At 38.6% G+C, this 288,358-nt stretch overlaps 10 protein-coding genes, 1 long non-coding RNA gene and 1 other non-coding gene across 16 annotated transcripts in view; 5 read left to right on the top strand and 7 right to left on the bottom strand.

The window, feature by feature from the left end:
• LOC139939466 (uncharacterized) overlaps positions 1–14,865 on the top strand; it is a 31,030-nt gene extending 16,165 nt beyond the window's left edge. Inside the window, exons 6-10 of one of the 2 annotated variants that reach the window (XM_071935410.1) lie at positions 28–231; positions 4,459–4,662; positions 8,989–11,013; positions 11,798–11,926; positions 12,315–14,865. In XM_071935410.1, the coding sequence (XP_071791511.1) occupies positions 28–231; positions 4,459–4,662; positions 8,989–11,013; positions 11,798–11,912 (2,548 nt within the window). In that variant the 3' untranslated portion in view covers positions 11,913–11,926; positions 12,315–14,865. Of the gene's footprint in view, positions 1–27; positions 232–4,458; positions 4,663–8,988; positions 11,014–11,797; positions 11,927–12,210 lie in introns of both variants that reach the window. The other variant, XM_071935409.1, reaches the window with a different exon arrangement.
• Positions 14,866–14,998: 133 nt separating this feature from the next.
• LOC139939468 (glutamate receptor ionotropic, NMDA 1-like) lies at positions 14,999–40,161 on the bottom strand. Its single transcript, XM_071935411.1, has 18 exons — positions 39,893–40,161; positions 39,125–39,516; positions 37,448–37,576; positions 32,685–32,864; positions 29,886–29,986; positions 29,109–29,408; positions 28,426–28,657; positions 27,716–27,821; positions 26,726–26,844; positions 25,473–25,634; positions 21,818–22,040; positions 21,190–21,338; positions 20,688–20,845; positions 19,443–19,584; positions 19,042–19,171; positions 17,664–17,809; positions 16,901–17,003; positions 14,999–16,462 (listed from the first exon to the last, which is right to left on the bottom strand). The coding sequence occupies exons 2-18, from the start codon at positions 39,431–39,433 to the stop codon at positions 16,323–16,325; spliced, it is 2,829 nt and encodes a 942-aa protein (XP_071791512.1). The 5' UTR covers positions 39,434–39,516; positions 39,893–40,161; the 3' UTR covers positions 14,999–16,322.
• Positions 40,162–43,112: 2,951 nt separating this feature from the next.
• Positions 43,113–82,121, top strand: LOC139939428 (protein inscuteable homolog). Of its 3 annotated transcripts, none has more exons than XM_071935331.1 (14): positions 43,113–43,340; positions 63,736–63,798; positions 64,292–64,437; positions 68,315–68,378; positions 70,134–70,257; positions 71,921–71,973; positions 72,497–72,611; positions 72,958–73,071; positions 74,662–74,787; positions 76,062–76,233; positions 76,726–76,901; positions 77,200–77,464; positions 78,816–78,892; positions 79,613–82,121. In XM_071935331.1, the coding sequence occupies exons 2-14, from the start codon at positions 63,740–63,742 to the stop codon at positions 79,742–79,744; spliced, it is 1,623 nt and encodes a 540-aa protein (XP_071791432.1). In that variant the 5' UTR covers positions 43,113–43,340; positions 63,736–63,739; the 3' UTR covers positions 79,745–82,121. The 3 variants fall into 3 exon arrangements, with proteins under 3 accessions (XP_071791432.1, XP_071791430.1, XP_071791433.1); XM_071935329.1 differs by lacking the exon at positions 43,113–43,340 and adding an exon at positions 46,528–46,829; XM_071935332.1 differs by lacking the exon at positions 43,113–43,340 and adding an exon at positions 61,915–62,107.
• Trnas-aga (transfer RNA serine (anticodon AGA)) lies at positions 74,127–74,200 on the top strand. Its single transcript has one exon. It is a non-coding gene; the product is annotated as a tRNA-Ser (tRNA).
• Positions 81,582–101,895, bottom strand: LOC139939429 (catalase-like). Its single transcript, XM_071935333.1, has 12 exons — positions 101,680–101,895; positions 91,842–92,016; positions 91,277–91,387; positions 90,991–91,172; positions 89,293–89,472; positions 87,755–87,865; positions 87,163–87,243; positions 86,388–86,540; positions 85,752–85,890; positions 84,876–85,114; positions 83,802–83,879; positions 81,582–83,012 (listed from the first exon to the last, which is right to left on the bottom strand). Exons 1-12 carry the CDS (start codon positions 101,731–101,733, stop codon positions 82,986–82,988), a joined length of 1,530 nt encoding a protein of 509 aa, XP_071791434.1. The 5' UTR covers positions 101,734–101,895; the 3' UTR covers positions 81,582–82,985.
• Positions 101,896–108,663: 6,768 nt separating this feature from the next.
• LOC139939606 (muscarinic acetylcholine receptor M2-like) lies at positions 108,664–110,019 on the bottom strand. The gene has a single exon (XM_071935626.1). It carries the CDS (start codon positions 110,017–110,019, stop codon positions 108,664–108,666), a length of 1,356 nt encoding a protein of 451 aa, XP_071791727.1.
• An 11,896-nt stretch (positions 110,020–121,915) lies between these two features.
• On the top strand, positions 121,916–148,365 carry LOC139939545 (toll-interacting protein-like). Its single transcript, XM_071935546.1, has 6 exons — positions 121,916–121,999; positions 128,839–129,030; positions 136,552–136,734; positions 137,983–138,135; positions 140,329–140,440; positions 142,584–148,365. The coding sequence occupies exons 1-6, from the start codon at positions 121,961–121,963 to the stop codon at positions 142,790–142,792; spliced, it is 888 nt and encodes a 295-aa protein (XP_071791647.1). The 5' UTR covers positions 121,916–121,960; the 3' UTR covers positions 142,793–148,365.
• Positions 129,948–132,936, bottom strand: LOC139939546 (uncharacterized). Its single transcript, XR_011786325.1, has 3 exons — positions 132,449–132,936; positions 131,641–131,769; positions 129,948–131,105 (listed from the first exon to the last, which is right to left on the bottom strand). It is a non-coding gene; the product is annotated as an uncharacterized lncRNA (long non-coding RNA).
• Positions 148,366–150,169: 1,804 nt separating the features above from the next.
• On the top strand, positions 150,170–283,888 carry LOC139939689 (insulin-like peptide 7). Of its 2 annotated transcripts, XM_071935760.1 has the most exons (5): positions 150,170–150,424; positions 200,195–200,269; positions 249,406–249,495; positions 280,964–281,094; positions 283,035–283,888. In XM_071935760.1, the coding sequence occupies exons 2-5, from the start codon at positions 200,256–200,258 to the stop codon at positions 283,220–283,222; spliced, it is 423 nt and encodes a 140-aa protein (XP_071791861.1). In that variant the 5' UTR covers positions 150,170–150,424; positions 200,195–200,255; the 3' UTR covers positions 283,223–283,888. The 2 variants fall into 2 exon arrangements, with proteins under 2 accessions (XP_071791861.1, XP_071791860.1); XM_071935759.1 differs by lacking the exons at positions 150,170–150,424; positions 200,195–200,269; positions 249,406–249,495 and adding an exon at positions 253,359–253,628.
• On the bottom strand, positions 151,811–166,110 carry LOC139940029 (uncharacterized). The gene is made up of 3 exons (XM_071936226.1): positions 165,919–166,110; positions 156,665–156,786; positions 151,811–156,379 (listed from the first exon to the last, which is right to left on the bottom strand). The coding sequence occupies exons 1-3, from the start codon at positions 165,949–165,951 to the stop codon at positions 153,640–153,642; spliced, it is 2,895 nt and encodes a 964-aa protein (XP_071792327.1). The 5' UTR covers positions 165,952–166,110; the 3' UTR covers positions 151,811–153,639.
• On the bottom strand, positions 183,009–205,837 carry LOC139939688 (uncharacterized). The gene is made up of 3 exons (XM_071935757.1): positions 205,497–205,837; positions 186,779–186,989; positions 183,009–184,156 (listed from the first exon to the last, which is right to left on the bottom strand). The coding sequence occupies exons 1-3, from the start codon at positions 205,560–205,562 to the stop codon at positions 183,969–183,971; spliced, it is 465 nt and encodes a 154-aa protein (XP_071791858.1). The 5' UTR covers positions 205,563–205,837; the 3' UTR covers positions 183,009–183,968.
• On the bottom strand, positions 221,149–237,811 carry LOC139940042 (uncharacterized). The gene is made up of 10 exons (XM_071936240.1): positions 237,615–237,811; positions 232,216–232,353; positions 229,956–230,178; positions 229,599–229,693; positions 228,759–228,821; positions 227,834–228,004; positions 223,770–227,216; positions 223,251–223,422; positions 222,405–222,501; positions 221,149–221,701 (listed from the first exon to the last, which is right to left on the bottom strand). The coding sequence occupies exons 1-10, from the start codon at positions 237,679–237,681 to the stop codon at positions 221,594–221,596; spliced, it is 4,581 nt and encodes a 1,526-aa protein (XP_071792341.1). The 5' UTR covers positions 237,682–237,811; the 3' UTR covers positions 221,149–221,593.
• Positions 283,889–288,358: the final 4,470 nt, after the last annotated feature.

Here is a 288,358-nt window from a genome sequence, read left to right as displayed (position 1 = left end):
TGAGTTTATGTCTAAATTTGACTGCAGAGCATCGCCAGTGAGTTCAAAGTCTTTCTCAAGTATGACGACTCAAACTTATCCACAGGATTTCTTGGCTGTTGGGGGTCATGCTGAGGAAAGACTGGTCAAGGCAAGGACCAACCTGTTGTGGCAGACTACACAGGGAGTAATGGAGCAATCAGAGAGAAATAGACGGGCCTCTGGACAAATACAACAAAGAGTTGTTACAAGGTGCTCCTCAGATTTCCGTTACATTATTTTCTGAAGAACGCAAAAAAGTAACGTGCTGTTGGAAAAGCACCTATAATTTTAAAATTGTTACTCGTATTCTAAAAATGAAAATACCAGAAGTCGGAAATTTTCGTACGGTGATTTTGACACCCTGTTTGTTACAATAGGTCAAGTATTGTTGTCGCGGTATGTGCTTACAGGTGAAAAGTGCCCATTTCCAATGTTGCAGTAACTCCTATTGACATGATTGATCTCTCCTCTGATTCAGCGTGAGGCTAACAGCAGGAATTTTTAAAAGCTGTTCTTGTCAATAGGAGTTACTGCAACAATGGAAATGGGCACTTTTCACCTGTAAGCACTTACCCCGACAACAATACTCAACCGATTGTAAAAAACGAGGTGTCAAAATCACCTTAACTAAATTTTCCGTCTCCTGGTATTTTCTTTTTTAGAATACAGGTAACAATTTTAAAATTATAGGTGCTTTTCTAACAGCTGCGTTACTTTTTTGCTGTCTTTATATTCAAGCCTCTTTCTGTTAGATTTTAACATCTGTCTGAAGTGATATTTTGTTAAAAAACTTTGGAACAATGTTGAAAAACAGTTCTGCTCACAAGCAGTAGCTTTGCCACTTCCCTGTAAATTCTCTTCAGAATACAGCTTTATTCACAACAAGTGGTGAGAGTTCATGTTGAACAACAAAGATAGTAGGGTGTTTGCCCCCAGGCTATCCTATTATGCAAAAAAACTAATTAAGTTCTTTAAAAAAAGGCGCACAGCGTGAAATTAAAAAATGTCCACGCATTGTTTTGTTTACTTATTACGGAATCATAATCTACAGCAATAACCCTGTTAAAAAGAGTGGAGTTCTCTGTAGACTCAGGGGGGTCGGAAGGACACTAAGGCGCCTTGTCAAAACCTCCCGAGCGTTCCTCCGCCAACAAGCCGCGGACTTGACAGCAAATACCGCCGTTGCTAAGGACCTCGGACAGTTCGCGGAAGAACGGTCATGTGTGTTGAAGCGCGGCGAAGTTAATGAGCTATCCATGCTGGGCGCTATTGTTGGTATAACAATAAGTCTCATGAATAAACAAGTGGTATTTTCAGGTCATGAATATCAGCGACTTGGACGTGGACCGGCCGTGCTCTCCCAGAATAATACTTTTTCAACTCGTGAATACCACCGTCCTGGAGGCGGACAGGCCGCACCGACAAAACAATTTATGCCATGCATGTTGGGTGTGCCAGCCGACCCTCTAGCGCATGTGATAATCGTGCACTTCATAAATCGGGGAACAATTTCGTTTGTATCGCTTGTGTTGCAATTTGGATGATTTGCTATGCAATTCTAAAAAGTGCATCGCGATTTTGCGATCCAATTTGCGATGCATATTTTGCAACATTTATGCTTGATACAAAAATATTGTTTTTTTATTTGAAACCATTCACATTCAAAATAATTTTCCCGCAAAAAAAACGATGCTAAATTGATAAGAAATCACCGCCGACGACTAACGTTTTCTTCCGTGATGTTGATAACTTTTACACACCGCTCTGGCAGTAGGGCAAAATCGACCAATTAAAACATTTGTTACGCGCTATATGGAAATTCAACAGCCAATAGAAACACGTGTCTCTGAGACTGTGGCTTTCTCCCCTCGGGCATTGGACAAACCAGACTACATGGTTGTTTTGACATGGACACAGTCACACACGTGTGTGGATTTGTTTATTGGCGACGGTGACTTGGGATTTTATAAATAAGAAACTGATGTTTTCTACTTGGAAAGTAAGAACAAACAGTTGTTTATTTGTGTTAAGAACATCTACAAGGTATATATTAAACTCCAATCGTCGACAGGCCACATATTTGCTAAAATTATGATTGGTATAATTAAAGGCGATTTTCAGCTATGCTACTAACTGCATCACACATCCCGTCTTCCCCTATGACAAATATATCCTTGCCATTTATGTTCCCAGATATTCCCGATAATAATGACTACCCGTTCCCATCTTCCCTTTAAAAAAAAAACAAATTCCCAAATTGATCGCATCCCAGCCCCGTATGTGTTTGTATATATATTGTTTCTTGTAAATAAACCAATTCCTGTCTTGTCCTGTCCCGTAACCCTGTCCTGTAAATAAACACATTTCTGTTCCATTTTCCCGTATGATAACTATACATGTCCAATATGTAGGTAGTTTATGCTTATCATTGTCGCTGCAAAAGATAACTGTTTTAGAATTGTCCCCTGTCACTGCTATACTCTGATGCCCACTTGAACGGAGCTTGCACGTATAGCCTGAAAATTTTGTCAGTCGAAGCCGGGAATAAAGAAAAACCATTTATAGAATTCACATGTTTTGGTCAAGTAGGCTGAACAAAGTCTTAAAAATCACACATTGGAGGAAATGGCTTTTACATCCAACCTTACCTTGCTTTTTTACCTGCAAAGGTAAAACCATTGTGAACCACTGGTTCCACCGGTCAGCTAATAAGCTGGACCTCACAATGGCCGACCGGTCGCTCCGCGGAGTTGCCGAAATATTCATGTTTATTGACATGAAAATGAGCCGTCGTGGCCGTGGACCTGCCCGGTTGCTATGGGTTCTTTTGTTACAAAAATCCGCGGACTCCCGCAGAATGCACGCGGAATGGAACGGCTTGGAGGTTTTGACAAGGTGCCTTAATGACACTTATTTTCCAGGCGTCTTTCCATTTTTACCTTTTGGCATACACAGAACTTGCTTATAATAAACCATGTGTACGTGTTTTCAGCCCTTGTTCTCAACAAAATATTCCTTTTTTTTTTACAAGAACCAAATATCATGCCTGACATAAAAATATGCTTCTGCCTACATATACTGAGTCAATGCAAAGAAGACAAAAAAAAGGTTTTTTTTAAATGTCGTATGTTGCATAAAGCTTTCCCATGATGCTCACCTCGTTTATGCAATTAAATTGGGTCCTGGTTATAATTTTAATTATAATTCATAAATACCTTTTATCCATTCTCATTGGTCGAGAGGGCATCACGAGGGATTGTTTGAACGGATAATATAACACCAGTAAAAAGTGTAATAACATGGGCGTGACACGCGAGCTTGCACCATCACACACAGCACTTATATGACAGTTTCTTCATTCCTATTGGTTGGGAGCAACAGTTGAAACAGTTGTGCCACATCACGCGATGTGCCACATCATGCGATACGCGCGACGTGCGACTGGGGCAGCATGAGCACTACAAACCCCAGCCTTGCTACCATGGGCAGCATGAGCACTATAAACCCCAGCCTTGCTACCATGGGCAGCATGAGCGCTATAAACCCCAGCCTTGCTACCATGGGCAGCATGAGCGCTATAAACCCCAGCCTCGCTACCATGGGCAGTGTTAGCTCTATAAACCCCAGCCTTGCTACCATGGGCAGCATGAGCGCTATAAACCCCAGCCTTGCTACCATGGGCAGCATGAGCACTATAAACTCCAGCCTCGCAACCATGGGCAGCATGAGCGCTATAAACCCCAGCCTAGCTACCATGGGCAGCATGAGCACTATAAACCCCAGCCTCGCTACAATGGGCAGTGTTAGGACTATAAACCCAAGCCTTGCTACTATGGGTAGCGTGCTGTATCCAAAGATCTCGGCACTATTGCCTGGTAGGGATGTTCTAACACACAAAGCTTATTGGCTCCCAGAAATGACTGCTTTGAGCACACACTTCAATTTCGATCACTTGTACAAGATTTGTAGGACATGTACATGTATGTGTTGTATGAACCCTTATTTAGTCTGCTTTTGTTATTTTTGAATGGCATTGAGAAAATATTAGGGTTGGCACCAGTATGCCCTTTGCAATCAAACATTTAAAGCATGTGCACAACATTGGTAATTATCAAAGACCAGAATCTGCACTTTATTTGACCCAATATATACACATGAAATAACAAACCTGTGAAAGAATAGGGTCGATTGGTCATCAGAGGAGAGAGAGAGAGAGAGAGAGAGATGTGAAAAATCCCATGCTATGTTTCGCTGATTTCAAGATTGTGTATTCCAAAGATTTGGGTGTGGTAAAAAAAAAACAAGACCACCTTTTGAATTGATTTTTTCACAGGTTAGCTTTCAGTGTTTTATATGTCTACATCAAAGTAGAATTAAAACATTCAAACAAAATGTTGCTCATAAGTAATATGAGTTTATGTCTAAATTTGACTGCAGAGCATCGCCAGTGAGTTCAAAGTCTTTCTCAAGTATGACGACTCAAACTTATCCACAGGATTTCTTGGCTGTTGGGGGTCATGCTGAGGAAAGACTGGTCAAGGCAAGGACCAACCTGTTGTGGCAGACTACACAGGGAGTAATGGAGCAATCAGAGAGAAATAGACGGGCCTCTGGACAAATACAACAAAGAGTTGTTACAAGGTGCTCCTCAGATTTCCGTTACATTATTTTCTGAAGAACGCAAAAAAGTAACGTGCTGTTGGAAAAGCACCTATAATTTTAAAATTGTTACTCGTATTCTAAAAATGAAAATACCAGAAGTCGGAAATTTTCGTACGGTGATTTTGACACCCTGTTTGTTACAATAGGTCAAGTATTGTTGTCGCGGTATGTGCTTACAGGTGAAAAGTGCCCATTTCCAATGTTGCAGTAACTCCTATTGACATGATTGATCTCTCCTCTGATTCAGCGTGAGGCTAACAGCAGGAATTTTTAAAAGCTGTTCTTGTCAATAGGAGTTACTGCAACAATGGAAATGGGCACTTTTCACCTGTAAGCACTTACCCCGACAACAATACTCAACCGATTGTAAAAAACGAGGTGTCAAAATCACCTTAACTAAATTTTCCGTCTCCTGGTATTTTCTTTTTTAGAATACAGGTAACAATTTTAAAATTATAGGTGCTTTTCTAACAGCTGCGTTACTTTTTTGCTGTCTTTATATTCAAGCCTCTTTCTGTTAGATTTTAACATCTGTCTGAAGTGATATTTTGTTAAAAAACTTTGGAACAATGTTGAAAAACAGTTCTGCTCACAAGCAGTAGCTTTGCCACTTCCCTGTAAATTCTCTTCAGAATACAGCTTTATTCACAACAAGTGGTGAGAGTTCATGTTGAACAACAAAGATAGTAGGGTGTTTGCCCCCAGGCTATCCTATTATGCAAAAAAACTAATTAAGTTCTTTAAAAAAAGGCGCACAGCGTGAAATTAAAAAATGTCCACGCATTGTTTTGTTTACTTATTACGGAATCATAATCTACAGCAATAACCCTGTTAAAAAGAGTGGAGTTCTCTGTAGACTCAGGGGGGTCGGAAGGACACTAAGGCGCCTTGTCAAAACCTCCCGAGCGTTCCTCCGCCAACAAGCCGCGGACTTGACAGCAAATACCGCCGTTGCTAAGGACCTCGGACAGTTCGCGGAAGAACGGTCATGTGTGTTGAAGCGCGGCGAAGTTAATGAGCTATCCATGCTGGGCGCTATTGTTGGTATAACAATAAGTCTCATGAATAAACAAGTGGTATTTTCAGGTCATGAATATCAGCGACTTGGACGTGGACCGGCCGTGCTCTCCCAGAATAATACTTTTTCAACTCGTGAATACCACCGTCCTGGAGGCGGACAGGCCGCACCGACAAAACAATTTATGCCATGCATGTTGGGTGTGCCAGCCGACCCTCTAGCGCATGTGATAATCGTGCACTTCATAAATCGGGGAACAATTTCGTTTGTATCGCTTGTGTTGCAATTTGGATGATTTGCTATGCAATTCTAAAAAGTGCATCGCGATTTTGCGATCCAATTTGCGATGCATATTTTGCAACATTTATGCTTGATACAAAAATATTGTTTTTTTATTTGAAACCATTCACATTCAAAATAATTTTCCCGCAAAAAAAACGATGCTAAATTGATAAGAAATCACCGCCGACGACTAACGTTTTCTTCCGTGATGTTGATAACTTTTACACACCGCTCTGGCAGTAGGGCAAAATCGACCAATTAAAACATTTGTTACGCGCTATATGGAAATTCAACAGCCAATAGAAACACGTGTCTCTGAGACTGTGGCTTTCTCCCCTCGGGCATTGGACAAACCAGACTACATGGTTGTTTTGACATGGACACAGTCACACACGTGTGTGGATTTGTTTATTGGCGACGGTGACTTGGGATTTTATAAATAAGAAACTGATGTTTTCTACTTGGAAAGTAAGAACAAACAGTTGTTTATTTGTGTTAAGAACATCTACAAGGTATATATTAAACTCCAATCGTCGACAGGCCACATATTTGCTAAAATTATGATTGGTATAATTAAAGGCGATTTTCAGCTATGCTACTAACTGCATCACACATCCCGTCTTCCCCTATGACAAATATATCCTTGCCATTTATGTTCCCAGATATTCCCGATAATAATGACTACCCGTTCCCATCTTCCCTTTAAAAAAAAAACAAATTCCCAAATTGATCGCATCCCAGCCCCGTATGTGTTTGTATATATATTGTTTCTTGTAAATAAACCAATTCCTGTCTTGTCCTGTCCCGTAACCCTGTCCTGTAAATAAACACATTTCTGTTCCATTTTCCCGTATGATAACTATACATGTCCAATATGTAGGTAGTTTATGCTTATCATTGTCGCTGCAAAAGATAACTGTTTTAGAATTGTCCCCTGTCACTGCTATACTCTGATGCCCACTTGAACGGAGCTTGCACGTATAGCCTGAAAATTTTGTCAGTCGAAGCCGGGAATAAAGAAAAACCATTTATAGAATTCACATGTTTTGGTCAAGTAGGCTGAACAAAGTCTTAAAAATCACACATTGGAGGAAATGGCTTTTACATCCAACCTTACCTTGCTTTTTTACCTGCAAAGGTAAAACCATTGTGAACCACTGGTTCCACCGGTCAGCTAATAAGCTGGACCTCACAATGGCCGACCGGTCGCTCCGCGGAGTTGCCGAAATATTCATGTTTATTGACATGAAAATGAGCCGTCGTGGCCGTGGACCTGCCCGGTTGCTATGGGTTCTTTTGTTACAAAAATCCGCGGACTCCCGCAGAATGCACGCGGAATGGAACGGCTTGGAGGTTTTGACAAGGTGCCTTAATGACACTTATTTTCCAGGCGTCTTTCCATTTTTACCTTTTGGCATACACAGAACTTGCTTATAATAAACCATGTGTACGTGTTTTCAGCCCTTGTTCTCAACAAAATATTCCTTTTTTTTTTACAAGAACCAAATATCATGCCTGACATAAAAATATGCTTCTGCCTACATATACTGAGTCAATGCAAAGAAGACAAAAAAAAGGTTTTTTTTAAATGTCGTATGTTGCATAAAGCTTTCCCATGATGCTCACCTCGTTTATGCAATTAAATTGGGTCCTGGTTATAATTTTAATTATAATTCATAAATACCTTTTATCCATTCTCATTGGTCGAGAGGGCATCACGAGGGATTGTTTGAACGGATAATATAACACCAGTAAAAAGTGTAATAACATGGGCGTGACACGCGAGCTTGCACCATCACACACAGCACTTATATGACAGTTTCTTCATTCCTATTGGTTGGGAGCAACAGTTGAAACAGTTGTGCCACATCACGCGATGTGCCACATCATGCGATACGCGCGACGTGCACAGCGTTCCCTTATAAGGAGTTGAAAGAAATCAGTTGAAAGAAAGAGTTTGTGTTGAAAGAAATCATTGAAGAATTATAATTTTTGCATTTATTTTGAAGAATTATAATTTTTGCATTTATTTTACCTTTTGACCAAGAAGTGTTGATGTTTTTTCACCAAAAGCTATTTATGAATGGGAATCAAAGTGTGTTGAATCGGTTTTCAACTAGTGGTTTAAACCTGCCGAGGCCTGGTTCTTGATATTTTACCCTGACTTCGTCTTGGTAAAATTATCAAGTCCTGGCCTCGGCGCGGGTTTGAACCACTATTTGAAAACCTCTTCACCACATATTGATTCCCTTATTATTTATTTAGCCAACGTTAAAGAGTTAAATTCCCCAAAGCATCGGAAATAGTTGTGCACCTGAAGCTCTCTAGATTTTACAATTACAAAATTACATTTAAAAACACTAATGAAGAAGATAAAAGTATATTCATAAATACCGCAGACAGTTTCGCTATTCCTATTGGTGGAGAGCGCATCACGTGGGGGTGTTTAAACCTTTGATAATGACCGGTGTTTATAACCGGTTGTGAACAGGACAGTTTCTTCATTCCTATTGGTCGAGAGCAGCGGCTGGAACAGTTGTTTGTAACTACATCACGCAATATGCGCGATGCGCACAGTATTCTCCTTATAAGGAGTTGTTTACCCGAGGGCCTTGCCATTTCATAGCTGGAGGAAAGAAATCATTGAACAATTATAATTTTTGCATTTATTTTACTTTTTGACCAAAAAGTGTTGATGCTTTTTGACCGAAAAGGTGTTTATGAATGGGAATCAAAGTGTGTTGAATTGGTTTTCAACCCGCCGAGGCCTGGTGGGTGATAATTTACCCTGACTTCGTCTTGGTAAAATTATCTAGAACCCGGCCTCGTTGGGTTTAAACCACTAGTTGAAAACCTCTTCACCACACATTGATTCTATACATTTTTGACATCTATTTTTAGACTTTGGTTATAATGGCCGTTCAATGGTCATTTTTACATGATGTAGAAAACTAAAAGTTTGTCAAGTTTTATCCATTTTGTCAATGTTTCCTTTCTAAATACAGTTCAGGAGATCCTCTTGATACATTACTAGCTCTAGACGTAAAGAAAAGTGAGATCCATAAGATGGATTCTTTAACTCCCCTTCACCGGAGTGAAATGCTGCAACAACCTTCCTCTGATATCGAAGGTAGAACCGATCCTAACCAAGAGTGTCAAATCGTAAACAGACCTGGCAACTATTGGCTTCACTCAATCAAGAGGAAACAAATTGCTTGTAGGAAGGCTTCACCGTCTGCCAAGCGTAGAGAAGGGACTGGAGGTGCTGGATCCAATTCCACAAATCAAGAAGACTTGAGGGAACTCAGCATGATTAACGAAGATCCACTCTCTTTCGTGCCCAAAAAGAAGAAAGCAAAGAAGTACGTTTATCAAATTCCCCCTGAGAATTCTGGCTTCGTTCAGGCAGGTGAAATATCTGAAACTGCTGTTGATTGGCAAGAGCCCTTGGATTGTAGAATGGACAACCAAAATTCCCCTTTACAAGTTGTGAGTGATGCTACCAGCGGAATGAATGCAGAGCAGCATCATGGTAAGGTGGTACAAGTAGAGATGTCATCAGTTCTTCCTTGGGAGTTGGAGGGTCTGACAAAAATTGAGAGGAACAGGATCAGAGCTCGGGAGGGAATGAGGAGGCACAGGGAAAAGTTGAAGATGGCAAAGCTTTCTAACCAAGGTTGGCGATGCCATGAAATGCCAGGGATTTTGCCTGTTGTGGAGAAGACACTCATACCTCCAGGTTCTAAGACCGTGGTCCATAGAGGCTATTTGTCTGCCAGAGAAAAAAAAGGGGGTAAGAGGCTGAAATCAGATTCACTGAAAGGTTCCAGAGGTAATTCTACCCACAGTAAAGATTACATGATTGCGACTGATGTTAGCACCTCCATAAGAATGTCAGACCTGCCAGTATTGTCAGGGGAGGATCTGAATAAGAAAACATTCCAGGTATTTACACCAGTTGCAGCTGAGACCGAGTCAAACATAACATCATTGCATAAAGGTTTGTTTAAGACAGAGCTCCCTGAAGTACATGTCAAGGGTCTTGGCAAAGAAGCTTTCCGTGTATTTTCGCCGGTGGCAGCTGATGCTACTGCTGTCCAAACTGTTAATCCAGGAACACATGTCTCGCCAAATAGGAGGGACAGGAGGAGAAAAGGCTGGTTAAAATCGGAACAAAGATTTGAGAAGAATGCCACCTTGCTTGAGATGCCAACAAACTCACCAACTCATTCATTGCCAGCATCAGACCAAATTGATTTTACACAGGAACCTTACAGAAGCATGAGCTTGCGTGAACGGAATCGAGTCAGGGCCAGAGAAGGAATGAGAAGATATCGGGAACGACTAAAAATGGCTCGACAACCATCTCATCCAGCACATCACAGGGTGGCACACATGTTGCCACGTTCAGGTAGAGGTACATTCAAACGTGGTTCTCACAAAAAGGAGTTAGACAAGGGGACTGTTTCAGTTGAGGAACCAAGTGGGGTACCTAGGGAGGTTCCCACAAAGAATCCCAACTCAATGGTGTCGTACTCTGAGATGGTAGAGTATCGAAAGACTGAAATCATGAAGAGACGACGCTCTATCCAGTTGCTTAAAACAAACACAGTGAGAAACAAGGCAAGGTTCAGTCAAAGATACATCAAGGAAGGGACTCCACAAGGAGAATCAAGGTCTCAGGGGGTTTTCATCAAAAGGGAGACAGTATCAGAAGAAGAATCAGAGGAGCACATGAATGATCCTAAATTAAGTCATGTGAATTTGTTTCCGATTGTGCGACAGCGGGAACAGGGGAGTACAAGTAATGAAAAAGCAGACCAAGAGAAATCCGTGTGCGAGGAGACTCAAGACAATCAAAGCTTGGCAACAGCGTCGTCCATAAGTATTGCTGATGAGGTTGTGGGCAATGCAGAGAAGGAGAGATTGGCCTACATCGAGAGGATGAAAAAACATCTTGAAGCGATCCGGAGAAGGAGGCGTATAGATGAGAAAATAGCATGTGGTATGGACAGGCACGCTGCAATCAGGTACGTACCATGTATGTGTGTGTGCAAAATAAGAAGTCCACTCTATCTTGGAACAGTTGATGCATCCTTGATTGTCGACCTATCTGTGAAACAATTAACTCTTTCACCCCCAGTGTTAACTTCTCTATAGTTGACTGTATTATACTAAGCTTGATCCCCAATGGCAACTTTAGTCAACCAAGATATGCTCAAGCTTGGGCATAAAGGCTACTTGTTTAAAAGCTGTAGTTTTGTCAAAGTTTATCCTCCTTTACCAAATTTTTACAAATATTAGAAAGAGAAAGATCAGATATGTTCTAATGATGGTAAAATAAAACAAGGTATTGACCCCTTGCATGCACATCACATGAGGCAACTGCCACGCTCACCATGTTGGTGGGCAAAGGTTTACGTGTAATTGCTGCGCCGCCTAAAATGTGCACTTCACTGAATTACGTATGGTGACAGTGAGATTATTCTGATGATGACGTCAGGTGAATTGGGTCAATAGTATTTTATTAACCCATCAAATTAAATCATAAACATGTAGTGTGGTACACAGTGTTGTTTAACTATTTGCTTTCCACAATGTATGTATTTTATTGTTGAGTCAAAATGAAATAAATGTTTTCTGTCTGTGACGAGGAGATTTCGTTACCATACAAACAAAAATAAAAAAGGGGAATTCGAAAGATCCGAAGTGCCATACAGCATTACAGCCATGTTTACAGAACATGACAAGGAAGACTTGCCCATTTTACCTTCCACTAACTGTTTTTCCACATTTTCTTGCTCTCACAAAAAGTTCCTCAAAATGTGCTGCTAAGAAAGTTATCATTGCCAAGCTAGAGTCAGAGGAGGATATCGCTACTAATGATGAGGAGACACTGTGTACCAGGCCCCAGGCACCAAACCTATGAACCAACCACTATAGGTATGTGTTAAGGAATTGTGTTACTGTCACTTGTTGTGTTTTATTGGGTGTAGTCAAAAGAAGGAAATGTAACTTCCCATGGTAGGAGTACAATCGAGTGAGGTTTGTAGTGACATCGTGTATAAAATACTCTCTTTATGAGTTGTGGTGGTTCTGAGAACAACCAGTGGTTTCAACTTAGCTTTTCGATCAGATGCTCTGATTGTCTTTAGAGGATTCTTATCTGTTGAAAAATTAGTGGATCACAAAACTGATTCTTTAATATCAATTTATATTTATAACAGATCCCTGTTCACTGATGCAACCATATCAAGCGCTCAATAAAGCCACCACTGTGAACCTGAAGCTCACCTCCTGACAGATGTTTTCTTATTGTTTTACTTTATAGAGGGTCAACGATGCACCTACTTAGTTTGTTAGGAGCAAGAAGAGACAGGCCTACAGACAAGGAACAGTGAGTTTTACAACACTGTCTTGACTTGGGTTTTATTATTGTATTTAGGCATCACACATGAGCACTAGCAGATTCCACTCAATTAGGTAGGGATTGGAATCACACACAAGCTCCAGCCTGAGGTGGGATTCAAACCAGGGTCCACAGTGATTAGTTTAGCCATGTAGCGCATATAATTGTCGCACAGGCTGTATACTCCCCAGGGAGCTGAGATGGTTTAAGGAATGATTTAAGGCCCAGTGAACAGGGGTAATAATGTCGAAAGCGCTTTGAGACACCCCGTGAAAAAGCGCTATATAAAAACCGTGTATTATTATTATTATTATTATTAGAGGTGAAAGGCTGATAAAGAATCCACTGACCCAATCTGATCCCTCACTTTTATAAAAGTTCAACCAAATGCAATGGTTTTTCAGTTAATATAGTATACTGGGAGACTTTGGAACTCTTGGTCACAGGAATCTTACCGGGTTACGAAATTCTGCACATGCACATAATTCTGAGATAGTGTTCCCCAAAGACACCTATAACATGATTGATAAGGATGTCGTAAAAATGTTAATCGTAATTATTGTAGGTTTGAAGGAGAGTAGTTTTGATATTTTGCAGCAGGTGGCTTTTGCACAAACTCATCTTATCATATAACATAACGATGCGCTCATCTTTTATTTTTTTATTTTTTATATTTAAAATGATATTTTGAAGCCCTTAATTTGTTCTTCAAACAAATTTATAGCTAAGTATTTTGCAACGGGAATATATAGCAAAATTGATCAGAATCATGAAAACCAAAATTTTGCCTTAAATTATTTGCAATAAATAATCAATAGCTTTGCGTCTCTTTAAAGACCCAAAATGTATGTAGTGTGAGCTAGTACCCAAAGATGACACTTTACCAGAAGCATAACTATATAGTCACCATTTATGTATCACCATATTTAATCTGTAAAAGGGAGATGGGATGCTGATATTAATCATCAAACATTTAATTGGTGTTTAACAGGAACGTTCTTTGGTTGGAAATCTCATGCAGAAGGTTTTATTTTCACAACTTTTAGGAAAGAAGATTAGTTTGCCACAATTTTGAGATATGAGTTTAATCACGGGTAGAGTATGCCTCGCTTTGTGTATCATTAGTTACAACTACGATACAATTTTGTTGGTAAGTTATAGTTGAGTATCTTTGAAGTAAACGTATAACATCGCTAATTTATTGCTAAAACTTTTGTAAAATTTTGTGGGTTTTTTTTTATACAAAAAATGTTTTAAACAGTATTCATAATGGTCGTCATAATAACGCATAGTTTAATGTGTTGTCAACCATCTGGGCCAAATTTCATAGAGCTTCACAACAACTAGCTAAGCAAAACAAAGTTATACTTCCCAGAAGAAGATTACCAGCTGAATACTATGTCACATGTATCATTTGTGACTGGTTTCCTGCCAGTATCTGCTAAGCAACTCTATAGATTGGGCCCTGGTTTCAGTATACTCATTCACGTAATCTTTGGATGATTTGTTTACCCTTGTGCCAATTGCACAGCAATTTCAGAAATTTCAGTATCATTTTGGAGATTTTCCATAAAAACAATTCTTAAGTACATGTACATGTATCTTGCTCTGCTTACTGTAAGCACAGCGCTTATGAAAGCAGAGAATTCCGCACTCAAGTCAAGCACAGGTTATGGCAGCAGTTTTTTTTTCCTCTGTTAAGGTGTTCCTTTGGGTTCTACTTAAATATTTCAAGTGGCACCAAGACTATGACCAAGGGCTTATTGGCAATTGCCTTTGTTGCCTTCGTGAAGTATCAGGCCTGCACATTTCCTTGTAAAAATACAAACAGAAAATAAGGGCCCAATTTCATGGAGTTACTCGATTGGGTAAAATAGTTCAATGATTTAAATTTCTATGCAAAATCAACGTTGGACCAGCCACCAGCTTATAGCATAAACCATGTACCACACTTACCCTGCTTTGGATTACACATATGTGTGCTTAGCACGTTTTTTGAGCAGCTCTGCAAAATTTACAAATGGAAGTTCTGGACATAAAAAAGTCGAACAGTGTTTTAATATAATTTATACTGTATTCTGTCATATTTTTATAATTCTTAAATACACATACCCTGTAACTCATACCCTGTTAAGCTTCACTTTGGTAGTCTTGACCAATACCTTGCAGTATTGCAGTCTGGCTTATAGGTTTCGTCTGCCGGTTCGAGGACGGGCTCAAACGCTCCACCTAAAGGTTTGAAGTCTTGACTCAAATCGCACATTTTCAAAATGTATGTGAGGAATAGTGGTTCGGGGGGGGGGGGGCATAAAGTGACTACAAAGTCAAGACGTATACATTATTGTTTGTGCTATTTTTAGTTTTCTTAATACATGTAATTTTTGTCGTTGGCCAAAAATGACAAAGTCCAAGTTATACATGTAGTGACATACTTTTGCAAAGAAAATAAAAACTATGCTATTGGAATTTCAAAGTACCGTTGTCATATTTTCGTTTTATAGCCGCCAAATCAACTGCCGAAAACCTTTCAGCAAAAGCTACGGCCGAAACGTAGCAACAAATGTAATAAAAAGGTATACATGTAAATGTACATGTATACAGTTACAAGAACAGTTTTATCACCGTAACAACCAAAATATTTAATAAATTCAATCACATGTATCTGCAATCAAAAGTGGGTTTATTTTTACAGCAGAATGATTTTCAGCATGAAGCAAGATATTTAAGAAAATTTATACATTTTATTTGAGTCCCCTGAAATTGCAAAAACTGATATCTAAAGCGCTCGACTCACAACACACCGAAAACTATAAATGTACAGAGAAAAATTTGTTTCTCAAAATTGAACGAAAACATCACCAAGTAAGGCTGTCTCGGATTCTGATGTGAAGCTATAACTAAAGCCCAACGGTCGATTTCACAAAGAGTTAGGACTCGTCTTATCTCGAGTTGGGGAGTTTATCGTCCTAACTTATGAACCGTTTGTTATAAAATGCATATGGTTAGAAAGAAGATTTGTAAGTAGAATACAAATCCACAATGATCCACACACATTTGCCTCGAAATTGGGTGGTTTTCTTTTTACTTTGCGAACTAACACTGTCGGCCATTTATGGGACTAGAAAATTTGACTCCCATAATTGGCCGACTGTGTTTGTCGGCAAGTTAAAAGGAAAACCACGCAATTCAAGTGATACTTGTGTGGGTCATTATATTCTGCTTATAAAATATCTTTGTAATCATATGCATTTAATAACAAACGGTTACAAACGCTATTCAAAGACAAACTCGAGCGATCCACGGCGCCGTATAAAGTTCTGCATGCTACAGTTCAGGGTTTGGGACTCGTCCTAAGTCCTAAAGATTAGTCCTATAAGTTAGGAATAGTTTTGTGAAATCGACGGCTGGTTATTTAACTTGCTAAACTCGGTTTACAGAACTAACTACTAGAGAGGTTTGGTATCTTAAAGGTGGTAACTTTTTGGTTTTGTCATCGTCGGATTTGTAAGCAAAGGATACAATAATTTCTAAGAAGGATATAATAATTATCAGACGAAGTCATTTAATGGCAGGATGCTTATTACTGCCATTAGCCTACCAACAAGTGCGATTTCAAAAAGAAATGACCCCTTTTTCTGGGTCAAATGATTAGCATACCATTAAATTCACTTTATACAGCAATCACTGCCCGGTGATAAAAACAAAATATGGGATCCGCCTGGTATACAGAACTATATTTAAATTACAAGGAAACTATACGCATTGTAAGAAGAACCTATAAATAATAGTAAACTTGCGGGTACAACCATGTGTTTGTACTCATAACTTCTTATTTCTCCACATACAAAGCTTCAAACAATACTTATACGCATTGTATACACAAACAAAGTCAGCTGTAAAATGACAACCTATAAAAGTTTGAAGCCTTTTTTAGTTGGATTGAAGACTGTTGGTTGGTGATGATCTGTATGGTTCAGCACTTGGGGGCCAGTGGTAAGAGTTAGGTTGTAACATTGGTACATGTCGGCTCCTTCTATGGATAACGGCAAGTGGGATTGCACCGTCCATCTCTGTAATGCACGGATGAAACATTTTCATATTCGTTAAACTTCTGCCAGATAAACAAAAAATGTGTTTTTCTCTAAATCAAATAAGTCATGCGCTTTGATCTACTTCTTTAGCACTGATGATACTATATGTTTTCCCAAAAGCTCTTTGGAATATATAATTCTAGGAATTATCAAAAAGTGCAAATGCCATCATTTTGATGAGTTAGGACTTTTTCGTCAGCAGTGGCTCAACCCTGGTAATGAAACAACGAATGATAGAGAAAACCTGAGGAGTCCTGTCGTAGGTCGTTGTATATTCATTGGGAGACGAGGGTTCCAATGAGAACCAAATAATATCCCATTTGGGATCAATATAGCGTGACACAGGAACATCAACATTGGTAAAGAGGATATAAATAAGAATGTTACAATATACTGATCTTTATAATTACTGTGTACCTTTTTCCAGTGAAGAAGGTCCCTGGATTCCGTTGCTTTTGATGACTGGTTCTGGCGTTGGGGCTGGAACCATATATCGTGCACTGTTCCTTTTGCGTCGCCTCTGTATAAAGACAAAGCTTGGATTGGTTAGATTACTGTGTGACGCATGGACACCAGTTTAAACTTTTAAAGATTGTATAAACGTTTACGTTTGGTACTTACGGAGGCATTGCAGGACCAACGGGACTGGGTTTCTTAAGGCAAGGAAACTATTTAAATGCCGTATGCATGGACACCTTACATAATTCAGTGTGTTTTTATACCATATAATTAGCTTTGTTTTTCTGTTATTCTTTTCTGGTAATTCTGAGCTGCAGTGAACCATTTGATTAGCCCATCAGCGTTCTTCTTTTAAGATCCTTCAGTCTGATTCAAATTTCATTCTGTTCATTGATCATGTCAATGTCTGTTGGGCTATTGTTCACATTTGCTCCTGATATAAAAAAATAATATATAAAAACAAGGAAAACGTCATCGCTTGGCTTTCGCAAAGCGACATCCAAACGGAGGGAACACATAGAGATGGTTTGGGCTAACGCACCTTTCACAATGTAACAATGGAGTCCCTTATTTATTTATTTTTTCAACAATCAAGTATATGTTTTTTGAAAAGAGAGTAGTAGAACAACAATTATAGCATGATCACACAACCCGGATTTGCAAATTGCTCTTGTTCATTGAGTCAAATGAAACGAGAACTGCCTAGGATACAAGCACTAACCCTTACTGTCCCTCTCCAGTTTGACACGGCGACCCTGGCAAGCTCACTCTGTCTTTCTTTGGCTTGCTGATGACGCTTGCAGAAAATTTCTAGGCGATTGATAACAAAACCAACCAGGAACCCACCGGCAACAAGAAGGAAGACCCCTGCACAACAAAACACACATTTCACCAGTAAATATCCCACAAAATTCACGTGGTGTGGTTAAAACTACGACTCCCGAGGTGATCCCCGGAGCGTTCTAGTTTCCTGAGGCGCAGCCGATGGAAAATGGAACGGTCCGGGTTAGCACGAGTTAAAGCAGTCAATATTTGTTTATAACGCCCCAACAGACTAATTATCATCCTCGTACACGTAACGTTGGTACACGTAACGTTCGTACGCGCGTTTCAGATACACAGATGCACAACTGATTGGGTTCGAGGTGGGTAAAAAGACGTCTGGGTACTGCACGCCGTTTGATAGTCGTCGGACAATCACACGGCAAACGATGCACTATCACACGGCAAACGACGCACTATCACACGGCCGCCGTCTATTAAAACTAAGACATATCATGTGACGCGCTCTAAACCAATGAAAAGGCAGAATATTTGTTAAAGGGGTGATATAATGTTAATGTATGCAGGGTATAAAGAATATTCATGGACATGTAATTTGTGTTTTACCCTTAGCCTACATGAAGTGTAGGCATATTCTCAGTATTTTGGATATAATTTACTTATAAAATAATAATGTAATGTTACACGATCTCCTGGCATAACCTCAGAATACGTTTAGACTCGTTGGAGGTACGTCACTCATGGATTAAGGGAAACGAGGATGAATGGAAGCGGGACGATCATTGGAGGTACGTCAGTCATGGATTAGACATCAGCCGACGTACATCAACGTATAACAACCTACGAGTAACTTCCCTCTAACGTATGTCAACGTACGCCAGCGTACCATGAACTTACGGGCAACGTTCCAGAACGCACACGTTCAGTACGCCGATAAATTGTCAACATGCTCAATATTTTTCTCGGGTTCGACGTGTTCCAAATTTTAAAAGAGTATCACAGCGTGCTTTTTACGGAAATATCATCAACCTACCCTAACTTATGTCAGCGTACACCAACGTATTTCCTATACGTTAGCATAGTTATACGTTCAGGCGATACACGATGTTGTTACATATGCCCTTAAGGGACAGATAGCTGAGAGTTGAGTTGGTAGAGCGCCGCCATGTTAATCCAGCGGTCACAGGTTGATCGTCCCCCTCCCATTCATCCTCGTTTCCCTTATGGTTAATTATTTTTTACATGACATTTTTAAAGACGCTTCATAAATAGATTTCAGTTCTGTACTTCCTATCGTTCGCTGGATGTAAACCTACCTCCCATACTAGAAAGCCCAAGTGTTGTTGGCTGAATGGATTTCACCCCGCATTGCTGGGAGGTGATCCATGTATTTTCCAGCCCACCGATTTTCCCTTTTTCGTGAAACTCCAAGATGCGCAAAGATACCTGAAATGAACAAGATAATTGTTTAGACGCAATTTGTTTTTATTTTAGCCCCCTCAAACATTAACAACACAACAACAACAACAATAATAACAACAACAACAACAACACCAACAACAACAACAACAACAACAATAACAACAACAACAGCAGCAGCAGCAGCAGCAACAACAACAACAACAACAACAGCATCACAGCAACAACAGCAACAACATCAACAGAAGAAAACCCAAAACCAATGTAAAAGGTCAGGAAACCGACCGTTGCAGCTCACTTTTTGAGTCCACATGCTGTTCTTGGAGAGTCCAATACCAAATCCTGATCTACCGAATAGTTCACCAACAGTAATAAGCCCACAATCCTGAGAAACTTGGAAATCAAGCATTGCTGAATCCCAAATGAACGCATCTAAGACACTAAAAGATAAGAACAAGAGAATAGTTTTTTTAGACTTGATGCATTTATTAATTACGTTTCAAAATTTGTTGAAATTATTAGTGGTTTAAGCTTTAGTGGATAGTATTTTGGCTCTAAAGGGACATCACACATCCATTGACTTTGCAGATATAAATTGGCAAAAAGTATACTTGCGACAACACATTATGTGCAAATATATTTGCGACATCGTTAATATTTGAAGTATATTTGCGAAAACATTTGCGACATCATAGTCGCAGCAAATATTTGCAAGACATATTGTGATAATCTTTTCGACATGGCAAATATATGCTAATATATTTGCAATGTGTGCAAAGAATTAGGATTCATCGTAAGTTGAGTTGTCAATAGTTACTGCCCTAGTGGTTTGTATTGTGACAATTACACTTTACTTTTCAATTAAAGGAACACGTTGCCTTGGATCGGACGAGTTGGTCTTTGAAAAGCGTTTGTAACTGTTTTTTATAAAATGCATATCGGTAGAAAGATGTTGTAAAAGTAGAATACAATGATCCACACAAACATGCCACAAACATTGCACGGTTGTCCTTTTACCTCGTTATGGGAGTCAAATTTTTGGCTCACATAAATGGCCGACCGTGTTAGTTCGCGCAGTAAAAGGAAAACCACGCAATTTTGAGGCAAACTTGTGTGGATAATTGTATTCTACTTTTAAAACATCTTTCCAACCGTATGCATTTTATAAAAAACGGTTACAAACGCTCAGTTATAGACCAACTCGTCCGATCCAAGGCAACGTGTTCCTTTAAGTTTAATACACAGCCGGCCAAGGGCCACGATAGTATTATGTTGAAATCAAATGTCTTGCGAAGTTGGCGTACACGCCATTGCAGCAAGTTAAAAATTATTGTGCTGTGCAACACAGCTCACATACAAAACTCTGTGCATTCTGTCCTTTTCAGATATATATTCGCCAAGATGTAATATTGCATGCCGGGATAGTGTCAAAACCATACGGATCTGTCCTACAGGGGCAGGACAACATATTCTAAACAGTTATCCATACGGATTGATAGTAAAGGTGCAGCCAATAAGATATTTATCCGAAACTATTGCTTACCCACTCTTGAGATCACGAATAGCGTCATCAGCATCGTCGTAATTATACTTTAACATGAATCGATACATGGTGGACAGCTCAACTTGCCGACGAAAGTACATCTCCACTGAGCTTTTACTTACCGTTGCATACTTAAAAGAATCCGATGGATTTCGAATCTATAATGTGAAAAGAACGCCTTCATTTCACTTCATTTCTTATTTCGCAAGGTTAGAAAAAGCAGATAGAAAACGGATATTCGAAGTACAACTACGGTAAAACAATGTCTACACGGGACTACATGCAACAATTGAAACATCTGGAAACATATGTCCAGCTGGTCATTAACGTAAAACAATTTGCATACGGCCAACGAAACGCATTTTAATTTCACTTCGTGCACATCTTGTGTAACAAACTGATTGACTAAATACCTGGATTGCAATCATTCAATCTAAAGTACCACCAAGGTCGGGAGAAAAAAATATATATAAATGACAGGACATTTTGAATAGTTGTTAACCTTTGCATCATTGATACCAGTTATGCGAGCCTCTGGTCGGTCTAAGACCAAATATGCAGCGAGGTTGGCCGTATATGACGCGACCATGATCATGGCAAACCCCGCCCAGACCACACCCAGAACTCGAGCACCGAAACTCCGTGGTGTTCCTAAAGTGAAATGAAAAGGTAAATGCATTTCAAAGCCTACTATGTATAATACAGCTGAAGAGTGTGCCCGGAGGAAGGGCGTCAGGCTCTTTACAAAAAGTAATTTTGCTGACAAAAGGTTGAAGGCAATAAAATACAGCATCACTGGGCCATTTCGACTTTCCGCTTTCCAATTCTCATGCAGATTTTACCTTATTTAGTGAATTTATGTTGCATTGATCTGTCTGACTTTATTGTTCACTTTTCGAGTCTCATTTTGTTAACTCTCTTTTTCCTTTGTTAACGGTCTCGATATTTAACTTTACGTCAACTCGATTTCGCTTTGTCCACTCGTTAGTTCAATAAACTCGTTATACCATTTTCATTGTCAACTCGTCGTTCAGTAATAGTCAACTCGAGCCAAGAGCACGAAACGCGACAATAGGAACCAAGTAACATTGTCTGAGAAGACACAATGACGCTTGGCTACAGTAACTTACTTTCTCCAACTCCACTGTTGAGCACCACTGACCATGAGAACCATACTGCCTGAGAGAGATTCAATGCCGTCTGCTCCTCATCATTCCGGCGATGGGAGAACGGACTGAACCTATCGAGTAGATAGATTACTACCGGTATGACATGGATGCAGATGCCGATAAGAATCCAGAGGGAGATCTCAAATGGACGCATGAACGACAGAAGGTTGGTGTTCATTTCCATCTGGAAGAAGAATGACGTTTTTGTTTAAAGATATGCAATCACCAAGGTGGTAGCATCTCGATTTTGTATGCTAAAAATGAGTAGGGAATGAACTGAACTGAATTGAATTGAACTGAATGGTTTATTTCGTCAAGTATATAAAAATACATGAAATTTACAATCCTATTGTACAGCAACATATAAAATATTAAAATGTAAAATTGCACAAGAATTACCACAATACGACATAAAACAATAACCTTAATATAAGTAAAAACCATTAAAGTTTATATAAACAAACAAACAAACAAACAAACAAACAGTCAAACGCTAAAGCATGATTGGGTAGTGGACCCCCTCCCCAAATTAAAAGAGGCCAAATTGCACAGGAGATGCCAGAAAATCAAATAAAACAATAATAAACAATAAGGCAGTACAAAGGGCTGGATGCATTGTAGTTATCTAATAAAATTACAGTTAAAATCATGGATAGCAATAGGTAAAAATTAGTTCTTGAACCTGTTAGTCTTAAGGCTTAGTTGACGGATCCTACCAGATTTGTTGTGAACAATCAGTGGGTAAAGGGATGCGTGTTGTCAGACAAAATACAGTGGAACTTACTCATAAGTCTATTCTTAACTAATTCCTGAAGACCGTCATTATCTGAACCAATAATCCTACTGGCTTGTTTGGTAATGCGAACTAGTTTTTGCCTAGTAAAAACTGAAAGTGAATTAAACCAAGTGATTGCACAAAAAGTCAACAAGGATAAAATAGTACTCTGATAAAATAGATTAAGAATCCGGGTGTTAACATTAAAATACTTCAGCTTCCTGACAAAGTACAACCGTTGATTAGCCTTCTTATAGATTTTCGTGGTGTTAGAGTTCCAGTTCAGCTGATCATCAATTACAGTTCCCAGAGACTTGTATTCCTTTACCACTTCAACAGACATGTCATTAATTTTAACAAGTTGTACAGGTTGAATGTTTTTTTAAAAGTTAAAAACCATTGACCTTTTGTGGTCGCTGCAGTAAAAAATCATTAATCCAGAGGGAAAGGTGTGGGTTAACTTTCAAATGCTGTAATTTATACAAAAGAGACTGTGGCCTTATTGTGTTAAAGGCAGAGGAAAAGTCAATAAATAATGTTCGTACATAGCTTTTACAATTGTCAATGTGCCCGTAAATGTTATGCAATAATGTCATAGTTGCATCATCCACACCACGATGCGCACGATAGGCAAACTGAAAAGGATCCGCTGCATTTCTTGTTTCGTTGAGCAGAATACCTTTGATGACCCGTTCAAAGCATCTCCACACAATAGGTGTGAGGGCAACCGGTCTATAGTAATTGAGAACAGCTGGCTTCGTTATCTTGGGAATTGGAATGACTGTTGAGGATTTCCATAGACTAGGGATTGTATAAGTGTCTAAGACCATTGGAATAATCGTTGAAAGACTCCTGCAAGCTCTTTGAGACACGCTTTTAAAATCTTACCGCGGATCCCATCTGGTCCTGCAGATTTGTTCGTCCTAATCGACTTGAAGGACTTTTCAACTTGACCGTTAGTAAGGACGATTCGCTCGGATGCATTTCCCTGTGAGCCCAGCTCCATGCACAGCTTGGTGTGGTTTTCATCTCCATTTGTATTGTTATTGCGATCAAACCGGCCATAAAATTGGTTGAGGTCGTTAACAAATAAATTCAGATCACCTTGTGGTATCTCCGATTTATTGCGGACGCCAAATCCTGTGATGACTTTCAATCCCTCCCAAGCACTCTTGTGGTCGCCTTTTCCGAATTTATGTTCGATTTTCCGGGCATAATTTTTCTTGCATTGTTTGACGAGATGGTTGATTTCTTTTTGTAGTTTGCGTTTGTCTTGAAGATTGTTATTTATGTGCGCCATATGTTTCCTGTTGATGAGTTCTTTTATGTCTTTTGTCATCCATGGTTTGTTGTTTGGAAAAGTCTTGATAACTTTTTCTGGTACAATACAGTCCTCACAAAACTTGATGTACTCGGTGATTACATCAGTAGATTCTTCAATTGAGTTGGAAGAAAACAAAACATCCCAGTCTGTGCAATCAAAACAGCTGCGTAGAGTTTCTGTGTTGTCTTGATTAAAGCTCCTGATCGTTTTTATAGCAGGTTTGTTTTGCTTCAGTTTTTGTTTATATTTTGGGAGAAGATATATCATGTCGTGATCCGACTTTCCGAGCGGTACTCTACTGTATGGTTTATAAGCATCGGGTATGTTCCCATAACATTTGTCCAGGGTACGATGTCCCCTAGTAGGAATATTGACATACTGGTGGCAGTGAGGCATCACATGCTTTAAATCACATTCGTTAAAGTCACCCATAACGAGTTTGACAGCATCTGGGGATTTCTTTTCCAGTTCTTGAACATGTTGAGCAAGGATAGAAGATGCAGTAGCACTGTCTGCTTTTGGCTGTATGTATACAACGGTGACAAATATCTGGGGAAACTCTCTCGGAAGGTAGAATGGTCTTAGTCCCACAGTAATATACTCAACATCGGGTAAACAATGGCTTTGTTTGACACAAATGTTGTTGCACCATCTTTGATTAATGTAAATACACACACCTCCGCCCGATAACTTTCCGGATTCAGGGGACCTATCCATACGTTTACAGATGAAGCCATCAATATTTGTATCAATGTTACTGTCTTTAAACCATGTTTCGCTGAAACACATCATGCTGCAATCTCTGTATTCATTTAGATATTTAGTGTTTGCAGATAGTTCATCAAGTTTGTTGCAAAGGGATCGTGCATTACCTGTAATGATTGATGGCAGTGCTGGGTTGAATCTTCGACGCCGAAGACGGGTTCGGATTCCACCTTTCCTACCCCGTTTGCGTTTTCGTAAGTCCTCGGGAATGTCTTTGCTGGGCAAGACAATGCCTGCCGAAGATCCGCGAAGATTTAACAGCTCGTTGCGTCCGTACACAATGCGTTCATGTAATGGCCACCCACATGCAATGTTTCCGTCGGATAGTGTAGCACAAATGTGTCCAATACTGCTCATCAGAGATATCAAAACGACGAAAAACCACACCATCACACATCTTGGTGCCATAATGTAGACTAGTAAGACAAATTAAGACGATAAACTAGGACGGTACGATACAGTAAAAAAATGACGAATTTCACAACATTGAAAGAGAGCTGTACAAAAAGGTGGTTGCCGCGGTGCAGCGCCCTCTAAGGTACATTGATTTGATTTTCAGTTTATTTTAATTGATAGCAATTGGGCTACATACGTGGAACTAAATGTAGAGAGATACTTCATTCATTCACATTATTTACAAACGGGTTCCGCCGAATAGAGTGGGGACAAGTTCAAAAGAACTCTTTCGCCACCCACCCCCTCATTTCACAATAGACATGATATTTAGATTAAGGAAAACAACCAACACTAACCTTTTTGACGAGTATTGTCAAGCCCTGATACTTGTACGGTTTGGAGAAGTCAACAAAACGTGCTCGCTCGTTAGTGATGGTCAGAGGGGCCATTATCATGTCTGCTTTACCGTCAAGTATTTCGCCGATCATTCCATTCCATCGCTTCTCTGTGCCGTTGATCTTGGGAAATGAAACAAACACTATGGTAAAAAAAATCGTCTTTGTTAAACTCAATTTAGTTGTTTTAACGTTCTCCTCGGTATGTACAAATCATGAAACAGAACCCCTTCTGCAGGACAGCATACAAAGCCATAACCCAGGAAGTCATTAAGACGTGTACAGCATTTGTAAAGGCGCACAAATTCTGCTTAAAAAAACATTCAAAGGTGCCGGCAAGATGAAAAAGAGGGAATTATCATGTGGAAGGAAAAGAAAGTGTGAACAGGTACCTGCAGGTGTGTCTTCAGTTGCTGCTGAATAATGAGATGTTCCCCGAGATTTTCAGGAAGTAAATTCAAGAGCATGGGGTGCTGTGCTTGAAAAAGACCCCGTTGCCAACATCATAGCTCAATAGCATTACACGTTACCAAACACTGGCATTACACGTTGCCAACTTACACGTTGCCAACACTATATATAGCTCAATAGCATTTACACGTTGCCAACACATTAGCTCAAAAGCATTACGTTGCCAACCCCATAGCTCAATAGCATTACACGTTGCCAACACCGTAGCTCAAAAGCATTACACGTTGCCAACACTGGCATTACACGTTGCCAACTTACACGTTGCCAACACCGTAGCTTAAAAGCATTACCCATTGCCAACCCCATAGCTCAATAGCATTACGTTGCCAACACCATAGCTCACTAGCATTACACGTTGCCAACACCGTAGCTCAAAAGCATTACACGTTGCCAACCCTGGCATTACACGTTGCCAACTTACACGTTGCCAACACCATAGCTCAATAGCATTACACGTTGCCAACACATTAGCTCAAAAGCATTACACGTTGCCAAACACTATGGTGCAACAGCATAACACGTTGCCAACTTATACGTTGCCATCACCGGAGTGACAACATAGCTCAAAATAATTACACTATGCTAACAGCATTTACACGCGTTGCCAGCACCATAGCTCAAAATCATTCGTTGCCAACACCATAGGTGGATAGCATTACACGTTGCACACACCATAGCGCAAAAAAACACGTTTACAAAGGTGTATACGATGTAAAAGCCACAAACGACAACCAATACCTTACCTTTTCGTAATTTCCAAACTGGTTGTCATAGACGCTATGTAGGTCAAAGGTGAAGTTTAACTCTTTGGAGAGTGAGTTTAAGAGATCAATGCAGAATCCTGAGCAGCACTGCCAGAGACCTAGATGTGGATTTTTTTTAAATAACACTCAAAACATAACTAATTTAGTTGAAATTCATATTTCCGGACCATGCTATCAAACGGGTTTATTACAAGGGGTGGATCACGATAATGAGTTTGACGGGGGCGTGCCGTGGAGGGGCGGGGCGTTGCCTCGCGCCCCTACTGCTATAACGGGAAAAGTAGGCCTAAGATAAGTCTATAAATTAAAAATACAAGAAATGTTTCAGAGCTGTTCTCCTTTTGTTGCCCGACTAAAATAAATTCTCGCATCATTGAAAGCACGTGGCTCGGACCGGGGCTCGGTCATGCTGTATGGGGTCCTTTATGAAACAGGGTTTGGCTCTCCGGCTTGGAATCCGTCAGAAGCCCCCCCCCCCCCCCCCCGCCAAAAAAAATACACGCTTTCAAGGAGACCGTCAAGCCACCTAAATCGCATCGCTTATGAGGAATTCGCACTTCAATGGATCTATCAGACAAATCTTAAATAATCCTTATTCTTTTGATCCGAATTTCAATGTTACGATATGCGGGAACTAAGGTGGGGGTTTCAGAGAACACCCAGTGTCTTTAGATATAGTCATTAGGTTTACGGTAACATTACCGCAAACCTTTCCATTACCCAGTGTCTTCACGAGACTAAATTCTTAACCAAAGAAAACAAACAAAGTATTTGAATTCGACACAGAGGGAGCGCGACCGTTGGGCATTTAGATGTGTGTTTGTAAAGTATTTATGCCGTGTTCGAATTAGAGTCTAGGGCTATGGCTACAACTGTTGCTCAGGACGTCATGAATTTCAACACATAAAGACCCAATAATCCAACCGTAGTCATGAGTGCAGTCGCCTTATTGGACGCAGTCTGACTTACTTCCGTTTGCTGCTAAGCATGGAACTGAATCATTCCCGACGCATTTTTTGGTAACTGGATCACTGTCATTTATGTAGACAAACGGAGGGTTTCTTAGCGTTACCACCTAAGAGAAAGAAAACAAACCAGAACAAGACAAATACAAATCGTGCGGTGACATATCAATACGAGCAGCAATATAGAGTGATGTGTTGACGTTGACCGGCTGGCACCTTTAAAGAGGTCAACCATTAATGAACGTGCGATGAACAGGATTAACCAATGAACAAACCCATAATCACCGAAAATCCAAAGCAGTTATACCCATGTATATAAATGCCTAGAGACTAGCAGTAATAATCCGTAATTGACACGGACAATCTGAGTTCGATTATTTTTTAATCACTTTCTCTAAAACCAGATACTTATACCTTATCAACAGTTGGTGTGCATGTTTGTAAACAAGTAAGGTTTTTATTGTAATTTGCTTTTCGAAGTAATTACCAAATTAATGTATCATTCCATACCACTGCGTTACAATAGTTTAGGAGAAATCACGAGATAGTTATGTTGTTATTATGACCAATTCATTACCGAAAACAACACCAGTCGTATGAATTGATTAATAGTTCCCTCCTCATTTATTGTTCGATAGATACCTTTGTAAATTCTAGTTCCAATAAGCATCTCATTATAAACTATAGGCCCCAAGCCATCAGTCACATACTTACCCTTAGATGAGTGGGGAGTTCGTAGCCTTCTGGTCGGTCCCGTATCCCGCCGGGCCACACCGGTGTGTTCTGGTTGGTAGCAAGCCCAGTCGCTGACAACCACTCTCCAATAGAAACTTCTTCACTGCCCTGAATGTTGATGATGTCGTAGTTGGCAGACTTACGGTCGCCATTTGCGTCAAAGTCGATCATGCCCGTTTCTCCTTGTAAAATGATTGCATCTACGAGGTTTCTAAAACAAGATGTTGTAGATACAGATTTGTAAAATACTTCATTATAATAACCACTGTAACTTCGGTAAATTGTTTGGGGTAGAATGTTGTCCCATAGCGCTTATCTGAATGGTCATGTCAATGATGGTTTTTCGCATTAAGAAGACAGACCAGTGGAAGAATGTAATCCAACATTAGAAGCACTGGAAGAACCAAGTCAAACACAGAGTAAGCCCGTATAAAGTAATTTTATTAAACTGTTTTAGCAATTTGGGTGTTTTTTACTGTTTATATGTTTTTTAATTATTCGGGGTTGAACAGAGACAAACTTTTCTTGTTGAAACATAGGGAACGAGTTACATACAAATGTCAGCTCCTTAAAGAACAATGGGAAATGAACACGAATAGTCTTAATTTTTATTTTTTCAAGCCTCGTTTTCTCGAAGTAAACTGAATAAAATTGCTCCGTACTTGTAATAAAGCGAACCGCTAGGCCATAAACTTTCCCCGGGTTGTCTGCAATCGGATGGTGGTGGTTGAGTCCCTTTATTCTGGACGAAGCTGTGGATCCCCTTGGCCACCACCCTTACGGAGTCCTTGATGTGGGCTTTGGTGTCTCCACCGTGTTTGAGACGCATGCCAATCACACCCTCTGGGGCTGAAACCAATGCATCTCCAGTAACTCCCTGCTCAGTAACGAGCCAGGCATAACCACTCTGTGTCATGTTAAGACGTTGTGCGTCTTGATAGACAGTACATGCGTCTTTTTCACTGTAAAGTTAAAACATTGGTGATGTAAAAGAGCTTTAAGAGAAGATGAAAATGAACCCAATGTAATGTTTCAATTATAGAACAGATTAGACTATAGCTGCGTGGTAGCTTTTCTTAAACCTGAGGCCTACAATTCTGTTGAATAAGGTGCACGCTGGTCTAGCTAACGTTTGATCGCTAGCTAGACCAGCATGCACCTCATTCAACGCCCAATGCGCGAATACCAATGTTTGCATAATAAAAGGTCTATGGAGATTGGGGTTCAGTCTTTACACATTGGTCAAATTCAATAATCTTGCATGCAGATTTTGATTTAAATTGGTTTGGAATTGGTTCAGTTTTTTAATGCATTCTCTCGATATCAGCAATATTGTTTAGGGAAATAGTTTAAACTGAAGTCAGGAATTCGGATGACAAAAATACATTATATTTAACAGCAGAAAACATTTGCCTAAATATGCGATAATCCTATCCTACCTCGCGTAGAGAAGTATAACTCTAGCTTGGCATTTCTTGACTTCAATAAGTACATCTGTCATGTTGTTATTTCCAGGTTTATACGTAATAGATCTCTCCATCTAGAACAAAACATAAATTATTCATCATCATCATGGACTCGTACTCATGATCGACACCCCTAGACACCGAAGCCAACATCTTCCAAATTCTGATAATCGGTTGGTCGAGACCAAAAGCAACGAAACAACAATAATCCCAACGGACTGCAACAACATGATTGGGAAAGGGAGACGAAATAAAACCTTTAAAATTAAAAGAAAGCACCATTTGAGAACTAAACATTTTTGAGGGGTTCATTTTGGTTACCATCGCAGATCTACGTATCAATGGAGAGCAATGGTTCACAAAAGCCTACATTTTTATTTTAACGTGTGAGTCAAGGTTGTCTGCTTGTGTCTTGTAATGTTTCCTTTTTAATGTAAAACTATGGTGGCCCCGAAGGGACATCGCATAACCCAAACGTGTGCGCACACGTATGCAATGCCGTGAAACAAATCGCGAATATATGCGCACACGTATACAATATCGTGAAACAGTTCGCGAATATGTGCGCACACGTATGCAATGTCGTGAAACAATTCGCGAATATGTGCGCACACGTATGCAATGTCGTGAAACAAATCGCGAATATGTGCGCACACGTATGCAATCTCGTGAACCAAATCGTGAATATGTGCGCACACGTATGCAATTTCGTGAACCAAATCGTGAATATGTGCGCACACGAGTGCGATTTGTTTTGCAATGTCGTGAATTTTATTGCATACCATGTTGCATACCATTAGGATGATGTCATAGTTGTGGATAATTTGTTACCGATCTAGGGAGTACTGTGGCGCTACAGCAGGCTCCCTCTGTAAAGCATGTGTATACCCAGGAACTTGGCACCAGGCCAAGGACGACCACACGCCTCGCTTGCCTCACAACAAAGACTACTGCTGCAATGACTACCGCTTATCTCACTGTTGGAAAGAAACCCCCCAGATCATTAGACATTTTATTCAAAGGTATGCAACATGGTATGCAATAAAATTCACGACATCGCAAATAATATTCGCAGACGTGTGCGCACATATTCGCGAACTGTTTCACGACATTGCATACGTGTGCGCACATATTCGCGAATTGTTTCACGACATTGCATACGTGTGCGCACATATTCGCGAATTGTTTCACGACATTGCATTCGTGTGCGCACATATTTGCGAATTGTTTCACGACATTGCATACGTATGCGCACACGTTTGCGATATGCGATGTCCCTTCAGGGCCACCATACGATTAGGTTTAATATGGTGGCCCTGAAGGGACATCGCATATCGCAAATGTGTGCGCACACGTATGCAATGTCGTGAAACAATTCGCGAATATGTGCGCACACGTATGCAATGTCGTGAAACAATTCGTGAATATGTGCGCACACGTCTGCGAATATTATTTGCGATGTCGTGAATTTTATTGCATACCATGTTGCATACCTTTGAATAAAATGTCTAATGATCTGGGGGGTTTCTTTCCAACAGTGAGATAAGCGGTAGTCATTGCAGCAGTAGTCTTTGTTGTGAGGCAAGCGAGGCGTGTGGTCGTCCTTGGCCTGGTGCCAAGTTCCTGGGTATACACATGCTTTACAGAGGGAGCCTGCTGTAGCGCCACAGTACTCCCTAGATCGGTAATAAATTATCCACAACTATGACATCATCCTTATGGTATGCAACATGGTATGCAATAAAATTTACGACATTGCAAAACAAATCGCACTCGTGTGCGCACATATTCACGATTTGGTTCACGAAATTGCATACGTGTGCGCACATATTCACGATTTGGTTCACGAGATTGCATACGTGTACGCACATATTCGCGATTTGTTTCACGACATTGCATACGTGTGCGCACATATTCGCGAATTGTTTCACGACATTGCATACGTGTGCGCACATATTCGCGAATTGTTTCACGATATTGTATACGTGTGCGCATATATTCGCGATTTGTTTCACGACATTGCATACGTGTGCGCACATATTCGCGAATTGTTTCACGACATTGCATACGTGTGCGCACATATTCGCGAATTGTTTCACGATATTGTATACGTGTGCGCATATATTCGCGATTTGTTTCACGACGTTGCATACGTGTGCGCACACGTTTGCGTTATGCGATGTCCCTTCGGGGCCACCATATAATCGCGCCATTTTTGTATACAGACACGCACGGCTAAAGGGTTGCTCAACTGAACATCTTACGTCACACTTCGAGATCCTGCCACATTTGCTGTATGACCTCGTCACATTGGGTGCATTCGTTTAGCTTCCCTGGGTCTCCCCCGCGGTGCTCACTCGGGTGAGCCACTGACAAGAGCTAAACGAACGACCACTCACCGCTCTCGTAGTGACGTCGTTTACCTGGGGCCAGCCCCCAAGTGACCAACTCCACAAGCAGTGCACTGGGGGCTGACCTGGGTGAGCCCCCGGAATGACGTCAAAAGCTATTCAAACGCACCGGGGCAGACCGGGGATGACCCAGGGAAGCTAAACGAACGCACCCAAACATACGAAGATGCATAAAGACGATCGAAGTGCAAGCTGGCCATCATCTTTCACCTCGGACCAATCATAACACAAGGAAAGCTTACGTCACAGCACGTTTATCCAATGAAAGCATTGTGCCTGTAAGACCGGTGACTGTATTTTATCCGCAAGGACCAGTCTACGCGATTCCCTGCTCAGCGTAATGTCCAATTACGAATCTTACCTTGAATCTGTGGTAATCCACCATGCGTTTCCTGAACGTGCTGAGAATTGAACGGCCATCTTGGTCACTGCTAGTTATAATAACCACACTGCTCCATTCAAAATGCTCCACAATATCTGCCCATACAATGGCCTGATGGGAGTAGGCTGGTACCGTACGGAGATACGATTTGTGGATGTGCTGTTTACCAATGGAGGGAGGAAACATAGTTGAAATGGGTGGGTATATAAGTGACGATATTGAAACTAGGTATTATGCAGTATAGATCACAACGAGGACAACGAAGAATGTTTGAGTCACGACAAGAAGTGTTTAAACAATCTTAGGTGCATTTGCTTATTTAAGATGCACACGCACTAGCAGAGAATCCTTGGTAAAAGGAAACGGCTGCAGATTTGATTCAGGAAGGTATACAAAATAAAGTCATGTCAACAATAAGAACAGACGTATTGATCAACACCTATATGAATATAAAGCGCATTACAATAAATAAAACATTTTTAAAGTCATGTAAACAATAAGAACAGACATATTGATCAACACCTATATGAATATAAAGCGCATTACAATATATAAAACATTTTTAAAGAAAAATAAATACCAAAAACAGATAAAAAAGGAACTAAATGAGTAAAGTAAACAAATTGTTTTTTAAATTTGGTTTAAATACAAAAGTTAAGATGATTGTCCAATACAAAGATGGGGATTATTCCATAGTTTTGGAGCGGCGTACACAAATGCCCGATCACCCAGGGTAGCCTTTAAATTTCTTGATGGGTATGAACAAATAATTAGCATAAAGCTTGTGCGCACTAAAACTTATTTTGTTTGCAAAATGGGTTAAAATTTCGCCTTTTGTCTTAGGGCTAATGGTGACGTAACGCATGCGTGTGTGCGTCTGCCTAGTGCATGCACAACTGTATGGCGTTTGTGACAGGTGAATGTAATCAGCACGTTTCATGATCAAGGCTGACTGAAAAGATATGGAGGTCGTTCAAACAAGTAAAGTCAGAAGGATTGTGAGAGATAAGATGCATAGGATTGGAGGAATCGAACAATGAAAAAAGGTTCATGAAATTGCCACGACGAAAAAAGTAACTGTATTTGACAGATTGATTTAAAACGCTTTATATCTGATGATGAATCTTAGCAGTTTTTCTGTAGAAATAAAAAATACCTTATCAAGAAATAAAACCGTTAGAGATCATACAAAACGTTCGAAGTGTAAGTCTTGTGTTGACTTTAAAGGAACACGTTGCCTTGGATCGGACGAGTTGGTCTATAAAAAGCGTCTGTAACCGTTTTTTATAAAATGCATATGGTTGGAAAGATGTTTTAAAAGTAGAATACAATGATCCACACAAGTTTGCCTCGAAATTACGTGGTTTTCCTTTTACTTTGCGAACTAACACGGTCGGCCATTTATGGGAGTCAACATAATTGGCCGACCGTGTTAGTCGACGAGGTAAAAGGAAAACCGTGCAATTTCGAGGCATGTTTGTGTGGATCATTGTATTCTACTTTTACAACATCTTTCTACCCACATGCATTTATAACAAACGGTTACAAACGCTTTTTTATACCAACTCGACCGATCCAAGGCAACGTTTTCTTTAATATTTAACTAAAACTTCAACGTCCGCATCATGAGCAAAACCATAATAACACTATTCGTTTGACAAACTGGGTATCTGTGAATGGACATCGTGAGAGAGCCTGATTTCCAGAGCGGTTATGTCCACGCAGGAAGAATATTTATTTATTTTATTTTATTCTAATTCTTCGGACAAAACAATAAAACAAGCACAGGCCGTCCAGGGAAGGTAAAAGTAAAAAGGAAAAAGAAAAAAAAATGTCATCAAAAAAAGATGTGCCCTCCCATGCCTAGCTCATAAAAAGTTCACATTTTATATATACTATACACTAAACACTCTAAAATATTCCATGATTGGAAGACAATCTGAGAAACAAATCTGACAGAAACGCTCCTCAGATTCAAATTTCGGGGGATGAATTCTGATATCTTTTTCCATAACCACAATATTCGAAGTGAAATTATTTTTAAAATGCTTCATACTATAAATAAACGGCTTATTTATTTATTCATTTATTGCCATAAATTTTAAGAGAGATTGCCGAACTAAGGCATGAGGTCTGCATTCGTTATGATAATAATTAACGCTGTGTTATGCTGAAATCGGGGTCTGAAAATTACATATCGTTCAAACGCAATTTATAGACAAACCACCAATTATCCGCGGGTATGTCGCCACGTTTTAATACGTTCAGAATTGTGTAGACGAATTCATGAGTATTAACAGTATAATAGTGTGTTCCTCAATACACAAATATCTTGCGTGAAGATGGCTTTAGTGGGATGTTCTGTACAACTGCGCTCGTCTATACCGAGTTGATTTCCAGGAATGGGAATTAAGGCAATTCAAGTAACTAAACATAATATACATAATGATCATTTGAAATAGGCCTATTCATACACACATCATTATTATTGCCAAATGAGTTCTTGTTGCGTAACACAGATTAAAATAATTTCGGTTGAAACAAAACGTTACCTGCCGCATGGAACAAAACTGTATACTTTATTTAGCATTCAAGAAACGGTTATAATATAGCATTCGTGATGCTTGTAATACAAATACCTTGGTTCCAGACGGGATGTAACAAAATTGAAGAACCTCAAAATTAAGTTCACCAATCCACTAACAACATCCTACTTTTACTACTTTAATAACGATTACAAATAATTACACCTTATTCGTTTCTCCTTGGTCTTATTCTAGTTGTTGTGTAATACTCTGCTTCTTAATTCATTTTCAATTAAGACACATCCTGCTTTGTCTGTGTGCATCTATGATCATAAGTGACCGGTACAGACCGTGATTATCGTTGCCCCAAGCGAGAGGAAGATGATGCTCCTTCTATACAGAAGCCTATACTGTGAAGCAAGAGATGCAGATGGACAAATAGAGGACAATATATGCCCCGATGGCTCCGGCGAGAAACAGCGGGAATACGAAATGAGGAGACTGTAAGATCGTGCAATAGAATGCCTACTTCCTCATCAGTATGAAGCTAAGGATGAACATAGAGATAAGGACAAGCAGGTCGGGGAACGTAATGGTTGTCCGTCGTATTAAACAGTCTCAGCAAATATTGTGAAGGGTATCAATGACATGTATGCCTACAGTAAGGCGCCGTTTTAAATTTATATATTTTGGAGGGAGGATGTCATGTCGATGCAATTCATTATTTGAAATAGTTGTCTAATTTGTTTTTTCTTTTCGAGTACCACCATTAATAACTATAAGCGATACGTTGTCAATTCATTCATAATACCAAACACTGAGTATAAGTGCTTAACGATTTAAAGCCATCGGACACTTTCGGTACAGAAAAAAAATTAAAAGTTCACAGATTTACAAATAACTTACAGGGTTTACAAAAGGTAATGGTGACAGACTTCTCTTGAAATATTATTCCATGAAATGCTTATACTTTTTGAGAAAACATAAAAACAGTATCAATTCTCGATATCGATAATTACGGATTTATTTTAAACACATGTCATGACGCGGTGAAACGTGCGGAAACAAGGGTGAGTTTTCCCTTTATTTTCTCCCGACTCCGATGAACGATTGAACCTAAATTTTCACAGGTTTGTTATTTTATATAGAAGTTGTGATACACAAAGTGTGAGCCTTGGACATCACTGTTTACCGAAAGTGTCCAATGGCTTTAAAGCAAATAATGCGAAATCTTGACTGGATAATCACATTATATAATTTATAAAGGTCATGTTGCTATTGTTGGACATCAAATGGATGAATCCACACTTCAGCTTGTTGTACACGACATATACTATCACGTTAACAAGATCCATTCCTCAATGTGTTTATCCCTCCCCAGTGTTCGGCCAAGAGAACTCGAGGGGAGAGCAAGGGGGAAGACTGTCTTCTCAAACAAGGGCAAAGCAGTGGGAGAATTGGGAACAGCTACAGGACATTTTTTAACGTCGTTTTTTCATGGTTTTTTAGGTCTGAATCTTTGTTAAAAGTCACAAGAATCATTGGATATTAATTAATAATTAGGCCCTAGTATACCATTCACTCGACTAAGATTTGGTTTGCATAAATTAATGCGAATAGCCAAGTCACTTCTTGTAAAATCGGTCTCGTATGAAAAGGTCTGTTGATAAAGTTCGAACACCAAGCTTTAGCAATAAAGTTAAATTTATATCGGCATTTAATTTCAAAGATGGCCAGCCTTTGAATTCAATGTGATGTCTCAAGTTACCAATATTTTGTATAAATCACACAGTTAATAAATAATTAAAATATAAAGAAAAACTAAATCAAGAAACAACACCGTGACATACAACCAAAACTCAAAATAATCAAATTAACGATCGATCAAACATCACAATGACATGAACGTAAGAATCGTCGGATATCTTTTCCGACGACTTCATGATCATAGGCAAAGTATACCTTTGGTTTTCGGAACCGCTCGACTGTAGCTTAACCCTAATATGAAATTAATGTACATCATGTTATATTAATGTCATTTCATTCGGTAGCGTTTTTGAGATTTTGCCGGAAATTAATTGAACAAAAAGACGGGAAATTGTACGATTTCACGAGGCACTAAAATTCGTCTTGACTTTAGAATGGGATGTTTGTATTGTGACTCAGAGTGCTGCACGAGTTGCTGCAAAACAAAAGGAATTTTTAATAAGGACTTACCTTATCCGAGAAGATGCACTCCCTAGCTGATATTCCAATCACGGGGATACCATAGAATCCACAGGTATAAGAAACAGATACTGATGACATGTACAACTCAGGAGAGTAACCCGAGATGACAGCGTATACCTGAATAATTATATTGGCCAACAAAAAGACAAACATTCATTAAAACCGTGACATTGTGACAAGAGGACAGCGTATAACCTGAATATATTGACCCCAACAGAAAGACATTCATTAAAACTATATGACATTGTGACAAGAGGACAGCGTCTATCTGAATATATTGACCCCAAAAGAAAGAAATTCATTAAAACCATGACATGGTGACAAAAGGACAGCGTATTCCCAAATATTGACCCAAATAAAGAAAGACATTCATTAAAACCATAATGACATTGTGACATGAGGACAGCGTCTATCTGAATATATTGACCCACAAAAGAAAGACATTCATTAAAACAATGACATGGTGACAAGAGGACATCGTACCCAAATATTGACCCAAATAAAGAAAGATCTTCATTAAAACCATGACATTGTGACAAGAGGACAGCGTATACCTGAATATAATGACCCCAAAAGAAAGACATTCATTAAAACAATGACATGGTGACAAGAGGACATCGTACCCAAATATTGACCCAAATAAAGAAAGATCTTCATTAAAACCATTACATTGTGACAAGAGGACATCGAACACCTGAATATTATTATTGACCCCAAAAGAAATACATCATTAAAACCATGACATGGTGAAAAGAGGACAGCGTATACGTAAATATATAGACCCAAACAAGAAAGACATCCATGACATACGGGACCGGCCTAATATCATGGAACGATCTGCTTTTGCCCATACCGTGTTTGTGTATTAGGGGCACCGTAAGTGCAGAATCGCTGAACGTGAATATTAATTAGTTCTTAGGGAAATCGAGTCATGGGCAGTCATAAGCAGAACCACCTGAACTCTTTTTTAGAGATTATCACTACATACACGGTGTACTTTAAGCATGGTCCAAAAACTCCATCTGCAATGTAAAATGTCATAATTTATAGGTGATGTCACACTAGAAGGTGAAAAATCCTTCTTTTGTAAATTGGAAAGCAAAAGCGCGTTGGTCAATATAGGCGGTTGGATTTTAAGTCGGTGTTTTTACCCATTTCATTTGAACTGACAATAAGTAAGATAATGATAAAAAATGTGAATCTGTGTTTGAGCATCGTTTCTCTGGTCCGGATTCCGGATCGTACTCATTGTTATTGAATGCAGCTATAGGTACATGAGACCCAGATCTTTGTGAGCCTGGCCATGAATCATCCAAAAAATATAGTTTTTGCAGATTGGGGTTAATGCGGAAAACGGATCTGGTCGAAATGTTGGCTGTGGTCAGGGTACAGCCTTTCAGATTGGGTTAATCCGGAAGACGGATCTGGCCAAAATGAAGACTGTCGTCCGGGTACAGCCGCAGATTGGGGTTAATCCGGAAAACGGATCTGGTCGAAATGAAGGCTGTGGTCCGGGTAAAGAATTGTGTGATTTATAAGGGTTCCTGACTGGCCGAAATGAAGGCTGTCGTCCGGACCACAGATTGGGGTTAATCCGGAAAACGGATCTGGTCGAAATGGAGGCTGTGGTCCGGGTACAGTCACTGTGTATTAAGGGTTACTTACCTCATTCGGAATAATCTTTTCACACACTCTGATTGCTGACTGGATGGGATTGTTGGTCATAATAATGGAGGTAACATTGAGCCTGTAGTTTCCCGGTAGGATCCGGCTGTTCTCATTCACCTCCCGGACCGCTACCTGTAAGGTCTCCATGTCTTCTACTGTGTTCATCATAGCACCGATGTGGATCTCACAGATATCTGTCCCCGTGGTGGCGGGAAGGACACGGGCGACGTGGAAGAGGAACGAGAAGGCCAAGGAGATGACAAAGTAGCGATGTCCAAGTACGATACGATGGCTGTGTGGCATCATTTTCTTAATCTGTTTGATTTGTTTTGCCGATTTTACTGTATCTAACTTGTTCTGCTTTTCCCGCTTGGTTCAACTGTACGATCCTGCACATAAATAACAAGCGATAGCTCATTGATGCAAACTCAGCATGGAAGAATAGAGTTCCACAACTCACGGGAGCTATAACCCCATGTTCGGAGAAGCATTTCAATTCATTAACAAACATGATAATTTGATATCACAAACTACATTTTTTTTTTTTTTTTTTTTTTTTTACTAAGCGCAATAATGCGTTACAATATTCGAATAAATTTAACATGGAAAGCTTGAAGAATTTATTGAAAGGAATTCAAACCATGACAACGATGAGTTGAAATTTGTAGTGAGAGTGGATGACAGTGTAAATAATGGACATGGTTAAACATGGCGTTCCACGCGTCATCCATGAAACATTATAGAGAAAAATCACAATTTTCTTACCTGAACACAATGCCAGTCGTCTTCAATCAATTCTGATCATCCCGTGAAGGTGCTCATCGAAACAGACCGCCCGTAAAAGAGCCTACAGTGGCCCGACCATTAGCTATGCCCACGGTATGAAAAGACACGGCCGTTCTTATTGACGAGCTGTCCGCTTGCCGGAGACAAGCCGTAACTGCTCCCTTGCACTCTTGGCATTTGACATGCGTAATACAATCGATGCAGATTTCATCAGCGGCGCATAGTAGGAGGTTATCAACAACCTTGTAGTGCGAGATGTAGGTGATCACATGCTGCTGTAAAGGGTGGTGGTTTGGAAACAGTCAAGCACATAATGTTTATTTGATTTCCGGCTAGGGGTAGGGTCTATGCTCGAAACGAGGTTAATTTGATGTTCTTTGCTCGAATCGTACAGCACGTAATGATGCTTAATACTTAACATTATGCCGTTGGATTAACATCTCATGATAATAATGAGCATTGCAATGACTGTCAATTTGAGTCAAGGGACTCAGTAGGCCATACGCTATTGCAGACTGTCGTCGCTATTTAAGGTGGTTGTTGTCCTGTTGACCCAGATATCTAGTAAGTGATCGTGATCGTGGATGTTTGTTAAAGCATGGAGGTAGAAATGGTTAAAGCAATCGCACAACATCGGTAAACACGCATTGTCCAAAGGCCCACACTTCGTGTATCACAACTTATACATATAACAAATCTGTGAAACTTTAGGCTCAATCAGTCAGGAGTCGGGAGAAAATAACGGGAAAACCCAGCATTGATTCCGCACGTTTCGCCGTGCCATGACATGAGTTTAAAATAAATTTGTTATTCTCGATATCAAGAATATAGTAATAACATTTTGATAATGTGTTGGTCTAATTGTAGAAAGATCTCCAGGCAACCCCTGCGTGTATTGCGTGCAACTTGACTCACTGCACACAAAGTATCTCAATACATGTTAAAATGAAAATTAACTCCGTACAAGATTTGAAATGTATTATCTGTGGAATTGCAACAGAAACATAATGGTTTGACTGTATTTTAAGCAGTCCTCAATGCGTGCTCGTCCTTCTGCTTTTTGGGATTTTTAAACTGTTCTGAGATTTTTTGTTAAAATGATCTTTGTGATTTTTGTGTTTGTCTTGGCCCTGATTTCAATCTTCATCGTTTTGGGGGCATGTGGAAACATACGCCTTAAGGTGTCTTAACTTGTTACTTGTATAATCTCATGATGGGTATCCCACTGTCGTATATCGTATACAAAAGTATTATGTTTGTACCAGAATAAATATTGTTATAACTACTATTGACATTATAAATTCGCCTTTCCTTGCTTGCCGTTGCTTGCGTCTGGTCCTCTTTCTGACATCCAGTAATAGGCCCTATATATGTGTGGTCATTAATGCCGAAGGCCCATCGCACTATTATAAATTGCTTTGTTCAATTGACCATTGTAATTATGATTATTATTCAACTGTGAATGAGTCCCGTGCAACATTAAACCTCCGTGATTCATTTTCTGTTTCATAGTGTTATCAAGGTTATCACTATGCAATTACAATTGTACTGTGTATGGACAATACAGTTTTATTATAATGTAATGTATTGTCTGTGCAGCACATGTGGTAAAAATAATTTCCTGACCTATTATTTTGTTATTGTACCGGCCAAAGGATTAGTTGCAACAATATTGAGTTGCATGCAGATAAAAGTTGAATCTGTCCGTATTCTTATTTTAGTGAGGAATTCCTTCGAAGGCGATTGCCAAACCTCCTCCACCAAATTCAAAACCTTATGTGTGACGAATAGGCCTACCCTACCTTAAAGGAACACGTTGCCTTGGATCGGTCGAGTTGGTCTTTGAAAAGCGTTTGAAACCGTTTTTTATAAAATGCACATGGTTAGAAAGATGTTGTAAAAGTAGAATATATTGATCTACACAAATATGCCTCGAAATTGCGTGGTTTTCTTTTTACCTCGTCAACTAACGCGGTCGACCATTTATAGGAGTCAAAATTTTGACTCCCATAAATGGCCGACCGTGATAGTTCGCGACGTAAAAGGAAAACCATGCAATTTTGAGTGATACTTGTGTGGATCATTATATTCTACTTTTAAAACATCTTTCTCACCATATGCATTTTATAACAAACGGTTTCAAACGCTTTTAATAGACCAACTCGTCCGATCCAAGGCAACGTGTTCCTTTAAACATCTGACGTCATACTTCGAGGCTCGGAGCTCTGCTGTTGGATGAGCCTACGTCAATTCCCGTCCATACTTTACCTAAATGCTTTCACATGGAGAATCGAGTCAAATTAAACCACAGCACACTGCATGTTCTGTATTTTGATTGGTCCGAGGTTATGTTTTTCAGCTGCACCCGCATCCTCTGACCAATCGAGCCGAAAATAATTATGTAAAGCCTACGTCACTGCACAAAATTAATCAATTATTATCAAATGAAAACACACGGACTCATTTATAATGTTTTAGGACACTCAGGTCATCATGACAACAGTCACCAGAAATTGCACTGGCTGCCTATCATAAACAGGTTGACTTCAAATTTTGTATAATGTCTTCAAATCCCTTGCTCACCATACGTTATAATGTGACATCCTCACTTAACTTGATAAGCATATTGCCGAAGTTTGTAAGAATGTATTTTATTATCTGTTCAATATCCGTCATATCCGTACATACTTAAAAACTGATCGTGACTGTACAGAAAAAAATTATCCATGCTTTAGTAACAAGCAGGTTAAATTATTGTAACAGCTTATATTGGGGTTTGCCTGACACACAGATTAACAAACTGCAAAGGGTTCAGAATGCTTGTGCTGGACTGATATATTATGTAATTCCTCTAGATACTCTCGATGTATGGTAGTCCATTGTTAAATGAATTACACTGGTTACCGGTTCGACAAAGAATAGCATTTAAAGTTCTTTTATTGACTTATAAAGTCATTCATGGTTTAGCACCAACATACATTCAAGAACTCATAACCATGAAACCCTCTCTCAGTCTCAATCAACCTACCGTCTCAGGAGTTCTCAAGATCCCACATTGTTATGTGCACAGTATAAACAAAGTTTGCCCTGAATCTATTCATAGGCCTACACTTTTGAAAAACAATAATTATTTAATTTTCTCATCTTGAACTCAAGAGGGCGCTAACCTCCTCTGCGAGCTGCGAGTGGCAGACTTCCAATGCATGCTCTGTCCGCCGTCTCTGTGTGTGTGATCATGGAGAGGTAGGTGTGATGTAGTTTATAATGCAAAGCATGCTGCGTGCAGGACCGGTGGCTGGCTGGAGTATCATACACGTTCTGACAGCTGGAATCATTGCACAGTCTGTTTGCCCTCTGTTTCTTGGTTTCTTGAAGGAGTAATTGAAGATATTGCTAGCTGAACAGTTGATGCATGCTGATGCTGCTGGTAAGTATACTAACAGTAACACTACAGGCATTGATAATGAGTGAAATTAACATGACGATGTTGTGGTCAAACAAGTTTCCAAAATCTCCAACAAGTCCAAGTTTAGTTTAAAGTTTAGGCTAGGTGGGATCATAGACTCATACTCATGACTCCAACACTACATAAATCAGAATAGAAAGGCTTGTCTTTGATTGCCGAATCATAGACTCAGAGACTGAGTTTTGTGTATGAGCTGTATTAGTCATATTAGTTCACTCAGTTACCAGGGAGCTAGCATCCTGCATACAGTTGGTTGAGCTCCTCGTCCAACCCGCAACTGGCAGCTAGAGCTCCAGACCAATGCACTGACTCTCACTGACGTCCTTTCCAGGGCATGCTGTAGTAAGTATAGTCTAATTTATTCCTCCATGGTATAGTTGTGGTTCTTGTTCTGGTGAATTACTGCACATTTCGGATGTACGTGCAGGTGACTGAGCAGCAATGATTAATATGAAGTGGGCCCCATGTTCCTTGCTCTATGCCCTTATTTGATGTTACTCAGTATCCATAGCTTGAAGTTTACTTAATTATTAAAAATACTAATTTGTAATCATGCTCCATACCTGAATAACTCCATGACTTATTTTGCCAAATTGTTGATACCCGGCCAGGACCATGTGTGATGTGTGTGTTGGTTCCCTGCTGTGTCACAAGGGTTTTCCTCCCTTGGCCCTTGGGAAAACTCCAACACTTTTTGATCCGTCTCTCTGTGGTTGTGCCCAGTGGTCATAATGAGTTGATGTGGCTGCCAAAGGCACCCTTGCACGATTGCCTGCTTCTTCTCAAACATGTGTGTTTACGCTAGGCAGAAATGATTTTGTGAGCAATATTTTGAAAAGAAGTTTGATGCCCTGCCCCCCCCCCCCCCCCCCTTGAAAAAAAGACAAGAATTTTGTGCAGGTCTCGGGGGCTAGTTGTACCTGTGCATGCAAACCTTTACAAATTCCTTATTTCAAGTTGTTGATCACTTACTACCCTGGGCTCGATTATACAAAGCATCTTATTCTTAAAACAGAGTGATTGGTATTATTGACACCAGACTTTGCTTAAAAATAGATCGACACATTTAGATAATTCATTTTGTAGCTCTTTTTATGTAGTTTTAGTTAAAGTTGCTTGTTAAAGTTAATTTCCATTCTGAAGTCTGACGGTCTTGATTGGTTTTATTGCATTTTGTGGACTTAGTGGACATGAGGGTTGAGTAGGTCTGGGCCAATTTTTTGAATATCTGGTTAATGGCGAATAGGTTTTCCTATCCGTAACCGCGAATGCCTTTTTTTCTTAACCGGATATCTGCATAGGGCGCGAATACCTATTTACAAACCGGATAATTCTGTAATTACAACCGAGTAACCGGATATTCTTTAATATCCGAATATCCGCGGACGTCGGGCGACAACTGATATGAATGTTTTCTCTTAATCCTTATGAAACTTCTATTAAGACAGCATAAAACAGCATATTAAGTATTTAACTTTGCTCACCTCCGTGAAGAGTTAAAACAATGACATTTCTGACGTAATTTGTTCAAAAAGCAAATCGCCATCTTTAAATTAGATCCGGTCATTTTTATGAATGAACCGAGTGACACTGTCTAAAACTAATATCAATCCGTCCATATGATCTCATTCACAAACAAACAGCGCCCTCTAGCGGCAAAAAAAAATTTTTTTTATTATTGTTATTATTATTTTTTTTAATAGCGCCCTCTAGCGGCGAAAAAACTATTTGAATATCCGGTTAATTTCGGATAGTTGGCCAGCGGTATCCGAATAACAAAATTTCACTATTCGCCCAGCACTAGGGTTGAGGGATGCAAAGTTTTTTGTCAGGGATGGAAAAATGCCAAAATGAAACACATTCTGAAATTGTACTCAGTAGGCCAAAATATACTTAAAGTTAATAATACATGATAATGAATAATGGCCAACCACAGATGTAGTCAAGACAATGACAATTTACACCGAAGTTGAGTAAATAATGACAAACAGGACAACATCTAGGCATAGGGTGAAGCAAGGCTTTTGTTCCCGCACCTACGGACAGACAAAAAACGAACAAACAAACAAACACACCAACAAACTATCACAACACTGACTTACATAAAAAACATGTACATGTATGTGTGTAAAGACAAAACATCCGAAAAATATATCATAACTTTTCATTATTAACTAAGAATTAAGGACTGCTTTTAATTTTTTTGCAAATTCTGACAAAGTTAGTGCAGATTTAAGTGAATCACTGAGACTATTCCAATATGTAGTACCACGTTGGACAAGATTAATTCTAAATAAAGATGTTCTGTTGAAATGGGCATAAAGATTTTTCTTACGAGTACTTCGAGTATCATACGAATGAATATTTGAAGTTAAGGTAAAGAAAGAGTTAAAACAAGAGGGTAATTCATTATGGTTGTATTTATACATAAACTTACCTTAGTTAAGGCGATAAAGATCATTTAATTTTAGAAGTTTAAATTGTTCAAAAAGTGGAGCTGAATGATCACGATAACCAGCATTAGAAATGATTCGAACAGCCCGCTTTTGTAAAGTAAATAGTTTCTTACACTGAGTTGAAGAACACCCCCAAATGAGAATGCAATAGTTTAAATACGGCAGAACAAAAGAATTATAGATGGTCAATAAGATATTACTAGGTAGGAAAAACTTTAAACGATTCATTATGTTTAGATATTTTAATTGATACATCTTTGATATGATTTTTCAGAGTTAAATGTTCATCAATATACCTAAAATGGTAGGCCCCTATCATAGTAAGTCATAAATAAATCATCAGCACTACAGAAAAAACAAACTTGTTATCTCTTATCTGCACAGTTTCCTGGATCTTGCCTCATTTGTCATCTTCTCTATTTATGTCTATTGTGTACATGATACATATTATGTGTCATAATATTGCATGTGATGAACACCCCTCCATGTGTAATGATTCACTCTCATTAGCATATAACCAACACACTCTGTTGATGCTCACCAGTTGGGCTATCCCACTGCTCCCCAGGTGTGTATGGTATTGACAAAGAGACTCAAGACATCAAAGGACCTGTTACCCCATTAGGACCAACAAAAGCTGAATGGGACTTACCACTTTGTGTCACCCTCTGGGTAGACCAGGGTGGCTATTGGGTTTGGTAATCTCTTCTAACAACTCCTCACTTTGTCATCTATAGGGCCGACAGGTTGGAACGTTATAAAAGAAAAGTTGTTACTGTTACCGCTGAACTTTCACCACTCTCTCTCTCTCTCCCTCACAATGAACGTAGGCATTCTGGTCTCGTCCCTGGGTTTGCAGTTAGCTTGCTCTATGTAGTTTGTTTTCTGTTGAGGCAGTTGTTAGCGGAGGTTTATGGCTGTTGGATTAATTTAAAAACTCTTCCTGGAGCAGATGAACAGTTGTTGGAAATATGAGTCGTGTTGGAATCATTAGGTATGTTCAAAGAATCACTTATTATGTATTTAATGTAACTATTATATGTACAAGGCCTATACCCTTGACAATCCGTTTTTACAATGGCTCTTAAGTCTGCTGAGTTGTATGCGTTGTCGGTTTTAAGGACCTCTCTTGTGTACATTTTACCTTGTATATAAATATTGCTGTGCATAATTTTTAATCCATGCAAGATACATATTTTTATACCTGATATTCTTAATTAATATTTTTATCTGTCTGTTTATTGTTATACAACTGTTAATGTTTTTGTCTGTACTGTTTGAATCATGGCCAGTTTTAATTTCCCCAGTGTGGGATAATAAAGTTCTTATATCATCTTATCTTTTCTTAATACTTCAAGGTACTTGAAATGTAGATCCAGGTTGTTATTGAGATTGGATACTTTTTGCTGCAAATGTTTTTTATCAACATTTTTATTTATCCAAAGTTTTGTCTGACTTGTATAAACTATAATACATGTTTAAAAGACAAAGTGGATTAAAACATCGGGAAACATGCAGAAGGATTTAAGTACACCAATAAAGCTACCAGTGCAGAGCATTTTTATTGGTTGAGGTGCTTTATTTTATCTTTATTTTGTTTCGAGGCCAAAAAAGCAGTAACTTGTGACTAAGTAAGTCATTGTACCAGGTTTTATTCAAATGTAACTCGCAAATTGATTTTTGTTCAAGTACCCCCAGAAGGTTTCCACTTGAACCTAAATGATTTTTAATAAATTTGACCCCGTTTCAAAATTATGTTTGTTTTAGGGTAATGGACAAGTAATGTAAGCCTAATGTGACATCACAGAATAAATTTATAGTTCAACTAATGAGAAGCATGTAGACTGCTTCGCAGCTTTTAGTACCAATTAAAAATCTTTCAGCATTTTTTATTTGTTTGCTTTTTGAAACGCTGTTTAATGATCGAAACCATACAGTGTAGGCCTACATAAAGATTGCTTCGCCATCTAATCTATTCGACAACTTTCTATATTGACTCAAGTTTTATGTTTTTGTTTTTGCCATGATGGTAACTGGTGTATTGTGAACCTAACATGACATAGGGAGCGTACCACTTTACACACCAGCTTATTACCAATTAAACTACTTTTTTTTCAAGACTTTTCAATTTGATAAAATCCCTCCCCCCTGGAGTTTCCTTCATCACACTTTATACAAAAAAAAATGATATTACAAGGCTTTTTCAGCATCAGTCAAGTTTATGAACTGAATGAAAGAAAGCTTTTCTTCTGCTGTTTTGTTGTACTCGTGGTACGTTGCACCTTAACAACTCACAGAATGCCACAAGCTTGTTTGCTTTGCTTGGGGTGGCGTAATGCTTCAAATTAAACCAATGAACCGTTGGATTATTGGTACACAATAAACTGTAAACTTGATAAATTCCTAAGTTCTTGTTGAGCGTGTCCTGCATAGACTGATGATTTTATTGATCAGGTTTTTATTGCTGCTGATGAGAAAGTTGTTGGATTATCAAGGGTCTAGCCGTGTTGAAAATTACCTTTAACCTGTCGATATAAGATCATTATTAAATAAAATCTAGCATTATAGTAAAAAAAAAACATAAGATCTAGTCAGCATTTGCATCAGGGATAACAAATATGTTTACCCATACACTGATGTGTGTAAGCACTGTATACTCAGTACTTTCTTCAGTTCTGTGAAAAAATTTCCTTTAAGTACTCAGATGGAATTCAAAGCAATGATCTATTATCAGGCAGGTCTTATAGATGAGTGTGTTTCTTGAGACAGCCACTCCATACCTAATTATGCCACAGTTAGTGACTTTTTGAGGCAGCTGTAAGACCCAAAGTGATCAATTGTAATGAGATGGGGTTCTACTGAGATGAAGTTCTAAACCGTAGTCAATTTCTACAGTGGCAATCTGTGGCACTAATAATCACACATGCTCCAACGCTTACAAAAACCAAAACAACTACAGAAAAGAATGACATTTATGGCCATTATGTGCCAAGCATAATTTGTTATATTTAGAGGCATGTTGGGGGTATGCACAGGTACAAGGAGAGTTGAGAGATTACAAAATACAAATTTGAAGCTTCCAAGAATACAAATCAGGATCAACCTGTGGTTTGTTTTCTTTTTTGCTTTCCACGGGCAAGTTAAGAATAACAAATAATGTACTTACACCGTCTTTTCTGGAAAAGACAGCACTTCTGCAAGAAAACATTTCAAAGACTTTTGTTTTCAGAAACAATGTATTTTATTTGGGTGCTTTTTGCTCAGAAATTAATGTTATTTTCTTGATGATAGCAAACACTTTACCTCATTTTCCATAGTAATACAAATTTTTGTTTATGGCTTTAAACCATCATGTCTGATACTGCATGGAGGCACAGATGCAATTACCTCCATTTGCCCCTGGGCATTGCTTTGGAGCCCCTTGAAATGCTCCACTAGATATTTGCTATTTATTCATAAAGATTCCTTTACCAAGGAGAAAACGCCTTGGTGCCCTTGCCTATTCAGAAACGAGTCATATGGGGCCTGAACCATGCAGCTACAGGTCTTAAGCTCCACACTTTAACACTTGTGTACAAGAGTTATAGAAAGGTTGTGCCAATTCATTTTCTTCCGTTTAAAGGGAATCCATCTAAATGTGAACCTCTTTTTGTTCAGTTGAGACATTCCTGCCTAAAATCTGGCTAATGGATATTTTGTGATCATTTCACAGAAAGAGAACATGCTGTGTTTGTCACAAGCTGCCGATCCTTTCAACATATTTTTGTTGAGAGTAAATTGTTTAGGATGTGTTGTTATGTACAAGAAACCATACATCAGTTCCTTTAGATCTTAACCCCATTCAGAAGATGTCTCAACAATTTTTTAAGGAGGACATTCACATCTCAGACATTTTTGTCCAGCTGAGCGTCCTCCAGTCAGTTAGAGGGCAGTGCAGTTTGTCAAGTTGGCATTGTCACATTTGTCTTGAACTTCTTAAAGCTAAAAAAAGAGGGAGAGGCTACATCCATAACATAAATATAAAAAAAAGTATAAATAAAACGTGATTACTCTAGGCCTGGGAAACCACAGATGTTGATCAATTTTAGAAACAGCAGCAACTTGGTTTTAATTGACAGATAACAAACAAAAGACCTCATTTAACAAAACAAAAAAACAAAACAAGTTAAGTTAATTACTGTGAAGATTATTGACAGGTTGAATTCAATTACATTAGTTCAAATAGGATTTTTATAGAAAGATTTTAGATGTGTGGTGAAGACTGCCTAAAGATTTGTGTGATTTTCTAAATATGAGTAGGTTCAGAACCAACAGTTTATACTGAAAGCTACGCTCAAATTGGCTGAACATTCCTAAAGAGTAGTAGACTTGTACATTTAGCTCAGCATTAATTTTCACTGCACCGGAATTCTTTTACAAGACCCAAATCAATATGACAAGAGATTGTAGAAGAGATTAATTGTCTTGATTTGAAAAAAAGTATAAGAACGAAAACACAGAGAATTGTGATTCCACGTGTATTATTGATAGGCTTTGACAGGTAGGCCTACTTACTTCAAAACCGAACATAATTAGACTCAAAGGCAATATTTGATCATCACCTTTGTGTTTTTTAAAGTTGTCACACAAATTAAAGTTATCACCCCATTGTGAAACATAAATATATAAGACCATCATACTTTACTAAAATACTGGCCCAAAACTAAAATCATTGGCTTCGGCCTATGGTCCATTTAAATCTTGAGCCATGCCAACATTATCCCAGTAAACCTACTCAGCTCCTACATAATCCCTACACCTTGTCAAGCTTCAAATCTTACTTGTAAACTGTACTGTGAAACGACTGCATTGGTCATAAATAGTTACTGTTACTACCAACAGCTTGAACTGAAGCAAAGCTGCTGATCCCTGCAGGGAGTACACAGCAGTCACCCTATGAGATCATATCACAGTCTGACTTCCTGGAATCAATGCTTTAACACTTCTTGCAAAGCTCCATATTGTCCCCAAAAAACTCCCATTGGTTTCTTGAATTGTAGCAAATCCAAAGAGTCAACAGAACAGAAGCTGGTGGTATGTGTGTAATCAGTATGCCAAATATTTGTTCCAGATAGCTGTTTGACTGCTGTCAAAGTCTGAAGCTGTTAATTCAAAATTGGGTTATTTGTTGACTGAGGCATATCACATCAGGCTGGAATTACACACAGGCCATATGTATAATGCCCTCTGTTGGCCCTAATCTTGGCCATGGTGACCCTTTAAAGAAATCCCATCTTTCACATTTTGTTCAATGTACATGATGGAAGTTAATGTAAATGGAAATGGCCTTGCATCTTCAAAGATGGCTATTTGCAGTTAAAATTTGTTTGAAAAGTCTGAATGTTTCTATTAACTTCTTGCATGTTTACAAACACCACCTTGTCTTAAATCACTGTACAACACTGTATACCACTGCCACACAGGGACATTGACTCTCAAAATGGCCAAGATGATGTATCTTGATGACATCGGGGGAATTAAAATAATGTGAGCTCTAAATGATGAGACTTTGCTGGATGGTTTGTGAAACTACATTAAAAATGGTGTAGAACACCTGTGATTTCATTCCTGATTTTCACCCAAAGGAGAAATAGGTCTCAGTGTTTGATGATAACCTCATCTTAACCTCTCCAACGACTTTATGAACAAGACAATGAAGGCTTCTGTCTCCTTTCCTAGGTGTACTTCACTTACAATACAGGAGAATATAAAACACATGACAATCTAAAACTGAGCTTGACAGGGTTCGCTTTGTAAACAAGTTCGCATTGTTTGTTGTGAGTTTAGCAAGAAACACAGTTTGTGTTTTAAAAACATTTTACTTTTGATTAACCCTACCTACCCTTTAAACAATCCTTTTAAACACTGAACAATTATGGCCTCTGTCCACTTTGCAACTGACGTTTCACTTTCAAGATAATGTGTAACAACAAACTAAATCTGAACTCCACTAAGTCAGGACTAGCTTTGTGTAAAAGCTGGTAAGTGCCTAGAGACCTTGGGCTTTAATTTTGTTTTAAAGTAGCCCTATGGGCTTTTAGCAGTAAACTATGCATTTTACTTGTCCCCAGAAAGTTTTAAGCATCATAAATGTATCTTTCTGATATTGCGATCACAACCATTAAGTTTAATTGAAGTTAAATTCACACAATGAAAAAAAACAATGTATTTTTTAATGTATTATTAACATTTGCAAAGGCAAATTATGAGCACTTGAAACAAGTAGTTTGCACAGTTTTAAGTTAAACACCACTTCTCAACTTCTTGCCCCCATTAGGATCGATAAAGCTTGTTTTCTTTCACATGGAAACTTACACCCCAGATATGCAATTATTTGTTTATGAATTGTTTTGAGGGAGAATTTTGAACCCTGCGCAATGTGTCTTGAAGGATAACAGTGCTCTTGACTCAATGAAGCAGATGTTGACTCAATGTAGTGTGTGTATTTTCTGCCTGCATCTTAACTTAACCCCAGCATCCTTCTTGTGTTGTCTTCCCTGGGGCTGTTTAATCTCACTCAATAATAATCCCAGACCCTTAACTGATCCTCCAATCAATACTACACCTTGCCTTACCCCCATTGATTAAAATGGTCAAATGGTTGGATTAGACTTGCACCAGTCTTTCAATGAGAAATTCAACCATCGTTTTTATTTCACTTTTCCTTTGTTTTTAGAAAGAGTGCAGTAGCTGCATTACTCTTTATATGAGGAGGGAAGAATGTTGACCATACATAGGTTAATTTAAATCTGAGTTCAATGTTTGTGTCCCTTAAATCAGGTTTTTTTTTAAGAAGCATTGAGTTGTACATTATTTAAAAAATAGTGATGATTGACTTTTGATGAGAGATTTGTCACAAGTCTAATTTGTGATCTTGATGAGCCATTGACCTGTGTGAAAGTTGAGATAACCTGAAAAACAAGGTGGCTATCAGGCGGCAGTAATATTTTCATTGCAGAATAGTTGAGCACCCAAAGTTCAACCTTTGGATAATTCCCAAACATCGTACTCAGTGTGATCATGTGTAGAGGATGGTCCAGGTAGTTATCAAGAACAACCACCCATGGAATTTTTAAAACCACGATTCTTTTTAGTACAAAATGTATCTCCAATTCATCTGTGGGTATTTATGTGCTGACATGAAGGCCTGATGTTCGCGAAAGGGCAAGGGCAGTAATGTTTCATTCCTCATTGGTAAAGAAGGGCACCAAGATGAGGAAATTGTTAATTTATTTCGGAGCATTTCAATGGGGCACCAAGGCAATGACTTAGGTAGTAATTACGTACCTCAAGTGGAGACTAGATAATACAAATACTGTGTAATTTAGTATGTTTTGAGTAAAGCCAAGTTCGTGCACTAAGCAGTACGCACTGTTTTTCAAAATTTGCTTTTGTTTCAGTGTTAAAAAAACCATAAATGTCAAGAAAATACGTTTGTAAATGCTTAAAATAATTTTGGTCTCATGAGACCCAAATTATTTTCATGACATTGTTTTACTCATTTCTCAAAAACTACAGCACCTCAGCACCAGGCGTAATATTTTCAGGAAAGCTTTTTACTATCATTATGTTCAAACTGTGTAAGTTTAGTGTAAATCTGTGGACATTGTGTTTTTTGTCCTACAAAAAGTACATACACCCTTTAAAGGTACAGCCCAGACACTTCAAGTTGCAGAGATATGTGTGAACAATCTCATTTAAAAACTAAATTTAAAATAATATTTAGAGATGAAACGAAGTTTCTGGCATTACTGCGTTTATTATTGGTTCCAGAAATATCACAGTCACTGACAAGCCAAGTTTTAGTCAAGGGTCTTAAAAGTAAGGTGTAAGTAAGGTAATCACTCTTAAAAATAATGGCGAATTTTGTTTTACTTAGTAAGAAAGTACATCAGCTTTATTAAGCATTCAGTAAATCATTTCAATATCAGTATTTATCCCCAAAAGTTTGAATCTGCTGAGAAACCTTACTGGCTGTATCAACTCTCGGATTGCGTTTTCAAACTAAGAATTATTTTTTCTGTTTGGACATAACCATAGCCAATGTCTGAAATAATTTACACAGGTTAGTTTTATTGTATACTTTTTTTGTTTATAGGATTTAATAGTATTGTATTGTCTGTATCCAGGGCCGCCAGGGAGAACAGTTCATTGACAACTGATGGGGCTAGCCTGGTGGTTAAGTAAAACAAAATAATAAATGTAATGCCTTTCTCTTTAAAATTAGGCTGCCATGCTTTCTGAGACAGATGAGAAATGCATAGCAGATGTAGAGTGCAAGTTCAATCCATTATGTGTTGGTTACCAGTGTGGCATGTTTGTACCCACTGTGTTTATAATGTAAGCTCTGTTGAAGTCAGGCAGAACTAATAGAGTGCCTTTTCATGTTGTGGACGTGTTGGTATTGTGATTTCCTGGACGTTGTTAGCAGGGTTGATGACATGGGTTTATAATTTCACCTAAACAGAGGCTGCTATTGTGAACCAGTCTAAAAGGATCACACATGAGCAAGATGATGTGACTGCGAAGTGAACAATGACAAGATACACACAAGTCACAAGTTAAAAACTTTCTGGATTTGACATGCTGGCACTCCACAAACTAAGATCAGTAACCCTAATGTAAGCAGTCTCCTTACTCCCTAGTAGCAAGCTGTTCTTTGTTCATACCAAAATCTTTTTAAAAATTACCTTTTAATCCTATTTTGTGATTTGAAACGTTTAAATACAATGTTTATAGGCCTTTATTGAAATGACACAATACAGGGTTTTAAATTACTCTATTAAACTGGGAACAACTTGTGACAATAAGTGCACTTCACTGTTGATATTGCATTAGATGTTTGAGATTGGCGTCTATTTTGTTAACAGACTGACCCAATATTTACCTTATCTCAACAACTACCGCTTCCTATCAACAAAATCATTTATAACAACTTGTCACAAAAGAAAATTATGCCAGCGCTGTGCCTTTTTCCAGCAGACCAGATTTAGTGCATTGACATTGAGGAGAATTGGAGAAGTAGGACGTAAGCTTGAAGTGCGGTGTGCGATTTGATGAATCCTAATGCATGACTGATGTTCACTACCCGTGGTTCAGGCAGGGTGTAACCTGGCTGCAGTGAACAGACACACAACAAAAGCTGACACGTTATCAGACTTTTAGGGGATAATCTTTAGAGATTGATCTGTATCTGTTAATCAATAGGTCATTAAAACCTAAACTGTCATTGTTTGGGGGTGGGGATTATAGATGCTACTGTATCTAGTCACCCACTGTGAGTTTCAGGCAGCATGTGGCCTGGCCTGGGTTGGTGGTGGCCAGTCAGCGTACATAATTTAGACTCTTGCTAGTCATTTATGGTTTATTTATTGGGGAAAACCTTTGTACCTTGACAATGTTGTTGTCTGTTTTACAAATGTTGCACATTCACATTAGATTCTCCGGCCATAAGGGGTGAATCAATAGTGTGAAGGTTTTAAATGCAGTGTAAAACACTTTCTTTGCTCATGTATTCTTGGAAGTTGATGGTTTATCATGCAAACCATTCTAGTTTGCATAGAAATATGCAACAAAATTATTCTGGCCAAATGTCAGTTGATTTGTCAACATTATTGTAGTGAAGTCATCACAAAATAATAGAGCAGTGGTTTGATCCATCTTGCAATATTGCAAGCTACAGAACCCCCCCCCCCCCACTTCCCCCAAACGACTGACTGCTAATTTGGACCCATTTTCAAAGAGCTGCTAAATCAGAAAATAGTGGCAAAACTATGGCCCTGATAGTTTGCATGCCCCCTCCTCCCCCCCCCCCCCAACAAATGAGTAGTCCAATCATACATTATTTGCAGGAACTCTTCGGCCGATCAGTTGTGATCGCCTTAGTATTTCAGGTTTCTCAGATCAACTGTGCCATTTTTATTGCTGTGCCTGGCACTTTTTGTTCTTTTAAAAAATTGACATTGCATGCCTTTTTTTGAAGCATTTTTGTGATAATAAGATTGATTTGGGTCTGTTTGTGATTTAACCTCCCTGGTGACCTTTCACCTCCCTGGTGACCTTTCACCATGGAATGGGACTATGCTATGACCGGTTGACCTAGCTTTCATTGTCAGTAGTTGCTGATAGATCCTTTCAGTAGATAGGTAATTTGGGCTCTGGAGATGTGCAACTTGATATTGCATTCTGAATGCACTGTACTTGGTCTGGTTTCAAGTGCAGCAGTAGCAATTATTGGAAATACAAATTGATTAGTCTCAGTCTAAAAGGTCACAGGTTAAAAGTTCTTCAGTGAAATAATCTTCAGTGAAATAGTCTAACTGAAATACTATCATTTGATAGCCCCCAAATCCAGTGCTGCTTGTTGCTCAGTTCAATTGTGACATTTGAAAAAGTCTCTATGGACTTTGTATGAACTGGCAGTGACACGAACCACGCTAGGAATCTCATCTTTGAGAGTGCAAGACAACATTTATTTTTCAAACAGCACTTCCACTGGAAAACTCTTTAATTCTCTGGGAGGCTAAGGCCAGGGGCAATAGAGGCTGTGTAATTCTAGACCTGACATACAATCTTTCTTTGATTTTTTAAACTAAAATTACATGAAATTTTCACAAGTTTGTTGTTTTATGGTATGTGAAAACTACCTAAAATGTGAATTAAGTTACTCATGAAAGAATAATATGTGAGTCTTATACATGAGCGGCACATGGACATAGGGGTCAATACTCTAATAACAACAAAAATAGTTTGGGTGACTAAGCTGTGGAGCTGAACTGATGCGGCTTAAACATGTTCAAATTGCAGGTATAGAAAGGCATTTTTGGTAATCAGCCACATTAACCTAAAATGACCCCGAAGCACAGCCAAGGAGCAAAAGTGTTTCATTTTTCCAAACGGACAAGAACCAGCAGAAAAGCAGTCCAGAGTAAAAGATTTGTGGTATAGAAGAAAAGTAATGCACAACTCCATTCATATAATAATGGCATTATTGGAATTGAACCCGGGCCACAGTGGTAAGAGACAAGTGCTTTTAATAAAAGCTAGTCACATGCTACCATTCTCCCTTTCCCTGCATTTTCTTATGTCATTTTTACTGGTATGCGCCCTCGAACAGGCTGGTCATGGAGAGAGCGCATTATAAAATCAATAGATTAATATTATTATTATTGCGGGTGTGAACAGTTGTCATTTATTTCAACTTTGTCAGAATGGTCATTGATGTGCCATGTTTGAAATGGACACCAAGATTAATGATTGCACAAGTAATGTGTTTGCATACACCATCTCTGTTCGAGCATACTCCCCACTCCCCCCTCCCCCCCCCCCCCCCTCCATCCAAATCGTATCCTCGTTTGCTGTATTGGTACTCATCCATGGAACTAGACAAACACTTCAGCTCAGTCAAAAGCTAGCTAAAAGCTGTTTTGCAGCTTCGCAAACTCTTCAAAACCTTCCCATGTGATAATAGGGCATCTAACAAAGCACCCTGAAGCTATCAATGTCTTGACTGAACCAAAAAACAAACCAACAAGGCATATGTACACGCTAACCCATTAAGTTTCAACAACTGTTTGCACAATATGTGGTCATACCAGAAACTTATATTGTGCATACAGTGAGGCAGTGTAATTGATACAGGTGTTTGCTTACAAGTAGATCTGTAATCAGGTTTTTGGTCTGGAAGGAAATGAGAAACTCTTACAGGGGGAAAGAATATAATACCTTGTCAACATTGTAATTGTATGCGAGGGGATCTACTGCAAAGTTGATTGCATCTAGATGTGGTTCTGAATGGCCTTTCAGCAAAGGCCCTTAGTCTTAATATCAAAATAGTTTTCCTCTTTTGTCCAGATCTCTCTACTTATATTAGACTTAGAGTAACAGCAGCAGTAAACGAGACATTCGCATGAAAATTGTTATTACTCAAAATAAACATTATCATAAAACCTGTCTTGATGACGAGTAATGGGGAGAGGTTGATAGTATAAAACATTGTGAGAAACAGCTCCCTCTGAAGTGACGTAGTTTTCGAGAAAGAAGTAATTTTCCACGAAGTTGTTTTTGAGACCTCAGATTTAGAATTTGAGGTCTCGAAATCAAGCATCTGAAAGCACACAACTTCGTGTGACAATGGTGCAACAAGGGTGTTTTTTTCTTTCATTAATATCTCGCAACTTCGACGACGGAGTGAGCTCATTTTCACAGGTATGTTATTTATGCATGTTGAGATACACCAACTGTCAAGACTAGTCTTTGACAATTACCAATAGTGTCCAGTGTCTTTAAGACAAACATTCAACGATTTGCGTCCTCAATTGTCTATAACTTTTATTAAAATGAGGATTCCCTGCTTTGAAGGAGAGTTGAGAGTGTACAATCATCAACTGCTCTCCTTAACAGTTGTCCACTGGCCACATGTCAGTAAAAACACATGAGGACCAGTCAAAATTCACTCCAAGTGACTTTCTGACTTGCTAAGCGTTGAAAAGCTTCCCTTGCATTTGAGATACTAGTAAACCAGCTGATGGACTAGTGTAGTGAAATGACAAGAAGTCATTGGCCAGAAGGTAAGACAAACCATGTACACGTGTATGTAAAGAGTATTTGTTTTTGTAAAGAGTGTGAAGTCTTATCTGCCATTGCTCTTTTCAGGACTGTTAAGTTCGGCAGTAGTTGTTCTTGTTGTGAACCCCCCCCCCCTTCAGATTATTTCAAATAAGCTTTCAGAATAATTTTGAAACAGCTTCGACCCCCCTCCCCCCCCCACCCCCCTTAAAAATAGGGGACATTCAGACCCTACCTCAAACTAAAGACAAACTTCATTTGTACGACATTTTGGCATGGAATTTCCTTACAATAAAAACCCTCTCAAATCTATTAGAATCTTGAAAATTCCTGATACACCTTTGTGAAAAAACAATAGTATACACCAAGACCTATGAACCCAAAACTCGGATCTGATACAGTAGGATGCCCAGCCCATGCCAGTGGCACAGTCTGATACAGTAGGATGCCCAGCCCATGCCAGTGGCACAGTCAGGTACAGTAGGATGCCCAGCCCATGCCAGTGGCACAGTCAGGTACAGTAGGATGCCCAGCCCATGCCAGTGGCACAGTCTGATACAGTAGGATGCCCAGCCCATGCCAGTGGCACAGTCAGGTACAGTAGGATGCCCAGCCCATGCCAGTGGCACAGTCAGGTACAGTAGGATGCCCAGCCCATGCCAGTGGCACAGTCAGGTACAGTAGGATGCCCAGCCCATGCCAGTGGCACAGTCAGGTACAGTAGGATGCCCAGCCCATGTCAGTGGCACAGTCAGGTACAGTAGGATGCCCAGCCCATGCCAGTGGCACAGTCAGGTACAGTAGGATGCCCAGCCCATGCCAGTGGCACAGTCAGGTACAGTAGGATGCCCAGCCCATGCCAGTGGCACAGTCAGGATGGTTCAGGCGAAACCACAGGACAACAATTGGCAGTTATGGTTGGGTTGAAACAGTTGAAACAGTATAAAAGTGTTTAAATTCCCTTTAAATATTTGTTTTGGCTTCAACAAAAAAGAGATGGGATTTGAAACTTTACATGGTTGGTGATCTCTTTTGAGTAGTGTTGGTACTGAAAAGAACTGGTCAGTGGTTCTATATCATCAATGCACCTGTATCATCAATGTCTTCAATTTAGAGAAGGGAGGGGTTTTATTTAGTGTACTTGCTAATTGATTGGCAAATAGGCAAAGACACCTGTACTCAAAGACTTAAACAAGCGTAGCTAACAATGTTGAAGGGCCTTGCTTGGAAGCTAATAAGCTTATAAGCTAACAAGATAATGGGCCATGTCATCACTCACAGCGGTTTTGATTGGAGGGATTGGATGCTAACAACTGCTCCATGGTATGAGCATTTCTTATAACTATCTTTTTACTATTAGACTATTTTAGAGAAAATGAAAGACAATTTAAAGGTGAATGTGTTGAAAAATTGTCTTGACGTAGCCTTTACACATGTCCAACTGTGTATTACTGAATACTGATTGCCTGGATCTCATCTCACTAGTCCATTAACCCTCTCATACCAATGCTATTTTTGCTGTTATTGAAGTACGTTCGTATGTATTAATAATTTGATGTTTTAAAGTCTATAGAGAAATTGTTCGGTGCCGAAGAGGAAAATACATGCTTGCCCTTTGGGTTAAGTTTCCTTTGGGAACATGGAGAAGAAGTTTGGTTGAGGATCATAAGCTGCACGACCATTTTTGCTGGTTTGTTTTATACATACTTTTATACAGTTCTGGATAAAAGAAAGCACTTTGGTCTGAAAATAAAACACTTGAAACTTCATCCTAAGAATAAAGCTTTGTAAGTGAATCTATTCTCGCTGTTTCCGAGTCCCTAGCAACCTTTCCTTATGATTATTTTCAGCATACAAGGGGGCCATCGACTGAAAGTGCAGTGGAAACAAAATTAAATGAAGTGCTCCCTTTGGTTTGGAGAACAACCAAAACCACAATTCTGATGAATTTAATTGAGCGACTAGCGTATCTCCTTTTGGCTGGCTGGGGAAATCTAAAACCAGAACACACACACGAACCTCTCTGGTTTATTAAAAGTGCTCTTGACTATATCTGAAAAGAACATTCCCCCTAAGAGAGCTGCTACAGTCGCTTTGCTTGACCCCGAATGAAAAAAGTAGAAATTAAGTAAACGTGGTTGATGACATAATCGTGCGTTAAAATCCCTAAACAGGGGAAGTTGGAGATCGCTTTTGCTGAATTGAATATGAATTGTTGGATGATAATGAAAGACGATGAAGTGTTTTATTATTTATTTATTTATCTTTCTCTGAGTTCAGATTGTCTTAAATTTGTTACTCAAAATGACAAACTTAAAACTTTCAATTCTTTAAAATGTATGAATACACCTTGGGTTCTAGGGTTGTCTGAATTGATTTTCCATAATACTAACCAGCTTTAGGTTACAGAACTACAGTCATGCTCCCTTTAATTACATCCCTCATCCTAAACACACTTGAGGAAACTGTTCTTTTTCACATGCTCGACCATCTCTTTGGAATGCTCCAAGGCTAGTAGACACTCTCTCAAGCTTCAAAAATAACTTTAAATCTCACTTGTTCAGTCTTGGCTTTAAGTAACATCTTTTTTGATTTGCCAAGAGTGTCTTTTTGACAGATATGGTGCACTATAAAGTTCATCAGTTTGTTGGAAAGTCACAAACTATTACGCCCTACTGACCAGGTTTTAATGATTTTTGTTTGGGTGGGGAGGAGGGGTAGGGGGTTTGAAGTAATGCCCCAAAGAACAGGCCCAAGTGACATGAAGGCTTGGCATTTTTTAAATTTTTTATTACAACAACAACAAATGGATTTTTATTAGCACATTTTCAAGGGCACCAAGGCAATGACTAGGGGCATGTAGGTAATTGCCTCTGTTGCCTTCATGGAGTATCATCATATGTAATGCATCATCCTTTTGTCCACACTTTACTGAAACGTGACCATCTAACCAGTAAAAAACACAGTTTTGTATCATAATAACCTATGCTACATATGTGTAGCATGTGTGCTAATATGCTAATAAGTGAACCATAAACTAATAAAACACAACTTTTGGATCTTAATAAACTACATTCTGATTCACGCTTTTATAAGGGACAATGGCAGTAGCACTCTAAGTACAGCTCCAATAATTCAAGATGAGTGCTCAAAAAACATAAAGAGGTCACCGGTTCCTAACTAGTACACTAAGTGTGCCTTCTTTAGAAAACAAAATGCCCTATTTTAAATAAAAGATGTCATTGGGGGTACTATTAGCTACTAAGCTAGATGAATTCTGCCAATCATCATCTCCGAATGCTGTTAATTGTTGGGACGCTGCCTGAGTTTGTCTGGACTTTGGATGGACTGATACAATACAACATTAAAGAGCCGCCCGGCTAGAAAGAGCGTCATTCCCGTCAATTATTTTGTATTTAATCATCTTCCCTCATTCATACATCGCTGCTACTACAGAGTGGAGAAGTTAAGCCCAAAGGTTTGATGTACCTGCAGTTGTTTGTTATTCTAGGCAGCGTACTTTGCAGAGGTTGCATAGCAACATAGTTAAATTTTGATCGGATTATATAGTGGATAAGAAGTGCTTTATATAGTGGATAAGAAGTGCTTTTATCTAGCGACTGTTGGAAGCATTGTTCAAGTGAAAAGAGAAAAAGGAAAGCAATCGTGAGTAATGAAGCCTGAGGATTGTGGAGATATTACATAGGTGGACCTTTATTTAGAGTCCACTGATTAAATTATTTGTATTGTGTGCTGTTTTTCTAGTTGTAAAAAGGATTTTACATGTGTACGTATTCAAATTGCTTGACATTAAACTCTATCTTTATATTGACGCTGTAAATATTTTTTTGAATTGCTCATCTTGTAATTTTGTGTGAAATGTCTATTGGACTCGCATGTATCAATACAATAACAAAACATTTACTTTTCAGTCTTATAAGCTCTAACCTTTTGAACAATTAATTTCAAGTATTATTTAAAGAATCTCACAATATATAGGTAGGGGAACTTTGAGAGAAGACAATAGGGCGGAGCGGTTTATCTGGTCTGTGAATCTTTGGCTTACCAAAGAATCTCGGGCACTTCGAGGCCGAAGGCCTGAGATGTCTGTACAATGGAGTGGGTATGGCAGTGCTACGGTTTTAGGGAGAGGAGCTTGGCAGCAAGCTTCCTTTCAACTGATGGGATCGGGTTCTTCTTTAGGCGGGCATAGGTATCTGTGTCAAGGATACTTTGAACCTTTTGATCATATTCAGTGCGGTCCATTACAACAGTGGCATTACCCTTGTCAGCCTTCAGGATGTGTATTGAGGGATCCCGGCGTAGGTCATTTATAGCCTGGAATTCTCGTTTCGATAGATTGGATTTAGGAGGTTTAGAATGTTTCAACACCTCACGAATCTGAATACGGATATCGTCTGCCTTTTGTTTCTCCAGCTTTAGGATAGAGGGTTCAATGGCTTGGATAAACTCCTCAACTAGTATCTTGTTCGCGGTAGTGGCAAAATTCATACCCAAGGATAAGACATTCGTTTCAGTTTCAGATAGCTGGCGTTGACCGAGGTTTACAATTGATTTATGTTTAACTCCCTGATTGTTTGTCCTGTTACTTGTGCAACCCTTGCTATTAGGGTTCGTTCGTACCTTGTTGGCTTTTGATTGGAGGCGCTGGAATTTACGAATAAGGTTCTTCTGGGTTGAGACATTCATGTACGATATAGATTTTTCCGTGAGGGCGGAAATTTTTATCATAATCAATGGTTTGCATAGTCGAACAGAGACTAGCTTTGCATTCTGATATGTGTTGATCTGTCTGGGCTAGACAACATCGGATTGAGGCGATTTGGTTTCGGAGTAAAGCTTTGTTGGCTGTACGAATGATTCAAGCAGATTGTTCAGTTCGGATGGGGTCTCTAAGGCAGAGACTTCTGGCTGGGGACTACATTTGCATCTCTACATTTGCATCTGACGATGACTAGAGCAAGCTAGTCGAAACGTTGAGACCAATTCAGAACTGACAGGGGCAGTACAGTTAATTATGATCCTATAAGCTAAAGTAGTAGTCCAGTCTAATTTCTATACCCGAGTAATAGTTAAAAAGCAGGACAGTTCTTTTCAGAACTGAGAAGTCTCCCGAACCTCCGATTATCTACTCCGCGGCAGTAGAATAAAGCAAGACAGTTCCCTAAGAACAACTCTACCTGGCAAGTAGATACACTCATGGTGTTACCGCAAACCAAATATACAATCTCACAATAATCACTGGTTCATATTTTTATTTATTTTTTTTGCAGGGGAATGAATGGTTTCAGTGAAACGAGTGCGCTGAGAATTTGGCTGTCTGATGATGTTATTGAGTAAGTGTCTTAACCCTATAGAACACTCAACCTTTGTGTTTACTGGCAGGCAAGACACAGGCATGATACCCAATTTCTACTTTAGTCAGTCTGTCTCTTTATATCTTTGCCAATCGAAAAATTTGACAAATTGTTAGTAACAAGGCCTGACAAGTTCTTTAGAGCCTACACCATTGTGTAGGTAACCCTTGTACTTGATCAAGGATTATTGGGGACCAAATATCATGCATAAAGACACTTTACACACGGTGAATTTAACATTTGGTGTCATACTTTATTCATATTAAAATTTAATAACTATCAGTCAGTGCAATTGCCATTTCATATGCTCATTCATAAAAACCATGGCTCAATTTGCAATATTATGTCTTTGATAAATTCTTCTATCAATAAACATTTGGGTGTCTTCTTCAGTTTTAGCTCTTAATATTAATGCTTCATGTTATAACCTCCCCCCCCCCTCCTCTTCCGTTAATCCCTTCTCAATCTTAAGGATGCATCTGACAGAGGCTGACTCTGTGGAACGATGGTTGCAGGATTTGAGAATGATGACAGATTGTGAATGTATGTGCATACTGCAGGGCAAACCTATCAGGACATCGGCCCATAACATTGCCAAAGTCACATCCAGTGCAAGAGGTTTGTCAAACTCTAATAACTAATACTGGGTTCTTATGTAGCACTTTATTACACCCTTTGGTGTGTAGTAAACTGCTCATTAATTGTTTTTTCTTATATGTTTTGAGTAATGAGACCCGTTTGAGAACCAAGACCTTAAGTTAAGAGCAATTGACCCATCAACCACGCAACAATATTTATTTGCTCTTATAAACATAGTTTCCCAAGTTAGAATTCTCAAATATTCGGTACTGAAGTATGATGGTTCTTTTTGAAAACCTGCAATTTGTATAATTAAAGCACCATGTTGCAATGTGTCAGTGTTTTTTCCTGTGGAGCTTTATACTTCTTTTTGCATTTATTCAATAGCTTTTTGCAACAAAGACCTTTCATATTATTGGTGTCTTGATATTCTTATTGTTATTCTTTATTTGGCCATTACACAATTACAAACAGACAGTATGTAAAGTGAATATACAAATAGAAAAGTAAATCAAAAAGCAACCTGAACGGTAAGAGCACAAGAAATTTACACAACAAAAAAACCCTAATGTGATGGCCAGGATCAACAAAAGTGTAACTAAACATTGTAGCGTGAAGCCTTTGGATCCAGTCACATGGCCAGGATCAACAAAAGTGTAACTAAACATTGTAGCTTGAAGCCTTTGGATCCAGTCACATAGGGAGGCAAAAACAATTCATACATGTATGATACTCTCTATGGAAAACTAAATGGAAATTTAATTTATAATCTGTATAAAGAAAGCACAACATTAAAAAATAAAATATGGAAGGTCAGCAAAGGTGGAATACAACATGGGCTATTCAGTAACTTAAAAAGGCTTCATAATATTCAGTCACTTTTAAGATTGAGAGCACTTTGCGAAAATTGACCAACCGTCTTTCAAATACCTTCCATTAGATTGTTTTTTTGACACAGAACACTAGTTTGAATTTAGCCAAGGTGGGTCAAGGTAAGACGGGACTGGTAGCCTATTCAGTAGCCTAACTCAAAAGGCTTAATTAAGTTCTTTGTACAAACTGGAAATGTCTTTTGGTAGTTGCCTTCCAAAGTATTGGTCTGAATTGAGCCATGTTGGGTCAAGGGAGGTCAGTAAGGGCAAATGAGACTATTACAGTAACTTTCTGGCTGAACAATATTTAATCGATTTGAAACATCGCTAGATAAACGCCCATAAAGCGTTCCACGTGATTTGTCCTTTTTTGTTCAGATCAGACCTGCTGTGGGAGTAGCTCATTTGTATCGAGTGTAATTAGTTGATACAGAAGGGTTTTCAGAGATTTGGCAGTCTTACACACCCTGGTTAGAATAGTGCGATTGTTAAGGACATGGTTCAGTGCTGATGGTTTTTTACTTAACAAAAGCGTGAACGAGTATTTAGACTGTATCAATTTATATCTACCAAATAAAATTTTTTTATGGCTTTATTTATCACTGATATGGCTGAAATGTGTATACAATGTTACTCAGCAACTCTTTCAGTTGGTTGTACAAAGACTGTATTTTTAAAAGTGTCTCTAATGCACCAAGCACCTATCTCTAGCATAAACAACAAAGTCCTATTTTGTTCTTGGGGAAAAATGTTGGCAGGGTAGAAGGTTACAGTAGTTTTTTGTAATTCATGTACCTGTTTTATAATGTAAAATTTTAAGCAAACCATACTAGCATTTAAAGGCAAAAAAACAAACAAACAAACACACAGGCGAACAACCAATGACCAAATCCACCTGTGTTCGAACCATATCACAGATGAAAATCCACAGATCTATGAACATCTGTTCATATAACCAAAAAAAATGCAAGTCAACTGAATACTGGATTAGCACTGACAAATATCTGAATCAACTTTTTGTTAAGAAGACAATGAAGAAGTTTCAGTTTTAGATGTGGGAGGAAAATCCCTTTAGGGAAAACCCAAGCAGTCGGGTAGGGACTGAAAACCCCAATCATGCAATGCAAGGCACCGGTCCAGGAATTGAAGCAGGGGTCGATTTCACAAAGAGTTAGGACTACTAGGACTAGTCCTAGGAGATATACAAATTGCATGGATAGTCCTAAGTTAAGACGAGTAACTGGTCCTAACTCGAGATAAGACTAGTCCTAACTCTTTGTTAAATCCACCCCATGGTCCACAGAGGTGAAAGGCAGAGCAAGAAACCACTGTGCCAACCTGAGTACCTTCTAATGCATTATCCAGGACTCGTTTGTGCAGAACAGCCATGTACCAACAAGTGAAGCAAGCATTATGCATACCGAGTATAAACCCTCCGAAATCAAGAAGTTATAAACCCTCCAAAATCCAGGTGTAAACCCTCCAACATCAAGAAGAACCCCTCAAAATCCAGGTGTAAACCCTCCAACATCAAGAAGAACCCCCTCAAAATCCAGGTGTAAACCCTCCAACATCAAGAAGAACCCCCTCAAAATCCAGGTATAAACCCTCCAAAATCCAGGTATAAACCCTCAAAAATCCGCTTTGCGATGATGTTTGATTGCAGAGGGTTGAAAACTGCAGTCACAAATGAGAATGGATTATCACTGACTAGGCCAGGCAATACCAATCTGATCTAAGTCTGTCCGTTAAGGTGTTGAGTGATCATTGTTGAGTGGTAGATAGCATAAGAGTGTGCTTTTTCTTTTGCTGCAGTATAGGATCGAGAATAATCTTCCTGAGAACAAACAAACATTCTCTTAGCCATAGGTCCAGTTTGAAACCAGTAGTCTCCTCAGGATGGTGTACCACTGCCATGTGTCCTAAGGTCTTGTAGATTTTCCCTAAATCTGCAAACCCTTTGTGTATAAATCATCTGTCTAAAAAGCCTTTTTTCTAATGTGCTGTATGTGGTTGATCCTGTATGAAAACCTTAATCTCAATTGTTATCTGGATTAACAGTTTTTCTCTTTGTGATCCTGATGTTATCTCATACTTCACCCAGAGTGATGTGCTGTTTATAAGGATAGATTACTGTAACAGTGAGAGGTTTAACCAATTGTCTTTGTGATGCTCATCTTAAAGATTCAGCTGATTAGCATGATCTTGTCACTGACTAAGACCCCATCAAGGACACAGTCCTTATTGATCATGTCATATAATTAGATTTATCTTGTCAAAGACAGCATTAGATTGATCTTATCAAGGCCAAAGATGGTAAGCCTTTGCTCATCTCTTTGTTGAAATTAGTTGTTTTATTTTTACTTGAGTATATTTTGGCTGTTTGTCCTGGCCGAGCTATAATTCACCAGACCCAAGCTCTGGTGTTGTCGGTTCAAATCCCAGTCATAACACTTGTGCACTTAACCATGCTTCGTAACAGTTAGAAAGGTAGTGCATTCTGTTTTAGAAGCCAGGCTTCTAGTGGATGATAGCCATGCCTACATTTCATTGTTAAAGTTCTCTGTTTGAGGGACAGACGTATCCCAATACTTTTGTTTGGGCACTTGCCTGGCGACCAGTCTTTTTTCTTTGTCTTTTTGTCTACTCTGTGCTTTTTAACATGTGTTCTGCGCCTTTGATCATTTTGTAAGTTAGGGGGCAATATAAATTTTAGATATTACTACTATTATTGTTTGATCCCCTTACAGACTGAAGGGTCACCCTGTTTCAGTCCCATGAGTACATAGGTGGGAACATGTTTGGGGCAACATTCCAAATTGGTTAGGTGTAGCCTTCACCTTGAAGTGGTTGTCCAGCCTTGTCGTATTGTTCAATGTCTCATCCAAAAAATATTGATATAATTATTTTCTTTTTTAAATGTGAAATGTTTGTTGATAAGTTCCTGCTTAATGTTTTTAACTATTAAAATAATTCAAATTCTTTAAAGTGCTAAACGAAGCTTAATTATGTAGATTTCTCTCTGTTTACCATCCTTCCCATAGATAATATCTACATCCTTAGACAGCGGGCGAGTTCAATATCAGCAGACTTTGCCAAGCTTTATTGGTAAGTTATAGACAGACGATGGTGAGCCTAACAGGCCTCCTAGCCCAATCATATTCATCATACAGTCTCTTAAAAATAAACTGTTTTGGACTGTACTACTTAGACTATGAGGGTGTTCCAGTAGGTGATGGTTCCATGATATTAAGATTGTTTAGTATTTCTTCCTGAAATTTGTAGCCAGCTAAAAGAAGACATGTCTTGTAATGTCTGTCTCTTTTCCCAGTCAGTATTGTGTATGTCTCAAAAGTAGTGTATCAGGTACATGTAGTACCAGTGTTTAATCTTAGCTAGACTTTCTGTCTGTTTTACTTTTGCTATGTATTATTACAAGTAAGTTCTTTGCACTTCATGTTAATTCTTTGCAATTTTGCCAAGATTATACAAATATTTCATAAATCTTGAATTAGCCATGACTGAAAGTAGGCTTGTAATACTACAGTTAATATTGTGCAAATTTGTCCTTGATCGTGTACCAGTGAAATAACCTGAGTGCTTGACTCGGTACAAAGCAATGTTGATATAAAATGGGACATTCGCTGCGGGATAAACACTTCAGTTTTACATTTATGAAGGGTTTTAATAACATTTGTACTGAAGTGATTGTTTACAGTGATCTTCCAACCAACCACGATCTGTTTGTTATGTTGACTTTGGGTTCTTTCCAAAATGTTGTGTGGATTAAAATGTTTGTGTAATATATTGAAAATTGTAAAAAATGTATCCGATAATGTTTGACATTTTTGTTCTTAACATCAATATTTTTCAAGTAATCCGAATGGATTTTCCTTTTTAAGGTGTGTTCCTGAACCCATTCACTCTATCAGAAAAGTAAAGTAGGTCATTGTACAATTACAGGTTGGAGTTTTGATGTAGAAACAAGATGCTTTTGCCTCCTTGAGCCTGGGTTATTATTGCCTTGGTGCCCTTTGAAAATGCTCCACTAGGAATTTCAATTTTCCTCATAAAAGTGTCCTTGTAGGGCAATACTGCCTTGTCCTTTGAATGAAGCTTCACACCTTTGTAAACTACTGGATTCTTTCATAAATGATGCATTGATTTGTATCTCAGTCTGTCAGTATGGTAACTAATTCACTCTCTAAGTATCAGTTTCAGTTCAGACTCGATCTCAAATATGACTTCTTTATGTCTGCTTGGTGGGGTTTTTGTTTTTCCTCATTGTTCAGTACTGCTTGGTGGGGTTTTTGTTTTTCCTCATTGTTCAGTATTGTGGATACTAATGGCAAATGCACTGTTACTCCAGTATAACTTAAAGGCAGTGGACACTATTGGTAATTACTCAAAATAATTGTTAGCATAAAAAAACACTTGGTAACAAGCAATGGAGAGCTGCTGATAGTGTAAAAGTTGGTCAGAAACGGCTCCCTCTGAAGTAACATAATTTATTCTCCATGGTTTTGATTTTGAGACCTCAGAATTAGAATTTGAGGTCCTGAAATCAAGCATCTGAAAGCATGCAACTTTGTGTGATGAAAGTGTTTTTTCTTCCACTATTATCTTGCAACTTGGACGACCAATTGAGTTAAAATTTTCACAGGTTTGTCTTGTTATATGTTGAGATACAGCAAGTGGGAAGACTGGTCTTGACAATTACCAATACTGTCCAGTGTATTTAAATGTTGCAATTTAGTACAAGCTGTCTGCTTCTCATATTGTCTCAAAAGGGTTACAAATAATTTATTGCCTCATATAAACCAATCCAATGTTTTGACTGTCTCACTATTCTTTCCTCCACAGTAAACTTGATTCTGGTGTATGGGATCAGATTCATTGGTTATGTCTTTCATTGACGATACGCCTGCGCACATTCCTTCATGACTGCACCTCGTTTGTTTCTTCAATGCCTTTGCATCTGTTCCAGGTATGTGGTTTCTGTGTTGGTCATGCTAGATTGAACTACTCGCAAGATTAGATTTTCTATTATCTGCTCTGTTAATTCTTAGATGCCCGACTGACTTTCCATAATGATCTTTATGATTCAGGAATTCAGCTGATCAGATAATTTCATCTTTAATTTGTGTTATTATTACACAGTATTTAAAGTCACCTGGAAGTGGTATTTTTTAAAAATAAAGCTTTTGTCACTAATATATGTGTTTTGATGAGTGGAATGTGAATAAACAGTTAACTAAGGTTTCAAAAAATCAGTTCTTATGTTATTTACAAATTTAAGAGTAGACCCGATCCGAGAGGGAGCTGTTCGTGACGTCAATCGAGGCAGACTTTGCCTGTAATGCGTAGAGTAAACACAATTGCAAAGTACATGTACAGACCAAGTCGTGAGTTTGTACGTTTCAAAAAAAGATTTGTTTTGTTTTTTCCGGCAATGCCGACCAGGTGTATTGCTGCTGAATGCAGAAAAACACTTTTTGAAACGTACCAACTCACGACTTGGACGTACATGTACTTTGCACGTGTGTTTTCTATACGCATTGCAGGGAAAGTCTGCCTCGATTTACATCACAAAAGGGGTAGGCAGAGTCAGCCCCCCAAACAACTTTATATATTTTTTAAACATATAAATCGTGACAAACAATTACTAAAAAAATTGTTTTATTGTTCGTAAGCATATACTCTTATGTTTGAAAGAAAAAAAATTATATTTCCAGGTGACTTTAAAGGGAATATATACATGTACAGTTGGTACTTATGGCAGTAAAAACCTTTTGTAAGAAGCCTACAGCTGCTTTCAGTAGAAAGTATTTTGATAGTAATAAAAATCAGTCTTTATGCCCCAAAATTTGAATTTGAGAAGCGTTACTGTCAGTAATGTTTCATAGATTGTGTATTCCTAGTAGGGGTTTCCTCTGCATGGACATAGTCGCTCAGGATTTCCTGCACTTTTTTTTGTAGTGACAACCTTTTGTAGTGTGTGCTCCTGCAATTTCCTTTTGTTTTCAATAAAGATATTGCACCTCTGATAATGAGTTAGAATGACTGTGGCAAAGTTTTGGAAATTTGGGCATTCCAGTTACTCCCCTGATCTGGTACTTGAATAGTGTATGTCTTCAAGGAATGTACATCAATATTACTTGGACTTCCCTTTACCCCCCAGAAGTAAATGGGTGGAATGAATGTCTCAAGTGTCACCTCTCACCAACCTTGTTCTGGTTCAATACCTGTCTAGGGCCATGCATCGATTCTCTCTTATACCATAAATGGTTTACTGTTAGGCTCTCTGGTTTCCCTCCCTTTGCAAAATCAAATATTTTCAATGTCTGGTTATATACTCTACAGTCATATATGGGTCAATGTGGCTGGCTGCCAAAAGGTGCCCTTACATGCCTACAGCTAGACCTACCGCATCCCATGCATTTCAGCTTCTCAGCTCTGGTAAAGGATGATTATTAGCCTCCCACATTATAATTACATTGAGCTTCAGTATTTCATTGAAAGTGATGACAAGTTTAGACAACCACAAGCAATTAGGAGAAAACAGCATTCGTTCCAACATAGGTTAATAAACTTGTACAATGATTTCATAGCCTGGGTTTACCTTCTTACACTTTTCTTGTTTCATACAGCAACAACACACAGTCTTACAGGAGTGCGCCAGGCTAGTCAAGCATGCTGAGAGGTACGCTGCCAAGTGTGGAATAATTTGTGATATGGATCTACATCTCAACTTCATAATTTGTGATATGGATCAATATCTTGTCTTCATCATCTCAATGATGATTAAATTACATGAGTCAAAATGTTGAGAATCAATCAAGTTTGTTTCATCTCAGATCCATCATCCCTCCTCAAGAAATTAATCACATGACATGCATGGTGTACAGTAAGATTTAAGTAATATCTACATGGTCTACTTCACTCTACTTACCTGTAGAGACTTAAAATCAGACCGTTGTTACTGTTGAAACCTAGGCCTTAGTTGCTATAGATCTGTATCATACTGCAACAATTTTATAGAGTATTTACTTATCTATGACCCTAATTCATAAATACCCCAGACAGTTTCGCTACTCCTATTGATGCAGAGTGCGTCACATGGGGGCTGTTTAAACGGTTGATAATGACAAGCTGGAGCTGTTTATAATTGGCTGTACCTGTATGGTTCATTCTCTATTTTGACAATGTTCTTCTGTGTTGTTTAGCTTTGAGGGTATGAATGGGACCCTGCCCCCAGCTGTGCCTACATTGAAAGTCTTGAGTGGTCTTGGCAAGACATTTAACGGGTTAGTCCACATGGTGCAAGCAATCCTGATTCAGGTACTGTACAGTTAATTTGGGTTTTTATCAAATGGAAATGGTGTGAGTTAAAACGAATAGAATACCTAAGTTAATCGGTCCTTTGTACCTTAAAATAAGTTATGAATTAATCATAATTACATATATGCTTGTTTATTATGTAGCACACTTATGTAGTAACTAGATCAAGGCGATTTACAACATTATTATCCTTGTTTATCGGGCATACTTTTAGACACTGCTAACTCCATGGGGAGCATACAACCCAAATGTTAAGAGAAGTACCTTGCCCAAGAATGAAGTGTCATGATCAGGAGTTTTAAGGTTAGATGGAATATATGTTTGTTGTTATTTTAACTTATTCTAGACCATCGTGAAAAGTATTCAAGATTCTGCCAGTGAGTACAACATAAAAATTGCAGTCAACTCAGTGCATTGTTTGTCAGAGGATGGGAATGAGATGTGCCGGTTATTAGCAAAGGTGAGTGTACATGTAGTCATGGAGGAAGGATTAGAAGCAGCTTGAACACAGGGACTTCAAAAGTCGAACCTGCGGTACCGCGGTCGTTTAACAACACGTCGTAATCACCGACATACCTTATACAGACAATGGGCGAACTGGCGTTTGTGAGTTTGCGCGTGCGCACTTGGTTCTTCACTTAACCATGGTGTCGTATGTTGTATGGATATAATACAACAAAAAAACTTTTTTGAGACCTGATAAAAATTGTGTACACTTGTGCTCACCAAATCGAAAAACACAATTGAATACCAAACACCCTCGTGCGCTAATACCCAAATTTTGAACCACCGCTAGTGACCGGAAAGTCCAAAAAAAATGAAAAAATATGCCATGATGTTTCAGTGAAACACCACAAACGGTAAATGAAAACGTGTATATTCACAATTCTTGTCTCCAATGATTCAACTTTACACGAAGGCAACGGTGCAGAGCGGCGGTACCGCACGTTCTGTACAAAGAAATCTAATCCTGCTCGTTAATCGGCCGTACAGCTGGAGGTCTCCTATCTTTTTCCACTGGCCAGACAGGGGCATTGTCGGGGTATTCTTTTGTTACTCTGCGATTTTGCGGGTTGTTCGAGCTCCTTCTATTCCTTCCTCCATGATGTAGTTGACTGCTTTTACTTGTTCCTTTCTATATTATTCACATTCTCTTCATTCCCCTTATTTCCCATACATTGGACTTGTCTAATTACAGATTGGGAGGTCAGGTTGAAATGTCCATTCAAGAAAGCAACTCTTTTGATGTAACAATAGATCAATGACCATTGCTCTTAAATGTTTGGTGATCAATCCTAAAAATTAGTGCCAATAAAAACTTAAGAATTATGAGAATCATTTCCTTTTGAAGTAATGTGGTTATAGAAAAATATATCAGTTTTTATCCCCAAAATATTAATCTTAGATACATTACGAATCATTCTTCCTGCTCTGGATTTGTAACAATCACATTTTGAATCAAAATTTTCACAGGATAGTTTTGTAGGATTCGAACTGCCTCTAGCTACCGGGCAATCTCGGTGGTCTAGTTGGTATGACACTGCTCTAGAATTGCAAAGGTCGTGGGTTCGAATCCCACCCGAGTAAAATGCCTGTGATTTTTTCACAGGACTCGGGAAAGTACTGAGTATACAGTGCTACACACATCGGTGTATATGGGTAAAAACCAAAAATTAGTACTCTTTATCCCCGATGCAAATTTAACATCTATTAGATAGTTTTGTTGTTATGTTTTTAGAGGATTAAAATAGTTGAATGGTTCTAAAAGGTAAATGCTTTGCCTTGTATGAATAATGAAATATTTATTTTCTGAAAGGGCATTCATGATCATTTCTCGTTCCAATATGAATCAGTTCCCCTACTTGTGCTTTCAAGGCTCAGTAATCTCTGGTTGTGTATTGGGTGCGAGTCTTTCTTTAACAAGTAGCGAAAAAACATTGGCAGTCAGTGGATCAGCAAATTAGATTCCATATACACCCTCCCAAAGAAAATACCTGGGAAGGAAAACATTTTCTAATAATGAGTATTGACTTTTGTTTTCTTGTCACAGGAGGGTGCTATACAATCTCTTCTTGAACTCTGCCAGCAGGCATCTCTTAATTCCATGAAGCCAGTTGCTCTAAGAACGGTGGCTAATTTATGCAATGTTGCCGAGGGGAGGCAAGAGCTAGAAAGAGTGAGCGAGAAACTTTGTGTTAATTGACAAGTCTTAATCAACAAGTTTTACGTTTACCTAACCTCAAGATGTCCAACCCATCTAAATCCAGCTGCATATTTTGTATGATTTTGTTGGACTGTGAGGACAGCATTAAACTGATTATTTGTTGCAGGGTACCAGGCTTACCAGGAGCACCATCAGAGTCAAACTCATATTCAAATTCTCTTACATTATATTTTAATATTTAAACAAGTTTTACGTTTACTTAAATATGCATTGTTTCTTATAACCTCAAGATGTCCAACCCATCTAAATCCAGCTGCATATTTTATACGATTTTGTTGGAGTGTGAGGACAGCATTAAACTGATTATTTGTTGCAGGGTACCAGGCTTACCAGGAGCACCATCAGAGTCAAACTCATATTCAAATTCTCTACTATTATATTTTAATATTTCAATTGTGCACATGATTATGTTGAAATTATGCAGGTATTACCAATTTATTTAACTGTGGTAAAATGAGTTATGTACGACTGACTCTAAACCAAGGACACTGATTGGAAAGGTTTGACCTCCCTATAGTACACACCATACGCTGTTGCTTGACAACACAACATCAACAATGGAACATCACTCAATTCCCCATTGCTTGATCTATTGAGTGAAAAAAGTATCCTTTCATTCACTAAAGAGATTTGGGGTTGTAAAAATACCCTGTTTTGGGGTTTCTAAGGACACAAGGAGACAACTATTGAACAACCAAAAATATTTTACTGTATTATTCTTAATTTAATAAACAGTGGTACATATGTGTTTCTTAGCTGTGCAAAACAGTTTTTATGTAAAATGTATCTTAAAATTTGGTTCAATAGGCCTATGTGTAGTCCATAGGCCTACTTGTAGGAACGTTGTAGTCTTTCTTGTCAAGTGATAATAGTTTCCCATAATAAGTAAAGTTTGTTGAGATTTTAGGTCAAAATGTTTATTTCCACAAACTTCAGAATATTGTTCACTTTGTTTTGTTATAAATTTGCCAGTTGTAAAATTGATATAGTAGGCAAATTTCTCTAGAATGTGACTTTAACTTTTAACAAAAACAGTTATTTCTGACAGTTGCTTATAGTACAGTATTAAACAGTGTTACTTAATATCAGTGGAGGTTAAGAAAGTGTTAGGCCTATTCTTTGACCTGCTTTACAATTGATGACAATCATCCTGTTCATTGTGAATGTTTTACAGCCCATAGGGTATGTTGGAGAATGACAAGTTGTTTGTTATGATTGTTTTACAGGCCAGTGGGGTAGAATACCTGAGTGAAATTTTATCATCTCCAACATCGACAGAGTCGGTGAAGGCGGAGGCAGCCTCTGTCATAGCCCAGATCACATCTCCAAGTATTGACAACTATCATCACTTATTGGGCTTCATTGAATACATGGAGGACCTCCTTAAAGAATTAACCGGTAATAAACATTTTTATGGCTCATGATTCTCATTTTAACTATAACAGTAATAATAACTAGTTCTTATATAGCATTTTTTACAATAATGCACTACAGTACCCTGGACACTGGGCCAATACCATTTCTTTAATCTTTCTCAGCTCCCTTGAGGCATACGTACAGCCCCTGGCTTCCATGGAGCTCAAAGCTTTTTCAAACACAATATCAACTTCAGAAAGTTTTTCCCAGAAGGACATGAGGTTTGGCGAAGGCTTGGCTCAAAGGCAGAGTTTGTCACATTTCATTTTAAATATTAAATTCATCATATGACAACAAAATATTGTTAACTTAAAATTTCAGGAATAAAAACCACAGTTAATTTATTTATTTCTTCTTTACCTTGGGGAAACCTTCAGTAAAACACTGATTTCCAGAGGTGCTCAGCAACTACATACACAGTTCCACCTTCACACAAGCCTTCACCTAGAACTAATGAACCTTTTGTTTTTTCAGCATTGTGTGAAAATGCCTCTTCAAGTTCTGTTTTTGTCATCTCAACATCTGCAATAGCCAATATCACCTTCATGGACAGTATGGCCTGTGAATGCCTGGCCAGTTACCACACCACAAGGGCACTAGTCAAAGGTTGTAAAGGAGGCAAAGCCAGCACTCTGTACTGTCAAGATCAGGTAGGAGTTATAAACCATTAAGGAAGTAGATTTGTTTTACTTACTTTATTTCTTGTGCTAATGTGCCCTTACATAGACTGTTCATAGATTGGCTGAAAACATAAATCTGAAGTTTAAAGTAGTTTGTTCAATGATTTACATGGTTTGAGTATTGGCACTTAAAGAAACAAAGCTGCAAGATTGTACTTAAGCTTGTAAATACCAATAATTATTTAGTATTATTAATATGACTCAAGATGAAAGACTTGTGAGCAAAAACCATAACGCTGTAATGTTGCATTTATCTTCAAAAATGTAGGTAGCAACAATATTAGCCAATATGGCCGTCACAGAGCAGTGTCGAAAAGAAATAATTGAATCCGGCGGTACAAGGCTCCTGGTGAGTTTCCTGAGCGCGAGGGTGCCATCATATTCAGGGAAGGAAAGTCCACAGAGTAGTGATAGCGGAGACGTTCAGCAAGCGGCTTTATTATCCTGTGAAAAGGTGCTTCAGAAAGCTGCTATTGCCTTGGCTAGATTAGCAAGGGATCAGACCAGTGCAGAACACATTCTAGATTTAGAAGGTACGTCTTGTATTTGAGTTTTTGCTATTATAAGCATGTGCTGTAAGAGCATCTGGTCACTGACAAACGGGACAAACTGACAACACAACTAATAAGGACATTATTGACAGCATATACGCACACAGCACAATTGGATTGCAACCCATTCCTCCAAGACAGCAGCAATGCTTTTAGGAGAGTACAAAAACTCAAGACAATTACACAAGAGCTTGCAACTCTCTTTGATTCTGCAGAAAGTTCCCTGAAAATTAACAAATCTTTCCATGTTCTGATGAACAAATAAAAAAATCTCACTGATTATGGAAAAATGTCCCTTTTTGTGTTCAATGCAAGTTAAATATCTCCTTGATTGTTGTATGGCCCAATTTCCTCCAAAAGGTGTTTGATGATTGCTAAAGATTGTTTGTATGATTTAAGCTTAAGCACTTACTGATTTCCCCAGTGAGGTTTTACTCCCACATCTAAAACTGAATCTTTCCATCAGAATCTTCTCAACACCTTCAGGCCTACTGGTTGCAGTGCAAATCACTTTCAAATGCATGATATTTTTCCTACTTAAGTCTCATTTCTGAGTGTTTTGCCCTTGGAAAAAATCAGACAAAATCGTGATTCATAAATACCTCAAACAGTTTCGCTTTTCCTATTGGTGGAGAGCACGTCACATGGGTGTGTATAAACCTATGTTTATGACCAGTAAAAAGTGTTGAAACATGGGTGTGACAAGCGAGTTTGCACCTGTGCTTATAAGTTTCTTCATTCCTATTGGTCGAGAGCAACGGCCGAAACAGTTGTGCCACATCACGCGATACACGCGATGCGCAGAGCATTCCCTTATAAGGAGTTGTTTACCCGAGGGCCTTGACTGGGCCTTACCATTTCATAGCTGGAGGGGTGTTGTGTTGAAAAAAATCATTGTAAAATTATATTTTTTGCATTTATTTTACTTTTTGGCCATAAGTGTTGATATTTTTTGTCCAAAAAGGTATTTATGAATGGGAATCAAGGTGTGTTGAATTGGTTTTCAACTAGTGGTTTAAACACGCCGAGGCCTGGTTCTTGATAATTTACCTCGACTTTGTCTCGGTAAAATTATCAAGAACCAGGCTTCGTCGGGATTAAACCACATGTTGAAAACCTCTTCACCACACATTGATTCCCTTATTAAATAGCATCAAAGTATATTGAAGCATTCACCATGTGTACATGCAGGTAAGGCTAAAATATAGTTTTCTATTTTTTTCCAAGAACCAAAATATCATGCCTGCTTCTGAGGATCCCTTGGGTTCAATAGTTACCAGAAATACATAGTAATTTGAATGTTGCTACTATATATGTCTGTTTCTTTGTTCAGCCATTCCTAGGTTAGTAGAGCTGTGTAGCAACAGACGAGAGAGGAATGACAGTGAACCGGTCCTTGTTGCTTGCCTTGTAAGTTTGATGTCAACCATCTTTACCATCATAAATAAAACTACAAGCCATATGCCTAGTTTGGCTGTGTTCTATGGAGCTATGGCTAGGGCTGGGGACTGGGTCTTGTTGCTTGCCTTGTTAGTTTGATATCAACCATCTTTACCATCATAAATAAAACTAAAAGCCATATGCCTAGTTTGGCTGTGTTCTATGGAGCTATGGCTAGGGCTGGGGACTGGGTCTTGTTGCTTGCCTTGTTAGTTTGATATCAACCATCTTTACCATCATAAATAAAACTAAAAGCCATATGCCTAGTTTCTTGGCTGTGTTCTACATGTATGCTATAGGGCTGGGGCTATTGCTTTTTGCAGCAACACTAAGATCTGTCGGTCATAACCAATAACTGTCTCGGTTTAAGTGGCGATTGTTGTTAGAGTTGCGAAAACACACCGCAAGTCTTTTTTGAATAGCGATCCAGGAATAGCCACTGTCGAAGCTCTTAAAGCATTAGATGAGATATTATGTAGCTATGCATATCACAGTCAAGTTGTTAACCTAGGTTTTGGGTTAGGGTGTAGGGTTCGCAGAACTCAAGAAAGTATACGGTGCATAATGAACATCAGTGTAGGGCTAAATACAAACTATATTCTTTATCACATTGCAAAGTTAACATCTATTCAGTCAAGTTGTATGTATATCCAGTCAAGTGATATTTCTTGTTGGTTGTTTGTCTCCCAGGCTGCATTGAGGAGGCTTCACAGTATTCTTGGGCCGTCTGTCTTCAAGACGTCTGATGTAGAGCAGCTGATTCGACCAAGACTCATTGATTCATTCAACATGTGTGCAAAAACCAAAGAGAGTTTTGTGTAAATAAACTCTTAAATCACTCTGCCAAGACACATTGTAAGATTTGTCTTTCAACAAAGAACCAAACTAACAGACATGACAGAAGTGGTTACTGAAATATTTCAGACAAATTCCGTGGATCATCATAATTCTGATCAAAGTGCTGGAAAATTTGCAAAAGCATCGTGGAAATATACTACGATTGTGTAGCCTTTAAAATAAAAAAAAATAAATTGCAGTTGTGTACCTTTTCTTGGTGCAAGACATTCTCATTGAGTTAGTATAACCATAAAACCAAAAACCTACATACACTCAACATTATACACATCATGACTATTCCACCAATAGAGGGCGTTCTCTAGAAGTGGTGGTAGATATGGAAGTTCCCCAACAGCGCTTGCTGTTGTTTGATAGTTAAGTGTGCAGCGCGGAGCGTGGAATCACGATAGTTTAGTGGCACCAAGACTCTTTGGTACCTCAATTTTAGCTCTACTCAGAGCCAAGTCGAGCCCTTCACTGATCTTTCCCTAGTGTTTAGGACTAAGTTGTTTTTCTACCATGCAATTTTAAATCAATCAAAATCAAAACATGTACAGGAATTTTGTCTTCTATTCGGTAGCAATACATGTATGGTTTGTACAGTGGCATATTTGTACATAAGATTTGTTATTTATTGAAACCGTCCATGTTTACCGTAGAATGTTTTTATGTTATTTATAAACTAGGGTTTGACCAGATAGAGTATATTTCAGGAGAATATAACTTTTGAGCGGATCGCAGACAAGACACTTCATAATCTATAAATATATTACATATTTTTCAAAGACTGAAGTCTTTGAGGTAAATACTAGGTAAAAGTACTTGCTTGTTTATGGCTCAATGGTACCAGGATTTGCCAGTCTGGAGGTTGCTTTACTTAAGCTTGCTCTGAACCATTTTACATACATGTGTGTACCTACATGTAGCAACTGTCTCCTTAGTCTGAAGAATTCAAATTTATGCAGTAACTGGTGACTAAGCAAATTATTTTACCAGAGACTATTCAAGTATAACTTGTAAATGGCTTATTGGTGAAAGGGAAAAGTGTCGGATGACATAAATCAGGCTAATCTTGACCCAAGACGTCGGTGACTTGTAGGGGATAGTATACTGGGCTCATACATAGTAATTATCATCATCATCATCATCATCTTCCTATACTGTGCAGAAACCTCCTCTGGAGTATACTCGCACATTGGTTGAGGTGCAAACTAGCGGTTGCAGACATAAACTCGGGCATAACAAGATATGCATACTGTCCAAGTAAAAGCATTTAAGCATTTTGTGTGGGGGAATGGGTAATTAGCTGAAGGTGACACCGTTCAGTCTGGTCTTGAAGACATCCAGAGTTGGTGACTCAATAACTTGCTTGGGCAGTGAATTCCACGGCGGATGGTGTCTGGGAAGAAGGAGCCTTTCAGTAAGTTTGTGCGGGTGGATGGAACAAAGAGTTTCATGTTATTTCCTCTGGTGGATGACTTGGCTGGGATTAGCTGGTTGTCAGGGATGTCAATGAGTTTGTTGATGACCCGGTACATCATTGAAACTTTGGAGATGGCTCGCCTACACGTATGTTGTAACGACTCCCAGGTTACAGAGCATGGTGTTGACACTACTATCTCTGGAGTAGCCGTTCATAATGTACCGAGCAGCATTACGTGTAAAAAGGCGCCCTCTAACGATTATCCACTATTGATCACCGACATCTTGGGCAGAGACTAAAAGCAGGCCTGATCGTGATACATTTTATAAAGGTGTTAGGTTTGAAGTGAAGTAAAGTTTAAAAAAAAATTACCATAAAGAAGAAAAGAGGAACACAATATTTTCCCTGATGAAAAGTATATGGTAAGTTTTATTTTATCACACTGTTGGAATGATTAACAACTACATTAAAATAACGGGTTAGTTTTTTCCTGCAATATCAAGACTGCTTTATTTCCTTGGAGCTAACAAAACAAAACAACTTCAAAAAGGAGATCTTTTCTGATGATCTTGATTATTCTGCTTGGCACTTAAAACCCTCCACAATCAACAGCACGGTTTCTACTTGAACTTGATGGGTTTGGTATAAATGTACAGCCATGGCACGAGGCTTATCAATTTCATAGTTCATTCATCGTGGTGTTGATTTTGCATAGACTATTATGTAACTTATGAGAGCATCGTCTGTATTTTAATTTATTTGCGTACCCCAACCACCTTACAAACCAATGATTAAAACTGAGTAAATTCTACAAATTTGTACCTTTACCAGAATAATTGCAGTGCTGCACCAATCACCAATCATCCTACCTCAATAATCTCAAACTGGTTATATAAATTTGAATACCAAACCGAAATATAAACCAAAATATAAACTAACGGACTAATTCATAAAGACTCTTTTTGTTCGACTTAAATTGCTTCAACATTGTGCAAGATACATTTTTGATATTGATGTTCTGGTTTATTTTCTCAATATTGACGAAATAGTTTGATCATAACTTCATTTTAGATTGAGGTACTGCTGTTATTATTTAATAATTACTATGATATTTTAAAAGTAAGATATAATTTTAGTATATTTTTCTATCAACAGATTGTTACAGACCATTCTATGATGGGATATAATTATATAACTGTCACTCGTATTATGAAAACAATCTTGCTTTCATAAACTAAATTCCATTTACAAATTACAATTAATTTAAAACAAAAACTGCTGATGTCTACTTTCTGATTCAGCAGGAAAGGCACCTTTTGGGTTTATGGCATAAAAATAAAATTGTAGCAGATCACAAATAACCCTCAAAATGAATTCTCCATGTTTCCTATACAATCAAAATGTCACTTCATAGCCGTCTCCACAATGCGCTAGGTGTTCTACATATGCATAGGCAAAATCTAACTGGGAAAATTAAAGAAACAAACAAAAATGAAAGACAGACAAAACGGGGGCACATAGTGCCACATACAGCGACAAAAACTTTCATTACGTCTGCCTCAAGTGGATTGCTACAGTTAGATTCTTCAAAGAACTTCACTTATAAAAATGGAAAAATTGCAATTACTTAAAATTCAAACTGGACATCCTTTGAACATTATGGAAATCAATATTTGATAAAGCTAGGGTGTCATCAGACTGGTTATTGATGTCAGGTTGAGATCTGACCTCTCAGCTCCATGCTCAAATGGAAGTCTTACATCTTGATGATGAAGACCAGATGCACTAGGGGTAACATTCACTTTACATTTTCGCAGTAGCAGCTTTACCCTGAAATAAAACAGTAAACAAAGTATAAATATATAAATGAAAGAGACCATTCATAAAATGAATGGAGAGGATTGGTAAACACATAGAGTCGAAACCAACAATTATTTTCAGAACTAGTCGACTAATTTAGATTAGTCGGGTGCAGAGTTTCAAATCCTACTTAAACATAGGAGAGCTTTAATATTGTTTTTAATTAAAGGCAGTGGGCACTATTGGTAATAACTCAAAACCTCACTTGGTAATGAGTAACGGAGAGAGGTTGATAGCATAAAACATTGCGAGAAACGGCTCCCTCTGAAGTGACATATTTTTTGAGAAAGAAGCAATTTTCCAAGAATTTGATTTCGAGACCTCAGATCTAGAATTTGAGGTCTCTAAATCAAGCATCTGAAAGCACACAACTTCTTGTGACAAGGGTGTTTTTTCTTTCATTATTATCTCGCAACTTCGACGACCAATTGAGCTCAAATTTTCACAGATTCGTTATTTTATGCATACATGTATGTACATACACTGGTCTTTGACAATTACCAATAGTGTCCAGTATCTTTAAATCATTAATACCATAGACTCGGCGTGAGGCTTAAATTAAAAGTGTGCAAGGGATGGATGAAAGAACAGTAGAGTAGAAAGATGACAATGTTGTGGTCGAGTGGTCTAAATCACCGGACCCATTGAATGTATGTGGAAATTACAATACTAAACGTAAACATTTCCCATACGATCAGCGTTATATCTTCTCTGTCAGAAAGTGTACAAGGTTACTAGAGAAGGATATTTCAAACTTACGGCTGCTGCCTTGTATTCATCCAAAGCAGCTTGAAGGCGGCGTCCCCATTCCTTGTCGCACTGAGACCAATTCTCAACCTGAAACACAAACAAGATCATTTCAAATCCTTTGTACCTTAAAACACAACCATACAATGTATTGTATTATAGAAGAATATTTGATTGGATAACAGGTGGGCACAATTACGTAGAGATGCTCATGCACAACAAATAGCTAAACATAACAAAGTTAAGCTTAACAGAAAATACATGCAATGACACGTGCGCCATCTGTGACTGGTACCTTGCTTATTTTTGCTTAGTAGAACATTGTTTTTATGAACAGCTTTATGAAGTTTTGACCAGGTTGGCAGAGACAAGATTCAGTTTTAACACAGGACCTAAGGCTAAATATCCTGTCAAAACATTCATTCAAAGTTTTGCAAAGTTCCCTGAAAATAACCCAATCTATCCATGTTCGGATGTTAATTTTTTTATACCCATGCACCGATGTGTGTTAGCACTGTATACTCAGACTTCCCTGAGTCCTGTGAAAAAATGTTCTGATGAACAAATTTGAAAACTCCCCCGATGATGTTGAATAAAATCCCGTCACAAGATGCAAATGTTGGCAGCTCTATGTTTATGTCTGACTTGTATGGGAGACTATGGGTCAAAACTGACCAGGTTTGGTTAAAATAATGGCATTGACTCTAGTTGTGGAACTTCTGGTCAAAGCTTTTTAACTGTTTTAGAGTCAGAAAATCTTGGCTGGCATGAAGAGTCAGAGACCAGCATCACATGGTTTTTAGCTATATGGATTTATAGGATGATGGATAGCAGAGTTGGGAATCAACTCGCTATTTTATTTTTACTTGTGACTTGACTTGTAATTTTCAGCATCGACTTGTGACTTTGACTTGGACAAAATAGCTTTTTTAACAGCGACTCAATAAATTGTTAAAAAGTTGTGTTATCGTCAGATACTTTGCTCGGCTCGTGACTTGACTTTTGAGAAAATGACTTGGACTTGCACAAAATGACTTGCTGCCAATTCTGGGGATGTAAACAGGGAATAAGAAAGAGGAGACATACCGCTCTCTTCTGAATGAAGTCTTGAGCACCCTTCAGGTGACCGGCCATGTTGGAGACTAAGGCATTCTGTTCACTTGGAGAGAGAACATTCCTCCAGAAGTTTCCTGGCTGGGTGAAGTTGTCATCATCCTTGGTGTTGTAGCGAGCCACATCACCGCTGGTGCTGAAGGTCTGTTGAGCATACTTCATGTCATCCGTGGGGCCGTTGAAGCTGTTTGGGTAGTAGTTGGGTGCTCCAGCTGTGGCAGATTGATACCAGATTGATAAACATAAGATTTGAGATGTGACACAGTGGCTGAAATATTCACCATGCCAGTACACTAACATCTCCAGGCAGGTGGTCACATTTTTGTATGAGTTAAATCGCCCATGTTTTTTTCAGCAGTGGACCACTAGTGATTTAAAATTGATGTACAAAGTGACTTGTGCCATGTGCCTTTGTTTACTTCTAAACCGACCTCTATTGAGATCTTTCCAGCAGGTTGTGCGCAGTTCTTGTTTAGCAAACATTTTGTTATAGATTGATGTCAAAGGTCTCATACATTGTAAGCAAAAGGCGATCTGACCGGTGACATCAAACACTTCGATCTGTCTGTGCTCCATGGTCATGGATGATGTGGCTGGCTGCCAAAGGTGCCCTTGCCAAAGGGTGCTCGGCAGTGTTGTGCCAATGTGTAAACCATTCTTACTCGAAGCTGAGTACCTAAATTTGGCACCTATAATGTGTTCATGTTCTGGTTTTGGTGGTGTGACATTAAAAGGCACATCGTCTAGGTTTGACATTATTTTAAGTGTCTTGCTTCTTTTCAAAGGTATTAAAAACCATTATAATATTTTTTCTAACAGTCATTTCACTATGCTTTGGTAGGGACTTACTTTGGTTGTCGGTGACGCACTGTGGCCCATCACGTTGGTAGTTACGAGTCTTGGCTTTGTACGGGCAGTTGACAGGAATCTGAAGGTAGTTGGTTCCAAGACGATGACGATGGGTATCTGGGTAGGAGAACAGACGTCCCTGAAGAGAGAAGGAAATAAATACTTTACTGCAATCACGGGACAAAAACAGGAGGATTGGAGGTAACCCAAGCTCTGGTGTTGACAGCAGAACATGCAGAAGAGTGTGGATTCGATACCTGGTCATAACACTTATGCTCTTAAGCACATAACCATAATTGCTTCATTTAAAGTTGGGAAGGTAGTGCATTCTGCTGTACTACCCAGGCTCCTAGCAGGAGATACCCATGCCTAAATCCTAAAAGACTGATAAGGAGTAGGTGGTAATGTGCCCAAATCAACATGCGATCTCTCATTAAAAAAAATAACTTAACAAGTAAACAGGTTTTTAAACCTATTGTGAAATAACATTGGAGGCCAAGTGCACCTGACGACTATTTGGCCAATACTTACTGGTACTCATACTCAAACATGTGTGTGGTACCAGGCAGTGTCGGCCACTATCGATAAATGGTCGTATCTTCAAAAATTAACCAAATTCCAGGCAGTTTGAAATACCTGCAACATCTTGTCAGGAGAGGGCTCAATGCCTGGGATCATGTGAGCTGGGGCAAAGGCAATCTGCTCCACCTCAGCGAAATAGTTCCTCGGGTTGAGGTTGAGAACCATCTTGCCGACAGGGATGAGTGGGAACTCCTTCTGGGACCACACCTACAGGAAGAGGGAGGGAGAAATCAACAGATAATGATCAATGGAGATAGGAGCTTTCTCATCATCTCCATTGACTTCCAGTCAAACAAGTACAAACCACAATGAGTATGGATGGGAAAAACCTTTGAGGGGAAAAACCCAATACCAATGAGCCTATTGTTAAAAACATTTACTACATGTACTTTGTAGCCCAGATTTGCTCTAAACCAACCAGAACAGTACATGCATACTGAACAAGCACTATGGCATACAGTATAAGAGAAGATTGATCTCATTTGTCTTTATGGGGGACACACATGTAGCCTACTTCCTTCCTCAATTATTATTTTTTTTATTATAGATATTACAGAGTGAGTTTATTTTATTCCATTGGAAAACACATGACATGTGTGTCTTTATAATGTGTGTTAGCTGAGCTTATCAACCTGGTACTTACAAGGACTTTAGGGAATATTTTAACAAACCAACAATGGTACTTTGAGATCTCTTAAAAAAAGACCAAGTCCAAACAATGTTTTAACAAAAATATGTCCTTGGTTTACCAGGTCAACAAAACGAGTCATGTACACAGTTTGTCATATTTGTATGTTTACTTTATGCATACATGTATGTGATGGCTTACCTTAGTCAAGTCAAATGGATTATCTCTGTGTTTCTCTGCCTGCTCAAAAGTCATGACCTGAATCTTCAGGCTCCAAGATGGCTGCCAAATAAACGACAATAACAACAATAATAACAGTAAACAAATAGAGTCCCAAGAGGGAGTGCAAGGTGTTTATAAATACAGTAACAATGGAACAAAGAAAGCTGCAGTACTTATATTGAGAAAACTGTGAAAATATCTAGTTTATGGTTTATGAATGAACTGGTTTGAGGAAACCGTTAACTTTCTTTATTATGTAAAAAATGTCAGATAAATAGTGGGAAGTTTTGGGGTTGTGAACCTTTACGCACAAGTCATACTTAAATATTTAAGAAATATTTTACTTTAAACTTACGGGGGTTTTAGTGTTAAAACAGGTGGTAGGATTTGAAACTGTATATGTCGGGATTATGTTTAGGTCACGGTTCGAAGTAGCCACTATCTCTTGAGTAGTTTTAGTTCTGAACAGAACCAGGGGTCAATAACTCAACTTTTTGATCAAACGATCAGAGCATACTGACAAGCCTTAAAACAGGTAGGCACTGAACTATAATGCAGCAAAATGACTTACAAAGTTGTTGGTAGCGATGGCATTGTAAAGGTCACGGATGGAATGGTCTGGGTCACTGGATGCAATTGAGTCTGCCTGTGAGGCGGTTAAGTTACGGATTCCTTGGTCGCACTGAGGTCAAAGGTGAAAACAACATACATTTATTAGGATTATGGGTAATATAGAATGAGCACTTTATTAAACTCTGCTGACATTGATAGGGTGACCAAACACAACCACAAAATGCATTCACAAAAGTCTGACAAAAGTCTATAAGGTTCAAAAACAAGCAAACTGCCAGTTGAAGAGTGGCTCTTCCTCATAGGCAGATCTGTTTAAAAATTGTAAATTTGTGAAGTTGTTGTTTGTGGATAAATGCCACAGGAAACAGAAGACAAGTTTAACATCAACATTTCAACACAAGTGGCCTAACTGATAATTGTATGTCATTTCATGATTAATGATTAACATTACTGTGACTTTAAACTCCCACAAAATTCACAAAATATCACGTTGTGTATCCCACCAGAATGTCACCTTGACTGAAGATAATAAGCAGTACACATTGATCTATAGAATGATAAGAGTAAACACTGTTGCAAAATAAAATATCTCTAGTCCAACAAACTTTAGTACATGTACATATCGTCCATAAAACTTGAAAACGTATACTGTAAGTGTAACCAAGACATGGGTTTTTAAAAACGGCATCATTTCATAAGTTAATGAATGCATTATCTGAAACTAATTGCTTTTTAATGAGAGAAAACAAGATTGAAGTAAACAAAAAAGTAAATAAACGAATAAATAGCGCCGCCAACAAAACTCATATCTTGATTCTTGTCATCCTTAAAATACCAAAATTAATTTTGGTTAATAACACACAGATATTTCAAGCCGCAAAATCTGTCACAAGCAAATTGACAGCAACAACTGACCAGATCAAAAGTGTTATCACACAAAGCGACCTTTTGGACCCCAATGTTTGAGTACAAACAAGTCAGCGTTCCAAAGTTCACCATAGTATTTAAATAATGATACACATTAAGCAAATTTTAAGGGCCCAAGTTTAGCAAGTCCAAATACCCAGCACCAAGTAAATAACAACTAAGTGAAAAATCAACAACAAAATTTGGTTCGATGAGGTGTTGAAAGCTTCTGGCACGTAGGCACAAGCCAGCTTGTTGATAATACAGTGGATTATTCATCAATTAAAAACTTAAATTACTGTCATCAAAATGATTAAAACAGGAGCAGGAGAAACCAAGGGCAAAGTCTTTCATCTATGTGATAAACTGTTTAACCCTCTTCTGTTTTGTGTGCTTTCTATTAATGTATTCCGCTTGACTGTCAATGATTATGTACATGTTTATTACACTTCCATAGATAAAACATATAGTGAGCACTTAAATTAACTAACTAACTTGAGCTTCAGTATCAAAAACTACTTCATCAGATGCATAAACCTGTTTATGTGTGGCTGTGTTGTATTTTAGCCTTTGAAACGTCACGCCATTAACTATATCTGGGAAACACTCATAAGAATACAGATAACTTACTTTGAAGTGGAATTTGCAGTACACTCCTTCTCCCTCCTTATTGACAAGCTTAAAGGTGTGACTGCCGTAACCATTCATATGACGGTAACCATCGGGGGTTCCACGCTCACTAAAGAGGAAGCTTACTTGATGAGTAGATTCAGGGCGTAGTGTGATGAAATCCCAGAACATATCAGGGTCCTGAATGAGAAACAAGAGAGGTTTTATATGATGTGCATGGGTGGATAAGGGGCTGAGTTTTACACTGGCTTTGCATGGGGTGGATAAGGGGCCGAGCTTTACACTGGCTTTGCATGGGGTAGATAAGCAGCAGAGTTTTACACTGGCTTTGCATGGGGTGGATAAGGGGCCGAGCTTTACACTGGCTTTGCATGGGGTGGATAAGGGGCCGAGCTTTACACTGGCTTTGCATGGGGTGGATAAGGGGCCGAGCTTTACACTGGCTTTGCATGGGGTGGATAAGCAGCAGAGTTTTACACTGGCTTTGCATGGGGTGGATAAGGGGCCGAGCTTTACACTGGCTTTGCATGGGGTGGATAAGGGGCAGAGTTTTACACTGGCTTTGCATGGGGTGGATAAGGGGCCGAGTTTACACTGGCTTTGTATGGGGTGGATAAAGGGGCCGAGCTTTACACTGGCTTTGCATGGGGTGGATAAGGGGCCGAGCTTTACACTGGCTTTGCATGGGGTGGATAAGCGGCAGAGTTTTACACTGGCTTTGCATGGGGTGGATAAGCGGCAGAGTTTTACACTGGCTTTGCATCGGGTGGATAAGGGGCAGAGTTTTACACTGGCTTTGCATGGGGTGGATAAGCGGCAGAGTTTTACACTGGCTTTGCATGGAGAATAAGGGGCCGAGCTTTACACTGGCTTTGCATGGGGTGGATAAGGGGCTGAGTTTTACGCTGGCTTTGCATGGGGTGGATAAGGGGCCGAGTTTACACTGGCTTTGTATGGGGTGGATAAAGAGGCCGAGCTTTACACTGGCTTTGCATGGGGTGGATAAGGGGCCGAGTTTACACTGGCTTTGTATGGGGTGGATAAAGGGGCCGAGCTTTACACTGGCTTTGCATGGGGTGGATAAGGGGCTGAGTTTTATACTGGACCACCGGCCTGAAGACGGGACAAGTCTGGTGGACTGGTTTTATTTCAATTCATCATCTTTCTCTCAACAGCTTGTCCAGCAAAGATTCAAAACTACAAGTCATACGGTTTTGTGAATTTCCTTCAAATTTGAGTCTTGTGGATCATAAGAAAAACTAAAGTAGTAAACTGGCAGGTACAACCATGTATAAAACTCTTTCTGGAGAAACGTTATCCTGTACAGGTGATAATGCTGGGGTTTGAGTAGCACTGGAGGGATGCACATTTGGGCACTTAGGGTTCAAGCTGTCATGGGAGTCAACTGCTAGCTAGATGTGTGTACGCTGGAGTGTGATTTTAGTGAACTGCTGATGGGAGGATGGGCTTGTGTTGTGGTGGCCAGATGTTAGTGATGAAGAAACCGATGTCTTGTGGAACTGTGTTGTACACTTGATGTTGATTTCTTCCCTGCAACTGCCTTGACTCTCTCCCCTCTCAATCAAATCAATACTCATCTCCAAAATCCACGCCTATTACATGTAGCATTTGAAAGTACAGTATTTTTATGAGCCAGACAGACAGACAGACAAACAGACATACTCCATACTAACAAACCTTGAGATGAGTGACTGGATTCCTCTTCTGTGTATGAATAAAGCTTGGGAAGAAGATAGGATCTCTCATGAAGAAGATTGGGGTGTTATTACCCACGAGATCCCAGTTGCCATCTTCACTGTAGAACTTAATGGCAAAACCACGAGGGTCACGAGCTGTGTCAGCCGACCCAGACTCACCACCTTCAAACAAGAACAAACAAAGTGTGCATTATTGTTTGATTGTTTGAGAAAAGATGAAAATTGCTGGAAAAGATTACAAAGAGAAGGAATGTTTTGAATCTTACCGACTGTTGAGAAGCGGACAGCAACGGGAGTCTTCTTTCCAATGGACTCAAAGACACAGGCTTTTGTGTACTTAGTGACGTCATGGGTCACCTCAAAGTAACCAAATGCACCTGAGAGAAAGTGAATAACAAGAGTTTTAAATGGGTAGCAACAACTATGCAAACATTGAAACTTCAAAACTAAAAGAAATAAAAAAATAAAATAAACAAATCACTTTGTGAACTAGCATGGCCTACCATTTTGAAGAACCAAGGTTTTGACTCTACAAAATGGTGGACCATGTTAGTTCACAAAGTAACAAAAAAGCATGACAATTTTGAGGGATATTGTGTAAATCATAATACTCTACTTTTAAAACACCTTTCCAATCATAATAATTTCATAACAAACACGTTATAAAGCCTACAACGATCAATTCTAAGGGAAGGAGTCCCCTTAAATGACAGTGCTTACAGGAGTCTACCTCTACAGTGTTTAATTATGACAACAAGTCAGTCAAGCTGTCACAACATACAGTGTACAGGAATGATAACAGTTAGAATAGAAGCAAGCTTAAACACCAACCTGCCCCCTTAGCGTGGACTACACGTTCCGGAATCCTTTCTCTTCCAAAGTGAGCCATCTCATCACTGAATACAAAGTCTTGCATAAGTACCGGACCTCGTGGTCCTGCGGTCATTGTTGCCTGCTTGTTGTCAATGGGCATACCGGTGGATGTCGTAAGACGCTCCATCTTGTCCTATATAAGAAATATGTAATACAGTAAACACATCACTGATAGATTAGTTTTTAACTACACGTAAATCTGGACATCAAAACATGCAAAATGGGATCCATGGGCCTTGATGGCGAGTGGTGTGTGGGACATATTTTTTATTCCACGGTTTTTAAAGCTCATTTGGATTTAGTTTCCCAAAAAGAAATGTTTCTGTCAGGAAAAAGTAAACCCCCCCCCCCCCTAAAAAAAAACATGGCTTATTCTCAAATAGTTATAGGGGGCCTAGTACACACGTACTATAGACATGGTGGAGCACTTTAGGGTCCTGTAATAACTAAAGTAAAATGGGATCATCATGTTAAATGTAGCGGTAAGAAATAGTTTTTACAGGTCAGCCAGATGGTGATATTATTGAAAATCGTATGAGAAATTAATTTATCCTTAAAAAATAAATTACAGAATTACCTGGGGTGGATTTCACAAAGAGTTAGGACTAGTCTTATCTCGAGTTAGGACCAGTTACTCGTCCTAACTTAGGACTATCCATGCAATTTGTATATCTCCTAGGACTAGTCCTAAGTTAGGACTAGTCCTACCTCGTTGTGAAATCGACCCCTGGATCTTTAAAAAAGAGTAAACGTCTGAGGTTGTATGTATCAAGGCATCAGACTAGCTAATATTGGGTGAGTAGGAGGGGATAGAGTACAAACAGCATGGGCCTCATGTTCCAAACTAACTTAAAGAGTATCATTCGCATTTTACACCATAAAACTAGAGAGATTAGAGATTGTTTACTTTATCACACTTTCACAAGGACTCTATCTCTCTCTCTTTGAAAATTATACTGGTACATTCTCAGAAAAACAAATGTTGGCCTTGGAGCCCCTCTAAACTACTTGAAACTATTCAAAAATACTTACACTCACGACCTTGGCCTAATCTTTTTAGATTTGTGCACTGTCATTACACCCACAGTCATGACAGTTATGAAACTAAAAGCTAGTATTACACAATTCCTGTTGCTGGTACATGTACCTCATTTCATTAGAAACCTAATGTGTAGCCTTTTTTTAATTCCCGGCACATCCTTATATTTGTCACAATGACACATGTTATAATGTCATTCTTTTCAAACTTTCTCTTTTTGTGACACTTGTTTTATTTAAGGCAAATTATACCTTTGTTTTTAGGAACCGTACCATTGTTGTATTGTAGGGGCTAATACAATTAAATTAACCTGGGGTGAACATTTCATTTCAAACTTTGTATAATTTTTTTAAATATTGCTGACAAATCCTGAGCATAATAAAAGTATATTATGTCCACACAGGAAGAATAATGCATTTAATTGGAACACACAATATGAGAAACATACTGCAATAACATTTCTCAGTATAACTTGGGAGTAAAAATAGTAATTTTACATCCTCTCTTTTAAAAATGAAGGTTTCAATATTCTAATTGATATATGACAAGTCCAAATCACACAGCACTTTATGCAACCTGAAACGCTGATATTAAGTTGTTTTACATAACCGCATTTCCTTCAACCGTTATTTGTTTTCCTTCTGTGTGTGTCCTTACCAAACCACCCTGTACAAACTGCACTAGTATACAGACAACAATCCAATGACATCTTTAATCTACACTGCAAACAACTTTTCCAAAAAACTATGTGTGCAAACCCCAGGCCATTCAAAACTACTAGGCTATTCTACGTGGTATATGATACAGTTTCAGACTTGTTTTCACTCTATTTTATTATTATGCATAAATGGGAATTACACATTTCAAGTCTTTATTAACACGTTTTTGGTCATGCTTAGGTTACTCACAGAAAGTCTTTCAAAGTTGTTATAAAAAATATTATTTTCTTCAAAAATCCTTCCAGCTTAAACAGATATTTGATAGCATTGTAGTTAATTAATTGCTTTAAGGCATTGGGTTTGCTTTTCTATAACCTCACCATGAAACTAGCAAGCATAGTACATTGTAATTCCAAAAATGTTCTCTTTCAAACATTGTCAGATGAAATGTCTGCACACCATAGGCAGTAATTTCCAATTAGGCATACACTTTCATGTTTCCGTTTAGTAGAAACAAATTTAGTCCTAAGCTAATAGAGTTAACTAACTTTTCTGAAACAATAATTGCCAACCTGAGAGAGACATATCCCGTGTCATTTTTCCCTGAGTTTTTTTGCGCAGGTTTTTGACCAAGTACTTTATTAAAAATACAATGAGTTACATTAGTTAAATGTGTTTGTTTCCATGTTAAATAATTTAATGTCCAATCATTAAGAAATTAAATATTCAACAGGCAGCCTATGCTTGAGCTAGCATATTGCACTGGTACGTGCAATTTGCGTGCCAAAATGCAGATTCTTTTTTTTTTTTTGGGGGGGGGGGTTTAAATCATGAGAAAACCTGAATATTTCAGATTGCACAGACCCTTTAAAACCAAGATAAACACCAAGTGTTGTAGCAAACCTTCAATTCAGCATGCTTCAGTCGAATTTTAAAAATGTTGTCCAGATTGCCCTTGAGTTAAATAAAACCTTGAGATATAACCTTGATAAGGTTTGAGCAAACCAGTGATAGTACCCATTATGGTTAGACCACGCCTCCTTATCCCACCTATAAGCACTTGCTGTATAAGAAGCATTGCTCCTACTTTGCTACATGTAGAATCACAATAATGTGTAGGGTAAGACTCAAAACAGTAAAGAACACTTAAACCTCTTATGAAGCCGTCCCTGTCAGTCACTTAGTGAGTACCCATTATGGTTAGACCACGCCCCCTTATCCCACCTATAAGCACTTGCTGTATAAGAAGCATTGCTCCTACTTTGCTACATGTAGAATCACAATAATGTGTAGGGTAAGACTCAAAACAGTAAAGAACACTTAAACCTCTCATGAAGCCGTCCCTGTCAGTCACTTAGTGAGTACCCATTATGGTTAGACCACGCCTCCTTATCCCACCTATAAGCACTTGCTGTATAAGAAGCATTGCTCCTACTTTGCTACATGTAGAATCACAATAATGTGTAGGGTAAGACTCAAAACAGTAAAGAACACTTAAACCTCTCATGAAGCCGTCCCTGTCAGTCACTTAGTGAGTACCCATTATGGTTAGACCACGCCCCCTTATCCCACCTATAAGCACTTGCTGTATAGGAAGCATTGCCCCTACTTTGCTACATGTAGAGTCACAATAATGTGTAGGGTAAGACTCAAAACAGTAAAGAACACTTAAACCTCTCATGAAGCCGTCCCTGTCAGTCACTTAGTGAGTACCCATTATGGTTAGACCACGCCTCCTTATCCCACCTATAAGCACTTGCTGTATAAGAAGCATTGCCCCAACTTTGCTACATGTAGAATCACAATAATGTGTAGGGTAAGACTCAAAACAGTAAAGAACACTTAAACCTCTCATGAAGCCGTCCCTGTCAGTCACTTAGTGAGTACCCATTATGGTTAGACCGCGCCTCCTTATCCCACCTATAAGCACTTGCTGTATAAGAAGCATTGCCCCTACTTTGCTACATGTAGAATCACAAGAATGTGTAGGGTAAGACTCAAAACAGTAAAGAACACTTATTAAACCTCTATGAAGCCGTCCCTGTCAGTCACTTAGTGAGTACCCATTATGGTTAGACCACGCCCCCTTATCCCACTTATAAGCACTTGCTGTATAAGAAGCATTGCCCCTACTTTGCTACATGTAGAATCACAAGAATGTGTAGGGTAAGACTCAAAACAGTAAAGAACACTTAACCCTCTTATGAAGCCGTCCCTGTCAGTCACTTAGTGAGTACCCATTATGGTTAGACCACGCCTCCTTATCGCACCTATAAGCACTTGCTGTATAAGAAGCATTGCCCCTACTTTGCTACATGTAGAATCACAAGATTGTTTAGGGTAAAGTCAAAACAGTAAAGAACACTTATTAAACCTCTAATGAAGCCGTCCCTGTCAGTCACTTAGTGTCTATAAATTAAAGCCCAACATAATGAATTCCATCAGATCAACATTGATGTGGATAAAACCCATGATCAATTCCCCTGACTGCATATTGTCCATTTGTAGCAATTATTTAATAAAGAGTGAAAGTGCATGCATTTACTAAACGTCATAGTTTGTTCAATTCCTGGTGGTACAAATTTTTCTCCTTTTATTTTCACAAAAGAGCAACTCAGAGGTGAATGGCCTTCGTTGCTGGCTTAGGTCTCTGCCATTGTTCAGGCAATTTTTCCAGAGTCTGAAGTGTCCTTGACCATAAATGACAATCCATAATGAGTCTTGAATTTGTGCACGTCATGATGATATGGACAAATCAATCAGAGTGGAAATGTTGAATGTAATCAAAAGTCTTGACCCAAGTCTTAACCCCCCCCTTCCCAAACAAACTCTTGGCAGATGTAATCATAGAACTTTCAGTAGGAAGAATTAAAAGTATAAATCTCATTTAGGTGCTTAAAGAGCAAATTTGGTGGTCGCATTTCCTATTGGTCGAGAGCAACAGCTATAACAGTCGCGCAACATCATGCGATACGCGCAACGTGTACAGCATCTCCTTATAAGGAGTTCTTTACCCGAGGGCCTTACCATTTCATAGCTGGAGGGGTGTTGTGTTGAAAGAAATTATTGAACAATTATAATTTTTGCATTTATTTTACCTTTTGACCAAAAAGTGTTGATGTTTTTTTACCGAAAAGGTATTTATGAATGGGAGTCAAAGTGTGTTGAATCGGTTTTCAACTAGCGGTTTAAACCCGCCGAGGCCTGGTTCTTGATAATTTACCTTGTCTTTGCTTGGTAAAATGATCAAGTCCAGGCCTCGGCGCGGGTTTAAACCACTAGTTGAAAACCTCTTCACCACACATTGATTCCCTTCTTACAAGCTATCCAAAACAACCATGGGGTGGTGGAGTGCTACAACTAATTAATTAATTATTATTCCATCCCTTCCATAGATTTTATTATTGGCACATTGCCCGACCTCAAATGAAGTCTACTAGAATATAAGCACTTCTTTTTATCAATATTTATCTTTAGTTCTGCTGACTCACTGGAAGGTCAATAGAGCAATGACAATGCATTTCAAGCAGAGTTACACAAGCAATCTCTAGCACGGCTTGGAAGTAATCAACAAAATGGCATTGTACTTGGCATACTTGATCACGGGACAACAGTACATAGGACAACTGGGCCAGTACGGTGTATTTCCTGTGGTATAGGTTTTTCCTGTGGAAAGGCCTACTAAAAGGGAAAGACTTAAAACGCAAAGTATACTTAATTGGTCCGTAGAAGCTTTGATTGTTTTAATCCTATTAAATGTGAAAAAAGGTTATGGTCATGTTTTAGAAATATTGCCGAAATCCAGAGTTTATTATAAACATGTTTAAATGTTTTCTTTACTGTAGCCCCTTATCGAGAATGGCTTTCAGCCTTGTTACGGGCAAACTTTCAAATAAAAAAAGTTCAATAAAGACATTTTAAGGGTCTTTAACTAGTTGGTAATGACGCTTAAAATTTAATGTAAAAACTTACAAGGTAAGAAGAACAGCAGCTAGTTTTATTCTGTAATTAGCTAAGTTAAACAATTGTATGGCATTAAAACAATGGAACGGTTCCAAAAACCAAAGATATTTTGCCTTCAACTTTAAATGTCAACAGGAAAGCGCGGTGATGACTTTCTGATGCTTTAAAATGATTGCACCTTCTGGAGTTACAACATTTTCACTAAACATTTCAAAATTAAACTGCAACTTAGTCATGAGATTGTAGAGAAACACAGGAAGATATCATTCACATTTAGTTGTCAGGTATCGACTTTCACTAAGTGCATACATCAGGTTCTTGTGTTTACTACCATGAATAATGTATAGTTTTATTAAAACAAAATCAACTGAACGTGATCCAGTGTTCTCCAGCTTTGATAATAAAAGGTGGGCGAGTGCATGTGGCATTTGTGTGAGTGTAAAGCTTTAATGGTGAGGGGTTCATGGCCCACCAAAAGGCCCATTATGTACTCTCGGATGACTCCTGATGACCACCTCCTCAGAATAGAATAGAATTACAGAATAGGCCCAATGCTCAAAAAAAGTGTGGATGTATTTTTAAAGTGTATTGGACAATGCATTATTTATATACATGTACACTGACAGTTTGAAGAATGAAACTGCAAAAATCCATGACTACTACTACAAACTAAACATCAAAAGTCAATTTTTTTCTCCATGATTGTACTGTGTAAACTGTTCCCTGTACATTGTGGTGGGTCTACGTTGCGTGCAAATACTTACAAAGGGGCCTACCTGCTTTATGGAAATTCTAAAAATTTCTAACCTATAACTTGGCAAAGAGCACACCTTATTGCTTAATGCTGCTTTCATATTGTAAAGTTCAAGGGTTAGTTTGTGTTTGTGCAGACACCAGTACCTGATTCTGGTTACGGTATATAACTGCAAGTTGACCTTTAAAGTTCTTTCAGTAGATCACCTGATTGTGGGAACACATACACACGATACAATGAGCAAATATGTAAACTATTGTGTACAGTCTACACAGACGATAGAACCACCCCTTTTAGTAAACAGCATTAAGGTCAAAGAAATATTGTTATTAGACTAAATTTTTAAAATTGTTTTGTTTAGGACTGGTCACTTTATTAGAACCATGTGAAAACTTAAAATTTTACTGGACTTGGTGGGATTAAGCAAACTATTTTGAAATTGTTGATGGACAGAGTTTGGAAGAACCATTTTACAAGCATGATTTCAAATGCTCTCAGGTAGAAGATTTTTTATAAACTTTAGGAAAGTGGAGAAAGTTTTTGTTGTGTTGTACAAAGAAAACTTGCTGGCAATGACCGTAAAATGTTCACCTATCAACAGCAACTTTGAAGTGTTAATTTTATTATGGAGGCCAGTACTGTTATAGAGCCTTTTAAGGCTCATGGAAGAGCCATAGTTTCTAGATAACTACATAGCCCCTACTACTCAGCTATAACAGAGCTATTTAAATAACTAGCCCCTACTACTCAGCTATAACAGAGCTATTTAAATAACTAGCCCCTACTACTCAGCTATCACAGTGCTATTTAAATAACTAGCCCCTACTACTCAGCTATCACAGCGCTATTTAAATATAACTAGCCCCTACTACTCAGCTGTCACAGCGCTATTTAAATAACTAGCCCCTACTACTCAGCTATCACAGCGCTATTTAAATAACTAGCCCCTACTACTCAGCTATCACAGCGCTATTTAAATAACTAGCCCCTACTGCTCAGCTATCACAGCGCTATTTAAATAACTAGCCCCTACTACTCAGATATCACAGTTATTTAAATAACTAGCCCCTACTACTCAGCTATCACAGCGCTATTTAAATAACTAGCCCCTACTACTCAGCTATCACAGCGCTATTTAAATAACTAGCCCCTACTACTCAGCTATCACAGCGCTATTTAAATAACTAGCCCCTACTTCTCAGCTATCACAGCGCTATTTAAATAACTAGCCCCTACATGTACTACTCAGCTATCACAGAGTTATTTAAATAACTAGCCCCTACTACTCAGCTATCACAGAGTATTTAAATAACTAGCCCCTACTACTCAGCTATCACAGCGCTATTTAAATAACTAGCCCCTACTACTCAGCTATCACAGAGCTATTTCTTTTAATCCAACAAAGACCTAGCCCTTACTCAAGGTGCATGCGTCCCCCCCAGATGTCATGCATGAACCCAAATGTCACGCACGAACAAAAACCAAAGCAAGCGGCGAAGCCGAGTAAGCTTGGGCGATATCGATTTATTTTATTCACGATATATCGCCGACAATATATCGCGATATTCGATATAATCGCGATTTATAAAATTTGACATAATCAGTCTTAAAACTCCAAGTGAAAGTTGTAGAAGAGACAGTCCTAGTATAAGAGAGGTGTTCTAATGACCTATTCTTCTGGTTTTACTCCAAATCTATGGGGTATCAGCTAGCAAATACAATGCGATATTTAATCGATATATCGATATATCGCAATTATCGCGATTATCGCGTTAAATCGCGATATATCGATTAAAACCAAATCCATTCGATATCGAAATCGTGTCCAAATTAATATCGCGATATTTGATAATATCGTGATATCGCCCAAGCTTAAAGCCGAGCAGTGGCTTTACCAACTCGTTTTGGGCCCTATATTTAGTTTTTACTTTTTGCTACCGATTTTGGTAAGAGAAAGTAATGCAATGCATTATCGTGATGAGTTGTTGGCCAATAAGAAGACATTTACCATAATAAGCTTTTTACAATAGAACATCTATGGTAAAACCTAGATTAGACGCGCCCCCGATCTAGCCGGCCACCAAAAAAATTACGTGCTGAGGGCAACACCCTGAAAATGCAATAAATAAAAGTATGATCATGAATAGCCTAACTGATAAGATTTATAAACAAGTTGGCAAAGGTACTTCTTGGCTTTGCTGCTCGCAACGGGCTTTTGTTTGCATGACATCTGGGGGAGCCGTCTTCGTGTGCCCCTTGAATAAAGGCTAAGGCTAATGGAGACCCGACAATTTGTCCGTAGTACTCCTTGAACTTTAAGTCATTTAGTCTTCAGTCACTGAATGACAAGTTAAACGAGTACAACGCACCAATTGCTGCGTCATCTAGCAGATGATGTCAATTTTGTTTAAAGCCATTGGACCCTTTCGGTTCAGAAAAAAAATTAGTTCACAGATTTACAAATATTTTACAGGGTTTACAGAAGGCAATGGTGAAAGACTTCTCTTGAAATAATATCCTATGAAATGCTTTACGTTTTGAGAAAACAGCAAAACAATATCAATTCTCGTTAACGAGAATTACGGATTTATTTTAAACACATGTCATGACACGACGAAACACGCAGAAATAAGGGTGGGTTTTTCCGTTGTTTTCTCCCGACTCCGATGACCGATTGAGCCTAAATTTTCACAAGTTTGTTATTTGATATAGAAGTTGTGGTACACAAAGTGTGGGCCTTGGACAACACTGTTTACCGAAAGGGTCCAATGGCTTTAAAAGCAGTGGACACTGTTGGTAATTAATCAAAATAATTATTAGCCTAAAACCTTTCTTGGTAATGGGGAGCCGTTAATAAAAAGAACATTGTGAGAAACGGCACCCTCTGAAGAACAAGTATTTTTCCACTTATTTGAGGTCTCGAAATCAAGCACATGAAAGCACACTACTTGATGTGACAGGGGTGGTTTTTTTTATTATTTTCTCGCAACTTCGATGACCGATTGAGCTCAAATTTTCACAGGTTTGTTAGAGGTCTAAGCTCCTTTATAATATAATTTAATACATGCATGTAGGAAGAGCTTAGTCATGTTAGTTAGACTGTAAGTTAGACCTCCCTCCCAGTGAGAACCAATAATAACCATAGCCTATTTTATATTTAATCATACATCGGTCTTTACTTCTCGTCGGTAAGGCCTACTCAATACTCTGCTGGATGTTTTTCATGGCCATGTTTGTTATCAAAATAAAGAGAGTCCGGCAGCCATTAACATTAACAGTTAACACTCACTCGAGGTGGGCAAACTCAACTGTGTGTGCAGAAGATGTACACTCTCATTCATAACGTTTAGCTTGCACTGAATTGTGTATGCGCTTACTTACCAACAACTTCTTGTTGTTCTCCATCTGATTCGTTGCACTGTCTCTGTCTGCCATGTTTCTTGAATTTATTCGACAGCTTTGTGATATAAAATTGTGTTTTGGGTTTTATTTACGTCGACGTTGTTGCAGTGTACCCAACACGTCTATCCGTCACAACAATCACAAACCGAAAGACAGATTGTGGTTTTATGTGGTTTGTTTATCAATAAATGACCTTGCGTTACAAAACCATGATGCGCTCTGACTGACTGGTACGAAAGCTGACGTCTAGGTACTGAACATTGCACCAGACTCACGCCCACTTTTTACAATTCTGTGCTAGCTATCTCAAACCATGGAGCAATGCTCAAACCATCAAACGTTGCATCGACATTTATTTTTGTTGAAGGCACATACTGTTTAATGTTCGTCATAATTTCCGCAATACATAGTTATGTAGTAAAGACTGTAGTTAGAATGACAGTGACTACACGTAGGCCGAATTATGTAAATTAACTTGTTTATTGTAACATGGAGCAACCATGTGGGGTTGGGCATAAAACTGGCCGGGAGAGCATGCACGCCGATTACATTTTTTTAAATATACCTTTGCCTTTACCCGCCGGCCTCTGCTTGTTTTTATAATTATTGTATTGTCCGAGGAATTACAATTAATAAAAAAAATTAAATAAAAACTGTTAAATAAAAGTTTGAGTTGTAAGTTTATATTTCAAGCAGGCCACTATCGCAAACAGCGGCACCAACGCCTTTAGTAATAGTATTGTGCCGTTCTTCCTTGACAAAAAGTACGACCGAGTTTGTATCACTGATTTTATGTGAACCAAACTTGTTACTTGGTCTCAGTCCAAAAATCGAGTTGCGTGTGTTTTGTATCAGCTTTAAAACTATGTCCTTCCCGCACTACCTATTCTAGCTACTTCCGTTAATGGCGTATATACGTGATCCTATAGTGTTTTAGTCACTCTTTCTTCTTGAGTAATTCTGTGCTAAGAAAAAGTATATGGGGCCTAGAGCCTACTGAACAATTCATGACAAACACGCGTGTACTTTATCTCAAAACTCAAAACACAATAATGCAGTCACTGGAGATTTACACAGGCTCAACCACAAATGCATTGGGCAACCTTCACTCATTTTCACCCTTTTACATCTTGAGTAAGTACAATGACGTCATTGATTTAATACCCGGTCGTCATGCCAACATATTATTAAGGACAAAGTTGTGGATACCAGTGACGTCCTAGACAATAATATTGTACTATGGCTGTGAAATTTAAATTAAATAATTTCATTTTGTGTGAAGCTTTACTGATCGTGCCGGCTCATCAATCCCCATTCTGCCTCACGTAATCTGGTAAATCGTTTACTGGTTGTTTAGCATAATGTGGCAATTATACACATAATAATTAGGGATTTATTTATTCAACTTTCAAACTAAACAAACAAATCGAGACTGAAGTCTTCTTAAAACTGTTTGACTACTTATTAAAATGTGTTGTTATTTTTTTTTTATGATATCAACATTGAACGTAGGCGGGATTCATACAAAAATTGTCTTTATCGGCATGGCAGACACCTTGGTATTTTGATTCCAACAAGAGGGCGCTCTTTCATATTGCTTGATATTATTTACAGACCGCATAGTTATGTTTTTGTTTTGTTTTCATTTGCCAACATTTTTAGTAATCTTGGCTGTGCTTGCACATCACTAGGGCTGGTTTAGACTTTTGGACAAGTCGTTAAATGTCTGTTTTTGGTGATAGCGAAACGGCCCTCCTGCAACTTTCTTTATGCTCCGCGCGAGGGCTGCTCCACCGAGCTGAAAGTTGCACTGATTTCAATGTAATGACACACCGTGTACACTTTCTTATACGGATGCTCTCTTAAAGGCAGTGGACACTATTGGTAATTACTCAAAATATTTTTTTGCATAAAACCTTACTTAGTGACAAGTAGTGGGGAGAGGTTGATGGTATAAAACATCGTGAGAAACGGCTCCCTCTGAAGTGCCATAGTTTTCGAGAAAGAAGTAATTTTCCACGAATTTGATTTCGAGACCTCAGATTTAGAACTTGAGGTCTCGAAATCAACCATCTAAACGTACACAACTTTGTGTGACAAGGTTTTTTTTTTGCTTTTCATTATTATCTCGCAAGTTCGATGACCGATTGAGCTCAAATTTACACAGGTTTGTTATTTTATGCTGTTGAGATACACCAACTGTGAAGGCTAGTCTTTGACAATTACCAATAGTGTCCACTGCCTTTAAAGTACGTTTGCAAGTTATGAAAAAGGCAGGACTCTTAACTCAACCTGCCGGGCGATTGTTTAATATTTAAATTCAATAAACAGCACAATTCAAGTGCGTTTTGGCCAGAGGTAGTTGTGTGGACACTTCACACGATTAGCCGTGTTTTCCTTTATCGCAGTCCTTGTGGACCAAACAATAATAATTACGGTACACGTAAACACTTTATATTTCCATTGTTAAAACGTCTGGTGTCAAACTCACTAATTACATTGATGGGAGGACATAGTCACAATTGCACTCAATAGGGCTATAGAAAAGACAAAAAGGGAGAGGGTGGGGGGGTAAAGAAAAGACCGAAAAAAAAGAAGAAGAAAAAAAACATAATTATTAATGTGCCCGCAAAATTTTGATTTTTAATCTGTTATGCATTTCTACTGCTTATTGATTAAAAAACTGCTAAACAAAGCCCGGTTCATCCTCTTCGTGCAAAAACGAAGTTTGCTTCATACACAAGAAGAGGCGCGAATAGCCCTATATAGGACCCTTCCTCTGTACACAGATCAGAGTATTGCGAAAGTGTATAGGGCCGCCAGGGCTATGGCGCGAACTGATTATATTGCGTCACCAAAACTCGTTTCGCATTCGCATGAAGTATGAACCGGGCTTAAAAGTATTTGAAGTTATAACTGTTTGTAATGGGACGAAATCTGTTATTCTTAATTAGCATGTAATGTGACCAGAGGGTTGGCCAGTGGAAGAGTGCCAGAAATAGGAAATACCAGAACACCTTGTCCTCTGCAGAGGTGAATGTGCTCATAACACCTTTGCAGTGGAACTATCGGACAATATTCCCAAGTATTAAAGGCACCAACACTTGACGTGTCAGGTACCGGAACCTCGGAGTAAAAACGACTTAGTTTTGCTTTATAGTAATCTAACACAATCGATTTCTGAATCATGGGCGACAGTGTGAACAATCTGAAGATAATTGTCGGCAGTGTTTAGAAACGACCAATGAAATCGGCTAGATCAAGCAAGGTCCTGTAGAGATCCACTTCTAATCGAATGTTACTAATCAAACTTAAAAATGCTACAGTTGACTAGCAGACACATTTTTCAACAATTCTGGTGGCATATTGACTATCTGAGAAAACTTTGAGTTGCCACTTAACATTGGCAAAAGGGAATTATTGGAAAAATATTGGCAATCAAAATGGAATTGATAAGTGTTGTATTCAACTCTCCCAAGGTAAACATGGCCCAGAACTGAATATTATGAGCTGAATGAATTACATGTTTCAAACAAAATGATTGATCCTGCATACAGCCTGTGTGCTAGCATCCCTTTGTTGTTGAAAACATTAATATTCAATGAGACTGACTATGTTCGTCGTCAGCGGCTGCTTGGACTTGGGGTTGTACTTCATACAATTGACTTTTAAACGATAATGATAATGAACCAGAGTCCGGAGTTAGGCTTTAACAAAGATCCATCGGTTTTAGCATTAAGGCTGGCTCACAAAGTATAGCGGCGATGACCCAACGGAAGGTGACGAACGTGAAAATCCCAAAAGGTTAGCGGCACAGCGACGGCAAAAGGGGAAAACTCAGCGGACAACAAGGAACGAGATCAGCGGGCTGACAGCGAATTTGCTGGCGGCTAGGAACGGCGGCTGACGGTGGATTGCGCCGACGATTACGTGACTCAACGGCTGACACCAAAGCCTTTGTTTGTGCGGTGGTTAATAGTTGAGTTTGGCGTTCCACTCCTCACATGTTCTGGTCATCCACTCGGGCAACGACTATCAACGAAATTGTGCCGACACCAAAACGACTTGCTGTAGCTTCCCGTACCCCCCCCCCCCCATTCGCCGTGTCGTAGTATGAACAATCCTTTAGATAACGCTGCCTGATTGATTTTGCTCCGACGGGGCGCATCTGTGAAAGTGCCCCCATCAGCCAGAGCTTTAGCCCAAAACCTTACCCAAAACGACAGACTGCCAAAAGACAGCAATAATATTGCTGTTATATTATTAATAGAACGCGAAAGCGTTTCTGGATTAAAGAGAAACATCCAGGACGTTTTGAAAATGTCTATCATAGAGAAATCACGAGCTATAAGCTGAACAAAATGACTATCATAATTTAACAATGATTACGCCCTCTTGTGGTCCAAACACCTCAGACTAGACCCGAATGTCTGGTCCCAGGATAACAAGGCTCCAGTCCGCGGCTCGGACCGGGTAGACCCAGAGGTGAAAAGCATGAACTGAAACCACTTAGGCAACCTGACTGCCCCATACACTGATCATGCATCCATACACCTCAGACTAGACCCGAATGTCTGGTCCCAGGATAAAAAGGCTCCGGTCCGCGGCTCGGACCGGGTAGACCCAGAGGTGAAAGGCATGAACTGAAACCACTATATAGGCAACCTGACTGCCCATACACTGATCATGCATCCATACACCTCAGACTAGACTCGAGTGTCTCGTCCTAGTATAACCCAGCAACTGTTTCTAAATAACCACAGAGATGGGTCAAACGCAGAATCTTATTTACAACGAGTTTACGGGTCAGCTTGACCCGTAAATGGGTCAGCTTGGCCCGTAAATGGGTCAGATTGAGACAGAGAATCCGCTCAGTTTAGACCCGGAAGTTGGTGGAATGAACTTTGAAAAAAAATGAGCCATTTCAAAGTAAATCGTTTGAGTAATGTAACAAAAAACAAATTAACAATCACGGCTTCGAACACATTTGTAATGATTACCCCCCCCCCCCCCTTTTACACACCATGTACACCGCCATATTTATAGCACAATTTTCGCTGAATTTAGCAACATAGTTTGGATATAACGATTTCGATATTACCAACAAGATAAATTCACTTAGAAGGAAAACCCAAAAAACAAACATTACAAACACTGTTTTGTGCGTGACATTTTGCAAGTCATTTGTATTTAATACTTAACATCTTTCAATTGAGCGATAATTATCTATCCCATACCACCTTGAAATATCAGCCTAAAATCTCCCTGCCAGAATTAACCCAGATCTGTGTCCGAGTCCCGCAGTTACTGACCCAGCCCCAGTGTAGGCATATGCGTGGTGAAATAGATTGCCCGGCAGAATCCTAGCCATCATCTTTTTCTTCTTGACCAGTTTTGAGTCAGCCTGACCCATTATGGCTTAGGTTACTTGGTGTGACCCGGAATCTGGGTAATATGACGCCGTTTTTACAGTGAATGTATACAATAGTTCCTGGCCAGGCTATTACGGATTCGTCCAACTTATTTGAGTACTGGTTATCTGTTCAAGTAAATTAGCCTCGCGGTTAATATTAATTAAACAACTGTGAAAAATAAAATGGCATGATCTGAAAACAACTATTGTATCTCCTCAGTAATTAGCCTTGCTCAAGGCAGTCGCATTATTCGCTCCGAAAAGACGCAGCTGTAAACCCACCCGCCGTATACCCTGTGCATGGTGTGTGCGATCACACCGAATGACCAACCCGTATACACACTGTCACATCGCACGAATACTGTTCACACAAGTCATCGCACTCGTACACCACTAACCGCATGCGGAGGCCGTCAGGCCGACAGCCTTGTCGGATCTGTATCTTCCCGTTTTAATGTGTTGTATTGAAAAAATTCCAATAGTGGACGAAATTGGGGGGGCTCTAGGATATGCTAGTATGCAGCTCATGAATATGTATATCGTTCGTCAGACCTATCAGACAACACAGGATGTGAGGCAAATGAATTATTCATTTTGACGTCCAATCACGCACTTCCCTTATCACGACCTTTGGACCCTATCATGCGACCGTGGTGGTGGTGTGTGAGGTAAACATGTCTCGTCTTTCGCGGGCATTATGGTAATGAGCTGACCGTGGGAACTCTTCGCTTATTATAGTAATGAGGTCAGTGGCTTCAACACAAATCCTACAAGGCTGTCGCCCTGACGGCCTCCGCATGCGGATAGTGTACGGGGGCATCGTGTCGTGCGATGTTACGCACAGTGAATACGGGTGGGTTTTACGCACAGTGAATACGGGTGGGTTTTTATACAGCGGCGGTCTTTTTTCGGAGTGAATAATTCGACTGCCTTGAGCAAGGCTACTCAGTAATGAGAAACGATCATGTTTTGATCAGTGAATTAATTTGAAGCGAGCAGTAATGAGGTATTATACAGCCAACGTGCATAAAGGCACCGTTATAGGAACCGTTTGATTGTTTGAATCTTATATAAATGTAGATTATTCAAGTTAGCTTCATCCAGAAACAGTATAACCCAGAATGAAATGTTTTTGAATCCGTTTTTATAAAACCACATTTCTCTTAATGTTGTACGCATCCACAGCTGCGGTACTGCTTCGAGAGTAAGTTTTTATGGTCATTTATTTTTAAGAGTACATAATTACAATAGTTATAATCTACAAGTGAAGTGACGAATTGTTAGAGTTACATTTCACACAAGATGGACATTTTTACAGGAACAATCGAAAAACTCCACAGATTGGTGCTGATTTAACGGAACATCTTATAAACTATTTATTCTGCTTGGGAACGCAACGCCCCGGATTATGTGACACAGTCTGAGGAGTTCAAATTCAAGTGGTAACTTGTGATTAAGCACGTGACTGAACCAGTTAATCTATTCAAATATAACACACAGATGGACTATTTGGGATAAAGATGTGCACCCGTGAAATACACCTCTCTCAACTACCGTCTCTTTGTACACAAGTGTAACCCTAAATAGCGAGAGAAGTTTTGCCGGAACCGTACGACCAGAAGAGCATACAGGAACGGGTTTAGAGTGGAGTTGCACCACAACAAGTAGTTGACGATTTCCCATGTTAGATCGCTGATGCAGTCTTCACAGAATGCCACTAGGATTGAAGATACATGAAACGGGAGCCACGTCGTCACGAAGACACCTACAATGACTGAGAGTGTAACCGCTGCCTTACGATGCCTCTGTAGCTCACGTGCTCGCCGCCGGGCTTGAGGAGGATGAGCGCTAAGGTTAGTAGTTGGGTGTTTTACTGCGTGATTACATGGACTACTTGCCTCCTCATTCTCAATGACCCGTTCCCTACCGATAACTTGAGCAGTTCTGATCGGAGGAAGCCGTTGGTCAGAATTAAATATGGTTGATATCTCATCTAGTTGTATGTCGTATCCTGCATTGCAGTGGTATTCTTGGCTATCAAGTTGCATTGGTTCTGTCTTGCCTTTATCTTTCACGTCAGAGTGATCTGTGAAGTGAGTATTTTGTTCTCTTTCTGCAGTTGAATCTTGTCTGAAAGGACCTGGATGCAATGCTGCGTCCCTGCTGCTGGCATGTGAACTCTCATGTGAAGGGCAAGCACTTCGGAAATGTCCCTTTGATCTCTGCTTAATGTTCATGTATACCTTTGTATTCAAGTAAATAATAACAAGAAGGGGGATTAGGAACTCCACGGCAAGTTGAAATCCAACGAAGGGGCCGTTCTCAAACGGTTCAAGTTCGCAATCTTCGGAATAGTCCACATTTTCGTCTCCGAACAACGGGCCCCACCCAAAGGTAACAAGAGAATAAAACACTGTATAGATAAACCATACAGTTACGCACATAATAGTGGCCTGTCTGTGTGTTTGGAAAGTACCATAAGCAAGTTTCTTGGTGAGAAGCCAGTGTCGATCCAAACTGATGAAGATAATCGTCAAGACGGTAACATTGGTGCAAGTGTAATCCAATACTAACCATATCTGGCACAGGATCTTTCCAAATGGCCACCACCCAATAACAACCCATATGGAATTAAGGGGAATGGAAACTGCACCAATGATCAAATCACATATTGATAGGTTGAGAATGAAGGTATTTGCTACTGTTGATCTGATGCGGTTATCAGTGGTATACGCTATCATGACGAAGATGTTACCACACACTGTTACGATGCTGATGAGGCTGAGTGTGACTGCAATAGGTATCTGCCTCTCTAAACAAACAAATAGCCCGCCGTCATTGCACGAATCCTCACTGAAGTTACCCATCTCCATCAGGGATGTTGTGTTGCTTGGTGCCTCCATCATCGGTGCGTAATCTGCACAGTAAACTGACACTTTTATTCCCTGCTTGAAAAACTTCAATCGAGAAAATAACAAATCCTGTGTATCGGTGTAAAGTCGTATACGTCTCTCGTTCACATTGTGCATTTTACATTTATACGAATACAACCTGCCAATATAACGACTTACACTCGGCACGAGCGCGCTATAATGGAAGCCTGTGATTGGATGAAATAGTACATCAAAATAAATAAATGAATTGAGAGTCTAGGGTTTATATCAGCGGGATGGACGTAGGTGCTGTTTTGTCCCGACTGTTTTTGTTGTGTGTTATTTTTTCATTCTTGTAATCAAGAAGCCACAACGAGTGGGCATTGATTCTGATGAGGATTCTGATTATTGTGTTATTATGATTACCCCGACGTAAAGGCTTACTAGGAGAAAACTGATTATTATTTCAATAATTTATTTCACTCTAGTTTGGGACATAATGGGAATCACGAGGTTGTTGGGTTCTAATTACTTTGTTGTTTACGTGAAGACACTTCCTCCTTCACAACAGGAAACTATTATGCACTTCAGGTTAAGATGGGATTTGTGGTCCCTGATGATTGTTGGTTTTGTTTTGGGGTTGTAATTTTCTTTCTTTTCAATCTCATAATATGAAACCCTTTGAACTAGTTAATCCAGTATAAGGATTATTAAAGATTTCCAAAATATGTTTTGTCTATTGTATATTTTTAAACGGTTAAAAGGAACATTAAAACAAATGTTCTATTTTGCTATTAAAACAGTTGCTGTGGGCAGTGTAAGCACTTTATTAATCCACCATATACATGAACTGACAAATCTGTATAAGCTCGAATGGGTCACAAAAGTAACAGTGAACAACATTATTACACACTTTGCATGACATCTTTGCCCCCCCCCCCCCAAAAAAAAAAAAAAAAAAAAAAAATCAAGGGAAGGTAGGCCTACATGTTTGGTAATTGTCAAAGACCATGCGTGTTCTCACTTGGTATATCCAATCATAAGCATAACATAATAAGCCTGTGAAAATTTGGGCTCAATCTATCTGTCATGGAAGTTGCAAGATAACGATGAAAGAAAAAACACCCCAGTTGGACGAATTTGTGTGCTTTCAGATAAGAATAAAAAACTTCTAGCTAGAAGTCTTTTATTATTAATTAGTGAGAAATTACCTCTTTCTCAAAACCTACGTTACTTCATTCAGGGGGGTCGTTTCCCACAATGTTTTATATCAACAGCTCCCCGATGCTCTTTACCAAGTCAGTCTTCGGTTAATATTTGTTTCGAGTAACTACCAAACGTGTAAATAAAAACTTTCACTGATTAGCGATAAACTAAAAACTGGAAATTAGTTTTATTTATTTCTCATCAAAATAATAAGAAACTAGTGAAACTAATTTTATTTTTTTAAATCATATTATGACATTTCAGACAGAAATATTTCAATGGTGGTTTTCTTCTATCAGACCGAGGTAGATGAGTTTTTTCTTACCAATTCTGTAAACTTCCTTTAAGTAAACACTTTCAAGACGACATAAATCCAATTTTAAAAGGTCTGTCTTTCGAGGTAAATCAATTATTTTAAGGCTGGGTAAATGAAAAATATGAACGATTGTTTAATTTACAGCTGCTATGTAATCATAGTCATTGAAAGAGCTTGGCTATACAATTATATTCAACTAATAGCGAAACTCATTGGTTTCCGCAGTTTTTTGCTGGGGTGGGGAAAAGATAACATTGCGCGATGAGTGTAATAAAAGATATAGGAAAACACATCCGACTTGATTGTTCGAACTTTATTATGAGTCTTTGCGAATCGAGAAAGGACACATTGCTTGAATAGTCTTACAATGTTCTTTGTTTAACATTGAAAACAATACTGGCAAAGGATTCATTGAACTTGGGTTTGCAAACAACCTGCGATAGTCATTTTTGTTTTCTTCATTTATTTCATTTTTTCATGAATTTTTGTTTGTTTTGTCTCTTAGGACAAAACACACGATTTTATATTGGGAAGAAGCCAAACAGCCGCCTGCCATGCCAGCTCATTAACTAAGAGTTCATAACACACAGTACTAATACTCTAGGGAGATATCTTAATTTGAATTGTACTGTCTATAGTGAGGAGGAAACAACCTTAATAACCCTAATAATTGATTCTATTGTTAGTAGACCTACGTCGGTTGGTTCATTGCTCTCTTTTAATTAGATCTATATGGGGATTCATTTGGGTTTTTTTACACAAAGAGGGTGTGAGTGAATCCAATCTTCCAAAGACATTAACCGGTAAATAATTGAAAAGCAGAATTTATAATTAATGGTTTATTTATTTTTTTTTAAATGTCATCGCAGCTTACCCATCGCTGAATTGCAACATATTGCACAACCGTTAAAAATGTTGCAACAATTATTAAAAAGCTTACGTTTTCTCCGAACGATATTTAGACTATTGTTATTATTATTATTTCCTCCTTCACAGTTGACTGGTACATTTTTTTTTATGATGATAGCTCATCTGTAATACAAATTATAGTAATTCCTTTCATTTGGATGATACTGTCCAAAACTTATGCCTTGGCAATTAATCAGTGTGAGTATCAGATAAAAGCCTTCAAATTGTGTCCATTTCAAACGTTAATAAAACAGTCACCGTAACATTATGTAGCCGCTAACGAGAGGCACTTATTATTCCCACTTCCGAAATTAAAATGAGCTTTTATTGAATGACGATAATTAACGAAATTATGACGAACATTCTACGTATATAGCAAGCCTTGTGTGTTTTTTGTTTTTTTAATAGAAATTCGAGCCTCAATTCTAAATCATTTACTGCAAGAAAACTAAACAATGTTTTTATCAATCTCTGGCGGACCAAGGACAACAAGGGGAATCCGACACAGTTTTTGTGTTTACGATAAAGTGGAATGGCTAAACCACCCCCCCCCCCATACTGAAAAGTCTTTGTCTGATTATTTTTTTTTTTGACTTATGAATGCATTTGCAATAAACCGTGAAATAAGACAAGTTTCTTTTGAGATCCGTGTTTGTTGGCTGTTTTCTTGAGATCCGTGTTTTGGTTGGCTGTTTTCTTGAGATCCGTGTTTTGGTTTGCTGTTTTCTTGAGATCCGTGTTTTGGTTGGCTGTTTTCCGATATTTTGATATGAATGGTGTGATTAGTAGTTTTCAATTTTTACAAACTCCTGAAAACATTGAATACATCCTGAATACCCCCCCCCCCCCTGCACCGATGTCTTTCCTCCAATCACTTTAAAATAGCTGACTCGGATTGGATATCCGGAGTCCTGACCCATATTTGGATCAGTGTGATTTGGAATCTTAGTCAAATTTCAATTAGAAGCCGAGTTGAAGTAAAATTTGAAAACATTTTCAGGTCAGAAACGTGCCCCAAACGACAACATGCTCGATGTGTCAAATTTTTATATGAGTTCCCATCGAAACCAGCATAAAAAGACATGGCTTAAATTCGAAGGATGCGCTGTATTATTTATAAACCATATCACGATCTAGGATTTAACTTTGCTTTCATTGCTTTTAGAAAGTAAGAGCATCAGAGGTTACTTTAGCAGTGACATTGCTATCAGAACCAAATCCACATTCAGCCTCAAACTTAGCGTGCAATATTAACCAAACTGTCTTACCCTAGCCCCCCCCCCCCCCTTGTCCACAATACCATCGATCTCTCCATTTTATTTTTGTCATATTCGGCTCCCTGAATTATATCGAGCGAATAATAGTCTTCTTTTTTTATCATGTTGGTATTGGAGTTTTATCTCCACTTAATACATTTTTTGTTTGTTCATTTAATTGTATAGCTTGCTTATTTTCTAACCAGCTTCTATTTGTTTTCACCTTTTTGCAAATATTTTGAAACAATAATTCTGTACATGTATTTTTTCTACGGTTTTATTTTGTGCATGCTTTGCAACGCAGGTTTTCTGGGTCAACAGTTTTATGATGTCCGTGGTTTGACTTGCGCGAACAAGTGCAGTTTAAACTAAACTCAATCATGCATCCGTTCAAAGTTTTGTGTTACAAAGGTTTTTTTTGCCATTTTATGTGTTTCTTCTGTGATTATAAAAGAAATCGGTCTCATGTGAATTTTGCAAACCTCTGGCAAAGACAGGGAAACAAACAACGTCGAAAACAAACAATGAATGTAGATGTTGGCTTCTTTCTAATTGAATTCCCACGTATACACCCAATTCGGCAAATCAAACAAGGTGTAAATTGAATTACTCTTGCTCATGACGGGCACTAGCTATAGTATGTGCGTTATTTAAAGTTGCATTGTCCGATTTTTGCAATTTGTTTTATAAAGATTTTGTTCACTGAATTACTTTTGACAGTTGATGTTGTTAACGTAAAGCATAACCAACTTTCTTCTAATCCAAGCATAATGCACACAATTACGAATATAACTGCTTTATTGATGTCAGATAATGCTGGCTCCTGACAATAATTCATTTTTTATTTTAGGCCTTAGATTTTATGGAACATCTTTAATTGAAAATATCGTCATTGGATTTATAAAAATTATATACATTTAAAATGTGAGGCACACTATTGATTAGACACCAATTGTGTCCGAATGCGGATAAGATTAATCAGTAAATTGATGGAATTTGGCTACTTATAGAACGAGCGGTACTGACACAGAGAGCTGTGAAGACATCTGCCATGATTCGCCAACCTGTATAGAGGGATCAGATCCGCCATTGATACGGTCTGATTTAGACCATCCCTCCGCAAACTGTGATCAATAATCCGGTCAGGTGAGAGTCAAGTTCACACGTTTGCAAGGCATCAATTTAGAAAATGCCGATGAACAACCCAGGATTGTTTTTGAGGCTCCTTGTCAAACCAGAATGCCCAACTATAGATCATCATTCGCATGTCCACTCTTACCAAAGTTGTATACACAAACCCGTTTCACATAACATTCGGGTAAAATTCAGCTCATCTTTTCAATAATATCTGTTTGTGCCACCTGCTCATCATAAGTTGGACAGAACACGTCTTAATGGAGACTGTGCCTTTCAAGATACTGCATGCTCACTCGACTGCTTCCATAATATAAGCCTTGGATACATCTGCCAGGGATGATTAATATTCTTGGATGCATCTATAATGCTGGTAAACCTCCCCAGTTTCTGCGGTAGACGGTTATACGAGAAGTACTATACCTTCGGTTTAGAATCCGATCAATTGTTTTATTCGGGCAATAAAACTAACCAGTGAAAAATTAATTTCAACCAGTGGTCTTATTTGTTTAGGTCATCGCCGAAAATCTGCTGGCTGACCGATGTGCATGTGAAAAAGATGTACAAGTAGGAAAACAATAATGATCCGAACTGTAACTACGGATAGTTTCATGCAGAAACGTAAACGTTTCTCGTGATGAAAATGATTTTGAATCCTTCTCTATCTAAAATGACATTCCGCATAGGAAATCGTCTCTTAACAGCTATTGTAGTGATCCCCCCCCCGTGCTTCCCCTGCTAGTGCTTCTACAAAGAAAGTTTTTACCTTTCTTTCTGGAAAAATTACACCCTATTTTTAGCAACAGTTTTTGCTTATGTGAAATTGGACTGTCTGTAGATGAAGCAGGGCTTTAAATTCAAACATGTTTTTAGCTGTTCCGACCTACCGTCGGAACAGGTATTGTTTTCGTCGAGATTTTTATTATTTTTAGCTGTTCCGACCTACCGTCGGAACAGGTATTGTTTTCGTCGAGATTTTTATTATTTTTATTATTATTATTCTTTGTTTCTCGCCAAAACCCCATTGCATTTGTACACGTTTTTTCTTTAAGCCTAATCTCCCAAACCATAATACGAAAGAGTGAGTTTATTATACCAAATTGTAGCTTAGAACATAAGCTTTACTCTAAATGCAAAACAAAATTAAAATCTTAATTAATTAACCACGTAATCTTCATTTGAATATAACTGGATGCAGTCGCTTCAATGTTATTCTTAAATATTCTCTTTGGTAAATGCCATACAGTATGTACCTATCATGAGTTGTGACTTCTTGAGATGAGTATACGCATTTGAATACAACTGGATGCAGTCGCTTCCATGTTATTGTTAAACATTCTGTATGGTAAATGCAAGTCAGTATGTACCTATCATGAGTTTTGACTTCTTGAGAGAAGTCTACTCAAGGGTCCTTTTGTTGTTTTTCTACTTACGTTCTGGACCACAGCAAATTCTCCTTTTATTCGTTTCCTAACCGAGTTCTGGACGTACACGAAGGCATAGGGTTTTCGTTTAACGAACGTGCGCAATTGAATAGGGGTTTTTGACGACGACGACACACCACCGTGTCCACACATTTACACTAAACTAAAACAGTTTGAAGATAATGATAGTTAAAAGCTTCCCTTAACATATTACTTGCTGTGGTGTTGTAGTTTTTGAGAAATTAGTGAAAAAACTGTCAACGTATGACTGGGACCGAGTTGGTTTGGGACCGAGTTGACCGGCTTCGTTTCAGGCGACGAGCGTGAACGACGAAAATAGAACGCCAGGGATTTTGAATCATTTACGGGTGAAGTCACCTTGTTTGCGCCGGGGACCATTTGCCTAAACTAATTCAAGTATTTCGCTTTCTTTTCAGAAATTATACCATGACATACAAAAACTCTTTGGCAGGAATACAAAAGCAGCGATTTTATTATGCTGACGTTTCTCTTGTGGTTGAGTGGGTCATTTGTATAAAGCTGCTTATAATGAATAGGCAAAACATTTTGCTTTATAAAAAAGCATAAATTGAGCAGAATAGTGGCTTAATGTTACAGAGCTGCTTATATAATCAATAGGCAAAACATTTTGCTTTAAAAAAAATTGCAGATCAGCAGAATACCTTGATTCACAACTTGTACTTGTATTTGCTGTGTTTAGCTGCTTTTTGTGTTTAAAAATCTTTAGTGTAGTCTGGTCCAGGGCTAATGGCTTTTAAAGGAAAGAATCGCATCGCTTACGTAATCATGGAATTATGCTTACGCTAAGCGTATTTAACAGCTCAGCAGGGAATGTGTTCTTGAGCGTCACAATTCACAATAAAAAAAAGCTACAGTTGACGAATTGTGCTCAAGTCCTGCAAAACTGAAAACAACAGTGACTTAAAAATTTAATTTGCATTCTCAGGATAATACCCGTGGTTTACTTACGTGCAAAAGTAGGCCGGGGCGACTAGTGTGCTTTAGTGTTAAAGTCGCGACTACAAATTATTATTTGAGTTACGACTACAAATTATTATTTGAGTCGCGACTACTATTTTTCTCTACTCTGTTATAATCGTGCTCAAACGTTGACTACAAAAATTGTCCCGACTACCTGTCTGGTGAAACACTGGTTGTGTTGCTTCTTACTATTCGCAACATATAATATAACGTGCGCTTGCAACACTTTGCGGCACAAGTCTTGAGAATCCGTAATTTAGCGCGACAAGCGTCGTAGTTGGGTTTGAGGGGCGATTAGTTGAGTTTGTAAATTTCACTAGTCACCCAGGCCTATCATGATGGGAACTTGCCTATTAAGGTTTTATCGCGAATTGCAAAATTTCAAGAGAGGGCGTTGCGAGCGCGAGTCATAGAAACTGCATAGTAACCGCCCCATATTCCTTCCCAAAATGCATTGCGGTTCTGAATCGCAATAAACCTTATAAAAAATCTTGTGCAAATGGGCCCAATGTCTTGCTCTGCTCTGGAAGCAAAGATTCAGTGCTTAGCAGAAGCAGTGAATTCTGCGCTTACGTCAAGCAAAATACACTGCTTAGCAGGGATTTCTTTTGTTTGTGTGCTTCCAAGCTCGCACATTTTGTTCCGCATGCATGCACATTAAGCCGAAAATGGTGATCGTAGGTGCAGAGTTTGGTGGTTACGAGTTCAGTAAAATCCACTCGAACAAGATCAAACATCAAACCACCAACCAAATACAAGGATTTTAAGTAGTTTGTCACATGGCAATGGACTCTAAAGATACTAGCATGAACTCAAGAAACCAACCAAATCAAACAATCCTGAGTCAAATGCAAGTTTTTACATTATTCAACTAGGGACCACTTATCTTATATACCGCCCTCTATTGACGAGTGACTGAAAATCCTTGCAACACCATATCTCAAGAAGTGCAGGACCAATTTTTACACTGTAGTGAAGACTCCGTGGGGCATGGACATTAATTTTGAAAAACTGTGACATCAAGTTGACCTGTACTTCCGGGTCAACCGGAAGTGGGACCATATCTCAAGAGTTACACAACCGATTAAAAAAAAATTCTTCAGTTAAAGGCTCCTTAGGACTTAAAATTTGTTGGGAAAAACCGTGACCTCATTTTGACCTCTTCTTCCGTGTCAACTGGAAGTGGAACCATATCTGAAGTACTATTCAACCGATTTAAAACTTTTTTTCAGTTTTAGACCCCTTGGGCATTGGAGATTAGCCTTAGGTTACCGTGACCCCATGTCGACCTCTACTTTGGGGTCAACCGGAAGTGGCACCATAACTCAAGACACTATTCAACATTTTCAGTTATAGGCTCCTTGGTCATTTTAGCACATAATCCAAGCAAAAGAACACGGAACAGCTTTGTGTTTGTTCACAAACACCTAATGTCTAGTTATTATTATTATTATTATTCTTTGTTTCTCGCCAAAACCCCATTGCATTTGTACACGTTTTTTCTTTAAGCCTAATCTCCCAAACCATAATACGAAAGAGTGAGTTTATTATACCAAATTGTAGCTTAGAACATAAGCTTTACTCTAAATGTAAAAAAAATTGAAAATCTTAATTAATTAACCACGTAATCTTCATTTGAATATAACTGAATGCAGTCGCTTCCATGTTATTGTTAAATATTCTCTTTGGTAAATGCCATACAGTATGTACCTATCATGAGTTGTGACTTCTTGAGATGAGTCTGCGCGTTTGAATATAACTGGATGCAGTCACTTCCATGTTATTGTTAAACATTCTCTATGGAAAATGCCATGCAGTATGTACCTATCATGAGTTGTGACTTCTTGAGAGAAGTCTACTCAAGTCTCCTTTTGTTGTTTTTCTACTTACGTTCTGGACCACAGCGAATTTTTTTTTTATTCGTTTCCTAACCGAGTTCTGGACGTACACGAAGGCATAGGGTTTTCGTTTAACGAACGTGCGCAATTGAATAGGGGTTTTTGACGACGACGACACACCATCGTGTCCACACATTCTACCTCCATGTTTACACTAAACTTAAACAGTTTGAAGATAATGATAGTTGAAAGTTTCCCTTAACATATTACTTGCTGTGGTGTTGTAGTTTTTGAGAAATTAGTGAAAAAACTGTCAACGTATGACTGGGACCGAGTTGGTTTGGGACCGAGTTGACCGGCTTCGTTTCAGGCGACGAGCGTGGACGACGAAAACAGAACGCCAGGGATTTTGAATCATTTACGGGTGAAGTCACCTTGTTTGCGCCGGGACCATTTGTCTAAACTAATTCAAGTATTTCGCTTTCTTTTCGGAAATTATACCATGACATACAAAAATTCTTTGGCAGGAATACAAAAACAGCGATTTTATTATGCTGACGTTTCTCTTGTGGTTGAGTGGGTCATTTGTATAAAGCTGCTTATAATAAATAGGCAAAACATTTTGCTTTATAAAAATGCATAAATTGAGCAGAATAGTGGCTTAATGTTATAGAGCTGCTTATATAATCAATAGGCAAAACATTTTGCTTTAAAATCAATTGCAGATCAGCAGAATACCTTGATTCACAACTTGTACTTGTATTTGCTGTGTTTAGCTGCTTTTTGTGTTTAAAATTCTTTAGTGTAGTTTGGTCCAGGGCCAATGGCTTTTAAAGGAAAGAATCGCAGCGCTTGCATAATCATTGAATTGTGCTTACGCTAAGCGTATTTAACAGCTTAGCAGGGAATGTGTTCTTGAGCGTCACAATTCGCAATAAAAAAAGCTACAGTTGACTAATTGTGCTCAAGTCCTGTAAAACTGAAAACAACAGTGACTTAAAAATTTGATTTGCAATCTCAGGATAATACCCGTGGTTTACTTACGTGCAAAAGTAGGCCGGGGCGACTAGTGTGCTTTAGTGTTAAAGTCGCGACTACAAATTATTATTTGAGTCGCGACTACTATTTTTCTCTACTCTGTTACAATCGTGCTCAAACGTTGACTACAAAAATTGTCCCGACTACCTGTCCAGTGAAACACTGGTTGTGTTGCTTCTTACTATTCGCAACATATAATATAACGTGCGCTTGCAACACTTTGCGGCACAAGTCTTGAGAATCCGTAATTTATCGCGACAAGCGTCCAAGTTGGGTTTGAGGAGCGATTAGTCGAGGTTGTAAATTTCACTTGTCACCCAGGCCTATCATGATGGGAACTTGCCTATTAAGGTTTTATTGCGAATTGCAAAATTTCAAGAGAGGGCGTTGCGAGCGCGAGTCGTACAAACTGCATAGTAACCGCCTCATATTCCTTCCCAAAATGCATTGCGGTTCTGAATCGCAATAAACCTTATGAAAAATCTTGTGCAAATGGGCCCAATGTCGTGCTCTGCTCTGGAAGCAAAGATTCAGTGCTTAGCAGAAGCAGTGAATTCTGCGCTTACGTCAAGCAAAATACACTGCTTAGCAGGGATTTCTTTTGTTTGTGTGCTTCCAAGCTCGCACATTTTATTCCGCGCATGCACATTAAGCCGAAAATGGTGATCGTAGGTGCAGAGTTTGGTGGTTACGAGTTCAGTAAAATCCACTCGAACAAGATCAAACATCAAGCCACCAACCAAATACAAGGATTTTATCCTTAAGTAGTTTGTCACATGGCAATGGACTCTAAAGATACTAGCATGAACTCAAGAAACCAACCAAATTAAACAATCCTGAGTCAAATGCAAGTTTTTACATTATTCAACTAGAGACCACTTATCTTATATACCGCCCTCTATTGACGAGTGACTGAAAATCCTTGCAACACCATATCTCAAGGAGTGCAGGACCATTTTTTACACTGTAGTGAAGACTCCGTGGGGCATGGACATTAATTTTGAAAAACTGTGACATCAAGTTGACCTCTACTTCCGGGTCAACCGGAAGTGGGACCATATCTCAAGAGTTACACAACCGATTAAAAAAAAATTCTTCAGTTATAGACTCCTTAGGACTTAAAATTTGTTGGGAAAAAACGTGACCTCATTTTGACCTCTTCTTCCGTGTCAACTGGAAGTGGGACCATATCTCAAGTACTATTCAACCGATTTTAAAACTTTTTTCAGTTTTAGACCCCTTGGGCATTGGAGATTAGCCTTAGGTTACCGTGACCCCATGTCGACCTCTACTTTGGGGTCAACCGGAAGTGGCACCATAACTCAAGACACTATTCAACAATTTCAAACTTTTTTTTCAGTTCTAGGCTCCTTGGTCATTTTAGCACATAATCCAAGCAAAAGAACACGGAACAGCTGTGTGTTTGTTCACAAACACCTAATGTCTAGTTTAGAAATGTTATCGGTCAGTAGTTTTTTTTTATATACTGAATGTAGACCTCGAGGCCGCCCGATAATGACATTATTATGTGTTCCGGTGGAGAAACAACAATGATCTGCAGGCTCAGTAATAACTAGTTATTGCTTCATTCTTTTTTTCGTGATAAAAAAAATAGATAAAAGTTCCGATCCTTGCAAAAAGCGACCGGTCTACCCCCCCCCCCCCCCCCGCCCATCCACCGCCTGTAATGCTGTATGACGAAGCTGGACTACAGAGGGCGGTATACCATGATGTCATTGCTAACAAATAAACAAGACGTAATCTTGCGTGTATCCTAGTGTTCTTTCAGTGCGTTATAAACAAACATGCGATTAGGGAACCAGCTTTACATTACATCAACAAATCGTGAAAATGGCGACTGAAGTAACTTCGAGACCGTCGAGGCAAAATGTAAGATTAAATACATTATTTCACAGTTTGACATGTGTTTTGTTTTATATGCTGTCGTAGGAAAGTGTTTTCTTATTTGATCAATCAGAACAGCAGCGTGACCAGCTAATTTACGTGTGGTCTGCCTGTGGAACAACCTGCCAGCATCAGCTGTGACCGCCCAAACTATGGAGTAGTTTAGAAGCAGGCTGAGTCCACTGACGTGACCCTACGTTAGGACAGATGGGTGGCGTTTTTTACTTGCACTTTTTTCCACCTTTGTAGAGGATTTCGTGTTCCTGGCCGCGCACTTTGCGGAGTAACTATAGAATGCAGGGCCACTTTCGGCGACAGGTTTGTTAATGCAGTTTGATGCGATGTGACGAGTGGGAAATATGGCAAAGTGTCGAGCAATACAATTAGTACTTTAATTATATTAGACTTAGAGGGCGGTATTTCCAATGGGGAATATTATCATAGAGGCTTACCTGACTACTACTACTACTCTAGTACTAAATAAAGCTGAGCTACGTATATTACTAGCCTACCTTGTTGAGCTGTTAATGGCTCCGCTTTTAACATCGGTCTTATCACTGTCACCATTACAGCCCACCTGCGAAATTTTTATAAGATAAATTTAAGAACTATGCCCCCAAATACAACAAACGAAACTTTTTGGGATGATTCTTTTTTTTTGTCTTCTTCATTGAAATTAAATTGGTTTTGTTTTGTACTTGTCTTCTTTTGACAAAGAAAATGATATTTAATTAATTGACAAGGGTCTCTATAATTATGAAATAGGATATGATTAATCAATGTCTTTAAGATATGATTTATCAATATCTTTTTTTCATACAAAACCTGTTCCATTGTGTTAACCACCCGTAGGAAACCTCTGCCCATTTTTAAAAAATTTTTTCCCCCTTCTCTTCAAGTTTTAATTAACTGGTTTAATTAACTGGTTTAATTAGGCTGTTTGATAACTTAATGGCCTTCACACCTTCTCTATTTTGCCTGTCTCGGGCTTAAAACTACGTTAACGCGTGTTTTAAAAAAAATACAGGTTTTTGATGCAAAATACAGGTTTTGGGGTTTCAGAATACAGTTTTGTGATCCCAGAGGTTGGCTTGTCTGGCTGTAATGGTGACAGTGATGAGACCGATGTTAAAAGCGGAGCCATTAACAGCTTAACAAGGTGGGCTACGTATATTACTAGGTTAGGCATCATGACATGAAGTGTAGTACTATAGTCTGATAGTAGAGGACGCTTTTATAAAGAGGTAACGGTCTGTATCTGTATCTGTATCTGTATCTGTATCTGTCGAATACTGCAACAAACAAATACATCACAGGAAAGTTGCAGGTGTGGTGTGGCGAGTGGACAAAAATTAGTGGTGAGCTCCCCTTATGAAAGTGGTCATTTGGATTTTATCTAGCCTAGTTTTGAATGAGTCTATTGAAGGAGCTTCTCTTATACACACTGGTAGGCGGTTCCATTCAACGAGTGTTCTTGGAACAAAGGAAAATTTGTAGCAGTCCTTATTGGTTGAAGGGTGGGTGAACGAAATTTAGAAGATTTCATAGTGAGAGTTTGGTTTCCCTGTAGTTTGAGTTGGTACTGGTCCGTGTTGATAGCAGTTTTATGATGAACCGATTCATATAAGAGTGTTAGCCTGGAGATTGCTCTATGTTCCTCCAAGGTTTTCCATTGCAATCTACTGATCATTGAGGAGACGCTACTCTTACGAACGGGAGTCTTTGCATACAAATCTAGCTGCTCTAGGCTGTACCGCTTCCAGTCTATTTTTGTGTTCTTGATGGTGCGGGTCCCATACACTAGCGCAGTACTCGAGCTTGGGTCTGACCAGGGTTTTATAGGCAGTCTCCTTTACATTTGAAGAGCAGTTGTATAGATTTCTGCGCAGTAATCCCAGGACTTGATAAGATTTAGAGGTAATGTTGGAAATGTGAATCGCCCAGTTCAGGTTATGATTTATCTCTACGCCCAGGTAGGTGTGTCTTTTAACAGACTGTAGTGGTTTATCGTTCATTATGTATGTTGACTGGAGTGGTTTTTTCTTATGCGTAATGTGCATTGCGTAACATTTGCTGACATTAAATTTCATCTGCCAGGTTGATTCCCAGTTGCAAAGTTTGTTGATGTCGGAAGCAGTGAGAAGAGATGGGAGCCTGGATGCGCAGATGCGCGGATGCGAAGTGGGCAGCCGAAGAAGGGAACTTCCATTAACTTAGAGGGCGGTATTTTCAATGGGGAATAATGTAATAGAGGTAACGGTGGGTGGGGTGTAGTGAGAAGAGATGGGTGCCTGGATAACTGGATGCGCGGATGCGGAGATGCGAAGTGGGCAGCCAAAGAAGGGAACTTCCATTAACATAGAGGGCGTTATTTTCAATGGGGAATATATATATATAGAGGTAACGGTGGGGATAGTGAGAAGACATAGGAGTCTGGATGACTGGATGCGCGGATGCGTGGATGCGAAGTGAAGTAGGCAGGCAAAGAAGGGAACTTCAATAAATAGAGGGCGGTATTTTCAATGGGCAATTGATTAGAGGTGACAGTGGGGAGTAGTGAGAAGAGATGGGAGTCTGGAAGACTGGATGCGCGGATGCGTTGATGCGAAGTGGGCAGGCAAAGAAGGGAACTTCAATAAATAGTGGGCGGTATTTTCAATGGGCAATTTAATAGAGGTGGCGGTGGGGAGTAGTGAGAAGAGATTGGAATCTGGATGACTGGATGCAAGGATGCGAAGTGGGCAGGCAAAGAAGGGAACTTCAATAATATAGGGATGGGGAACATTTGCATAGCGGCAATAAATATTATGTAATTGGAATTCGGGCTTTCTTTCCCTTTTAAAAATAATCCTTGAATGGGGAACATTTGCATAGCGGCAATAAATATTATGTAAATGGAATTCGGGCTTTATTTACCTTCTTAAAATAATCCTTCAATGGGGAACATTTGCATAGCGGCAATAAATATTAAGTAATTGGAATTCGGGCTTTCTTTCCCTTTTTAAAATAATCCTTCAATGAGGAACATTTGCATAGGGGCAATATATATTAAGAAAATGGAATTCTGGCTTTCTTTCCTTTTTTAAAATAATCCTTGAATGGGGAACATTTGCATAGCGGCAATAAATATTAAGATAATGGAATTTGGGCTTTCTTTCTCTTTTTAAAATAATCCTTGAATGTGGAATATTTGCATAGCGGCAATAAATATTAAGTAAATGAAATTCGGGCTTTCTTTTCCTTTAAAATATAATCCTTGAATAGGGAACATTTGCGTAAATGGGGAATATATATATAGAGGTAGCGGTGAGGAGTAGTGAGAAATGGGAGTCTGGATGACTGGGGATGCGTGGATGCGAAGTGGGTAGGCCAGTTCGTTATGGCTGACTGGGCATCCACGCAGCCTTGGATGCGTTGACGTATTGTGGAGTGGCCCTGGATTCTATAGTTGTACCTACTTTGCACCTTTCACAGTACTTCTAGAAACTATAAGGCACCCTAGCCCTACTTGTGTGGCCAAAGGATAGCTGAATCCTTAGCCACACGTCCACTGTCCGAGTCCACACCATTTCCTCATGCAGCTCAGAAATAAAAAAATTCTGGCGCCATATCTGCGAGCCATCCGGCAGTATAAACCGGCTGAATGTGTTCACCTAACTCTTAGCTTGCTTTGTGCGTATTGAAAAGTGAAACAAATAAAACGTTAAAAAGAAATTTTTAACGATAACTTTGCTACCTTTCGCCGACTCTAATTTCATCGATACGTGCACGGCGTAGCCATCTTGGAATATGCGAATCAGCATGACGTCATCTGCCTGTCTGGATTAGTTGTTGAAGTGTTGGTTCGAAGCTCAGTCTGGATGAGTCATTGGAGTGTTGGTTCGAAGCCCGGTCTGGATGAGTCATTAGAGTGTTGGTTCGAAGCCCGGTCTGGATGAGTCATTGGAGTGTTGGTTCGAAGCCTGGTCTGGATGAGTCATTGGAGTGTTGGTTCGAAGCCTGGTCTGGATGAGTCATTGGAGTGTTGGTTCGAAGCCCGGTCTGGATGAGTCATTAGAGTGTTGGTTCGAAGCCCGGTCTGGATGAGTCATTGGAGTGTTGGTTCGAAGCCTGGTCTGGATGAGTCTTTGGAGTGTTGGTTCGAAGCCTGGTCTGGATGAGTCTTTGGAGTGTTGGTTCGAAGCCCGGTCTGGATGAGTCATTAGAGTGTTGGTTCGAAGCCCGGTCTGGATGAGTCATTGGAGTGTTGGTTCGAAGCTCAGTCTGGATGAGTCATTGGAGTGTTGGTTCGAAGCTCAGTCTGGATGAGTCTTTGGAGTGTTGGTTCGAAGCCCGGTCTGGATGAGTCATTGGAGTGTTGGTTCGAAGCCTGGTCTGGATGAGTCATTGGAGTGTTGGTTCGAAGCTCAGTCTGGATGAGTCATTGGAGTGTTGGTTCGAAGCCTGGTCTGGATGAGTCATTGGAGTGTTGGTTTGAAGCCTGGTCTGGATGAGTCATTGGAGTGGTGGTTCGAAGCTCAGTCTGGATGAGTCATTGGAGTGTTGGTTCGAAGCTTAGTCTGGATGAGTCATTGGAGTGTTGGTTCGAAGCTCAGTCTGGATGAGTCATTGGAGTGTTGGTTCGAAGCCTGGTCTGGATGAGTCATTGGAGTGTTGGTTCGAAGCCTGGTATGGATGAATCATTGGAGTGTTGATTCGAAGCTCAGTCTTGATGAGTCATTGGAGTGTTGGTTCGAAGCCTGGTCTGGATGAGTCATTGGAGTGTTGGTTCGAAGCCCGGTCTGGATGAGTCATTGGAGTGTTGGTTCGAAGCTCAGTCTGGATGAGTCATTGGAGTGTTGGTTTCGAAGCCTGGTCTGGATGAGTCATTGGAGTGTTGGTTCGAAGCCCGGTCTGGATGAGTCATTGGAGTGTTGGTTCGAAGCTCAGTCTGGATGAGTCTTTGGAGTGTTGGTTCGAAGCTCAGTCTGGATGAGTCATTGGAGTGTTGGTTCGAAGCCTGGTCTGGATGAGTCATTGGAGTGTTGGTTCGAAGCTCAGTCTGGATGAGTCATTGGAGTGCTGGTTCGAAGCCTGGTCTGGATTAGTCATTGGAGTGTTGGTTCGAAGCCTGGTCTGGATGAGTCATTGGAGTGTTGGTTCGAAGCTCAGTCTGGATGAGTCATTGGAGTGTTGGTTCGAAGCTCAGTCTTGATGAGTCATTGGAGTGTTGGTTCGAAGCCTGGTCTGGATGAGTCATTGGAGTGTTGGTTCGAAGCCTGGTCTGGATGAGTCATTGGAGTGTTGGTTCGAAGCTCAGTCTGGATGAGTCATTGGAGTGTTGGTTCGAAGCCTGGTCTGGATGAGTCATTGGAGTGTTGGTTCGAAGCCCGGTCTGGATGAGTCATTGGAGTGTTAGTTCGAAGCTCAGTCTGGATGAGTCATTGGAGTGTTGGTTCAAAGCCCGGTCTGGATGAGTCATTGGAGTGTTGGCTCGAAGCTCAGTCTGGATGAGTCATTGGAGTGTTGGTTAGAAGCCCGGAAGAGTCATTGGAGTGTTGGTTCGAAGCCTGGTCTGGATGAGTCATTGGAGTGTTGGTTCGAAGCTCAGTCTGGATGAGTCATTGGAGTGTTGGTTCGAAGCCTGGTCTGGATGAGTCATTGGAGTGTTGGTTCGAAGCTCAGTCTGGATGAGTCATTGGAGTGTTGGTTCGAAGCTCAGTCCTGATGAGTCATTGGAGTGTTGGTTCGAAGCTCAGTCTGGATGAGTCATTGGAGTGTTGGTTCGAAGCCCGGTCTGGATGAGTCATTGGAGTGTTGGTTCGAAGCCCGGTCTGGATGAGTCATTGGAGTGTTGGTTCGAAGCTCAGTCTGGATGAGTCATTGGAGTGTTGGTTCGAAGCTCAGTCTGCATGAGTCATTGGAGTGTTGGTTCGAAGCTCAGTCTGCATGAGTCATTGGAGTGTTGGTTCGAAGCTCAGTCTGGATGAGTCATTGGAGTGTTGGTTCGAAGCTCAGTCTGGATGAGTCATTGGAGTGTGTTGGTTCAAAGCCCGGTCTGGATGAGTCATTGGAGTGTTGGTTCGAAGCTCAGTCTGGATGAGTCATTGGAGTGTTGGTTCGAAGCTCAGTCTGGATGAGTCATTGGAGTGTTGGTTCGAAGCTCAGTCTGGATGAGTCATTGGAGTGTGTTGGTTCAAAGCCCGGTCTGGATGAGTCATTGGAGTGTTGGTTCGAAGCTCAGTCTGGATGAGTCATTGGAGTGTTGGTTCGAAGCTCAGTCTGGACTAGTCATTGGAGTGTTGGTTCGAAGCCCGGTTTGGATGAGTCATTGGAGTGTTGGTTCGAAGCTCAGTCTGGATGAGTCATTGGAGTGTTGGTTCAAAGCCCGGTCCGGACACTTAGTGATCATTTTGCATCTCATTAATCACCACCTATAGGAGTAAATGGGTACCTGTGATGTCTTGTAGACCCTATCAGGTGTTTGTTTCATAGGCCTACTAATAAGGCTCCCATGAAACCTTATAAAGGACTCAACCATTTTGGGTTTCGCTATATGTTTTAAAAATAGTCCTTGATAGATGAAATACTCTGTTCAACTTGGCTTTGCCTTGATTAGACCATTCTATCTTTCAACTCATGAAAATATTCTCATCACTGCACTGTGTAATTACAATTGGCGTTTAGAGGTGCCTACACTGGTTTTTATACACATTGTTTTTCTCCTGTTTTTATTTGTGAAGAAGCACCTTTATGTCCTCTCATGAGGCACTCCATAAATATTTTTTTTATTATTATGCCAAACCAGCTTTCTCTATTTATGTTATCTGTTATTCTATTTCTAGGTTTTAATTGGCGAGTTGCCTGCAGATTTCCTGAGAATTGAAGGAGTAAACTCAGCCCCAAGTACACCAAGTAATCTACAGATATCATCTGATGAGCAGACAGCGAGGGCGCTACAGTATGGAGGGCAGATTGGTTCACAGGTAGCTGCTGCTGGGCCTTGTGTTGGACGACTTAGCATTACAATTGTACAGGTAAATGGTTATTACTGCTGGGCCATGTGTTGGATGACTTAGCATTACAATTGTACAGGTAAATGGTTATTACTGCTGGGCCATGTGTTGGATGACTTAGCATTACAATTGTACAGGTAAATGGTTACTACTGCTGGGCCATGTGTTGGATGACTAAGCATTACAATTGTACAGGTAAATGGTTACTACTGCTGGGCCGTGTGTTGGATGACTTAGCATTACAATTGTACAGGTAAATGGTTTCTACTGCTGGCCATGTGTTGGACGACTTAGCATTACAATTGTACAGGTAAATGGTTACTACTGCTGGGCCGTGTGTTGGAAGACTTAGCATTACAATTGTACAGGTAAATGGTTTCTACTGCCGGGCCGTGTATTGGAAGACTTAGCATTACAATTGTACAGGTAAATGGTTACTACTGATGGCCGTGTATTGGAAGACTTAGCATTACAATTGTACAGGTAAATGGTTACTACTGATGGCCATGTGTTGGAAGACTTAGCATTACAATTGTACAGGTAAATGGTTACTACTGCTGGGCCGTGTGTTGGAAGACTTAGCATTACAATTGTACAGGTAAATGGTTTCTACTGCCGGGCCGTGTATTAGACCGTGGGATGATCATCAAAAAGGGCTCTAGTTTTCGAGTTTTGTGGTCTACCATCTGCAACTACCTGAATTTTTCCCTAGATGTTCTTATGGTAGTCCTAAATAACATGTGAAAGTCGTCAAGGGCAAAACTTGCACAGTAATGAGTTATTTTAATTAGAAAATAATTATAGAAAAATAGCGCCCTCTATTGGTCAAAACTGGAGAACTATGCACAAACTCTATGGGCAAATCACCAAGTGCACAAACGAATGGGGAATATATACTGGCTTATTTATTTTGCTTTCATTTACAGGTTTTCAGCTCTTTTCTCCCAGATTAATTATTTAACATCCCTGGACATCAATCATTTCCCCAATTGAGTTATTTCAATTGTTTCAAATTAATGTCACTAACAAACTTTCTGGGCCTCATTTTGGTCATTTACTAAGTTTTCAGAGCTTAGACAGGCCTTAATTAAATTGTAATCGATTGAATGAATGAACTTGACAAAAAAAGGATATTGTTGACATTAAGATTTTTTTTATTTCTTCTCTTCATATCATAATGACACATTTCTAGTACAATACTCATTGTTATCATGATGAATTATGTTACTTTCTTGAAAAGGCCCTTTTAAATTCCCCCACGCAATTCAATTTAAAACAATAATTAATCCGTTTATGTGCCGTATAACCTATGCCTGGCGTATCCCCAAAAAGTCTTGACGTATTCTCACGTATCCACCTGTAACATACATAACTTCATTTTAAGTTAGTGATACGCTATCAATTCATTAGTCATACGCTTTGTATACGTTCAGTACGCTATGGATGCGATTCTGGGAAGTTGGGTACTCATGAACTTTTAAAATGCTCGAACTAGTTTCTGTAGGCCTATACGCCGGCATACGTTAAGGCGATACACCATGGTGTGACAGGGCCGTTAACAATTTCAAAGATATAAAGATTTTACAAAATTGAATGAAAATAATATAAATCTAGTTCCCAAACTGTCTTTCTGGTACCACAGTAACTGATGGGTTAATTCAATTCTCAAATAAATTGTTCCACATTTATTTTAAGGTTTATATTTTGGTAAGCCAAAAGCTTACTTTTTACACATTGTACTTGTGCAGAATTCTCTTCTTATTTTTTCTACTTTTCTATTGAAAATGATGATTCAGACAACATTTTGTTTAAATTAGTTATCATCAGAATAAACATCCCCGTCCGAGTCCTTTGAAGCCACTCCGCAACTGGCACAAAAGCATAAGTCTGTGCAGGGGAAATTGATTTGTTGACAGGAACATCTGCTGTGTGATATTTTCCTTTACATACTTTCTTCTTCAATCTGCATGATACACTGTTCGGGGAGCACGTTCAGCTGAGGCGTTTCAGAATCACCAGTGTCAGAGCGTAGCAACCTTTTGATCGTGGTTCACCTTCAGTTGTCTCGTTGCTATTGGCATCACTATTCTCGCGTTCTGCAAGCGAATTATAAAAGCATACTCGATGACTGAACAGACAGTACACAAAATAAAAACAATTTGTAGGAAAAGCAAACATGTACAGTTTTGGTGAAGGTAGATCAACTCATTGTTCCTTAATTGTAGTACACATCCAATCCAAAGTTTATTTAGGCAGTATGAATTTCTCATATCCAAGTGGCATGCCCTCATACCCTAGTCAACTTGTGCCCAACTACTAAAGGTCAATCCATACAAAACGTATGATAAAGAGCACTGGAAAGCTTTTGATATAAAGAGAACATTTTTACCCAATACTTTGAACTTTTCATTATCTTGTAGCAAATTCTTGCAAAAATTTACACAGATTTTATATATAGATTTTTTTATTTAATGGGGATACTGGTCCTGTTCACAAATACCAACAGTTAACCATATATTCATTTGAGTTTTTTCTCTCGTTTTCCTGAAAACAAAAGAAAAAAAGGTTAGAAGGTTACGCACAGTATTTCTTCTGGTGGACGAGAGTAATGAACAAGTTATTTTTTTTTACCTTCAATTTTTGTTCTTCTTTAGCTTTCTCAGATTAATTTCTGCCTTTCTTTGTTTCTCCTACTACCTGCACGCTTCATTGTCAGCGAAAAGTGTTGATATACCACTAACCCAGAGCGGACATGTCATACTGAAAAGAAAAGAAATACAAATAAATGAGGCCCTAGTTTACTCATCTTATTTGAAAACAAAATTAGGCTTGTTCCCCTTGGTTTAAATACAAAATTTTAATTTTACTACCACATCTCAAAGAAATCTGGTTGTTTGCCTCTAGAATTTTAAGAATAAAGATGGGGATGTTATTTATTATTATTCAAGCATACTTCATCACGTGATTAGTATGGGGGTCTTGGGGTACGTGTATGTACCCTTGCCCTTCCTCCACTTCAGTGTTTTAGTTTAGTAAGTAAGGGCCAATTTAATTTTTCCTGAATCGTGTACATTTTTAATCGGCCTAGTGCATTGAATATTTAATGTTTTTTTATTTTTCATACTGTAGTCTGTACATGTAATTGTAATTACTAAATGTAACAGTGCATGTATGAATATGATGTATGTTTTTTGTTATTAATTCAAGTATTAAGTAAATAACTAAAACCGATGTGTGTCATCATCATGATTCATCACCAAAATGTGTATCCTCATCATGTGATCGTGACTCTGATTTCGTTTCATATATTTGAGAGATCGGAGCATTTCATTTTGTTTAACTTCATGACTTGACAAAAAAAAAAAAAAAAAAAAATGATTAACTGCTTTGCTTCGAATTGAAGCACAACTTACTCTGGAAAGAAATGTTGCCTAAATACCTTCAACTTCCACTAGTACATCCACGGTACTCCAACCAGCAGCTGCCGCTGTGCTTTCTGGTGAAATTGGATCGGAAGGTCTTGTCTTTTGTAGGTCGCTGTCATGTCATCATCCATGGCGTCCAAGCATACACATTTTCACATGTCATGATGATCATGATGTTTTTCCTAACCACTGCTGGGCCAACGAACTCCTGCCAGCGATAATTATTTTCCCGAACTAGCTCGGATTAAATTTATGTTGTTTTCATGTAACATAAAACGAGCCGATCTTCGCAACTTTCTTCCCTTCACACAGGACGAAGTTTCCTGAGAAGCGTAGACGACATCTTTCTGAAATCCTTCTCGAAACCACGGCTTCGGCTCCGCATGCTAGCTTGGCCCCGCGGTTGTTTTGGCAATTGTGCGTACTTTGCGTACGCGCTCAGTCAGGGCTTCAGACGAGATAAGGGAACCCGAAGCTGAATCCAACGCAGGCGCCGTCGTTTCGAAAAGGGCCACAAAACCACAGGACTTCGAAACAAGCTCTTTCATTGGTCCACACATCCGCATGCATGTCATATGCGCTATGATTGGCAGAGCTTATAAGTCATCTATTTTTTTGTTGCACGTTCAGTCATTTATTCTCGCTGTATTATTGTGCTTCATTTCGCGAATAAATCCATACTGTGCAAGTTTTGTGCTTGACGACTTTTTTTGGGTGGTGAGTTGAATTTTCTTCAAATTTTGAGACCAAATGTAAGTAGTTGTGTAGGGTAGAGCACTGAAAAGCAGAATTTGGAGCATCATCCCACGGTCTATATTGGAAGACTTAGCATTACAATTGTACAGGTAAATGGTTTCTAGTGCTGGGCCGTGTGTTGGAAGACTTAGCATTACAATTGTACAGGTAAATGGTTACTACTGCTGGGCCGTGTGTTGGATGACTTATCGTTACAATTGTACAGGTAATTGGTTACTACTGCTGGGCCGTGTGTTGGAAGACTTAGCATTACAATTGTACAGGTAAATGGTTTCTACTGCTGGGCCGTGTGTTGGAAGACTTAGCATTACAATTGTACAGGTAAATGGTTTCTACTGCTGGGCCGTGTGTTGGAAGACTTAGCATTACAATTGTACAGGTAAATGGATACTACTGCTGGGCCGTGTGTTGGAAGACTTAGCATTACAATTGTACAGGTAAATGGTTTCTACTGCTGGGCTTTGTGTTGGACGACTTAGCATTACAATTGTACAGGTAAATGGTTTCTACTGCTGGGCCGTGTGTTGGAAGACTTAGCATTACAATTGTACAGGTAAATGGTTTCTACTGCTGGGCCATGTGTTGGATGACTTAGCATTACAATTGTACAGGTAAATGGTTTCTACTGCTGGGCCGTGTGTTGGAAGACTTAGCATTACAATTGTACAGGTAAATGGTTTCTACTGCTGGGCCATGTGTTGGATGACTTAGCATTACAATTGTACAGGTAAATGGTTTCTACTGCTGGGCCGTGTGTTGGACGACTTAGCATTACAATTGTACAGGTAAATGGTTACTACTGCTGGGCCGTGTGTTGGACGACTTAGCATTACAATTGTACAGGTAAATGGTTTCTACTGCTGGGCCGTGTGTTGGAAGACTTAGCAATACAATTGTACAGGTAAATGGTTACTACTGCCGGGCCGTGTGTTGGATGACTTAGCATTACAATTGTACAGGTAAATGGTTACTACTGCTGGGCCGTGTGTTGGATGACTTAGCATTACAATTGTACAGGTAAATGGTTACTACTGCTGGGCCGTGTGTTGGATGACTTAGCATTACAATTGTACAGGTAAATGGTTACTACTGCTGGGCCGTGTGTTGGATGACTTAGCATTACAATTGTACAGGTAAATGGTTACTACTGCCGGGCCGTGTATTGGAAGACTTAGCATTACAATTGTACAGGTAAATGGTTACTACTGCTGGGCCGTGTGTTGGAAGACTTAGCAATACAATTGTACAGGTAAATGGTTACTACTGCCGGGCCGTGTGTTGGATGACTTAGCATTACAATTGTACAGGTAAATGGTTACTACTGCTGGGCCGTGTGTTGGATGACTTAGCATTACAATTGTACAGGTAAATGGTTACTACTGCTGGGCCGTGTGTTGGATGACTTAGCATTACAATTGTACAGGTAAATGGTTACTACTGCTGGGCCGTGTGTTGGATGACTTAGCATTACAATTGTACAGGTAAATGGTTACTACTGCTGGGCCGTGTGTTGGATGACTTAGCATTACAATTGTACAGGTAAATGGTTACTACTGCTGGGCCGTGTGTTGGATGACTTAGCATTACAATTGTACAGGTAAATGGTTACTACTGCTGGGCCGTGTGTTGGAAGACTTAGCATTACAATTGTACAGGTAAATGGTTTCTACTGCTGGCCATGTGTTGGAAGACTTAGCATTACAATTGTACAGGTAAATGGTTTCTACTGCTGGGCCGTGTGTTGGAAGACTTAGCATTACAATTGTACAGGTAAATGGTTTCTGCTGCTGGGCCGTGTGTTGGATGACTTAGCATTACCATTGTACAGGTAATTGGTTACTACTGCTGGGCCGTGTGTTGGAAGACTTAGCATTACAATTGTACAGGTAAATGGTTTCTACTGCCGGGCCGTGTGTTGGATGACTTATCGTTACAATTGTACAGGTAAATGGTTTCTACTGCTGGGCAGTGTGTTGGAAGACTTAGCATTACAATTGTACAGGTAAATGGTTTCTGCTGCTGGGCCGTGTGTTGGAAGACTTAGCATTACAATTGTACAGGTAAATGGTTTCTACTGCTGGGCTGTGTGTTGGACGACTTGGCATTACAATTGTTTTTATTATCCCATGATATATTGTCAAAAAAGTATCGCGATATTGGATTAAATCGCGATTTATATTTGAAGTCTTAGCTTCTGACATTTTACCATGCTTAATTTTCATGCTGCAACAGTCTAAACAAATCGAGGTATGGATCTGTGAGGTGTACTGTCTACCAATGGTGTTATAGCTCTATGAGTTACACACATAAAGTGTCTTTCAAAGTGTCTACTGCGCATGACTGTTCTTACATGTGTGTATATCCTGACCATTTCTTTCTACAATGTAGCTAACAAATAAGTATCCATAATGCACATGGGGTGACCTCTCATTCATAAAACGTTGTGGATGGGCTGTGGTTTGTGTAATATGATCCCATTGTGGTCTGCAGTTAGGCGGTGAGGCGGCGCACAAGGTTCCCGCTCCCACACAGGGGAGGTAATAGACCCTTCCCATGAAATATGTAAATTGCACATAGCGCGTGCGCACTAACGTTTTGGTTGGCAAAATGAGGGAACATCGCGCTGTGTTGTACACGACTTACGGCTGCGTGACGCAGACGCGATTGCGCGTCTGCTCAGTGCACAACTCTATGGCGTTTGCCAACCAAACTGGTTTGTACACATGTGTGAATGTAATTAGTATATTTCGTGGGAAGGGTCCATTGATACATTGTGTTACTTCTGAAGTGTCTGTGGGAGACCGCCTGGGCGCCTCAAGTCTTTGATGTTATTTTTTTTCAATTGGGGAATCTTTCGGTTGGTTGTGGGACTTTACATTTTTTTTTTTAACGGCCCATTCTGGTTGCAAGACGTCTCAATTATATCGCGATATCGCCCAATTGTACAGGTAAATTTGGTTTCTACTGTTTCCAGGGTTTGCTCTACTGGAGGTTGCTATACAGCTGTCTCTTAACAAGTCATTGTACCAAACTTTGATAAAATCTAACTGGCAAATGGCTTGTCATGATGCAAAACAAACATGCTTTGTTTTCCGATTTCCCATAAAGTTTTCAAAAACCGAGCTTACAGTCCCAGTTCCTTCTGTTTCCATTTACCTACTGAAGGATTCATAAGGACTTTGGACTATAAGCCCATTGCTTATCATAGGGTCGACATCCCAGTTCCACTTTTATCCGAGTCCAAATGCGTCAATGTGGAGAAGAAGAACGGGAAGATTTGCACATAATGTACTGTAAAGCATAGAGACTACATCACCTAAAACATGAAGTATTTATATTCTTTACCGTTTTTTCTTCACAGGCCAAGCTTGCAAAGAACTACGGCATGACACGGATGGACCCTTATTGTCGTATTCGTGTTGGTCATGCCGTCTTTGAAACCCCCACTGATCTGAATGGATCCAAGAGCCCAAGATGGAATAAAACAATACAATGTAATGTGCAGCCTGGTGTAGAATCACTCTACTTGGAGATCTTTGATGAGGTGGGTCTCTCTTTAATAATAATAATAATAGTAATAATAACAACAACAACAACAACAACAACAACAACAACAACAACAACAACAACAACAACAACGACGACGACGACGACGACGACGACGACGACGACGACGACGACGACGACGACGACGACGACGACGACGACGACAACAACAACAACGAAAACTTATACTGCGCGTATCATATCCACCCAATAAGGTGCTCAAAGTGCATGAAAAGCAGAAAACAAAAATAAAGCAACAGGGAATAGGGAACAAAGGGAAGCATAAGATTGAAACAAACTATTAAAAAGCTGTTACATTATTGAAAGGAAGGTTATCACTCTTAAAATGAATTGCAATACAAATCTTCCGCACATGACTATTACATCAGTGCGACATCTCCACGGTTGCTTTTTCAAAGAGTATGCGTAGCAGACTGTTGCTCATGTGGTAGTACCACCCATACAGCCATATGTATTTACTCTGTTCTCGATTGTTGCACATGCATCAGACAGTCTACTATGTGTGCGTATTAAAGATGTGCTTAAATACTCGCATACACGCTTGGTAAACAGCAAACTAGCACCTGGCATATCATCCGAGATGGATTTACCAGTGAGAATTAAACTCTTGATTATGAGTTTGTATATGAGGTACAGTAGTAATAACTATGGGAGACTCTAACCTTATGGAAGAGTGTATAGTGTTTACCACACGTTAGTTATCTAATTATCTAATGAATTGTTGGGTAAGCCTCTCTGCTGATTACAGGTTTACTTGTAGGTTTTGTTTACTTGGGGCTTGGAAAAACACTGACCATACAGAGCTTATAACAAATCGGTTTAGCATTAAAACAAATCCTAAATGTAGTTCTTAACATGCTTAACGTATTTGTAAATATTATCTGCAGGATTGAAAAATTTGAGCCTTTTATTTGAGTTCAGACTTCGTTATGTCTGTCTGGTGAAAACAACGCTTCAAGTTACTCCAGTAAGATAAATCCTGCTATTTGATCCATCTCTTTAGTGCTGAGGATACTACTCCTGAAAAGCTCCTTGAGTTCTATTACTCGAGGGGTAATACCAAAAGATGGTATTCCATCATTTCAAATGTACCTTCTAAGATCTGGATCCAATTATGTAGCAGGTTGTTTTGTCAGCAATGACTCTCACCACTGGTATACGTGTACATCTTTTCCACAATTTGCTCTGTTTGACTAAAACTCTCTGTTTTTTCCTGTCTTAACAGAAATCATTTGGTGCTGATTACCGTATTGCATGGAACCATATTCAGATAGCGCCTTCTGTATTTCAAGGAGAAGTCAAAGATGACTGGTACCCGTTAAGCGGTAAACAGGGAGATGAGAAAGAGGGCATGATAAACATAGTTCTCTCACACCAGGTAAGGACTCAGAAAGAGTTTGTACGAACAAAGTACTGTGGTCTTCCTTTACCCTTCCTGACCCAATTCACTTTTTCTTAAAAAATTTCTTCATGACATTTTGCCTAAAACATCACCATGCCGGACGGCCACTCTAAGGTTAGGGCTACAACTGATTTGTGTTTAACTGCCACCAGAGGCACATAATTGCCACCTACTCCTGGGACTGAAACAGGGGTATACCCCCTTTCCAGTCAGAAAGGATTTAGGCATTGGTATCATCAATTAGGAGCCTGGCTGGTTAAGCAAAAATCACTATCTTCCTAACTTCTTATGAACTTGCTCAAGAGCACAAGTGTCTTGACTAAGCTTGGGCGGCTCCTTCGGTTACCCGGTTCTACCCGGTTCCAAATTGAAAACCGGACGGGCCGTTCCACTCTTCTGTGGAACCAGGTACCCGCTTTTGTCGGTTCCGATTTTAAAAGACCGAGTCTCAATTATAAAAGGCTCTGTGGAGCCAATCCTGCCACGAACCGGCTCTAGATATTGAGGCTTGATGTTGAAAGCGGTGACCGCAGATACAGTGTGCAAAGGCTTCAAGCCGACATGAGTATCAACTATCACATATGTGGCTGCATACACAGTGCACACACAGCACACCACCACATTGTGTACATGTATATCTCATGCATATACATGTACACATGCATATACATGTACACATGTATAGACAGCACGTTGTGATTGGCTGCCGATATATCCATATTCATAAAAGCTTGCCTCATGCACAAAACACAGTACTGTATGCATGTACAGGCATGTACAGGCATGTACACTGTATGTACAGAGACGACACACTGCATGCACTACGGACATACTGCACTACTGACATACTGCACACCGGATGTACCGCACTACTACGGACGTACTGCCGGCTAAATCAAAGACTTGTTTAAATGCAGGGAGAATAGGTGCTCGGTGGCACGATGTCTGATTGACTTGGGGTGGGTATTCTGGTATTTTCGTTTAAAATAGATCGGCTCCAATTGTGTGTGTGTGAGCTCGGGACCAACTTCTGATTAACTTGGTTATTTTCAGTTTAAATAGATCGGCTCAATTGTGTGTGTGTGTGAGCTCGGGACGGGCGGCTTATGTTTTATATTGAATTGGAACCGGGTATGTCTCAGAACCGAGCTTTTTTTCGGAACCGGAACCGGAACCGAGCCCCAAATTTCTGGAACCGCCCAAGCTTAGTCTTGACCAGGATTCAGAACTCACACTCTACTGCTGAAAACACCAGAGCTTGAGTCCATTGAATTAGACCACTCGCCCACAAAAATCCACTAACCTGACGTCACTCATCATCGTCACAATGATGTTTGCGTCATTTCGGAGTCAATGTCACTATGTGTTATACAGTGTTGTGGGAATTTGAGGTGAGAATGCATTTACATGTTTTAATATCTGTTGACTCTTAATTGTGAGCTTGTTACAGACACTGTTTGTGATGTGTATTCAAGGGATCATTAGGTACATACTAAAGATGCCTCACAATGTCCCATCTGTCAAGCTCATAATAGTAGAGAACAGTGGACCTTTACTATAACAGGAGTGCAGGGACTGGGCAGCTTAAGTGTTTATAACATGAATGTGTTAAAAGAGGACTACTAAACAAAGAAGCGGAATTGAATTTCAGTACTAATTATCATCCACCTGCCATGGTACAGATAAATACAAAGAGTACATGTTCAGTGACTGGCCAGCAGGACCATTTAGCTTTTTCATTTCACTGGAAAGCCAGCTTTCTTCACTTGTCCATTATTCATACTAAAGAGGAATGCTTTACGGAGTTGAGCTAGCAATCCAAACCACGTGGAGTGATTTTTAACTGGTCCTGAGGTGTTTAACTGGCTACATATAGCTAAACCACCGTTGAAGGAGAACATGGCATGTATGCATAATAGATGTTAAATTTGCATCGGGGATAAAGAATATTAATTTTGGTTTTTACCCATACACCGATGTGTGTTAGCACTGTATACTCAGTACTGCATATATGACCTAGTTTTCGTCTTTGTATCTTTGTTGTTTGACATACAAGATCCAAATTTTACTAAGGTTCTGTTGCCAATTGAGGTTTGATATTATTCTTTACTGAACCTGTAACCATAAATTCGTAACACCAAAGTTCATGTTTCTTATTTTCAATTTTAGCAAGTACAACAGATGCCAATGTTTGCCCCTCAAGTAGTTTATGGTGGAGTCCAGCCCATGGTTGTTCCATCCCCCTATGGTTACGCAGCACCCGTTGCTCCTAATATGATGGGTAAGTACTAAGTAGTTTAGGGTTGTTTCATTCCCATAAATGGTTACGCAGCACCCGTTGCTCCTAATACGATGGGTAAGTACTAAGTAGTTTAGGGTTGTTTCATCCCGCTATGGTTACGCAACACCCGTTGCTCCTAATATGATGGGTTAGTACTAAGTAGTTTAGGGTTGTTTCATTCCCATAAATGGTTACGCAGCACCCGTTGCTCCTAATATGATGGGTAAGTACTAAGTAGTTTAGGGTTGTTTCATCCCCATATGGTTACGCAGCACCCGTTGCTCCTAATATGATGGGTTAGTACTAAGTATTTTAGGGTTGTTTCATTCCCATATATGGTTACGCAGCACCTGTTGCTCCTAATATGATGGGTAAGTACTAAGTAGTTTAGGGTTGTTTCATCACCCTATGGTTACGCAGCACCCGTTGCTCCTAATATGATGGGTAAGTACTAAGTAGTTTAGGGTTGTTTCATCCCCATATGGTTACGTAGCACCTGTTGCTCCTAATATGATGGGTAAGTACTAAGTACTTTAGGGCTGTTTCATCCCCATATGGTTACGCAGCACCCGTTGCTCCTAATACGATGGGTAAGTACTAAGTAGTTTAGGGTTGTTTCATCCCGATATGGTTACGCAGCACCAGTTGCTCCTAATACGATGGGTAAGTACTAATTAGTTTAGGGTTGTTTCATCCCCATATGGTTACGCAGCACCTGTTGCTCCTAATATGATGGGTAAGTACTAAGTACTTTAGGGTTGTTTCATCCCCATATGGTTATGCAGCACCCGTTGCTCCTAATACGATGGGTAAGTACTAAGTAGTTTAGGGTTGTTTCATCCCCATATGGTTACGCAGCACCCGTTGCTCCTAATACCATTGGTAAGTACTAAGTAGTTTAGGGTTGTTTCATCCCCATATGGTTACGCAGCACCCGTTGCTCCTAATATGATGGGTAAGTACTAAGTAGTTTAGGGTTGTTTCATTCCCATATATGGTTACGCAGCACCTGTTGCTCCTAATATGATGGGTAAGTACTAAGTAGTTTAGGGTTGTTTCATCCCCATATGGTTACCCAGCACCCGTTGCTCCTAATATGATGGGTAAGTACTAAGTAGTTTAGGGTTTCATCCCCATATGGTTACGCAGCACCCGTTGCTCCTAATATGATGGGTTAGTACTAAGTAGTTTAGGGTTGTTTCATCCCCATATGGTTACGCAGCACCCGTTGCTCCTAATATGATGGGTAAGTACTAAGTAGTTTAGGGTTGTTTCATCCCCATATGGTTACGCAGCACCTGTTGCTCCTAATATGAAAGCAGGTTATTGTAATTAGTTTATCCCCTTTGAACATTGAATCCATCCATGTTTAGTGAGGTGAGAGGAGGTTTATTTACCACCTGTATCTCTGCTTTTTGATTGGAGAGGGCAGAATTCAAATGGACTCCAAAGAAATATTCAAAAGTCTCCCGCAGGCAATCTTTGGAGATTCTAACTTTTCAACATACTTTTATTGATTTCATCAACAAAAATAATTTCAGGGAATGCTTATTACCATAGCAATCTTTAAAACAAGTAGGCGTTCAGATACAATTTCTTTTCAGTGTCATTACCAAAGTATGCCCCTATTTTTATGGCGGTAGTCTGGAAAACTGTATGTGCCATCATTCAGTATTATTTGTGTTTTTGTGAACATCTGGAGTAATGCATTGAACATGTTGTTGCCACATTGAAACCCTGGCCACAAATCTTTGTTAACAGAAAGAGGTGACTTTTTTTTTTAATCGGGGTGAATGGTCCACTGCACATGAGCATCCTTCAGCTCTATCCTAGCACCTTTGAACATTCAAAGTTTGAATGATGTGCTGGGATTGAGTAATATATGAAGTAAGGCTCAGGATAAATGAGGCAGTCAACAGAGGGGGCAATCCATGGCTCACTGTTTACGTGGGCATCTTGAAATTCGTCTTTGTTCAGGTTGCTGAATAGCTTAACCTGGAGGTTGTTGGTTCAAATCCAATTCCAGTCAACCTTCCTTTGCTCACCCCACAATTAAATTTAACATGTACCCAGTCAGTTTCCCTTGTGGTTTAATACTTGAAAGTAAGATGTGTTTGACAAGCTTTGTATTTGGACCTAACAGGTTACCCACCTCAGGCTGTTCCACAACCTCAACAACAACAGCAACAACAAATACGTCAACCACAACCAGTTCAAATCACACCAGATGATATCAACAGCTTGAAAGAAATGTTTCCTAATATGGAGGAGGCTGCCATTCAATCAGTTCTGGAAGCAAACAATGGCAATAAAGACGCTGCAGTCAACAGCCTGCTTGCAATGAGCAGTTAGAAGGTCTTTCTTGGACTCCAAACACTCAGTTGAGTATTAATGAAACTAGGATCATTCACCATTGTAACGATATTTCAACATCCAAATTGTTGGACCTTGAAATATTTGAATAATAACCATGTTAAGCTTGGGCTGTGATTACGCAAAAAGTGCCGTGGCCATGGCCACTGTTGCCATGGGCCCAATTTCTTATTATAAGATCTGTTAAACGTTTTCTGCTTAACAAAATTAAGTAGGATCACCAGTCAAAAATGTGATGTGTGACATGTTAGTTGGCTGGTAAGCTGGTAAGCACATTTGTTATGCTTAGCTACTATTTGTACAGAATAGTACACAATCCCGAAAGAAAGAGAAATAAAAGGGAAGTTTATTAGTGAATAAATTAAAAATAAATAGATTTATTGAAGTAAATAAATACATATATGGGATGTAAGTACAGTATATAAACTTTGAATCAATAATGAAGAAAAACCGCAACATAATGTATTATTCTTTTATTTTACAGAACTTTGAACAGTTTCTAAGCCATTAAAACAACAAAAACAACAAAACAAATGATGTCATCTCCCTGTTAAAGTTCTATCAGTTTTTATCTTTTTGTACTCACATGGGAGGAAAATGAACCTCGCTGCTATTGTGTGCTGTCTGTGCGCAATGTTTTCAATTCTCACAAGTTTCAAGGATCTTTTACCATTTGTTGATGTAATAGTTTACAAAGTATGGGTTAAAGGTTTTAAGGAGAATAATATAATATAGAAAGTTGCTTTCGTTCTTGAGGTAGTTCGCTGTGAACATGATACAACTCTCGTTTCCTTTTCAGTAATATTTCAAAATGTAACGCATTTCAGGAAATGAAAGATGTGACAATGTGTTGTTATTTCGGATAAGTATCAGAGTAGTTACTCATTGAGTTTTTCAGGAAACGTTTTTTTAGTTGATATGTTATGTTAGTATAAAATGGAAAGTATAGGGAGTGCATTATTCAACTTAGATTTCGTGGACGTTGTTTCTTTTTGGGGGTGAGATTTCAGCAAACCAGACAACTTGAACTAGTCTTTTCCACCTCAATAAGTTTCAATACAACTTCCAAAATAAATAATGTAAATAGTTGGGTTTTCCTGTAAAAGAGCACCACGCTCTAGTAGGAGGCTTTAAAGGTCTTTGGTTTTTGAAACTGTTTTAGTCCTTACAAATGTACATGTAACCAATAAAACTAACAGGTGAAAATGTTTGCGTTTTTGAGATATTTCTGAAAATCAGGATTGAATGTCAACGCACGAAGAAAATTGTGGGTCATAAAAAAACTAGTATCTTTTGACATAACCACATTAGTTGGAAGTGAATTGTGTCTCAAAGTACTTCATACTGTTGAAAGCCGCTGTAGGCTTCTTACCAGAACTTGTTGCCAATAACTTTAAGAATGATTACCAAACAAGTTACCTTGATAGATGGATCAAAACTATAGCAACAAAATAAAATACCTAATATGACTTGTTGGAGGATAAGGGCAGCCATTTTGTAATGGCAAGTTTATGTTCATATGTAGGTCCTTTGAGTGTAATGAAGTACATTCATGCCATGTACAGATCTATACTATTAAAAGCGTAACCTGCGCCATCTTGGATTGAAAATTAGAAGGTCCAGTGGTATGGCATCCTTGTGGAATCCAACACGGTTGTGTGTGTGGAATTCAATACGTTTGTGTGGTTTCAGACGTCGGGTTGCAAGTCTGCAAAACCCGGATCCAAACTCGCACTTACAAGTCATGTGATTGGAGGAAGTTCGGGCGGCGACCGTGCGTCAACCACTGGTCGATGTTGTTACCAGACTTCCTAGAAATCTTTCTGACACGCGACTCATTGGACAGTGTTTCGCAGATGGTGCTCCGGATTGGTTCATTCATTGCCCCTTACCCACCCACCCGCCATTCGATCCGCCCTTTTTGGTCAGGTTACTTTCGTGTTGTACTAAGCATGGTTCTCCGGATTGGTTCATTCATTGCCGCGCAGGGTCGAAAGGGTCGAAGAGGCTGGGTGCCAGGACAAAACCGAAACCAATCTCACGAATTTGCATTGAATGGATGAAGTACCGTAGATTGATGTTTCGCAGGCGACCATGTGTCAACCACTGGTCGACGTTGTTATCAGACTTCCTAGAAATCCTTCTGGCAGGTGACTCATTTGTTGAAAAGATTATATGGAGAATATTTATAAAAAAGCATTCACTTCCAAACGGCATGAGAATTATCATGATGGACAAGGATGGGATCAAACGGAAGCTTTATAATTTGGAAACATTGGGTAGGGCCGGCTATAGGTTGGAAGGTGTCTAAGGGAACTTTACAATTAATAACATTTTGGGGTTGGGGGGGGGCCTTACACAAAGAGCCATTTTGGTCAGTGTATTGTGAGTGGGGTATTGTCTGGTTTGAGACAGGCCACCTGTTGCTTGGGGTGAAGGCGGTCGCCGTGGGACCACTTTAGGTTGACAGTGGGTGGCGACCTCTCGGACTTACAAAAATCTCCATACAGAAATTGCACTATTGATGCAAACTACGTATCTTGCTGTTTTTTAAACTATGGACACTATCTTTTGCCAGTAAACTCAAATGAGTACATGAATACCGTTTTAGAATACGGTCTGTTCATGGAGGTATAATGTTGCAGTTTCAGAGATTAACCCATCACGGAAGTATGTGAAACCATTCCTTACTCTATGGTGAAACTTATACACGTACGTCAAAGGCTGTTTTGAAGCTGTAAAAAAAGAACTTTGCTTTGCATTTGGTCAAAGTTGTTAAGCAAAACGACATTAAGTTTCCTTTTGAATAAGTCCATTCACAAAATTGGTTAGAGCAGTGTGTCGGTCAGGTCTCAGAATGTACATTTTGCCAAATCCATTTTGTAGCCTAATTTAGCAATCGGCCCGTCGGGTTGGTTACTGATGGAGATAATATTAACAAAAGAGACCTCGTGCGGCTGAATGGGGTACATTTTTAGGAGTTTGTCTACTGACCCAAACTGGACGTAACAAACCCTAAACATAACTTGACATGCTTTCTGAAAGTGAAATAAGAGGAGTGAGGACGAATTTATCGTTTTTATTTAGTTTGTACGATATAGGGTTCCAGAGATATGGGATGTATGGAGGTTTGTTCCTAGAGCAGCGTGAACATGAACGCGGTCAGAAATTGCGTCGTTTGTCGTTAAAATTTCGCGAGATGCAATAAGCCCAAAGTGACAATAAAACAAAACCAGACCTGTCAAGTCTCACGCATTAGGCATGAGACTCACGCATTTGGTCTCTGTCTTACGCTCACACGCACATCAACCGTTATTGGGCGAGAGCGGGGAAAAAAAATAACGAAATTTTTTGTCTGTACAAACAGAGCGCAAATTTGCTCATCCAGTAGGTTCAGCTAAAATTCGGCAGAGCGCAAAACGCTTATTGCGCACAAGTTTGTTCCGATTCTTTTAGCAAATTCGTTGAAATGCGCTCCACTAGCGAAGACACAACAGGCAGAAGAAGTGAGCGATTGATTTTGGACATCATTTTTAGTCTATTTTTTTTTAAGTTTGGAAGGAAAGAAACCTGACACAATCGAACCTCCACATTAACTATCAACATCTCCTGTGTACCTCAAGTGAGTTTTAATTATTCTGAGGAGGTTTTTGATGCATTTTGAAAGACTTTTTTGTCCACAATTAAATTTCAGATTGTTTTATTTTTTAGAAAGGCCTTCTTAAACTGGCAAATTTTTTTCCGGGGGGAGGGGGGTTGAGCTTTGAAAAATCTCACACATAGCTGGCCTCTGGACTTGGCACCTCTGCCTGCAAAACACTTTTTTGACGTTCACGTTAAGTGCTCCCGTTACATGCAGCCTATTGACCAGAAAGTTTACAAGACCAATTCAGATGAGAACAAACTCTTACCGCCCCCCCCCCGAAAAAAAACAGTAGATAAATTAGATTTGTGGCAATGTTCCAAAAACTCGCTTTACTTATAGTGCTGTAGCAACGCTATGTATCGTGGGACGTAAAAATGTCATTTTTGACGATGTTTTTTAAAAAGGAAATGCAAGCATTATGAATGTATATTGAGTGTGGAGAAAGTTTTGGTAGTGTAGTACAAAAGAAACTTTAGTTATTGCTGGCTAACGGTCAGCTTCACCTATCAGCGCTGATTTGAAAAACATGTAACGTTAAGGAGGCTCAACATATTAGACCCCTATAAGGATCACGGGGGAGCCTTATAGTTTCTAGATGCATAAGGTACGTCGTCTAACCCAAAACGAGGTGGGTACAGCCACTGCAAGTAGTGGCGGACGTGCGAAATAGCTTCGTTTTGGGTTAGAATTATGACGCCATGCATAAATATTGAGAGAGGCGAATAACACCCCCACCCACATTTCGAAATATTTGTGTAAAGGATTTTTATATCCAAGCGGGGTGCCGCGCGAAGCGCGGCATCCCGCTAGTTCAATTTAATTCCATCAATGTGGGGACTCTCTTGTCAGTTTACCATTCTCTGTCTCTCTCTCTCTCTCTTCAACGTTACAAAACATTTCTGTTTAATACTGAGTATGGACTGGTGAAAAAGCTTGTGGACTAGTGAAAAGACAAGGGGCCAATTGCAAGCTTGCAAGCACAAAAAACAAGTTGCTAAGCACACAATAGTATTGCCTAGCAGAAACAGGTTACCAGCCCAGATTCACTAAGTTTGCATTGTTTTGGCTGGTGCCCGACTAATTTTGTCCTTGTCAAAGTAATTTGTGAAACAGTATTTTCTGCCATTTGTATGAAATTGGGTCCAGCTAATTAGCTGGTCGTGATGCTGGCCTATTACGTAGAATTTGAGATCACCAACAAAAACACAGGGACTTACAAAACTGGGTCCTTTTTCAGGGTTTGTGTTCGTCCTTTATATCAGGCTTTTGTTTGATTATGACAATGAAAATAAGAAATAGCTTCTTTTGGGGTCTTGGAATGCGCACATTGGTGTGAACTTTATATAACATTTATATATATATAACATTTATATAATTAGTTAGCTTTTCAACTCATGTACAGGTACTTTAATTTTAAATGTTGACTCGTCGGTATTACCTGTCTATTTTTATTTCATTATAAGCAAACTTCAATTTCTTGGTTTTATACTAACACATAGAAATGAAAATCATTTCTGAACAAGAACTGGGCCTAAGTTCGTAAAGCAGGTTAATTGCTAATCAAGCACAGAACCATCTTGCTTAGCATCAACATGAATAATGGCAAATGCCAAATGTTTACATTGTTTCGACGGGTGCCCACGAAAGTTTTGCCTCTTAAGGCAGTACTTTCTGCTGACAGCATTATGAAATTTTGTTTTTGTTTATCCAAAGAAAGAAGTGAAACTACTCCCAAATCAGTTTAAGGCCTTCGCGAAACATTGCATCTCATTTGGTGTCTGTTGGCTGGGGGGGGGGGGGGCGGGTATATGTTTTGCTCCAGCGATATTCTAGAAGACTTTTTCTGTCTAATGATTTGGTTTAATTATCAAATAATGTATATAATTTACACGGAAAATTGCATATGTCTGCGTATTATGCTTTATAGTGAATAAAAACAAGTATGTTTTAGAAAAGACAAATGATAGTCATAATGTTCTTTTTACATATCTGACAACGGTCACACTTTGCCTTATAATTCATTCTGTCACGTGTATAATATTACGAAAGTTGTTGCTTTCCTGCCATGCCCTTTGTACACCTCTCATTGTAATACATACTGTACTTGGTACTGGGTCGAATTCAACGCTGCTTTCCGGTGCTCGTCGGGTAAGCAATCACCAAGTCTGGTTTTCGGCAAACTTGAGCCGAACATTCTTATTAGTATCGAGAAAGTTATGATAATTCATTATTGAACAAAATAATCTGCAAAAATTACACGAGTTAAACAAAAATTTCAATCTCACGATCCCGTCATTTTCTTACATCCGGTATCAACCATGTAGGCTAACAAATATAAATAATTTTGCATGTTACACGTAAATTCATTGTGTGGTGAATTTAAATTTTCTTTAGTGCTTTTTTGTTTCGTCTCAGCGTAATCGCTTTTCTTCAGCTTAGTTCGGGCCCAGGCATGCACTTCAATCATACCTGTTTCGTCTGTTCTAGTGCTGATAACAATTGTTCATAAATAGGCGTCGCTATTACCCTTCAGAACTTTCTTTGAAAGATGTCCAAATAATCTTCTCGTTCCAATCGGGGAAACAAAGTCTGTTGGATTGGTCGGCCGACGCCTGGCTGGTTCTTGATAATTTTAGCTTAACTTCGTCTCGGTAAAATCGCTAAGAACCATGACTCGGTAGGTACACATTGATTGTACCGGGTGTCTTAAAAAAACCTTTACACTTTTGAAATCATGCTGCCGAATAAAAACAATTACGATTCTGGGGCAAAATGTTTATGTGTATGGATAGCTAATGGTCTTACATTTGATATGACACCAAAAAGTCAGGAAAATAATTCATGCCGGGGTGATGAGCACTGCTCACTTTTGTGAATGGTAGCTGCGCAGAAATTAGCCGTCCTTGATAAATTCATGATCAAATGCGATCGGTTTGGGTTTGCTGAATGAATTTTGTGGTGTATAACACCATCTAAAAAACAATTATGAGTGAACATGGAATTGCATGTTTGTTCTTGTAGCATTGTAACTGTCCCTGGTGGACTCAGTGCACGGGAGTCAGAATGGGGTGATGGTACATTTTGGAATTCCATGTTACAAACTTTTTTTTTTTTTCTTTTTTACATTCCACTTTTTCTTAATGACTAGATGGGGTTAAATAAATTGATTATTCAAATACGGCCTGTTGAAAAAAGGAACGTCACTGATGTTGGCTACTTAGTGTTTAGATTACCCATTGACCTGAAAGAGCCGAAATCTTGGATTGAATTGTGTAAGCTACAAAGGACTACCTCTCACAAAGGGAAGGCTAATTCCAGCGCAGCCTAATTCTCAACCATTCAAAAAAGTGAGCAGTATTCACCCAATCATCAGTTACTTTTGGACTTGTTGGTGTCATGTGAAAGTTGAGACCATTAGCTATCCATACACCTTAACTTTTTCCTCCAGACTCATGTACTTTTTAGTCGGCAGCCATTTCAAAAGTGTATAGTGTTTTTTTTGAGACACACGGTATAAGCCATGCAGAGACGCCACAATCCGCACGTGGACACCACGCGCCGTCTACCAAGTAAATATTGTTATCACGTGACACGAACGGGCCAGTCAGCGCCAGTCTTCGCTCGCACTGGTACACTGCACAATGTTAGTTCTTCCACGCGACTTTTCGCTGGTTCTTCGGAAACATGTGGTTTGTTCGTCGTGTTTACTTTAGTAAATAAGTTTGTAGACGTTTGCCGGTGAATAATTTGAGTTGAACTCGTTATTATGGGAAGTTCCAAACAGTTAGTAGACCCTACATGGTTTCTGTCGTGGACCACGGACTATTTGTGAGAAACTACAACTGACATTGGATTTGTAGAGGGTCTTCAGGCAACACAGTCCCGTTTCGAGAGTCCAAAAACCGGACATTCCATGCCGTCGTGTCTTAACTGCACAAACCGCCATCACTGGGCTAATTTGGGGGGTAAGTCACATACCTTTCGTTGTAACATTTCAACACAGTATTGTAGTCTTATTACGCGTTGATTGACACCGAATAGCCATCCCGAGTCTCGAGGGATCACAAAATCCTGTGGTTGGTAAAGCATGACACTTCCGGAATCCAAAAAGTATTAGTTACTAAAATAAATACAACCATACCTAAGTTTATTTGTTTGGTGTCATTAAGCAAGACCATTAAAGGCAGATGACACTATTACTATTAGTAATTACTCGGTGATCCCCGGAGCGTTCTAAAATAGAACGCTCCGGGGATCACCTCGGGAGTCATAGTTTTTAACCATTGCACGAGTAAAAGCAGTCAATATTTGTATACTATTGCACTTATCGTAAGAAAGGCCATTTCGCCTCGGTCGGCAACATACTGCGCAACAGCACCTTCAAAAACGTAACTCCATAATACATTGAAAGAAAATGTAGCCTATAATTGTCCAGCATTGTTCTTACTTGCTTAAATTTTGAATAGTTGTCTTTGGTCATTTGTAGTTTTCTTAAGCAGAGTTTTTTAGTCTGTTTTTCTTATTTGGTCTATATGTTTTCTTAAATTGATATGTTTAACCTCTGAAGCGGGTTATGGGCGCTATATATGAAAGCTGTGTATTATACATTATTATTATTATAAACACAGTATGCTACATGTCATTTGACAGAATCGTTTTTTCCCTTTAATATAACGGCTTCAACTGGTACTCAGAATGCGCCACGGGCATTGTCCATCAAGCTTTTTGACTAGCTCACATGGAACTTGGCATTTGAGCAATTTTTACACAAGTTTTGGCAGAATACACAATGTATGTACATTGTACTTGTATTCGTTTACAAGCCGGTACTGGTGGCTGGTCCCAGAAAAAAACAATTTTAGACAATTTCTTACGTCTGGATCAGGGTCCGGGCGGGTCATCACTTTAAACTTACCTGATGAGGTTCATACTGAGAGATGTAGCCGCTTAATATGATAGGTCGACGTTGGAGACAGATACAACTCTAGGCTATGACAATAATCTGATTGTGTAATATTTTGACTTCTGTTGAGCGAAGTGTATTTTGTGGATTCACACATGTACAAAATGTACATGATTGTACGCTACAGATTGGCAGCTCAATCAATTGAGTCTTGGGCAAACCTTGCTAATTCTAAAGATTGTGCAACATTGGACAATGCAGATTCTGTCCACGTGTGAGCCTGCTGTCCGGGGTTTCATATATTTTCGAAATCGCGTGCAGCATAGCAGGTCGTATCACTATTATGAACAAGCTTGTAATTGTAAACGGACTTTATTCACTACACTTTATAATCAAGGACACTCCAATATTTTCTCCTAGAGAACTTTCTTGCTTTATTCTACTGCCTCGGAGGTTCGGGACACTTCTCAGTTCTTAAAAGAACTGTCCTGCTTTTTTACTCCTATTGTTAACAATTTACTGCCGCAATCAAGGAAACTTCCGAACTTCTAGTTTACAACACGTAGTGTCTGGTGCAAGTGCACAGATCAACAAAACTCATAATTATTGTAGTGACAACTTTCATATTTTAAGTCTGTCATATAACAGAGCAAAAAAGAGCTTTTAACGCAAAGTAAACATTTACGCAAATGGTGGAAACAAAAGCAATAAATAATGTACATGTAAATGTACACTGTGGCAATATTTCACTGGCAAAGAGAGTTGGCACTGAGCTCCAGTCTCATTGAATGATAGTATGACCATCCCGCACAGCTAATTGGTCATAATGGCTCTAGCTCTATAACTAACCATGTAAAGGAGAGCTTTACAGAGTTAAAGAGCAGATACCAAGTAGGCTCTATGTTGTGTTAGACATGGGTGAGGAAACAGTCTCAAAGCCAGCCTCTAAATAAATTTATTACAGAATTGACACCATTGCAAAGGGCATCAAGAACAAACATGTAAGACAAGACAATCTCATCTTATCATTACCATTCCACATAAAATAACAAAATACATGTACATGTACTGTATATTTTAAGCCCTAACAAAACTAATCAACATTTTTATGTACTTTTTACGAATGTACAATGTACAGAATACATACTTTTTTATTGAGAAATGTTCATATTTAACGATGCACCTAAAGGTAGATAATATACAATATTATTACATAACAAGTCTGTCCAATACAGTTCCTCAACATGGCCGGTGCACGTACAGTCAAGAGTACAGTGGACGGGACAGGTTTATTGCAAAACCAATGTTTCGTCGATCGACTGGCGGTATTCACGTTGTCCCTTGTTAGTATTTTTTGTCCCATTATTCGTTTTAAGATTTTAAAGATTTCTTTGAAACATTAGTTCATTGTTGGGAAGGGTACACTAAACCAACGATTTCGTTACATTATGGGATTGTGGTTTAAAGGCAGTGGACACTATTAGTAGTTACACAAAATAATTATTAGTATAAAACCTTTTTTGGTGACGAGTAATGGGGAGATGTTGAGGGTGTAAAACATTGTGAGAAACGGCTCCCTCTGTGCTGCCATAGTTTTCGAGAAAAAAGTAATTTTCCATGAATTTGATTTCGAGACCTCAGTTTTAGAACTTGAGGTCTCGAAATCAACCATCTAAACGCACACAACTTCGTGTGACAAGGGTGGTTTTTTCTTTCATTATTATCTCGCAAGTTCGATGACCCATTGAGCTCAAATTTTCTTTGACAATTACCAATAGTGTCCAAATACGAGAGGCGTGCAAATGCAATTTATGAATATCGAAGTCTTATATAGCGCACCTATTTTCCAAACAACCTACTCAACCCGCTGAGTATATACAAACATTCAGAAAGATAGGTTATTGAGGTGATGAATTCCGAGAACCAATGTATGTAGCACCTGAAAAGGGTTTACAAGGTGCTAGGGTGCATATAGCAGCTATATTCACAAATGGAAGGACGTGACGCACTTGTTACAAGTCACCTTTCACCTAACTGCATCTTGCCTTTTAATTTATCTTACTTACATCCTACAATAAAATACACATAATGTTGTTATAATATGCAGTGGTTACATGAATATTAGTGTGTTTAGATAAGCAGAATGGGTGGAGTTTTACGGGTTAGAAGTCTCCAGAAACAAAGTTTTATATCCAAAGCTAAAGCTTAAGTACAAGTTCAAATGAATCGATGAGAAATTGCTGTCACTTAAATAATTTTGGCACAATTCACATGCACTCAAACACCATTCACATTGTTCTTCAATGCGTTCAGTGCAATCTCTTGTTTCAGTTTGGTCTCTTGAAGCAATCGAACTTTTTCCTGAGCAGTCATGTGCTGGAAATTTGAACCGTCATGCGTTCGGATATGATTAGTGGAAGGCTCATGTTCGGACACACTTAGGTCGTATCTCTTAGAACCCTTGCCTAAAAAGCGCATCTTCTTTGTCTTTGAGACACTGCTTTGACAATCTGCTGTTAAGTACTGTTGGCTTCCATCTGTCTGGGTCAAGTCAACGTCGCTATCCACATTGAAACCATAACTATCCCCGCTAACGGATCGATTGGTGTTTTTCTCTTGCTTTATTGCAATCGTTGGCTTTTTCAAAGTCGTGCCTCGATGTTTTACCTTCTTGTCTGTGTACACAAATGAGGCTCTGTCGTTTTCCAATGTATACTTGGAACTCGATTGACTTTGGTCTTCTTTTAAAGGTTCAATCAATTGACTGTCAATTAGCATACATTCCTCAGTGTACGAGTGTGATGCATCCATGGATCCTGCATTTACACTGTCTTGTTTTGATGTAGATGACAGGTTCACAATTTTATCGAGTATTAGACAAGGAATCCTGCCATCGATAACAACATCTGTGCTGTTCAAACGGCGGACGAATTTCACATTGTCAAGTCCAAGATTGTTCGTGACGGTAACTTCTCCAGCTGGGATTGAGCCGGTGGGCGGCATTCCTATTTGTGAAGTACGCAGTGCGTGAGTTACTTCAACGGAGGTAGATGGCAGTGTTTGGGTAGGCATTTGCTCCATAATTACTACATCGACTCTGGAAATATCACTTGCGTTTTGATTGCTCACTCGTTCAATGTCATTCCTACTGTCAACAATAGACGTGCCCGGAGGTGTAACTGGAGTTGAAAATACGCTTCGGTTTTCAGCTGTCGCCATTGGTACAGTCTCTGTAGTGGAAGTGGCGAATATTTTATTCGATTTGCCGGATTCCTTATGCGTTGGTGAAGGTCTATTATACCAGGCATGGGGTGTAACATGTATAGGTACTCCGATTGGTGAAGCTGACTCAACAGGTTGTAAGTCGTTCTCACGCTTGACTTTTACATGGTCAAGAATTTCTCTAACAGTTAAACCACAATTGTTCAGTTTCCTGTTTAAAAAACGAGCACTAGTTTTGTCCTTTGTGGTTTTATTTAAGACAGTTTTGATAACAGGTTTTGGAAAGCTTTCCTTTGGCAGTTTGGAGGAAACCTCTTTAGAAAATAACCGCCTTGACCCATGTAAGAAAGCTTGTTGGCCCATCTCCTGTGGAGATTGCATCGGGCATGTCGTCCTGTAAGAACTTTGCTTATCTGGCTCAGTACGATTTCCAGTAGGATTTTTCTCATTTGTTTGTCCCTTTGGTTGGACACCGGCCATATTCTGTTGACGTTGCATGTTGGAAGTTGGTGATGTAGGTTTTTGTATGGTTTGTACAATTGGAACATTCTGTCTAGCAGTTTCACGCGAAGACCCGGTAGGCTTATGTCTGACTAGGCCCTTGGCAGTTGCCGAATGATGGTAAGTGGTATCCTGTTCTAATGGCGGTTTAATAGGAGATCCACGTCTCCTCGGTCTAGGTCTACGTTTCTGTCGAACGGGTTCATCTGTTTTCTTGCTTAAAGGAGCAGCCTCAACGGGCTGCGTAGTAAGTTGGCTCTTGCCTGAAAGCCTTTGTCGATCTGGGTGGGTGGCTTTTAATAGGGCATCGGTTATTCGCTTCGGTAAGTTTTCGTCTGGTGAGGAACATTCACCCAGTGAAAACACAGAGCCGATTTGTGGTAGAACCATTTCATTGGGTGCATCACTCATCTCATTGGTAGATCCGTGGGCAGGTGGTGTTGTAACATCGTGATATTCGGCAAGAGTTAGAGTCGGCCCTTTCTGATATTCTTTCAACTTTGAGTTATAATACGTCCTGTACAGTGAAGTAGAGGCCGCTTTCACATTAGCTTTTACTGACACTGGTGACGTTGATCTTGGCACGTGAACTTGGAGCAATGACCCAGTTATTTTGGGAGGAAATATCGGCCTTTGTATTGTTTTCGGATTAAGCAAGCTGGAATCTATCGGCAAAGTTGTCAACCCTTCATTCTGCGATAAGTCTAGTGCATCATTACTCTTTGTTTGTAAGCCATATCCTAGTACAGGTTCCCGTGGAGGTGATACAGACTCCTCTAGACGTATCAACTTATCTGAGATTGAGCCAGATGATATATCAGGCGGTTTTGAAAACAACATCGGCATATTTCCATTTTGATGCAAAACATCACCTGGTTGCTTTTCGTTACGTATGATGAAGACAACATCCTCTATGTCCTGATTCTTTCTCTCAGGCGCACCCACAAACGGCACATTCAATGCTGGCACCCACGCGGCGTCCGAAATGTCCGGATATGGTATCCCATTAGTCTGGAGCTCGTGTGGTTTTTGAGGGTCCCTGTGGATCGACAAATAAGGGACTCCAATAATGTTTCCAGATGCGTTATAAGCAAGAAGATCATGAGGGACTCGTTTGTTTCCAGTGCTGTCTGTTTGCGAAGCTGGTGATGCACATACCATCTGGACGACTGTTGATGATAAAGGCAGAGACCTGGTCTCGTCAGGTGATAACGGACAGAATGCCGTAAAGTAGGACGAACCAACATTCCAGAAAAGACGCTTACAGAGGCATAAAAAATCACTTTTCTTTGGGCTGTTGAGGAAAGCAAAATAACAATGTTTGCATTAAAACAACTCTACCATGTTGTTGAACTAAATAAAACTAAGTCAGTAATTGTTTTGATGTATAATTGATTATCGTGTGAAGTGAACATTGTTACTAACAATAACACATTTGTGTACACTCTAAAAAATACATGAAATCAAGGGATAAGAGCAGTATACCGTATGGCCAAATTAAATTGCCAGTGTCTCAAGTTGTTTTGACAAACTTTCAAGCACATTTAGATAATGTTTGAGCAGGGAACGGATATAAAACCTTGGAAGAGGAACAGCAAACAATGCAATCTTGTCCTCCGGATTGGTTTGTGATCCATTACTTCTGGCACTCCAGGCTTGTGGTTGATTCTGCATTGCCATACCTTGTTTACCAGTTTTATTCTGTTGGCGAATGTACAAAAACGTAAAATGTAAACAACTGTGACAATACGCTTCGTAGCGAAAATTTTTGTTCAATTCTTTTTGGTGCGTATTGTGTTCATGGATGTATCTTGCATCAAACTTAAGAGTAAAAACTGATAGTGTGACGTTGTACAAATTGTTCGGCCTGTCTGACAAACGACCAAGTAATGCCAATTGATTTAGTAAATTTGTGTTCAGTAAGTACTACATTTTTGATAGATAGATAGATAGTTTATTTCCTTTTAGATTCGTGGACAACGGTCAAATTACAGTAAAAATTACACTTTATACAAAAATGGTGTACAGCTAGATTATAAAAAATATATATCGCCATTGGAGGCTGTAATAAAATATACAAAGAAACACAAAAACCCACATCAAAACACACAATCTTTTATACAAAGATTGTTAATTGCCTGATGTTTATGATGGCACTAGGGACGAAACGTCAGGCCACTAACTAACTGTTGCACTAAAACCATAAGTCTCTTTGATTGTTAAGCAGTTTTCAATAGCTTTTTAACATTGTGCATTCTTCATACATAAACCATTAGGCCAGGTGCCAAGTGGCGTGTTTCAAGCCGCTCTATGCAGCTGTACCTTTAAGGTAAATTACCCTCACTAAGCTCACCATAGCAACCTATTGGCGCAAAATACAAATGAAGGTTATTGCCATGCTTGGTTAACTGCAAAGCGCACCGCTCAGTAACTGCAAAGCGCACCGCTCAGTAACATTGGGTCGTATGAATAAAAAGTAGTACTTACTTTTACTTGAAAATTTCAAGTATTTACTACCATCCATATGAATAAAAGGAAGTAAAAACTGTTACTTAAAAGTATTTACTAAAATGCTAAAAGTATCTACTTTTACCAAAAAAGTATCTACTTTTACCAACAAGTAAATTCTTTTAATTTTAGCACTTACTTACTTCCATATGAATAAAACGGAGAATATACAACAAAATGCAAGTAAATACTAGTGATTTTTCAAGGTAGCTCCAGAGCTACCTTGGGCACAGAAGTAAAAGGCTCGTCCGAAGAAATGACAGTGTTTATGAATGTTCCTCACAGGATAAATGTTTTAGTCCAAAGGAAAGACATCACTGAAATATTAAATAGTAACATACACAGTGTTTCACAACAGAAACAATACACACAAACTCAAACTGCTTTTAATCAAACTTGTATATATGCTGAGGATAAAATAAAACCGTTTGTAAAAAAAATCGTTTTGTATCATTACAGTAAGCTTTTTAAAAAGATATAAAGAATTTTTTCAACTCAGAAATGAATGCCTCGATCATTAAGGCTTATTGTTCATAAAATCAGAAGAAGTAACTTTTTAAACAATTAAATGCATTTCAATAGAATGTTGTTCGTGTTATTATTAAAACTTTTAAGTTTAAGTTAAATAGCTATGCTCATATCCAGCTCTCATCTTCTCTATACAGCGCTGTCATGCTCCACTCCAAGTTTCAAAAGCTTAAAAAAAAACGTTTTTATTCTGTGTGTCCAGATGAGTCGTCTTCATCAAAATGTTGTCATAATAAAAACCTCATGGCTGACTTGAAGATTTCTATGTTTCTGTTAAATCAAATGCTGCTTTGGCTGTGTGTGTGTCTGTGTGAGTGCGTACGTAGACGTGAATGAGAGTTGTAATACAAAGGAAACCTTTTGTTAAGAGCCATTCAGCCATGGTATATCAGAAGTATTTACTCCAAAGCATTAAGTGAATACTTTGCAGTAAAAGAATAGGTTTATTCATACGGAATTTAGAAGATGCTTTTACTGAATGCTTCTACTTGGAAGTTTATGCTTTTACTTTTTGCTAGTACTTGTCAGTAAATACTACTTTTTATTCATACGACCCATTAAGCTTGATCATTGCACGTCAGTATTAGAGCAAGCAGCAGAGCGATGTGCGTTCCGAAGGTCACTTGCCAGGTCAAGTACACAACAAATACAATCATAACTATTACTTCTATTGATACATCAATAATTGGGTCAATTCCCCTACACTATACGTAACACTACCAAGAATGTTTCACTTTTTGATGAAAAAGACAATGAAACATTCTTGGTTCAATTTGTAAGTATTCTAAATGGATATGTACAATAAAACAACGAATTAGGGACGCGTTTAAAAATAGGCAAGCAGCTGGGTTTTTGGGGTGGTTTTTTTTGTATAATGTGAAGTGTGTACACGTAAATTAAGTGGTAATTTTATGCGTTCAAACAAGATGCACTACTCGTTTGAAATTTACGGAGCTCTAAAAGAATCACAGATAGTTTACAGTAGGATGGTATGTAAACACATCAACAAAAGTAAGCTCCCCCCCCCCCTCAACAATTCGTCATAACATCGTCAGGTAAAACATTTTACCAAAACAACTAATTATGAAATAATTCTATGACATGTTTCCTAAGTGTTGTTAAAAAATATGTTGCCATGGATAAATTAGTCAATACAAAATGCCGTTCCGCCTCGTTTGCTCTACACAAGATCGGACAAATTCGCCAGTTCATAAATAAAACTACAGCAGAAAAGCTCATTCATGCTTTTGTAATTAATTTGTCATCTCGATTACTGCAATAGTCTTACCTATGGATTGCCCGACTCACAGCTCAGAAAACTCCAACTCATTCAAAACTCTGCGGCTCGTCTCATCACCCGGTTAAAGGCAGTGGATACTATTGGTAATTACTCAAAATAGTTATTAGCATAGAACCTTACATGGTTATGAGTAATGGGGAGAGGTTGATGGTATAAAATATTGTGAGAAACAGCTCCCTCTGAAGTGACTTGTTTTCGAGAAAGAAGTTATTTTCCACGAACTTGATTGCGAGACCTCAGATTTAGAACTTGAGGTCTCGAAATCAACCATCTAAATGCCGTAACTTCGTGTGACGAGGGTGTTTTTTTCTTTCATTATTATCTCGCAATTTCGATGAACGATTGAGCTAAAATTATTTTATGCATTATTTTATGCATATATTGAGATACACCAAGAGAGAAGACTGGTCTTTGACAATTACCAATAGTGTCCACTGCCTTTAAGAAAACGCGATTCAATTACTCCAGCTTTGTAATCTCTCCATTGGCTTCCTATTCATTCTCGCATCATCTTCAAAATTCTCCTTCAAACATTTCAATGCAGTCTTGGAAGTGGACCAACTTACCTGAAAGATCTACTAACTCCATACACTCCTACTAGAAACCTCCGTTCTGCTAACAAAGACACCCTCGTTATTCCTAAAGTTACCACCAAAGCATATGGTCAACGTAGTTATCAGTTTGCTGCTCCTCATTTATGGAACAATCTCCCTCCACGATCTCAAGTTTCAAGACTCTTCTCAAAACACATCTATTCAAATTATCTTATACTTAATTATTCTTTTGGTTCCTCTGAGCGCTTAGAGACTTTCTTTTGGAAGTGTTAGGCGCTATAGAAATACGGTTATTATTATTATTATTATTATTATTATTATTGTTATTGTTGTTGTTGTTGTTGTTGTGGCTGTGGCTGTGGCGGTGGCGGTGGCGGTGGCGGTGGCTGTGGCTGTGGCTGTGGCTGTGGCTGTTGCTGTTGCTGTTGCTGTTGCTGTTGCTGTTAATGAATTCATGGCTAAATTAGCTCAAATGGAAGACAAAATATGCCTTTCCAAAAGTCACAAAGGTTGCGTTGTGTTGTTCACCGATGAAACGAGAAGTTGCCTGCGTCACAGAGACGGGTGTGGCGTCGAGTTGGAGAGCAACATGCAGAGTGCTGTGGTTAACCAGTTACAGCCTATGGTGGTGGGAGTGTCATGGTGTGGGGTGGTATAAGCCTTACCAGGAAAACACCACTTGTGCAGATTGTTGGCAACCTGACAGCGCAACGATATGTTGACGAAGTGCTGCGTCCACATGTCGCACCACTTGCTGCAGCATTTGTGTACATGGTGGAGCATTTGTGTACATGGATGACATTTATGAACGACCACACAGAGGGAGAGTAACTACTGCTTTTCTGGTTGATGAAGGCATTAAACGAAAGGTGTGGCCAGCAAGCTCGCCTGACCTGATCAATCCAACAGCAACCTGGCTCACCTGTCCCATCTTCTGCAGGTTGTGGAATGCCATCCCACAGCAGCGTGTCACCAGACTGATCAACACCATGACCTTGGAGGTAGACCTCAATGCCATGACGGTGCCAGGCGGTCATTGACAGGCGTGGTGGATACACCCGTTACTGGCCTGCAGATTTGATAAACCTTTGTAACTTTTGAAAAGGGCAGTGTTTGTCTTCCATTTGAGCACAATCAGCCATGAATTCATGGACATCTTTCATTTTTCAACAACACTTAGGAAACATGTCATAGAATTATTTCTCAATTAGTTGCATTGGTAAAATGTTTTACCTTACGATGTTATGACGAGCTGTTGAGGGGGGACTTACTTTTGTTGATGTGTTTATGTTAGATGACGACTTCTTGAGATGGAATTCTTAATAAAACACAAACGGGTAAGAGTATCGTATGGACTGAAACTATTGCTTATGTTGAAATGAATACGTTGTTAACTACAATTGTACGAACAGTACATGTACATGATTGTTCTAATTCCAAAGCCTGACTATTTATTGTACAAATCACCAAATTAACATTGACCAAAAGGCGTTGCCAACTGAAAATAATTATGTCGTCACTATTTCAACGATCGTCGTGGAAAACTAGTGACCATAATAACGTAACGAGTTCCCCTTGGTCAGCCTGAACGTCTGACGTCATTCTTCGAGGCTCGTGAATAACGCCAGAGACTGGCCAAAAACCGGCGTGTGGTTTGACCTTTGACCTCTCATAGAGACACGCACAACTTCTACACCAACATTACCAAGCAAGTATTATACCGTATCCACCATGTACATGTATACATACTACCACACACGTGGACACACACGTGCGGACGACCGAAAGTAAGCTTTCCATACCTGTGTTTTAATTGGCCAACCGAGGTGACCTCAGACCAATCAAAACAAAACCAGCTACGGTAGCTTTCAGTCACTGCATCTATCCAACGTTATCATTATACCAAATGGAATCATTGGATCTGAATAGCTGGTACCTGTCTTTATCCTTGCGGATAAAGACAGGGGCCCAGTCTACCCCTTGGTTGAAGTCTCTTACTTAGGGTGCGTTCGTTTAGCTTCCCTGGGTCGACCCCGGAGTGTGGCGGGTTTTTTTTTCCAGGACGAACGTGTGCAGATAATTACCCACGTTCGTCCTGGAAGTAAAAACCGCCACACACCGGGGTCGACCCAGGGAAGCTAAACGAACGCACCCTATAATATCAGTAGATAACTCCAGCCAGTGGGCTATTGTCCCCATGCTCACTTGGAATTAAACCGTGGACAATGACTGAGAGGGGGCAAGGGTTGCATCACTGTGAGAACATTACGAACGGTTAACTGCAAACAGAAATGGTAGCGTACTATCAGTGCTGATAGTATCAGTATTTCTAAAAGGCCCTTTCTCACTTCGAACAATCTCCGTGTTGAACACGGGTTTGACACGTGTTAACAATGAACCCTAACAGTTTAAACACTGCAACTTTTCAACACGGCAGTAAACCGTGTCGAGCTCAATAATCCGTGTTGACATTTACCCTACTCGCTATCCTAGTACACTCATGGAGGTAGTAGTAGTACAACCAATCCGCAGCACACTGAATTTCATTTACTTTTATCTGAAAATTATTCATCGATTATCGTGAGTGACCTCTGTGTGAATATTAAATTAGTCAAAAGGGCTTCTGGAATTCTGTCATTTTCGGCCTTTTCTGAAAAGTCTCAACCAAAATAATGTACCAGTAAATTGAAACGAAGAGCATAACTGTCGTTTTGTTATTGTATGAACTCAAATTTTAAAAAGTTGCTTCAACAAGAAAGAAAACAAGTCACATTAACACATCAAATTTTCCCGTTATGAATGTCGGCAACAGTCCCCATTAGTATACATGTATATGGACAGATTATTTCATATTCTTTCCGAAAATCTTAAAAGCGAGACCGGATCGTAGCTAGTCCAGTCTTGCAGCATACAGCGATTTCCACCAGTAGTCCAAAACTCCCGTTACGAAAAAAATGAACTTTTAGACAGCGTGGTTTGCATGCATCGATTGATATGGCAGCGTGCTGTTTTTCATGGGTATTGTGCCCCGACCCCAAGCCAGCGTTAGTCAATAACAAAAGACCCTGTCTAGCATGAGCTGACCCCCCCCCCCCCCATATTCAGCTCGTGTTTCTTTTGTATTGCCACTCCGCACTTATTTCGCCCGCTTGTTTGTCATCACCTTCTTTGTTGCTTTAGCAAACGATCTAAAATGTTGCGCGTGGAATTTGTAAACGTACTCAAGCTAGCAACCGTTCGCGAAATTGGTTTACGCTAAAGCATTTTGTATTGTTACATTAAGCAAAACAATTTGCTTACCGTTAAGCAAATCTATAGAATTTGGCCCTGCTGGGGTTAACTCAGATCCTTGTTAAGCTACTAGCTGGTACCGCGGTGGTGCTTGCATTGGTGTTACGCAAGGAAGATTCAAAATGACCTTTGACCCGCATCATCAATTAATCACCTGTCCATTACGAATTGAAGACGATCATTCACAATTAAATTATGTCGCATCCTTCGAAAGAAAAGCCATTTTCTTTCGAAACATCAGGAACATCCGATAAACTTCTATGGCCGCAGCCTTTTTTTTACTGATACTTGTTTATGATTTAAAACATTGCAGTCGCAGTCCAAAGACTGAATTTATTAAAACACAGATTTACATTTTTTATATAAATAATTTAAAATTACAGGAGAATATTAATACATCAGAAACATTAACAATTTAAAAGCGAAAGACAAGAGAGACGTAATGAGAAGTAAAACATAGACAATAAATTTTAAAAAGCACACTTAACTAACAAACCCGACGGAGACCAACCAAAAACCTCAACAAACACCCAAGTAAACACCCTAAAAAAAAATTAAAAAATCACCCACACCAACAAACAAACAAACAAACAAACAAGCTAACAATTCCACAAACCAAAGTTTGTGGAATTGCCAAACAGCAACAGCAACAGCAACAGCAACAGTAACAGTAATAATAATAATAATAATAGCCAACAGCAACAGCAACAGCAACAGCAACAGTAACAGTAACAGTAATAATAATAATAATAGCCAACAGCAACAGCAACAGCAACAGCAACAGTAATAATAATAATAATAATAATAGCCAACAGCAACAGCCACAGCAACAGTAACAGTAATAATAATAATAATAATAGCCAACAGCAACAGCAACAGCAACAGCAACAGCAACAGTAACAGTAACAGTAATAATAATAATAATAATAATAATAATAATAGCCAGTATTTATAAAGCGCAAAAAGCAGCGGCATCGAAGCGCTGTTAACAAACATTACAAATCTTTAGCAACAAAATAGACAATCTAAAAAATACCTAATGCTACATTAAAGCCATTATACACTTTCGGTAAACAGTACTGTCCAAGTCCCACACTTCGTGTATCACAAATATATATAAAATAACAAACCTGTGAAAATTTAGGTTCAATCGGTCATCGGAGTCGAAAACCCATTCTTGTTTCCGCGCGTTTTGCCTTCACGATTTTGTTTCTTACCAATTCTGTAACGTTCCTTTATTTAACAGTGATAAACAACCAAAAGCAACAACAAACAGAAAAAAGACAAATAATAACCGCCCAACTGACCCAAACAAATAAACACACAAACAAACAAACAAACAAACAAACAAACGAGAACATTCGTCACTACTCTACACAAAGAGGAGAGCTCAGCTAAGCAAAGACCGTAAAGCTTAAAGGACAGTGTAGAATGGGTCTTTTGCTAAGCAAAACAGTTGCTGGCAGTGTAAGCACTTTAGGTAATCCACCCTATACATTAACTGACAAACCTGTCGAAGTTTGAGATCGATCGGCCTTATACATGTAGATCACCAGAGATCATAGTAAGAACACTAACAGAATACGATTACAAATTGCCCAAACAAAAAATGAATAACGCTCACTGAGCGATTAACTCCAAACGCAAAATTAGATTATTTATTTCTCATCAAATATGACATTTCAGACAGAAATATTTCAAGGGGTGTTTTCTACTATCATTATCATTAGACTGTGTACATTTTATGTCAATCTGTGATTATCATCACGATTTTTGTTTCTTACCAATTCTGTAACGTTGCTTTAACAATAGTTATCAAAATATACCCATACAAGTATATATTCAATGAGACTTGCGACGCATTGATATCAGTTGATGCTTGATTACTTCTGGCCGATGGTAGCTTATTAGAAATGCCGAGGATTCTATTTATGCTTCTTCCCGTTTCTGTTTCGACGCCGTGAATACGCTTTAAATTAAAGGAGCACAAGGGATTTCCTTTGTGAATAATGCTTCGGCTCAGTAAGAGCAGGGGCAGTTTATGCAGAATGACGCTGCAGTCCCAACCAAGGCCACCCTTTATCGTACTATGGTTAATGAGATACATGAGTAGAATTAAGTATAATAATTTCAATGTCTATGGTTGGACCCTATATTGAACGGTCAGCTTTATCAAAAAGACGCAGTGCACACTGTTAAAGTTTAAAACTGTATTTTGTTTTCGTAAGTTAAAAATACCACCTTTAAGTGTAACTGCTTATTGTCTCGTCGGTCGTCTTCGGTTTCCAGCTGTTACTTTTTTAAGATTGATGTTTATTTTCCCACGATTGGGATCAAACGATGCCATAATACATGTTATTGTATCAACCTAAAAATGTTTCACTGGCTTTGTCCTTATCCCGCTGATTACTAGCAACTAAAGTAATCGATCATAAATTCAGAATCACACACACAAACAAAATGCGGTTGTCCAAACGACTTCTGTCATTGGTTGGTTAGATTCTAAACGAGTACATCATGAAAAAGATTCCACATATATCTCACGTTGGGTCGAGATCGTACCTTCATGATTATAATCATGCCGGGACAGCAGTCGACCGATTGTTATTTGACTACGAATAATCAGAACTTAATTTAAACTATTTAGTTTACCTTCTCACGGTCATTCATGATGTCATGTTCCATTGTTGGACTGGACCCAAAAATCTAGTTGCCTTTTGATACAGTACAAACAAAGCTACCCTAGTACAAGCATAGAGAAACAAGTAAAGAACACATCTGCCTGCCTTAAAGCTCGCTGGCCTGACAATGAATACGCTCAAATGCCGATAATGTGTTGCCCAATTTCTACCTCCATGCCCCAATGTAGTTGAAGCTTTCTCCACGTCCCTTGTGTGTAGACGATTTCTGCATGAGTGACCTAGGTCACTAAGTCCACGTCGTTGTCACCTTGGCAACGCTGAATATAAATGAGCTCTTAGGAGCGCTGTGGCGGACGCGTGCACCTGTGTGTACTGGCTACGCCGCATAATTATCATTGTGTAGGGCGCCCCGATTGTTTTCATTGGTCGAGCTCTCCTCATTAACATTTCAAGACGCTTATGGCTGAGAGTGAATTGAGATACCAGTTGTGTACGTTTACATTCTCGAACACAGTGTACAATTCGTAGTAGTCGTATGGATCTCACTTTGTTGTGGTTCTTGATGAGACGTCACTCTTGAAGCAGCTTTAGAACATACTCAGTTTATCGGCTCCGATCGGTACCATACGAAACTATAGTAACCAACAGGAAATAAACATATAGGGCCGTAACTACGAAAGCCGTTTAACCCATTAGATGCGTATAAATTAGAAGTCGCTGTATAAACCTCGTGTCTATCTTCAATCAGGTACTACAAAGCTTGCTTTTAGTTAGCCGCGTTTAAATTGCCATTAGAGTTAAACATTTGTTTACAACAAACAAAAGCAGTTCTTAAACATGGTACGGGGGTTGTTTAGTGAGTATTCTGAGCCATTTAGAATCCAGATATGTACACAGAAAGGTATAAAGGTGGACAGGATGAATGGGCTCCAAATCTTCTTAATTGCACAAGAGGAGGATGACGAACAAGAAAATCGTCATGGTCGACAACACCAGCGTCCACCAAGAGTTTTTAATGACTTGTTTAATGACTTGTTAATGACTTTTCCTGATGGTTTAAACAAACAAACAAACCAAAAAACAAACAACTTTGTAGTTTAATCATTTGGCCAGCTGGGTATTTTATATTTATTTATTTTTTATGCCGATTTTTATTAGCTGTTCCGACCTACCGTCGGAACAGGTATTTTTTACGTCAAGATTTTTATTATTAGCTGTTCCGACCTACCGTCGGAACAGGTATTGTTTTCGTCGAGATTTTTATTATTTTTATTATTATTATTATGTTATATTATATTGTTTTTGCCTAAAACCCATAGCATTTGTACACGTTTTTTTCTTTAAGCCTAATCTCCCAAACCATAATACGAAAGAGTGAGTTTATTATACCAAATTGAAGCTTAGAACATAAGCTTCACTTAAAATGTAAAAAAAATGTTAAAATTCTTAATTTATTAACCATGTGACCCTCATTTGCATATTTAATTGGGAAATCTTTGTAGCACCATATCTCAAGAAGTACACGGCCGACTCTTACCCTGTTTGAAGTTAAAGACTCCTTGGGGATTGGAGATTAATTTTGAAAAACCGTGACCTCAAGTTGACCTCTACTTCCGGGTCAACCGGAAGTGGGACCATATCTCAAGTACTATACAACCGATTTTCAAACTTTTTTCAGTTTTAGACCCCTTAGGCGTTAAAACTAAACTTTGAAAAACCGTGACCTCAAGTTAACCTCTACTTCCGGGTCAACCGGAAGTGGGAACATATCTCAAGTACTTAACAACCGATTTTCAAACTTTTTCAGTTTTAGACCCCTAAGGCGTTAAAAAATAAACTTTGAAAAACCGTGACCTAAAGTTGACCTCTACTTCCGGGTCAACCGGAAGTGGGACCATATCTCAAGAAGTACACGGCCGATTTGTAGACTGTTTGTAGTAATAGACTCCTTGGGGATTGCAGATAAATTTTGAAAAAACGTGACCTCAAGTTGACCTCTACTTCCGGATCAACCCGAAGTGGGACCATATCTCAAGTACCATACAACCGATTTTCAATTTTGTTTCAGTTTTAGACCCATTAGGCATTAAAACTAAACTTTGAAAAACCGTGACCTCAGATTGACCTCTACCGGAAGTAGGACCATATCTCAAGAAGCACAGGGCCGATTTTTAGACTGTTTGTAGTTATAGGCCCCTTAGGCGTTGAAAATAAACTTTGAAAAATCGTGACCTCAAATTGACCTCTTATTCCGGGTCAACCGGAAGTGGGACCATAACTCAAGAAGTACACGGCCGATTTTTAGGATGTTTGTTGTTATAGACTCCTTGGGATTGGAGATTAATTTTGAAAAACCGTGACCTCAAGTTGACCTCTACTTCTGGGTCAACCGGAAGTGGGACCATATCTCAAGAACTATACAACCGATTTTCAAACTTTTTTCAGTGTTAGACTCCTTAGGCGTTTAAAATAAACTTTAAAAACCGTGACCTCAAGTTGACCTCTACTTCCGGGTCAACCGGAAGTGGGAACATATCTCAAGTACTTTACAACTGATTTTCAAACTTTCTTTAGTTTTAGACCCCTTAGGCAATATAAATAAACTTTGAAAAACCGTGACCTCAAGTTGACCTCTACTTCCGTGTCAACCGGAAGTGGGACCATATCTCAAGAAGTACACGGCCGACTTTTAGACTGTTGGTAGTTATAGGCTCCTTGGGGATTGGAGATTAATTTTGAAAAACCGTGACTTTAAGTTAATAATAATAATAATGAACCATTTTTGTAGAGCGCATATCACAATCACAGAGAAGTCCCTATGCGCTTTGAGAAGAAAACAAAAGAGAAGTAAAAGTTAATAGAGATGTGAAGTAAATACAAAAGGAAAATTTAGTTGATACAGAAAGAAGTACTGAAGGCTATTGCAAAAATAAATGTGTTTTTAACTTTGTCTTAAATAAATTCACTGTTTGAGCTTGTTTTATGGTGTCCGGAAGACTATTCCATAATTCTGCTGCTGCTGCTGCTGCTGCAAAAGCTCTGGCCCCATAAAATTTAGTAGAAGTCGAGGGACAAACTAAGAGAGACCTGGATTTAGAGCGGAGATTACGAACTGGATGATATTTTTGGACGAGTTTCTGGAGATAAGTTGGGCCTAAACCTTGCAAACATAAGAAAGTACTGAATACGGTGTTTTATCGGAAGCCAATGTAAATCATGCAAAATAGGAGAAATGTGTTCACGCTTTTGAGTACGTGTCACCAATCTAGCAGCAGAGTTTTGGATTCTCTGAAGCTTGTTAATATGTACTTCAGGAAGACCATACAAAATGCTGTTACAAAAATCAATGCGAGACATTACATGTGCATGGACGAGTCTTTCTGTTGATTTCTTGTTTAAGAATGACCGTATTGTACCAATTTTATGAAGTGCAAATGAAGCAGCTCTACAGGTATCATTTACACAAGCATGCATTGTAAGATGGTTATCAAGTTTGACGCCAAGATTTCTGGCAGAATCTGCCACTGTAATGACAGCCATGTCATCAAGGATGAAAGACTCGAGTTGATGACTCTGTCTGAATTTACTGGTAAAGTGAAGAACCTCGGTTTTATCTGCATTAAGTTTGAGATCATTCTGAACAGACCAATATTTTATATCTAAAACACAAGCCTGTAGTTTTTGAACCGCATCATATTGTTTACCATCTTCAATGAATATATAAACTTGAGTATCGTCTGCATACATCATACATTTCAAATTATGATGAGAAATAATGTCCTGCAGTGGTGCTAAATACAAAGTGAATGCCAAAGGGCCTATGACAGAGCCCTGAGGGACACCATGGGTGGATGAATAAATATGAGATTTAGAGCTTCCAATAACTACAGAGTGAGTTCTGTTTTTAAGGTAAGAAGTGAGTAGTTTCAGTGCATTTCCGCCTATTCCATATCTTTTCTCCAGGCGTGATAATAAAATAGGCTGACTGATGGTGTCAAAAGCACCTGAATAGTCAAGAAGCAGCAAAATGGCTTCATTACCACTATCAAGGGCCATCAAAATGTCATTAACGACTCTAACAATAGCAGTTTCACAACTATGATATGGTCTATATGCAGATTGAGCACTAGCAAACAAGTTATTAGTCATCAGATATTCCTGAAGCTGAGAGACCACAAGCCGTTCAAGCAGTTGACCTCTACTTTCGGGTCAACCGGAAGTATGAACATATCTCAAGTACTATACAACCAATTTTTAAACTTTTTTCAGTTTTAGACCCCTTAGGCGTTGAAAATAAACTTTGAAAAACCGTGACCTCAAGTTGACCTCTACTTCCGGGTTAACCGGATGTGGGACCGTATCTCAGGAAGTACACAGGAGTTTTTTAGACTGTAGTTATAGACTCATTGGGGATTGGAGATTAATTTTGAAAAACCGTGACCTCAAGTTGATCTCTACTTCTGGGTCAACCCGATGTGGGACAATATAGATTTTCAAACTTTTTTAAGTTAGAGACTCCTTGGGCATTGGAGATTAGCCTTAGGTTACCGTGACCCCATGTCGACCTCTACTTCCGGGTTGACCAGAAGTGGCACCATAACTCAAGACACTATTCAACATTTTCAAACTTTTTTTCAGTTATAGACTCCTTGGTAATTTTAGCACATAATCCAAGCAAAAGAACACGGAACAGCTTTGTGTTTGTTCACAAACACCTAATGTCTAGTTTTATTTGTTTCCTTTTGGTAACAAATGATTTTCGATTTGCAGTTATTTCCTTGACCCACCATTCCACAATTTTGAACGAGCAGATCGGTTTTTACTGTCAGGAAACGAGATGGACATTTCAGAAGTGATAGCTTTCCAGGCGTCACCTTTTTTTTCTGGTTGGCTTTTGTGTCACATCGTTTGTCACCAATAATGGAAATGAAGTCCCTCATGATCTCCACGGGAGCCATCCTTTCGTCATCAGCGAAATTGTCACTGCGTTGCTTTTAATCAGCCATGGCTGTGGAGTATCGAAGTAACGACCTGCTGAAGATTTCTCTATACTGATGCCTATCATTATGTTCATGTTGTTGCGCAATCCTCTATCTACATAACAATGTATTTAACAATAGGGACCTCGGTCAATAACTTTATACTGTCCTATCCTCGTGTAACTAGCTAGTTACACAAGGATAACTAAGCAACTTTTAAAGATATTTCGTAAGACTTGTTTAATTCAGGTGTTTAGGAAGATGCGTGTAACTTGGATTTATCCACGACTATATACTACACTAGAAAGATAAACGCCTTTCGTAGTTACAGCCCATAGATTTAGAAATCTATGTGCATACCACGCAGAATTAACAAGAAACGCAGTGAGCACTGAAACCAATAGAGGCTAAATTAGATGAGACGTCACTAATGAAGCAGCTTTAGAACATGCTCAGTGTATCGGCTCCGATCGGTACCATACGAAACCATAGTAACCAACAAGAAATAAACATAGATTTAGAAATCCATGTGCATACCACGCAGAATTAACAAGAAACGCAGTGAGCATTGAAACCAATAGAGACTAAATTAATAATGTAACGTTAAGAGCAAAGTCCACTTCAAAAAGAGGCGAAAACAAATAATAATAATATAATAAAAATATATTTATAAAGCGCCAAGTTGCCACAAAGGCCTCAAATCGCTAGACACAAAAGGTAAAAACTAATTTCCAAAATACAACATTACAGTACAGAGGGTTTCCGAAGAAAACAATTTAAAAAGACACTTAAAATTAAAGGCCCGCAAATGTTTATATTACCACAAACCATGCACAAACAATTGCTATGCGATGATCGTGCTTTACCACGACACAAACACGTGGACAAATTGCCAGTATACGTACCCATGGCAATGCAGACGTCGCTTCATTTAGTTGTCATAGTTAACTATGTATAAATTATCCGTTGGTATCCTTTGATAAATTTAATCAGAGAACCTCCCTTTACAATAAAATACAGTTTTTGTTATCTCTGGATCCTTTCAATTGGTACAAACCGACAAACGCTGCATAAACATTGTGAAATTTAAATATTGAAATTTAAAATCGCCTTGAATTGTTTTGGACAACAAATTGTTTTTATTAAAAGATTTTTCCGACACCTAGGCCTATGTAATTGTCAATGCACACCCGCCTGAAATACGATTTAAATTTATGATGGAAGTTGATCGTTATATTATGGCTTTCAAAAAAATGACATGAGTACCTAACAGCACCGATAAACAAATGATCATTATTCAATATCAGATATTTAATCCAATATTTGCAACAACAAACAAATGTTTCAATTGTAATGTATGCACATGAGAAGTAGTAGCCTATAGTTTGTATTCGTGTACAACTCCTTCAAGGTATAAGCATTTTGATTATACATTTTGGAACGTTATTTTAGAAGTCACTTGAGCGTGTCAATCCCATACTGACATGTATTCCTTTGAGGTTTTCTTCGCGCATGAACGAGTTATTGAAACTCCGTTCAAACAGCCGCTTGTTTGATTTCTAAATCGTGCTCGTTTCACACATAAGCCATATGGACGACCGTAGAGATAGTTTTCTATACGAACCGCGCCCCCCACCTCGAGTGAATAACTTCGAAAAATGCATTGTTTAATATGAACCATTTTTGTAGAACGCATATCACAATCACAGAGAAGTCCCTTTGCGCTTTGAGGTGAAAACAAAAGAGAAGTAAAAGTAATAGAGATGTGAAGTAAATACAAAAGCAAAAATTAGTTGATACAGAAAGAAGAACTGAAGGCTATTGCAAAAATAAATGTGTTTTTAACTTTGTCTTTAAAGGGTGGCTGCAGTGGGGGTTTTTTAAATAATTTAAACGATTAAACATGACTTTTTAAACCTGAAATATTTTTTTTTTTTTTTTTTTATTAAATGCGCAAGTATTTCACAAATGGTTTTCAAGAAATAGGGGAACCCACCCCGCCCCTGAAAGGGGCATAAACGTGACGTCATGTCGGGAACCCGAGCCGTCGGGCCCCCTGGGTGCGTGCATATAGAGACGTGTGCACTGTGTGGCCTGGTACCTAGGCGCGTGTAGTTAGGGACCAGACTCTTTTTGCCGACGATATGTTTGAATTCCCGACGTGACGTCGATGGTAGGGGGCGGTAACAATCCACAAAAGGGGGGGCATGACTTATTCGCTAATTATGCAAGTGAGATATGTCGGGGGAAAAACAAAACACATTTTTTTGAGGTTCAATACATATATCAGAAACAAATGACAGCAAAATTAACTGTTTTATTTTAATTAACTGCAGCATCCCTTTAATAAATTCACTGTTTGAGCTTGTTTTAAGGTGTCCGGAACACTATGTCATACATATGCTGCAGCTGCTACAAAAGCTCTGGCCCCATAAAACTTAGCAAAAGTCGAGGGACAAACTAAGAGATACCTGGATTTAGAGCGGAGATTATGAACTCTTCAAGTACAATACGCCGCATCGACAAATGTAAAGTGAAAAAGAAAAACGAACAAAACAAAAACTAGACTTCCGAAATCTGTCAATGCTTTCAGTGCAGGAATATGAAGAAAAAAATGAACTACTTGCCATATACAGATAATGTAAATAAAAGGTATAAACGGGCTGGTTATTAGTAATGGGGCTTATGCCAAAGATGCAAATTGTACATTTATGTTTATTGCAAATAGCCCATGCTTTAGATACCGATTCGCCGCCCCATTTATGGATTCAAATGATTAATATGCAGTAGCTCAAACTATAAGACATGTCAGTTAAATCACGGTTGATAAATGTATATCAATTAGTTATTCATTAGTCATGCATTCAAGTTGGAAGATAAGGAGTTTCAACGAAGGGACTTCAAAAGTCGAACCCGTGGTACCGCGGTCGTTTAGCGACACCTCGTAATCACCCACACATCACAAACAATGGGCGACCTGGCGTATGTGAGTTTGCGGGTGCGCACTTGGTTCTTCACTCAACTATGGTGTCGTATGTCGTATGGATATAATAAAGGAAAAACTACTTTTTTTGAGACGCGATAACATTTTTGGAAGCTACCGGACACCTAAACGATGAACACAATTGAATACCAACCACCCTCGTGTGCTTACACCCAAATTTTGATCAACCGCTGGTGACCGGAAATTTGTAAAAATTTAAAAATAATATGCTATGATGTTTCCATGTAAACACCACAAACAGTCAATGAAAACGTGTGTATTCACAATTTTTGTCTCCAATGATTCAACTTTACACGAAGGCAACGGTGCAGAGCGGCGGTACCACGGGTTCTGTACAAAGAGATCTAATCCCGCTCGTTAATCGGCCGTCCAGCAGCTGGAGGTCTCCTATCTTTTTTCACTTGTCAGACAGGGGCATTGACCGGGTATTCTATTGTTACTCTGCGGTTTTGCGGGTCGTTTGAGCTCCTTCTCTTCCTTCCTCCATGCTTACACGAAAAAAGGACGCGTATATCCAACGGTAGCAAAATTAGCAACAAGTAGCAGTAAACAGATCAATAAACGTTATAAACACATCATGGGGCCGTTTTGATTACCAGAGAGCTTGTGAAAAAAAAACAGCCAGACAAACAAACAAGCAAACGAGCTCAAACGGACAGACAACGCAGACACGTCCAACCACGCCCAATACATAACAAAAACATTGATCGAACATGAGTTTAATTGTCGTTGCGGAAATTATTACGTACATTATGCTGCACATTGTAAGCACGTATAAATGAAAAGCATGACAACAAAACAAGGTTGCCGATTTACAGAATTCAAAAGTAATTGGTAACTTATTTTTCGCTTATCTTTATTACTTGGACAGCTGTTTAATTGTTCTCTCGCTGTCATTCAACTAACGTTCCCGAATGATTACATAACGAAGAAATAATCAACATTAACCCTTTACATGTTTTTTAAAGGGAGTTTGTGTTTTTTAACGTGGTAATAATTAACTTAATTTTATGAAAATTCTCGCAGTGTAATATTTAACACTCCAATTTTTGCATTGTGTTTTCAAAGTCCAATCTGACATAAACGTCAGCTTTAAATATGTTTCCAACGTTGCCAAACGTGTGATTAATGCTTCTCGATGTCAACTTATACAGGGCATTATAACGAATTACGAAGCAACCTACTTTATTTTTAAAGGTGATGTCAAATGGCGTTGAATCTGTGCATGTATGCGCTTTTTACGACAATTACATTTTGCAATTCCCAGATTCTGCAAAGCGACCAAGATTAAGTCGTACTGAAATGATGTAGACTAATTAAACAGTTACACTTCTTTCCACAACGATTTACTAAACCACGTGAAGATGGTTACTGTTGTGAATGGTACACTTTTTTTAGCTGATCCCCAGATTCAGCTCATGCTGGACATTTGTTATTTACTAACGCTGGCTTGGCAGGCTGGGCACCATACCCGCGAAAACAGCATGGCTGCTACATCAATGGATGATGTCATCGTCAGCCGATCACCGTGCAAGAAACCCTGCTGTTTAATGGTTGAGGGTTTTTTTCGTAACAGGAATTGTATCGCTGTATCTTGACTGGACTATAGCTACGATCCGGTCTCGCTTTTAACATCTCGAGGAAGAATATTGAATAATCTATCCATCCTATGATCTATCGTATACTCTTGGCGACATTCATAACGGGACAATCTGCCGTGTTTTTGTGAGTTTTTTGGGGTTTTTTTTTTTTTGGGGGGGGGTGGGGTAAGCCCTTTTAGACGTACAAATGTCTCTATGAGTTGCACCGATTTGTTGTTTCATACAAACAACAGATATGCTCTTTGTTTCAATTTACTGGTACATTATTTTTGTTGAGATTTTTCAAAAATGACAGTTCGAAATGACAGAATTCCATTATTTATTCGACCAATACAAGGTACAACAAACAAGTTACAATAGCACAAGACAGAACATTAACGGGAAAAAAAACAATTATGAAAAAAGCAAGAAATAAGGAAAATAAATACAGAATAAAATAAAAGAATAAATAAGGTTAAATTAAATTAACTTAAATAAATTATTTGAAAAAGAAAAAGCAAAACAAAAACACAATAAGAGGGCGGCTGAGGGCGGAGCATGCAGGAGGAAAACAGAACCAAATGGGAACGACAACCATAATATCTTCAAATATAGGCCAATGTCTCTTACATGCCATGCCTTCATCAGAATGTTAAAACGAGGGTCACGTCAAACCACCATTATGAGATTGGGCATTATTAACTCTTTGGTGCACACGCACACATTGCTGGTTGTGGGTACCTTGATTACTAAAGGTAATTACACGTGTTCAATCGTGCATCAGGGCCGCAGCCGCGATATCAATACACAGTAGGCTCGCAACGCCGCGCCACTATTGCTTTCTCGTAATACTATTATTTTATTCCAGCGCTTCTTTTAAAGTCACCTGGAAGTAGATTTTTTTTTTCCAAACATTAGAGTTAAAAGTTTCTGAACAATAAAATAATTGTTTGAGTAATTGTTTTTAACGATTTATATGTTTAAAAAAAAATTTGTGTGGGGGTGACTCCGCCTACCCCTTTTGTGAATCGAGTCAATCGAGGCAGACTTTGCCTCGATCGAACATCGAACACACATACTTACAAGTACATTCAAGTCCTAGTCGTGAGTTTGTACGTTTCAACAACAAAAAAATCTAGAATTTTTCCGGCAATGTCGAACAGGTGTATCGCTGCTGGACGCAGCAAAACACTAAAGATGGGGTCAGTTTGCAAGTCTTTCCCAGCGCTGTGCAGCAAACACTTTGAGCCGTCGTGCTTCGAGAATCCGGAATACACTGCACATTTTAACATAAAGAGAAAAGTTCTTTTCTAAAACATGACGCCATCCCAACAATTATTCCAGCTAGTGGGAAAGTCAAAGAAGGTACCTGAAAGACGTAACGAACTTAAAGGAGCATTTGCCTAACGTGAAAAGAATCAGGTATTGTTTCAACTTTGGGTGCATGTTTTTAGTTTGCGGCGTCACTACCTTGTGTTGGCACTACATGCGATTCATCGCGCCTCGATTGACGTCACGAACAGCGCCCTCTCGGGCCGGGCTTATTTGTAAATAACATCGAAACTAATTTTTTTAAACCTTAGTTAATTGTTTATTCATATTCCACTCATCAAAACACAGATTTTAGTGACAAAAGCTTTGTTTCGACAAAATACCACTTCCAAGTGATTTTAAGCAATAAAATTCCATTTGAAAACTCAAAGTCTTCCTTACCCTCTCTATGACATTTTTTTTTCGTCGACGAAATTGTTACGGTGTCCATGCATGCAAAATGGTTTCTCTACCTAATTCTTGCTCTTTATAATTATCTGCATATTTATTATCTATTTATAGGCTAAAATAAGTTAATTGTTTACTGACAATCTAGGATCGCCATTGCCCCCCAATTATTATAAAAGAACTTCATTATATATCTATATCAAAAATATATATGATACACACAAATTAAGACTGGAGCAATGAATAGTTTAGTGATGAAAAAAAAATTGATATTTTATTTTTTTCTTGGACTGAATTTTAAATTATCACAGTCCCGTCAGTAGTTTAAAGGGAAAGTATAAACCTTTAGATTGTGGAGCCGTCCTATTGTTTTAATCCAACAATCCTGAATAAATAATGATACATTCAAAAAAAAATCATTTCAACGGCGTTGTTTTTTTGTTGTTGTTGTTGTTGTTGTTTTTTTTTTGTTTTTTTTATTTTTTTTTTTTATATATCATGTATCAAATCTGGGGCCATGATATATCCACGAGAATAATCTGTAAGCGGAATGCACAATTTTTAGAGACGTCACTGTCAGTCACCTTTCTCCTCAGACTCACTTTTTACTGGATTCAAACCTTTCGATATAAACGGTAATCCAAGTGTATGGTTTTCAAGATGCTATAAAATCGAAACCTGCTGAACTTATAAACCGAACAACTTTATATCATCATATATTTTAAGAGTGATTACCAAACGTATACACTCCCTTTATTAAATGGAATATATATCTAAAACGTCTGCTGATCTAAAAAGCTACTATGTGTCAATACCTTTCCATTTGTTGTGTTCATTTCAATTGCTTCCTGTCCAGAAATATGATAACCACATGTGTTTCTGGGGTATGTGGTTCATCCACATTGTTCTCCATGAATGTCATAGTGGTCCCCAACTGAAGATCGAGGCTTCCGCTCCAATAAAAAACACTGCCGTGATTCAATTATAGCTCTAGGACTTCGTCTCGGTAAAATTATCAAGAACCAGGCCTCATTGGGATTAAACCACTAGTTGAAAACCTCTTCACCACACATTGATTCCCTTATTAAATAACTAATTCAAATATTTAATTTTATTTTGTACACGTACATTATGAAGACCATTGGAACTTCGTGAGCTTAGCCAGTAATGATGTAATTACACGGGTCGATGTACAGAGAAATGTAAACAACACAGAATGATCCACACACGGTATATTCGTTATTTTGAGTATCAGCTACCTAGACCAAGGATCCATTGTAAATGCAGCTCAATCTAATATCTATGTCTTGTTAATTATAGTTCAAGAATTTTTGTTGGCATCTTACACTGAACTGCGCAACTTACTCCATTGTGCTTGTCACAGGAAACGCTCACTTGACCTATCAAAGGAATATACATAATTAAAGGAACGTAGGCCAACTGCGTACCCATAACAACAAATTTCCCATGAGGCCACATCGTTTTAAAATGTAGTTACTCGAACTGTCAAGCACACGTGCTATCTTCGCTATCAGGTTTTATTTGGGTCTCTTCAAGTTCATTTTAGGTTGAACAAAGACAAAAACTTACTTGTGTATACCTCCATTTAATATTAAATTTACCCAGTCAGTTTCTCTTCTATCATGTCACTTCAATACCCAGTCAGTTTCCCTTCTATCATGTCACTTCAAAACAAGATTAATCACCCTGAAGAATGGCGGAAGTATAGTTTCACCTCTACATAGTCTATTCCTCTTCCCATTTGATTGTGATACGTATAGACTTTGCTTCTTTATATTTTATAAATCAGACGTTGCTCGATCCAGCTTGCCAGACGACCTTGTAAGCCAGTTCTACACTGGTTCTACGTGGCAGTATAGGACGAGTGTCTGAGTCATGATATTATACGGGAAACGTTTCCCTGGATTTGTCTCGTTATGGACATTATAGATCAGATAACCAAAGAGACACATGGCCACCTGTCTGCGTGAGTGTGTGTGTGTGTGGGGGGTGGGGTGCTTGTGACCTTTAATTAAAGTCCTGTGACTTCACTGACCTCCACGCAGGGACACTCACTGCATACGAATGTTATAATAGTTAAATACAAACGTCAACGTCACCTGACTGGAGATAAGAATAACAATTCAATTGTGGCAACAGCGAAAACAACCAAGACTGAAACTGACGCAATATATCCGGTAGTCTATGTCGAACAGCAATGCTAACCCCTGTTGCAATAATGGTACGGTCAAGATCTAGGATTAAAGTGTCCCCACTAAAAAGACTCACATGGCATACAGTGCCAAATGATTAACATAAAATAACATGAAACATAAAAACAACAATAACAGCACTACCCACGAACATCCGACTTTTAATCTTGAAAATATTCCCTACACCTCTGGACACATTTTTGTACATAATCATTATTCATTTAGGGACCTGACACCAGACTGGAAGTCAACAAGCCCAATGTCGCAACTGGGTATTAAAGCTTTCTCCTTCTGTGAGGTGTACTCTAAGTGCAGGTTGACTCAAGTGACCCTGCATCGAGGGACATACCGGTAGTTGGTCAAACACAGTCTCGTTATGTGTAGGCACGGTACAAAACATGCAATAATTGAAAAGAGCAAGGGGTTGCTATATCACCATACATCGCCACAAGACAAGGATACCCACCCCCCCCCCCTTGTGAAAAGTAGCGGCTACACCACGTGTTATATACATTAAATCGCCTGCGGAAGCAACAGAGTTCAAACGAAATACAACACGATTAGGGTGCCCTTAAGAATCCGGTACACTGCCACTGCACATAATGTGTGGTGTGCTGGAATCCTCCATCAATGATGTGTGAAATGGAATTACACTCAACTCTGCACCAATAAACACAAAGTATTCTCAAGAAAATGTTATCAAAACAGACACAATCAGCAAATGGCAAAGATGATATGACAAACGTAAACCTCACCTTGTCATTCATTATGACTTCAAAGATGCCGTATTAGCCGAGTTGAAGTTGCCGCTCAGATGCCATATTAGCCGAGTTGAAGTTGCCGCTCCTTTCATTTCATTGGAATCTGCCATCCACGTTCAACGTTCCCTCTGGAGGGCGCTCTACACATAAATAAATCTTCCGCATCTATCCGGCAGGCTTAGTGAAACAAAGACAATGTGACTAGGTTTCGGGACCTGGTTTGGGGATTTGGGGACAGTGGTGACAGTGTGTATATCGAAAGCATATGGGGAATGTGTTCCTGTGAAGGGGTTTACAAGTATAGCTAAGGATGGTTTATAGAAAAGGTGGCGATATGAGTAATAATTTGGTGGGTGCTATGTTTACAGCAGGAGGGTTATATGTTTTATCAACGTAATGCCGATTCATAGGTAGGCATAAGTATAAAAAAAAAACACAACGAAATTCACCTTTGAAAGTTTGCGCTGAAGTAAATAGCCAAAAGCTGGTAACAAATTGTATTTGCACAACCAATTGTATTTGCACAACCATGGGCGTATCCATCCAATAGCATTATGACCTTAAAAGAACACGTTGCCTTGGATCGGTCGAGTTGGTCTTTGAAAAGCGTTTGTAACCGTTTTTTATAAAATGCATATGGGTAGAAAGATGTTGTAAAAGTAGAACACAATGATCCACACAAACATGCCTCGAAGTTGCGTGGTTTTCCTTTTACCTTGTCGACTAACACGTCGGCCATTTATGGGGGTCAAAATTTTGACTCCCATAAATGGCCGACCATGTTAGTTCGCACAGTAGAAGGAAAACCACGCAATTTCGAGGCAAACTTGTGTGGATCATTGTATTCTACTTTTAAAACATCTTTCCAACCATATGCATTTTATAAAAAACGGTTACAAACGCTTTTGTTTTGACCAACTCGTCCGATCCAAGGCAACGTGTTCCTTTAAGTGTTGGCATACTAGGGATATCCACAAAGATTTTGTCCCCAATTATGAGAAATTAACATGCGCTGGATGAGGAGGATTCAAGAGAGGGCGCTATCGAAAGAAGTTTGTACACAGCTCGCCGTATTTGGGGTGGAGGGGGGACGCGCAGAGCAACACCCAGGAATCTGAGAAACATTTGAGTATGAATCATTTTTCAGATTATCCAAACCAGAAGGTATTCTTCACAAAATAAGTGACGCTATCAATAACTGCGATGTTTCTTCAAGTAAGTTTTTATGGTCATTACTTTTTGGAGTAGGTGCAGTTTATGATTCCTGTCACTCTAAGTGATAACATCTTAATTAATGGATGTGCGAGTGGGTATCGTTATTTCCAGTAACACAACTGTATAAATATGATTATTTTAAAGGCAGTGGACACTATTGGTAACTGTCAAAGACTAGCCTTCACAGTTGGTGTATCTCAACATATGCATAAATAAACTAACCTGTGAAAATTTGAGCTCAATCGGTCATCGAAGTTGCGAGATAATAATGAAAGAAAAAAACGCCCTTGTCACACGAAGTTGTTTGCATTTAGATGGTTGATTTCGAGACCTCAAGTTCTAAAACTGAGGTCTCGAAATCAAATTCGTGGAAAATCACTTATTTCTCAAAAACTATGGCACTTCAGAGGGAGCCGTTTCTCACAATGTTTTATACCAATCAATCTCCCCATTACTTGTCACCAAGAAAGGTTTTATGCTAATAATTATTTTGAGTAATTACCAATAGTGTCCACTGCCTTTAAGAACATTATTTATCGGACACCCTTTTGTAGCTTGCACAATGTGTACTTTATTCTCAACATACGCCACAATTAAATCATTTTTTTACCGTTCACAAAACATTCAAAAATAAAAACATTTTTTTATTTATAGTTTTTCGGTGAGTGGCACTTTTCCAACAACAACAAATAATTATGTTTTAGATACAAACTTGTTTGTTATTTGACTAATAAAGCGAAAACCGTCCTGGCAAGGTTTTTATACATGGCTGTAAAGCCTAATCTAAACACTACCGGGTCAATGATATCCTGACCCGAATCCATAAACTAATTAATAATTTACAATGTTGATTACATCTGACTTTGGTTGTGACTCTGTAACCTTGTTCTGACCCAATTCGGGTCAGGTGAAATGCTGTACAACATATCTGTGTCAAAGTCCACCAAATTTCACTTTGGACAAACTGGTGCATTTAACTAGTCGTAGTTCACTTTAATAGCTTGAATCCCACATAATGCTAGGTTATTCTGATTTATCTCAGGTTAAGCATGATCCATGATTCTGATTCAAACAAATCACCATGAGTCAGCTTTAAAAGGTCCTTAACAAATAAGAACAACAATTTACACCACACAAATTAATGAAAGACAAAGTACTACGAGAGTGTTATTTTGTGTTAACACTCAGTTTTTCCAATGGTGTCCATGGTTTGGAATCATTTGCAATAAAGAACAATTGATAGTCAGAAAATGGGTAATTGTTTTAACGGAAATGTTGCTTAAGGGGAATCAACGGGCTTCATGGCGTGACTGTCATGCGAGGGTTGGACAGCGCCCGGCCCTGTCAGTTGATCCCTTCCTCAAATGAGTTCGGAAAATGTACAAATAAATATGATTTGGTGCATTACCTACACATGCCCTCCTCCTACCCACCCCTCCTCCCAGTGAAACTGTTGGTGTTATTTGCAAACAAAACATCCACATGGAACTTGACCGGGGCACTGCTGCACTAAGTTGTCTGACGAGGGGAGGGGTGGTTGTAGACGGGGGGGTTTCGATTCGATTGCGTCTTAAAGTTATTACTAAATCGCAGGATGATTAAACTAGTCTTGGACAATCCAGACCCCCCCCCCCCCCCCCAACACACGCACCCCCCCCCCCCCCACACACACACACACACCATCTTCGCACCACCATCCGCGCACTCGCTAAATTTTAGTCTTCCAAGACAAACGAACAAAACATAAACAATTTTAAATGTATATAACAGAAATACCAGAATGTCTACAGCCTTAACCTAGGTATACAAAACCAAAAATATATATAAGACACATTACTGGTGTTGTCTCAACTTTTGGTTTTTTGTTGACATCTGGAAAACAATAAATGAAAAAAAAAACCGCAAAGTTGTAGCGCCTAAGTTTCTGTGTGATTTGATCTTTTAAACTTTTAATAAAACAAAAATTGTGTTCAAGCACCTATTTTTCTAGAAAGCTAATTTCAATGTGCTGGTTGGGGGGGGGGGGGTAACTCTACAATACGATCAATGAAGAACAATCACCCTTGTTCAACACCGTTTTCTGAACCGTGAATGAGTACTTTTAGATCAGAATGTTGTAGCCAGTTGGTTTCGAACTACCTTTTTCCTAATTTCATACGGAGAGATAAGGCAGGTACATTTATCATGCTTATCTGGAAAAGTAGAAACTTGTTTGTAATGTGTGTTAATTTATAACAATAAATAAACTACAGCATTTATAAGGCGCACTTTACTGAAACAGAAAAACATTTAAAGGCGCCGGTCAAGTTTTGTCAAGATGTTAAAAAAGCAAGCACTTTGTCGAAAATAACACGTTAAAGGCAATACGTTCAAGTAGTAATTCAGGAACAACCAATATTGGCGGATCATAAACACGATCATGTCAATCATTATTGATTTAGTAATAAATATAATACCTTCACATAGGCAATAAGTTGCATTATTGTTTTCTTAACACATGAAGAAAAAAATAAATAAATACAATTTGACTATAATATATGCAGAGTTGGTTTGTTTACACCACGGGAGTCCTTAACAATCTCCTGGCTTTTATCTCCGTGATAACCATCCAACAAATGAGAAGTATTCCCTCTGTTTCTCCTCGCAACAGTACAACATCAACTCATTGGTCGTGCAGCGTTTCAGACAACACTCATCGATGATACCCCCACGAGCGCCTCCTCGTGACGTTCCGCGCTTGAAGAAATCCACGGCTGTTTTACGATCCATAAAAGGATCTGCGAGAGAAATGAAACATCGATGTAATTAGCAGATTGTTGATACTGAACAAACCCGCCCGTCCAGACTATGTTCTTGATCCATTAGCGAGTTGAATAAAGATCATGTTGGAAGGTTGTTTATAGACCGTTAAATAACCTCACACCAAACCCGTTTCTAACTTGTTTTAAAGGCAGTGGACACTATTGGTAATTACTCAAAATAATTATTAGCATAAAACCTTACTTGGTAACGAGTAATGGGGAGAGGTTGGTAGTATAACACATTGTGAGAAACGGCTCCCTCTGAAGTGGAGTAGTTTTCGAGAAAGAAGTTATTTTCCACAAATTTGATTTCGAGACCTCAAGTTTAAAATTTGAGGTCTCGAAATCAAGCATCTGAAAGCACACAACTTCGTGTGACAAGGGTAATTTTTCTTTCATTATTATCTCCCAACTCCGACGACCAATCGAGCTCAAATTTTCACAGGTTTGTTATTTTATGCATTTGTTGAGATACAGCAAGTGAGAAGACTGGTCGTTGACATTTACCAATAGTGTCCACTGGCTTTAAATACAGTGTCACCAATTGCGGTTAATTGTTAATTACCGTCGACTTAAAACAACGCAATAAAGCATGCCACCAGACAACTTGTTAATGTGTTTATAGCTCGACTGTACTAAAAGGCGTTGATGCTTTTAAAGATAACATCGCACGTTATTTTAATGTTGCAAGACACCTCAGCACTGAATGTCATTTTTAAAGCAGTTAAATTTTCCCGAGGTCTTGTCTAACATTGAGACTGCTGAGAACCCTATTGGTCAATAGCCCTGAGGCAAACAGCGCGTTATGTTTTTTACCCGGAGGAATCGGAACAGCTCAGCTCGGCGGTTTAGGGTTAGTGAAAACGAATAGCCAATGCCATTCTGTCTGGCACTGTGTGGAGCGGGGCAGCCTGTGTCTGTGTACCTAGTGTCTGAACAACGTAAACCCAAAGGAATATATTAATTTGACTTCCACATATTATTGCTTCACTGTGACCACCCCAAATTTGAGCTTGAATTGCGAAAGAACTCCTCCTTCGTGAGAAAGGTTGAAGCACTTATCGGGCTAGTCTTTGTCTGGTGTCTATACCCACGCCATATGGGTAGCCACGCCCCCCCCCGACCTTATAGCTCGATCAATATTGCTATCTCGGTCAAAACCAATGAGACCGATTCAAATAAGAGCAAACACTGTTCTAAAACATTCAATAATTATCTTTCTTTTTTTTTCTCATGTAATTTTTTATTATTGTCGAGCCTTGAGTGCCTGATTATTAAGTGGATATGTTGCATGTTATAATTATCATAATTAATGTTGTCTCTCTATAATCACACAGTAAATGTAGCATAGGAACAAATATTGCACCTCTGTCATCTGCGAAACTTAGTTCCGTATTAAAACGATGTTCGCTCCTCAAACCCCGTGCTTGCAATAAGACGTACATTTAAATACTCCCTTGTCAGAATTGATCCAGTTTTTCGGCACCCGGGTACCTAACCCATTTCTTGACCAGGCTGATCAGAAAAATGTGTATAAAAACTTATATAACCCAATACACGCCAAACTTGACACAATTAGCATGTTAATACCAAGACTAAAATGGGTCAGACCTAAATCAGGGTCAGTTTTTTACCCGAACATGTTTATATTGTAGTTCAGTTTTTTAGATTAAAAAAATGCGAACATATCCCAGACCAATATTTCCCATAAAAATGTTGTTATTGAACAAGAAAATGTGCTTTGAGAAAGAAACAAACAATAACAGGGTAATATAAATTAAGCGAATTTTAGTCAAAGCTTGTTTGAACTTGAGAGATTTATCTTTCGTGCACTCTTGATAACTCTAAACATTCAGGCCTACGTGTGCGCGTATAAACATTGATGCATTGTTCAATTTATAAATGCGACGCATGAACAGCTTTTACAAGCAAAATGTTCCAAGTGATTGATCATTCTCGATTGTAACACCTTTAATGCTACGGACAATTTGAACTCCCCATTCAAACATTGACGTTTGAAATCAAATCTGACTGACGGTTTTCTCTGTATCTTAAAGGCAGTGGACACTATTGGTAGTTGACAAAGACTAGCCTTCAAAGTTGCTGTATCTCATCATATGCATCAAATAACAAACCTGTGAAAATTTGAGCTCAATCGGTCATCGAACTTGCGAGATAATAATGCAAGAAGAAAAACATCCTTGTCACACGAAGTTGTGTGCGTTTAGATGGTTGATTTCGATACCTCAAGTTCTAAATCCGAGGTCTCGAAATCACATTCATGGAAAATTACTTCTTTCTCAAAAACTACGTTACTTCAGGGGGAGCTGTTTCTCACAATGTTTTATACCATTAACCTTCCCCGTTACTCGTCACCAAGAAAGGTTTTATGCTAATAATTATTTTGAGTAATTACCAATAGTGTCCACTGGCTTTCAAGCGATCATAAACAGGACACTTTATGTCCCGATATGAAACAAAAATTGAGAATAGAATACGAGCAATTAAAACAAAGGGAGCCACTCGAACATCACTGTCATGTCCCGTATTTATAGGTCTTCACCTGGGTAGCCTGTCTTACTGCTTAATAATACTCACCAATTGTTTTGGTTTGTTGGTCGGATCTCTTTGCATATCCAGCATAACAACTGTCACAGAGGGACTGCAAGGTGCTGTATACATCAGAGCAATACCAACTGTTGTTGGCACTAGCGTACCAGAAACACAGACAAAACACAATGGATAGAGCTGTGGCTTGACGGGCTTGTGGTAGGGTCAGGCGTAAATTGCCTCTTGAAGATTGCGTCATCTAAGATACGAAGAAAGAATCAATGTCGGTTATTATAAGGTGGTGGTTAGTTTGTATGATCATATCTAGGTAGCCGCTGGGTGGCTAGTACCGAAAATATTTGGAGGTGAACGAAAGAGAAAAGTAAACGCTTTAGGCTTAAGTATGAACCCGTTTAAAGATACATTTCGAGCCTTTAAAGACACGTCTGGACACTATTTGTAAATGTCAAAGACCAGTCTTCTCACTTGGTGTATCTCAACATATGCATAAAATAACAACCCTGTGAAAATTTGAACTCAATTGGTCGTCGAAGTTGCAGGAGAACAATGGAAGAAAAAACGACCTTGTTACACAAGTTGTGTGCTTTACAGATGCTTGATTTAGAGATGCTATAATCGTCTTCAGGGGAATGTCTTACGCTCATACCATTCGAACTTTACCATTCCATGGCCCAACAGTAAAATCATCTTACATAAGACAATCCTTGGACTATTTTCCCAGCGAGATAAATGCATCAGTTGTTATAGCTCCGACTGAAGCTGCGAACTATACAATTCACAAGACTCGTTGGCATTGGGATGCCGAGTAGCGTGACGTAACCACGAGTCAATTAGCCCAATTGGCGTCAGGCAAGTATTGCAAGGAAATTGAAAAAAGAAGATACCCAGACGCCACCAGTCTAGACGTCATTCCTTGCTAAGGGTTACTTTATGTGAACGAACTGAGAGACAGATAATAATTTTAATCTTCGAAACGGCAGCTCGCTTCGTCCTAAATCCCATCTGAAAAACAATTCACTTAGCGGTGGTTCAGGGACCCCTTGACTCATGTGTATTTCTTTGATCTTTACAGTTTAACTTTTAAATGTTAGGCCATTTCAACGGAATTGATGTCTTAAATACAATCGTTTTTCGTTTTGGCCACCTTTGTTTTAAGAAATACCAATCTGAAATTCTGTATCCATCCAAGACAAAATGGTATAGGCTACCATTACCTCAAGAACTGTCAAGGACTACCAAATCGAGTAATATGTGCCCGTGTCATATTTTGTCACAGGACAAGAGAACGTACTGCCTAAGGGCATAGTACAATTTTTCTAAAAGTTAAAGACCAGTATCCCCACTTGTTGTAACCCAATTTAAGCATAAACAACAACCCTCGAAATATTGGGCTCAGTTGATCCTCGAAGTTGCAAAAAATATTTAAACAAAATAAAAAATACCTTCGTTGCACAGAATGTTGTGCTTTCAGATGCCTGAGAAAGGTTTCATGCCCGAAGCCTTTCTCATATTAATATTGCCCCCTTTCTCTCAAACTAGGGTGTCGTTTATTGCAATGTTGTGTGTTATCAGTGGTCTTTGCTCATCAGATGGGTATGTAAAAAAACGAACAGTATGTTTTTATATACTAGAAAAAGACAATAACAGTCAAACTGGATGGCAAAAAAATTATTAACATTCCTAACTTCTTTGATTTTTGACCATTCAATTTAATGTTACCACGCAATATAATGTTGTTTAATCTTTAACAGAACTCCTACATTGTGATTTGGAAACAGCGAAGTTAAAGAGAAAAAAAAAAACATCCGTACTTAAAAAGAAAAATTGATGTTATCGTCAAAGTCGACAATTTTCTCACAAGTGACAACGATAAAACTACGATTATATGATGATACAATTGGTGTTCATTAGCCACTGTGTAGCCAGATTGTCTATCTCCTTCAGGGACTGCTCGCCAGGGTATAACCGTGATAAATTTATAGTCATTGGTGATGTGGGCAGCTGTTTGGGGGGCAGCTCCACAATCACAGGCTTGACTTGCAATCAGGCCAATCCAGAACAAGTTTGCCCGAAACTAACATTATACAAATGTTGGTAAAATCTTTAATAATATGGACTCCTCGGTATTACGCGTCATGGCAATACATCTCAGATGGTTTGATTAATATTTACTGAGCGATACTTCGTGGCAGTCAATCGCTAATTATCTTTGCCAATCGTTGTTGTTGTTGTTGGTGTTGGTTTCGACTTATGGGGCCCATTAATTCTAATGACTTTTAAAACTGAATTAACTCTCACGTCAAAAAAACAATGCACGACCGACGTTCTGACGTTTTAAAGATAATGACTATAAGAGGTAGACCTCCAACATTGGGCCGGATAGCTCAGTTTGTATACGTGGCAACACCCATTGTGTCTATTTTAACATGGTGTCTGTTTTGCAGTGCGTGTATAATCAACAATTTCAAAACATTTACTTTGCCTATTTCTTGTATTGTTCATATTATAATGAACAACACCCCCCCCCCCCAAAAAAAAAAAAAAACCCAAGACGATTTGGAGATAAATAATTTGTTTTCAGCTCAACATATCTTTAACGATCTCTTAAAAGTGAAGTCCCTGATGATCAGTGCAATAGTAAATCTTCAGAATTGCCCAGAGTTTGACGAAGCTGATTTATCGAGCCATTTGGGATTTTCATTATGTTTGTTTACGAACTTGATCTTGCGTTTATACATCTTAAGAGCTCGTTATGACTGTTTGATTGCCGTGGAGTGGCTACGATTGCTAATGGTAGATTTTGAGTCTTGTGTAAAACGCCAATATTGCACGCATTAACATCACGTAGTTGTAGTCTAAACGTCCGGTCAACATTTGAACATGTAAACATTTATTTTAATGTCTCCATGAAGAATAAATCTTTGGTTTATGTAGAAAAGCGCAAATCGGCGCTATATGGCGATTTGTTGACAACTCATTGCGCCAAGTACCCAATGTTAAAATGTTGATATGAAATGTACAAAACTTAGCAACAATTCACACACAAAAATAAAAAAGAATTGTTCAAAATCGGAATGATTCAAATAATCATTATGAGCCTGAAGTATCAACTCTGACATTTAAATGTTTTATTTGTTATCAGGTACTACTTTAATCCAGCTGAAGCTTTCGTGAACTTGTTTTTTCCTAGCTCTTGCATTACACTGTCTGCTCGCTTTCTCTTTTTTAATTTCGCAAATTGCCTGACATTACGATTGCTTAGCATGAATGGACCAGGTTATCATATTCCTAAACACTTCCAATAATTCCGGCCTAGGTTTAGTGAACGATAACTCTCTAGTCTCTACAAATGTTTCATTTCCTAATACACGAACCCTAATACCATTATTAGTGGAAACAGTTTGGATGCAGCTTTTGAACCTTTTGAACCGGTTTATTTACCACCGTGCTCTGGTTATGTACAGTTGGCCTACGTAAAAAGCAGAGCAAACTTCCAGGTACTTTGTTGGAATCAGAGAGTTAATTATTCTGTAACATTCTTGCGTTGTTGAAACCCAGGGAACAGTTGGTGTTTACAGGTTAGCTTTAGATCTCAGAGTACAGCGTGAGGACTGAATAAATATTGCACAGACGTAGCTTGCAATAAATTCAGCCAGAATAGACACTCCATTCTCGGATATTGATAATAATTGTAAAATATCGGTTACAGCAGAGTAAAAGTTGAAGTGCAGTAACTACAGCTCAAAAGCCAGCCAGGGCAACCAACCGTATAATAATCGCTATTTAATAACAACCACAGTAAGGTAAGGCTTTATACGTATAGCATTACAAGTTCCACGTTTCAGTGCAAAACCCGTCGGTTTAAAGGAACACGTTGCCTTGGATCGGTCAAGTTGGTCTTTGAAAAGCATTTGTCAAACTAACACGGTCAGCCATTTATGGGAGTCAACTTTTTGACTCCCATAAATGGCCGACCATGTTAGTTCGCAAAGTAAAAGGAAAACCACGCAATTTCGAGGCAATGCTGTGTGGATCATTGTATTCTACTTTTAAAACATCTTTCTAACCATATGCATTTTATAACAAACGGTTACAAATGCTTTTTATAGACCAACTCGTCCGATCCAAGGCAACGTGTTCCTTTAACATCATCGACCATAATTTTAATAAGACAGTTTTCTGGCTTCCCTCCCCCCCCCAAAAAAAAAAAAATAGCACATTAAAAAACGGGGGAAAAAGAGAAAAAAAAGAGCAAACAAACAAACAAATAATAAACCAACCAACAAACAAACAAACAAGTAAGCAAATAAACAGCAACCAAGCAAACAATCAAACGAACAAACACCACAACTGAACAAAGAACACTAGACAGAACAATTTGTCAGGAGAATTGGTACCAAATCGGTCAGAGAGCGACTACGAAGTTCAAACTGAGCGTCTAATAATGGGGAAGGAGGTCTGGGTATATAAAATATTGTAGGTTGCTGAGAGAAAAACTTATATGCTGGAATTCTTTGGAACTCCTTATAATGGATTTTACTTGTGATGGTTCTACGAGGAACAACTTGACTTTTCATTCATATGATCTGGTCGTTTCCGGGCTAATCTTCTACTGTTAATAAATTTACAATTTTTATCAATAAGTGTTCCTTATAGGCTGAAAACATTGTGACAAAATGCAGTTGAACAGTATTTTCGTGAGCGAGGAAGTGGCTCTTTAACCGACTCAACCCGGCTACCTTGACGTTGCCACTTAACAGTTCTCAGTACCAATCAGTAATCTCAGGTTTACCTCTTGGATACGGTTGAAGTCATTGATGAGGGATATAAAGAGATTCTCGAGATAGTCTTCAAGATCATGCGCAAGATGACCATTCTTATTAAAGGCTATGGACTATTACTTGCAATGTCACACCATAACGCATTGCTCGCCTTTGATTAAAACTTAGCTATTTGAAAGATACAATTCGGGTAAATTGTGAACCCCTTTTTATAAGTATTGTTTCCCAATATTTTAAGTTACAATGACGATGAAGAAATGGCGACTCGACCAACAAAGACAACGACACCGACAACCACAGCAGCAAAAACGACCAAAATATATTTTTAAGTATTCAAAAAAAAGGGCTGCACAAACCTAACAAATTGTGACGTGTAACTGAAGCGATGAATTTGCGTTTATTGGGAGAGATTTAGATATGACCCGGATGTACTTCAATTCCCTGTGGACTTTTTGATCTCGGGTCCACACTTGGTATAGCGTTCAAACACAAACACATGCCGTACTGCTCCGAGTCAGCAGCGAGCCCGGGTACCAACAACAAGTTTTGACCTAGTCTTTAATTTCTTTTATTCATCACGGAACGTAGCCGGGTTCTAACGTTACAGCGTTTTCCTTCGCTTGGAAGGGTGACTGAAGTTTGAATCATGCGCCTGCATTAAACGACTATTCACGGCGAGCGTAGAGCTAGCAAAGTGACGCGATAATTCATATCATGGTTTCCCCCGTTGGGATCTGTCCGGGTAGGTGAAGTTACACAAACCGCGTCGTACAACACCAATATCAATCAATATTTACCGGCTCATCTTTTGCTGCTAATATATCTGTAATTGTCCCCTCGTGTTATATTACCGCCCACATGATTGATGGTGAGACAACCAACGAAGGATCGATCAGTTAACTATCGTAGCACGGAGGAGCAGTGGGGGATACGAAAGTGTCCCTGTACTGTAGGTCGATTTAGCGAGTTTGAACAGAACCCCCATTACTATACATTAACCAACCATTTATGAGGCCAAATTAGAGCTAGGGATAGAGGTTGGCGTATTCTCTTCGTACGTTTGATTTCGCCGAGAGCAAGCTGAACCACTGCCCCTTGACAGGGGCAACATGCCCCCTTGTACATGAGGCCCAATTAGTAGCCACACCTGCGACGAGTTGACACCAAATTGACGTAAACTGATTGCCTCCCTTGTGAGCAATGTACCGACCCATTCCAGAACAACCCTGACTTCAATTCTCAGACGGCCTGCTAATTATATCCTCGGAGATGCAATCTCGCTCCCTTATTTGATAAATGTTCCCTGTGTGTTGTTGAAAATAAAGAAATCACACCGTGTGATGACAGTGATGCAGGGTGGTTACGTCAAGGCAATTCGAAACATGCCATGCAAAATACCAGAAATAACAAGATCTTACATTTAAATCTAAATTCAAAATGTGGCTGTAGTAAATAACGATAGCGTATGACATTGGTTATCAGTAAAACCTTCATCCGGTTCACATTCACTGATGTAATTAAGATAACTTTACACATTAATGCTAAATGATAGTACATTTCTGATCCAGATGTACGTTAAAGGCACATAACTTTGTTGCCACATCATTTTTGAAGTAGGTATAGGTATTTTAATGTACAAGTATTGTGGGGGGGGGGGAGGCACATGTTCTGGTACTTAAAATGTTCAATGTATAACATTTGTAGTGGCTGGTATCTTTAAAATTACTGCACTCCAATCCATTAGAGATCAATGCATTGCGAAATTCCTGCACTAAAACAGTGTCATCGCCATACTGAAACGCAAACATGCCATATGACTATTTTGTGTACGTTTTACTGGTATCTCCGACTACTGATGTTTTTGCTATAAATATACTGTATACAATTTCATTGTGACGCAAATCAAAGCATGTGTACTTGGCGTATGCAAGCCAATGCGTTCAAAGTACAGGCCTGATGACATGTAGCCTAAGGAGGCCATGGCCTCTGTTGCCCCTGGTCTTGGCCTTGGTGCCCCTTCAAAAGTTTCACACTGACTTGGAAGTGCCCTTTGCAAAATGAAAACGGCCTTGCTCTTTCAAAGATGAAAATCCAGGTTTGGTAATGGTGGTCTAGACTGGCATGTATGACATGGGAAATTGGCTTCAAATTGACTGACATATACCCATTCGCTTTGAGAAGGGAAACATCCATGAAGATTGTTTAACTTGTTGTATAAATAACCTTTATCTCTAAACTTTTGTACAACTCGTTCATCAGGGTACCAAGAAAACGAAGTTGATTTATTCGTTTTATTTCGCACAGGAACTGTGTTATACTTTGTGTTTTTCTTTCTTGTACCGTAATGAAACCAATTAACATACAAAAGTACTTTGCACTGTTTTAATCCATAGGTTTGCAAAAACTCGAAAATAAAATAAAGCAGCACTTTCCTGTTTTAAATTTTGAAGTAAAAGCCAAATCAAGAGAAACCAAACACAATAAGACAAAGGTACTTAAAGGCAGTGGACACTATTGGTAATTGTCAAAAGCAAGCCTTCGCAGCTGGTGTATCTCAACATATGCATAAAATAACAAACCTGTGAAAATTTGAGCTCATTCGGTCATCGAACTTGCGAGATAATAAAGTTGTGTGCGTTTAGATGGTTGATTTAAGACCTCAAGTTCTAAATCTGAGGTCTCGAAATCAAATTCCTGGAAAATTACTTCTTTCTCGAAAACTTTGGCATTCAGAGGGAGCCGTTTCTCACGATGTTTTATACCATGCAGATAGTGTACATCGTGTCGTGCGATGTTACGCACAGTGAATACGGGTGGATTTTTATGTTACGCACAGTGAATACGGGTGGGTTTGATACAGCGGCGGTGAATAATTCGACTGCCTTGAGCAAGGCTACAACGGCTGGTCCGTAGAGGTAAACGACGAGATAAGAACCTAGAACGAATGCCCCAAACCAACCTGATACCCTCAAAATACACTTGACAAACAATCAGTAATGTTACGTCTGGACACTATTGTTGTCAAAGACTAGCCTTAACAGTTGGTTTTACTCAACATGCATAAAATAACAAACCTGTGAAAATTTGAGCTCAACCGGTCGTCGAAGTTGCCAGATACTAATGAAAGAAAAAACACCCTTGTCGCATCATTGTCACACGAAGTTTTGTGCTTTCAGAATTGTTGATTTCGAGACATCAAATTATAAATCTGAGGTCTCGAAATCAAATTCGTGGAAAATTATTCCTTTCTCGAAAACTACGTAACTTCAGAGGGAGCTGTTTCTCACAATGTTTTATACTATCAACCTCTCCCCATTACTCGTAATCAAGAAAGGTTTTATGATAGTAATTATTTTGTGTAATTACCAATAGTGTCCACTGCCTTTGCGACCTCAGTGCACGATTCTAGACGTCGCCTCTACCCATTTACCAATACGTCGCCGGAATGGGAATCAATTATGTCACTGATCCGTTTCAAATAATGTGACGTCACAGATCGACACGAATGTGAACGGTTGTTCATTTCTTATTGATTATTGCCGTTAAGGTCTTCCGTTACTGCAAACTCTGATCCCAACCATAGCGTCGCTTTATAGAGTGGGCCCATAAACGAAAGGGAGATCATATCACCATTGGTTATGGATCCATACGTGGTGGGAATTCAAAAAGAGACACTCGACAGACAGTGTTTATTTCAGACTAATGTAAGTGGATCGTGGTATTTACTAATGACATGTTATAGATTCCAGTGAATGCAATTTCCGCGATACGTTCTTAAAAATGGCTGATAATTATGCAGAAGTCGGAATTGTTTAATCATTTGACGTCATCAGTGCGCTCGCTTAGCCAATTAGCATGAATGATATGGAAAACTGGAGTAATGAGGACAACATCAGAACTTCCTCCTGAAATCGATCCAAATACTCATTTTTCTGTGTTGGTGGGGTTTTTTTCCATAAAATGGCGATTCCTTACGGAATTTTACGGAACATTGGCAGTGAACAAAAAGTGGACTTTTTCTTGCAAGGAAACCTGACATAAACCTTATTTTAATGTTTTTGTAAAAAAAAATCGTACTTTCGAGGAAAAAAACAACAAACAAAAAATAACTAAATTTATAAACCCTTATAAGGTGCTAAATAATTGGGTCTTAGAATTCATCACTGCAATAACCTCTCTTTCTGAAAGTTTGTAGTAATCAGCGCCTTGAGTACCTTGTTTGGTAGATACGTGCGCTATATAAAACTTCGATATTATTATTATTATTAGTATTACTATTAAATTTTGAAAAAATAACAATGTGTAATCTAAAAGCCTGATATTCTAGACACAAAGATCAAACATTTAGCTGTTATCCCCTGTTGATATTAGAAGTGATATATCCTCCCTTTAACCATTAATTTGCATTACACCGTTTGTATCCAGTATACACGCCAGTTCGTTCCCTCTTTGTGAATGAAAGTCACGTCATCAATGTATGTTTCTGTTTGTCTCTTAATGAATTAATTTGTTCGTTTTGTATGTTTCTTGTTTTTGGTTTGTATTTCTTCTTGTCCTCCTATGTACAATGACCAAACACCGTGACTTCCCGCTCGGCAGGAAACCGAGGCAGACGACGAAACATCTGCCTTCACACTTTAGCAATTCAAATCGATTGCAATTACAAATAATAACAGCCTAGTTCCATTGACCTTAACGCATATCCTTGGTGAATAATTTATATATTCCGTTTACAATGAAACGTCATCAAAAACATTTATAGGCAGCCGTACATGTGGAAATCATATGGCACTAGGCAGCTCGTATACATGACATTGAGTTCTCACTATTGGTTCGAAACTAATTTCAAAAGTGCTTTAAAACAGTTCCGACGAATTGTGTGAGTAGAACGTTGGCACAGAGTGTTTAAAATATGTAGTTTGGTTCTATGTCTGTCTGTCTGTCTGTCTGTCTGTCTGTCTGTCTGTCTGTCTGTCTGTCTGTCTGTCTGTCTGTCTGTCTGTCTGTCTGTCTGTCTGTCTGTCTGTCTGTCTGTCTGTCTGTCTGTCTGTCTGTCTGTCTGTCTGTCTGTCTGTCTGTCTGTCTGTCTGTCTGTCTGTCTGTCTGTCTGTCTGTCTGTCTGTCTGTCTGTCTGTCTGTCTGTCTGTCTGTCTGTCTGTCTGTCTGTCTGTCTGTCTGTCTGTCTGTCTGTCTGTCTGTCTGTCTGTCTGTCTGTCTGTCTGTCTGTCTGTCTGTCTGTCTGTCTGTCTGTCTGTTGACACTATTGATAATTACTCAACCAAACCTTACTTGGTAACGAGTAATGGAGAGCTGTTGGTATTTGTCTTTCAATATTATCTCGCAACTTCAACAGTGGCAATTGAGCTCAAATTTTCACAGGTTTGTTAATTTATTAATCTGTTGAGATACACCAAGTGAGAGGACTGTTCTTTGACAATTGACAACAGTGCCTTTAACATCATTATGAATTGCACAAATCAAGAAATTGTTATTCAGACTAGACGACAATATATTCTAGTCATTGTGAAATCAGTGGTTAGCTTGAGGGATTCGAACCCGCAACCTTGTTATTACACGTGTTGCAAGTGACAGCGTGGATATTAACAAACAATGAAGAACGTTGCATCTAACCATGAGGATAGTCAAGTAAAACAGTTTACAATGATGCTACTCATCTCTCTTGTACCGTCCGTTGACATATTTTTATTTCAAGAAATCAAATTTAAGTCACTAATTTCTCTAAGTGAGCCCTATACCTTATTCCAAAGTATGTGTTAATCCACACCAGTCTCGTTTGTATTCAAATTGACTTAATAATGTTACGTTCATTTTAACTGCTGTGTATTTTTTTATTTTTTTTTTTACCATATTGCTATTTTTGCTCATGTTTTTTAATCCTGCATTTTAATGTTTTCTTGACTGTACAGCGCTTTGAAACAGTGTTAAAGCGCTTTATAAATGCATTTAAGTTAAGTTAAGTTCATATTTATGAGCCCTAGTAGTCAAGAATGTATACTTTCTTGATCTGGAATGGATGGAGCATCTATTCAAATTGATTTAATTATGTTACGTTCATAATATGAGCCCTAGCAGTCAAGAATGTATACCTTCTTGCCCCAGAATGGATGAAGCCTGACACGATGGCACTCTGTATGCCCGAGGTTATAGAGTAAGCACAAGCCGTAGCTCATCGGCATCAAAAACCAAGCTAAACCCAACAATAGAAACTAGGCGTTACATGAGGGGATTAGAATAACTGTAATCATTGATCTGTGTGATAATCGATCTTGGGACTCAAGGCGCTGGTTTAATATCTACACTGTGTCCGTGTTGTTTTCGCGGCCATGTTTCTCAAGCCATACCCTCTCGGGAGAAGAGGGCCAACGCGCAGCAAAGGGCGGAATGACAAGATTAGCAACAGCTGCCGTGGAAAAGTCAACGTGTGCTTGGAGCAACACAAACTTACTGGTCACTAAAACACGTCGCAGGACTCAACTTTAAAACTTCACGATCTGTCTTTAATCCAAGATATAGTTTCATTTCCGAATGTCAACGAAATGTCATGAACATATGGTTAAAGTCACCCTTGGATGTTTGCTTAATGTTCTTCGACTATATGAGAACCAACTCTTAAAGCCATACTCCACTGTGACGTTATTTCAACAATATCGTTCATGACACTCCACAACAACAATCCCAGTGATACCCCCCCATTGGGAGGGGCGGGGCTTATCTTTGGAATCGACTTATCTTTGGAGTAGACTTAAATGCGAAAGCGAACATTTTAATTTGACTGTAGTATCAACTTGATATTGATAAAGTTTATATTGTGTTCTTCGTGGAAAGAAATGTTCTAATGTGCCGTACAAATCAGTAGGCTACATTTACTTGAATCGGTATGTATTGGTTTAATCCAATGGGTGCTATCTTCAATACGAATCTAGGATTTGCGAATAATCAGGATAATCTGAATAAGCCGTTGGAATTCAGGCATATGGGACACAGATTAAAATATTAGCATTGAAATGTAAATCCCTACGCAAACGCTACAAGGTTGATGGAACGATAGTGCTGCTATTTTTATATACACGTTCCAATAACTGCTTGAAATGATAACAACAAATTATTGGAATGTATAAAATCACAAGTAATCTTAATCTTCAGAAGAAGCAAAAATAATAGCACAAGCTCTCAAAACTGCCACACGTGACAGCGGCAAGAGCAGTAACAAGAAACACACTCTGTGTTGCTGTTACTCTGTGGACAGCAACAAATATAAAACTGTGTGGACGTGTGTTAGTCCACATAGTGTTTCCATTCCCTAATTGGGTGGATCTATTTTGTTCTCTCAGAACCTCAATTTGAAGTAGTGTTAAAAAAATGGGACAACTATTTGTCGACACAGACATGGATGTGTTCCTTTGTGGTTATATCAATCGTTTTCCTATTGCCTCTTGTTTTAAGTCCTTGGTTTGAATGTCACTGTGAACTCACACACAAAGAAAATGCTCAGAACAATCGACTATGAATCAGCAGATCGTCTCTTTTTGTAAGTTTCTTTAAGCTCAACATCTGGGTTTTTGCGTAATGTGTATGCTCAAATCAGATTATTTTGTTTACGACTTTCAAATACTGCCAGAAGAATCAGTTTTCCAAACTTTTCCAAATTAAGGTCTGTTATTCTGATGGTTTTTAAAGTCCCGGTCAGTTTTAAATGCCTTAAATTGTACTAATTTCACATCTTCTACTGCATGGGAAGCACGCATGCCCCCCCCCCCCCATACACAATCCCGAGTCCCTTGAATTGCACTCGACACGCAGCTACACCGAACCGATCTTTATTTAGTAAACGACTCTTAAATCGAACGCCGCGATGGAAGGGTCCTTAATGTCATAGTGCAAGAGTCCTACGAGGACGAACACAGGATAAGATCACATTTCTACGAACAAGTCAGGACCTTTTAATAAGGGTTGGGCTGATCCTAGTGCATCGGTGTCCCCCCCCCCCGCCCCCAAAGAAACGCGTAGCCATTGTTGTAGTGTTAAAGGAACACGTTGCCTTGGATCGGACGAGTTGGTCTATAAAAAGCGTTTGAAACCGTTTGTTATGAAATGCATATGGTTAGAAAGATGTTTACAAAGTAGAATATAATTATCCACACAAGTATTACTCAAAATTGCACGGTTTTCATTATACGTCGCGAACTAACACGGTCGGCCTTTATGGGAGTCAAAATTTGACTCCCATAAATGGCCGATCGTGTTACTGGACGAGGTAAAAAGAAAACCATGCAATTTCGAGGCATATATGTGTAGATCATTGTATTCTACTTTTACAATATCTTTCTAACCATACCAATTTTATAAAAAACTGTCACAGGACGCTTTTCAAGGACCAACTCGACCGATCCAAGGCAACGTGTTTCTTTAACCTTTCTGATAATTATTGTCCCATCATGTAAAAGATCACACAATGGGAACGGCCACACAAGCACACATTTTGTCGACCTGTAAATGGTGGACTTCTCAAGTTTGTTCTCCGATTTGAGTTACTTGTGGTTTTCCGACTGTTATTTTTCTTTCTTTCTCCTTCTTTTGTTTTTGAATCCTGATCTATTCTGACCCCTGGTAATCTAACCCTTTATCTTTTGTCACACTATAGATCAAGGGTCACTTACGTCTCCCATGACGACATACTAGACAAGTAGAGAAGAAAAGAGAAGATGTTGAAGCTAAGGTAGGAATTGGGGTTACACAAAGTAGTATTGTACGTGTTGGTTATTACCACATACGGCATAAATAAACAGTTCAGTTCGACTGAGTGGCTTAAGCAACCTTTTAAACCAATTTCGAAACTCGAATAGTTACATGATCTTAGAACCATGAAAATTGTTCATGTATGCAACAGCCAGCTATTGTTGGCAGTTAAACCCAAACTGAATATTCAACAACTTAAATTAGCTCTTAGCGAATCGATTTCAGTAATCTAACCGTACTTTCAACAGTAGAGCTAATCTGCAGCAGTATCATCTGTGATCTCTTAAACATTGTCAATGGACAAGATACGTGAGCCATCATACTTTGATTGTGGGGTTACATCGGATGAGTAGAGATCGGCTGGTTACAAAAGGGTTTACCTGAGTAAAATAAATTGTCCTAAAATGATTCCGTCGTTTCGTGCGTTTCTAAATCCGATCCCATATAAGAGGCTTGGATTTACAAACTAGGGTTTCCAGTCGAACTTTCTTCATCGTTAAAGCTATGAAAGGCCTGTTTTAACCAACAGCTTTACCATTTTGATTAGGTTGTCCCTTTCGATAGAATTGTTGTATCTGATTTACAAATGCATCTTAAACTAAATTCAAAGTACGTAAATAGCTGAAAACTAAGTTGATGCTTATAGCTTTCATAAATATTCTGTGATTACTTGCACTTTCAACATCATTGATAATCAGATTTCCTCCCGAGTCACAAAAGAGTAGAATCTCAGACTCTATATAGATGAGAACTTTATCGAGGAGGTATCGCGTCATACAATGGTGTTTATACGTTACCATAGCTTTCACTTCTGTATAACAATGTACATGCCTTAAGGGTGGATAAGTACATCTGCGGAGAATACATTCCAAAGAATGACGTAAAATTATATACCACACACAAAAGAAGAAACAAATTGCGTGGAAATTGGGTCTCGCTTACTGATTGTTGAATTCACAACGGATTGTGAAATGAACAGCTTCATTGTAGGTTTGTTATAAGAGGAAGTAGGGGAGTAACTCCCGTCTTCCCGCTGGGCTTTTATGTCGTTATCATATAGTATAATAAAGCCCTCTCTGTGAGTGAATTATTGTTTCCGTTACAAATACTATATGTCATGAATGTCCGCTCTAGATGTTGGGTAGCACTTGATTAGCAATCTGTTACTCTGATTTGACTCAATTTAATAGCTGTTATGACTCGTCATGTCTATTAGATATAAACCCATCTCGCAAAACTTGTCCACTGTATGTTCCATGCTAAGCGGCTGTCTGTTCCACGCTCAGCGGCTGTATGTTGTAATTTTGTGTACATTAAAATTAATATCCATTCAAAGACAGTTCATGGCGTCGCTCTTTTTGCTTCTCAAAATTGGGAAACTTTCTCTCTGAATCTTAAAACACCGACGGGAAATCTTTGTATTATATTAAGCATTATCAGTCTACAAGCAACCCCATTGTCAGCTGTACGGTATTATGGGAATGGGAAGCTAACCAACATACGAATGTCAATTCACAAACTGCTTCATATAAGGTGTCTGTCTACTATGTTAAATGTTGCCGCCAGGTTCAGCGGAACCACAGGGTATTTTGCAACATTTCAACTTCTTTTAGTATACAAATTGAAATCCTTAAAGTCTAAAAAACCAAACTCTCCCAAACTCACGTGATTTGAAAAGGGATAGGGGTGTGTTTGGGACCTAATTGTGCTTATCAATTATCCGATTACCAAAACCGTGCAGGTAACCAGTCAAATATGTTACATGTAACATTGTATAGTGGCTGGTAGCCTTAATATGGTCCCAGGTTGGTTTGGGCACGCTGAGATGTTGCAGACATCATCCTAAATGCCCCCCCCCCCCCCCCCACCACCCAACCTTTGGAACGAAAGTAGATTACAACTTATGATACAGAATGTTAGTAGAGCTGCTCTAAAATTAGTTAGAGTAACTAGATTGGTAATGACAATTCAGTTAAAGCCAGTGGACACTATTGGTAATTGTCAAAGACCATGCTTCTCACTTGCTGTATCTCAACATATGCATAAAATAAAAAACATGTGAGAACTTGAGCTTGATTGGTCGTCGGAGTTGCGAGATAACTATGAAAGAACAAAACACCATTATCACACGAAGTTGTGTGCTATCAGATGCTTGATTTCGGGACCTCAAATTCTAAACTTGAGGTCTCGAAATCAAATTCGTGAAAAATGACTTCTTTCTCGAAAACTACTCCACTTCAGAGGGAGCCGTTTCTCACAATGTTTTATACCAACCTCTCCCCATTACTCGTTACCAAGTAAGGTTTTATGCTAACAATTATTTTGACTAATTACCAATAGTGTCCACTGCCTTTAAAGCCATTGGACCCTTTCGGTAAACAGTATTGTCCAAGGCCCACACTTGGTGTATCACAACTTCTATATCAAATAACAAACCTGTGAACATTTGGGCTTAATCGGTCATCGGAGTCGGGAGAAAATAACGGGAAAACCCACCCTTGTATCCGCGCGTTTCGCCGTGTCATGACATGTGTTTCAAATAAATCCGTAATTCTCGTTAACGAGAATTGATATTGTTTTACTGTTTTCTCAAAAAGTAAAGCATTTCATGGAATAATATTTCAAGAGAAGTATTTCACCACTACCTTTTGTAAACCCTAAAAGCTATTTGAAAATCTGTGAACTTTTTTTTTTTTCTGTACCGAAAGGGTCCAATGGCTTTAAATAAACATATTTCGATACAACACCAATTTTGCAGAGCTTTCAATGTAGCGATTGGCTCCATTGATATGACCATGGAGCAATGAACTGGAGTTGTTCCATGGTACGACAGACCACGTGCCAGTCTGTTCATGTATGCTGCCGGATACCCCCATGGCCGTTTGTTAGAGGCTTTAAACCGGGTAGACCAAACTGGGTTCATTGCCATGTAATCTTCTTCTCACACCTAATAATGTCCCTATGTGATGCACATACAGCTCACTGTTTCCTTTAAGATGATCGTGAAACACTCTGTTCCCACTTTCTTTCGAGTAGACCCCCTTTGGCTTAAATTCAACATGGTCTTAAAAATGTGTTTCTTTTCTCCAGAAAATTGTATCGACAACAGAACACAATGGTGCTTATTACTTACGTTAAGGGCTGTGCAAAAATTTGCTCATATATACATATAAATCATTCGACAAATTTGTTTCCTTTTTTTTTTTTTTTTTTCTTTTTTTTTTTTTAGATTAATAAAGTAGATATTTTTATTGTTGAAGTTATTGCTGCTGAGTCTATAAAGCTGTCTCAATGGCCAATATTCTGTACTTCCTATACAGATACGTCTGAACCAACTGAAATGCCAATATCTTGAGTACAGGTGCAACTGACTCGTGAGTTAATTAGAAATGCATGTGTTGACAAATTTTCACTTAAAATCATTCTAGTGGTGAACAATAAATGTTAAAATTGAATCCAATTGTGTTGTCACATATAGTTATCAAAGAAATAATTAAACTTAGCATCATAACATGTTGAAAAAACACTAATTTGTCTCTCCTTCTTAATGTGACAACACCCACGGTGTCAACTTTGACACTCCATTTATTTGTAGTTAAAATGTAGCTCAACTTTGTATACGAGCATAGTCCAATTAGATACAGGCTAAATTTCGAGAGAACAAAATACAGTTCATGTGAAATCAACTTCCCTGTAGCTTGTGGACACCATGTTGGTTGCTCTATTGTCTATATAGCCTGTGGCAACCTGTTGGTCACACTAAAATGTCTTTCCAAAACACTTCCAGTTTATTTGGGGGAGACGATTGAACAAGTTAAGTATCAGTCAACGGTTTGTTTTTTTCAAAAAGACCCGTTTAAGTCGCTATGACTGAAAGTTTTAGCTCAAAGGTTAATGATTAACCTTTGAGCAAAAACTTTCAGTCATAGTTAATATTGAGTTCGGCAAGTTCAAAGCTGAAAAAGCACTTGGATCTTCTACCATTAATCACCTTGATTGATACACAGTTCATCATTTCAAAGATGATCTTTCAATTAGCCTACTTATTGGGTTGTTTTCACAAATAGAATGTATGTAGCCCATACATACCCTTCAATATGTTGGCTAATGCACAACCTGACAGCATAATATGAGACAATGAGGACAAACAATAAATCAAACTGGATTTGAAATAATGGAGAACTGATTATTAACTTCTGCATGAAATGGTAAGATCCTGATCGCGAAACCCCTTCTATTGGCCTACTTGTTGTTTCAGAGTTGATATTTAATCATGCAGTGCTGAAATGCAGCGGGTGTTTATGAACTTCTTTCTGTCATGCAGGGAGCAAAGGTCTCTTATGGGAAAGATAATTGAGGACAACAAGACCCAGTCCTTACATTAGGAATCACATCAGTCCATTATTGTTATTGATGACTTAAGAACTTGGAACAAGTCTACTCTGCTTATGTTCAGCAACAAACCTTTTTTAAATAGAGGATTGTGTAGTTTAAATTAGTAATGTTTACTCTGCAGGATGAGCTCTGCTACACAACATTTGATAGTCATTAATGGAGATAACCGTAGTCTTATAGATAGAACAAGTAGTATCTCTTAAACACTAAATAATAAGATATAAAAAATACCGCATAATAAGCTTGGGCATCCCTTCATTGCATCAGTGAAGTAGTTGTTGCTCGGAAAGTTCATGCAGTTCCATACAGAGGGTAGTGCCAATACCACTATGATACCACCACTAGGCGCAAGTAGGTTATGTGAGCAACAGATTCACAAATACTTCGGTCTATATCGACGCCTAAACACCAAAGCGCAACAAAGTCCAACAAATCGAAAGCGCATTTGTCTGTGGACGATTTAACATTGGTACTGAATCATTGCTTTCTAATACGTAACCAATGCGTTAATAAACGTAATATGGGTTAAACAAGAACATCCTATAGCTTACTAAATGTTTGGTTCAAGATCGATTTCAATATCCTCTCGAGAAACTTAGCAAAGTTTGTATTCAAAGATAGTAGGTTAGGATGGGGTTATTTTAAACAATGAGTAGGATAGGATTGGCTTGCCTATAATGAATAACTGTGCACGCTTATTGCGTTATTAAAGATGATACCGCATTCAACTGTCAGGGAGAATAGTTTTACAATAATTATCTACCACCGACGAGACAAAAACTACACAAGTTGTTTTCATAAAATAGACTTACCTTTGATGAAGTGTGACCTGCTCTTTGGGTATGCAGTGAAGAGAAAATAAAGTATAAGCTAACCATGAACCAGATATCACACACACTTGCAAGGAGCTCCTATAAGTTACTGGTGCCAAAAACTGCAGCTCCACCAATTTATAGTCATTACTGAAAACTGGTCAGAAAAGCACTACACATGCCGATCAATGCTACTCGAGCCCGGCCTGGTGAAGATGCGTCACGGTAGCTGAATATCCCCGAGGATTGAGACTTTTTCCCCGCCCAGCTAGCCGACTGCCGCAGGACAGGGAAGTACGGCCATCGATATTGCTCGGCTTTTTTCGCGAGTTGAATTTGGCATAGCTGATCTCGGGTCATCACGTCACCCAATCGTCTGCGCTGCTCACGTGCGTAGGTCCCTAACGTGACGCAGAACACATTTTGGCGCCTTTTATCATTTTGTCCCCACTATTCGTTCTTGATTAATTTTTCGTAGGAACTAATGGCGGGATGTATTATTAGCACACAAGCGGCGCGAGTCCTGTTTTTTTTTTTTTTTAAATCCCTCCGCAATTGTAACAGGGATTCTCATGTTTGTCCAGATTTATCAATTCGACATTTGCCGAGGCGTGTAGAGCTTCTTTTGAAACTTCCCTAATGCAATGACCAGCATTTTAATAATTACAACCAGAGGCGAGGTTTAAGACTCTATTTCCACAGAGCTGTTTATTTTCCTTGCAAATAAATGTATTCACCTGTCACTTCTGATACAATTGACGACCAACTTGTAGAAATCTTCTTCTTAAGTTGGCCACCATCCTTTAAAACAATAGCATTATAGACAGGACGTGCTTTTGGTAATTACTCGACAACTTAATGGCAATAAACACTTACTTCGTAACATAAAGAGCTCTGAGAAATATGTTTTGCATTGAAAAAATAATTAATTTTTATTGGAAAGCAGTTTGCAACAGGTAAATTATATTTGCAGAATTGATAGAAATAAACCGATTTTAATGTAATGTGTTTTGTTTTTTGTGTTTTTTTAACAATCTGAAAGAGCATTCGTGCAATATTTCCTTTATCAGGCATTTTTTTATATTTTTATTTGTTTATTTATGTTTTATTTTTTTATTTATTTATTTATTTATATATATATATATATTTCATTATTCATTATATATATATTATATATATATATATTTTTATATATATATATATATATATATATATATATATATACTTTTTTTGGGGGGGTGGGGGGGATAGGGGGTCCCACCATTTTTCCTGCAGCTTTGGTGACCGTTGAGGCCAGTATCCACATTTGTTATCCCAAGTGAGGATACTGGTCTTTGACGACGCCTTAAAGGCAGTGTACACTATTGGCGATTACTCAAAATAATTATTTTCATAAAACCTTTCATTGTAACGAGTAGCCTAATGGACAGAGGTTGCTAGTATAAAACATTGTGAGAAACGACTCCCTCTGAAGTGACGTATAGTTTTCGAGAAAAAAGTAATTTTCCACGAATTTGATTTAGAATGATTCAGATGTAGGATTTGAGGTCTCGAAATCAAGCACCAGAAAGAACAATACTTGGTGTGATGACGCGCTGTTTTTTCTTCATTGTTATCTCGCAACTTCAACAACTCAACTTGAGCTCAAATTTTCACAGGTTTGTTAATTTATTAATCTGTTGAGATACACCATTTGAGAAGACTGGTCTTTGACAATTACCAATAGTGTCCACTGTATTTAAAGGTGTTTGCGGTTCAAGTACAATTTATGTGATTGATGTTGGTGGGATGAGGGCAAAAGGTGGGTTACACCAAGTGAGAATACTGGTCTTTAAACTATTCCTTTAAAGGAAACTGGATGACGTTTAATATTATATAGTTTACATTTCTTTACATTAACGGTTTGAATCCCAGTTGGTTTTTAGAAGAGCAATTGGATCAAACCGGTTTCAAAAGGTGTTAGGCATAAACATATAGAAGAACAGCCTATACGTTTTACGGTATTATTTTCTTGCACGTTTATGTTCTGATTTTGAATGAGTCAAGTCGTCATCAGGGTTTTCATGCTCACGGTATTAGCTCTCATGACAATTCATAGCGAAGTATCAAGTTCTGCCATAAAGAAAGCTTTGGCATTATGCCTTTTACACGTACATTAATGGAAACACACTTTTCTTTATTATGTGCTGGCAGTTAATTCTGGCTGATAGGCATGTTAGTACAAAAAACACAACACTGAACAGTTTGCAACACAAAATAAAATCTTTTAAATTGTTTTACTAACTATAATATTTAAACAATTAAGTTAAGAGAAGTTGAAATCGCAATCGAGTAGAGCATAATAACCCAAGGGACAATAACACAGCCTTGTCAAATGTTAGATAGTTGTTAAAATAGTGTTTATTACACCCCTGTACATTGTACAATCTCTTGGGGTCTGAGATTTATTCTATTTTGAATTGTGGATGTAACTTCAGAAATAATAGCTCCGTTTTCATGTGGGCGGTGAAACCATTGTGTAAGCGTAATTGTATGCGTGGGACACTTGTTTCCTCTCCCCTTCCTTTCTTGGTTAAATAAAACGATGTTTTTGAAGTTTTATGCTGTATAAAAACAACTAACTAAACTGCAATGTTCAGAGCTGTTTGTACAGACGGATTAATGTTGAATGAGATGGGTACTTAATATCAAATCAAATAAATAAATCAGAGGGACATGTTTAAAGTTAGTATTATTGTTATAAAACGTTTCAATGATAAGGTACCTTTTGATGAATTTAGTTCGAAAATTTTGTTTTCATTTTACAGTATTTTGTACAAGATATTTATTCCGACCGTGTAGCCAAACCGATGTTGTAAAACGAGGGCACAATAGTCTGGTACCCTGTACGAAATGGTAGATTGACTGATCTTCGTCAATATGTTTATAAACCAGATTAGACCCAGTCTGGTAATAATGACAAATTATGGAAATATGAATTGATGAAGGGACGTGACTGTTTGGTGGGATATTTATCTGTGGAAGGATTGTGAATCTAATGAAACATCGTGTTGACTATTATGAACGTACGTGTGTGTGCTTAATAGACTGTGCAAGTTCAACTATATGAGATGCCTGTTTAGTAGCGCGCGAGTTTGTTTCCTACACGCAGTGTATTAATAGCATTGTAACATGGACCAAAGTGCTACCCAAATTAATGAATACGACAAGACCTGAGCCCAATTCCATAGAATTGCTAAACCACAAAAAGTAATTAAGGGAAACAAAATGGCGTTTTTTAAAACATGGTTACCGGCCATACTATACTAAGTTACTGGTATTTTCGTCATGTCTTCATAGTGCACAATAAGTTGTTTGCAATAGTTTCTGCTTAAAAGCATAATATGTATGAAATTCTGCCTGCACGGCCTATGGTGGATCTATAGGGGGGTCTGTCAAGTATAACATCCCTTTCTCTGACGACCTCCACCATTATAAGACTTCGATATTATATTATATCATTCAAGCCAATCAACTGTAGCTAGAGCCTGGAGAAAGTGTGAATGGGACACCAATTAGCATAAGTTGTAGCCAGAGTTATTTTATGTTAGCTGGTAACTTGCAAAAATAAGTGTTATATGCAGAGCAAGTTTGTGCGCTTGAAAGTGCAACCAGGACAAACAATTTTGGTTTTAACCTTTCATCTTAGTGCTTTCCGAAACCAAGACGGAAAACTAAAAAGGCTATATACTTGGTATAGAACTGATATAGAATTGTTGTATTTACTGCTGTATGCCACATTGCGTGTCTAGTAAAGAGGGCCCGTTTGAATCAGATTTTAAAAGTTCAAAAATAATGTATGGTGCGTTGAGTAGACAACCACTTGAGTTCAGTTTTAACACTTACCATGAGTAACAAGAGACTGATACAGAAACTACATTTTCCATTTCGGGGCCTTGAGATATTGTCCAATTTGTAAAATAGCTCTTTACATTGCCAATGGTACCACTAACTGGGAACAAATAAAGGAAAAGAGTGCCACAGTTTTGATTTGAAGAAAAGAGGACGGGAAAGAGCAAGGAGAAACACAATCCTACAATGCAGTATGGGCTTCACACTCCGTCAGTTATTTATAAAATGCGTCCATACCTTATATAAGCTTTAATTACTAATCATACGTGTAATTATACCCCTGGGATTGAGTAACAAACAAGTCTCGCCTTATAATACTGGAACACGTTGGGAATGAGGTTGAAGACTTTGTACTTGTCGAGATTATGTCAACTTGATGTTTAATAAGGAAGTTAATTGTTCATTGAAGGATAGTTTAAAGGCAGTGGACTCTGTAGGTAATTACTCAAAATAATTATCAGCATAAAACCTTTCTTGGTGACGAGCATAAAACCTTTCTTGGTGACGAGTAATGGGGATAGGTTGCTGGTGCCATAGTTCTTGAGAAAGAATAAATTTTTCACGAATTTGATTTCGAGACCTCAGATTTATAATGTGAAGTCTTGAAATCAACCATCTAAACGCACTTACTTTGGTGGAACAAGGGTGTTTTTTTCCTTTCATTATTATCTCGCAAGTTCGATGACCGATTTAGCTCACATATTCACAGGTTTGTTATTTTATGCATAATGTTGAGATACACCAACTGTGAAGGCTAGTCTTTGACAATTACCAATAGTGTCCACTGCCTTTAATATTAGTATTTTGTGATGCTTTTTCGTAGTAATTCAAGACGCAATTTTATTTTTATTTTATTTCTTTGTGAAGATTTGTTTAAAACGGGCGAAAAACCAGTGACAGTAATTTGATAAAAGTGCAAATATTGATCATGCTTATAATTCCATTGACCATCGGTCCATAGTATTCACATAGCCGAATTTTGCCAGCATCACCTCTATAATTAGACTCGAAAATCTTACATTTTCTTGCCTTGCAATCAACGACAAAAAGTGTAGAAACAAATAAATTGTATTAATGAAAGGAACAATCGTGTTATTTTTGTTTATATATTATTATTAAACATATATATTTGAGCGTCATTTCGTTATTTACGACAATTCTATTTAAACTTGTTTATGTTGTGTTTGGTTATCAATTTAAAGTAATGTTGTCATTTGTAATCTACTAATTATTCTGTTATTTTCGATCAAAAGAAGATTTAGGCCCAAACCTCAAAGTTTGGAAAAATATGGAAAGTAGTTCGAAATGAAAACCTTTGGTTAGAAGCCTCAACAATGTGTATGCACCGAAATCGGTGTCTATTTATTCCTATTCAAGATTGTTTTTCCTGGGTGGCAAATTCACTCTGGATTTACGTAGAAATCTCACCTTTTGGAATGAAATGTTCTGCTGTTATGAGTTCCAAACATCAAAGATAAACATTGCTTTCGAAGTCGATTCACAGAGGTAACATTATTGAACACCAACCAACCACTAGGAGTTAAAGGGACCCTTATTAGTTAAGATTCGAGAATTAATACTAGTAAAAGTGATGGATCTGATCATTATGTATCCCATCCCGTGTAGTCAAAGAGTTTGCGTATGAACTAAGCTTTCCCATCACTGACATTTTTAATTGTTCTCTTAGAGATGGTATTATACTGAACATTTAGAAGACTGCTTATGTAAGTCCAATCTCTAAGACCTTTTTTTCTTATATCAAAAGGGAAAAAGAGAAGATATAATAGATTGAGGTCTGACTTTTTAACCGGTAGGTTTCTGTAACTTTTAAAGAGTCGTTGCCCTGTTTGTTGAGTAGACGGGCGGGTTATCGATTGGGGGTTTTTTTCCAGGATGGTTAGCCATACAAAAAATACGATTCAGTTTAGCCATTTGGAGGCAAATAAAACGTAACTGCACCAAAGAAGAACAAACATATGCCATTCGAATCTACGTTCAGGTTTGGGCGGGGACATTATAATGTGACATTCAGCGATATCTTCATTCTTCGCTGATAAAAACAATTTTGCCTCACATAAAAAAAGCTCTCTCTTTGATTCGGGAGTTGATGGTGAATCAAAGTGTATTCGGGTTACAGTTGCAACATGAGAATTGCCATATATGGGAAACCTAAAGATGAAAGTAATGAATATACACAGGACCTTTTGACAAAAGAAATTGCCAATTATCATAATGAAATGGAGGACATGACAGACAACAACCAACCACAGATGAAATTTAAGGTGCGCTCTTGCCGAGCATAGAAAAGCATTAGTTATAATTGATCTTTAGACAAACGGTTTGGGTCAATGAGCCGGTTTTACATTCAGTCAGTTAATGCCTTTTTTTCTTCTTTCTTTTTTACAAAACCGGGAAATGTCGCGTTTTTTCCTCCAAATTATCATATCACTTCTGTCACTATAAAATGTAGCCTACAGGGAACTTCGTGTAACATCTCGTTTTTGAAACGAAATAAATACCGGCAACTATGAAACAAAATAATTAATAGGAATAACCTGCAAATATTATAAATAATATAAGTATAGTTAAGAGTTTCTTAAAGAATGCATGCCGAGTTTTCTTTTACATTTATGGTGTTTTTAATATAGGTTTCCGGATGACCCATCTTTTATAACAATTGATACAAATTAAATGTCCTTGATTAACTCCTATAGGAAAATGTATATATGACTTCAAATTTAAAACTAAAATAAAAATAAGAGTAGCACATTGACAGAGTATGTATTGGTTTTGCTTTGCAGTCCACATTGGACGCTATATCTTCGTGTACATTATAACTATAGGACCTCAAAGGTGCGGGATACAGGAGGGATTGCAACCAATGGGACCCTCAGTCTCGATAGAGGATACTCACCACTCCAACATCTTTTCCCAATTGGTTCGCGTATGACGTCTTTGTCCAAGTTCCTTAACAATATATTCAAATATGATCGATCGGAATGACTCCGTGGTCTTCTTTCTTACTTCTTGGTTTCTTTCCCTGCCGTTCACCTCTGTGACCCTGATTCACCTATGTGACCCTGGTTCTTATCTCGGTCAACCTTGTCTTACAGTCCCTTGTGTTGTTTTCCCCTTAGGGGGTGTTCCTCCCACATCTTAAACTTTACATTTTGCTCTCGTTTCCTAACCCCCATCCTGCTATTGGCGCCTGTGTTGAATGTAAGCAATTATTATATGAATACATAAAATAAAAACATTTTGAAGCGATAGTAAAAGGTATAGTTAGTCGGACCAAGCAGCTCCGACTGGTTGAACCGATACTTTACAGCTGTGATTTTCCCGATGCTTCTAAACTTTTCCTTCAAACTCAAATCCTGCCTGTGGTAGGGGTGATCACACTCCACGGTGAGCCCACGTCTACATGAAGAGCAGGAACTTTTTGGACAGCTGAAGATCTTCTTGGGCCAAAAACATTAACAGAAAGGGCGACAGAGAAAATGCTGCAAAAGTGCAAAACAACACGTGATGCCCTTTGCACTTCCTAAATCCCTCAAAGGTTAGGAGCGTAACTCATAGATATTCAAGGAGCTTGAATAACACTAATCAATAAACTGGTTTTAAACTCTATTACAGACAAGCCATATGTACTCATGTCCATTCCTCTAGTTTTCCCGGTACTTTTTTGTCTTAGCCCTCTTCATTTCTGTTTTGGATTGTGAAGACGTGTTCTGATGCGTCTGGTCGTATTGTCGGTGGTCTGCAACTGGATCTGGCTTGCTGGTTGTAATGAGTAGTCCAAGGCGAAATAGACTAGATGTACTTCCTAGCGGTCATACAGTGCATAGATTCAATAGAACTAGATGAGACTGTTAAATGAAACTTCTCGATATTAGCTTTAAGATCCCTTTTCTAAACGCAACTGCACAACAAACGGTACCCAGTCTGTATCTATACATCATTTCACCTGGTAGCCATCTTATTTATTTTTTTACTGTCGGAAAACATTTCAGTATTCGTGTTTCCTTTCAAGAATATTTTTTTTGCAGGCTAAATCTTAAATGTTTGTATTAAAGATTGTCGTATGTTAAAAAGGTGCACATAACGGTCTTCTTGGAATAAATGTCAATAAGCATCGATTTAAACTGATATTTTACTGATTAATGGTAGCAGATAAATTGTATTGAATCGTGCTAAATGTTGTTATTCAATAGAACGAAGGTATGTGAGTAATATTCTGTGAAACAAAATATATGTGGTTAAAATCTCTTTTGGGAGAAATGATGGTTCAAAGAAAATCTGTGCTGAAATAGAAAAGTGTCGACGTTTTAAACAGTGTGCTATGATTGTCTCCATGAGCATATAGAATTGGTTTACACTTTTAAGAAAGGATGGAGTTGGTAAAACTTAAATAAATTAAATGGAATGTATTATTCTAATAATTATAAAGAATTGATTTGCAGTTTACTAATTTTGATTGAGGCAAAGTGTTATGAATAAACCAAATGAATTAATAGTTCAGAGATAGACAAATAATTGATCGCTTTAAGATTTGCGTTTCTGTCTCTTCTAATACCCGATCTCAACTGCACAATCAATCAGAATTATTGCTATAATTCAAATGAATTCGGCCAAGTAAAGTGGACGTAGGAAGTCTTCATTGTGGACTTATTATTCACCAGCACAGACACTGATCAATATGGTATTCCTCTTCACGACAAAAACAACATGGAAGTTGGATTTGTGTAGAGTGAGTTAAAACCAAGATTCACAAAATTGTTGAATCTTTGAAGCGTAAATTTGAACACCCACGAGGAGTCTGACTGACGATTGTACTCAAACACAAACCAGCATTCTGCAAACGAGATGATCTATCTCACTGTAGAAATCCGGCACCAGAAAGTCTTCATTCAAAATGTAGCAATTGATGAAGAAGATAATAATACATTCTTTACCATCCTGCAGCTTGACGGAGTTTTGTTTACCGACTGCGTTCTTTTCCATTTGTAGTGATGCCCAATAATGTACACAAGGATCGCATCGGGCGGCAGCGTGATGGAGTGAGGCAGTGACGACCCAATGTAATGCACTCCATCACAAAATGCAAATTTCATTTTAATCTAATTTACTATTTACACTAAATTTATAAATTAATTTGAAAACTTCTGAAGACAATAATTTGCCATCTTGTTCACAACCATCGTCAGCTGGCGCGTCTCCTCGACACGCATGAAATTTAAACAAGTAAGTTTGCCCTCAATTTGTGGAAGTATACGTTACCTTTTGGAATTATCACCCCACCCCCCCCCACCCCACCCCCTAAAAAAACCAAAAAGGTAAGTATAAGAAACAAATAAATAAAAGATACAGTAACAAAAGCAGTACTAGCAGTCTTCAAAAGATAAGGGCAAGAAAGTCAAAACGTATACAAATGAAACGACCTCTTTTGTATCCGATGAATTAACGTTTGTATGAAAGGAAATACGTCTTGTGTTTCCTTCTAAAATAAATGCCAATTAAGAAACCTTACTTTGATTTGAATTACACGTATACTGCTGTGTCCCCAACAAACCTAATTAAAGAAGAATATTTCTTTCTCTTTGTCAATATCTTTGTTCGGCCACTTCTGAAAGGTACCCAGAACAACTAGGCCCAATGTTGGTTCAAATCCAAGTTTATTTGTTTGTTGTAATTGACGAATGGTAATTGTCAAAGCAGTATTCTCACTTGGTGTATGCCAACATATGCATAAAATAACATTGGGCTTAATTGGTTATTGAAGTTGCACAACTATCAAAGAAAAAACACCCTTGTTGTACAAATTAGTGTGATTTCTTATTATAGGAATAAAAGACTTCTGGCCAGAAGTCCCTTATAATTTCAGTGGGAAATTACTTCTTTCTCGAAAACTACGTCACTTCAGAGGGAGCCGTTTCTCACAATGTTTTATACTATCAACAGCTCTCCATGGCTCGTTATCAAGTATGTTTTTATGCCAATGTATGTTTTGAGAAATTACCAAACGTGCACAGTACCTTTGACTGAAAACTACAGAATATAAATCAAAGTAATAAACAAACAATTTTTCATACTTTAAAAATTTCTCTCAATCGCAAAGCACGGTATCATGTTTTGTCGACCTCAGGGTGCATTCAGCCAAAGATCACGTTTAGACCTTTATGACTTTTTTCTCAACTGTGCGAGTTGAGACAAGCCTAAATGGTAGTTATATTAGTTAGACGTTTTGAAAGGTAGATGAAACAAACCCTGTCATTTACACTGAACTCAATGACGATTTGATGGCAATCGTGATCCAGCTATTTTACCAAATGGACTTTTGCGAATCATCTTCTGTTTTCTAGTCCAGTCAGCAGGGTATTGGATTTCCATTATTAGGTTTGTCTGCATTTTAAAGGGTCTGAGTATAAGTTTAGTAATGACTCTTAAAAGTACAAAATACTGCAGCTATGGATTGTATAACGCATGTTGAGAAACATTTCACTACGAAGAACTACAGTTTGGGAAAAGATGTTGTATTCCTATGGGAAATATCCTGCGTGGACATCACTCCAGATATCGGCAGTATCTCAATTCACGACCATCTTTTGACATGAAACTCTCACATGTTATTTTTATTGTATACAACTGCATTTATATAGGATTAAAATATTCATCATACATTTCCCAAAAAAACCCAAATGTATACAATGCCTTTAAGGACGGGAACTCACATCGCAGCGGAGGACAATTTAAGAAATACTGAAGACTCGATATTACTCTGACTTTTAATGTTATTTTTTTGTCATTCTTCTTCAGCTTATATAAGTCACGTGATTCCATAAAGGAAAGGTAATTACTTCAAAATAATTAATGTACATAAAGATTACTTGGCAAAGAGTGACGGAGAGATGTTGATAATTGGAGATTAGTTTTTTTGCGTGGACATAACCGCTTTAGATTTTCGGCAAAAACGCTATCACTCTTTGGAATGAAACTTTATTTGATTGAAACAAACAATGGGTTCCAATTACCAATCGTCCCTTTAATGAGTGTTTTCCCAAAAGAATGAAACACAAATCTGCATTTCTTTGACCTTTAGTTTTTCCCTAATTGTCTGTTAAATAACGTGGTGGGATTCATATTCATGGTTTGGCGATATTTCATGTTGTTTTAGGTTTCTATCACGTTTTAAAATGTCAATAGGTTGCCCCTATATAGCAAGAAATTAACACACCAAGTAACTGCCAGATAGAATTTCCCAAAACCTAAACCAATTTCCCAAAAAACGTAAACCAGAATTCGATCTTCTCTCGATATTAACCCTAATGAACCAAACAAGAGGGCTGGAACTACGTCTCAACTGACCGAGGAAAGTTCCCCCTCGTTCCCGCCGGTAACGATATATCCGAGATACAAAGATTGTCAAGGGACCTACGTGGTATTTCCACTAGTCCCGGGGTACTGATTAGAATCTACTAAATGCCTTTGGGAATGGTTCGAGGATGTCAAAACAGTGTGAATGTATACCGTTCGCTCCAACCTGGTGGAGTCCTTCAAGAAAACTTGCGCTACGTCCAACTTGTTTTGTTTTAAGGTACTATCGATATTAAGATACTGAGGAGAGGGGAAGGATGGGATTCGATATTACCTTTCCAAGTAGTCCTGATAGAGCTTAAATGACAGGCCAGATAGCCTTTTTGGACCGCATGAGAAAAGACTAGGTGTTTATTTCCAAAGACAGAACCGGGGCACTATTATTAGTTTTCTGTTAACAAATTATGAAGCGGGGAAAACCTAGCACTAGAGTCAAACGACCCTTAAACTTACGTCGCTTCTTTGAAATACAGGTTAAAAAAATAGGTTGGACGGACCAATATGATTATTATATATCGTTCAAGTTTGTCTGTTTGTCTGTCTGTTTGTCTGTTTGTCTGTTTGTCTGTCTGTCTGTCTGTCTGTCTGTCTGTCTGTCTGTCTGTCTGTCTGTCTGTCTGTCTGTCTGTCTGTCTGTCTGTCTGTCTGTCTGTCTGTCTGTCTGTCTGTCTGTCTGTCTGTCTGTCTGTCTGTCTGTCTGTCTGTCTGTCTGTCTGTCTGTCTGTCTGTCTGTCTGTCTGTCTGTCTGTCTGTCTGTCTGTCTGTCTGTCTGTCTGTCTGTCTGTCTGTCTGTCTGTCTGTCTGTCTGTCTGTCTGTCTGTCTGTCTGTCTGTCTGTCTGTCTGTCTGTCTGTCTGTCTGTCTGTCTGTCTGTCTGTCTGTCTGTCTGTCTGTCTGTCTGTCTGTCTGTCTGTCTGTCTGTCTGTCTGTCTGTCTGTCTGTCTGTCTGTCTGTCTGTCTGTCTGTCTGTCTGTCTGTCTGTCTGTCTGTCTGTCTGTCTGTCTGTCTGTCTGTCTGTCTGTCTGTCTGTCTGTCTGTCTGTCTGTCTGTCTGTCTGTCTGTCTGTCTGTCTGTCTGTCTGTCTGTCTGTCTGTCTGTCTGTCTGTCTGTCTGTCTGTCTGTCTGTCTGTCTGTCTGTCTGTCTGTCTGTCTGTCTGTCTGTCTGTCTGTCTGTCTGTCTGTCTGTCTGTCTGTCTGTCTGTCTGTCTGTCTGTCTGTCTGTCTGTCTGTCTGTCTGTCTGTCTGTCTGTCTGTCTGTCTGTCTGTCTGTCTGTCTGTCTGTCTGTCTGTCTGTCTGTCTGTCTGTCTGTCTGTCTGTCTGTCTGTCTGTCTGTCTGTCTGTCTGTCTGTCTGTCTGTCTGTCTGTCTGTCTGTCTGTCTGTCTGTCTGTCTGTCTGTCTGTCTGTCTGTCTGTCTGTCTGTCTGTCTGTCTGTCTGTCTGTCTGTTTGCTTAAAGTGAACTCGACAAACTAACACAATGGGATACAAACGCCAGTCAATACAAATACTGTCATTGTGAAATCAGCTGTTAGCTTGGTAGGATTCGAACCCACAACCTTGTGATTGTTTTCCCATTTTTGTCATCATTGTTTTTTGTCATCTATTCAATTTTTAACTGCTAGTGTTTCTCTTTTTTAGCTGGTTTATTCCATAGTGGGGTTTCATTGTATAAGAGGGTTTCCACAACACCCTGTGCATTGTTTTGTTTTCTTTTAGTGGTTTATCTAATAAACATTTTTATTTATTGTCGTCTTATTTTAAAATGTTTCTATGTACCCCGTGGAGGTGCAGTTTTATGTATTTTATCTGTGCAATTTGTGTAATGCCACATTATTCAGCTTATTTTAATAAAATGAATGAATGAATGAATGAATGAATGAATGAAAGCTGCTATGTTAATAACACATCAAGCCAGAGGTCACTGGTAACTGATCTCCTGCAGCCAAAGCAGTACACTTGCATTGCTTACACGCTTTGACATTTCGAGTAGACCTCTCTAATTACTTTGCACTATTAGTATTAATTCCGCAAACGAGAAATCTCATAACATTTCCTAATACATGTACTAAATATTGAGTGATCCGTGTGTTTATTCATTATTATCATTATTATTTTGTTCAATCTTTGGCCAGCAATAAGTTTCCAGTTATGATCTATAATGCAATACTCTTAATGTTTTCAAGTTTGGTTAATTACTTTTTATATTGGTATAGGGCCAAATCTTTTTAACATTTGCAAAAATAAAATAAAAATCCCGGCATATGCCTATTGCTGTTTTTTTTTACATTTAAAAAGAGTGGTATTTGTTCTTTTACACTAGACACATGCATAGTACAAATATGTCTGGGTTAACTTTACAGAACAGACAACCCTCCCGCAGAGGTACTGTAAATTAATTTATTCACTGGGCCAGGAATTAAACAGTCCTTTTTCACAGGAGGGCGATGTTCACATCTGCTTTTCAGAACTACTGTTGGTATGGGCGGTACATGTTAGCAGCAAATTCAATGGTGTTAACGGCAACGACGGCGGAATACTTTTAAAAGTAGGGGGGGGGGGCAATTTGTTTTTCTATGACAGTATTTCAAACATCATGTATGGTTATGTTGGGGTCACAAATGGGAGAAAAAAAAGGAACACTATCGAATTAAAGATGAGAATCAAACTGTAATAATAAAACAAAATATTGTTTTGTTTTTAATTTTGGGGATAACAAAAAAATAAAAATTGAGCAGAGGAGAGCAAGACCGGTCGCGCACAGCGGTTGACCGGGGATGGCAATTAACGCGCCTTTGATTGGCGTTAATTGCTATTCAAATGTTAAATGAATAAGATTGTTTTTGAGAAATATAAAGGTGTGTAATGTAGTCGAACAGGATTGTCAGCAAACCCTTGTGTTTGGGTGGGTTTTTTTTTTAACGAGGCTTAATAAAAGTGGGGGGCAAAATAAATCAATATCAATTTTTTTTGCAAACTTTCGACTGAATAAATACCTCAAACGACTTGCGTCTTTGTCGTTCCAACAAATTCAACACTAATTTAAATACTTGTCTTACATTATAACGAACTTGTAATAACGATCTGTGCTTTGCATTATGGCATTCCATTAGTTTCCAACCTCATTTGGCTAAACTTCGCGTTGCAATAGAATGGTCTTTTTCGAACAACTTGCGATTAGAAGCCGCTCTCTGTCCAAAAACAAACGCGTGTGCACAGGGTACCAGACCACACTGCACGTTGGTCTTCCTACATTTAGACCGAACATGGCGTCCAGTTACCACGTGACCAGCCAGATACACAGCTCTGCTCTGCGCCCTCGATATCTCAAGATAAGTTGCTAGAGTTTAAGCTGACCAACATCTTTGGTGACGTTACGGCCGTACTGTTTGCCAATCAGCGTTGCGCATAATCGTCATCCAACATGATCCAACACAGAAGAAGACCTTTGGAGATCGACTATTACCGAAGACGACTATGCACAAAGATGTTCTTGGAAACTTGGGCCTTAGTCCTATCTTTCTTGTAAACAGAAGGGAACTTCGTCACCACTTCCTCAAATTAAGTCCCACTGGTACCAACAGACCAATTACACAATCAAGCTGAAATATTTAAGATGTAGAGCTGGAAGATATTAAACAAAGCGTCAACTTAATTCGTACTTTGAGCTTATTATCATTGCTGATACTTTGTTTTCAAACACGCCTATTGTTTTAGCGTATTGTGACCGAGTGGTCTATTTCATCACCGGACCCAAGTTCTGGTGTTGTCAGCAGAAGAGTGTAGGTTCGGGTCAGAGTCTAGACCACTGTGCCCATTCTGAGAAGGGCAGTTAACTATTTCGCTTCGTACATGTTCGGGATTGTACGGCATTCTGCTCTACCAATCAGGGCCCAATTTCACAGAGCTGCTTAAACAGCAAATTTTGCTTAACAGTTTTCTGCTAAGCAAAAATTAGAGGGATACCGATCACAGTTTGTATACATGTAAAATGGTCTGGCTGGTTTTCTTATTTTTGTAACCATAATTATGTTATGCTTAGCTACTGGGCACAGGCTCCTAAACATTTAGTGGATGATATCCATGCCTATATCTTTATGGACTGTGAAGGGGATAGCCGTGTTTTAGCAAGCCTCATGAGTAAGTGACAATGTTTCCCTGGTGACATTTGATTAGGGTTCACAGCCGGCATTGTGATGTAATGCGATTTCGCATTTAAAAAATAAATGCATAGGCCTACATTTGAAAATCAGTTGTTTCCAGCTAAAGTAGAAACTCAGGAGCGAATGTCACTGCAGGAACACTGATCCGAATAGGAATAGAAACAGTCTGAGCTTTTACAGCTTAATTACATCATAAACATTAAACAATCAAACGGTTCCAAATACCAAACGTTTACATTAATTCCTTTATCTTTATTTACTACTCACACAGTTGTTATTGTCATAGTTTTGTTTTAATTTTGTTCTAGTGTTTTAATTCGGCCTCAGGCTGCGAGCACATTTCACGGTGAGTAAACCATTTAATATCAAATCAATTCAAATTGCATGTATATCATATTATATTATTGATATTGTAGAGCTAGTTCTCTGTGACTGACATTAATTTCCTACCTATACGTGCAACTCAATGAAAACATATCAAGTGAAGATAGCCAATAAGTGTTAGATTCTAAGACAATAATTAAAATATAAATCTCAATAAATTAGAGACAAGTGTTATTTTGAAAGTACAAAAAAAACTAATACGAAACAATCAAACAACCCTTTAGAAAAAGAATTAGCAAGTAATGAAATTAAAATAAAACAAAGTTCTCTCGTGTCATAAGTGTTCGGTATGCTATCTTAGTACGAAGTTGTGGTTGGGTCCCGAGTTACTTGACGAGTCTCTTGCCGAGTCATGATTCTCATGAGAAGCTGATACTTCGGTTTCTGCGTCACTCACGTCCTTCAAAGGAAAGAAAAAAACAAAAAAAAAAACAAGAACTAATTACAAGAATTGAAGTCCCATTAGCAATAATGACGTCAGTACATGCAGGCCAGTAACTGTAGACGTTTCAATCGTTAAACTTTACCAATTAAAGACAAACCTTTGGGTTTTGGTCTACACTTGCTGTATGTGGTAATTAATGTAGTATACATTGAAACTAAAATATGAATATTTCATTTTCAAACTAGTGGTTGCGAAGTGAAAATGTCCATACTTTATCTCGAATGATGTGTGTGCTTCCATCCAATAATTGTCATTACCATTAAGAGTCAGTTCAGGTAAATAGTTGACACATTTGCTCACGGTCAAAAAATGATTATTTTGTTTAATACTTTGTGGGTGGAAGGTGCAAGTAAACAAAATTGCATTTTCAATTCTGTTTATAGCCCGTTGCCATGGTTACGGCTCATTTTGTTTTTCTGGCAATTTTAGGCCGGTCTGAAAAACTAGTTTTTACCTCATATTTACAACTCCACCCCTCCAAAATGCAAAATTATTTCAAAAAACCTACCATATCACTACAAAGTACCATCCTTGGCCTTCCTTGAGAAAACAAAATTATTGCTTTAAATATCACCCTTGTGCTATTTTTGCATCATGCATTCGAGTAATATGTTATTATTTATTTATTATATAAATGTACCGCAGTTATGGGTCATACCTTGTGATATCCCTGACGACTCACACAAGTATATCGCTCATGTCCAATCAGGTCACAACAGGACTTCGGAAAGGGTACGTTACGTCTTAACATTTTCCTGTAAAAGGTCAAACATTACTCGATTTGTATCAATCAATCAATCAATCAATCAATCAATCAGAGGTTATTTATATAGCGCCAAAATCAACCAAAGTTGTTCAAAGGCGCTCTGGACAGTTGGATTTTATACACTTGTTGGAATAGCAAACATTTGAGAAGTTTCTTGAAAATGTGAATAGTGTTAGCGTCCATGATGTGGTTAAGGAGAGTGTTCCATTCTTTTTTACTGATTGACACAAGAATGTACATGCATGAAATTTAATCTAACAGCTTTCCTTAACGTAACTAGAGTACAAATGCCCAAAAGGATTACCCCCTCTGGAGATACCATGAGATATAATGTCATGTCAAATTAGCGGCTATGGCTACGGATCTGGCTTGATTGTCCATTAATTTAGCATTGAGGCATATACTGCTCTCACCGACACTATTAGCTAATAATAGCCCTAGCGGTAGTCACAGGTTTAGACATTTATTGCTCATCTTTTATTGATGGCAGTTTCAGGTGAAACTATATAAGATTATTAGTAAGTAAACAAATAAAAAACAATGTGTACATCATTTTCAGTTTCTCCTGTGTGGACAATTATGACTAAATACTTCAAACGCAATAATTATCTTATTAAATGAAGAAAGCACCATATTACCAGGATTTAAAGGTTTGATTTGAAAGCAGCAACAACAACAACAACAACAACAACAACAACAACAACAACATCAACAACAGCATCTGAAACTGCAACTCACCGTCCGTTCATTGTGATCGCTGCACACTTCTGGTCTACAGCAGTATGTCTGATTCGTCGAACACAGCGCATGCGCTTCCTGTTGTCACCAATCACACAACACTCACGAAGGCTCTCAATATTCGATGCGTAGTCTCCATCAGTCGCGGGGTTCTGTGGTCGCCAACTCACTCCTACAAACAACAAGATGTATAACTTAATTTGTTTGTTCAAGGTTTGCAAGTTTTCACATAGTTATTATTGGTTGGAATAATTTCTTTGGATAATTATTTTTGATGGCCATATTCTTACCATGCAGGGATGATATTTCCCAAAGTTTTGTTTTTTCTTCCCATAGTGTATTAGTGTCCAATTCCAAACTGTTTTTTAACTCGTATAGGGAATAATTATGACACAGTGTATTTATAAATTTCAAAAATGGATCGATAAAGTTAGATTGATGGTTCAAACCATAATCACTAAGCAAACTGACAAGTCAATCAATTATAATGGCTGCACGGAAAGGAGGTTTACGACTTACCTTCAAATCGATCCGTGTTTCCTTCAGTAGCTTCTCTGTAATCTCCGAACGCACCGACAGCTCCTTCATTGACGATTCTTCTACACAAGCTTCCTACATGACGGTCATTCCAAAGGCCTTGGAGTCTCACCCTTCCACCTGTAATGCGGCTTCTATGTCCAGAGGGCGGCACCGAAAGCCACTTGCCGGCTCGGCTGTTGCTAGCTCCTGGTAATCTAGACACCCACCAGCCTGAGTTTCTCTTCATCCGCCCACCACTCTCACTCTCATCAACCCCATCGTCTACGTCTTTGGCTACGTCTACGTCTTGGGCTACGTCTTCGTCTTCGAATGTGTCGTCAAGAGCAGCATTTTCTGGAACGAGACGGATTTCGTCGGCATTTTCCTCGGATGAGCTGTTTGTTTTTCCAACAAAACACTCATATCTCGTTTTGCCAACCAGTGGACAGCAACTACCAAGTTTCGTAGTTTCACTAGACGTGAAGTTCTGTTGATCATGGTCAAGTGTGCATAGACTAATAAGCATGGCCTTACGAACAGCTTTCAGACATTTATCCAACTTAAGACCGGTGTGCTCACAGCAGTGGGAGACTTTCTGCAGGGCAACAGCGGCACTTTCAAACGGTGGGCTTTTGGCAGGATGTTTTTCGTGGGTCCTAACTACTTTTCCTTTGCTGTTTGGACGCTTTTTACCTTTTTCTCCCTGTGTATCTGCCTGGGTTTTGTTTCCTTGATTCATCATTTCTCCTCGACGCGTGTCCTCACGACTCTCTGAATCATGATGGCCTCTTCCTTCATGTTGTGGTCTCCCCCTCATTCCATGGCCTCCATCTCGATGAGGGTGTGACTGGGTTTGGTTTCCTCTTGGATGGTTTCCTTTGCTGTTTGGACGCTTCTTTCCTCCTCCCTGTGTGTCTGCCTGGGTTTTATTTCCTTGATTCATCATTCCTCCTCGACGCGTGTCCTCACGACTCTCTGAATCCTGCTGGCCTCTTCCTTCATGTTGTGGTCTCCCCCTCATTCCATGGCCTCCATCTCGATGAGGGTGGGACTGGGTATGGTTTCCTCTTGGATGGTTTCCTTTGCTGTTTGGACGCTTCTTTCCTCCTCCCTGTGTGTCTGCTTGGGTTTTGTTTCCTTGATTCATCATTCCTCCTCGACGCGTTTCCTCACGACTCTCTGAATCCTGCTGGCCTCTTCCTTCATGTTGTGGTCCGCGTCTCATTCCATGGTCTTCATCTCGGCGAAGGTGTGGCTTGGTTTGGTTTCCTCTTGGAGGGTTTCCTTTGCTTTCTGGACGCTTCTTTCCTTTTCCTCCCTGTGGACCTCGTGATCCTGCACCGGAGGGCTTCCCTTGATGTTGTCCTCTGGATTTCATTGGATCCCCTTTCTTGTCCTGCTCTGGGTGTTCATCCTCGTCTTCAAGACTTCCCCCTTCCGTCACCTCATCATCTTCCTGTCCGTCCCCTTCAACCTCGTATTTAACCTCGTCATCAATCTCGTCAGCAACCTCGTCTTCAACCTCGTCATCAACCTCTTCTCCAACCTCGTCATCAACCTCGTCACCAACCTCGTCATCAACCTCGTCATCAACCTCGTCATCTAACTCTTCTCCCTCGTCTATCTTATCATGTTGATCGACCTTTGACCTCATACCTTGTACTAACTGAAGTATCTCGAAGAAGCTTTCGCTTTGAAGTGAATTCACTCTCTGGCAAATACGCTGCTGCACATTGCTTCCAGTTTCACCTCCAACCTTTTCTCCATCTTGTTCTTGTTCAACTCTTCCAGTCTCGTTGATTCCGTCTGCATGATCAAACCCCCGATTTAAGACACATTCATATCTTTCTCTATCTTCCACTTGACAACAGGTATGATTCGGGCTTAGAAAGTCTTTTGGAACTGAGGGTGGTATTTCGCCAAACTTTCCAATTTCATATGTTGATGCTAATTTCTTTCCTAAGCATGCTTTGTCTGTGTATGTCCTGAACACCTGAAGGAGACACAGATGTTTTAAATTGCCATCGTTTTGGCAACATTTGAAAACATTATGCCTTCCAGACATGTCTGCTTTGCTCTGCTCTGCAAAATCTTGACACAACATGTCCATTCTTCGGATCTCTCTCATGCCTCTTGGACTGCCCTTAAGACGAAGAAGATCAACCAGCATCGGTGGTCGACGACCAAGATATTTCTGGTGAGAATTTAAATGGTCCTCAAAGCAACACGATCTTTCTGTGTAAACCTTCTGACAACATGGATCGTTACGGTCAAGACCAAGACGCAGGGCGAAAGGAGTGATTTCCCCACGACATACGCTGGAAAACCGTTCATCTTCTTGAGCTTGCAAGCAAGCAAGCCTTCGTGCGGGTTTCTCGAAACAGCACTTACGCATAGGCCTTTTATTCAAAGTTTGTTTGTCACCTTTGCGAGACGTTGGCTTGCGGCAGATGCGATTCAGAACCCGCATCTTGCGTCGAATTCTTCTCTCGGTTTTTTCATGACATGACATTCCACTTTTATCCTCTTCAACAATGCGGTCAGTCGGTGAGTATTCAAGAAGTTCTGGTTCCATTTCTCTGGAAGATTTTTCTGGAGCGAAATCTCCTGAATAAACGTCGAGTGCCAAATCACCTGAAATTAATTCTGGGGCCAAATCCCCTGACCATTCTTCTGGTGCCAAATCTTCTGAAACTGCACCAGAAACAGACGTTAGGCTTTCAGTGTAATTGGTCCGTGTCAAATGTAAGACGGTACGAATATATTTGTGTTTGTGTGCGAGGCACCGGTACTGTTCCTCACCCACGTCTTTCAAACAACATCGACGGTTGGTAGCTCTCCAGTTGGTGGCGTTCTCTATCCTTCTCCATACTTCATCAACACCTTTGGACCTCACAGCCTTAAACAGGTCCTTGTTTTCCTTTGAAGTATCACACTTTGCATCGTACCCTTCTCGAATGAGTTGACCGATACATGTGACCTTGTCCAGTGCGTTTAGTTTGTTGCAGCAGTATCTAAACTTTGACAAAGTCTCGCCCTTCTCTTCGACTCTTGCACAAAAACCTTCTGCCGTGTTTTTGCGTAGAAGCTCACGCGTATTATTTCTTCTACTCTCTCCAAACACTTTATTGAAACATGAATATCTGTGTCTCTTCTTCATCGAACAGCAAGGGGATAACTCATCGGATGACAATGAGCTTTCTGACCTCCGGGGGGAGAATGGGATTTGGCCCTGACCTGCACAGTAATTGTCGAGGTTCTGGAATTTAACCCCTTGGAAACAGGGCGCCCTCTTTGAAGCTGTTCGTTGGTTACAACACTTCCTTAATTTGACTGAGATAGATTTGGTTGGAATTGACTCGATAGCTCTGCAGACACTTCTCATTCTTAAATTAATTCTCTTACGTGGAGGTACAGTCCTTGCAATGCATCCTCGAATACCAGCCCCTGTGTTCAGCAGAAAGATAAAAGAAAGCTCATTTTAAACGCTCACATTTCACATTGCTTGAATAACTATTAGTTACTCTTTGTAAGTCTTTACGTCTCAACAAACCATTTTTGTATAATCATCACCATGGCCCAATTTCAAATGGTTGTTTACCCTTATGTGCTAACTGTAGCAGACAAATGTGCGTAAGCATAAACGTATTTCACCATGATTTTTCAAGAAAGCAGACGTTTTGCGTTGTTACGTCACTTGTGTGCTTACCGCGGGTTAGCCAGCATTTATGCTTAAGGTAAACATCTTAATGTAAATATTATTTTTGCTAAGGGACGCTCCGTAAGTATAAAAAGGCTGCTTATGTTTTATAAAAATGGACCAACGGCATTGCGAATCTTGTTGAATGTTTGCACCTCAATTTTCAGGAATAATGTCAGGAAAGTTAATGAGAAACAGAAATCAGTGTTTTGTTGTACATCGTATGTTTACATGGAACACAGGCGAAAATGTCAACTCGGTCCTTTACCTTTTCTTTGACCCAATTGTTGTAAAACATTGCGGCTGTTTCGACCGATCTGGTGACGAATTTACGGTTAAGAACTTTCATAACATGGTTACCTACCCGTTTTCTGGCAGCAGCGCCGCCAACGGCGACGTGTAAGAGAACCCATGCCTGATCCACGGCTCATCTTAAACTCCCGACAGAGCCCTTGTGGATTTTCTACGGCAGAGTCTTGGTCGGGGTTTTCAATAATATTGTTATCGAATTCCTCGCTAGAATACTCCTCTTCTTCTGTAAAAGGATGAGGGAAAAAAATCAAAATAGTTACCATTGGACGGCGAAAAACAAGAACATTTTATGGGGGAAAAATACTTGTTAAAGCAAAAAGTATGGTATTTTGACATGTAACCTTATTCTTGAAAGCTGATTTGTTTTGTCTGTAGATAGTTTGTTTTTGTGCTGAAGCAGAACAATGATAAAAGGCCACGAATAACATAGTTGTCCCGAAAGTTCTCAGCTTTTAACTACCTTTCATACAATGGGCTGTTCTGATCTTGTAAAGTTCTCAGCTTTCAACTACCTTTCATACAATGGGCTGTTCTTATCTTGTAAAGTTCTCAGCTTTCAACTACCTTTCATACAATGGGCTGTTCTTATCTTGTAAAGTTCTCAGCTTTCAACTACCTTTAATACAATGGGCTGTTCTGATCTTGTAAAGTTCTCAGCTTTCAACTACCTTTCATACAATGGGCTGTTCTTATCTTGTTTTCCTTTAATCTAAAGCTGATCCTTTACTTTGTCTGTTTTCTCTCATGAGTAAAATGCCGCAGAGCATAACGAGGCTTCACGCCTTGAACAATTTAAGTTTAGCAATTTGTATAACTCTAGTGTTTTCGCACCTCTTTGTTGATATCAGAGAAACATTGAAAACAGCTATTAGCAAAATGTTATAGTGGGGGGGGGGGTGGATGGTAGGGTGGCTTGGGGGTTTTGGTATAATTTTATCCAGTTAAAAAGAATACCGGGCAAAAGAAGAGACAATTACCTGAGGAAGGGGAGTCATCTAGATCGTCTTCAACAACTTCTGGGCTAACTTCCGCAAGGAGATCTTAATGAACAATATAAATGAGTAAATGTCAACATCATTGATATAGATATTTAACACAGAGCCATTGTTTCTGAAAGCTCACTAGTTGTAAAGTTAATATTATCCGAAAGCAATCAAGTATAGCTCCGAGTCGAATAATGTCATAGCAAAGAAATAGCTTTTTAAAACCAGCTCTAGTAGACATTGCGCATTGTTTACATGATGTGACTTAGTAGTCAAGGAGAGTCTAGTGCCTAGACTGCTCCCCTGCACTTAAAGACGGCGAATGGTACAGATGTTAAACCAATGATTTTACTGTGTAATTAATTGGTAATGCTTGTTTATATAACGTATTGCTGTTTTATATAACGTAGTTTTTTACTCTGAATCTCCATGTGAAACTAATGCGAAGCCAAAAGTGCTTTTAGAAGGGGATTGACGTACGTAGGAAAAAATCAAACACTTTCGATCTTGGCTGTGCTCCGTGGTCACAATGGGTTGATGTGGCTGGCAGCTGAATGCGCCCTTGCATGCCTGCTTCTCGAACACGTTGTAGCCGCGTCCTTCGCAATTCAGCTCTTAGCTGCGAGTAAGGACGATTAGCCCCCCAAATTATTATTATTATTATTATTATGTCCCTGGCGTCAGATGGTCAGGCTACTTGGTGTCTATACCAATAATGACCTAGACTGGGCCCCTGTCTTTCGAGCCTCGAAGAATGACGTCAGACGTTCAGGCTAATAATGACCATGCTAAAACATTATAGCAAGAGGGCGCTATTTCGTGTTCAACACTTACCGTTTAGATATTCGTCCAACTCCTCTACATCAGGGCAAACTTTGATGGGAGTGAGAGTAGTTGGCTGTTTCGATGAGTCTTCATAAACTATAGCTCTGTGAATAATTAAAACATTATAGGATAATTAGGCATTCGTCCTGCTTTAGTCTGTCACCCTATTATGAAAGCATGAAAGGTCACACTAAAGCCTACATCATAGTGGGTCAGCTTGTACTCAATGAATAGTCAGTCGTACTAATGTTACTTGTTTCCCAGGACCAAATCATGTCTGGATACTATAGACCATTCTTTTGTTGACAAACGGTTTAACAAATTGTTTTGTTTTTGGTAGAGTTAGTGTACGTCCATAATACTCACTTGAATACCACACATCCGCAAGATGGCGCCCTCCATTCGAGCACAAGTTTAGTCGTCTTCACCGGGTGGTCTGACACCACGACTCCTTCGCAGTCGTTTATATTCCTGACATTACCGTCAAGTGCGGGCACCAGATTAACATTTTCACATGTTTTGTCCAAGTTCTCGAAGGCCAAGATGAATTTCGTAAAAGAGTGAAACGGATTGTTTGCTTTGATTCGCACTATGAACAAAATGCAGAATAGAGAAAAGACAATCAATGAAAACTTCAACAATTTATAGTAATAATAGTAACCAATACATATTTTTAAACGTAGAAATCTCTTTATGATTGTACGAATCCTGAAAAGGGAAAAGGGACTGTTTATTACTGACGCGTAGCATCGAACTTGGTTTTAAAAAGTCACTGCCGTACGCGAAAGCGTCACTACGATAAATGGTATAAAAATATATATTGACTGCTTCGAGTGCTATGGTTAAAGGAACACGTTGCCTTGGATCGGTTTTCCTTTTACCTCGTCGACTAACATGGTCGGCCATTTATGGATTTTTGACTCCCATAAATGGCCGGCCGTGTTAGTTCGCGCAGTAAAAGGAAAACCACGCAATTTTTCTTATCTTATCTTATCTTATCTTGTATTATCTTATCTTATCATCTTCGTACACGTAACGTTCGTACGCGCGTTTCAGATACACAGATGCACAACTGATTGGGTTCGAGGTGGGTAAAAAGACGTCTGGGTACTGCACGCCGTTTGATAGTCGTCGGACCATCACACGGCATACGATGCACTATCACACGGCCGCCGTCTAGTAAAACTAAGACATGACATATGACGCGCTCTAAACCAATGAAAAGGCAGAACATTTTAGGGGTGTTATAATACTAAACGTTCCACGTGTATTATGTTAGTACGGTACCACCAAGGACACACGTTTCAAGCTATGCTTTTTCTTTGTTCAACCCATAATTAAGATATATGTAGGTTGAATATTTCATGGATCATACCTCAATAGAAAGAAAATTGTATAAAAAAAAAAGTACAAAATCCATGTAAGGACTTTGCTGCAATCTGCCTCCCTCTATACGGAGGACGCTCCATTCGAGGGACAGCATCACGACACAAGAGGGCGCTCTCGCGCTTCGGTGTTCATTAAGTTAGAAACTGAACCACAATGACCTCAACTGGGAAGTGTCAATGGATGATTAGTCTCGTTCCACAATCTCACGCCATGCGCCAGTGTCAATTCAACAAAGTGACTGTGTGAAAACGTCTTGACTAAGATAACCATTAAAGTATATATAAATAAAGATCTAGCGTGAAGTCATGAATCTGGTTCATGATAAGGGAGGTTGGGATTACTTCGATCACCACAACACTGACTGAATTATTTAAGTCCAAGCTGATCAAATACGAGTGATAATACACACTTAGGATACTGACAAATATTTCAGTTGCTTAATATAAATCCCTCTGTTGTAACAATTAAAGGTACGGAGCATCCTTTGTACATTGTAATTACTTTTAGTCCCGGGCGTGTTTGTCCTGTATTAAACCCCCAAAATATTGAAAATATATCCCTTGATTTAAAGGGTATATGTACTTTTTCCTAACAAAAAACACAATGTCCACAGATTTACATTAAACTTACACAGTTTGAAAATTATGATAGTAGAAAGCTTCCCTTAAAATTTTACTTACTGAGGTGCTGTAGTTTTTGAGAAATGAGTAAAACAAGTCACAAAATAGTTTTGGTCTCATGAGACCAAAATTATTTTAGCTTGTAAAATCCCGTTAACCAGTTATGATATTATACCAAAACCATAGCATAACTGGTTAATACGTTTTTACATGCTAAAACTGAGACAAAAATTATTACTTTTACTCATTTCTCAAAAACTACAGAAATATTGTAATGTCTTCTGTGAAACCGAGCCTTTGTGCAGTGTGTATTTATTATTTTCCACTCTCAATACAGTTGTAAAAGCGAACTTTGCTTAGCAGCTCGAGTGCAATGCCATTAGTGGAAAACCATCACGTACTCTGTTTTAAAGGAAATGTACCTTTTGTAATTTGTCAGGACCTTAGGTACCCAGATTCTGGTCAATCATGACCCGGAGTATATTTCTTTAGAGTATAGATTAACTTAAATGAAAAAAAAAACACTTTTGTTTACCTAGCTTATGCATAAATCGTTTTCTTTGTAAGCAAGTCTCGTACTGCTGATTTTCTTTTATTCTATATCAAAACAAACTCACGATCATATGTCCCGTTTGCTATGTATCCTTTCTTGGTGTCACTCGTTGCCATCTCGAAACGAGGCTCTATGATGACGTCATTTTCCTTTGGGGTATTCACCTGGTCGTCAAAGCTAGGGCACCCGTCGAATGAATGACCTGAAAAAAAATGCAAAACTTAAATCAAATACACAATAATTCAATTCAAATACACATTTATTTCAATACTTCCTTCAAAAATATCAACAATCTCATGTCACCTGGAAATATATATTTTTTTTTCTTTATTTCAAACATAAGAGTATATGTTTAAGAACAATAAAACATTTTTTTTAGTAATTGTTTGTCACGATTTATATGTTTAAAAAATATATAAAGTTGTTTGGGGGCTGACTCCGCCTACCCCTTTTGTGACGTCAATCGAGGCAGACTTTGCCTGCAATGCGTATAGTAAACACACGTGCAAAGTATGTGTACGTCCAAGTCGTGAGTTGGTACATTTCTAAAAGTGTTTTTCTGCATTCAGCAGCAATACACCTGGTCGGCATTTTTTTTTAAACGTACAAACTCACGACTTGGTCCGTACATGTACTTTGCAATTGTGTTTACTCTACGCATTACAGGCAAAGTCTGCCTCGATTGACGTCACAAACAGCGCCCTCTCGGGTCGGGGTCTACTCTCAAATTTGTAAATAACATAAGAACTGATTTTTTAAAACCGTAGTTAACTGTTTATTCACATTCCACTCATCAAAACACTTATATTAGTGACAAAAGCTTTATTTTGAAAAAAATACCTCTTCCAGGTGACTTTATAACGGAAGACATAAATTTAGTAACTAGAGTATTGTGCCGTTTTGATAAGCAGAAGCTTGTACTAAAAACAGCCAGAACGAAACAAAACAAACAGACAAACATTCAGACAAAGGGACAGACGAACATTATAGACATAACACAACGAGTTCATAATGTTAGCGACAACATGGCCGAACAGCGATTATAAAAACTTGATTAAATACATCAATATTTGAAAAGTATTACTTTTATTTAAAATACAATTGTAAAAGTGTAGGTGTCTGCTGACAGGTGCACTGAATCAAGTATAATACATGGTCTGACCGTGAACTTATAGTCTTTTTCCCCTGCAGGACAGTAAGAAGAATTTTAGATTATATCTAAAATTGGTTTGATTGTTTGCCTAACCCTAACCCTAACCCTATATTATATGCTAACAAGTCAACCATTGGATACACTACAATGAGCTTTCCTGAATTTCATTTTGGTTTCTTTTCTTCTTCTTTCTTCTTCCTCTTGTTTCTTTCTGGGGATTTTATTTTTGTTTTTTGAAGACACTGACATTACTTGACTTCTTTTGTTGGCCTCATAAACCCAACAAACAAAACCACATTGGAGAATGATGTTCTTTGCAAGAACGCGATAAACTCTGATTAAATTGTTTCACCTTTTTACAGAACTGGAGGTTCACTTCTGCTTGGATATTTTAAAAAGAGTTCGTTTATGACTCAACACAACCAAACTGATTGCCTTTTGGGAAACTCTAGAGGTTTTTTCCGTTTTTTTTTTTCATTTTCTTTTGTTTTCTTTTGAGGGGTTTGGGTGGATTTAAAGGAACACGTTGCCTTGGATCGGTCGAGTTGGTCTTTGAAATGCGTGTGTAACCGTTTGTAATAAAATGCATATGATTAGAAAGATATTTTAAAAGTAGAATATAATGATCCACACTAGTATCACTCGAAATTGCGTGGTTTTCCTTTTACCTCGTCGACTACCATTTATGGGAGTCAAATTTTTGATATAAATGGCCGACCGTGTTAGTTAGCAAAGTAAAAGGAAAACCACGCAATTTCGAGGCAAATTTGTGTGGATCATTGAATTCTACTTTCAAAACATCTTTCCAACCACATGCATTTTATAACAAATGGTTACAAACGCTTTTCAAAGGCCGATCCAAGGCAACGTGTTCCTTTAAACTACTCACTTTATTCAACATCGATATCGGCAACAACATACCATCAAACAAAACAAACTTTAAGCGCTCCAATAAATACCGCTATGGTATTATAAGATAAAGAGAATCTATATATCTATCTATATTATCTATCTATATATTTATCTATATATCTATGTATCTATCTGTCTATCTATCTATCTATCTTGATGTAGCTATACCTATATAATTAACGGATATAATTGATTATAAATGCACATAACAATCCGTATAAAGCTGTGCTACGCCACAAAGTTTGATTGAAACGGTAATGCTACTTAAGATCACTCTGACAGTAGCAACGGTTTGTGTTTAACGCTTAATTGAACTCAAATCAGGGAGAGAAAAACATTCAGAGATTTGTTTTATTTCACACATCAAACCAAATCCCGACGGAATTGGACTCTCGGGGGGAAATATATGTATAATGGTGATTATACTGACAAGCACGGGCTGTCAGCGATGAGCGGGAAAACACGTTAATAACAACAGAATCAGTGAAATGACAGACCGTGTTTGACATATTGATACCTGTAGAAGCAGTGATTTTAAATTGTTTTCAAACTAATCACAAGACAGAATGGCTACCACTCCCCCCCCCCCCCCCCAACATGTGAGCAAGTACTCGGACATAATTTCGTGTAGCACACGTTCATGACATTCGATTTCCATGGACTATTTTAATTGAATTAACTCTTTCAAAACAATTCAATTCTTATCAGAATTCCATTTGTTAGAGTCTGGAAATAATTCACTGGCATCACTGCATGGGGGTTGAGACCTGTGTAGTCAGATTGTTTATTTGTTGCTTTTGTTTTCGGTTTGTATTTGTCAGTTGACATTTCACACAAATCTCATTTCGGCTTTTGAAAATTCCCCCATATTGGCTGCTGTAAATCCATTTCATTGTTTTGTTTTAATCAAATAGTTCTTGATTGTCATTGAGTTTCTGTTCTTAATTTTTATATTTTCACCAACATGGGAAGTAATGTCTCATCTGCTCTCAACAACTTCAATGACAATGCATAGGTTTATTAGTTATTACGATTTGGGTGGGGACAAAGAATTGAGCGGGATTTGAACCAACGCATTAGAACGACCTCGCGGTTAATGTTCTAAAACTGAGCTTAAGCCCTATATTCATAGGGAGACCGGTTTTTTTTTTGCAACCCCAAATCTTGAATATTTACCCAGTTAGTTTTCCCTTGGTTAGTTGTTTGTTAATTATAAAACAACAATTCTGGAGCTTAGTCTTCATAAAGTTCATATAAGTGAAAATCCTCATAAGAGAATTATGTATCTTGTGGTAAATTACTTGAGAACTATTTTCGTCTGAAATACTCTACTGCCAACTGTAGTATATAAACAAGTAGACCTACTTGAAGGCCCGATTTAAACGTTGGTTTCCGCATAAGTATCTATCGGAGTCTCTTCTTAAAAGAAGCAATTAATTATTCAAATTGCTGATTTAAATTACAATGAATTGAGCCATGTTCACGAAACCTTCAAATTAGTTAACAGCATTGTCAAATCTTTTACAAAAACAATAATAATGATTAATTTTTTTTATTTTATTAAATAGTGCCTGACATTATTTTGCCGGCCGACTACTGCTAGATAAGATGAGGGTTACAATAGCTGGTTTGGGCTATCGACCCAAATCACACTGCTTGCCACACAGGGATGTACTAGGTATGGGTATCATTCACTATTATGAGCCTGGTTGATAGGGCAGAATGCACTACCTTTATACCAACTTCAACTTATCTTGATTTGGATTAGCGTGAAGTAGTTCAAAACAACTTCTGCTTATCAGCTTATGTGTTTGTATTGCCTTGATTCCGGGAAAGGATAATATGTTAATGGGTCACTGCCACTCAATCAAGGGTCAAGACTATAATAACTTAAAGTACCTTATGTATGGACACTATTGGTAATTACTCAAAATAGTTGTTAGCATAAAGCCTTACTTGGTAACGAGCAATGGAGAGCTGTTGATAGTATAAAATATTGTGAAAAACGGCTCCCTCTGAGGTAACGTATTCTTTAGGAAGAGGTCATTTCTCACTCAACTATTATTTCAGACCTGAAACCTTTGATGAGGCATCTGCACCAATTAATTTGTGCAACAAGGTTTTGTTTTTTCATCCATTATTCTTCTGCAACTTCGATTACCAAATTGAGTCAAATTTTTCACAGATTTGTTATGTTATGCATATGTTGGGATACACCATGGAGGTAGACTTCTACCTCCATGGATACACCAAGTGAGAATACTTGTCTTTGGCAATTATTACCAAACGTGTCCAGTGCCTCTAAGCAGATTATCTGGCATTAATGTTTGGGGTGAACACGATTTCAAGTCGTGGTCGTGTCATGGTACAGGGTACCTCCACTGAAGAGGCAAAACGATTATTGAAAAGCTGTCCCGACAAACAACTCATGGGAAGTTCTCCCTCGACATTGTTATACAAATCATATTGGGGAGAGCAATTGAATAAAATAAATAAATAACTAGAAATAATGAAATAAATAAATAACACTAATAATGTATAATATTAAAATGACCGAGCTCTAAATGTCAAACAGCGTTTTTGTTTGAGTTTATAACGAAAAAAGTGTTGATTTACACCAGAAGTTTTGGAAGTACTTCTAGTACAAGGAAAAACTGTTTTTTCTTATATCTTTTTTATTACAAGCATGACATTAACACGGAGCTGTTAATAAACGAATCAACACGTCTGAAAATGCAGTAATACCCGAATTCTTAGATTGAATGAGCTGTTCCTTATCATGTCAATCACAATTTGCAATTTTCAATCAGTTTTTCATAGCGAGTGACTGAATGATATCAGCTACAAATAATCAACTGATTTAATTTTACCTGAATTTCATCATCTCATGCCCAAACTCAAAATATCACAAGTTCTGCGCAAATGGGACATTGCATTCAATTACCCATCAACTCAGACACTCGTCGAGTTCAATGTTTTATGAAAGATTTACGATATTAATCAACATTTCGACTTGTATTCCCTTGTTTGCATTATACGTCAGACACTTCGTATCTTTACCACGTGATTTCTACTTTGCATTTATCTTTAACAAATCAAAATGAGGGATTTCCATTAGTTATTTTAGTTTTGTTTGTTAGTGAAAGGGAAATTACCTCCCAGAATACGTCTGATATTCTAATCTTAGACCTTATTACATGATGCATATGACTCTTGTGCATGTATTTAACGGTTGACTTATGTTCAAATGTTCTGTTAAAGTGCATTTAAAAATTGTTGTCGTGAGGGGTCGTTAGTGTCGGTATTTATTGCGACCGTTTGTTTCTACTTGACTGGCTTGACGTAGGGGAAACTTCAATGTCTTGGTGAATTTAGAAGCAACAACCTTGACTACTTACCAGGGTCCGAGAACACACCTTCCATTGCCAATAGGCTGACTAGGATGAAACAACGCAGAAGCGGCATCGTTCCCGATCGCTGATGCCCCTGCTGCTCAATCAAACAAGTACTGGGAGAGTACGTAAAAATGAAGAGCGATCACAGAAACAACTTTGCTGCTACTTGGCCGGTGCTAAAATGACTACTGGTGTTGTGGAACTCAAGCTTGAATTCTTTAATCTCCTTCCACTATACATACAGGTTGTAGCTTTTGCAACGTGTTGTTCTGAACTTTTCTGATCAGATAACTACAATAATGTAATCAGCAAAAGCATTATGACGTAATCTTCGTGAAATCTTAAGTCATAAAAACAATATGTGTAGATTAGGACTAAGTGGGCGTGCCAAGTGTCATCCGTTCCTTTATGTCTAAAAGGGTAAGCCCCCCCCCCCCCAATTGTTCCAATAGTTTTTCACACTCTTTTCATCAATACGCCTCTAAAGATCTCATAAGATTCCCAGAACACAACGAAGATATTGGGTGCGTTCGTTTAGCTTCCCTTGGTCGACCCTGGACTGCCCCCGGTGCGTTCGAATAGCTTTGACGTCATTCAAGGGGCTCACCCGGGTCAGCCCTCAGTGCCCTGCTTGTGGAGTGGGTCACTTGGGGGCTGGACCCAGGTGCATGACGCCACTACTATACGAGAGTGGTGAGTGGTCGTTCGTTTAGCTCTTGTCAAGGGCTTACCCGAATGAGCACCGCGGGGTAGACTCAGGGAAGCTAAACTAACACACCCATAAGGGGACAGTTTCGGGGATGGTTAAGGGTCGCCATGGTCGCTAAGACCATTTCAGAGATAGCGCTTTATCCGATAGTCTAATTCTACCCCCATGGTTTCATGTAAAGTAGAATTGCAAAATGTGCGTGGTGTAAATTAGATATAGACTATATACATGTCCATACATGTCTCCATGTCCATTGTCTTTAATGTCTGTCATACCTTGAAAGGAACATTGTAGTGCAAGTTGATGCCAGACCATGATAGAAATACAGATTTGATCTTTTAAATGCATAATTAGGCCTATACGAAATACTAGTCACTTATATGGCTTTGTTGTTTGAAACTTTTCAGTTTACAAATTAATGTTACAATATAAAATTTGTAAATAAAAACAGATTATAAACAAATAAATAAACAGGACTCCTGAACGAGGTAATGGTGTAATATAAAACAACCTAGTTAAATTATTGTGTTTTGGTTCCGTAGGTCTATACATGGCTTCGATGTTTCATGCAAAGGACAAGGCAAATATCGGATCGTATGGCTTAGGGTCAGAGGCTACAGTGTCATGGCCAGGACCGGAACCCACGTCCTGATAACCAACAGAACGCGAGTCCAGTACATTAGACAGCTCGACCTTAACGTGCTACCGGGTGTCTGCAACATACGACATATAGACTGGAGACACGGCTAGCTTGCGTCTATTAAGATTTATCCCCGGTGCAAATTTAGCATCTATTAGATATTCCTATTCTTGGAAGTGCATAGGTCATTGTGACAAGTTGGGGTGCTAACAAATAATGAATTGTCGACCATTGTTGCAAAGCACATAGCGTACATTCAATTCGATCAAACCGTGGTCGCCATCTTCCACAAAAGAAAAACAACAAAGCACGTAAAGACAGCAAGTACATCTTTTTCATGTCACCACCCAGCTACCATTGAAGTGTGGTTCCCACCTGGACTACACACAACAAACTCTCCCATCATCAGTTCTTGTCTTTGTGTTCATCTGCTGTGACCATGTAATTGTACCTCCATGCTTTGATACACACGAGATTATTAAAAGCATTGTCTTGTCAACAGCCTCTTGCTTGTAAGTCCCTTATAATATTGAAGGGAGATTGACTGGTAGGGCGTACCATGGAGGAAGCACGGACCTCCATGGACGAAGTAAGAGTACAAAAGGAGATTGACTTGTAGGGCCTACAGAGTTGGTCTTCAGCGGGTTTGACTTTCTCAATATGTTTCCTTCTAAATATAAAACAAAATTAAACGTTTCTTCTTCTGTTTTTTTTTTTTTTACTTCAGACTGGTGTGTAAAAGAATACTGTACTTTAAAATAAAAACAGTGGAAAATTACTGAAGTAATCGTTTTTCAAAGATAGTATAGGCAACAACCTTAGAAACGGAAATTATTAGATTTATTGTTTCATACCGTACTGCAAATAAAAGAAGTAATGAGAATGCAATGATTTGATCAAACACCATGGGTTTTTTTTTATTGTAGGAGAGGGGGGCAGACATCACCACAATTAACACCATCTGTGAAATTCCAGATTAAAACATTCTTCCAATCTCCACCGATGTGTATGTATATGTATTCCTATCGTTTAACATTCGGCGGGGTTGTCTCTTTCTCTCTATCCCTATTACGGTATAAAACCAGTCCAAACAAAGCTTTGGATCTAGCATTGCCTGAATAATTAACTCAATCGGTCGTTGAACTTCACACGAATTATATCAGCGAGTGCGATTGGTCACATCTCTGCGTCACTGCTAAATCTATCTAATCAGAAAGCGTGTTATGTCATTTCAGATTGTCACAGACACAAGTTAGATTGATCGGGTAGTCTCGACTGTTTCATGTCGCTCATCTCCGCAAATAGTTTAAGACAATACATTGGAATTAAAAATCCAATGCGATATTTGGATTAGATTTCATCGAAAAAGCTCCAAAAAAAATACGGAGAGCCTGAAACATTTTGTCCGGAAAAACTTGTGACTAGCTTTAGCCTGAGGAGGGATGAATTATCGTAAAACCATAATACACAGCCTTACGACTGCCGGGCTTACCACGTTATGGCTACCCCATCTAATTGGTTTGACACTCGGGAGTATTCCCTGGGCATTTCCTTGGAAAACGTTAGGTATTGATTCTGAATGTACTTTGAAACATAACTCATTGTATAATGCTTCCATTCAGGCATTGAAATACAATGAAATTAAACCTTTCAGGAAATCTTTTCCATTTTATTTCTTTTACTTATTTGGCTGGTTTCCACGGCGGACTGGCCACAATTTCTTCTTAGGTGTATAACATGTACCTAAAGGCAATGTGTACATTAAGTGTTTCCACCCGTTCAATTGTGTATTCCTATATAAATATAGGTATAAACAAAACTGTTAACCTTTTAAAATTTTATTTCAAAAGGTGGTCGTGTTTTTGAGATATTGCTGCAAATCCGGGGTGATGATATATCCACACAAGAGGAATAATCGCTATAGGAATACACAACATTGTATGAAGATAAAATCTAAATGTTTTAATGCCAAAACACTGTACATCGTATCGAATAGCCCTTAACAAACAACAGCTTTAAACTAAATGTAGCCCAAACCATGTGCATCAAGGCAGCCCACAAACATTGTACCTAAACGTAGCCCCAAAACCAATATGTCACCATCACATGTGCTACATGTAGGGCAATTCACACGTCTCACCTCTTAACTGATCATTGGGGGGGTCCAGAACTCCAAATGAATTATAAATTCTGACGTAAAAGACCGAGTTAGATCAATCTCAATTGACGAAACGAAATAGTGTCTGATAAGAAACACAAACAGACAGACCAACCCAACTGACTGATCACCTTGTATTAACCCCAGTATGGCTTGAAGAGAGATCACTACGTCACTATGGGTGCTTCCGGTGAACCATTAAACAACCTATTAACACGATGCTACTTGGCGTGTTACGCCACTGGCTCGCCAGCTTTCAGGTGTAGTCGACTTGGCTCAAAGTGCACAAAATGGCTGGCTTTTCCGCCCCAGCTATCGATTAACCTATTACGGTGCCTCAGTACTCAATACGGCCACTTCCCAAGGTTTCCAAGCATGCATTTTCAGCAATTATGGAGCAGTCATACGACCCTGCCGGGCAACCATTATACAATTTTATTTACAATTTGAATCCAAGTCATTGTTCTAAACCCTTGTTGAATTGTTGATGATGCTTCTGAATTTCACCCCCACCCCACTTTATGTATAATCTACATGGTTACATGGGTGCTTACACGTCAATACCAAGCCTAATTGCCCCTAACACGTTGTTATTAGACATTGCTTCAACCTGTTGCTGTGGCTGCGCTAGTTCGTCTTCTTAGTGTGATGATCCACAATTGCTCATTTTGTTTTGAAATAATGGCATAGTGCACTTTATACTGCCATGTCGCTAGTCAAATCAATTGCATTGGAGGGACGTATGCAATAATGCGTTAAAGGAAATGCGTGGATAATGGTTGACAATTTCGATATCTTTGCAATGTTGAACACATCTCTTGTGATCTTTTCGTTTCTACGAACACACTACATCAATGCGTATACAATCCACGACAAAACCCCCTGATGAACCAATATACATTTTATTTTTCTGCCACCATTTTGGTCGTGTTCCCTGTGTCCCATAAAAGTATTGGTAGTCAAGGGTAAATTAAAAAACACAGACTTAAGGTTACATTTATTAGAAAGGGAAGAAAATCAAGATGGTCGCACCATCAACTTTTGTCTAATTTATTCATCAAAATATATTTTTTTTTAAACACTATCTTGCCTGGCATGCGACTACCGGAACGCACAAGGTCACACTTTATGTTTATGATACCACAGTAAATTTGAAACCTACACTAAGTTGTCTCTCATCGTATGACACTATACCCGCCCATTCGCCCTTCGAGCTCTACTGGAATTAAACTACAGTATCGGGAAACAACAATTGTAATTATGTATTTCTTTTGTTATTAGTGTGTTGACTTGGTAACGTAGCCACTACGGTGTGACGGATGAGATGGGAAGGTTAGTGAAGGCATAGGGACACTGACACTTCGTCCTTACGCATCACGAATGAACGGCAAGCTCAGCATGAGTTAAACCTACAAATGATAACATAGCATGGAAACTAATTTTGCTAAACCTTAGTTAATTGTTTATTCATTCCAATCATCAAACACATATTTTAGTGACAAAAGCTTTCTTTTGACAAAACACCACTTCCAGGTGACTTTAAATCAGGAATCTCATTATGTCCGTCTCTTTGTGGAAATCTTGATGTTTATGCGGGACATTGTGAAGGAGTCAGAAGAGGTACAATCATCTACTGGGTTACCCCTAATGCTGGACGTCCAGTGAGGACTGAGAGAATATAATAACCCCATTTTAATTTCAAATCATGGTTTCATTTTCGTGATTGGTGATTGATTAGTCGGTGCAAACTAATCAGAGTTGGGTAAAACAAATTTCTCCTCGTTACATTCATGAAGACCCGCGGGGTAGGTTTTACAGAAGCTGTTTGAGGTCATATAATATAACAAAAACAATGTCATGATGTAAACAGTTATCCCGTGCATTATTAAAGGGTCCTTTTTGTAGGTGGATAAAGATGGATAGAAAGCTTCCCTGAAAATATTACTTGCTGAGGTGCTGTAGTTTTTTAGAAATGAGTAAAACAATGTCAGGGAAATAACTAAAAACTACAGCACTTCAGCAACTAATATTTTAAGGCGTTCTACATCATCCAAACGGTGTAAGTTTAATGTAAATCTGTGTACTTTGTGTTACAAAAAGTACCCAAATCCTTTAAAGCCATTGGACAATTTCAGAATAGAAAAAAATAAAAAGTTCACAGATTTACGAATAACTTACAGGATTTACAGAAGTTAATGGTGAAAGACTTCCCTTGAATTCCATGAAATGCTTTACTTTTGAGAAAAAACATTAAAACAATTATTAATTCTCGATATCGAGAATAACGGATTTATTTTAAACACATGTCATGACACGGCGAAATGTGCGGAAACAAGGGTTGGTTTTCCCGTTATTTTCACCCGACTCCGATGACCGATTGAGCCTAAATATTCACAGGTATAAGATGTGATACACGAAGTGTGGGCCTTTGGACAATACTGTTTACCGATGTTGTGCGATTGCTTTAATGTTTGTGTTTTAACAGCCAGGAGATGTTGAAGAACTGAGCAGATAAGCCTATAACATTAGACTATTCCTCTTTTGTAATTCGTCACGGCAAACTTGCAACAAGCAACAAAGAGCTGCTACTACGTCTTCAGTTGTAGAGATAATAGTTGAGAGTCAGTATCAAACCAACGTCTGCAAAATGTGTTATCGTACTTGGTTTTCTCAGCAATGATTGGCTATTATTAATGCAGTGAGTTTATATTCATTTCAAATCGGGGTCCAATGTCATGTCTCTGCATGCTTACCGCAAATGTAATGTGCTTACTGTGCCTGTTTAAGCGCAGAATAACATGTTAAGCCGAATTGAAGCCGTGAAACGGGGCCGTGACAACAGGTTGAGGTTCTATCGAAAACGAGGCAAGCTGCCTCGCCTTATTGTCTGAATATAGCGTCGCTCACTACAGTTTAACCTACAAGGACGGATGTACATAGGTTTCTCACGTGCAGTTGAAGGAAGGAATTATAATGGGGTGTGACTTAAGTCTAGCAAGACCTGGGTGTCACTTGCTAGTGCTGACCAGTTATACAGACTTAAAGTGATACCTCACACCCACTGTTTAAGCATTTTCTTCCTCCATGGTTTAAGCAAACCTCAAAGTTAGAGTCAATATTTCACAGGTTGTGTGTTGTAGGGGTTTATTCCGCAAGGTGTGACAGTGTTTATGCAATTTTCTCTACATTGGATTACATCTCCGTATAGCGCGTCTTTACAAAGCAATGTTGCGCGTCAACTTTTTGGTTGTTAAACTAACGCCACATTTAAAGTGTTTCCAGTGGAGTTACGGGTAACGGTAAAGTGCCCAAGGATGCCAATCTCAAGTAAAAATGCATAGTCCAAAACAAGTAACCACTGTGGTGTTACAAATATGGATGTGTGCGTTAAGATTACTCCACGTGGCAATCTATATAAATTGAATATCCCACGCTTAACTCCTGTGATATTTCGTCACCAGCGCGGAAGTTGTGGGCGTAATCAAATGAATTAAACAGCCAATGTAATGATTCTCAAGGATGGATGGATATCAAGCATCTTACACGACTCGGGCTCAAGACGTTGGGAGACTTTCAAGACTTTTAAGGCCGCCTGACTTGGACGGTTTTCAGCCGCAGGCCTTTCCTTAAAGAGACGGACTTTATCATTGGGGCTATGTGACGCAGCGAATTATATATTTGGAAGGTCGCCGTATGGTTCGGTTGCAAAGGATAGTCCATGCATAGAGGCCATGTATGGAGGCCATTAAACATGGCCTTTGTCGGATAAAGAGGAAGTCTGCAATGGATTAAAGTATCAAAATGAGCCTACAGCAGATCAAAATGGCGGACAAGTCACTCACACCCTTTGAAAGTACAATGATTTCTGTCGGGTTCGTTTCTGTGTCGTCAGAACAGGGGTCAAATTAGACACTTTCGGTAAATTGGTTTCAAGAATTGTTTTCGTAGAACCTTTGACACAAATCTATTGTTTATTAATAATTGCATAGTGACAATGAACCATTGCTTGCAACGTGGGTAAATTTGTTTGTGTCACAAGACATCGTAGAAGCAAAGACGTACAAGAATAGCCCGGATATGAGCGTCTGAGAATAAGCCATACGGACTGGCTACAATATTTGGTCGGGACCTAATATCTATGTTGGAGCTGTTGACTTGATAGACATTTGTGTGTTTTAGGTAACAGAATCGAAGATAAGTGTGTCAGATGCTGGTATAGTTAACAATGAACACCATACGCTATGGTATGATTTGGGAGTTTTAATCGATGGAAAATAGAGTCTAATCTTATATCAGAAACACTAGCCTTGCCCCGTATACAGCGCGTTCCGAGCTATTGACAAACAGAGAAAAAGGAAAAATTACCACAATGCAAAACAGGTTGGACTTGTTTAAATTAATTATGTTGCCTTATACCGTTCGGAATTTAATTCAACTGATTGATTTACAATTGCATTGACGAAAGTTCCTGCATCCTAAAAATAGATAAAATGGACCTTCACTACAGATAGACTATATAGTGTGATTCTTTCACAAGAACCCAGCGCATGGTTCTGATCCAATACACGCTTAGACCTTGCGAATCTCATTTTGAAAAGACTCTTTCGCCTGAAAACTTAGACCTCTGTGCTATGCATTGCCTAATTGACCGAATTCATCAAAGGCAATTCCGAACTGTAAAATCCCACGTGTCTTCGAACAGAGTTTATAAAATCTGGTATTTTCCTGTTACTGTCCCTCTGGGCTTCAGTACGTGCTAGAGTAGAGCAAAGGTACCGCAGACTCAGTAACCAAAGAGAAAGGTTTCAGTTACCTGAAATAAAATAGTGAATCAATAATGATGATTGAAAGCCTTCAAAATATCTTATACGCGACATGTTTCGCTCAGCTTATTAAAAATGAATCTGCTAGATGTAATTGGGGGGGGGGTAAAGTCAATTTAGCGGAGTAAACAATTTTTTGAATGTTTTTCAATATGTTTTAATGAATCACCACCTCCAGCAGAGCCGGCTTTATTTAGAATACAAACCCCCACGAACATGGAAGCCTTCGCAAACAAAACTATTTCAATTTGTTTGTGAATAAGAGGGCGTATAGGAATGACAAGTTACTGTGACTACCGGGGTAACTTGTTTAGATGTGATCAACCTCTTCGCCATACTTCTTTTGACTAGATCGTTATCATTTTGTTGATCAAGCCCTTACCGTTTATCCGAGTTTAAAGATGATTATATTTAACTTGAATATGTCATTTCAGATATGTAAGTATGTTTCTGAATCAGTTTACCCCCTTGCGATAATTATAATGGGTTTTCGGCAGAACCGTTACACTATTAAAATGTCATTGACAGCTTGCATGAGTTCAACCCAAAACCATTCGTTATAATTCAAGTAACTCGGTGCGCTTTGGGCGCGAAACTCGAAGCACAAATTATAGAAGATGTGGGATCTACGCACGTGATTATTCTTTTATGGAAGTTTTGTCTCTTCTTGGCAACAATTGTGTTCGTGTGGTCATGACATTACCAGGGGCACCCTTGAATAGCCACTATACATCTCAAGAGTTTCGTTTTGCTTTAATAGCACGACTCTTATCAAATATTGGCCCGTCATTATAATGATTCCGTGTCATGACATTCCGTTTCAATTACATTTTGTAAGCAAAAAAAAACGTTCGGAAAGAAAATCAAGAGAGAAATTGTGTAGAACTTCGACCTTGACATTCACATTGTCTTTCATTTAAAATGGGATTTATAATTATTCACTTGTCGTGAACCAAATTAAAAACAAAACACAAAATCATCCAACCTTAAAACGAAAAATGGTTTGGTATCCACTTGATTACTCCTTTATAGTTATGATTGAACTCCTGAAAAGAGGGTGATTGTTCAGATTTTAAGAAGATAGCAACTTGGGTTGTTTGGAAGATGTGACATTTTAGGACGTGTGAAATTGTCAAACTTTGAACTGAAATCGTGACCTAATACATGGATTGGAGTAATGATAAAGATGATAAATGGTGTACGCATTTCCTTCCTCCATGGTGTAAGGCAGACACGAGAAGTAACAAATATGACAAACTCTTGGGTTATAAGTCGCCAGAAACACTCACTGCTTTGCCACGGGAACTGTGGAATTCAACCTCAGACCTAATTGTGTTGTACCCATCGGGAGAAAAAACACACTTACAAGTGATTTCTTAAGATTAGCAGATTATGAAAGAACCAGTCAGGAGATGCTCAGGAGGTTTCTCTGTTATCGTGTTCTGTTTCTAAGATTAATTTACCACCCGAATATTTTGCTATTACCAGATTCACGAGATATGATTTTAGGTTAAAACAAATTAGGTCTAAGCACTTGATTAAATTGAACATTAAGACAATTGCATTTAGGGCACCTCAAGTTCTGACATGAAAAGTACCATTGGATTGGCGGTTATTAGTCATTCTAGTGCACCGAATCAGCAATTCGTTCCAATAAGACAAGTCACTTTAAAAACTAAATCGGCACAACTTAGTTCGCAAAATTCAATCAATCAACCAATATTTATTTATATATTGGTAAAAAAGGAGAATAATAACAATAAATTAAGTACATTTATTTCAAGTCAAAGACAGTCAAGGACAGATCAAGGAAATAATTAATGAAAATGAAATGAAAAATATAAAGTAATAAATATACGAAGCAAACCAATTAATAAATCATATTATTGATTGGAAGCTGTATACAAGCTTTTGTTTTCATTGGGTTGCAATGATTGTTGACAAGGGTTTAATATGTACATTATCTTGTTTGATGACTAGCTTTGTACTTTTGTATATCCTTGACAGCCCCTTTGCAATCTGCAACAAGATTTTTTCATCATCTCTCATTCGGCAGTATTAGTCCATTGTCGGATGAAGTTCTCTTCATAAAATTTCTGGATTTCATCTCCCCATCTTCTTTCCATCTCTCTGTCATATTCTTCTGTCAGTGATAGTCTCTTCATCCACCTGTTGTCATGTTTTCTTTGTGTCCTGTCCATCTCTTGCCCATCTCCTGTCCATCTGGATTTCATCTCTCCATCTTCTTTTCTGTCTTCCAATTCTTCTGTTTCCAATAGTCTCTTGGTTCATCTGCTGTCATGTCTTCTTGGTTTCCTGCCCATCTCCATTCCACTTTCTTGAACTTTTCTAAGATTGAGTTGTTTTTGCGTTATGTCGATATGTCCTTAATCGCGTAAAAGTAATCCTTCTGCTCATTAGTTCTTTGTGTTTCGTCTTCCATCTCTTAAGTTATTGACAACCTGTCTTCCTCATCAATAGGATGCACTGCTTATGATATTGTACTTCGAAGTGACCTTGGTATTTCTTTTTCAAGTAGTTCTGTTTTCATTCCTACTCCCCATTTGTCCTTACCATTATTGCATTATTGTTTATATCTGCATGTCTTAACATTACTGATTCCCAACAGTGGAAATATATCCCAAACTGTTCTGAAAAAGATTGTGTGCTGTTTTCTTTATATAAATTTACCTATTTTTAATATTGCTCGTATTCAATTCGTTTTTATAAATATATTTTGGTATTAATACAACTTTAATTAACCTTAATTTTAATGTGTATGTAGTTGCTGGGCACTTCTGAAAAACAGTGTTTCACTGAGAGGTTTCCCCAGGGTAAAGAAGAAATAAATCACAAATAAAACAACTTTCTAATGCTTATATAGGATTTGAGGCATTGCATGGTGAGGTATCGATGTATATTTGGTTTGCGGTAACACCATGTGTGTATCTACTTGCCAGGTACTTGCCTACAATTCAGAACTGACTCCGCGGCAGTACAGTTAATTACGATCCTATAAGCTAAAGTAGTAGTCCAGTCTATTTTCTATACCATCCGCCCTGGTAATTAATAGTTTTTAAAAAGCAGGACAGTTCTTTTCAGAACTGAGAAGTCTCTCGAACCTCCGATTATCTACTCCGCGGCAGTAGAATAAAGCAAGACAGTTCTCTTAGAACAACTCTACCTGGCCAGTAGATACGCACATGGTGTTACCGCAAACCAAATATACATTTCTAATGCTTGTTCTGAATGGGTATTGAAAACCCATTACTTGCCTCATCAGTTCTAAATAGATAGAAATTATAGTCCAAAAACGACCTTTAAAAAAACGGTTTTCTGAAATAGCGTTTCAGTCAATGTACTGTTGAGGAACACAAACTAAATCTTCTCTTATTTGGTTTTTTCGTTTCTCCATGCCCCCACGATAAGATATAAACGTTTGCATTCCTTGTTTTGTTTTACAGCAAGAGACAAGATGAAGTGGTTAGTGTGAGTGATGATCAATCAATACATTGGCGCAGATACAATAACAGAGTAAAGCAAACTGAAACACTGTGAGTACAAACACAAACCCTTTTTCCAACCGTCTTTCAGATGATAATTTATGTTCAAGACAACGTGCGACGTATGTTATTCTGGAAAACTTCAATGGCGTTTTAATATGTGACATCACTGATTTATCATTGTCTGAAATTGTCTGAAATAATGTTCAAGATCGGAATCGAATTGACTTATACGACACCCAAGAATCGCCATTGTTTTGGAGTATTTTGTGTTTGTTGTTGTTTTTTCCTGGTTGCAATCGAGTCCATCATCTCTTTCGAACTCGCTCAAAATCTCGGACAAAATGCAAAACCGTTTTTTGAGTGTTTTAAAAAAAAACGGTATATCCTGGTACAAACACAGTTATTTTATTTCTAACGTTGATTGCGTCTATCTGGAAGAGACGATGTGAATAAACTCGGTTCCCAAACCAAAGATGATATAAAAGCTATAACAAAGATGTTCTTATCCAATACGGATCAAAGATCTCCAAAGTTAAAAATGTGTTTGTATGTTTGTTTGTTTGTTTGTTTATTTATTTAAATATAACCATTCTACTTATGACTTGTTTATAAGTGTTATTTTTTCCCCTTGTTTTTCTTGATTTATTCTAGTTTTTGTTTGTCCTTTTTCTTTGAACCTCTTTTATATCAGCTAGCCAGGCTAAGCTGTATTAAATCAGCCGGTAAACGACCGTGCACTTGCTACTCAAAATTTAAATTATGTTTCTCGAGCGGGTTCTCTTAAAAGTCGTGGGGAGTATTTTTTTAAATAAAATCAAACATAGTTATGAAAACGCTTAGTTAACCAATAAGTGGCAGTCCAATGCACTTTATGTAATAAGAACTGAAAAGAACCAGGTATTTCCTTAGGTTCAACAATATTGTAAAGTGACTATTCAAGTTTTTCCTTCTGCTTGAAAAGTGCGCTTAACCCCAACCTGGCATAATATTTCATCCGCTGCTGTACGTTGCTTGAATAAAGAGTCGAACCCTTAGCAAGTCAAACCTTCTTGTTACAGAGAACCATTTAGGTCGCGTCTCGTTTATATGAGAGAAAAGCACTCAAGTTGAAACCGTACCACGCTCGTATACTATGTAAATAAACACAACTAAATGTCGCAGTTTTTGTACTCGTGTTGTTTTAACCAGACCGGATCACATTTGTGTTCTTTTTTTCCCCTTACACTCTCTCTTTCTCTACAGAACTAGAACATTTGGGTTATTTTCGTACACAGTGGCTAACAATCACTCAATAACAGTTGTTACATGCTTTTCAAGTAATATGTCGGTCTGCTCATTCTTTGGGGTGGGGGGATCGGTTATCTTCAAATCTCAAGACACACTCCTGTGGTTGCACTATTTTTTAAGGAGATAATTGGAGGTAAAAGGAAAGTCATGCATGGTAACGATGAATCACGGGATGCGGGGGCCTACAAACCCGCTGTACTTTTTTTTAAATTTGAAATATATTATTTGTCAAACAAAATAACAGTGTACCCTGAAACTGGTCCATTCAAACTTAGTGGCATATGTTCGTATCACAAAATAAGAGTAAAACACAAACATTTTTAACAACATAACTACAACAACTAACAACAAAATAACAAATAAAAAACATTATATTTAAACAATAATAAAGATCCAATATGTGCACAGCTATAATCCGGATGAGGATACAATAATTGTTCTCGTTTCCATTTTATGAACAGCAGTTTGGAAAAAATGCTTGTGTTTGAATACAAACTGTAAAGAGTTACTCTGTATATCATTTGGTGCATTTGTTACCAAAATGAACAACATACTGAATTACCGCAAGTCAAATGGCGGAATGCATGTAAACAATTTCAATTTCGTTCGATTGTTCATCAATGATGTATTTGAGCGACAGTTGTCATATATTATTGCCAATTGTCGCCGTAGAGGTTGTTGCATTATTGATACGTAGGTTCATCAATTATTATTATCCAATTATTTATTTATAATGGCTTGGTTTATTTCCAAAATAAAGGCTAAAAAGCCTTTAGGAGGCTGAGTTTATTTAAATTTTTAGCAATGTTTAGAAGAGTTAAAAACATACATTTTTAAAATAGAAAAATGAAGACGCTTAAAAGTCGTTCACCAAAGTACGTGTGGCTTACAAGCTTCAGAACATTTACAAACAATTAGTCAAAACCACGCATTCAACGCCCTCTATGTCCACCAAGAAAGGGTTAAAGGCAATTCGGTAGTGGACATGGTCACAGTCTGACGAAGCTCCTAGTTTGATTTTTTAAACGAATCTTTTAGTTTACGTGGATGTCTATAAATATATATAAACGAAAACAACGCAGATCATGGCGGACAACAAATTGACAACAATTAAAGCAAGTCTCTGTCAAACTAAAACATGGACAAAAATTGCAGCAAATCAGACATAGATAAAATGAGAACGATATTTGAACAGAACTACTTTTATTATGAAGCACCTGCTGGGATGAATTGTTTTCTCATCAAAAAAATTGAGAAAACAGAACAAGCTGTTGCGAACTATGCAAACATAAATAGTTAATGGCCTGACCCTTGCAGAGTCTCATTCGAAAGCCACACACTCATATAGGTGTCAATAATTCGGATAATATTGATGAAAGCTAAATCATTCATGAAGCGTAAAAAAGGCTTAATTTCTTCTCAAATATTTTATTGTCAGGCTATTGCATTAACAATAGATTAGAGTCATTTACTACCAACACCTAATTACTAATTCTCATTAGTGCATTGCCTTTGACAGTGGATTTAAGAGATATCAGTGTTGAAATAACAAGCTTTCATTGTGTTTGCCTTTCGAATGTTTCTGGTTCTTTCGAGTTTTGGTTCTTTCGGGTTTGGGTTTAGATTTTTGCCTTTATCTTTCCTTTGACTTGCCCATGCAGGTTACAAAGTGAAGACGAATCAATCGTCAAAGAACGTGATAACCTCACAGTTTGAAACCTTGACTCGTTCGATGGGATATCATCTGATGATGATGATGATGTAACATAATATGTGTAGTACTTGAGTAACTGTCACTGTGCGTGTAACTGTATAGACTAAAATAACAATATACAACAAAAAATATAGGATTTAAAACTGTGCATGCGAAAGGTTTGTTATAACGCCAAACGAATATCTCTATTTGAGCAGCATCCAGCGACGAGGCCAGCATTCTCCTGAAGATGATCAGAGCATACTGATCGAAACATTGAGTCCTTATCCAACAGTTTCTTTCAGAACCGACACTCCTCAAAAGGTGATTTTCACATGGTGTTACCGCAAACCTCTTTGTTAACTGTATACATTTCGCTCCGTATAAACGTGTTCTTTTCCGTATACATGTTTGTTCTTTGGATTCACCACTATAACAAGCTTCGTGATAAACAAAGGAATGCTTAATACGGCAAAGCAAGGAGTGTGACTCTCTGACTAAAATGAAGTTATAAAAACATTCAAAGTTGCTGATAAAGCTAACAATACGAACAAAACCCATACAGAACACGAACCTCTTAAAATGCCTCTCAAGCGTAAAGCAGTTTTAATTGTATCCGATACCCCGCCCACTTTCAGGGATGTCGGTAATCTCCGGGCATTGAATAATTCTATATCATAACAAAACCTTCCCGCTCAGCTGCCTTCCGGTAACAAGAGGCAGTGACGTCACTTTTGTTCTAGCCAATGGCGATACCATTAGGACGAATTTGTCACGATCGTCGTAACGGTATCAACTCCTAACATGACACGTCGGGGACAACGGGTGAGGACAAGCGCCCCATCAAATAACCCCCAAGCGAATTAAACCATCCAAGCTCAATATAAGCGAGTATCTACGCATAGCATCCACCCACCGGTCTAACAATAATTCCTATTACATTGAAGGAAGGGCAGAGGACTACTGCACACGCAATACGGGAGCAGAGTGGTGGCTTTTTATTTTTACCCAGTATGCTCTTCTTCAAGTGTCGCTCAGCCTCACCAGTCTTAGTCAGGTATCCACTTTGTACACGGTGCTCATTCTAGATGGAGCGCCTAATCAGCATTCACATCAAGCTTTTGGCGCTCATTTTACTCTTTCTCCTACCGTGCCTCCGCGCCGCTAAGCCGCATCTGCCTGTGGACCAGTGGAGATCGAGGTACGTAAAATACAATTTATTTGCTCTTGTTGTTTCATGTTGTTTTTGTTTTTTTGCCTCTTCTTCATTTAGATGAAGACTGGCATTACTCACCATCTTGAAAAAAACTTACGCTTCATTTATTTGTGTGAGTTGCTGAAGTTGTGTTAGAACCAATTTTAGGCCTATCTACTAGGTATTTATTTTTAATTTAAACATCAAACCCATCTTCTTTTACAAATCTTTTCGAATAGACAAAAGCTGTTAACCAACTTAATGTTTAACTTATTTGATTTGAATTACTTGTTTATGTCTTGCTTTTTACAAGTGGTAAAGGGATTTCAAGTATCCACAAAGACGATAGAAAACTAAATTCGTGAACTTTATGATAAACTGTGATTTAAGAGAAAAACAACCAGTGGAACTTGTTAGAACACCAATTCAGGGAATGAGGATGGCTACGTATCGATCTCATTTTCGGCGAGACATTCATATAACCCGTTTATGACAGATGGAGAAATGAAGAAACGAAAATGTTAAGACACGTAGTGGTACGATAGTCCAATGAATGCCTCGCTAAGCAACTGACCGTCTTAATTCATTTGTCTTTTTTTTAAACCGGTCGATTGTTTTAACCCCCATATTAGTGTACATAATTATACCATAACATAAACAATTGGTTTCATTTCAAAATGTAATAGCATTTTTTGAGATATCGCCGAGAATCCGAAGCGGCTTTCCACGCAGGAAGAATAATCCGTATTTGGAATCCGTAATCTGAGAAAACGTTAGCAACAATGCTAAGATTCAAATTGGGGTTAAGGTTTTGGTCTTTTTCATATTCACATTGCTTCGAAATCATTCTCAAAATATTGGATCCTAACGAGAGTGTTTGTCGAATTCAAATAGTGTTTTGTGGTTTTCTGAAAAAAGTTTGAGAAACAGCCGTAAGTAATGTAAACCAATTAACTATAACAATTTGTATAGCGCCCGTTACGAATAACACATGATCAAAAACGAATAACAAATGTTAAGATGTACAGAATTGGGAAAACCAGATAAAGAAAACACACTGGTCACCAGGCCAGTGCTCGCATTATAGAATAGGCATACATCTACCACGCCAAGAGATAGTCGAAAATTATTACTTAATATTACCGATTGAAAAAGCAACGGGAAGCTACAACAAATTGCATTTCAATAAATAAATAAATAAATATGCCCAAAATGCTACAGAGTCTCTGAACAACGAAACAAGATGGAATAGTTTGGTCATACCTAATTATGCGTACTCTCCTTTCTCGGCCTTTCAAAGCAAAACAAAATCCTTAATGATTACCCTGGAGATAAATAACTGAAGATTGTCGTCAAGCTTCAAGACGATTTATATGAATAAAATACCATTTGTTTCGGTGTTTATACAAAGCCTTTAAGTTTTATGACTTTGGTTATGGCAGTCTCTAAACACGTTTATCACAACAACAAACAACAACAACAACAACAACACACAAACAACAACAACAACAACAAACAAACAATCAAGTGAGCTTAGCACAAACAACAACAACAACAAACAAACATTTGAGCATTGGTTGACGACTCAACGTTTTGATCAGTATATTCTCTGGTCGTCTTCACGATCATCCCTGCAACGGTCCTTTTGTTCTATGTTTTCTATTGTTTTCGCTTTTTTATCAATATTTAATCAAGGCTATCTTACACATATATTCCTTTATATGTAACTTTTATTTAACACTTCAACTTGTTCTACAGTCAGCTGTCAATTCTAAATCGGCCCTGTATTACATAGACTTGCCAGTTTTGTGAACAAGACATCCTTCTCACTTATTTTGAATCATTGCCGTATTTGTTTATAGTTTTTCATCGTATCCATACTTTACTCGATGTAAATGCCGGCTTGAATTCCCGTATGGGGTGTTACAGTGAGGAAAATCGAATTGATATTTTCATAGAAACAAAAACATAACAAAGAAATTAAAATGTGACAATTTTGAAGACAGCGCAATAATTATAACGCAGACGAAGGCCATGGATGGTTTCTAGGCAACGTGTAAAGTTGATAGAGCGACCGGAAGACGGAACGTTTTTTATTTTGTTAAGGATGCAGAAGTTAAAAACCTTGACTCATTGCTTGGCGTGTTCTCTCAAAGATTGCTACAACAAACTGCGTTTCAAATCAATTCGTCTGAAGCTTGAGCAGTCAACCTATCTACCCGTGTAATGCTAATTATTTTCCTATTTTGTTTTTAAAACAATCAATGGTACCTAGCAGCTGAGTTATTACTCTGTTGGGTCATTTGAATGAAAAGTGCGCTTCCAAACTGAACGTGTTTTTGTTTTGTTTGTTTTTTACCAGAAAATGTCAGCTCCATCGGGAGTTCAAATAATTACCGCGCGGCGGTTTCATATTACAAAAACAAAATCGTCGGAAGGATTTTGTGAACATAAAGAATATTCCTGACATTCAATACAATCATAGATTCCACTTCAGTCGAGAAAACAGCCAGGGCGTTAAGAGATTATACTAAATAGGTTTTTTTGTGGGTTTTGTTGGGGGTTTTTTCCTCTTCATATTGTGCTATTATGCGGCATGTTGGTGAACAACAAATAGCACTATTCCAATGATAACATACCATTAGAAGAATCATCAATGAATTGCCGAGAGGAAGAGTGTGCTGAAGTTCTCTTTCATCTAGAGGATGGGAATGTTGGGAGGGGTGGGAAAGTCGGGAAGAGGTTGGATGTCTGTCAGGGCTGGATTTTTATTTTGATGCCAGTTGTCACAATTACCCCGGGGAAACATATCTACTTACGATGGTGTCAGTCTTTGAGAAACGTCAAATCACATACATACAAACAAACATGAACACGTTCACGAAAAGAAGAAAACTAACGATGTTAACAATTGTTACGAGAGGGACTGAGGAGGAACAATACAATTTAATGACATATTTTCCATCGAAACATCCATGAGTTGAATGTAAAGCTTGCTTAATTTATTTAGTTCATACCAACATTATGCTGAAATTTACCCAGTCAGATTCGTTGTGGTTTATTTTCTATTTGGAGTACCATTTAATACAGCCACTGTTGGATTAATCTTTGAAACCCTAAATAATTCTCTTGCAAATTGGGAGTCTTAAATCCTGTTATGCAATTAAACAATTTCTTATTCGATTAAGAAAGTGCATATTAAGATAAAATGGGTCGGTTGATTGGAATTATAACCATGAGTTAAAAAGGCTTAGCAGGAAGCTTTTTACAACTTTTTCATTTGATTATTTAAAACCGATTCAGCTCGCGAGAGGCTAAGATCGATTTTTTTTACAACAAGAAATGAAATGTTTTAATTCAGTAATAATTTTGGAGCTTTGTTTTCTTGCGTAGGAATGCGCGTCTTTGTAAAAAAAAATCCATTCAGTTTTAATGACTTTTAAGCAGAATCCAACAACAAATCCACATATTGGTAATCCACAAGGCACATTAAAAGCCAAATGATCAGCTTTAATGCCTCAATGATGCGATAAGATCAATAGATCTGGGAATCTTTTACCACGGACGTACAATGTTGCGTACCTAGAAATCAACCGCTCTCCAAGGCCGTCTGTACGATGGAGTACCCCATAATACCGAACGCTGTGTAATAAGTCCACAATAGAGTAGATATTCCAGTTGTAAAAACATTGAATGCCAAGGTAATGCATTGTCTTCGCTCTTTAATTGGAGCAAATCAGATGTAATTCTCATCTTCAGCTGAAACATGAAGGTAAGATTTTGTTGAGAGAGAGCCCGCCTTTTCCGTTTCTGTTTAACGCGGACGTTGTCCGTGTAGTTTCAGCTGGTTAGACTGGCCGTGTAGTTTCAGCTGGTCAGACGCTAACGTGACTCTTCAAAGAGAGAAACAGAGAAAAAAACAACACTCCATATATAGGTCATTCTTTATGATGATGTCCTGATCCTTCGGGGGATTATTGTTTAATTATTGTAAAAACATAATCCCTGAGGATGATCCGCTTAGTATTATTGCGTGGATGAAGAGGTTAGCAAAATAACCAGGATAAACTGTCAGTGCGTTATAGGTGATCTGGATCTAGCTGGGCGACTTTTATTGGGGTTCTGAGCCGGCCGGATCTTCTAGGAAAGTAGGAGAGTATATAAGACCCTGATATTAGGGACTTACAAGGTGGCCCTCAGGGAGTGAAGCTGTCTTATTATATCACTGGTACGTCTACTCCTCTCCCCTTCTTTTCCAAAGGCTGTCGGCGGTTTCAGCATTATTAATAATCTTGCAGAGTAGGTACAGTTGGGTGCTAGCTTGCACTGCGTTTGCAAGAACTTGTGCGGCGTTTGCAAATGTTGATTTTGAAGAACCCCACATAAAGAATTCTGGTGCAGGACGGGAAGTTTTAATTTCAAGTGTACTACTTCAAAGGTGAGGGAGTTTGTCCATTGCATCTAAAGGTTTTCAAGAAGCACAATCTTATCTCATCATCCCACTGAAATATTAAACGACTGCTAGCACCTCGGGATCGCACTTTTGGGTGTTGACTCTCCTGGCACACTTTTTAAGGCCACTGTCGATAGGGCGCCTGACTATTTGCTGTGCCAATTACATGATGTTATGTATGAAGCATTTTTCTGTATAAGAAGTATTTGGGTTTAATAAATAATAAAAAATATTGCAAACTATCAAATGTCAAAAATATGTCTGTATCGGTGAATTCGTATTTTTTAGAATGTTGCGCTCAATACAGAGTTTGATTAAATGTGTATATTAATGGTTTGCCACTCTCAGCTTTAAGCGAATGTATACATTTGGTAGTCACTATGGCAATAACAACGTTTGATAAGAAACTTACAGAAGCTTTCAATAGTACAACACATTTTGATATTCAGTCCACTTTGAAATAGTATTTGTCTGGGAAAAAATTTATCCCAAAAATATTTAAATGTCGGAAGCATTACTGTCAGTAATTTTGCTCTGACTGTGTATTCCAATAACGGATTATTCTTCCTGCTTGGACATATCGCTCCGGGGTCTCAGCGATATCTCAAAAATACTAACACCTTATGATATAAAAGGATTTAAAAAATCAAGGCATACTTTGCTCTTTAAGAAAAAGCATGTACTACTTTGTTCCTGTACACTTTTTATTGTGGTAGCTTGTGGCTCAGTCAGTGCTTTAGTTGATTTGATAGCAATATTGCATTACATTATTTAAAAAAATTGTCTATGAAGGCCGTCCGTACTTTATGTGAGCCAAGGTTTGTGAGACTGCCGGGTGTGACGTAGCACAAGAAATGTCTAGAAAACACACATTGATGACCAATCGTGACTTATCAGACATGTTTCTACTTCTTGATTTGGAGGTTTTGTTGTTTCCTTTCTCAGCATTCCATAGATTAATCCAACTTTGCCATTATCGTTGCCTGAACATTTCTGAGGACATAAATGGGAATTCAATGTATTACTGCAATACATGACTTTTCATTGATCCAAACGTTATCTGTTGTTATAAAGGTATAAGGCTTATAATAAGTTGTGCTGCCATTTAGCCTTCAAGAAACATTCTGCTAAGGTCTAAAAGTCAGGCCATTAACTACAAACTTTTTTAGATTTATATCTTTATTTTAAATAGCAAGGCCCTAAAGGCTTAGACATTTATTTCAAAGAATTGGAACTCTTCTTTGTCGTTGACCAAGAAAAGGGTTTTAAATTAGATTAGTTTTGTACTTATTCGTTTCAACCAATGAATGCACATTAATCTCAACGGTTACATTTGACATTGAAGACTGTTTGATTTAATTTTTTTTTTTTTTGTAAAATCGTCGTGGAAAAAAGACCACTGCCATCATCGTTCATCAACATTCGAGAAACATCCAAACTGCACTATTCAGATATTCCTTTTATCTCAACCTAGAGATATCAGATATATTCCCCCAGGTGTTGTTTTGGGTTTGTTTTGTTTCTCACTCAATGCAACCGTCCCCTATAGATACCCGTCAGAAGGAATAATATCCAACGTAATAATTAATTGCATGTCTCTGTATTTCACGGCCATTTACACAACAAACCTCAAGGGACGAATGAAATGTGAATTTGACCGAAGATTCTGTTGTAGTGCATCAGTAGCCATTACACAACAAACCTCAAGGGACGAATAAAAATTGAATTTGACCGAAGATTCTGTTATAGTGCATCAGTAGCCATAACTATAAATCGCTACCTCTCACTATATGCGGTGAAACAAGAAATGAATAATATGCATGGGGTATCACACCGGCAGTATGAAACACACATAACCCGCCAAAACTGACGGACAAGATGTCAGTGATACATTGATTGATATTACTAGGGAAAAACACCTCCCATGCAGCGAGGCAACTGGAGCGTGTTCAATCCAAACACACGCCGTTTCAACAGTCAACGGTCTCCGTTGCAAGTCGCGTTGCGTCGGTTATTGCAATGAAAGTGGATATATTTATCTGCCATTCGAGTTTCAGAACCCATGTAATAAGTATGTAATCCCAGTTGCATGCAATTCAACTCTGTAAATGTTTCTTTATTTGAGAGTGATTTTAATGTATGTAAAGAGTCGGGTTGTTTTTTTTAACCACACTTGCTCCTATGACATGGAAACAAACGTAAAAGACAATGTTGTTTCTATCCCTGTGTTGGGGAAGGTGGGGTTTAGACATTGATTTTCCTTGTATAGTGGAGCAAAATGCTGCAATCAATGTTACAGTTCCTATACTCAAACATTATCTTTAGTTTATAAATAACTAGCATTCAGTGTGCACATTCAGTCTAAACAGATCTGTCTTGCAACATTACTGTATAAATGTGTACTTTGTGGTTACTGTGTTATTTTAAAAAAGGAAAGCAATAATGATTATTTGTGACAATGACCTAACTTTGAATTTTCTATTTTAATATTGAATTATACATTTACGTTGTTCAAAATGTAACACGTGACCGAAGAAACTTGTCAGATTGGATTGCCCTTGATTCTGAGTTTCATAGTGCCTGATCCATTATGGGTCAGTTTGAATGGAAATATCAGAAGAGGGTCCAGAAATAGGTAAAACTTCTGCGCAGAATCCGAGCTCACTGAATTTTAAAGAGCCAATTCCCACAGTGTTTGAAGATGACACAAAAATTACTTACTTTTCATTAGTCAAGATGGATAACTCATCCCGTTCCTTTTAAATGGCATTCGAGCCATAGGGGACTCATGGATAGATTGTGCGCTTAAAGGGCACTTATTGCTCGTGTTAAAGATGCAAGTATGTTGACGCCCAGATGAATCTTGGTTTATGTGGTTACCCTACACTGTAAACCCTTAAAGTGACGAAGCATGTATGACTTGATACATCGTACCACGTTATGCATCACACATAGGTGGGTTAACCACAGGACTAACTAACTAAACTGTGCCACGTGTTTACAGACTAAAACACTAAAGATTCCATTTTGAAATCAATATTTTGAGAAAGGTATGGTGAACAAAATGGCGTGGTGAAATCGATTACAGCCATTGCATTCAGATTGGTTTGTTGTTATCGAATAATTTGTAAAGGCAGGTTAACGATGCTCCTTAAATTCCATGTATTGTTTTACATCATTTCCATCCATTTTATTCCGAGTATGTCGACGGTTATTATTGCCCTGTTTTTCAGGTTTTAACTGTTTTGATTTCTGAAATGACGAAAATAAGTTAAGGTACATCTTCTCAGTTTGGACGGTTTCACTTCGTATTTTTCTCTCAAATGTGATTTTAAAATGAGATAGATAGTAAAATAAAAAAAATCTAGGCGGAGACACGCTTACTGCAAAAACTGCGGTGTTAAAATCATGGGTGTTATCACATATATATCAAACAATAATAAACTTTTACAACACATGGTGTTAAAACAACACATAATTTATGCCAACTTGTCTTCTTGGGTAGATAGATTTCTCAACCACTGGTGTAAATTTTAACGCCCCAATTTGCTAGACGAGAACACAAAGAAATAAATTAATTCCGTAACGAGTGGCTTTTAAAGTTTTAAATTGAGGCACAAATGTTAAACTGTTTTATGTTTTAATTTACAATATAATAATAAATGAAGACCGTATTTGATTTACCGCATGTTCCAATGGGAATGGGATGTAAGCCTAATTCACGCATGCTTATGACCGGCTTCGATCCTAGTAGAGGAATTATTTTCGAAGGCTAAAGGATAAACCTAAAAACATAAATATAACAAACATAACTGCCCTAACAAAAGCAATAAAAAAGATGATAGAGATGACATTGCTCGTCGAAAGCAGGGGATGAACAAAGAAAAGTGTAAACAAAGCGAGGTTTTAAAGGGAAGGTGCTGTTTTGACCGTACCCATAAGTAATAGACGAAATCAATGACAAGAAGAGGGGGGAGTAATTAATTTGTGAATTATTGTTATATTCCTCCTTGTCCATCCCTGCTTTCTCTGTGTGCGTCCATCTCTCTCATCTATTTCCCCTTGACTGATTTTGTTGCACCAGGGTTGAAGTTTTAGCCTTCGTGAAAGACTCTGCCTGAAGGGTCGAAGCGTCAGGCAACTTACTTTACTTTTTACATTTAAACCAAAGGATCATTTGGTTAGTAAGCATTATGTAACAGATAAACTTGGTTTTTATTTGAATTTTATTACCTATACATACATTTAAATTGGCTGAAAGTGGATGGTAAATGGCCCCTTGTTCTTTAAAAAACGCATATTTACCCGTAATATTGTCACTCGAAAATTGTTCAATTTTTATCCATCAAACAAAACAAGCTGTAGACTTCCCAGCCAGCAAACCAGTATGGAAACTAGCTGAGCCTAATATTTACTGCTAGAATTGAGACCTCTTTCTAATGACTCGTTATTGCCTCCCTTCATGCCGTCCATGCGGCAATTTGACCGGTACCCCCAAGGGAGCGTGCCCGCTAATAAATAGTACCTCAGTGGTTCAATTAAGTGATGTGTATCTCAAGGTATACATCGGGTAGGGACGGGATACATCTACCTCGCCGACGCTAAAATCCATCAAGAAATACAAATGGAGGTACGGATTGCTATCTAGGGATCGGACCTGTTGAATTGCCGGCAGCGTGTTTAGGGGCGGATCCTGTGTGCAAAAAGAGGGGAGCAGGCTTGAGAGGGGGTTGAATTGACACGTGTATGTAAGGAACTCATATTCCCTGCTTGTATAGTCTGTATAGATTGTCAGATTAGCATCAGTAGACTTTTGGGTTCTAGGCGGGTTTGGCTCAAGCTGGCGTTATCAGTTTAAACGTGTCGAGACTGACTGTTTAGCTCAGGTCCCGAACATTTCTAGCAACATTAATACGTAAATATTAAAGATTGTTGTAGCTTTCCTGATTCTTTGCATAACAAATCACGATCGGATCCCTCAGTATACCCCCCCCCCCCCCTCGCCCAACGGAGCGGTAAAATTGTACCGCGAATTAGTGATTGGACATTTTTATCAAGAACTGCGTCACGATTACGAATTCATATTAATTGTGTTGTTGTGTATGGATACAAAGTAGCATTTTGGTTTCGTGAAAGCACGAGCTCATTGATATTTATTTGATGAATTTTGAAGTCTTTGGAAACCCACGTCATGTTTCTGATTTATGTACAAACTTATTCAAAATTGTTTGAGACAAATTCGAGTTGTTAAACCACAGGAGGCCACCAAAAAGTTGTTTATTTAAGTTTCCTCTTTAAAGCTTAACTTTATCGATAGTGAATTTAATATTTAAAAAAGTACGATTAGATTGTTCTTAAGATGGTTATTTTGTTGAATTTTGTTCCGGACTCGACATTTTTTTATATAAATATTTTATATGTATTTTTTCTTCATTATGTATTGTATGAATATACTTTGAAGATGATGTATGTTTTCTTGCACAGCAAAAACAGTGGCGTTAGAATAATATTGAATATTGTCATATGTGTATCAAAGATTACACATATGGGTGATAAAATGACACTTATGTCTGCCAAAGCAATTATATTTGTGTTACTTTAACATAATTTTGATTGTATACCTTCAGTATCTACATGTGACACGCCCGCGGTTGGTTTCAATTTTACACCCAGTAATTGCAGTGTAGGGAATACGTCATCGAAAGGCACATTATTCCAATCATGACATTGAAGACCGTAACTAATTAGAAAAGCTGCATGAGCTTTCGATCATTAAGTTCGTTTTGTCTTCTATTACTTAGACTTCCACGGCTACCCTTTTTTATATGTTCAACATTGAAGACCTTATTCTCTTTTAGTAAATCAAGTACCCTTTATGTAACAGCCGATGTTCATTTTGAGCGCAACGCTCCCTCTAACCACTTCCCCCAGTCAACACCCTTGAGTAGCATATCCCCCTACAGTGATCCCCTGGGTTACGAAACTTACCCAACTTAAATTGCAATTAACCCCATGTACCTTAATCGAGCTATTTGGCATGACAACCCCTTCAAGTGAAAGAGATACATCTCATATTACCCAATGCCTCTTGCAATAACATGCACAGTATGAGAGAGGCCGGCGGCACATATTTGTCATCGGTCCCTTTGCCGAACGGTGGACCGGAGGAAGCCTTAGTTGTAGACGGGTAAAACGGCTTCATTTCAAGGGTCATTACGTCTGTGTCGAAGCAGGAATAACAACCTCTTCCTCGATGTTTATATGGACGGCATTTTGTAAACTCAAACTTTTCGAATTAGACAGAAAAATAATGAGTTCCAGAGATTCTAAAATGACGCGGGGATAGAAACCTTATAGTAAATGGAGAGAGCGTGGAAAGTTTTATGTGCTTATACGTATTAGGTATTTCGGTTGAAGGATGGAACTATTACGGTTTTCTTTATTTTAGGTATATTGTTTTAGTAACACTGTTTTCGTTTTCATGTTTGTTTAATCAGTGGCACATTTTTTATAGCGGGAACAGTGTGAAAGAAAAAATGATGTGGCCATCATAACGCAACAGCACAAAGTGCCCAATTAGTAACACATTATGATGGCTGTGGTGGTTTTTGATGCATAATTACCGTGACTGTGTAGTTACACTCCTATTTCACTCATAAAGTATTTTTCTGTTGTGTTGCGTTTACCTTTGTGTTGCTGCTTTACTTCTAGAGATGTTTTATAAATTGATTTCGAGAGCAATTTAGCAAGGGTCCTTTGCTCAATTGTAGCATGGTTGTAAAATTTTACAAAATGTACCTCGTGTGAAAGGACAACAATTTAGAGTGTCCAGGGTCAAAATCTTACCTTAGCAGAGGTTTTGACCAAGGACGTGCGCTACATCATCGTGGGAAGGGAACCTTGTTTTAATATTGACCGATGTCCTGGGTAAAGTTGCCCATACCGCGCATGCTATTGTGGGTGCTATCTTGCCAAATCAAGGGGATCGGGATTTACCAATTTATCATATCTCCATGACTTCTTGCTCTTTACTCTCATGGCGCACACGGGTTGTTGGTCTTTTTAAACTTGGCAGTGTGAAAGCTCACAAAAATCAGTCACACACGGTGATAACAAACAATCCATGCTCGTAAATTTTGTAGCAAGGGTCCCTTGCTACATTTTTGCCGTGTGAAAAGGGCTATACGACGTTTGGTTGTTTGTGATTATGAGTTGTGGATGTTGTCGCGAACTCCACACTAAAATATAAACAAATTAAAAACAAAATATTCTATTATAACAATAATTAAATTGCGTTAACATTATATAAATTGAACTCAAACAATACTTATATCCTGTACTTGATTATAGTACTTCACAACCATACGTTGATGATAAAGTGTCATCTTTGCGATACCACTGTGTGTATGGTTCTCAAGATAGATGTTATCATGCCCTTATCAAAGCGCAAATTATATCCGTCCTTAATCGTAGACATTAAAGTTAGAAATTACTATAAAAAATCCTTATTACCAAGAATACTGCATTGGTACCCTTTGTTGTATAAGACGATCGTAAACCATAACAGGAACTTCTTTTGTTCAACTAAATTGAGTTACCTTGACAACAAGAAACAATAAAGCACGCAGCATCGTTGAGGCTAAATAGTGTTGGTCGATTAGCAGGGATAATAGAGGACCTATAATTAGGGTTGTGGCGGACTAAGCTTTAGGCTTAACAACTACTTTGTGCAATGTATGTATTTAACTGACCGTATCAATTGTATTATCTTAATGGTCGTTGTGTTTCATTGACATGGAATGGTTGCGGTGGTAACCATTTACGCCCACCACGGCTATAAATACACACTTTGACTACATGATCGGACTTTTACAGCCTGCGTAGCCGAGACTATCTTGAAATACTGCTGCAGTTTCTTTCTGACGAGTATGGTAGACAATTCTTCAAAAGAACAAAAGAAACACGGATAATAATAATAAGACTTGGGTGTGGGTTCCCTAAATGTAACCCGTGCCCTGCGTTTAGCTCGACCTAAATTCGGCTTCAATATTATAGCTCAATGTATCCCGACCTAAATGTAGCCCCAACGTTATAACTAAATGTAGCCCGAACCATGTAGCTCAAAACTTGTAACAAAATGTAGCTCCGACCTAACTGTAGCTCAAAATATGTAGCCCGGGCTTTTATTGTGAGGTACTGATTGTAATTTTTGTTTAATGCAAACCTCGTTTTTCCTGTTAAAAGTTTGAAGATAGAGGACATGTATGCACTGTCCACTTATCGGGGGTTTGTACGTACCAAACCATCGCCAACATTTTGTTTAGATACATCACTCAACTTAAAGTCATTGCGTCACGCGCTTGGAAAAAATGGCTAATCGTTTTTATATAAATTACCCCAAATCACCTTTTTATCTCTAAAAGGCTTTTACTTTGTTAAGGAAAAAACTGTTGCTTCAAGAATACCTCAGTCTGTGCGTGAAACTCAGACATAATGTTAAACTTTTCTTGCATGAAGTCATCAAATAAAAACTAGCTCGATTCAGGCTGTAACTATGGGAGCCAGTTTTTGTAGGAGTGGCTTACAGTGGAATGAAGTCACACTTAAGAACAAATTTAGACACAAAATACAGTCGTTGATTCCTCCTTTGTGACTAAAAGCTCCAGGGACTCTGCGGTCCCATGTGCCTGATCGATTTTCGGGACAGGCTCGACCCGGAGACTGGTTTTAAAAATTGAATTTTAACTCCGATAGTGCGTCAGTTTGAAAAATATTTTTGTCATTTTCAAACCGGTTCCGGGTCAAGCTGACATAGGAGAGGGTCAGGTCCCAGTCACTCTCGGGATTCTGATCTGGGAGAATTCATAAAGAACAGATTCGCGGTCAAGCTGACCTAGAAAAGGGTCAGGTCCCTGACTCTGGGGTTGTTCTTATCTGGAAGTATTAAGAACAGATTCGGGGTCAAGCTGACCTAGAAGAGGGTCAGGTCCCAGACTCTGGGGTTGTTCTGATCAACGAGTATTTATATAGAGCATCTAGACCGTGTGTTGTTGAGAATGTTGGATACGTCAACGTGCCAAGGTTCAGTACCTTAACACTGAGTGGTGTCCTTACTGAACTACACCCTACATTCAGAGTAAGCTGGTTCTGATGAAATCAAAACCATTAGTTTGAAAGGTCCCCTAAGGGTGTTGAAGAGTAGGCTTGTTTCTCACCACTCCAATTGAATTAAGAAAATACTTAGTAGACGCACTCAACACGCATCTATTTTGGATGCGTCAAAAAGGCTTTGTCAGTCTTCAAACTCGCCCTAATGTGATAAACGGCGCCAAACATTTATCACATTTGATAATCTGTTAAGAAAGTCTTTGTATTATTGATTCGATCAAATTCGGTCATTTTTATTTTGTGTTATTTTGTAATATTGATTTATTTTTTAAGCACAGAGCGTTTTTTAATGAACTTAGGAAGACTTGAGCCTGCAAAGTAGCTTCGTTAAAACGGACTGTATCCGCTGGACATGAGATAATACAAAATGGCTGTCGGAAGTGGACATTGTCATCACGCACTAGCTGACGTCACTTGCTGATGGAGTATCGATATTGCACTAATAATAGGTTCCGTAGCTACAAGTTCTTTGTTTATTAACAGAAGTTTTGGTCAAAACGTTTCTCTACTTGTAGCTTTTTTCTCGTGGATATCCTTTGATATCGAAATAATTTTTTTATAAGTAGGCAAATAGGCTTTAAAGAAACTTAAAACCAATAAAACAAAACAAAAACATATTTATTTGAACAAATTACATTGCGTTATTGTTAAATTTATCACCACTCCAAAAGCTTGTTTTCCCATCCCCGTGCGAAATGTAAACCTTATGACTGAAGAACGGCAAAAATGTGGGCAAACATCCACGCTCAGTTAAGCGCAATTTGCACATTTTTAGACTTACATAGACTGAAGCACTGCAAACAGACATAGTCGAGTTATAATAGAAGGTCATTCGTAACTTGCAGTGCTGTTTCATTGTTTCCAGAATTGAGAAACATCTAAGACGTAGATTAACAGCAATTATCACCTTGAGCGGCCAATCAGGGTCCCAATGCCCCCTTCCCCTTTATTAAGCCCCATTGGTATTTACTCTGACCTAAATAAAAACCTATCAAACAAATGATGGGTTTCCCCAAACCGTCACCGTGCAGCAGCGCGCTCAGAGTTCTTCCCCTTCCCATCGGAGAAGCAAAATGCCCGTAAGCAACCCAACAGGGATTCGAAGCCACAACCTCCTGTTTACAAGTGCAGCTACCTCGACCGCTCGACCATCGAGTTTTCCCGGTGGCAATTGTCGGGCTACCTCCCCTGTGATGCAATTTGAATTTAATTGATGGGTCGTTTGATGTATAATATCCTATCCATTAAAATGTATCCTATTCCAGTGAAACTCCGGCTGTAATGTCTTGAAGGGAGTAAAGGGGTATTACAAAGCACGTTTCTTGTCTTCGTTTACAAATTTATTTCATTTCCAATTCATCTCGTTTCACTTTGTCCTTAGGATAGTGCGCAACAACATTTTCGCATTACCCAGAGCCTTGTATAGTTTGCTACTTAATGTACCTAGTGCTGTGACTCGGTTTGATACAAACAATGTATAATTGCGTTTCCAAGGATATCCTTGATATAAATGTATTTATTGAATTTAAATTATTGATACGAACTGGCTCATATGCTTCTGTGTGATCGATATTACCATGTATATGTACAAGCAAATGTGTTAGTAATGTGGACATTTTATGAATCTAGATTTAAACATTAAAAAGCGACTAAAAATATGCAGTATTACATCAATCAATTACAGTTCAGAATAAAAAGTAGTTTTGTTTATTCAAGATATTCAATGTGTGTCATATCAAACATTGACAATCACATGACAATACATCCTTCTGTTATTCAATCATGTCTTTTGTTGTATCCTCTTGCCGACAGTTGTATTGAGCTATAATTATTTGGGGCAAACTTTAACTGAAAAAGAAAAGCATTTATACAATTTAGATATCAACGAATGATGACAATTTCATGGTGATTTTCGATGTCTTGTTTTGTTGCTTTCAGACTCGTAGGCTTAACTATTAATTATTGTTTTATTTTTTTGCGATGCGGTTGCATTGGAAATTTGTAGATAATGTCTTTGTTTATTACGCAACCATAAATATGGTGTTGCTAATGCCAATATGTAACATCTGGTTATCAATAACAAACTTTAATATATCAGTTTATAAACATAGAATTAATTCTGGGAGAATCTCAGTACTGGATCATTGCGGATAGGCTTATGATCGGTGTGTAGTTTCATGAACTTCGCCCGACATTTTAAGATTCTGAGTTGAGACCAAGAATGGAGAGATCTGATTCGTTCACGTGGAAAGAATGAAGGCTTGAGGCCACGACAAAGCGTGATGTCATAAAAACTTAGGCCAGAGAGCTACAAAAAAGTGTTTTGTTAATAACAAAACATGAATCAAACCATGATTTAAATTAAATGATAATGTATATTAAAACAAATCCTCTTAGCTATCCATCAATGTGTAACATTTCCGTTGCTTTACCATAAAACTCGTCCTCAATCAATCTAATAATTCCCATCATCGCGCTTCCGTTTGTCTCACCCACAAATGTAACTCAACATGTTTTTAGTACTTCCCTTGGATTTGTGTTTAATTACATTTCCTTGAGTAAACAAACACCCAAAGCACTGAGCGCGCAAACACAACATTACAATTTTAGAAAACGTCGGAAGAATATTCGGCAACAATCTCCTCACCGGAGGCGAACAAACATTAGGAGCAACGACCGAGCTCAACCAATGTATCACCCCACTAAAGGAAAGGGATGAGCAGCGATTTACAATTCGCCCTGAAATCATCGATCTTTGGCGGAAAATTAATTTCATTTCAACTTTTAAATTGCGATCCCAGATGAGAATGTAGAAGTGACGTAAACACTTCAGAAGTTGTGTTCGGCAGATTCAATTTCACAAAACATTATTGTGACCAGAAGTGGTATTTCATTGAAAGACTTCAAACAGTGGAAAATATGTTAAGAACTTAATAATATATGGCTTTAGCAGTTAGGTGTTAACAATATTTTTTTTTTTTCAATATCCGGCCTTTCCTCCCCAGAAGATTTGCTGTATAAGTGTGGCGTCTTATGTGTCTGTGTTTACCGTTGAACACAAATCTTTTGAATGCACATCACGAATAGATCTATGTTTGCTTGTTTGATCCTTTGACACATTTTTATGTGTTTGTCTCTTAATATTTATATGGAAAACAAACTGGAAAGAGGGCAGTGGCAGAGTGTTTTTCAACCCCGGGAAATGGATGGGGTGAAATATTTGAGATGAATACGGGCAGAGTAGAACAAATACAGCATTGCCCACGTAATACGTCGGAACTAGAACACAATCTACTTGTCATGTATTTGTTCTTTTGGGATTTCAACCTTTATCCGTAAATCTCAGCGACAAGGAAATGACTTTTTTGCGATCTGAGCATCTAGTATGACATTTCAAACAAATCTACACGACGTAAACAAAGCAAGCAACTTCATCGACATCATTACGTGTAAAATAATAACAAGAGAAATAGATTTAGCTGTTGTAAATTGCTTGCCAACCAAATGGAGCTATGGTAAAAGTGAAAACAAATCTATTACTGGACTGATGTTTCGACCGTGGTAGATCCTGTTCAAAGGCTTTTGAAGCCCCTGAGAAAGACTCTACTATAGCCGAAACGTCGGGGCGATAGGCCAAACCATTATTTGCACAAAATGGAAACTATTATTTGGAAACTATTGGTAATTTGTCAAGACCAGTCTTCCCACTTGCTGTAACTCAACAAATCAAAACAAAACAAATCCGTGAAAATTTGAACTCAACTGGTCGTCGAAGTTGCGAGATAATAATGGAAGAGAAAACACCCTTATCACACGAAGTTGCGTGCCTTTAGATACTTGATTTCGGGACCTCAAATTCTAATTCCGAGGTCTCGAAATCAAATTCGTGGAAAATAAATTCTTTATAGAAAATTATGTTACTTCAGAGGACGCCGTTTCTCACAATGTGTTGTACTGTCAACAGCTCTCCATGGCTTGTTACCAAGTACGTTTGTATGCTAAATAAACTGCGCCAATAAAGTATCTAAACACTTACAAATAGTCAGATTTATCGGAACCTGAATTAGTGTGCCAAAGAATAATTATTCATTTCTATTCACCGTTAATTTCTGCACATTTTGACACATCTTGTGTTGCGCTACGATGTTGTTTGGTGGATTTATGGACACTTGAGTAGCTTAAGGTCGAATTTCAAAAGTTGCAAAAGCCCCTATTCACCCCAATTCCAGAAGGGAACTCACACAAGCATCACACACAGACAAAATCACTTTCTTCTACTGCAGAAGTCACACTCGGGCGGCCACTCCTCGGCAGGTCGTCCACATTTCCCTGAGCTTGGTAGCCATTCCACCAATTTACTGACCGTCGCTGGTGACGTTCCAACTTGGTGAGCTGCAGCTCGAATCGACATACCGGCTTCTATCAAACCAACGATCCGTCCTCTTTCCTGTTTGGTCAGTTGAGCCATCTTTCCTGTTATCTTGAAACACCTTTCCCTGGTCTTACCATAATCAGGGATTCTGGCTCTTAACCCATTTTGCTGTATGCCTCCCATCTTTGACCCCTTTGCTTGGTTACTGACAATTATTGCTGATGTTCATCGAAACCGATTTATCCAAAACGCGACAAACAAATCATTTATAAAGGGCGGGCAAAAGAAACGCTGATCTTACTCGTCACAATACAACGATTTAGCTTGAATAGGGGCTTTTACAACTTTTGAAATTCGACCTTAAGCCCCTCAAGTGCCCATAAATCCACTAAACAACATCGTAGCGCGACATAAGATGTGTCAAAATGTGCAGAAATTAACGGTGAATAGAAATGAATAATTATTTGTTTGCATACTATTTCAGGTTCCGATATATCTGACCATTTGTAAGTGTTTAGATACTTTATTGGCGCAGTTTATTTTAAGACCAATAGTGTCAATTGCAACGTTTATTTCCACATATCATCATCAAAAAGTACATTCAGTGTTATTATAAGCTGCGTCTTAACTTTGAGAGCCGACACAAGTAATTGTTGTTTTCTCCAGGTGCCGTTGTAGGTGACCTTTCTGATAGCAACTCAATGACTTTTGTCTCTCTCCGATAGTTAGTAATTAGGCTAGGTGCTTTGTCTTTAATATAATTTACATAATTCACATCGCTGTTTTAGGGGAAAGCATTTTCTATATAAAAGCGTTTTAGAGAAAGTGTACACTATTCAAAGAGTATTCGAACTAATTGCCTTAGAACTATTTAAGTTCACTTAAAATCAAAATGTATTTCGTTTAAAATATTTGATGAAAAATATATGTGAAACCTTAAAGTTTGTTCTATTCATGTTTCGCAATTGTCAATACGCCAATGTTCACTCACATTATTTCAGTTTTATATGATAACTACATCAATGATGAATAATCTCATACCGTTATCTGAAGTGAATTTTAAGAGGGTGTGGGGAACTTTTGCCCATACGGGTTTTGTTGTCGGGGCTTGAAACCGTCAGACGAAGAAATAGCATTCAATTGTTTAGCCCATTTCACACGAGCACTTATAGTGTACACAGTTAGAGAATTTGAGACTGTGCTCTGTTGACAACCTTTGTATTTCAAGTATAAATATTTTTATGAATAAAATGCATCCCAGTTTGCTTTATATAAGCATGGAGCAGGCTACCTCACACATTGATCCAATTGTTGTTAGATATCATTCATTTAATTAATTATTTAAATATTTATTTATTTCAACCATAAAAAGAACAAAGTTGTGAATAATTATAAGTTATTTCTATTATAATGTATTAAACGGCTTATAAACACAGGTGGAAAGTAGCACGTTCTGCTATCATTACGCGTTGCGGTGCGCAAGCTTACGCATGCGCTTATAACATATTCTATCGCCGGTGCTCGCGAAGGTTCAGTGCGAAAAGTTCCAAGTGTCCTATAATTATCAATATTGGACTTCCTTATAAAATGTGGGTGTGTCGGTATACATGGAAAAATATAGTATGTTACGTAACGCATGTTCCACCAATCAAGTGACAAGGGTCTATAAAGTGCGGTCCTTCTACGTCTTTGCGTTGTGTGTAGATGCATTATATTATCTCAATGCATACTTGGTAATGAGCAACGGAGAGCTGTTGGTATAGTTTAAAACATAAGTAACATATTTTTTAATCTGAGAAAGACTTCAGGCTTAAACCTTTTTTTCAGGCATGTGAAAGCATTGTGCAACAATGGTGTTTGTTCTTTCTTTATTCTCTTTCATCATCGATAATAAATTGAGCTCAAATTTACACAGATTTGTTATTTTGTACAAATGTTGGGATACACCAAGTGAGAACACTGGTCTTTGGCAATTACCGAACGTGTACAATGTCTTTGAGGTAAAACCTTGACATATACAGAAAATGCTTGTCATTCAATTTAACTTCTATAAAAAAGCCATCTTAAATGAATCAGTCACATTACTCACGTCTGCAATTCATCATAATATTAACTTAATTGTGATGATGACTTTAGGGACGTATTCGGTGTTTTAAAATATGCAATGTCATCATCGAGTGTTAGAACTAATCGTGTATGGACAAGAAGCAACAAAGCCTCCCATTGGCTGGGTTTGCATTCTATAAATCATTCTGACCAATCAAAGAATCAGTTGATCTTGATGGCGCACCTTCCTACGCAGTGTGCGTGGGCGGAGTCAAGTGGGAGTCATTTCGGCTTGAATCATTTTGTAATAATGGTGGAATAAAATGATGGCAAAACTGCAAAGGTATTAAAAATAAGTACATAATTTGAGCTTGTGTTGGATTGACACCCTCAGGCCTAAAATACAACCTCCGGTAATTTACTTAACTGTTTCAGCAGATAGTTGAAAGCAGTTATTGGTTTTGTGATCGGAGCCATTAAATGCAAACAGAGTTCGGTTCTTTGTAATATGATATAATTTTAAAGTCCAAATCTCAAAAACTAACTGCTTAAATTTCGTCTTTACATATTGCCAGTTCATTGGTCTTTTGGTTTGAAACACAAGCTGTTCTTGTTCTTGTTGTTTCTGCTCCTTTTTTTTCTTTTCTTCATTTTTTGTTAAATTTATGGTCTGTCTTTCTTTTTATCTATTTTCGTTAATTTCTGTTTTTCTTGTTTCTTTTCCTTTCTTAATGTTTGTATTTAATTGTGTGTTATCTTTATTGTTCGAGGAGGGGAAGGGATGGGAGAAGTTATCTTTATTGTTCGAGGAGGGGAAGGGATGGGAGAAGTTTATTAGTACATCGTTTGTATTCCCCCACCCCCTCTTCATATCACCGCCCCCCCCCCCTCTCTTCCCTCCCAATATTGACGTTTAGATGGAAATGTACACCTGGTCAGCCCCGGGGAACGAGTGTCACAAAAGGAACAAAAACAATTTCGTAATTTTTCTCCAAAATTATTTCATCAATCAAAACGGACAAAGCAAGCAGACGGTCCTAGACCAACTAAACATATTAATTATCTGTTGCACAAAAACTGGAACGTGATGAAAGCCACATTGACAATATGTCCTGAGGGGTTTATACTTTAGGCTGTCACGTGGTCTGATGGTTCATATCTTCCCATCCTTTGTGTTCTGATTTCATTTGAATGGGAGTGAGCTGTAGGACATATATATAGGGACCTACGTACTGGTTCGTATTCCCTTTGTATACCATAGAGAGTGCGTATTGCGTGTAACCCCCATAGGGAGTCAGGCCTAAGATGGCATCTTCATATCTGAATTAAGTTAATTTGTCTTTGGCCAGTGTCCGGTTTTGATTTCCCTGTTACTAAGCATCAATATTCAAAATGATCTTGCCAGTGTGGTCACGTCGGTTACTTCAGACACGACCCTGTTGTTGCAAAGAACCTAGGCCAGCTGTCTGAAACAAAGTAGTCTGACATGTCGTTTTAATTGTTTCTTTGCTAGGGGCTAAAGGGAGCTGTAATTCAGGGGGCATCAAACTGAGTTTTTATTTGGAGTTGACATGCAAGGGAATTTGCCTAACTTGAATGAAAGCTTATTTAGCCAAAGGCAAATGTTTGAATCAAAAACTTTAAAAGAAAAAAATGATTACCATGAAGTCGGAACATAATATAATGTTTATAAACAAGGATGCGTGGAGGTAAAACAAACAGAGTTGACTTAATTAAAATAGTGTCAAACGAATGTTCATTTGGTTTGGAGTTATTTTCTTGTTTTTTTTTGTAATACAACTTGAATTTAAGTTTGTTTGGAAACTCCTCAATAGGAAGTTGGAAAGGGACATGTGCTAAACATGGATAGAAACGTAAGTCGAGAGCTAACGGGATAGACTTGGCTCTTCATTCAAAATAAACTTAGTAAGTATAGTTCAATTTATGTTGGCGCCTTCATGAACAAAGAGCATTCATATAACTGGAGACGGTGCTACCCTAAGCTTAGTCCTAGCTCTATGGTCTAAGCTTACCAGAATATAAAACTGACTATTCAGCCAATCTTCAAAACATGTAGCCAGTCTTCAGATCGACACTCGATTTCACCACACTCCGGTCGAACTTTAAATCAATTTACACGGACACTGGCTATAATAGTCAAACGGTAGAAATAAGAAGCGCGGCCAGACGGAAATTGTTCAACATTTTATTTCGCGACGAGTACAACGTATCTCCCCCAAACACCGACAGATTGTCGGTATCTCGTGGTTTCACAGTGGCATGATCACGTGCTAAATGCAGCTGTCCACTCTGCTTCAAGTTTTAATTCCACAGATTGATCATCGATGCGCTTGCCTCTAATATTTATGCATAAGTAGAGTAAGCGGTGAACTTAAATCATTTCATAAAGTTGGTTGCTCATCTGGCAATTATTCTAACTAGATTTCCATATTCCGAGTATGCGGAACGTTAAGTTGAGATCACAACAGTAACTCGAAGCTAAGTTTATTCAAGTCTTTTTCAGTTTGTTACTTTTTTCAATCAGAGGTTTGTACATTTGTATGTCATTTATTCATTTATTCATTTAAGTGAATTGTAAATGTTTTATTCTTTGATATTGACTTTCTGAATGCGGTCGAGGACGCATTTCTAATACCTGATCAATAAGTGGATTTATCCACTCTACCAAATAATCTAAAATATTGCCTTAATTAATTGTATCGGCTCAAATACTTTAATTTAATTTGAATTTATACGGATAAAAAAGAACAAGAAACGTTGCCTAAATAACAAATTACAAAGAAAAGCCCCCAAAAGCTAATGGGTTTGTTTCCATACGGGACTAATATAGAGATAAGGATACAAAGAACGGAAATGGAGGCAATCAAGAACTAAAGGCTTATCATAATTACCCATTTGTCAATATGCTAATTACCCTTGAACTGAGATCCTTGTAGATGAGTACCATGTATATCAAGACAGTCTGACAACCATTGTATTTTAGATAGGTTCCATAGACATTCTAGCAAGTAGTAATCAATTTTAAATACCACTATTGGAAATACAGTTTGGGTTAAAAAAACAAAACGTTTTGGGCTAGCTCCGAGGTCTATGTAAAAAATCTGCAATAGCAATGCAAAGGTCGTGGGTTCAAATCCAAACCCAGTGCATTTGCTTGTTGGCTGTTGTACAAAGACCTTGGAAAAGTACTAAATACAGCACACATCTGTGTAAGTTTAGAGGCAGTGGACACTATTGGTAATTACTCAACATAATATTACTCAAAATAATTATTAGAATGAAACCGTACTTGCTTACTTGGTTACGAGTAATGGGGAGAGGTTGATATTATAAAACATCGTGAGAAACGGCTCCCTCTGAAGTGACGTAGTTTTCGAGAAAGAAGTAATTTTCCACTAATTTGATTTCGAGACCTCAGATGTAGAACTTGAGGTCTCGAAATCAACCATCTGAAAGCACACAACTTTTTTTTACAAGGTTGTTTTTTTTCTTCTTTCATAGTTATCTCGCAACTTCGACAACCAATTGAGCTCAAATTTTCACAGGTTGGTTATTTTGTGCATACATTGAGCTACACCAGGTGAGAAGACTGGTGTTTGACATTAACTAATAGTGTCTAGTGTCTTTAAAAGCTATAATCACATTTATTGTGCAAAAAACATCTATCATACCCGTTTGATGTTTCCGGAGTTTTTTCTTTTGTAATCAAGTTTGTAGATTGGATGGTGCCAAACGGATGCAGTTTTTCCAGTAAGCGTTGTTTGATCTATTGGGGTCTAGTTGTCGATTGTGGTCTAGTGAGGTCTATTTTGGTCTATTGCGTATACAGGGAGCTTCTGTGTGATCGATTTATTCTCCTATCTTTTCACTATTGATAATTTCTGAGGGGCTAGCATCCTCCTCTCTGCAGGCTGTGCATGTAAATGAACCAATTTGTTCCGTTCAAGACCAAATTACCAGCATAACCTTTCTCTAATTGGAAAAAAACGTAATAATGTTGACGAAGAACCCACACTTAGCGTCCCTGCTCGATCAATGTCCTGTTTTTCTCTCTTTTGTTTTTACTTCTTTTCTGTATTAAAAAGGAATAAAGCTGAACTAAAGATAAAACTTTTTACATGTTTTCATGTGCGTTTTGCAAAACCGGAACAATAGAGCAGACCACATATGAATATTTATACAGCGTACTTAGCCTATATCGTCGTCATTCATCATCAGATAGGCCTAGATGGAACGCAGTCACGTGTTATACTTTTATTCTGCCAAGTTGCGACACTCCAAAGTTTCGTAGATGAGTCCTCCATTTATAGGACGCTTGAGATGCTTAGCAGCGTGTGTGATATACTCCGGGTCAGAACTGACCCGGATCCCGGGTCCAGGGTCCAGGTGCCGTGGAGCCCGAGCCATTTCTGGGTCAGGATACATTACCCGGTATCAGTGTCAAAATTCCCCAGAAATGCGGTCAAACTGACAACGAACATGAATTTAAATCATTTTTTTTTCTTTTTTTGAAAAGGTTCAGGGCCACATGGGCCAATTCTTTTGGTCATTTCTGACCCGGGCGTGCGGTTCATACTTCATGCGGAACGCGCTGCCCATCAAATTGGTAAGGCGCAATAAAATAAATTGCTTCACACAGTATTTGTCAGTCTTAAATCATGAGTCTTGGTTTTGTTAAGGAACAATATTTGTTCCTTTTATTTGAATGGATTGTTCAGTCGGGACATGAACCGGCAAGTTATGCTTACAATAGGCCCAACAACTTTTAGATGTTTACCAGAATGTAACAAGGTTTGGTCGGGTTTGACGGGATCTGTAAACACTAATTTGTAACGGGACTTAAACAAATTGTCGACTGCCCCATCACTAGCCGTGACCTGGATTTGTCAGTAAATTTGTTTATACAAATAATACATATACGACCCTTTGGGTTAAGAGAACACAAGGTGTTTGGAGTGAAGTTAGTTGGGTCTGTGGCCATCTATCAGAAGCATAACATGTTGTGTGCTATTCGCTGAGAAGCATAATATGTTCCAAGACTAGCTGTAAATGTCTCCGGGTGCTCTCTGGTTCGGTATGGGTGTAATTGCTGTAGGAGTGTGAAGCATGACTTGGACTACGAGAGGCTACTCGTGCCGTTTCAGCCTCTATTGCTTCGCTCAAATTCATAACCCCCGGTAAACTGAGGTAAAAACCAACAGCCATTCAATGCTATTATCACGTTCTTTGGTTCTGCTCACGAACTGTGAGGTGCAGTACTGGTCTTATTTATTAGAAAAGTACGTAACGTGAAATGTCAAGAAGTGTGCCTATTATGACAGGCTACTTCTCGTGTTCGTTTAGTTCATGAGATTTGGGTCTCAATATGCCGACGGCCTTTTCCAAACAGAGGAAATGAAAAACACAAAACACAAATTAGCCTTGGGACCATTCAGTGGTATCGTTTTATGAAAATTTTTGCTTTCCTTTGTCTCAGATCTTTGGTCATTTCTAGATATCAAATTGGGTTATCGCTTATAACATCTTGTAAAAATACAAATTACAGAGAACTCAAGAAACGAAATTGACTCCAAGGCATAAATCAGTTTTGTGTTGCAACTATTTTCAAACGCTCTTAGAAAGTGGGTGAAAGTGGAAGTATTACAAAATGGGAGCCCAATGCGAATTTCGTCACAATAAACAAAAACATCCAATGACGTCACATTTGAAATATAATAGAGTTGTAAATTCTTGTACAAATTCTTGTTTGGTTAGCCCTAATTCTTGAATTGTTATGATAGTCAATCACAATGGCATTTAATTTGACATTTTGACTGACGCAATAATTGTTTGAAATGGAATGTACAGTCTGATTTGTTGTTGATGATGCTTGTTGTTGACATTTAGCTCTAAGAGAATATACAATAATATTATGACATGTGTACACCATTTAAACCTGAGGTTTAGAGATTCGTTATCTTCCCCCACTTTTATGAGCGCTCTTTCTATTCCTGATACTTTGGAACCATTTGTCTTTTCTACAATATTTATCGGTTAACTACGGAAGAAGGGAAGTCTAACTGAATTCTATCTTGACTTTATCCATAGACAAGGATGTCTTATTAAGGTTTTTCTCCTTTGTTAGCCCCCCCCCCCCCCCCCCCCATCTATTTCCCCTTTTCCGCTTCTTCTTCCATTATGTACATCTCGTTTTCAACGACCTCCTTATCTTGGTTTAGTAAACGAAAACGAAGCGATTGACGTCCTCGCTCTTTCTAAACACACGGATCCCGGTTCAAATAAGTTTCCATTACACAATACAGTCATCCAAACTATTAACCAAAAGAAAAACTAAAAACATTGTTTTTTTTTCCTTTTTTTCTAAATTTGTATATATGGAAATAAATCGACTGTGACTTTCGTACCTTCTATGGGGCAAAACGAATTGTATTTTTCTAAATTATTTACTGATGTGATTATTTATGTGCAAGTGTGATTAGGATAATTGCCAAAGGCTTCTTTTGACAAAGATCCTGACTAATTTAGCATGGATTATTTTTCTTGTGTAACATCATTAAGAAACAGCTACGATATTTGGTGGAAACCCTGACCCAGTTTCCTCAGGACATCATCATTGATGTTTGTTCTTATTAAGTATCGGCACGAGCTTGGCCCGTGACTTCCGTTGGGAAGCTATTGTAAAGTTTACTGTTCAATTATTAATCAACTGACGCTTTATTACAAAGGTAGAAGTGATTGAATGATGCGGTGTAGTGTGGTTAAAATTGTCGTGCCGCATATAAATAAAAAACAAAGAATCAACATTATATCATTAGGTAATAAAATAACACCAATTTGAGCAAAAAAAACAATTACATTTGGTGTGTGTTAACAACCATTATGTTAATAAACGTCTCTTTGGTATTTATATGTGACAACACCCTTGTCAATTTGAACACCCCTGTACTAGCAGTGTAAGAGCATTAATTCAGTTCTAATTCCATTCGTCACTGCCCCAATCCCACGATAACTTTTAATTAGTGTTTGTTGAGGTTTGTGAACAATCAACGTAAACCATTTTATGTACATGTACAGTTATAAAGGTTATACAAACCATTATGGTTTGCATACAATCTCATGAGATAATCGTGGAATTCACTTAACGACCATAGCTTGAACTAAACTGGCCACTAGACATCCGCTTTACTAAAAACTGTTTTGCATTTATATAAATACTGTAGGTTCTTGTGGCTGGTTAACAGGTTGCAACAGCTCAATTCTAGTTTCTCGTTTTGATTACAGGAGTAAAGCTGATTGGATACGATTATGGAACACAGAGCGACACGTTAATGTATGTAATGAACATCTTCAGCCTGTCTTTGATGCGGCCTGTCAGAATGATGTACGCAAGATCACGAAAAGAACCGGAGAAGGTATAAACTAGGCTACCCCTTCCTCCTAACACTGCAAACAATGATTGACAGCATGAATTTTGTCACGTGAAGATACTCAAGATAATCAAAATTAACATCTTAGTGTGTTACAATGACATCGGTGTAATGGTGTTTGTAAAAATTAGTGTTAATATGTTCGCCCTAGTTTTTGCAGTTTGGTTTTACCCTGTGTCAAACTACAATTTTTCTCGATCCTCGGTCTACGAGGAAGATCCACAAATAAAAACTAAAATTACATGTTTTTCTTCAAACTGAAACGAAACTACTGCCAATCACATTCTATGAAAAAGTAAAGCGGTTTTAATTCGCTTCGGTGCCAGCCAAAGACCGGCAATTTTAAAAATAATGTTTGGATTGATATTTTCCTGACTATAATATTTTCCGTCTGAAAATCAAAAAACAAGAAAAAGACTGGGAAACACATTGATCTAGTTAATCAAATGTTCAACCTGCCTTTAATTCTTATTCGACTATATGGTTCGCTTCCACAATAAGTCCAACATTGTCTCTTTATTCGATTAAGTTGAGCAACCAATCTTACCAGGCTATTTATTGACCATTTTATGCAATAATGGTTAGAGAAGTCAATTGGAGATATCTTTGGGATAATGGAACTGCATTATTTACAAATAGTTGCACTCCACTTTGGCGTCGAGCGTGTTGAGCTCTCCAGCCTAACTCCATGAGTGTCACATCGTACGCTACTTCAGCTGAAGACGCGTACATTCAGTATGTAATTGCTGGCAATGTTGCGAGAGCGATATTGATGCCTGCTGACCATGAGACATGGCTTCATCTCTAAGGGGGTAAATTGAATCACAGACCCGTAAAGTGGGGAAGCGAGGGTAGGGGTTGGGGGTAACTTCCCGTTTACATGAAGACGAGTATTTCCCCCTCCTCCTGCCCCGTTACTCCGTGCCATGCTAATTTCGTGTTTAACTTCTCAACCTTTTTGTATTGATCTGTACAGTGAGACAGTGCGCACATAATGTGTTTATCGATAACACTCAATCCCATCATTCATCCCTGAACAAGTCCAACTAAAAGCAGACTCTCTTTAGTTTGATTGTGAAATGAACAACCATCACAAGCTGAATACATACGATCATTAGCTAATGCAATATAATCAACTTCTCGTTGGGTAACTTACAGACTGCAAAACGGCTTTCCAAAGTATACCGTTTTCATTTCTCAAAATACAGCCTCTTTTGAACAGTGCATTGTTTAGCTATCTGACTCCTCTTTATACAGATTTTACACATGGGATGGTCTTGAACTAAAGAGTACTTCCGGTCCAAGTAGGCAGCAGAAATTTGAAAATGAAGCGTGTAATGGTTACAAGTGGTTGCTGGCGATTTGATATACGTGCAGAGTTTACCAATGTAATGTACGAGTGAGATAGCATCGAGAAAAGAAACAGATCTCACATTCAATCATAGTGTGAATACATCAAAGACACGCCATTCCTCTTGCGAGTGATTTAAGTGACTTTCTCATCTTTGAGTATAAGGCCCATATCACGCGAGGCAAATTACAGGCAACCAGTTGCAGGCAATCTCCGAGAAGAAAAGCCAGTCACATTTCATTATTTACCTAATCGTAAGACATTCGAAACATGACTTAAAATATGTGCTACCAACGGTGAATGTTCCAGACAATGCTTTGTACTTTCAAAAAGAAACTGTTGTATGCTTCTACTCCAAAGTTGGTAGTGCAATTCATATTAAGAGTGATTTCCAAACATATACCTTCCATTTAATTGTACCATTTTGATCTTGTAGTATTACATTCTAGTAATTTTGCCCGTGGGTCACGAGTTGACTGTGATTGGACCCAGTACCAATTCCTTTGCCGGCCAAACTACCACATTTTCATTTTTCATTTACCGTCTGCTCCTGTATTTTTTTCTTTTCTCTCAGAATTTGTAAAAGAATGGGCAGCCAAGGACTTTTTGATCGGAAGTAAGAGGAAACGTGGCTTGAATGAGGAATGTTGCCATGAGGATACGGGGTGTGTTTGGGAGGAGGTGGCTGAGTACTGCAAGAAGCATGGTAGAGAGAAGCATAAGCCGGGAAGTACAGTAGCACAAGGAAAGCAAGGCCGATAGCGTGCACAAGGAAAGCAAGACTGGTAGTGTGTTGATACATACCACGTGGAGATGTTTGAATCACTGGCACCGTTATAGATCTTATGCACATGACGTCATTATTGAGTAGGGCGCCCTCTCCTAGAGATCACAAAAAGATTGTTCATTGGCCAATCCTGTGCGCTGCGCTACTAATCTGTGCGTTTTCGATTGGTTGATCTTTGGTTGACCTCTAAGATGGCATATGTATCACGTCAATGCATAAGGTTTAACCTGTAAAAAGAATTGTTATATTATATATAAACGTACTTTATCAATCATTGAATTATTTTAATATGTTTTTGCCTACGACTATTTTGTGTTTTCCTTCAATGATACGATCTGACTATATTAGTATTTTGAGAAATTAACGAGCTTTATATTACATTCCTTCATATGTGTACGAACTATCACAAAGAAAATTTGCATAATTCTATTTTCCCATTATATGTGATAGAATGATTCAATAGACCAAAATAAATATTATATTAAAAAAAAAAAATCAAAAAACAACGATTAACCTAAACAACTTCATATTCCTGTAACATAAAAAAATGTGTGACTTAAAAACAACTGTCCGCAAGTCCCTTTCGTAGTTCTGGTACCCGTTGGTACGTCCGTATCATCGGGTTTTACATTGTTTGTTGTGTGGGGGTGGGGGCTGGGGGCGGGGTAGATATTTCATTGAACATGGACAATATCTACTTTTATTCCCCTGGCCTATAGTTACGAGATTCTAAATTATTACTTCCCTCCAAAATATGTCATTCAAAGGAAGTCATTACAACTGGACGTAAGGAAAATAACGATGGTTAAACAAATAATAGGGGGTGATTTTAATCGGTTTCAGTTATAGCATGCCTGAAGATGTCCTTCTTTAATTACAGAAATACAGAATGGCTGAATGGGGATTACTACAACCTATTTGGGGAAAGACTTACATCTTGAGAGGGTTAGACGTTGCAGTTTGACCAACATTGCATAGTGTTGGGTGTTTCAATCTTAATTGATAAGATTCAGTGGGCAATCCGTACGTTTCATTGCTTTGACAACTTGTAAACAAGACCAACTGCATTCAAACTAGAGTTTAATCAAATCAAGAAATTGAAGTAAATGTAAAGCTAGATATAGGTTGTCCTTAGTATTGATGTTTGAACCACATCAGCTGACCATGTGGGTCTCACATTGTATAAAAAATACATAAAAGACAAAATGTGAAGTAATACATCACGTAATTAACTGAATGAGTAAAATATATTAAATTAATTTTGGGTTGAACAACCTCAAGATAAAATACAAACAACGAAAACACGCAGCAGAAACGGCACCGAAAGAAAAACAGTAGGTCTAATTAAATGAGATAACGTTTTAGCTAACAGTCTTTGTTGTGTATGGTCATAAAAGATGCAAACAAATATGATAACTTATTTACTGTCTTTGCGCAAGTTAGACTAATAATTATTGGTATTGTAAATTAAACCACTTAGTTTAAAGTCGAGAGCCACTGCGTTATTACAAGCTTAATGAATCGAATAATTGGCTCCGAGGATAGTCAAAGGTGAATCCATTAAACAGACTGCTAACAGCTTACATTTGTTAGTGTGGATATTCTTCTAATATATTTATCAGTTATAATGTGCCAGTTAAAAGAATAATTAACCTGACGTTTTAAAACTCAAGAATAGGTTTTTCTATATATAAATGAAACAATAGCAGTCAAGTGGAAGGGCATGAATAGAGAGAGAGACAGACAACCCACATCAAAACCAAGGGGGAAGCCGAGCATAATGGAGACAAGGGGGGGGGGGGGGCTGGTTTGAACACAGGAAGTTGCAAACACAAAGGCCAATATCAAAGATGGGAAGAGGGAGCAAGAGTAATTAATTAGTGAATGGGGCAGGCTGAAACCGAGGATATGTGTGGGGAAAAGTAAAAGGCAAAGACAAAAGGTTATAATTAATTTCCTTCTTGGATATTTAGACTGCTTTGAGTTACATTATTGTAATATCTAAGTGGTGGTAAGGAGCGGTCAGAGGTGGGGTTGTGATGGCTGTGGTCGTGCATGGTGTGGTTGTGATGGCGGTGGTCGTGGTTGGTTGTTGTGGTTGTGGTGTGGTGGTGAACATGATGCTAACATTACATCCAATGTTAAACCTCCTTTTCCTTCGTAAACAGAGCTTTTTGTTGGTTTAATATTGTAAAACAGTACTATTACATAAAGCTCGGCCCCAACCCAATCAATGTAAATGAATTGAACACCCAATGAAAAGTGGTTATGTAAGGAAATGTTTACTTTACCTGTAAACAAATGTTTCGACCAAGAGTAACCAATTAATATGTAGCACATTTCTGTATGTTGGCCTATATGCTGAAGAATTACAAATGTATTTTATGACCTCATTATTTATTGTGTAGTGTACCGCACAGCTATACATTGTTGTAATTATTTACTTGACGATTATAAACATCAGCCCTTTTAAGTTATAGATGTAGCATATATAATAAAAGTAATGGAATAATTAACTATAACCTAAAAACTGTCATCAAAGTAATGATCATGAATCCTAAACAGAACTACTGCCACCAAAAACATATAGTTGAACCCAATACCCACCGTAAAATGAGAGCTAATGTGAAACAATTACTACCAAACTTAGACCTTCTTGACCTTTGTGTAATCCATGTCCAAATCGCAAAGTTCATCAATACGACTATTTTTATTATTACTTGCGATTTTGTGTCGAATAACATTCATGTTTTTCGTGAAGTAGTATTCGCCTAAAACCTTCCGTTCACATGTAATAACATAAAACGATTGAGAATTTCATCGCATACAGTATGATACTAAACGTTTGTGGATACACGGAATATAATAATATTTCGGCCGGGGCTTCTCCGTGTGAAAGGAGATTAATGTGCAACTTTCTGCCCAATAAATATCCTGATAGAATTCGTGAGTCCCAGAGAATAATCGCAATTTAAACCTCGCGCCTTTGACCTATAAATGGACACAGGGGGCTTTATAAAAGTATTGTACATTCATACAATATTCCTCAATGACGTGTTAGTTTGCAGGGCCACCTTGGTGTCTGAATCTCCACGTGATTGAACGAATGAATTAGAACCCGAACAAAAAAAAGGGGAGAGATATACCAATCCAAGGCTAATGTCAGTCAGACAAGCGGAAACACCTCGCCTGTAGATACCGTCTTCTATGTACACATCAATCGATATCATGTTTTCATCCACGCGTGTATACCGTAAAAGCCAGACTGTGTTTAGACCCCATTGACGCATCATTACCTGTGGATTTATGCTCCCTCTGATCTCGTTGATTACTGCTGACATTCAACAAATGATCAAACAATTATCTCATGGATGATGGGCACTAAAGAGGCGTAACCATACCTTTTCAGGTGGTAACAAGTCCAACAGGAAACTTGCACTAACAGTATATTTTATTCCATATAAAAGTTGTACCCCTGTGTGACCACAAACCTTGCACCTAACTGACCCCTACCTTTAAAGGTATTCGAGGCATACTTTCGCCATAACAAAATAATAAACCAATGTTGGAGGTTTTACCTTTTTATTGATAATAATGTTGTTGACTTTGGTTTGGTAGGATACCACACGGCACTTTAAGGCATGGTGTCGGCTTGGGTATCCTATGTTTATGCGTGGAAGTAGTATAGTCAAGCTACAGAAAGAAATGGTGGAGTTTTCTCCATTGTATATAATTGTCTATAAAAAAGCATTCTATATGTAGTCCTATGCGTATTTATTCACATCTGCTTTGCATAATAATATTATTGTGTCTCTCCAACCTTGGTGTAGATCTTGAAATTAAAAACATACAAATATTGCAATATGTGTAGAAAGAATAAATGGAGGATTGTTACGCTTTGTGTCAGGGCAACATTAATTTTATGTACAGCTTAAAACAATATGGATGTAAAAGTTTTAGTGAAGTTTTAAAATTATACTCTTTGTTTCCACGTGTATTCCTTCAGTTTGAATAATGTGATGATCATTAAAAATAAAAGAACATTTATTTCAGATGACCTTTTGATTGTCCATAGTATCTTATTTGTTGTAGTAATTTACATGAGGGTTTAACGTTTAACATAATGCTTAACAGAAATCACATCACATCGTTGTCACGGTTCTCGATTGTAATAAATTATTATTGGTACATTTTCATGAAAATATGAAAATGTACCAATAATAAATTATTACAAACGAGAACACTTTACAAATACTTATTTCCATAACTAATTGTTTTGAACAATTTTGAGAAAATATAATTAGCTGTTTTAAACTAGCAACCAACAGGATTGGTGGTATGTCTCCTGCAAACAGTAAGTAGTAAGTGGCATGATGTTTCGACCACAGAGTAGTAAGTGGCATGATGTTTCGACCACAGAGAGTCGCTCTCGCTTTTACCTTTCGAGAAAGACTCTGACGTTATCGAATACGTCAGGCCACTAATGGTTTCAAGAATAATTGTATTTTCAAACACTTGAAACAATGATCCTCTTATTTGCCAACATGTGAACAGATTGGTTGTGTATGGAGTGTCTACTAAAACTAAATTGTAGGTATGAGCTGAAATAATCACACCAATACAAAGAAAGCAAAAGTTTAGCAAAAGTTTAGAAATTAACAACATTTGCTAAAACTCAAGAGTCAAAAGAGTTAACACAATTATATATATATCACAATCAGCGACCAATACTCTCTCTCTTTCTCAGAACGCTGTCTGAATGTCACTCTATTGTTATTTGTCCTTCAGTGAATGTTGAGTTATTACTTACATTTCCACAAACCTTGAATGATTTTCTGAGCTTTGCTTCTCAGCAACCTTTCAAACCTTCACTTTTAATATATTGCAATACTTCAAGTTGGGATTGATAGGGATTCAGGAAAAGCTCACTCTGTAATAGCTTCCCGGGGTTATACTTGATTGAATTGTAATCCCTTTGTCATAGTGCGATAAATCTGATGATTCTTGTGAATGTCAAGGTCAAATTAAAGATTGCTCAACTGGACATAAACATGTATTCCCCTCGCTAGAGTAATTACAAACATTATCTCGATGCTGTCACTACAAATTAG

Source organism: Asterias amurensis, chromosome 7, assembly GCF_032118995.1.
Source record: "Asterias amurensis chromosome 7, ASM3211899v1".
In the NCBI taxonomy this organism is placed as follows: domain Eukaryota; kingdom Metazoa; phylum Echinodermata; class Asteroidea; order Forcipulatida; family Asteriidae; genus Asterias; species Asterias amurensis.
Note: the sequence above shows the minus strand (reverse complement) of the source record. Positions and strands in the feature narration are given on the sequence as shown.

What these genes read in the sequence shown, in the direction of transcription:
- LOC139939606 (XM_071935626.1), bottom strand. Translation starts at nt 110,019, where the DNA reads ATGATGGAGGCACCAAGCAACACAACATCCCTGATGGAGATGGGTAAC.
- LOC139939688 (XM_071935757.1), bottom strand. Translation starts at nt 205,562, where the DNA reads ATGGTTAGCTTATACTTTATTTTCTCTTCACTGCATACCCAAAGAGCA. An exon ending in CAGGTCACACTTCATCAAAG is followed by an intron (nt 186,990 to 205,496) that starts GTAAGTCTATTT and finishes TTCGTATCTTAG; the next exon opens with ATGACGCAATCTTCAAGAGG. An exon ending in CCAACAAACCAAAACAATTG is followed by an intron (nt 184,157 to 186,778) that starts GTGAGTATTATT and finishes TTTCTCTCGCAG; the next exon opens with ATCCTTTTATGGATCGTAAA.
- LOC139939429 (XM_071935333.1), bottom strand. Translation starts at nt 101,733, where the DNA reads ATGGCAGACAGAGACAGTGCAACGAATCAGATGGAGAACAACAAGAAG. An exon ending in TGTCCGCTTCTCAACAGTCG is followed by an intron (nt 91,173 to 91,276) that starts GTAAGATTCAAA and finishes TCTTGTTTGAAG; the next exon opens with GTGGTGAGTCTGGGTCGGCT. An exon ending in ATGAATACAAGGCAGCAGCC is followed by an intron (nt 83,013 to 83,801) that starts GTAAGTTTGAAA and finishes GTTTTATTTCAG; the next exon opens with GGTAAAGCTGCTACTGCGAA.
- LOC139939545 (XM_071935546.1), top strand. Translation starts at nt 121,961, where the DNA reads ATGGCGACTGAAGTAACTTCGAGACCGTCGAGGCAAAAT. An exon ending in CGAGACCGTCGAGGCAAAAT is followed by an intron (nt 122,000 to 128,838) that starts GTAAGATTAAAT and finishes TTCTATTTCTAG; the next exon opens with GTTTTAATTGGCGAGTTGCC. An exon ending in TTAGCATTACAATTGTACAG is followed by an intron (nt 129,031 to 136,551) that starts GTAAATGGTTAT and finishes TTTTCTTCACAG; the next exon opens with GCCAAGCTTGCAAAGAACTA.
- LOC139939689 (XM_071935759.1), top strand. Translation starts at nt 253,516, where the DNA reads ATGGAGCGCCTAATCAGCATTCACATCAAGCTTTTGGCGCTCATTTTA. An exon ending in GTGGACCAGTGGAGATCGAG is followed by an intron (nt 253,629 to 280,963) that starts GTACGTAAAATA and finishes TTTTGATTACAG; the next exon opens with GAGTAAAGCTGATTGGATAC. An exon ending in CACGAAAAGAACCGGAGAAG is followed by an intron (nt 281,095 to 283,034) that starts GTATAAACTAGG and finishes CTTTTCTCTCAG; the next exon opens with AATTTGTAAAAGAATGGGCA.
- LOC139939468 (XM_071935411.1), bottom strand. Translation starts at nt 39,433, where the DNA reads ATGATGCCACACAGCCATCGTATCGTACTTGGACATCGCTACTTTGTC. An exon ending in TGACAATACTCGTCAAAAAG is followed by an intron (nt 22,041 to 25,472) that starts GTTAGTGTTGGT and finishes TTCTTCTTCCAG; the next exon opens with ATGGAAATGAACACCAACCT. An exon ending in ATTCGTGATCTCAAGAGTGG is followed by an intron (nt 19,585 to 20,687) that starts GTAAGCAATAGT and finishes CTTATCTTTTAG; the next exon opens with TGTCTTAGATGCGTTCATTT.
- LOC139940029 (XM_071936226.1), bottom strand. Translation starts at nt 165,951, where the DNA reads ATGGAACATGACATCATGAATGACCGTGAGAAG. An exon ending in TCATGAATGACCGTGAGAAG is followed by an intron (nt 156,787 to 165,918) that starts GTAAACTAAATA and finishes ATTCGCCAACAG; the next exon opens with AATAAAACTGGTAAACAAGG. An exon ending in TTTGCTGTTCCTCTTCCAAG is followed by an intron (nt 156,380 to 156,664) that starts GTTTTATATCCG and finishes TTTCCTCAACAG; the next exon opens with CCCAAAGAAAAGTGATTTTT.
- LOC139940042 (XM_071936240.1), bottom strand. Translation starts at nt 237,681, where the DNA reads ATGCCGCTTCTGCGTTGTTTCATCCTAGTCAGCCTATTGGCAATGGAA. An exon ending in AAACACGGATCGATTTGAAG is followed by an intron (nt 223,423 to 223,769) that starts GTAAGTCGTAAA and finishes TGTTGTTTGTAG; the next exon opens with GAGTGAGTTGGCGACCACAG. An exon ending in GTCGTCAGGGATATCACAAG is followed by an intron (nt 221,702 to 222,404) that starts GTATGACCCATA and finishes TTTCCTTTGAAG; the next exon opens with GACGTGAGTGACGCAGAAAC.
- LOC139939428 (XM_071935329.1), top strand. Translation starts at nt 46,807, where the DNA reads ATGAGTCGTGTTGGAATCATTAG. An exon ending in CTGTCTGATGATGTTATTGA is followed by an intron (nt 63,799 to 64,291) that starts GTAAGTGTCTTA and finishes CTCAATCTTAAG; the next exon opens with GATGCATCTGACAGAGGCTG. An exon ending in GGAGGCAAGAGCTAGAAAGA is followed by an intron (nt 74,788 to 76,061) that starts GTGAGCGAGAAA and finishes ATTGTTTTACAG; the next exon opens with GCCAGTGGGGTAGAATACCT.